Genomic DNA, 279858 nt, shown 5'->3' on the forward strand with positions numbered 1-279858 from the left:
ACACCCGAATGGTGTTGAATTCCCCATGACAGCCCAATACTTTGCATCTTTAAGTATGACCAATGGTAAACAAATAACCATAGAACTTTGCTCTTACCACTTTGAATTCATGGACAGCACAGATGAAATAAGGCATTTCAGCTCTTGGACTTTCCATATAGACATCATCTGGAGGAAAAAGCGGAGAAAAAAACTTATAAATAAACTTTTGATCTTTGTGTTTAGTAGAAACACATAATCAAATAAATATAAGCATGAGAAGAGATCAATTATGCTAAAATAACAAAACAGGGTATTAGTTGTGCACTAAAAGAACATTATGCATTGTACATTCTGTATATCCATATCCATTTTGAAATCTCCAATTATTTTTTTAAGAGAAAATTTGTTTTAAAAATCTTAACTGAAAACTTAAACATACATGTACATAAAATACAAATACAGGTATGTTTTGTTAATACATCATGTGTCATATATGTTTTGTTTTTTCAATAATTGAATTACCAATCAACAGAAGAGCATGCAGGAAAATCCACATGAAATTTGTTTGTCTCATGTAACAGTGTAAGTAGACTCTAGACCCTTGTGGTCAAGATTGTGCTGTCAAGATCTACATGATTTCACGATCCAACATCTTTCAAAAGAGTCTCTCAAACTTGAAATCCAATAACCGAGAATATAAAGTTATAAACCGCATTTTTTATTGCTGCAATTACATGTATATAAGATTTTCATGAATAAAAAGTACATGTACATGTGCATCATAGATAACCTTGAGAATTGTTTTCTTCTTCAATAATTGAATTACCAATAAATAGATTTTCATAAATATAAGGTTCATGTACATACAAAGATATTAAACCTTGAGATTTGGCTCCACGACCGTGAAGTATATTTGCATATTTGAAAAACTTGGAAATTACAATAAATTCATACCTCCAACTTCATACTCAGTGCCGTCCTTTGCCCTGTAAAGCACCACCTCACCGTCACTATTACGCTCCGTTCGCGATTCCAGATTGCTTTTGCGAGACTTGGTGCGTCTGGTTTCATGCTCCCCATCCTCCTGCTTGTCGTTGTCCATGGACGAGCGCTTGCGTCGATGGGTAGGGGTTGAGGGGTTGGAGTGGGTTTCCCCCTCTCCTTCCTTTTTCTCACCCATGATGGAAGGAGAGGTCATGTGTCAAAGTAGAACACCGTGGACAAAGGTCAACAGAGCTGTGGGTTATTAAAAGAAAATGACATTTTGAGAATATTATGTCAGGGGCTCTGTCATGACAGGGCTCCTATACAAGGTAGCCCCATCAGGCGCCCCCCCCCCCCTAGCTTGGCCTTGTGCGAGCCGTAACTCGTAAGGCCAAGGCCGTACCGTCTCAAGTGTCTGTGTACATATGGGGTATTAAAAGCTGGTCCGGAAGGTTGACAAATGTTAGTTTTATTAAAGAATTCCCCATACCAGCAGTAGGGGCGCTGGTCCGAGAATGAGGAACGTCTGCATAAACAAGGTTATCCTCGTAAACGCAGACAAATTGCATCCAAAAAATTAAGGATCATCTGCATTTTCACCGACATTTTTTATCCTCGGCGCTCTGCTGGTTCAGCGTGAGAAAATAACCCCACTTCATTGTCTACTTTTATGGTTTGTACGTCTTTCCGAGAATTTATCGCTCATAACATGAAAGTCTCTGTTCAAAGTCAATGTAAACTAAAATGCATCAAGAAAATCATCACGAAATTTGTTTTTCGCATATAGCCAACACGCCGCTCAAAAATATGAAACTTCTGTAAAAATGCGGACGATCCTTATTTTTGAGGACGCATCCGTCCGTGTTTACAAAGACGGTCCTCATAATGCAGACGATCCTTATTCTCGGACCTCGACCAGCACCCCTACAGACCAGACGTTTATTTCTGTCAAGCTTCTAATCAATGCAATCTATGCCTACGAGAGTATTTCAAATGCCTATTTATATGATTATAGTTTATACATGTACATGGTGTAGTAGACCTAGTAGTAGTACTACGTACATGTCTCATCCACACACAGATGTCCATTGAACAGTCTCACATTCACAATGCACATACTAAATTACTACACTACAGTCTACGAGCCAAGCACCTTCATACACTACATACGAGCTACGGCCAAGCCCTACGCTACAGTGTACGCGATGATCGAAATCTTTATTATTCTTCACCCCATTTTTAACCATCTAAAGTCATAGAAATCAAGCACACAGAATAATACGATTTATCTTACATATTCAAACAATATATAAATATATGAATCAACCACACTTACATTCTGATAATCACAGCAATACCAATTTAATAGCTACATATTCCGTGTTTTGTATTCAACATTCTCTGTACAAATTTTGTCATTGTCTCAAAAGTATGGTGTCGTTAAGTAGAAAAGAAAGGAAAAGACCAAAACACGGGGCCCAGGATTAATATTCGCCCAATTTTAGCAGAGGAGATTTTAGGCCAAGGATGTTCCTTAGTTAAATATTTATACCCGGGGATTGGGGGGGGGGGGGTTCTCACATATTAAGTCATACGGGAGTGTGTCGCTATAACGGGTCTCAAAAAAAATCCCTAAACATGGGTCACATTTTCAACAAAAAATATCCCTAATTATAGCTCCGTTTTTTATTAATTTCCAAAATTTGTGAAAAAATGGGGTTTACTTCGAGAAAAATCCCCAAATGACCCCTATAAATGGGTAGGGGGTTCGAGACTTGAGTGGCACACCCCCGTCCACTGAACCACATCTGAGTGCCCCCCCCCCCCCCACGAGGATTTTACACCTATTTCAGAACTTGAAAACTGTCCAAATCCAATTTACAGTTTTTGTACTCTATCATTTTCCTAGACAGAAAAATCCGTCTGCTTGGATGAAAATTAATTATATCGTCTTTTGACGCTCTCCTTCAAGGAGAGGAATTCGTTGAAACCAGACAACGTACAGTCTCAGTGCCAGTGAAACATAATATGCCTGAACCGGGCCCGAACTTTTTCGGTTTAAAAAATGGTGGAATAGATGATTTCAGTAGAACAAGCACCGTAAAATAATGAAAGGAAGGGGAAAAATATACATAGCACATTATGAGGCAGCTATATAATTGACAAACTTTATATCTTCGGAATGTCAAGCCTTCCCCCCCCCCCCCGAAAAAAAAGAAGGGCCCAAAATGGATGATTTCACCTTCACGGAAAAACCCACTCGGTTGACATGTGGCCTAGCTGGCATTAATTAACCATCTGGTTAATATATACGTATGGCGTAATGATCGAACAAAAACGTTTGGGGGCAGAAAAAACCCGCATCATCACCACTCTTATGTTTCGTGCAGACAGGGGCGTCTCTAAAGGGGGGGGGTGAGGGTGCGACACCCTCCCCCACCTGTTAGGATATTGTCGGTAAAATTGCGCTGCCGTCTGGGAGAAAAAAAAAGGGGGAGGGAGAAAAAGAGAGGAAAATGGAAAGAAAAGAAGAAAAAAGGTGAAAATATGAAAAAGAAAAAGAAAGGAAAGAAAGGAAAGAGAAGAGAAGAGAAGAAATAAAAGAAGAAAAGGAAAAAAATAAGAAAAAGAGTAAAAGGAAACAAAAGGAACGGGGAGTGAAAGAGAGGCGAGAGAGGGGGAGGTAAGAGCCTGAGAGAGGAGGGGTGCATGGGAGTCAGAGGCGTACGTAGGGGGGGGGGGGTTGGGGGTTCAAACCCCCCTTTGGTATTTTTATGTGTGTAAACCCCCCTAAAAAAAACTAAACCCCCCCCCCCTGTTTTTTTTTTTTTTTTAAATCATCCACTCAACTAATTCCTGATCATGCATTAACCTCATACCTATACCATCACCCATGCCTAAGCTTTTTTAGGAAGGGGAATCCCGTAAAGTAATTTTGACATTGTAAGAAGTAAACATGAGCAATATTTCATTGTAGGTTACTTTAAAGTCAACCTCTTTTTTCATCGCCCATTCACATCAGTTCCCTGAAGGAAATGCTGGAATATATATATGTCCCTCTTTCTCTTGTCTGTCATTCGTTTCCCTTCCCCCTTCCTTTTTTCTTCTGCCCGTTTCTTCCCCTTTTCCTTTTTCCCAGGTAGCAAGCCCATATGGGGCCCACATGGGAATGATCTGGGTCACTAACTTGTGCCATCTGGGCTAAATGGAACCCATGTATCCCATATGGGGCCAATATTTAGTAATCCATATGGGATCTCTCTGTGCCAGCCCTTATGGGTCCCAGATGGGAATGAGCTGGGCGTACACATAATGGGTAGAATATGAATATGCCCATATGGGTAACACATGGGGTAAATCTGGGTTAACCCCCGTGGGATATATTATCTGGGTTAACCAATATACCAGATGGGATTAAGCTGGGCATACCCATATGGGTCCTATTATGCTTCTTGGGTGCAGATGCCTTCGGGCCCCAGATGGTTTTCCATATGGGGCCCATGTTTCAGAGAATATGGGACCCATGTGCGGGTCCCGCATGGGCTTGCTACCTGGGTTATTATCCTCTCTGTCTCTCACTGTCTCTCTCTCCCACTCTCTACTTCTTTTTTTGCACTTTTGCGCTTCGCGCTTAACATTTAGCTCGTTGCTTTTTAACACTGCGGCTTTGCATTTGGCGCACTGCATGTCAATGGTGCTGTTGATTGAATAAATTGAATGAATTCAGCAATTCCTGATGAATTCAATTTATTCTTGTTTCATATACGGTTGTCTCATTTACTTCGTTTTCTATATGTTCATATATGTATGTATTACGAACATGAGATAGCGAAATGTGTATATTGATGGTCATCTTGCGAGTAATAACCATTAACTACTCTCATCGGGCTCTCATCATTAATTTTTCTCTTCATTTTTTTTGTTGATGGTGAATTATTGGGGGGATGATTTTACAGGCCACCCCCACCCCCCCGGATCGACACCCATGGTAGCAGGTATCAACTCAACAGAGAGTATAAGTGTAGAACTAGAATTAAATTATGTTGATATGTGCTAAAATACATGAATTTAGCAAGATCTAGACTGGCGTCATGTCGAAATGTTTCCGTAATAACTTTATCTTTTCAATCTAAGATCATTATGAAATATAAAGAAGTGAGAAATGGCTGTAGTAACGCAATCATGGACAATTAAATTAATGATGCAACCCAATAGATTTAATCGCATTTCGTTACTGAGGAGGCGGGGTCTTAATATCCCTTCCTTTAGTTATGGTCTTGAAATGTATTGAGTCTTTTTTCTATTGCATTTCACTGATATAGCCACTTAATATTAATCAAACCCATTTCAAGTTTATGGATTCGGTTTCTTCGAGTGTATAGTGTCAGTCTCAATTAAGTATTTGAATATCCTTTAACAAAACAAAAAAATGAAACAGAAACAAAGATGAGTTAATTATCTCGATTGATATTTAATTGTTACATGTTATAAGAACCCTCCAATTAATGCTGAAACCAAAAACTTAAGATTTTCCCAAGGTTGAATATTGTACAGCCGTGATTAAAACAATGAAAACTATTAGATCATAATTTTATTCTGTGACTTGAAAATGAAACATAACCAAAGTAGGATGATATTTCTCATATTCAGCCTTTTTTTAAACATAGTTCAGCAATGAACAAGTTATTCTGATATTTTTTTTTCATTTCTGTACAGATAACTATTGAGACAATTAAGACAAGAAATTATTTGACATACACGTATATATCTGTGGCTGGGAGATGGAATTCGCTATAAATCACTAACGATTATTTGCCAGGGTATGACTTCCACTACACATTATACAGAGACGAAAGACATTGTATGTGTATTTCTCCTTTATCTCTAAAAATGAACAGGCATGGAATATATTTATTGGTATTGCTAGTAGGTGAAATACAGAAATATGGATAAACAGAATAGATACATTGATACGTTAATTTGAATATTACAAAACATACCCTTTAATTACAATATATCTGACATTGCCATATGAATCTAAGTTCTATATATTCTATATATTCGAAAAAGACCTTCAAAGCAAGAACGATTTCTACACTGACCATACTCTTAGAAAAAGACGTTTAAAATAGAACATTGTCCTTTCTTTAGAACCCCAAGAAGAGTCTCCAGTGGAAGCTTGTAAAAAGGTTTTTGAAGGAATTAACCACCGACTGTCATTGATATCGATGCGCCGCACAGGATAAATAAGAAAGTGTATGCTCATGTTCGCTACCATCCTGACAAAATGAATAAGAAGCGAAGAAATAATGAATAAATGTCAAGTTTGCCCCGAACCAAGGCATCAAGATAAAACAGTATTTGCCCTAATTTATTTGCACATTGTTATCTCTTCTATTTTCACGAAATACTTAATAAAGTTAATAACTTTTCCCAAATGTTGGGCTCTTAGAAGAAACCCTTTTTTCAACATTAAAACTTTTGTATTGCTTAAAACTATGATCTAACTGGTAGAGCCATAGTCTATGCTTAAAGAAAACTTAGTGACACCTGCAAAACCTTTAACTGTTCAGAGTTCTTAGTAACATCGCTCTCTTTAGAACCACTGCGCAATATCAAGATTCCCTTAAGAACCGTTTTCTTTCTAACAGTGCAATCCGTAATATCCATTATCCATTATTATGTACTGCACTATTATGACACTATAGTTAATATATTTCATATCGCTTACATTGATATTACACTAAAGCCCTTCTGTAAGAAAACACGAATGCTATGCTTACACCGTGGGCTATTGTTAATACTACCCGTACTGATTATGGATACCGTTTTCTTATTGCTTCATTCATAATTATATTGACGAATTATTTGAATCACTATCCGTCCCCTGAGTAAAGACACAATTTAAATTCACCACGATGACTTAGCAATGTTGATCTTCTCTTTAATTGTATAAAGGTCTTGCGTCTGCAACACTTACCCAACAAATTATTGAACTTTCGTCTTGTGAATGTTTTCGTAGATCAACACTTTCAATATTAAGGACAATAATCTTTGAGTGATCTTACTTCGCACTGCAGAGGAAAAAGTAGATGAAAAACATGCATCCATTTTGCCCTGCACTGTCTTTAATTATCTTGGCTACTATACGAATTCACATACAAGGCGTCTTCTCTTGGAGATTCGTCATTAAGATTGCGAATGCTAAAACTGTTACCGTAGATAGGACCATCAACGAAGACATTTGAGCCTACATCATTTTCTGCCACACGATTTGTCTGATTCATCCTCCTTCTCCAGTCGTCATTCGTAGGAGCTCTGTCTCCTTGGTCATGATGCTTGGTAACACGTCTCGATGCTGCAGAACGATGGATCTTCTTGGTCTTTCGGCTCATGTCAGGTTTAGCGTAAAGAGCCTCCACGTCTACCATTGGTTTGGCCGATACATCTTCCTGCGAATCAGTGGTTTTTACGGATGGTGGAGTCGCTTCACTGATGCTGTAAGAACTCTTACAATCCTTGCTGCCATTGAATCGGAGGGCCCTTTTCATGGATGTCGGTGATGACAGCAGATCTGTGTTTTCAGTATTCGAGGTAGCGCCATCAATATCATCCAGAGAACAATAAGTGCTTTCAAGAGATGGCCCACTTACAACGACTGCAATATGATCGTGTTTCTTGCTGTTTCCTTCGTTATCATGATGAGTGCATTCCGAGTTTTTGTGGATGCGGCCAGACCTATCAAGAAGTTCTGAAGAAGGAAAATTTACACCACAAGGAGTGACGTGACGTGAATTAGAGTTAAGCTCTCTCTCTACCAAAGCCTGAGAGGCAGAAAGGCTTGATGGATTGCGCCGACCAGAATGCAGGACATCTAACTGCGAATCATCAAGTGTCGTGTCTACTAGTGGCTGATTTGATACAGTATTGTGTGGTAGAGAAGCTTCACCGGGTCGAGATGTTTGGGTAAAAAGAGTCGTAATTTCCAGGGATTCCGTGTTTTCGTTACCTACTGCAGTCGTTGAACTCCTTCGAACACCCAAGGTTCTATATTTTTCTCGACACATGCCATACAGTGTTGTAAAAATAATACCAAAGATGAATCCAAGTGCCGATGCTACTCCTGCCTTGGAGCTCCAAAAATGTGTTATACCGTCGACAATATTTTTCCTCGAACATGTTCCTTTTGTTGTTAACAATTTTGTAAATGGAGCACTAGGACTATTAGAAGTAGAAGTAGAAATAGAAATCATTGTACTAGCTGTTACGATGACGGTCACAGTGAGGTTATTGCATTCCAGACTTTCTGGTGAATGTGCTTGCCGTTGCTGATTGTTGGTAAATTCCGCAAGAAACGAAACGTTGCTAAACCGGTTGTCCCAATAATTAAATTTGTCCATGCTGTGTAGGATCACGTTTGAGTGATCATCCTCTTCTCCATAAAAGAAAACGATGTGATGAATGTCAGACAAAGTATAATTTGTTGAAAATTCGAGAGGTATCAATTTTTCTTCAACGCTGTACCACCACGTGGGGGGAATATGCTCACTTTGGATGCAACGCTCGAGCATGAACTGCTCAGTTTGTTCGTTCCGAATCGGTTGTTGCATCACTGATGGAAAATCACACGTCTTATTTACATTTTTCTGTTTATGAAAAACTAAACATTTGAGGGGAAAGTCATTTCCAGCAACTAGGTTTTCCATTGCCACGTAAACGCTGAAGGTGTTTGTTATTTTCCAGTAGACATAACGCCAATTTTCTATTTCAGTCTCACTGCCCTTGGATACCACACTTTCTCTCGTTACAATCTCTGCGTAGTCTCCTTTATCAACCTGGATCCAGCGACAAAACATCTCAACCTTATCCATCGCACGGTAAAGAAGAGCATTGCAAGTGGGGTCGGTATTGTCAATTCTTAAGCTTAGTCGGAGAACCAAACAAACTGATCCAATCCCGTCGTAAATGTTAATGGTGTGAGTGCCTGAATCATTTTCTCGTGCAAATTGTATAGATAGTTCAAATGTGTTGTCTTCGAATCCTTCAACCAATGTATAACGTTTATTGCTGACATTGCGTACGAAATCATGACTGTAATTGTGGTACTTGCCAATTAAAGTATTCCAATTTTTCGTCCACCGAAGATATTGCGTCTCTTGCAATGATTGTCCGACACGAAATGTAACGGAAACATTTCGGTGTTCAATTCCTCTGAAAGTCTGATACTGATACCCACAACTTTGTATCGTAGAAAAAGACTGCTGACCGAAAGCATTCAGAATGAGAAGAAGTAGAAATGGTATCATGATGAGGATCAAATCCTTTTTCGAGAACATTCTAAATGTTCAGTTTGTGAACCAATTTGCGTGCAAAGAGTATGAACTCAGATTTACAGTTGCGCCGACTCACTCCAATCCCGAAAGTTTAGAGCAGAGATACTCGTTATGATATATGAAAAAGTATCCAATGTACCAATTTATCTTTTGAAAGAGACTTTAATTTTATGGGAATAATTATGTTGAAACATTATCTGTTTGAGACGTGAAGAGCAGTACACAAAGCACTTGAGTAAGTTTTGAAATAAAACCCAACGTATTACTTTCTTTGTCTATTGCGTATATAGAATAGCCATGGTTTCAGTTGTAACGCTCTTGAAGAAATCAAGACAGTGTCAGATTTTGATTTTGATTTTTAAAAACAAATTTAATCTGCATCTATAGGCTAACCAGCCATTCAGAGGTGAGAAGTTTCCTTTTAATTGTGTAAATATAATTGAAAAATCATCTGTTTGAGACGTGAAGACTAACAAACAAACTATTTTAAAAAGTTTTGAAATGACTCATCGTATTGATTTCTTTTTAAAAAGCGCATTAAGTTTACTTCCAGTTGCAATACTGTTTAAGTGTCGGGTTTATATAGATCTTCCGTGGTTATCAGGTCAACAATTTGAATAAAGTTTTGTGCCTTTTCTGTAACTTTTTATCGCGTTTTTTCGCTTTACCATATAGTAATCAATACATTAATTGAGTTCCAGATTGAATACCCCCTGATATCTCACTTTAGTTTGGTTTGGTTTCAAAATCCGTAAGAAAATCCCCAAATATGCATACACAGGAACATAAAGATTGTAATAATCATTTAATACGAATACGGTTGGATTGTGCTTTCTGGAGCCTTGTTTTTCCTAGATCTCCGCCCGAGCCCGACAATGAACTGACCCAACCCGACCGATTCCTGACCATTAGGTGTCGTTTTGTAATTCCTTTTTTCCATCTGTTGTCGGTTTAGTATCGGTGAAGTCGGTGTGACTGAGATATTAAACACACCCCTTATTACGTCTGTCAATCGTTCAATACATGTTAAAAACAAGTATTACAACTTACATTTACATCCTTTCAAATGATGCTGAAATGTGAACAACGATCTATTCAATTTCAATTTCAATTTCATTTATTTCCACAGGTTCATAGAAAGACAATATATAATAATAATGGGTTCTTGTATATTGCGCTCATGTCTGTCAGATTTGACACTCCTGGCGCTCCCGATTATAACCCTGGCTTTAGCATGGCTGCCATTACGGCGCTCTAGCATTTCATTTCATTCCTGCCAGGTACCCATTTACATCACCTGCGTTGAGTGTGGCAAATGTAGATCATTGTCTTACCAAAGGACATTAGTGCCCCGGTGGGACTCGAACCGCGGACCTTGTGATTGACAGTCCAGTGACATATCCACTCGACCACGACACCTGTATAAATAAAAAATCAAATATAAAAGCATTAAAACCAAAGATGAATCTGCAGAGGGGGTAATCAAAAACTACAGAGGTTCATCGAGGATCACCCCCTGCTTAAAATTACAATTTCAAAATACAATACATTTTTTTAAAATAAACAATAAACACATACCCATATAGGTATATATCACAAGCAAATCTAAGAGTTGGGTGCGTAGAAGCGAGGTGGTGGTACCAATAAATACAATATAAGGGAATGAATGATATCAAAAGAAAACGAAAAATAGTGAAAAACACCATAGACCTACAAACTAAGTCTTAAAGGGATAGTTGAGTTCTGTTTTCAGACCGCAAATGACTTCAAAGTGCATGGTTATTGCTCTTATTCTTATCTATGACATTTCTAGTGCCCTTTTAGAACCTAAATTTGCTATGAAGGTAATTTTAGACCCCAAAATGTGTGAAATTTAGCCAATACAAATTTAGTCAAACAAACATGGTGACCGTTAATTAATTATTTAATTAAAAATAACAATACATGGGCCAGCAGGTTGTGCGTAATATAAGCAACAAGAAAATGCCAACAAAAAAAGCCAACATCGGCATTGGCTGAAATACGACGTAAAAGGCGTTATTTCGTTTTTTCAACGGTTTTTTCAAATTTTTCAAAATATCTAATATTTGTGGTGGTACACAAGTATTAGAAATCGTTATATTTCAGCCGTCTCTGAACCGATTTTGATCAAACAAAGATGATTTTGTTATGTAAATATTATGTTCTTTCAAATTTGACACTCAGTTTTTCATTATTTTTTTGTTTTAAATGATATTTTATTTCCTTCCTCATAATTTCACATAACAAGAAATTCACATAACAAGAAATTATCAAAATAAGCAATGTAAAACAAAATCTTTGATACAAGACATTTCATGAGTTACATCAATCAATGAACATAGAGGGAAAAAAGAAGAAAAAAGTCTTGCATGTAACAGTGTATAATCCAAATAACAGTAGAGGAAGGTTTATAACAGTAAAGGAAGGTTTATCATTATCTCACAAAAAAAAATATTTTGTGTAGCGCCCTCTGCAACAGAACTCAACTATCCCTTTAAGAGTTGGATGCGATGATCATTTGCCAAATGCATATACATTCCTGATTTACCATATAGGTTTTAACTTTTAAATATTCTTATGAAAATAAAAACAAACACACAAATGAACAAACACACACACGAACAAACAATCATTGGCATTCCCTAGCCTGTCCATAAATGTTTTTTCTCTATTGACCGAAACATATATGCTGCTGCGAAAAATTGCTCTCCTCCTGCTCGAATACTGATCCATCTGTGATCATGGACTGATGAATACGTTAAATAATCAAATTAAGTATATTTTACTTTGTGTTAATTCACGTAATTGATTATTTATTTAATAAGAGAATAAATAAAGACTGAAATATTTAATTGTATCTTTTAGAAAGACGTTTATAAACTTTATCAACTTTGACCAGTCCCTCCATCAATCGTCATGCGTACTTTATATGAAAACAGAAGGCCCCATCTATGAAATTAATTCGCTTTAAAAACAGTAATATCATTACACAGTCATGAATGTTGATAAAAACTGAAATTCAATATGTACCTCCCCGCTTCTCCACTCTCTCTCACTCTTTCTCTCAACTTGTTATAATTGAACACCAGATGAGCCCTTTTTATTTTACTATTTGTCTATTGCATATTCATCCTCAATGTTCGGTTTCATGTTGCCATTTTCTTTATGTCACTTTCCCTCCTTTTCTGTTTGTCCTTATCTTTCTCTGTATATTAGCCCTTCAGAGGTAAGAGCCTGAGAGAGGAGGGGTGGGAGTAACAGGCGCGTTGCCAAGGGGTGGTGGGGCGGTCGCCACCCACGAATCGTCTTCTTTCTAAAATAATTTAAGGAAACGTCAAAGCTTCCGCGCTTCGCGCGGGAGGGGGGAACTTCATTCATACAAGGATTAAGAGTCGAAAACGGTACAACGAATCGTCTTCTTTCTCTTATAATTTAATGAAACATCTAAGCTTCCGCGCTTCGCGCGCTCTTTAAGCGATTCGCTTGCTTTCTACAGCCCCCTAGCTACTCGCCTGCATTATATTAAAGCTATAATGCTGACTAAGTTGACGAAATAATTAGTATATTAATGTCGTCGAGGAAAATGACCGTGTGCGCATAATAGTTCATAGGAATTTTTGTTTAGCTATATACTGCACCGGGTTTATAGGGTTATATTTGTAGACATTGGGACCTTAAACTTTGTCTGTAATTGGTGGCCTCTACACCCCCCCCCCCCCCCGCTGAAAAAGGTCCCCTGTGGAATGTTTTCAAAGTGACGGGGGGGGGGGGCTAAATTATTTACGATCAGGTGGACTCTTAAATTGGGTCCAGGGGGAAAGCCCCGGCGAGGGTTTAAGGCATTAAAATACGGTCAGATGAGCATTTAAGGCCCCACTATAAACTACTTGTAGCTACTTGCTCCCTCTACATAGAAAACAGTGCCTATAGGCGGTGCCCGATGGTCCCCCATGATCCTCTTTTTCTTATGTTAATTGAGAGCTGAGTTGATGAGATAGCCACCTGTCAGTGACCACGCTGTGTGGTTTAATCACCCCTGGCCAAATTAGTACAGACGGGCTTTAAGAAATCTGTTGATCGGGGGAGATGAGGGATGATAAAAAAACAGGCTTGTCATAGCACGTATGGTCATTATTTCTCTTTTTAACACGAATGACATTTAATTATGCCAATGCAGTTCTCTTGAATTTGAAGACTCCTTCGTTGTCTAAACCTTTATCATGTTTATATTCTTGAACAAAAGGCAATTGGTTACCTTAGCATTCTATGAAGTTCATGCAAAAAGGGGTAGGATTTATGCATGGTAGGTTGGAAGATCGATGCCTCGTTTTAGCAGGTTAGTAGAATGAATAGTTTAAAGGGACAAACGTTTTAGTGTAAAAGCCAGGGACACATTTTTTAAATCAAAATGACTTATCTATACAGAGAGCCTGATTGTATTCTAAAAGGGGCACAGTTTGACGTGCTCACTGCCTTCCGTTTCTCTCTCCCTGTCTTCAACCAGCGGGGACTTTCATCCGAATTATGTCCTCCTATGCTGTAAAAGAAATTAATCATAGGTCTATTGGTCTAATTTCCATGATTTTTATTTTGTACCTTTTGGTGATAAAAACAAAAGAAAAAACGTTTAAACAATGTAGGCTGTAGAGTGCTCACTCAACCCATCGACCCTTTCATGTTACCCCCCCCCCCCCCCCCCCCCCCCCCCAAAAAAAAAAAAGGAAAAAAGGAAAGAAATCCGATCGATATCCGGTCGGAGATATGCGAAACCGAATTACGCGATGGCGCATGCGCAGAGTGCATATTTGCGAAGGTGATGATCAAGTAGTTTACGTTCGCAACGAAAATATTGCATTTTCCCATCTCAATCTGATCGCAACATACGGGAATATACATTTCACTATTGTAGTCCACCTATTTGTATCAAAAGAACAAGTTGTCGATCGTCTTTTGAATAGTTGAAGATATCACCTAGCTGGTAAATACATGAGATATGTGTGAGTGAGTCCGGAATGTGTGCAGAGCCAGAGAATAATAACAGTGGCAGTTACTGGGGCACGGTACGGGGGAGTGGACTGGCGCTTGTCCGTAGGACAGGTAGTGACGTGATGTGCCGTAGCTAGGCCCTGCCATCGGCCTTGTCGGGGCCGGGGCCCTGCATGTCACGCTTCAACAGCCAGTTCTGCAGTGAATTTTGTTCATGTGCACAAACATGGGTCCATGGTCCATTATCCTTTATTATTCAACTTCTCAATGATTTGGCAGTCGCTCGCATTGTCAATGAGGGTTCTGTGAAATAAAATGCGCAGACAGGCCAGTCAAGCTCAAGTCAAGGCAGCATTGCCATTGGCGTTGAGATGTTGATCTTGCAGCAGTGTTGCACTCGATCATGGCATTTTCATGAAGCTAGCCACGGCTACCCCCGGCTACTCCCGGCTACCCCCATGGCATATAGGCTCTATGTCTGAAATTAGATCTAATTGAAAACTCATGCAATCGTCAAGAGTGAAAAATTATAATTCGTTTCTGTTTGTGCAACACTTTAATCTGCAATAAATTTATTGTTGTCAAAAAAAATGTTCAATGTTTTTCATTTATTGGAAGAAACTATTTAATTCAGGTAAAAAAATGCAGCATTCCATTGAACCGTGCCATGTCTCATTGAATAGCTCTGTATCTTTCACCTCAAAACACATCGTGAGCTTTAAATATTTGTTTATTTTCTCCTGTAATATTTGCTAGCATCTGAAAGCAAACTTTTGTGTTTATATCTGTGCAGAAGCTCAACTTCGCATCTACTCTGAAGAATTGTGATAACACATTTTGCTTAGAGTACCCATATGACCTTTGACCTACTCACCTAGATGATGCTGCTGTAAATTGTTGAAAGAGATTGTTCGTTGGATGTGCAATGCTGCGTCAAGATGGGGTCTAAACGAAATGGAAGTACCACAACAGTCGTAGCCTTTGAAGGAGAGTTGAATGGTATCGTTAAAGAAGTGAGTTTAAATTTGGTTCAAGGTAACAGTCATGCTTATATTTCATTTTGGTATAATGGGTAGTGAGTCGGAATATTACCTTTAATATTAACTATAATGTATTTAATAAATGGGGGGGGGGGGTGCGAATGGTTTGTTTTATCAATTATTCTATTTGAAGTTAGTTCCAGAAGGTCATGAATATTTTATTATGAAAAGGGGGCGATGAAACATCATTTGAATTTTGAATCTAATGAATACCAGTACCCTATTTTATCTTGTACATCTGTAGCAAAAGTTGTTAGCCAGCAAGCCTGTAAATTGTGATTTTTATAACTAGGAAGCTCTCTTGGAAAGAGATAAGATTAAGTGATAATTTAAGTTGTTTTAAAAGTAAGTCAATCAGTGTTGAAAGGAATATTGACCATGCAGTTTGGGCATTATTAATATTCTCATGGAAACATTCGACTTATTTAATCGAAGGTGATTTTTCCTTTTTTCAATATGTACATGTATGTTCCAGTGCAATTTTTTTACAGTTTCCAGCACAGGTCTGTATTTTCATAGAGCCAACTACTACCGTATACGTCTTCATCAAATTTTTTCTTTTTTAAAATCATACTATTTTTTATATTTTGTGTGTGTGTGTTTCATATGATACTATTGTCTTATCAATTTTGTTTCTCTTTCTCTCTCTTTCATTGTCCCCAGTACCTGGATTTTTGTGGCTTGGAACAATCACAGAAAATCTTTGATGTAGAGACCAAGGCTAAAGGTCGCCCTATAGAACAGCAAATGAGAAAGCCATGGAACAGACGAAAGGCAGATCTTCAGGTATTTTACAATCCAAATCAGGAATTGATGTTCACCAAAATAGATTGATTATATAAGTCAACTAATCATTACCGGTAAGTGTCTCTTCATGACTTTGACATTTATAATATTAGTCTCAGATAAAAGGTAAAACATGCGAGCTGCCAGTTCGGATTATAATGTAGGCACACATTTTTTGTCCATTGCCGTTCATTATAATCCAAGATTGCGGCTCGCATGTTTTGCCTCTTCTCTTAGACTAATATTATAAATTTCAAAGTCATGAAAATAAAAGGCACTTAATATCAACAATCATGGTCTACAACAAGTCCAAATGACAAAATAATCCCAGCGTTGCATGTTTTTTTAGTATTTGATAGCCCAAAACTTGATATGTATTGTGTTAAAGAAATTTACAGATGCTTGCTTAAACGTAAAACAAGAAACAATAATGATGGGCTTCAGTTAAGTGATTCCAGCCAGTCGCTCTGTTATTTCTTTACTATTATACATGGAATATTGTTTTTTCAGTCCAGAGCATTACCATTGCATCATTTGTGATTGCCAGTCAATAACTTTAGTCTGTTCATCAGAAATAATGTTATAACCATGTCATACTATGTAGCCACTTATATCATCATATGTATGTACAGTAGACTATTACTCGTCTTGCCTCTACAGTGCGTCCCCGAAAAAACAAAACCGAGAATTATCAATGTTTAATCATAACTTTTTTAACTTAATCACATTTATAATTAATAAATGACGCATATTTGGAAAGCTTAATCCTCCTCTTTCATTTGACGCAACTCATTATGATGCATATTTCAGGCATGAGTGATTAAAATCAATTTGAAGAGAGGAAACAGAAATTTCGTTTGGCGGGCGGTAGCTGAATTTCAAAGAGAAAATCACATTTCTTGAAAGTAGAGTTTCTGCCCTTTCATATGACACCTCAAACAGGAAAAATGAGCAAGGAATGACAAAGTTCTGTTTAAAGTAGCCCTTACATTTTCATAATTTTAGCAAACAAATTCGTTTTCACTGGCTGCCTGCCGTAGTCTACGGCTGATTGTCAACGAAACAGAGTTAAGTCTTTTGTTAATTTCGTTTGTTGATACGGCAGCAGCCAGTGAAAACGAATTCGTTTAATCAAATTGTGGAAATGCAAGCACTACTTTAAACAACCAAAACTTTGTTATTCCTAGCTCATTTTTCCTGAATGAGGTGTCATATGAAAGGGCAGAAACTCAACTTTCTGGAAATGTGATTTTCTCTTTGAAATTTCAAATACCGCCCGCCAAACGACTTTTTGGATTCCTCTCTTCAAATTGATTTTAATCACTCATGCGTGAAATATGCATTATTATGAGTTGCTTCAAATGAGAGAGGAGGATCTAAGCTTTCCAAATATGTGTCATTTATCAATTATAATTGTGATTAAGTTATGATAAAACTTCAATAATTCTCGGTTTTGTTTTATCTGGGATGCACTGTACATGTGTTTTTCCAATAAACGCAATCAATTTTGTTGTACATCATGTTTGATCTTTTTTCTCTTTATTATTTCATTTATCATTCAGTCGGACCTACTTGCTCTTTTCAAGACTGGAGCCAGATATGAATTCTTCACCATATGGAATGAGAATGTTCCAGAGCCGGTCAGGAGCAATGATGCAGTCTGCAAGAAGTTAGAGTTCTACCTTAATATCTACTTTGCAATCTTTCCAATTAAATACCACATGATGACAGGCAAGAAGGTGGGTTTCTCTATTTGTAATACAGTCAAACCTGTCTATAGCGACCGCCTAAGGGAAACGCAAAAAGTGGTCTTTGTAGACAGGTGGTCTTTATAGACAGGTTCCTTTAGTACATGTTTCAATGAGAAACCATTTTCAAGGGAAACAAAAAATGTGGTCCTTGTAGACAGGTGGTCTTTGTAGACAGGTGGTCACTAAAGCAGGTTTGCCTGTATAAACAAATTTAATGCACAAATCTTTGTTAAGTGCCATGTTACAAATTATTTCATGCACCTATTACAAATATTTGTAGTTCAATAGTCAGAATGCGAATTGCATACATGTATTGTCCTGCCCAACAACACAAGAAATTATGGATAAAATGCAAGGTGATCTTCCTCTGTGAAAGTAATTATGCTGACAAGGTCTCACTGCAAAATTTTCAATGTGACTTTAGAAAACAAAAAAATTACGCGCATAGCAAACAGACTAGCAGCTACAAAATTACTATGTAGCATTATGTTGTTGTTTTTATATGAAAAAATATCTGTTACTGTATATTTCATGCAATGCACATTCTTCATTAAGTTGTAAGGGTTTAATGTAAATATATTTTGAATAATAATGAAAAAAGTAGTAGAAGCAGTAGTAGAAGTACTACTACTATCCCATTGTTAAAGCCTGTCTGCACTACTTGTATCTACTTGCGCCCTCTATACAGCAAACAATGCCTAAGCGATGGCCGTTGGTCCCCCATAATCCCCTTTTTCTTATGTTAATTGAGAGCTGATTTGATGAGATAACCACCTGTCAGTGACCACGTATCCGCCAAAACATATCTCTTATGTCCTTAGGCTAAGGATAATGATATATTTAGCATGTAACATACATAACGTTTCTATTAAAGCACTTAACAAATTGTGAAAGAAACCAACTTATTAAGAAAAACTTGATCAGTAAATACCAGTTTGATCTTTTGAAAATATATGTTAGTATAGTGTTTTATCTAATGCATATGTTTACTCTTTGTTGAATAGGGACGGACCAAACTAGAAGAAGCAATGGAAGAATTCAAGAAATATTTAGAGACGGGAGGAGCATCTTTGAGTCAGACGACAGAGTTCCTTCCATTCTATGCTCTCCCATTCGTCCCTGATCCTACTAAGCATCCTTCATATAAAGAGCTCTTTCAGGACAGCTGGGTGCCTGATCTGCAGGTAGGAAAATAGTGTTGGTTACAAGAAAGTTTAGAGGAGAAACGGGGAGGTGTTTCACAAAGACTAAGATTGGCTTTAAGTTGGACTTAGCTATGGCAGGCCGTTCATGCCATTGTTTGCTCTTACCCAGAAGCGGATCTAGAGGGGGGTTGGGGGGGTTGCAACCCACCCCAAAAAAAAATCCGGGGACCATTTTTTTAAATCTATCTTTTTTTTTAAACTTGTAATTTTATTTTATTCTATTTCTATGTCAGGGCGCGACAAACCCGCTTGCCCGACGTCCCGGGGCAACCAAATTGAGCCGTCGGGCAAGTAAATCAAATTATCACTTGCCCGATTCGGGCAAGTGATACTTTTACAGTAATTTCCTAGTGTCCAAGAACTCTACCATTCACCCGTCAACTTCTTACCCGTCGTCAAAATCCAGAAGCAAAAAAGCGATCGTTCCGATTTCGAAAAAACTTCACAGACAGCTAGCCAGCTCAGCTAGCTCAGCGCGCATGCAACAGTGACACTTCAAGCCATGAATGCCGCTCCGCCTCCATCTCCACGCACGGCCGGCCGTAAGCTAGCTAGAGACAGCTAGCGCGATCCTACCAGCTGCGAGCTTATTCGCGCTCTCTCTCTCTAGCTCTGCAGGCCGCACCGACAGGCCTTTGCTATTCTCTGATTGCCGATTGGTTGAATCACGCCAAATATGACGTCATTATTCTAGGGAAATGAACACGTGCGAATCGGAATGGAATAAACAACAGGGATTTTCTAGTAAGTACAAAAAGTCAAATGTTTGATATTTATTCATAATGACTGTTAATGATTGTGAACATATTATTTAAAACTCGCTGCTCATATAAATCAGATGAATGTTTTTGTCTCGTTTTCAATTTATTACTGCGGTCTCAAGATCCGACCGAGCGAGTCATTTTGATAATAGTATCGAGACCCCCAGAATATAAGCCGTTGTTGTTTTGTTTTCATGGTTTTAGCGACGTTGTTTAGTCTAGTTTTCGCATACTTATCCGAGATTTATCGTAAAATATCTTCAATATTATTATTTAGTAAGAATTTACAAATTTTGGCATGATATTTATAGCAGTGAATGATGAAATAAAAATGTCCGTACTTTATTTAAAATAGTTGATTACCCATTATTTACATGACGTTTCTACCTTGCCGAGATTCATGTGAATCTGATTATTTATGGAGAATCAATAAAATGCGTTTTTTAAACCTTCAACCATCCTTTGTTGACCATTTTCTTTGACATATTAGGTTATTATTCAGTACAGTTACACTGTACATGTATGTGCATTAATTTGCTATCTAAAACACTAACTTATCATTACGAGATAATAAATGCTTTAACCTCGAGTCCTTTTTCGCTTTAAAGTTTTGGGCAAGTGGAAATATTGTTTGGGCAAGTAAATTGAAAACCCACTTGCCCGACAGGGCAAGTGGTGAAAAAAATTCTTGTAGCACCCTGTATTTATTTCATTTATTATTATTATTATTATTATTATTATTATTATTTCTTTTTGGGGGAAGGGGGGGTTGGGCGAACAAATGTCACAGAGTCCCTTGCCCCCCCCCCCATCAGCTTTTTTGAGGACACGGGCCACCGCCGAAGTGACAAGCTAGGCCAGCGTTGCCGATTCTCATCCCCAAAATCCCCAAATTAAAAATATAAAAAAAATTGGGGGATTGTTGAAGTCTTTGGGGATGAAAAATAAATATTTGGGAATGAAAATAATATTGAGTTTTATGAAAAACGAATTTGGGGATTTTCTGTCAAAATTTGGCAACTTTGGGGATATTTTAAGTGTCGTTTGGGTGGGGATTTTGTGAAGATTTAACCTGGCAACGCACGCTGAGCTGGGCTGCTCATTTCCTGGATTACTTGTTCAAGTTGCTCACTTTTTTATCAGTCTGGTCTGAGTGTAGTGACAAGCAATATGGAAGCAAACAGAGCAAAGAAGTTGCGGCAATCCAGTCTCGCATCTTTTTTTACTGGAAGGTATGTTTGAATCATGCAAAAAAGTTGGCATACAGGGTAAATTACCATACATGGGGTGTAATACGGACGTGTTGTAATACTACAATTTGAGTAAATAAAACACATCCAGCGCCCACGCTTGAATGCCAGGAAAACATCACTTACGGGGTTCAAATAAACACCCCCCCAAAAATCGGTTCGCCGCTTCGCGGCTCGTGGACGATGCTCCGCATCGTCATTATTGATCAACCCCCCCCTTAGCAAAAAGCTAGATCCGCCCCTGTTACCATATACTGGCATTTGTCTCTCAAGGGAAATATAAATTGTGGTCACAAATCTACAGAACTTACAATTTTTTATAGTTTGATAGGGGAAAACATTATTTGAATAGAAGATATGAAAGGAATGATAAGTAGCTAAGATAAGAATTGTTATTGAATATAGGAAAGTTGATGATATGAAAAACATGAAAAGATAACATAAAATGAATGCCTGTAGATGCTAGTCCAGACTAGTCAATATCATTTGTAGATCCTAACCGTCTCCATTTATAAACGCTTTGCAGGTACGGCTAGAGAAGTTCATGGCTATCACCCTTCCAGCTCACCCTCAACCCAGGCTGTTTGAGCTGTACCAGGATATGAACAGCAAGAACTCAGAACAGCTCCAGAAGCTCCAGAGTGCCATTGTTGATGGAGAGAAACGCAATATGACCTACGTCAAGAGATACAACAAAATTCAGGTGTGCATTTTGAAGTGTACAAAGTTCTATTTTTTAAGTGTAAAAGTGAATCCTGTAGACATTTAAGATAAAGGCTGCACATTCGGAAAGATGAAGTTGACTGTAGCCGTTCACTATTTGTTTCGTTAGTCATCAAAAGTGGGCGAAAATTCAAGTATGAAGTGAGGCATATTCATCTTGTTTACTTCTAGGTAATCCATAACAGTTCAGGAATTCTTTTTCTTCAAGCACTTCATAGACAATAGGCCAATAATGTAACCAAATTTATGCATATGCCTTTGTGAAATTCCTCAATATAAATAATATCATTCACCTGTTACAAATAATTGTATCTCAATAGTGAAAATTCAAATTGCATTCATTAGTTGTTGCTAGGTAGGACAAACATTATGGCTTGCCCTATCTAACAACACATAAGATAAGCAATTTAAAATCTTACTATTGAAATACATATTCTTCACAGGGGAATGAAATAATTTGTATTAACTAAAGGGATTTCTCAAAGACGTATTCAATCAAATTAAATTAGGTTACATTACGAAAAATGGCCTATTGAAACGCCTGATGTTGAATTTATATTCCCACATAGTTTTTCCAGTACCTTTCAACATTATGTTAAATGTATTATATGTACTACATTGCAAATGTCACTCTATTTCTCTATTATAGTATCAAAAAGTGTAAATGAACAATGAAGTTTATTTTGTGAGTTCAAATTTGACTATGTCTTATATCTTTTATTATAATATTCTATTTCATTCTATAGGCGGATTACCACAATCTAATTGGTATCACAGCAGAATTAGTAGACACACTGGAAAGCTGCATCAAAGGAAAAACGGTAATTTATTATTTTAGAAGCTCTTGTGTTTCTTTTACTTTATTTCATACATAATATGATGGATGCACAATCCACAGTGCAATGTAGCGTCAATTTCATGTGATGCATTATTGGAATAAGTCGACAAAAATAATAGCTGTGGCATTTAAGCAGACTGGCATTATTATAAATATTACATTATATCGTCCTTGTTTTCACGAAGTGACGGTAGTGAGGAAAAACGTAACGCAAAGTGAATGCAATTTTTTTTCACTACCGTCACTTCGTGAAAACAGCGACGATATTATGGATAAATCATAATCTTCATGAAATTGCATCATATATATAAACCGAGAACCATGTGGTCCACGGTCCGGGATCATGTCATCTCTACAAACAAGACCAAATTTCAAGTAAAATGACACCTTTGATGTCAATTTACATGTATGTGCAGAATAAACAATACTTGGTGTCATATGGGACATTATACTTGATTTTCCTATTTTCCTGTTATAAATGTTGTTATTATTATTACAGGTTACACCGGAATATGTTCAGAGGGTATGCCAGAGACTCTTCTCAAATCAGTTGAGTGAATCAGTTGATGTCACAAGACCTCCAACGGTAAGCTTTCTCTTTTGTTCACTTAACCCATTGCTTACGGGATTTTCTGTACTAAGCTTGTGGGAAAGAATGGAAAGAAAAGAAAAGAAACTCGCCTTCAACAGTTTAACAGATCTTTACAGACATTGTTACTTCATGTGCAATCTATGGACTGTAATTTTGGATTAGATCAGATTTTACAAAAGGCATTTCTTGTATTGATGAAAGGCATAGACCGTTTTAACAGTTTTCTGATCATGAATTCAAGAAAGTAACTTCATTGTGATAAGTTTTACATAAAAGAAAACTTTTTATAAATTTTACATGAATCTTTTTTCTTTAAAAAACAAAATTAAATGTATCCTCATATATTTCTTAAATGCATTTTGTAAAATTGTGAGCCATTCAGCTATTGGCTGTCATTGACAGATTGTAATAATCCATGAATAAATGAATAAAGAATATCAAAATAGTGAATGAAAATATCACTTTTTATTTTCTGTAAAGAATGAAAAATAATCTTTTTGCACTGTGGTGGAAACAGCTCTAAAATGATAGATTTCATAGTTCCAATATATTGTCACCACCCGTATTGTCTTGCCTTCTATCAAATTTTGGAACAAGATTTGAACATCATTTCAAACGTTCAAAATATACTTTAAGGAAATTTAACATTGATAAGTTGCTGAGTGACCACAGATTTTGATAATTGTGAGTCATAATGGAACATGTAAGATAGTAACTAGAAGCAGTTGCATTTTTTTAGAAGTAGTGATGATTTGTTTAAATTCAATTTGTATTGTTATTTCATTTCTGCAGGCTGCTTCAGTATTGAAAGTTTCAATGCAACCACAACATAGGTAAGATGATTCAAAAATCTTGCATTAAGTTATTTTGTGTCTTTTCTTTTTTCCAGTGGAACTTGTAAAATGTACCTTCACTCACTGTATTCAATGATGACTAAACAAAACACTGTCCAAATGTTGTTTGAAAATTCAGGTTTGCATGGTGAGAAGATAACTTAGAGATTAAATTTGAGGTACAACCATGTGGACAGTTGTACCGCCAACAAAAAATGTAGTCTGCTTAAAGGTAATACAAAGTTTTGGTATGGGGTCATGAATCTGATTCAAATGAACATATTGGAAGCATATACGATCCTACAATATTCAGTGATCGTTGTCGCGGTCGAAATCGACTCTAAAGTTATGAAATTGTAAATAATAAACACTTTATGTTGAATAGCTCCCTCTCAAGGTCAATATATCAGTTAAGCTATAAAACAATGTTTATTGACTAAAATTGACTGATTAGCTATTCTCGTTCGGAAATTATATACCACACTAGATTTTCATGGTCGCAGCTACCATTGAACGGCCGTAGGAGCTATTTGAAATTCATCAAAATTTACTGGGAGCACCGGTAAATCTTTATATTCAATTTGTCTCGAAAGCAGAAGTGTTTTAGGGGCTAAAATTTATGGTGTTTTTAAAACATCCACAGGGGCATCCAAATATATTAAAATTGTAAAGAATCACTATCCACCCATTTTTCAAAATTTCCCAAAACTTTGTAATACCTTTATTAAAGGCTTGATTAAAATAAATGTTATGCAGGAAGTAAAGGATCTCAACTGGAAATGGGACTAGAAAGAGTCTGATCTCTATAATTATCTCCAACCTTTTGTAGCTGATTGTGGGTTGTTACCTTCAGATTTGTTTTCTTGTATTTCTTTTGCTTATTCATCTATTGCACAGATTCTTCCATATCGTTGGGCAGATACACAAACTAAATATCTTTAGCTTCTTTACATCCATTTTATATGATTATGTGAGAATGTATATTCTGCCATTACCTGATATCAAGATCACTTTTAAACTTGTTCTTGATGGATATGATGGGTGTGATAGTAAAAATTAGATTAATAATTATTGCGCTTTCAGTTACCAAATGATAATCATTGATTTAGTAATGCATTAATCTTACATTTCGAAGATGCAGATAGATTTTTTTCTTCTGTTTATCAAAACTTTCTGCAAAAGAAATGTCCTTGTGGCAGAACGAAAAGTAGATGTACATACAGGGTTAGTGATTATCTCTAGGACTTAATCAGTAATAAGAACTTCAGAAAAATACTGCATCTCAGTGGGTTTTGGTTTCCTGGGGGGGGGGGGGCGTTTCACATAACTTGTCATCAGTGACAAATGACAGTTTTTGTTATAAGCTACTGAAATCCTTACTTCTGAATGGTTATCAGCAGATTTGTCACTGATTTTTGTCATTTGTCATTGAAAAAAGGCTTTGTGAAACGGGTCCCTGATTGTATTATTTTGCTTGGTTGGTTCTTATCTACGAGTTATGGTGATTAGGTGGTTAATATGCATTTAGTCTGCTGTGTATGTTTGATTATTTTTGTTGTTTTACTCGTTGATCCCTGTAGTACCATCCCCGAAGAAATAAGGTGAGAAAATTAGGACCGACTTCTTTATCTAACCATTTTTCTTTCTTTCTTTTCTCCTCCTTTAACAGCTAAAATAACAAATTTCTAAATTAAATATGAATTACTATGACTCTTTCTATCTCATCATCCTTTATGTCGCTCATGGTGTGAAAAACATGTTTGTTGACATCTGTTAATCTTGCGTAGTGTTGCCACTGTTTGAACTTTTAACATTTTTATGCCTCCGTTACGAAGTAGCCGGAGGCATTATGTTTTCGGGTTGTCCGTCCGTCCGTACGTACGTCCCGTTCTCGTGATCGCGTTATCTGAAGAACCGATTGATGGATTCCTGCCAAACTTTGGTCATGTATGTATCTTGCAGATCCAATGAACTGATTAGATTTTGGGGTCACGAGGTCAAAGGTCAAAGGTCACAGGGCTCATTATGTACACAAAAACAGCTCGTGATCGCATTATCTGAAGAACCGATTGATGGATTCCTGCCAAATTTTGGTCATGTATGTATCTTGCAGAGCCGATGAACTGATTAGATTTTGGGGTCACGAGGTCAAAGGTCAAAGGTCACAGGGCTCATTATGTATGCAAAAACAGCTCGTGATCGTGTTATCTCAAGAACCGATTGATGGATTCCTGCCAAATTTAGGTCATGTATGTTACTTGCAGAGCCGATGAACTGATTAAATTTTGGCGTCACGAGATCAAAGGTCAAAGGTCACAGGGCTCATTATGTATGCAAAAACAGCTCGTGATCGCGTTATCTCAAGAACCGATTGATGGATTCCTGCCAAACTTAGGTCATGTATGTTACTTGCAGAGCCGATGAACTGATTAAATTTTGGCGTCACGAGGTCAAAGGTCAAAGGTCACAGCGCACATTATGTCTGCAAAAATAGCTTGTTATCGTATTATCATTCGATCAGATTGATGGATTCTTGCCAAACTTAGATCATTTATGTATCCTGCAGAGCCAATGAACTGAGTAGATTCTTGGTTCATAAGGTCAAAGGTCAAAGGTCATGGGCTCATTATGTATACAAAAATAGCTTGTGAACGCATTCTCATTAGAACTGACACATGGATTACTATTTAACTCGGGACATCTTGCAGAGCCAATGAACTGAGTAGATTTTAGGGTCATGAGGTCAAAGATCAAAGGGTCATATATGTATATGAGAAATTGCTTGTAATCACGATATTCTGAGAACCTGTTAATGGATTACAATTGAACTTGAATTTGAAAAATTTCTTCTGTTTTGGTTTGTAAAATTGCTCTGTGACGGAGGCATCATTTTCGACTGCGTGCAGTTGTAGTTCCATCTAGTTTCTTGTAATTTCATTCCAGTTGTCTTACTTTCTTTAACTTTTACACAAAATTTGAAATTGACTCACATGTAATATACCATTGATATGTTTACCACCTGATATACACTTATTACAAAAAGGATTATGAAAGGTCGCATAGTGTCACAATAGAATGCAAATGGCTTATCAAAGTTAATTCCTCCTTGGAGGATCTTTCTAACTGGGGCAGTGTATGCATCAGAGTCTGAATGATGATAACTGGGCCCTGTTTCATAAAAATTGGTATCAATAACAAGTGTTGAATTTCAATGACAACTTTGCTCTCAGCCAATCAGATTCTATTCCTTAAAGTCAGCCCACCAGTTTAGCTTCAATCTTTCTTTGTACATGTACTCTATCAAATATTTCTTGTAGGATGCTGCTGCAATTCCTGTCTGTTTTCATTTGTAGTTCTTTATCATTCTCTTTTCGTCCTAATGCAATCAGGTGTAATGAGTTGTACAATACTTAGATAGTTTGAATAACAAGATTTCTTATCATGTGCACAGGGCGCGACAAACCCGCTTGCCCGACGTCCCGGGGCAACCAAATTGAGCCGTCGGGCAAGTAAATCAAATTATCACTTGCCCGATTCGGGCAAGTGATACTTTTACAGTAATTTCCTAGTGTCCAAGAACTCTACCATTCACCCGTCAACTTCTTACCCGTCGTCAAAATCCAGAAGCAAAAAAGCGATCGTTCCGATTTCGAAAAAACTTCACAGACAGCTAGCCAGCTCAGCTAGCTCAGCGCGCATGCAACAGTGACACTTCAAGCCATGAATGCCGCTCCGCCTCCACGCACGGCCGGCCGTGAGCTAGCTAGAGACAGCTAGCGCGATCGTACCAGCTGCGAGCTTATTCGCGCTCTCTCTCTCTAGCTCTGCAGGCCGCACCGACAGGCCTTTGCTATTCTCTGATTGCCGATTGGTTGAATCACGCCAAATATGACGTCATTATTCTAGGGAAATGAACACGTGCGAATCGGAATGGAATAAACAACAGGGATTTTCTAGTAAGTACAAAAAGTCAAATGTTTGATATTTATTCATAATGACTGTTAATGATTGTGAACATATTATTTAAAACTCGCTGCTCATATAAATCAGATGAATGTTTTTGTCTCGTTTTCAATTTATTACTGCGGTCTCAAGATCCGACCGAGCGAGTCATTTTGATAATAGTATCGAGACCCCCAGAATATAAGCCGTTGTTGTTTTGTTTTCATGGTTTTAGCGACGTTGTTTAGTCTAGTTTTCGCATACTTATCCGAGATTTATCGTAAAATATCTTCAATATTATTATTTAGTAAGAATTTACAAATTTTGGCATGATATTTATAGCAGTGAATGATGAAATAAAAATGTCCGTACTTTATTTAAAATAGTTGATTACCCATTATTTACATGACGTTTCTTGATGGAAGAGTTGACCCAAATTATTAACAGCTGAAAATTAGCCTACGTTTCCAAATGACAGCGGCTTGCACAGACACACATGTGATGTTGCACCATGGTACATGTGGCTACCATTAATGACATGTTTGTATCATATTTTTTACAACAGGGTCATTATGCTTTTTTACATGACTGAATATTAAAAACTTAAACCTGCTTGAACCATTCTACCTTGCCGAGATTCATGTGAATCTGATTATTTATGGAGAATCAATAAAATGCGTTTTTTAAACCTTCAACCATCCTTTGTTGACCATTTTCTTTGACATATTAGGTTATTATTCAGTACAGTTACACTGTACATGTATGTGCATTAATTTGCTATCTAAAACACTAACTTATCATTACGAGATAATAAATGCTTTAACCTCGAGTCCTTTTTCGCTTTAAAGTTTTGGGCAAGTGGAAATATTGTTTGGGCAAGTAAATTGAAAACCCACTTGCCCGACAGGGCAAGTGGTGAAAAAAATTCTTGTAGCACCCTGGTGCAAAAGCTCATCGTAAATCAAACTACATATTGTTTGCTGAGAAACTAAATGAGCTTCACTTTTTTTGGTGATGGATGTTAAAAAATGATTTTTAAAAATCATGTAGAGCAAAAAGAGAACTTTTCTTAGTTTACTCCCCATTCTTCTTTCAAGAAATAAATGACTTCTTAATTTCTGGTTGAAGAATAAAATGTAAACAAATCTTCTTTGTTGCTCACTTCAGATAGAAAGGATTTTAATAATATGTACCAGTATTACCAATTCATAGAACAAGACAAGATGCATGAGATCTTGTAGAATTATCTATACCTACAAAGTGAATGATATGGTTCAGCAGACGATATGTGATGTGTGCATCATCAATCATCGACATGTACATAAAAAGTTGAAGTCATCTTTTTTTTAACATACTGATTTTCTCAATATTTACTACAAGATTCTACCACTTTCAGTTGTTAGTGTTTTCTAACTTAATTTTCATTCATCTGCAGATTCTAGCTTCAATTATGAATAATATTTTTTTTTCCTCAAATGCAATTTCAGTGCAAGTCTTTAATGTGACATTTTCTGCTTGTTCTCTTTCTTTCTTTGTTACAAAATGTTGTCACATTGTTCATTGCAAATGATATAAAAGAAAGAGAGAAAGAAAGAGAGAGAGAGAGAGAGAGAGAGCAAAATCCTCAATATACATGTTATATGTACACTATGTACAATTTTACAAATCATGTCTAGAACACAGTATTTTGATTACGGCATTCATTTTATATCTAGACTCATTCGTCACATTTTGCTATTTCTTTGCTCAAGAAGAATAAAAGTTTGGAATTGGCCATGTACAGTACACGGAAACCAGGAAAATACAAATGAAATGTAACTTTGAAACAATACACATTTTCAGACTACATCTCCATACCAACCAAACTATTGTTTAACTTAGACTGAACTCAGACTGTGGTCGAACTAAACTGGACTTCCAGAAACAGAAATGGAGTTAAACCCAACTTGGACTAGACTTATGATCGAGTTCATGTTTATTTAAACTGTTATTTAACTTAGACTGGAGTTTAAAGCCACACTGTCCTTCTTGTAGCTACTTGCTCCCTTTATATAGAAAACAATGCCTAATCAGTGACCATTGGTCCCCCATGATCCTCTTTTTCTTATGTTAATTAAGAGCTGAGTTGATGAGATAACCATCTGTCCAGTGATCTTGTAGGATGGTCTAATCCCTCCTATAAACTAGTACAGATAAGCTTTAAGTGAAACCCCACTTCAGAATATTTGCCTATGAGGCGATACACCTCCGGGTTGCGGCTGATGATTTGAACTAATGTATGAATGAATATATTGACTCCTGCAGGGATGCTTTGCCTATACTGCCCTCACTTGACTACAAGGTGGTGAAGAAAGACATGGTATCAGCAGATGACAGAAGAGTGGCCTTACTACTCCAATCCCTCAGATGGGTGAGATTTGTTCCGAAATATAAAGTCTAACGAGGGAGTGTTTCACAAAGACAAAGATCGACTTTAAGTTGGACTTAACTATGGCAGGCCATTCATGCCACTGGTTGCTCTCACCATTATGATCTAAAGATAATATTTTTTTCTTCAATAATTATCAAAAAATGTAAATTCTGTAGATTTGAGACCTTGATTTGTACGTCCCTTGAGAGACCAATGCCATTAAATGGTGAGAGGAAACCGTGGCTTGAACGGCCTGCCATAGTAAAGTCCAACTTAAAGTTGATCTGTTGGTTAACCCCATAGAATCTTACTTTTGTACATTTAAACTTACATTTTGCAATAAAATGTTTGATCACATAGTAAAGGTTAAATAATAAGATCTATTCTGTAGTTTTCTGTACTATTTTGCAATGTTTGGTGGAACATGATGCCTACATGTGTTGTTTATGCTACAGTGTATCGTTAGTAATTTCTGTGTGACAGTTGGGGCTGTACTTGACTGTGTGCATTCCCATTATGCTGAATTTTGTTGTTTGTTTTTACCATGACATCACATATAGCGTTTGACTCGCAGTGAGCCTGGTGAGCAGAGGGGTGAAGTGATCTCAGCGTTCATCAAGAATGATATCTTAGGCTGTGCACATCGGAGCTCCCACAGGGTAAGAACACAGTATGTTATAACATGTTATAAAATGGGTTCAAGAATGTAGCCAATAAGAAGCGTCAATATTAATCACGTGACCGTGCATTAGTTTTTACTATATGCACAGTACCATCTGCATGGAGTGCATTTTGGTGATAACAACTGTGGGTGAAGGTTGCGGGGAGACATCTTATGGCCTTGCTAAGTAAGATTGTCGACCCATTTTATAGAACATATAATACACAGGTTTTCATTCCTGACGTTATGTCGATGCAGCGCTATTCGGGTATTCACGATGGCACAAAATACACTTGGCTACACCTCGTTAATTTCATTGCATCATATTGAATACCCTCATGCGCTGCATCGACCATAACGCACTAACACCTATGTAGTACTTTTATACCAGTAGATTGATATCACAATCTTCATCTAACTGCTATGTCAGATACAAGATACAATGTGAGTGATGTGAGAGGTGTCGTAGTCGAGTAGTTCAAGTACTTGGCTTGAAATGCAAAAGTCTTGGGTTCAATCCAAACACGGCACTAATGTCCTTTGGCAAGGCATTAATCTACATTTGCCACTCCATACCCAGGAGAGAAATGGGGACATGGTAGGGTAATGACAGCCCTTGTGTTGGTAATTGGCTTATGCCCTCAGGGTGACCATATGGTAGGAATGCTCCCCAGGGACAAATATAGTGCACTTTGTGAATGATTCCGATGAACAAGATAATAATAATAGCCTAATAGCCTAATAGTCCACTCCAAATTTTATTAAACCGAAACAGAAGTTCTTTTTGCCCAATTGATCGTGAGCCCGGCAGCCACTGAGCAGCGCCAGATCGACGTTGCTCTATCCCTTATTGTTGAACGCTAAACAAGGTAGCAACAACTCCCATCTTTTAACGTCTTTTGGTATGACGCGGCCGGGGTTTGAACCCACGACCTCCCGGTTGTGAAGCGGATGCTCTACTGACTGAGCAACACGCCAACATCTGTAAAGTGCTTAGAGACGGTGTTTTGTATTAAGCACCATATAAATCCAGATTATCATTATTAAACCAAACTACAAACATTACACAGATATATTTTACCCCCGCCTCCTTTGTTTTTTGTTGGGGGGGGATGCTTGACATTGCTGATATGACTGATATTGAATGCTGTTTTCTTATTTGTATCTTTACCAGGAGAAAGTTATAGAGATTCTTACTGCTGCTTCTGATGAGGTAGTACAGCAATACATGGCTAGGCTCTTCAATGCATTTGCCTCACTCTCAGTCGGTAAGTGGGCTTAAATATGGTATGGTTATATTTTCATATAATTGGTCATTGTGTGTCCCATATGTTATCAAGTATCATGGAGGTGATGATAATAATAAAAAATAATAGCAACATTTCTTAAGTGTGCATATCCATCCAAAGGAAAATTCTCAAGTCACATACAAATATGAAAATGCAGATGACAATGGATAGCAATAAATAAAGTAATCATGGAAGTTAAGTGAAAGAGTCACTTACTTGTGTGCCATTAGATACAAAAATATGAAGCGCAATATTCTTAAAGATAAAGTTGAGTTCTGGTCATTTCTTTCACAATGCAATCGCATTGTGAAAGAAATGTGGAATCGATCAGAAAAGGTTGATCATCTAGCATATAAGTATTGGTGTGTACTGCAAGGTTAGAATCATTCAAATGATAAGAAATTTGGCCCAGTCTTGGTAAACAAGCGCTGTACACAGAAAAATGTATATGGGACTACACAAACATGTGCCATAAAAATCTGTCCCGATTTGTATGATGTTACATGCCATATTTAGCATACTAGGGCTTTTGAAGAGCCATACTTTTCAGGGAACATTTTTTAACTGATGTTCTTCCACACTTGCATAATACAATGATAACACTCAAAAATTATTTTTCACCTCTTCCCAAAACTTAACCTTCTCTTTAAATAAAATCTGTGGTAAGCCATCAGGACTCCTGTGGCGTAATGTATGTGAACAAACCCTAACTGTTCTTTTTCTCCTTCACAGGCAGGACATATCTTGGGCAGTATCCTCACATTGTTGATACTCTTCAGATAGCATTACAGTCAGAAGATAAAGACTCCATCACACGGGAGAACGCACTCGGCACCCTCCAAAAACTCAGTCTAAAGTAAGACTCTTCCTATTCTTATGCTTCATGATACAAGTTAAAAGTTATCTGAAAGTATAAAGCTTACCCTCCAGAAACTCAGTCTATTGTAAGACCTCCTCCCGTTCTTACGCTTCATGATACCAGTTAAAAGTTATCTTAAAGTATAAAGCTTACCCTCCAGACTCGGTCTAATGTAAGACCTCCTCCCGTTCTTACGCTTCATGATACCAGTTAAAAGTTATCTTAAAGTATAAAGCTTACCCTCCAGAAACTCAGTCTATTGTAAGACCTCCTCCCGTTCTTACGCTTCATGATACCAGTTAAAAGTTATCTTAAAGTATAAAGCTTACCCTCCAGAAACTCAGTCTATTGTAAGACCTCCTCCCGTTCTTACGCTTCATGATACCAGTTAAAAGTTATCTTAAAGTATAAAGCTTACCCTCCAGAAACTCAGTCTAAAGTAAGACTCTACCTATTCTTAAGCTTCATGATACAAGTTAAAAGTTATCTTAATGTATAAAGCTTACCCTCCAGAAACTCAGTCTAAAGTAAGACTCTTCCTATTATTATGTTTCATGATACCACTTAAAAGTTATCTTAAAGTATAAAGCTTTTTATTGTGGATGATTTCACTTGCAATGCATAGACCATAGCTCAATACTAAAAATGATAATATTAATGATGATGATGATGATGATGATGATGATGAAAATGATGATAATGATAATGATGTTGATAATGATAATGATGAAAATGATGATAATGATGATGATAATGATAATAATGGTGATGATGATGATGTTGATAATGATAATGAAAATGATGATGATAATAATGATAATGGTGATAATGGTGACGATAATAATGATAATGGTGATGATGATGATAATGATGATGATGATGATCATCATCATGATTAAGATAATGATGATGATAATGATGTTGCAAAATGTAGATTAATATCTTGCTAAATAATAACTAATTGTATGATTGGCATAGCCATTCATAAATAGTTTGGTTCATGTCTTTATTTTTGGTTTATCTTTTATGGCAATTTTGCTTAATATCAATTCATTCAGTGTATTCAGTGTATTTATTTGTCCGATGTGAGTTCAACATGGATACTTGTTTCACTCGCATGTAAATTAAAGCCTCAGACATAGTTTACAAAAAACAGAAATAACATATTAAAAAATGGATACATTTTAGTGATGACAAAATCATAGTCTTACATAATATTGATTTTCATTTGTTATGGCTCGTTTCGGTTTCTATATCGTTATTATAAATTATCATGAAAAATGTTCAAGAGTAGTTAGCTTGATTAGTGATAAATTGCATTGATATTTTTTTCCTTCAGATTTGACAAAAACAGAAAGGAAAAAATTTATCCTTTTCTTACATTGTTCATCTTGAAATTGTGTATACCGGTAATGGCATTCATTAAGTCAATCAGTGCAATATTACCTGTACATGTGTTATCAATTCTATCTGTTCTCTATTTATTTGTACCTGAATTCCAAATTTGTAGGCGGCATCTGCAGACGTCGATGGTAGAGGGCGGTATCATCCAATGGTTGGTTACGGTCTTGGAAGATTCTGACTCGCTCTCCGACTACACCCTCGAATACTCCATAGCCTTACTCATGAATCTGTGTCTCAGGACATCGGGAAAGAGAAAGTGTATTGAGGACAAGACACAGATCCTTCATGTCATCAGTGATCTACTCGGGCATGAAGATAACGAGGTAGGGTTTAGGGGTCAAGAAGGGGGATGGGAGACTTGGGGGGAGAGGAGGGGGAGAGGAAGGGGGGTATCAGTCTTGCCCTCATGATTCAGTGACAACAAACTCCAACCCTCTACCCCCTTTCAAATTCTATGTAAATTATTTGAGTTCAAATCTAAACAGTTGTAAATGTAAATCGCCTTTATGATTAAAAAATCTAATAAATGGAAACTGCTCTCTAATAGACCTTCAAAAATCTTTTTAAAAATCTTCAGAATCTTTCAAAATTATGCTTCAGTTATGATGCAGTCACTTGTGAAGTGATATTTGAGTGAATACAACATATATATCTATATCACTTCAAGGCATAACTGTTGTAGTTCTTATTTTCTTTGAATTGGACTTTAGAGCACTCCTCTAATTGTATAGTTAATGAATGATAGCATTCATCTACATGTATGTTCTATTAGAAAGATAAATGTTCACTGTCAACCCTCTTTAGAATAGTGGAAAAAAAAACAGAGAAGGAAGGGGACATTAAAACAAATCGCTCTTTTTGGAGATTTGTAGTGCATAAATGTAAAGTCACATTCTTGTTGCCATTGCTGTCAAATTGTTTATGTTTTCAGATACGACCGTATGTGAACGGCACTCTCTACAGCATCCTGTCAGTACCAGACATCAGAGAGGAAGCCAAGTCTATGGTAAGAAATAGAATAAGACATAATTTTGTGATTAATTTCTATTTGCTTTTTTGATATGTAATGCATTATGCAAGTAGACCTACATATATTATGTTGTACAGCCTATCCATGTACAGTCAACCTGGTTTAGCGACCACCTGTCTACAAAGACCACATTTTTGTTTTCCCTTGAAAATGGATTCTCATTGAAACATGTACTAAAGGAACCTGTACATAAAGACCACTTTTGTGGTGATCTTTAAAGACAGGTTTCACTGTTCATGTATCAGAGAGGAAATATTAGGTTCATATCATGGTTGGAAATAAGGCATTTTATTCTATAGTTGTCTCTAAAGTTCCAACCCAGGTGTAGAATACTAAGAGCCTGTTGGGAACCAGTCCCTTGAATGCTTTAGGTCATGCTAAAGGTTTGTTCAGATTTGGCATGGTAAACCACAGCAAGAAAGCCGCAGCATTTTTATGAAGTGTAAAATAATAATAATAATAATATAGAGTATTTGTAATGCGCCAACACCACTTGACTAATGTGTTTGAGGCGCCATGGAGAAGAAAAACTACAAGTACACGAATAAACATAAAAAGTGAACAACAATGTGAAAGTAAATCTACTGGAAAGCCCCTTTGAACAAATGAATGGCAACTGCGTGCAACAAAGGACTTGTCTGTTTTCACTGAACCATAAAAAACGCCATGGTTTTAATGTGTCATATTTGAACGAGCTTAAGGCTGTTTGATATGGAATTGACGGGGAACACAACAAACTATCATGTTATTGCATGTACATACATGTATTTTAACATTGTGTATTTGCAGACCTGTCTGTTGATATCAGTAATGAATAATAAAGAAATTAACTGTGTTAAGATGTGTAATGTGTTTGAGAGTTAATGTACACAGAAGCTACTTTGCACTTCAGGTGGGGAATCATATGCCTTTCCAACAGAAACACTAGCATAATACCATTTCATTAGTCAATGCATACTTCACTTTATTTTGGAATGATAACGTATGCCCTATATATGTAATGTATGCTCTTTATCTATTAATGTATGCCCTATATATAATGTACAGTATGATCATACATTATGCATATTTTACAATATTTTGGATTGATCATATAATATATATTGTATAATCAAACATTGTACCGGTATGCCCCTATAAAGATATTTATTTTGTTTATGTACAGGGTATGGAGGAGATCTTGAAATGTTTTATCAAAGAAGATACACCAGAAATGAACAGACAAATTCATTTTATCATCAAACAACTCAACTCAGGTCTGTTATCTTTCAGGATTCTATTCAAAATCATCATACATCGTCCTCTTTTGCTTCATACTGTAATCTTTGTTTTTTGCCACACATGTGTTTTCAGAAAAGGTCCTTTTGGCAGCAAGATGACCAGAAATGATCATTGAGTATCAAGATAATACTAAATTTGTACATTAATAACAAAGGTTTATTCCATTCTAACATTATTATGTTTGTTGTTGTAGTTTTTTTAATTTTAGTTTTACTTCATTTGTCAAATTCAAGATTATATAGAGAAATAGGGAAATAGGGAGACAGTTAAAGAAAGTATCAACATTAGTGCACAAATGAGCGTTGAAAATTTGAATGATCCATAGGTCCTTTGATCATCCTTGTACATTTATATGTTCTTTCTACAGATGTGATAGGAGACGAGGTGGATTCAGATGACGAGGATGATGAGGACGAGGTTTGATTTTATTTAATGATTTGCGTAGTTCTTTGTGTAAGCCTGTATGGGCAGGGAGCATCCTGGTCTATAGAAATGATTTTTATGCCTCCGTTACGAAGTAGCCGGAGGCATTATGTTTTCGGGTTGTCCGTCCGTCCGTACGTACGTCCGTACGTACGTACGTCCGTCCGTCCGTACGTCCCGTTCTCGTGATCGCGTTATCTGAAGAACAAATTGATGGATTCCTGCCAAACTTTGGTCATGTATGTATCTTGCAGAGCCGATGAACTGATTAGATTTTGGGGTCACGAGGTTAAAGGTCAAAGGTCACAGGGCTCATTATGTATGCAAAAACAGCTCGTGATCGCGTTATCTGAAGAACCGATTGATGGATTCCTGCCAAACTTAGGTCATGTATGTATCTTGCAGAGACGATGAACTGATTAGATTTTGGGGTCACGAGGTCAAAGGTCAAAGGTCAAAGGGCTCATTATGTATGCTGAAACAGCTCGTGATCGCGTTATCTCAAGAACCGATTGATGGATTCCTGCCAAACTTAGGTCATGTATGTTATTTGCAGAGCCGATGAACTGATTAAATTTTGGGGTTATGAGGTCTAGGTCAAAGGTCATGCGGCTCATTATGCATGCAAAAATAGCTTGTGATCGCATTATCATTAGAACAGATTGTTGGATTCCTCCCAAACTTAGATCATGTATGTATCTTGCAGAGCCAATGAACTGAGTAGATTCTTGGGTCATGAGGTCAAAGGTCAAAGGTCATGGGCTCATTATGTATGCAAAAATAGCTTGTGAACGCATTCTCATTAGAACTGACAGATGGATTACTATTTAACTCGGAACATCTTGCAGAGCCAATGAACTGAGTAGATGTTAGGGTCATGTGGTCAAAGATCAAAGGGTCATATATGTATATGAGAAATTGCTTGTAATCACGATATTCTGAGAACCTGTTAATGGATTACAATTGAACTTGAATTTGAACAATTTCTTCTGTTTTGGTTTGTAAAATTGCTCTATGACGGAGGCATCATTTCGACTGCGCGCAGTCGAAGTTCCATCTAGTTAAAAGGGCAACATCTTAAAGTGATTGTCTTGTAAACAGGAATATTTTAGAGCCATTACATAATTTTACCTGAAGACAATTTATTTTGACTTCTGTATAAGGACAGAGCTGTGTTTTATATAAAGAGCAATGTGGTAACAGGCTTTCAGACCGCATTACATCTTAGAATGAAAAAAAAAAAATGTATTCATGTTCTTCAGTTTTTGAATTGGGTATTTTTCCATTGTCCATCTGTATGTAATTGAGATTTTTATGGAGATATTTCAATCAACTGATTATTGATATTGATATTATTTATCATTTAGGAGCACTAATAAAAAAAAGTATGATAGCGCTTATAAAATTACAGAATGTGAAGAGAAACATGGAATATGTAGACTCATAAAATTAGGCAAATTAAGTTACTGAGGGAAGAAGTATGTTGAAAGAGGCAAGACCGGTTAATTCTCTGATGGAATGTCGGATATTGTTCCATAATTTTGAAATCAGCCATTGTAAACAGTTTTTTGTTGGATGAGAGTCTGGATTTGGGAATAACTGGTTTCTATTTGTCAGTGGACGAGCAAAGGTTAAGAGCGGATGTTAATATTTGGAGGGTGTCATTAAGATATTGATATTGATACTTGAGGATCAACATGTTTAAATGTAAGATTGCTGATCCAGCACTATCAAAAGTTTGTGCATGTCTGGAAAAGCAATCGTTCATGTATTGCATCATAAATGCATAGCTGCCAACTATTTCTATTTTGGAGGAATGATTCCTACTTTTAGGTCTTCAAATTTAAGTTTGAACCCCTAGATTCCTCTCTTTTTCTCAACAGTTCTGTGCAAAATATTTTAAAAAAATAGACGGTATTCCTAATTTTTCCATGAGAGATTCCTAATTACTGCTGGGAAAGGTTGGTAGGTAGGTAAACAAGAACCAGAAGTTCAATTTAAGCTAAGAAAGATAACCAACAGTCTTTTCCAAGACTACCAACAGTACTTTTCAGAACTACACACAATCAAGAAATAGAGATTACCGGGAGTCCTTTCCACTGGTCTTCCGAATCCTCCCCCCTCTCTCTCACATGGAGCAACTGCAAGCTTACTGTATAAGAAAATCAAGTTGTGAAGAGTCCATAATGATAAGAATTGTTCTATTTTTGTAGGAGGACCAAGACCAAGATGCTATGGAAGCGGACCTTGATAAGGCTGAGGTCATCACAGTACAGGACGGAGAACTAGTAGGAGAAAAACTTCTCATGGCATATTATATGTGGGTAAGTTATCAGGAGTATAGGATCTAGATTAAAAGCTGAAGCAGTTAAAGATGTTCATGCGTGGGTATATAGTCTTTCATGGAGTAGGCAACTTGGCGATCACTACATAACACTGAGCCAACGGTTATTACGCTCCTGGCATACGTCTGCGTGCTGCCCTCTATATACCCACGCTTGAGCAACTTTAAATCACATCAAGAACAGCAGGAGAAAAAAATGGTATTCTGTATGTGGGTGAGTAGAGTTGTTATTTTTAAGTGGCCCAAACATTTGTCTTGAGATGTGAAGGTCATTTGTATGAGAGCTAGTATGGTACCAAGGTCCTCTGACAAGATAGTGGATCTGCATTTGCCACTCTTTACCCACGTGTAGTAATTCAGTACCTGGTAGGATTTATCTGTTGTTAAGGAGATAAAAGTCGTCGGAGCTAAAGCGGAATGATTGGAATGTGGTAAGTGCTCTACCAGAATAAAATAACTATTAGGTGAGTCCGGAATAGCTGCTTTCTGGTCAACATCTCCAATTAAGTTTTGCTTTCTTCAAATTAAAGTAAAACATAATTTAACAAAGAAATAAATGATAATTGTAGATAAAAGCATATACATTCAATGGTGTAGAAACAGTTAATATTGAAGATATTTGAGACTTTTAAAGAACAATCAACAAATCAAAGGTGAATCCCTTTGAAGATTTTAATTGGGTTATAATAAAATATCGCAAAAAATATTGCAAAGTTATTTACTTTACTTGTATCAAAGAGAACTGTTGCTGAGCTAGCGCCATGAGCGTCCCTGGACGGTGTGTGCGCTCTATAAGTTTACACTATTATTATTATTATTAAAAGCTTCAGGTCACAGTATTAAATGTTTAAGAGTATGCATGGATATAAAAACTCTTTATATGAATTACGATCTTACAACAAATAAAAAAGGAATCTCGTCAGTAGGTGAAGATAGAAAAACAGATTGATAAGACAGGAGTTGGTATGTGCAGGGGTTGAAGTATCTTCATGAACATGTACATTTCTTCTGATGCAGGATGGAAGAACAGCTTCAAGAAGTGGAAGTCCGCAATCCACAAGGCCTACCAGTAAACAAAGGTAAGAACTTCATCCAATGTTTTTATTTTAACCCGTTTTACCTACATGGCCCTGTTTCACAAAACTGGATATCAATAACAAGTTACAATATAGCTGTTGTAAGCTACTGAAATTGTGGCATTTTATTTGCTGAGAGCAAATTTGTCATAGAAGTTTTAGCATTTATTATTGATAACAAGTTTTATGAAACAGGGCCAAGGCTTAGTGTTTATATTTTATGTTTATGTCCAAAAGTGCACTTACCGGTATATCATTCACACACTGAGAGAAACAGCAAATGGTTTATATTTATTTGAAGAATGCAAGAACTTTTCACAAGTTACTTGCTGTTTCAATACAGAATAAAACTGAAAATCCTGTAAAATCCCTCAATATTCTCATATTTTTGCTGCAATAGGACATTTAAAAAAATATTGGCAGTTTGGGATGTCCAGGGGTCATATTTGGCTAAATGCATAATTTATGAGAATTTCAATTCATGACCATTATTTCAAAATGAAACCTAGAGGCCCGAATTCACAAAGCAAGGTTTGAGCTCAGACCAAGGTTTGAGGTCAAACCTCCTTTTGTTTCGTCAAACCTCCTTTTGTTCTTTACAAACCAGGTTTGTAAAAAACGCGTAAAACGCGTCATATGACGTACGAAAACCAAGGTTTGTCGACAAACCTCCTTTGTGAATTCGGGCCAGAGAGTTTCTCACATGCATTTTCACAGCAATACTATTTCATTATTTTAATGACTTTAAAACCTGTAAAACGCGTCATATGACGTACGAAAACCAAGGTTTGTCGACAAACCTCCTTTGTGAATTCGGGCCAGAGAGTTTTTCTCACATGCATTTTCACAGCAATACTATTTCATTATTTTAATGACTTTAAAACCTGTCTGCACTAGTTTGGCCAGGGAGATTAGACTTCCCTGCAAGGTCACTGACAGGTGGTTGATCTCATCAAATGAGCTCTCAATTAACATAAGAAAAAGGGGATCATGGGGGACCAACAGGCACCGATTAGGGATTGTTTGCTATATAGACTAAGAGGGCGCAAGTAGCTATAAGTAGTACAGATGGGCTTTGTGTGTTCATTACCCTTGCAATGTTAGTGCCTGACGATGGAGAGCTGTTGATTTGATTCATTTCTTTTCTTATAGTGTTATGGAACCCTCACATCCCAGTGGTACAAATGGTCAGGTAAAAGGAATTTCTTTAGTCTTATTTTCTTTCTTTTTTCTTCCTCTCTCTTTCTCTCTCTCTCTCTCTCTTCCTCTTTATTTGTTCATTCTCTTCCATTGCTCATTTATTTTCAGTGTGTACAGATAAGGTTTCGACCTATTTCATTTAAACTGTCAGAGGCAAGCGGTATTCTTTACAGCTAATTAAATCAGTTTATGATTTTTAAATTGGCAACAGTAAAACTTTCTATTTGCCTATAGATATTACTTTTACATTCTTTCAACAATTTTTTTTATTTTTTTTTTTATCGTTTCATGAAATTTACTTACCCGTAATGTATACATGCATGTTGTTGGTGATGTTTAATTTTACCATACGGCATTTTAGGGAATATACAGTTGATTTTCATATAAAAGTTGTCGGATATTAATTGCAAGGTTGTAGTTGAAAGGGCCAATTTTGTAATGTAATCACATTTAATGGATAAATCTTTGTTAAGTGCTTTGTTACAAATTATTTCATTCACCTGTTACAAATAATTGCAATTCAATAGTCGGACTGCGAATTGCATACCGGTATATTACGTGTTGTTTGGCAGGGCAAGTCGTAATAGTTGTCCTACCTACATGTAGCAACAAATAATGTGTGCAATTTGCATTCTGTCTATTGAAATAACATAATTTGTAATGAAGCACTTAACAAAGATTTATCCATTAAAGGCATTGTTTAACAATGTTAAATCTGAGATGCATGGCCCACGTGTTACCAGTGTCTGTGATATGGTGTAATATTGAAGCCATAAACAAATTGCGCTTCAAAATGATCATAAAGTGCCTCAAAAAAGTAAAAATCTTTGAGTGACCAGTTTTTACCATACCGGTACTCATTTTCCCTAATAGACTGTAGTGTTATAAAAACTGTTAGGAAGACAACAAATAAGTTTAGATTTTCCAATCATGATATTAATCAGACAGGCGATCGGCTTGTAAAAGTCATTGGATTCCTGACTGACCTAAAGGTTTATAATTATGATTGCAGCATGAGCTAAATCCAAGATTTTGTTTCAGAATCTGAGGCAATGTTACTGAGTCACTTTATCAAAGATTTTTTCATTAAATTTTAATTACATTACAAAAATGGCGTATTGTCTTGTGATGTTTGTAGATCTCCAGACCTCAGACGAGCAGTGGAAGCCGAGCAGGATCCGCCCAAGCTCAACGAGGCGCTTCAGCACATGAGCCAGCAGCATCAGGTAAATCACATTCATTCCTTATCATATCCTCTATTACAGGGGTGTTCACACATACAGTGAATAAGGTAGTTAAGCATAGTGGAAGCTTCCAGAGATTAATGTAGCCTAATGTGTTGTAAGAACTGTTATAACTTCATAGATATATCAAAGTATTAGAAAATGAGATAACCCATTCTTTCTGTATCCTTTTAAAGTATACCAATCACCAATTTTCAGAATATGAGCTCCAAAAATAATACTTCTATAAAGAGATATTGCAAGTTGAAATACTCTCTCAGTTGAAATAATAGCAACTTGTGCAGAGACTGCTTGATACATCCATACCCCTTCACATAGGAAAAGGCTTGCACTGAACCTAAGTCTGACTCTATGTGTGGGCTTTCATGTTATTCTTCATATTCTTTTTTTTCATAGCTTATAGGATGCCAGATATTATTTAAAGGTTGATATTATACATTCTTGGTGCACATACATTTTCTTATGAGGTGATATACTCTTCAATGATAATTGGTACACTTAAAAATTTTCTTCTTAAGTGATCAATACACTTCTCTGTTCTATGTTTCTATGTAATGATCCATCTTATCTATCGTTTTTTTTGTGTGATTTATCAGGAGATCCATCTGAAGAGAACGAGTCTGAACCAGCTCAGCCTCACCCAAACGCACCAGTCACACCAGTCAAAAATAAATTTACTGGCAGGTGGGTCATGAGCTCTTTTAACATTCATTTATTTCAAGAGTTTACCTCTCATGAAACATCCAAATACAAATATGTCAGCTGTTATAGCATTGTCATCCAAAAATGACAATTTTATCAAATCTCCATTGTAGCTTAACAATTCACAAATGAATTTTAAAGGTACCTACTACCGTATCATCTAACAATGAACTGATCTCTACACTCTTATAATTGTTAACACCAAAACTTATATGTTTTCTCATTTTTAATGTCATACTAGTTATCTTGAAAAAAGTAATTCCATGCTGTAACTATATTGGTAAAATACAAACATGATACATGTTCTGAATTTAGAACTTAACCATAGTGATTTTTACCAAAATGATTTTATCCTATAAATATATTGGTATAGCACAAAACTTTGGTCTATTTTCTTAATTTTAGAACTTCTTACTTGTTATTATGACCTTAGTAATTCTATCTTAAAGATATATATTTGTTAAACACTTGATTACTATTATTATTAGTATTGTTATTATTATCATTATTAATAATAATGTCATACATGTAGTTATTATATATTTTTTTTTTACTAGTATTAGTATTATATCAGAATGTCTCTCTAGATATTTTGACCAAAGTAATTCTATTTTGTAAATGATATTTCTCCTCCTCAGAGTTGGAGAGTATGACAATGCCTTTGGGAGCAAGCCCAAGATCCCAAGAACTCCGGAGCCAGGAAACAGACCAGCTAGCAGGGGGATGACCCCGCCCCCTCCTATCAAATCATCCGATTCACCCCCTCTTAGCAGACCAGGCACAGGAACAAGCAGACAGAGTAAGTCAAACACCTCCAAAATTGTCCTGAAATCCGTTAAAAGATCGACATTGTAAGTTCTCTCTGTCTTCATTTAATACAAGATGCTCAATCATTCATAACAATCTGTCAGCTCTGTGTTATTGAAAGTTACTCTCTTCTTCTTATCGCGTCACTTCATTATGTATGTAAAAAATGTATTCATCTTTGTGCTTTCTTTTGCCAAGTTGTCACTTTAGATTAATGTGTTTACTGTTCTGCCCATTATTATATTGATTTATCATGAAAGTTATACATGTATTCAAAATGTATTTTTATTTCTGTCTTTCTGCATATTGCATGTTTCCTTAACTCAGTAACATTATGCATGCCTTTTTAGTCATCCCTTTTTAGTCATCCCTTTATTTTCTGGTCAAGGTAGTATTGTTACAGTCATATTCACATCATTTCCTGTCCCAACTCTTTTTTTTAACCCAATGTTTGAAATTTAGAGCTATTTTGATTGTCTAGTCTATACATGATATTTTTCCACCTTCTTGGTCAATCAGGGAAACGTAATGCTCAGACACTTCCCCCCGTGGAAAATGTGGAGTTGACAGATCAAGCTATTCCAGCGTTGAGTCACCCTCCCTCAAGAGAAGGTAGCTGTAAGAGAGTGACTCACTAACCACATATATCTTGCCATGTATGTTGTTGTTACTAACAGGGAGGATGACCTAAAGAACTACTGGATGACTAAATGTTTCAACATGCTATGCTGTAATGTAATATTTCATTGGTGTTAGGGCATGTACTCAAAATATGCATACATGTATCAACAGCTGCTTGCTTGAAAATACAAACATATTTGTAGATATGGGAAGTTTGATTTTTATATATTCATTTTTCTTGCAGTGAGTTATATATGTTGACTATGTTGTTAAAGCGATCATTTCATGCATTTTTGTCTGCATTTACAAACATTAACAAAAATTATATTCTGCTTGCAAGATGATTATACTGCTATAATTTTGTTTTTGTTATATTTTACATACTTTACATAGCTAAAAGAAAACTTGTACTGATGGAGTTAATTGATTTCAATCACTTTCTTGACCTTTTCTGATGAGACATCTCTCTCTTCTATTGCTCTTTCTTTTCATTTTTGCTTGCTCTCTCTCTTTCTCTCTTTCTCTCTCTCTCTCTCTCTCTCTCCCTCTCTCTCTCTCTCTCTCTCTCTCTCTCCCCTCCCTCTCTGTCTCTCTCACTCTCCATCTCTATCTTTCTCATTATTTCATTGTTATTAATATGATATAAACTTGATTTCTAGATGCGTTGGCTACGCCTGAGAGTTCCATCAGTATTTACATCAGTGATCACGGAAGCACGCCTTCAAACTACTCCAGATCCAGACTAGGCTCCGTTAAAAGTAATCATTCTCTATCTATCCAGTCTAGGTCTATATAATAATAATGATAATAATAAAATGCACTTATGTTGCGCCATCTATCTAGTAGACTATTCTGAGGTGCATTGTGAAATACACCAGTTTACGATTGTGGTCGCCATCTTAATTGACGAGTAAACAAATCCAATGACCTCTAGAGGTCAGTGGTTTATGCGTAAATTAAGATTGCGCCCATCCAAATTATGATGACATCACTGCCTGCGGGCTGCGTTGTGCGCTCACATCATAATTTGCATGGGCGCAATCTTAATTTACGCATAAACCATTGACCTCTAGAGGTCATTGGATTTGTTTACTCATCAATTAAAATGGCGCCCATGTCTGCGCATGCGCACTGATGTAAACCATAAACTGGTGTATTAAGAAAGTTGGAAGAAGAATCCCACCGCTGCCACCATGACAGTAAAGATAACACTCCAACAACAAAATGTGTTTATATAACAGAAATGTCATTAGGTTAGAATCAAGAATCAAGAGTTTTTAAGGACTGTATTTGAGCTGGTAATTGATTTTATAAACATGGTGCAACAGTTGAGAAAGCTCTATATAATTCATCCCCGTATACCCCATTTCTAGTAGTCTACATATGAAAGCCATAAGGGCATTAGCTGTACCGGTATGTAAAATTCTTTTAGTTAATGCCCTTTTGGCTCTAGAATTAGAAGAATTAGAGTTAGTAGTGGAAGAAGAAGAAGGGGGAACAAGAAGAACAAGAAAAACAAAAATTGAAAGAAAAAGAACAAGAAGAACAAGAAGAAAAATTGAGAGAAGAACAAGAAGGAGAAGAACAAGAAGGAGAAGAACAAGAAGGAGAAGAACAAGAAGGAGAAGAACAAGAAGACGAAGAAGTAGGAGAAGAAGAACAAGAAGGAAAAAAAAATCAGAATAATGTAACATCTAAAGCATTTCTTTATTTCAGTTTATAACATGAAACCTGAGTGGTTAGCGTTGAGGACTGGAGAAAATTAAAACTTGAGTTCTATTCTTTGTAGGTGTAAGATCAGTTGTGAGCCCAGGGGAATTTGATAGGAGTCCACCAGCATCTGCAGCAAGTAAGGTTTAAGACTGCAGTGCTGCATACTAACAAACATTGACCATGATGCTAACATATGTTGACATGCACTGCACAACACTTTAGTAGGTCACAGGATTTAACAAACTGATTTGGTATAAAAATAAAAAAAATAATCATGTTTTTATTAAATTAAAAGTCTGTTGACTGAAAGGGAGGCAAATCTTTATGTATATATTTATAAATATGAAATAAAGAATAGCTGAGAGTATATCTTCTTCAACAAGTATATATACTTATTGAGATTCATTCATGATAATGCTTTAACATTAACTTGGATGTACAGAAGTAGTTACTGCACATGGAACACTTGCACATTATTGTAATACATTCATGTAATAGAGATAAGTTATGTACATGTTATATATACTGTAATTATATAGTTACTTCGTGAAGGGTTTGAAGTCTTTGCTATCAAAATACTACATTCCTGCTTTGGCAAGATGTTGATTAATGATGTCTGTGAGTCTAGAAGAGTTGTGTAGGAATTTTTGATCTATGAAAATTAACAGTACACTGTAAGCTGTACCTTTATTACAGGTCTATTCGAAAGTATGTACAACGTTTTGTTCAAGATCATCGCAGTTTTAAACAAGAGGTATTCATGTACACACTGGCTCTATTAAGCTCATGTTTTACTACAAACATTGACTCAATATGATACAAGTTAAAGAATGGTTGCAAAAGTTTGAGATATGATCCATGAAAGTAATTGCATTTTTATATTTCAGTAACATCGCACATTCCTGAGAAACAAAAACGAGTCATAGGAAATAATGTGCTGAATTATAGCTTTTATTTAGCAGCTTTGATATAGGAATTTCGTATTTATTGTAAATTTTCTCCTGCATAAATTTATTCTCTCTTTGATTTCAAAATGATATCTTTTATCCAACCATGCAACTGAAGGTGTGAGAGGGGACCAAGTATCACCCATTCATAGGAAGCCTCAGAGTAAGACTAGTCTGCTACCAGAGTTCCGATGCACTTCACATCACTCCTTTTTGAACTTTTTTTCCCCTTTTTTTTTTCTTTAATTTTTTGTTGTTGAGCTTTTACACCCTGTATAACATTTTTTGTTACCGGTTTGCTGTTACCTTCTGCTTAAATTTGCACTGTATTCTATATTACATGAGGTACGCAGATGTTGCTATTTCATGCCACTACAATGCAGATACAGTAGTCGGTATTGAAGTGCCTTGATGCTTGGCCTTGGTCTAGGTCTAGTATGCCTTAGCCTTGGATTTGATCTTGTTTGCCTTAGCCCTGGTCTTGGTCTTGTATGCCTTGGCCTTGGTCTTGGTCTTGTTTGCCTTAGCCTTGGTCTTGTATGCCTTAGCCTTGGTCTTGGTCTTGTGTGCCTTAACCTTGGCCTTGATGGTCAAATTACATGTAGTATGTGCTGACATATTTTACTACTCATAAAAATGAAATTACTCAATTATTTCAACTGTTGGTGCTACTTCAGTTACTGCTTCTAATTATTACTTTTATAAGTTTGTCTTCTTTAATTCACACATATATAATCATCCTTCCTCCTGTTCTGTGTCATCTGTCATGTGTCATCATGATATTAATGCTTCCAATTTGCAGTGAATTAACATGCACAGTTTTGCTTTAGAAAACTGATATTTAATAATAATAACTTTATCACATACAGGAATATTCAACTCGTGAAGGTGAACATCAAAAAGGCCTACAACAATGGAATTGCTATTTCTTTTTTTTAAAGATGATATTTTTTATGTGATTGTGTGAACTTTCTTCATCTCTCTCTCATAAATTTTCTTTATAAGTCGTTTAATTGTTGGATGTTCGAGACATATCAATCTAGTGAAAAGTATGTCATATGCATTATGCCTGAGTGAATGAATCTGGTAATGACATTCGTAGTCAAGTGTAATTATGAAGTGCAAGATAACTGCTATAACTCCAGCATACTTTACACTTTTGAAATCCTACCTTTCTTCACAAAAAATTCCCTAAAACAAAACTCCCTCAACAAAATTTGTCAATCTTGGTATCATTTTTTTATGTGAAAATTTCTCCTTCTGCTGGTACCAGTCAATTTTAAACCATATTATTGAAAGTATGCTAGGTTTTTTTCTTCTGTTCTTTTTTGGGAGGGGGGCCCAATGTATAAGGGGTGATCAGAAGGATCACAGGGGGGTGTTTCACAAAGATCCTAAGTTGGACTTAACAATTATGGAAAGCTGTTAGCATCTTTAAAAATATTTTGTAAAAGTTATTTTAAAAGGCATAAAATGTTGATTCAAATCATTCATTTTTGGTATTATCAAGGAGATTTTATGTTCTTGATGTGGAATGTAAGAAGTCTAAAATACTGCTTTTGAATATATTTTATTTTATGGCTACAAAAATGGCTCTCCATAATGTTTGAGTCCAAAAAACTTAGAGTTAATTTAGACTTAGGATCTTTGGGAAACACACCCAAGATCTCAATAGTCTAGTGGTATTGTCCTTGATTATTCTAATCCCACCGCTGCCACTGACAGTAAAGCTAATGCTCCAACCACAATAGTTATGGTTACCGCTTACCTGTCCATATATGGAGAACAAGGTGTGGCACCGAACAGGGCAGAGGTCAACACTTTTTAGCTGATCATAACAATGAATAATGTTAATGTAGAGAGAAGCATTACACATTGACATTGGATTTAATTTTAGTATTTGCGATCATGTTTCTACGAAAGTTTGTTATTTGGAAAATGTTTTTTTGTTTTAATCTTCAGGTGCTGCCTCAAGAAGACAAGGCAGTGCTGGATCGTCTGGTAGAAATAAATGATGACAGGTGACTTGATGTGGAGTGCCCTACGGTGTACACCAGGCTTGATTGACACGTCTTGAAGCGTCCTCACTACAGTTCAACCTGTTTAGAAAGACCACCCAAATATAGATAGAAAATGAGATGTTATATACTAGTTGTTGCTAAGGTACAGTGTAACCTGTATACAAAGACCACTCAAGGGTGACAAGAAAAGTGGTCTTTATAGGCAGGTCGTCTTCATGAACAGGTTCCTTTAGTTCAGGTTTGTTAAAGAAACAATTTTCAAGGGAAACATAAAAATGTGGTCTTTATAAAAAGGTGGTGGCTACAGCAGGTTTCACTCTAATTGAGAAAGATTATTTGCCATGTAGAGGTGTTGTAGTCCAGTGGAGACGTCATGGACTGTGGATTACAAGGTCTGCGGTTCGAGTCCTGCCGTGGCACTAATGTCCTTTCAAGACATTAATCTACATTAGTCACACTTGTCCCAGGCGATGTAAATGGGTACCTGGCAGGAATTAATTCCTTTGAATGCTCGAACGACATAATGGCAGCCATGTTAAAGCCGCAGTAATAATTGCAGAGCACCAGGAATGTCAAGTATGACAGGTATGAGTGCTATACAAACCCCACTATTATTATTGTTATTATTGGACAAATGGAGACATAGTTTGATCCATGGTGAGATTGATGAAGACAGAGGAAGCAGTCTTTATTGACAGGTGGTCAATAAAGGCTTGTTTGACCGAGACAGATTAATCAGGGTAACTAAGAAAGAAAAAGAAATGATCTTTATTTATATGTTGGTGTTGGCTTAAGCATATTTCACAGGGGGAAACTGTAAAATTTATACAAAATATTGTATTTTTAGACAGAAGGTAGAGTTTGCTTTTCATCTTATTTGTTCAGCTGATTCTTATTCTTCAATCAAAAGGAGGCTTGTGAAGAGTTAGATTTCATGAAATGCCTGAATGGACATGTATATTATGTGTGTGAATTAAGAGGAAAATTAAATGTAAATTATATTAGTTTATACATGTAGTTTATTTAGATTAAGAGAAGGTTTAACAGGACACAGGCCTTTTGTCCTGTACACTGGAACATCTTTGTCTTAAAATAAGGGTTTTTGTTTCATATCATATAGATGCATCTAGAAAAACATGAACAAATTCACATACAATAAATATTTGACGTTCCACAAAACTTTATTTTACCAGAAATGTATTGTTTACATACATGTATGTTTACAATTTACATGTATTCTGTTGTAACATATCATACATAATATTATTTATATACAATTCATGAATATACGATTCATTAAGTTTGGAACAAATTATTTTGCAGTATGTTTGTTAAAATTTTCTGCTTTATACAGCTTCATTACCAAAAAAAAGTAGCAACCATATAAAGATCTATTGAGATATAACAGTTTATAGAAAAAAATCTGGCAGCGCACTCCATAAAGTATTCATATAAATACACAGTATATTTAAAAGACTCGGAATGAGGGATTCTGTGTGTGCCGTGATCAAGAACTGGATCATAAGGGGGATATGAAAATTATGAATTGCTCTACAACTATCTATAATTTTGATGAAATTTTCACATTTGATAATAAAACTTCTACAATGTTTTTATTTACGGTAATGTTAAATGATGGAAATCATTTTCAGACTGCTATCAGCCACCGATTTATATTTAGTATCAGTAATAAGATCTGCAGTTTTTACCCCCCAAAATAGTAAAAATTAAAGGATTTTTCAAATAATTTTGCTGACTCATAACTGTGTAAAATTCAGTTCTGTCATCTGAAATTCCAGGAGATTTGTATGATATTAATTTTGAAATTGCTGGCCGTTGCAAGTGGTTGTTATGGCCCATGATGTGTAGATATTAATACATGTATAAATGGCAGATAGAAGTATCATACAAGTAGATATTATTATGATGATGATGATAATGATTATCAGTACTTGAATCCATGATTGGTTGTATTAATTCTGATGCAAAATGGAGTTGAATTTTTGTTTATAGGTGCTAAGATCAAAGAATTATACATTAATGCAGAATGAAATTGAGTATGACTTTGTCACAAATACTACATGGCAGGGGGAGGGAGGGGGCATGAAATACAAATAAGGTAAATATTTGTATGATATTGTCACTATTGTGGATGTACTTCTAGTCCCACTTGAAAGATAACCACAAAGTGATGATGGGCCAGGGACTTGCTTCATGTAATTGGTCTAATGCTCACTTGATACCAAGTGTTTTCAAGACCGAAGGTTCCCAAGACTTCGGTCCCCTGAACCTTTGTGCTACTAGTACTGGCCTGAACTGGGTTGAATGTGAAATGGGTGACATTATTTGGGAGCTCCAAATGGTCTCCATCTCTGAAATTGAAAAGAATCATCAATCATGGAAATTTTAAATTGGCAACTGTGTCATGTGTCATAAACTGTCATGTATGTATTTCTCTCAATGTTTGATTAATGAAATGTCACAAAGTTCCACTCTCCCTCATACCTGCTCCCATGTTTAATGTTTGTTCATTGTCATATCAATCACATGAATTAATCTCTTCATAAATCATAAGCATAGTCTGTATAATTAGAGAAAGAACTGTGGTAAAACGAGTCAGGTTTATATTAGACTCAATGCTCAAAAGATTATTCTAGTAATGTAATGAAATTGAAGGCACGACTCTATGTTAAGTGCCTCATTAAAAATTAGTTCAGTCACCTGTTGCAAATAATGATTTTCAATAGACAGAATGCAAATTGCATACATTACATGTCGTTAGGTAGGACAGGCCATAATGTTGTCCCACCTAGCAACATTTCATGTATGGATTTTGCATTTTGACTATTAAAATACATGAACAATTATTCATATCAGCCGGATGAAATGATTTGACATGACACTTAACAAAGATTTATGCATTAAATTTGATAACTTTACGAAAATGGTCTATTATCTGCTCTCCCATGTAATTCAATCAGCTTTATGGAATTATATGCAGAATGATACATCACATGGATTTCATTCAATAGACATGTACATGTGTTTGTGTGTTGGACATATAAAGTGATGTAGTAATGAAAGTTTATCATGTTTAGCATGAACTTTTAAAGGGTACTAATGAATATTCACATTGTACTTCATAACTAGACACCTTGTACTTCATGCATATTCATCTTGTTCTTCATGCATATTCATCTTTACTTCATGGATATTCACCATGCACAACTTGTGATTTTTCTATTTTATTCATACCTTGAATATGCCGTTAATGAGCCTTCTGTAGATCAAATTTTCTTTACATTTTTAGTAAGATTTAGACAATAATTATTTAATGTAGAAAGTGACAATCTAGTATTCCTTGCACATAGTTTATGCTTATTTTTTTAGATCTAAGTTTGGATATTGAAGTTGAAGTGATTGATGAATTGTAGTGTTATAAGATGCTGCTCTGTGATGTTGTTTTGTTAAGCATCATTATGTGCAAAGTACTATTTAAAAAATAGTTGTAATTATTTAAATTCATTCACATGACACATTCTAGCGTTGATGTACTACATGTTACATTGTATTTGCAGCCTGTTTCCAATACATCTTTAAAAATTATCTATGTGTAAATCATTCCTTGTCATTCTCTTTCCAAAGCTTTGTATCGTATTCAGATGTTACATAATTATATACTTATTGTTTAATGCAGACTTGATGCATTGCTTTCTTTCAAAGACATCTACAAACTCACTGATTCAGCAATTAATGATCACTTGTAAATGTGTTTGATGAATTTACACATAATATAATAATAATAATAATAACTTTTATTTACCCAGGGTAGCCACTTCAGTTATGAAACTGTTCTTCCAGCGGGCCCTGCATAACATAATATGTTATTACTACCCTTCTCCAATCTAATATGCTGAGCGCCTAGCTAGAAGGCAGAAGGTCCCATTGTTATAAGTCTTTGGTATGACTCGGCCGGGGTTCGAACCCACGACCTCCCGTTCATGAGGCGGGCGCTCTAACGACTGAGCCACCATGCCCGGTTAATTGGAACAATGGAACAGTAGAAAATATCATCTACTAGTATTTGGAGACAGAAGGGTGTTAACTCATAAAGTTGTACATAGAGTTAGTTCCCTCCTAGCTCCAAAAAGGCAATACCGGTATCTCTTTTGAGGTATTAAGGTGAGTGAGCTAAACGGTGTCAATCGTACAAACTTTGTGAAAGAGCAATGCAATATATTTCGAATTTGACTTATGACAACATTTTCTGATTGTCAGAAACTGGACAGGACATATGTTACGGCATACACATGTATAAGAAAACGTGTGATGTGAACAGACTTGAACACTGTACAGATGTATTTATCTTCATTTAAATTCTTAAATTTGCAGTTTAATTTATTTGTCAGCTTTCAATAGTTTGATTTGTGTGCTTTGGGAACTCTCATGTAGTATTATTTCAGATGTATAGCTTGTATTTGTATCTCGTGTAGTATTCAGATTTATAGCTTGTATGTGTACCTCATTGTCAAGTTAGTGTGCACATCTGAATTTTCTCCCGTCCTTTTTTTCACTATAGAGTATTACTATAGCCACCTTCTTGCTTCTATTGTAACATTATGTTTAGTATTCAGTTTATGTATCATCTGCTGAGAAGTAGAAGGACTTTAAACTCATTTGGAGGATCTGTAGAGCACATGGAACAAGAATGTTGTTTAAAGAATTGTAAATTCATTACTTTTGTTTTGTAACATTTTCTAAACTGATTTGTACCAATATACTTTGTTTACATTTTAAAGGGGTTAGGCTGGACTAGCACATGTGCTATTATCTGGCCCCTTTTACAAACCAATAGTTTATCTTCTTGTTTATTTTCACACATTGTATGAGATGTATTTCTGTTAGTAAATAAATAAAATCAAAACCCCATAAAACATCCTGTATCAAAATAACTTAAAACAAAACCAATGACTCCTTTCTTACACATTTCATTCAATGTTTCAAATATATAATTGTGAATATGCAGAAGAGCAGAACAATATCAACAAGTTGATATGTTACATCTTTATCTCCATGTGCTCTAAATTGAGTAATACTTCCTTCTGTTTTTCAGCAGACGGTTTAATCGTGACGTGTTTAATGTTTGTTTAGTATTCTCAGGCAGTACATAGTTGATGTTGGGGAGATGAGTGGAAGGCAATGTTAATAATGTATTGAGCGTTGAGTAATGATGATTTGTGACAAATAAAAGAATTGTTCATACCTTACTTAGTGTCATGACACGATTGTATGATGAGTTTTCTAAATGTTTATGTAAAGAGTTGATAGAGACACTATTTCGATGGATCATGATTGGAAGAGAGGGGAAGAAGAGAGAGAGGGAGAGGGAGATGGGGAAGAAGAACAACACAAAATAAAAGGAGAAAAAAAAGAGAGAGAGAGAGAGAGACAAAAAATCAATGTGATCAGAGACTTGGAGAGAGGGGGAAATTGGCGGCCTTTAAAAAAATTAAAGAGCGACGTAAGAAGAAAAAGAGGGGAGAGAAGGAGAAAAATTAAAAGAAGGAGAAGCAAATTAAAGAAATAATAGACTTCGAGATATAAAGAAGGAGAGGGGGGAAACTTTGCAATTTATTTTGCCAAGCAATAAAAAACATACAGGGTAAAACAAAAGCAGTATACAAAGTTTCACACAATTACAATTACTAACGTAGATAAACACAGAAATACACCAAATCAATTTACAAACATGAATAATACAAAGGAAATTGCTAATGCTGGTAGCAGCCAGAAAGGAGGTGGTCCTTATATGCGGCTGACCAATTAATCAAATATAAAAAATTAAGCTATAATAACAAGTAAAACAAATAACAATTATATGTAAAATATAATTAATTTAACAACCGTTACAATTTGTAGCTAATATCAATATCAAATGATATGATAATGATAGACGAATAATTGTAGGGAACAAAGGAGGTAACTATTCCTCATTCGAATCTAAAAGATGTTTATACATTATTAAAATACTTTGCCAAATTATCTCCATCGCTATCTCTAACTTTCTCTCGCCTTCCTCTTGCTATCTTCCTGTCCGTTCCCTTTCTTCTTCTCTTTTTTGTCCTCCGTATCACTCTCTTCACTTATCTACAATATTATCCTCACTCTTATTCAATATCTGTACAGGTAACTTTAAAAAAGAAGATCCCTTCAATTGCCATCCTCAAGAGCAACAACCTTCTTATTTCAAGTTCATTCTGTTTGCGTAGTCGTGAGTTGAATGCAAATAAATATGACCAGGTTGCTATGATACTCCCATTCTGTTTATACTGCAATCTTTCTGAAAGAAAAGCTAGGGTTAAGTCCGAACAATATTCCAAAGCGTCTTAATCTTAAAACTTTCCAGAGCAGAGGGACGGTGCCCAAACAAGAGATTGGTATTCGAACTTTAGACAAGAAGAAGGAATATTCACATTTAGCATGAATAGTCGATGATTTGTGTTTAATTGGAATATAAGACATCAAGGAAAACCAACGCAAAATGCTTTAATTAGCAATTAGGAATCCCGTGGCTTCACGTTCTATCCAAGCTTTGGTTCATGTCATTGACTGTCATCTTTATTAGGAGGAATAATGTTTGCACCGCCGAAGAAAGGGACGGGAAAGCAGCTCTCTAAAAAGAGACAAAGTATTCAAGGTAAGAATGTTTCTTTTTGTTCTTGTTTGTGTCTGGAAATTTTACCAATACCAATGGCAGATCCAGGTCGGGGCTAAATCGGCCGTGCCCCCCTTTTGGGCGGCTTAAAAAAAGGGAAATGAGAGAGCGACGTAAGAAAGAAAAAGAAGATAAAAGAGAAGAAGAGAAGAAAAAGAGAGAGATATATATATAAAAATATATATATATAAAAAAAATGAAGAAAAAAAAATCGCTATCATGATATATATAGAGACTATGTACATTTCAAGATAATGTTAACATTTGTATCGTTGACCTCGCCCCCTCCCCCTTGGAAAATTCTAGATCCGCCGCTGATTATGGACAACATTCGAATTTTATTGTGAATAGCTATCCTTTTCGGACATAACGAGAAGGGGAGAGGATCATGAATCTTTCATAACCATACAAGTGAAAAAGAAGAAGAAGAAGAATGAGGAGGAGGAAAAGAAGTGTGGATGAAATCATGAAATCATTACATTTCGAAGATGGGTAGGATGGACAGGAGTTAGAGATACTAATGAGAAAAAAAGGGGGATTCAAAATTGCATTCGTCTTAAATAACCATACAAGTGAAGAAAAGAAAGAAGAAGTAGGAGAAGAAGAAGAAGAAGGAGAAGAAGAAGAAGAAGAAGAATGAGAAGGAGAAAAGGAGAATTAGAAGAAAGAAGGAGAAGGAGGAAGAGGAGGAAGAAGAGGAAGAGGAGGAAGAAGAAGGAGAAGAAGTGGGGGAAATCATTACATTGTGAAGATGGGGAGTAGGCACAGGTCTAAGAGATATCTAATGAGATAAAGAGGGATTCAAAATTCGTCGTAGACGCATAACTACCCACATTCATACCGAGTAAACTTAGTAGATCCAACAGTGAGAAGAGCGTATAGTTTGGTTGTCTAGGAGACGTGTCCCAGAAGGCAAGAATGTGGTTTCTATCGTGGTGTATTATTTTTCATCAATATTGCAAATGGAACAATGGTCAACAATGTGACAGCAACGTCAAATAATAGACAAATATTGACAAAGCACAAAGATAGTACGTCTCATGTTTCGCCATGAAAACTAGTGAAGTTACCAAATTCAAATTATACTTCACATCCAAGATAATCAGATTGTATTATCTTGATGGTAACAACTTGATTTAATTAGAAAGATTTCAAATTGTGTTTCTCTTGTGGAAGTTCCCTTATGTTAGTTGATAAACTAAGATATTCACAATCCTTAACTATTTTTCTTTCTTTTTTTCGATTTTGAAATGTACTAGGTACGGAGAGGAAAGTAGACGTAAAGGCCCTAGTCAAGGATCTTAGTGATTCATATCGGCAGCTCGATGATTACGTAGCAAAGGAAAATGAAGATAAAAGACAATGGAATCAGCACTCTCCGGATAAAATCACATCCAAGACTAGAGGCGAACCGACTAATGATACAAATGGAAAACAAACAAATCAAAAGATTTCTGCTACCTCCAGTTTTACGTCAAAAGATGTGGACAGCTCGACTGCCACAATTAGCCCGCGTAAAGTCAAAAATATTTACGCAGAAGACACGACGGAAAGAAGAACCGATAAGTCATCGATTCCTGAAGATGTTCACAGTCTCTTGGATGCTTACCCGAAGAAATTTCAGGAACTTCGACAAATCATGGAAGAAACGAAGGAGAGACATGCGAAATCAATCAATCGATTGAGACAGAAGTTAAAGAAGGACGCCCTCAGGCAAGAAGAAGAAGCAAGGGAAGCTGCCAAACGAGACGCACAGGCTGAAGCAGATAAACTGAGACATCTGTTGAAAGTACAACGCACCAAGTCACAACGGGTCATGGAAAATATGAAGATTGAAAAACAAAAGTAAGTTGTTCGGATCATATTTTATGCAGTGATTCATTTTTCCTGGGGAGGAGCCTTTTGAGGGGAGGGGGGGGGGGGGGTAATAATCGACAACACATGCCTACACCACAAGCATATCAGGTGGGAGCAGGTACCCCCAATTAGAGCAATATCGACACCCCACTTAACGTCTTTTATTAACACACGGTCTTTGTGATGTATGTTATGATATATTGAAGGCCTACCTAAGATATGATATTAATCAATCAAATGATAGACTTTCATGCAGGAATTCTGCAGGGAAACAAGGATTAAGATATTAATTAAATAGTTATGTATACTGCAGACCTAAACCATGAAACAAATTTCGTCAACATTCACAATTAGGCCTACCTACCAAAAACAATTCTCCACTCCAGCGTACGGGGCGTACGAGGCTGAGCATAATGATAAAGCAGCAGCCCCCTCCTTTTTCACGAACTTCTCTCATTGCGTGTAATGTATCAACGTCATCTTATACTTAATTATTCATTCAAAACCTTCCAAAGATGTTATAGAGAATTTATAGAAAGCAATCTATTTGTATTTACAAGACGATACATCTTTCCAAAATTTATCAAGACTGTTTCACATACATTTAATCAACATTACGATTTCTAAACAGTCCCCTTTCTCTGTTTTTCTCCTCTTCCATTTGGTTTATCTGCATATTAGACTGGTCAACAGCCAAGCCAAAAGCAACAGGGCATTGCGACAGACGGAAAATAAATTTGCTGACATCCAGAAAGGGTTGTTTACTATCAAGAAACAGCTGGCAAAGAGTCAACGAGAAAAGGCCATGAGTGACCAGGACAGAGTCGAACAGCGATCAAAGGCCATTAAACAGAAGAAACGCGCGGACGAACTCCAGCGAGATATCAAATCGCTCGAATCAGGTATCGAAACGGTTAGACTTCTAAACATGCAAAACGAAAATGTAACACAGCATGACTACGATGTAATCAACTGGAAATTCCGTTCCATAGTGAAACTCGTCAGGGAAGTCGAGTCTATCGCTACTCCGCCAGATCTGGGAAAGACGCCTTCTTTGCAGACTATCATGGAAGCGACAAATTCACGGGGATCGAGAGTTCGACTACCAGCTATCGGCTATCCGCGTCGTCTGGCTATCAAAGGAGAACAACGCGCATTTAAAGGACGAGGCCAAAATAGGCAGATAGTCTACCCACAAAAGAAAGTAGTCCATCAAATACCAAGAAGAAATGACCAGAATGAAACTAAGGTTAAGTCCAACAAGGTACAAATGTTGGCTCTAACGATGCCAGAGAAGAAGCCAAATGACAAACGCGATAGTTCGTCGACGTCGGATTCAACAAGCACCGGAAAGTCGCGGCAGTCACGGCAAAATAATGAAAGAGAGAAGTCTGATGATTATGCATCCGACTTCTCATCCGAAAACTCATCCGATTCGTCTACCAGGGAAACACAAAATTCAAGAAATCAAAGTGAAATGTTGGCTTTACCAATGCCAGACACGAGTCCAACTGATAGCAGGGAATCTTCTCCATCGACTAGAGGATCGACGTCGGATTCTGGTAGCACCAAGGCACGCTCCGCGTTGTCGCATCAATCAACAGCGAACCAAGGAAGTGTCCGGTCAGCGAACAGTGATGACAAAAATGAAAAACCTGAAAGTGTCACACCCGATGATGCTAAACAAAAGTCGAAAAGTGAGGTCAAAGGTCAGGAAGACCAAGAGGCAGATGACAAGGAGGAAGACGTCGGTGTGTTCTTAACCTAACTTTCGCAGACAACTATAAGAAGGACACAGTTTACTTTAGACGCTCAGGGAAATTCTTTCAAAGCCCCCTTACACTACTTATATGTAATTGCGCCCTCTATATACCAAACAATGCCTAATCGGTGCCTTTTGGTCCCCCATGATCCTCTTTTAAAATGTTAATTGATAGCTAATTTGATGAGATAACCACCTGTCAGTGACCTTCCAGGGAGGTGTAACCCCCTGGCAAAACTAGTGCAGACGGGCTTGAAAGCCTCTTAGGACAATTATTGCTATTCTGTATTCCCTTCTTGAATGATTATAAGGAGCCCTATATTGACATCCCCACAGACTAATACAGAATTTATCAAAAGAGGTGTTCTTCAACGCCCACGTGCCAAGAGACAGAGAGAGAAAGAGAGAGAGAAAGAGAAAGAGAGAGAGAGAGAAAGAGAAAGAGAGAGAGAGGGAGAGAAAGAAAGAGAGAGAGAGAGATAGAGAGAGAGACCAGTGAAAAAAATACACGGGGGCTCAGGGCGAATTTGCCCCCGAAATGCCCAAAAGAGCCCCCAAAAATCAGAAAAGAGCCCCCGTAAATTTGCATAGAGTTCAATGCAAAACTAATTTTAGAGTGTTATTTTTATGCAGGCAAGCTTGAAAAGTAGCCCCCGAAAAATAAATATTAATTTTTTCCCTGGAGAGAGAGAGAGAGAGGAGGGGGTAGCGACGGAGAGAGAGAGAGAGAGAAAGGGGAACACAAACTCAAGTATATATACATCATATCAAAGAAAAATGTCGTTTAAAAAGTTTGTGGAAATGCATTTCAAGGTAATTTTATTTAATTTTAAATTGAGGGATAATGCATGTCCGCAGTAATATTGCAGACATCAACTCCAAATCATTCGTTTTTTCATCTGTGAGCGACCTCTATGTGAATGTGAATGCACGTTCATGAATTTGAATTAAAAAAGTGTAAAATTGGCCGCCTAAACCTAGATTTAAAATGTAACCCTAAAGGTTAACTTTGATGAAATTTGATCTTGATTATATTTTTTTGTTGAAATATCACAACTTATTGTCTTTGCTTACAGTATGGACTGCATGGTGTATAAGTATGGTTACTCAGAATAAACTCAGAATAAAGTGAGGGTATTGCTGTATTGAAATGGTAAATGGCACGTGGGTGCAATTACTTTGAGTTACCATGTGACACACGAGTTAATGCGCTTCTTGCTCTCAACAGTCTGTATACCATATAGTACAGTATGTCTTGTCATTCGTGGTTCTATCTTGGTGATGATGAGTACACTAATTATGAAAGAAGAATGGTAATGCTGTAAATAGTTACATTTCATTATTGTTTTTGTTTTTTTAACGAACTCATGTATAGTACACTTTTGTAGCTATGTAGCTATTGTACATAGACCAAATTGAAAACACAACTCTATCAAGTTTCCTGATTATGTGTATGTAGTACCGAACAAAAAATAAAATAAAGTGGCGAAGATAAAATTGTCGCTTTTGTTTCATTGTGCTAGGTTATTTATTTATTGATTGAAAACTGAAGTGAAAGTACAGAACGAGTGGATGACTTATGATCAGAACTGGGTGTTTGCGTGTGTAAGCTGACGACCTTGTGGCAACTGATATTTCATTAATAATTCATTGGTGTTCAATACAATAATATAATCTATGCACAATCATACACATAATGATCTTGCGCATTCGTGGAGTTTGCGCCAATTTATTAGTACATTGAGCGATGTTTTATTATCATTTTAATGTGGTTTGCTTTAGTGAGGGAGGATAGGGAATATAGAAAGCGGGCGGGAGAGGGTAAAGGCAGGATTAGTTTTTCTTCCTAAACTTGCTGTGGGTAGAGGAGAGAAAGGGAGAGAGAGAGAGAGAGAGAGAGAGGGGGGGGGTAAGGGGGAGGTCGCGCATGAGAAATGCTCTATTATTACGTAAGGAGGCACGCGTTTAAAGTGCGCGTGCGCATCAACGAACCTACTGAATATTCATCAGGCCTGATGACGTTTCAAGTGATTGCGCATGATATGAGAGTAAACCCTGCCCGCTGATTGGTTGAAAGTTATTCTTCCCAAGACATTTACGTCATCACCAGCTCATTTGCATACAGTCGATGTGCGGCATGGAAACAAGTTTAGTGTTATCAACATACTCTGTTCATATGCCGAACTAGACAAAGGTGCGCAGAAATTCTTCTGAATTTTCTCAACTTTTAGAGTATTTAAAGACACTTCTGACGAAAAATCACAATTAATCAGGTAAGAACATCTATATTGATCTATTTAGCCAGTTTAAGAGAGAGAGAGAGAGAGAGAGAGAGAGAAAAGTAACAAGATTCAATGAAACACGTAACTTCGTAGGTCCAAATGTATACTATGTAAAGCCAAGAAACGGATAACAAAAGTTTATGAAGAAGATGATGATGATGATGATGATGATGATGATGATGATGATGATGATGATGATTTGGATGATGTGGATGATGATGAAGGAGAAGAAGGAGAATAAAGACTAGAAATGTTAATACAACTCAGGAAAAAAAGAAAAACGAAATTACTGCTATAAAGAAAGTATTAATGTGAAAAGAAGAAGGTGAGAAGTTGAATTTAGTAGGTTTGATATGTATAACATGGGTAGAAAGGTAGAACAAAAACAGCCACAGAAGGAAAATGAAGAAACAATTATAACAAAAAGTGTTGAGGGACTGTCAAGACAAAACAAAAGATAATGATAGAGGTAAAAGACATCAACGAGAACTGGGGAAACAACCATTTTGAGAAAAGTGTATAAAAAGGTGGCATTGTCTTACATTGAAACTTAACACGAAGATCACTTTTATTCTATCATAAATAAACAAAGATAAAACAACTAATTGACTTAATAGATACATTAGTCAATCAATAATATATAAAATAAATGAAGGATTAAAAAGATTAAAAAAAAGATACATAAATACATAGATCAGTAGATAGATAGATGAATAAATAAATGGATATATAGATAGATAGGCCTATACAAAAAATTACTGTTTTAAAAAAAAGAGAGACAAAAATAAGGAAGTAACGGAAGAATAAATAAATAAATTTATTGATTAATTAGTTAATGCATGAATAAATACATGAAGAATGATTGCATAAATCAATCAAATGACTGAATAAGCAAATAAATAAAGAAAGAAATATGTGAAAATAAATAAATAAATAAATAAATGAGTAAATAAAATAGATATATGAATAAATAATGAAATAGATAATTAAGCAATAAATAAAAAGATAAAACTTGTTTTCAATTTGATAGAATGTGTGGATTTCTTCGCTTCGTCCGTGGGAGGTTTAGAAACTCTTCTAACCGTCCCATTCTCAGTCGAAACAACATCAACGAATCCAAAAATGGAACAAAGGTAAGTTTAATTTATCAGGTTTATACATTTCAATTATTAAGACAAATGTTTTTCTTACTTTGTATACTATCTTGGCAATTATTATTTTTTAAATGTCATGAAAGTTTAGAAGATTGCCATTTGTATAATTACCATCAAAACAAAATTATTTGTTAATCTTAAAGGCTTCTAAACATAGTTCATTATGAGAAATATTGTATTGACCCCTATTGCTTTACAGAAAGTACTTGATCACATCATTCTCACATCGGTTGAGAACGACCCCCTGAAATCTCGGCCCGTTCCAGAGAAGGTAGAGGATGTGGATCAAGCATATAGTATCGAACATCGAATCAAGGTATCTTGCGATTTTTAAAACAAAAATTTTGGTGAAAATATAATTTTGTTTATGTGAATATTTTTCATCTGTAAATGTGTAACTTTTGTATGTAAATGTAAAAGTTCATTGGCAAATTTATCAAGACCTATGTTAAAATTATTTTGTTATTTTGTATACAATGTTATAAATAATGTACAAGTTTTCTTTATGAGAGAAACGAATTAAAACCTATGAAAACAAAAAAAAATCTCAAATTTCAGTTTGCACGATGGAATTAAAAAATAATTATACAATTATGTAACTGGTTATAACTGGTTGTAACGAGAGTTATGGGGGGAGGTGGGGGAGACGGAAGTGGGAAGCTTGAATGATTAAATGCGTAAGAGATGGAAGAGAGGGGGCGAGAGGGGGAGAGATAAGAAGAATGTGAAGCGTTTGCAAAGTCTTTAAAACGTTTAAAAAGTTACAGAGTTCAATAAACAAAGATCTTTAAGATTAACGTCCTTAAATGTTCTATTTTCTTATTGCGGTATGGTACAGGCACTTGTTCTGGAGATGGGTGAGCACCGTGCCGTAACTAATGCTGACGACATAATGACACGCCTGGAAGGGGCGTGGCATCTTCAGCAAGAATCCCATCATGATCTGGCCAATCAATACGACACACTTGTCAACAAACTCAGGGTATATCTCGATCTTCGTTCTTCTCTTCTCAGTTCATCTATTCTTCTCTTCTTTTTATTTTCATCATTTCTTTCCTCTTAATCTTATCGTTCTTCTTTCAAGTTCTTTTTCTACGTCCTCTTTTCTTCTGATTCTCTAATGTCTACTGATCTCTTCTTTTTCAAAATATCATTTATGACGAATACAAGGAGCACGGCTCACCCCGTCCCCTTTTTAAAACTCGACGCCCCTTTTGTTTGTCAATTCTTCAACTTTGCCTCTTACAAATTGTAGCTATTTTCATGACTTTCGTATCAATTGTCTTTCATCACTATCTTATATTCATTCTCGGGTTTTTATTACTTCTATCAATTTTCTCAATCCTAATTTTCTTTTTTTTTAACCATCCTAACACATTTCCAGACCTTCGCTCGCGACATCGGGCTCGATACCGACATCGCCTCATCTGATGATGTCCTGATGATCATAACGAACCTTGATCAACGATGGTGCCAGATACAGAATCAACTGAGGGAGGTGACTGGAGCTCTGGACTCAAAGAACACACGAGTCAAGGTGAGATTAGCTGTACGATTTCATAACAGAATCGAAATTATATTACTGGGTCTGTTTGTCATTATCATCGTACTTGCTAGTTGTTAATATCCCTGCTAACACTAGGGATCTTTAAGTCTGTTCCTGTCCCATATATATCATTTTTATCAGCAACTACAGCAACTAGGGTTTCAACTCGTACCCAAGGAACAACTTGCGTATTAAATTTTCAACAATTTCCAAATACCCAGCTCTAACCTACTTCGAATCCAATTCCTAAATTAAGGCCAGTTTGTTGTTTCCTTACAACGATGATTGAAAAAACGGCACGTTCAATGTACAGCTCACTGCAAATCATTCGAATCCCAGAGTGGATATATTACCTAATACATAACTTTATTTTGTGATATTGTCAAAAAGGAGCTGGCAGCCTTCCTCGGTATGAAAACGCCTGTCACCGAGTCAAGTGTATTCGATGACGTCATGGTCAGATGGACAGACAAGCATTCAAAGTTCAATGACCTTCAGAAGGCGTTGCAGGAGAAGCAGGAGGAAAGTCGAGAGGCATCCCAAACTTTGCAGGTGATGACATAAATACAAAATTACTAATAACAATTTTAATGTACTTAGTGTCATTAATTATTTTAGATGAAATTGAATATTTTCATTGTTGTAAATATCGTGAAAAGACCTAACTATGACATCAAATACATTACGATTATACTGCTTGTCTGTGGCAACATGTGATTTTGATTTTGATTTTCTTTGTTTCCGAAGTGCATTCACGAGATTATTTAGGACTGGCCCTTTGTCTTTGCTCTATAACTTCCACAATCTCTATGACCAAATATGCTTAATTCAGAAATGTGACATTCTTTTAAACCATGCCGTGAAAACAAAAACTATTCTGATATTTTTCAAGTTTTAACTTTTTTATTTTTATTTTTTAACAAACCAGAACATTGCAAAGCTGATGGGCGTGGTCCTTCCAGAGAAGAAGGACGCCCTCTCGGACAGCATCGGAGGGATCTGGACCAGGAGCCAGAAGAAGATTACTGACCTCCAGCAGGAGCTCTTCCAACAGAAGGAGCAGATCCAGCGATTTGGAGAACAGCTCCAGGTACAATGACACAATATTTTCTTTTAAAATTAAAAAAAAGAAGAAAGAAACACACACACCATTAAATCAACCTCGTTGATATGATCCCTTTATTATTTGTTTCGAATGTTTGTCGTCTTTAAATGGTTTTCACAGGTATGCCAGAGTCACATACTGTAACACTTGTAATTAAAAGTTACAATCTTGATGGTTTGGAAAATCTCTAGATATGGCCAAAGATTAAATTGTGTCTTTGACATGTTCCAGCGAAGGATGTGCCTGTAATAACTCAGGGGCGGTTTAACCCCCCCCCCCCTTGGGCGACCAAGTGGAAAAAGGGGGGGGGAGGAGGAGGGAAAAAAGGGGGAAAAAAGTATAACAGTAAAACGGGCGATTTTTGGAAAACCCTGGATCCACCACTGGGGCAACCCCCCCCCCCCCCCCTTGGCAAAAAGCTAAATCCGCCCTTGTAACTTGTAGTCTAGAAGCAAATTCAAGGGTATTAATAAATCTCTCTTTATCCGGACTATATAAATACACTTTAATAAATATATTGAATAAATATATAAGGTAATAAAACAAAATAGATAAATACATACGTGGCCTGAGGTGAATTAAATTTCCAAATTAAAAATGGATTATATTTCTCTTGCAAACAGAACTGGGCCAGGATTTTTGGTGCGGTATCAACCTCTGTAGATGGGACGAATATTTTGGATACCATCTCAGAAAAATGGGAGGAGATGAAATCTCTCACCTCTCAACTCAGATCCTCGCTATTTATTGAGAAAGATCAGAACAGCAAAGCTCATGAAACCTTAAAGGTACAATATCTTCTAAACAAATCAATAATATTAATTGTTGATAACATTTAATTATGAAATTTAACAATCTGCAAATCATGTTTATAAAACAGTTTTTTAAAGATAAAGTCTCCCTTTAATGTGCAATTATACACCGCATCAGGTGAAAAACTTTATTTATTCATGTTTTCATTAATTCGTTTACTCATTTATGTTGGGCTTTTTGGGGGGTGTTTTAAATAGGGCGTGGCAGATTTCATGGGTGTCGAAACGTCTGGTTGTGAGTCTAAGATTGTTGGCGGTATGATGGACAGATGGACGGAGAACAGAAGAGAGGTCATTGAACTTCAAAGAGCCTTGAAAGATGAGAGGGAGAAGACCAAGCAGGCTCAAGAAGCTCTCATGGTAATTTTAATGTCAAAAATCTAAATACACAACAAAAAATATGGCAACAAATAACAAAAGAAAAAAAGAGAGAAACAAGAGCGACCTAGATAAATATAACCTATAATTTACAGTTATTTACTACTAATAAATGATAATGAATGGCATCCAGTATACTACAATCATGACAACAGTAACTATTAATCCAATATGAAATAAGTGAAGTCAGAATCTCTCCTCCCTTACTTGCTCTCTTCAGCCCCCCCCCCCTCTCTCTTTCTGTTTATCCATCCCACTGTCTGCCTCTCTCTGTGTCTGTTTGTCTGTATGTCTGTATGTCTCTATTTTCACTCTCTCCCTCTCCCCGTCTCTCTCTTTCCTTCTTTCTCACTGTCTCCCTGTCTCTGCACCCTTCTGATTTTACACTTTCTCAGTCTCGTTGTTTTTCCGCGCCACCTTTCTTTTTACAGGATCATCTCTCCCGTCCCGATCCAGTGCTTGCCTCAGCAGTCACTCAGACCGATGACCACCAGGCCCAATCGGAAGGCCAACTTTGTCACAAGTCAGTCCAAACAGATCGGTAGGCGAATTATTTTGATCATCGAATATACAAAGTCGTAGATTTATAATTTAAAAATGATTTTATTTTCACTGGTCTCTTAGTTATAACAAAAATGATGACCCCATCATGCCCAAAAGATAAAAATGCTTAAAAACAAAACTTAGCAGGCTGTCCGTGTTTGCATGTGGTAACTCTGTCTTTTTAGATCAATCTTTTAATTCAGTAGAGTATTCTTGATTGTAATGAAGGTCGTGATTATTGTTATATTTTCTAAATTTCCTTTTCAAACAGAGGCCCCTTGATCTTTGGTGAGGCCGAGCAGGAGCTACAGCAGATCAAAGAACACCTTTCTTTGAGCATCTCCTACCGAAGCCATAGCTTCACTTTATCTGCATCTCGCGATCTCATCCATCTTGGTCCTCGCTGCAGAAGCCTGAAGACACTCAGGGCAGGGGATGCCTTCAGACCACCAAGTAGGACATCTCTGCTCCGAGGTGTTTCTGCAATCGCCAATACGATCAGCTGTTTGGAACCACCATGTAACAGCAACATGATGGTCTCCAATATGTCCGACCTCATCCCTTGGGCGGAGTCGAGGTGCAGCATCGAACTTGGAAGAGGTGTCGCAGGAACTGTCTACCTCTTCCGTCACGCAGTCTCGAAGATCCCCGTCGCTGCCAAGCTCGTGGAATACCCAGGAGAGTGCTTCAGGAACGAGGTCAGGATTCATCAAGCAATCAGTGGCCTTCCATGGTTTCCTACCTTCTATGGAAGCTTTGACATCGACGGTGACCAGTCAGTTTTGGCCATGGAGTTCGTTGGGAGTGAGTCTGAGGATCGTAGCTACACCATCACTGACTGTCTCGAGAAGTCCATGTTAAAGACAGGACCGGATCTCACCAGAGATGAGTGGTTTTATGTCCTCAATGGTGTTGCAGAAGGACTGAAAGCGCTCCATTCCAAGGGATTCCTATGTAATGATCTCAAAGAAGACAACGTGCTGGTTGTCGAGGAGTCTGGACTCTGGCGAGCCAAGATCATCGATCTGGGATGGGCTTCTGCAATCGCCACTCCTTTTGTAATGCCTCTGGATGAAGAGCAAATTGATTTTTACCGTAGCGGCCGAGGGTGTTGCCATATTGCCCCTGAATGCGTGTTGGACGCCAGGCCCTGCTCAACATCCAGCGATGTCTACTCCTTAGGTAGATTGCTAGCGATGGTAGGTCGCGCCATGAGGTATGATGATTTCGAGTGTTTTGGTACGCAAATCTACCTGGCTGACGAAGACCAGAGGCCAACCGTGCAAGAAATCATCGACCAGCTTTACGAAATGCAGCTGGTACAAGGAGGGGAGGATGACCCCGAGTCATCTTCTTGTTAGTTTATTCATCGGAAGGGGAACGGGGGAAGGGCAAAACCATATATAGCAGATACTGTAGCATATTGAACTTGAATGTAGAACTGGAAGTACGGCAAAAGGGGTAGGGTTAATGAGAGGGGAAGGACTAGTGCATATGACCTAGGGAACTGAATTCAGTACTGGTATATAGTGGATCTGGACACAGGAAAAGAAGGATGATGGAGTAGAGATAGCATTCAATACGAAGAACGATTAAGATGGAAAGTTTGATAAGATCAATGAAGACTGAGAAGCAGAGAAGCTGTTGGAGGGGAAGGAGGGGCAGGAGCAGGAGGTGAGAGAGGAACAGGCCAAATGACAACCACAGGCCAAGAAATTTTGGGGAAAATAACTGGAGAAAGACACAAGTTGTTTTATTCCTAGAGACAGCAGAGGAGAAGAGGGAATGTAGGAGGAAGAGGAGCAGTCCTAAGAACAGCTGCAGGCCGAGGATTGGCAGATTTAAAGTAGAAGTAGAAAGTTCGGGGCAAAACGATGAATCTGTACATAGTATTTTTAACTTATATATACTACTGCTGATTTGCCATGAACTATCTGCTTAAGAAAGTAATTATTTTGTTATGTGTTGCACCATTGTATATAGTGTTATATGACTAAGCTATCTGGGTAATCAGAGTAATTCGATTTTGTAGAGCGCATTTCAGTTCAGTTTTATTTTTCATTTCCAACCAAAGGAAATTCCAATGCGTTTTACATTGCATATTAAATAATCAGGATATTGGTAACATTTCAACCCTAAAATGTCGAATTTAAGCTACAAATTGAATCGACAAGTGTATGAATATTAGATGAAATTAAGGTGGAACAAGTGTCATCACACGAGAACAAAAATGCTACAAAATCTTAGACGCAATGCCATATTAGCAAAAGTTGGATTATATCGAACCCACTCTTATAACTTATACAAAAAAGTCCAGAAGGCATCCAAAAGGACCTCGGATAACAATTAAAAACATAAAGAATTTATTAGGCTATAAATATTGTACAAAATTATAACTGAATACAAAAATATACATATGTAAACAATGCTTGCTTCTGTTTGTTTTTATTCTCACGTTTCAAATAAGGAATCGAGACATGGTGACATAGCAAGAGAGAGAGAAAGAGAGAGAGAGAGAGAGAAAGAGAGAGAGAGAGAGAGAGAGAGAGAGAGAGAGAGTGAGAGGGGGTGGAGTCCGCAAAAAATGAATGTGACATATAAATATTTTCTTCTTTGTCCTTTTAGAGCTGACATGAAAAAGATTATCCTACAGCCCACCCCCTTTCGTATAACCAGTGTAAATCGGACAGTTACCACCGAGAGATATTATCAATATTACTTTTCCTTCCCCCCACATATAGTACCTTGAGAATGGGTTGGGAAGAGGGAGAGACAATGGGTGGGGTTGTGAGTGTAATGTAAATGGGATGTATGATAGTGTTGTGCGTTTCTAATATAATGTGTGTCTTCTTTTGGGATGGAAAAGACGGGGTGTCTTTAGATTTGTGTGTGTGTTTTTGATTTGTTTTGTTTCGTTGTTTTTTCCCCTTTTAATTCTTTATCTTCATGGGTAGTACTATGCTTTATTTAAAAAGTATTATTATTTTATGTACAAAGCATTGTTTGATTTAAAAGAAATTGTTAAAAAAAACATCCGATTGATTACATTGCCTCCGAATCAGGACACCTACCCCCTGGACATCCACCCCCGGATAATCATCCCCAGTCAACTACCCCCTATGACGACTACCCCCAGGATGACTACTCCCGGACAACTACCCCAGACAACTACCCCCTAGGACAACTTCTCCCGAGGACAACTACCCCCGGACAACTATCCTAGAGGGTAGTTGTATGGGGGTAATTGTCCTAGAGGGTAGCTGTCTGGGGAATAGTTGGGGGTAGTTGTCCTAGGAGGTAGTTTACTGGGGGTGGTTATTAGGGGGTGGATGTCCAGGGGTAGGTGTCCTAGAACCCATTGCCTCCATCAAAAGATCCCTTCAATCACACTTCTTCCCTCTTTAATATATTGTAATGTACCAATTTGAAAATTCTGCGTCTTTTATGTTATCTTCAAAATTATATGGTTTTATGTTTTATTGGCATGACCGGAGGATCTGCAGTTTGATCCCTCATTCTGCAAATTGCGTAACAATGCATAAGGATCACGTGATTTTTCAATAAAATGATGGAGCCCCAGTTTTAGAACACAATTGTTTGGCTTGTTTATTCGATTAAGCGGAGTGTAAAAGTAAATATTTTATTAGAGTGTGCAAAATATCATTCATAAACTTACGAGACATAAATACAATATTGAGACAGAAGGCTATCATTAATCATTTTATTACACTTTGTACAATATATATTCATTTTTAATGATTCTTCTTCTTTTTCATCGTATATTTTATACACTGAATAGGAAAAATACATACCACAAAACTTCGTTGATTACAAACGTAATCTATATTGTAGATGCAAAAAGAAAATCTCGACAACATACATTTTTAAATAGTATCATTATAGAAAATGTATTATTTTGCAGTTGTACTCCAAACCTAACCATATTACAATCTCAGGAGGAATTTCGCTCACAAACGAGCGTCATTGTGTAAAATATGGTTACTGCAAGTGACAAAAGTAAAGAGGAAATTGAGCAACCTAAATCTGTTTTTATATCAGACAGATTCAGAGGTTGAACTTGACTGTATTCGACCAACTTTCAGCAGTATTTTGGTCAAATCACGTCATCATTTGTTTTTGTTGTTCATGTCAATACACATATGTTATGTGGTAATGAATAAATTCTTCGAAAAATGTTAGCTCTGAAATAAACTATGCAAAAAGGAAAAGAAATAAAAACACATGAAGTGGATAAGACATTAGAGAAACCTGTACACAAGATACCGAAGCCTTAGGGAAGGTAAAAGATTACTTGATATTACTCAACTATAAAAGAAAAGAAAATACATATTCGCAACTGTTTTAGACTGTGATACCTTTTGGTATCAATAGAGGACAACAAAAGCCAACGCTGTAACGTTTGATCAATATTTAAAATATTTCGAAGAAATTACTTCTTTGAAACCAATGTCTAAATCATTCGTAGTAGGTCCATGTTTAAATCCAGCGTCACGCCTAAAAGGCTAATGTGTGAACAACATGCAATTCCACTGTTGTGTTAAAAACTTATTTGTTTTTAAAATCTACACTGATTTGGTAGTGGCTATTAGATGACTCACTATTATAACAACCAGGTTAAACGACGGTTAGATATTGACGTCGTATCAATTTACCCAAAGGCTACATCTAGTGCAAAAAACGACACTGCAGAAAAAATGCATTTATCAGAGGCGTTAGAAAAGTTCGAAATCCAAACATCTTTTGGAGGAGATCCAACGTCGAAAGACTTCGTATCAATGTACACCTGGTAGGTCGGTCTTGATATTTCGTCATGCCTTTCAATCATGTTTCCACCGTTAAATGACATCACTGCCCCATTACAGTTCCTGGAAAGTTCCTATTATAATTTCTGAAAACAGTCTTAAAGACAATATATATAACCATGTAGAAATAAGACTAAATAAACCGTATCAAGGTATAGCCATCATATTCTGTGTGTGTGGTGCATATCCACTTATACGTTGCAACATAGCAGGACTTCGCGGATTGGTTGGTCTTCCGCCAGGGTAGTAAGGCCTAGCTCCAGGTCGAACGCCGGGGTTAACCGGACCAGCATTTGGGTTAATCGGACCAGGACCTGGGTTCAGTGGGCCAGTGCCTGGATTCATTGGACCAACACCTGGGTTGATTGGAGCAGCTCCTGGATTGCCAGGGTTGACTGGGCTCAGAGGACCAGTTCCAGGCATGAAGGGATTATTTGGCGTATTTGGGCCAACTCCTGGATTATTTGGTCCTGGGCCGAATCCTGGCTGCATAGGTGGGATCGTAGGAGTTGGAAATGGTTCTCCATTCGCAGTCAGCGCTGGTGCTTGACATATAAAAGCAAAGGAAGCAGACAATGGCTCGTCTTGCCATGTATCTGACCAATGATGAGTACCACCCCATGCTACAGCGCCAATAGCTTCGTTAGTGGTTGCGGGTTTACCTGCTTCCCAATCTGTGTATTGTGACGTCGAACCAGTAGACCATCGCCAGCCCAACGCATTCTCTGCCTTGTAGAACCCGGTCCAAAACTTCTGACGTCTTCCCTGACCAAACACGGTCGTCAGGTAGCTGAGCATGATTCGGTTTTTACTTGGTGAGTCCAGAGCGTAGAGGGAGCCACCATACCTGTTGCAAAAGAATGTGGCTTCATTGAAGGTCATCCGGATGCGATGTGAGATTCTGAGGGGAAACAGAAAGAAAAGATGTTATTAACATGAATTCAGAGTACTTTTGTAAATTGACTATTAATTCCCAGAACATGTCTTATCTTGACAAAATATAAACCCAAAGAGCTTATCACATGAAGATATAACCAATACAAATATTAACAGTGGTGTTCGAGTGAAATACATAAAATACAATGTTTATCACCCAAACAAAACAAGAGAAGTATTATGTAAAACTACTTGTATAGCATATTTTGGAATTTGTTGCCCAAACTTCAATCACAACCTACACTCAGGAAACAAAAAACTTTTACAAGACTCACATTTCTCTCTCACACGCCTAACGATTGCCTTTCTGACTTACATTTACAATTCAACCACTTTATTTCTTCTTAAACTGCCTCACACAAAAACAGAAGTAACTCTTGTAATGTAATAAGTTCTATGCATAAAGATGACCTTTGGATCATTTTTGGAAAATGAATTAAATCAAGTTTCAAACCTACTGCGCCAAATAAGAATTTACTTACGTACTACCACATTAATGTTGTAGCAGGCTATAAATCATAAAATGTCTGAATGCGTGAAAATTTTGGCATGGTTGCTTGCTTAATCATCACAGTTTAAAAATAAACTAACTCAAGAAATTCGAACAATCTATCTTTACATAATAATGTGCAGTCCACTATTGGTGCTTGCCAAAATGAGCTTCCCGCCAAACAGAGATTCATATCGCTTCATCCATTCAAATAGTCGCTTGCCAGAGACGAAGCCATACTGATTTTTATTTATAGCGACTTGTATGCCGACTATTAATTTGGATGATTGCCTCTCATTTGAAAGCTAGCCAAAGCCCCGTTTCACTCGTAACAATTGAAATGACATAATCCATTAATTCACCATTTCAATGAAATCATTGCTTTGTAATTTAGTTTGAACACTTCAAGTTCTTTCTTCACAAAGCTTATCATGGAGGAAGAATGTCGACAAACTTTGTTACAACTTTCCTTTCCTTTCCGCCCACCACGCCACTGGAGCTCATTTCTCTAAGCCTCGTAATCATTCTTTTTGTATAACATTAATAACATTTCCTGGAAGTTGTGTCACTCTCCCAAGCAAGGTCCTGGTTTCCTTGATATCTTGAAGCCACATACGCAGACAGACCATGGATCAAATGTTTGATATCATCAAAATATTACAGATGGCCAGGTTACGTCATATTAAAGTGACTCGGGTACATTATTGAAGATTGATTTAAAAAAAACTATGTTATTTTTGTATTAAATGTTATTTATTATATTCCTTTTACTGAACTACCCCTCTAAAATGCAAAAAAAAAAATCCCGAACAAATTATCAATCCACAAATATATTTATTGTTTTATTTAAAGGAGTTACTGTGCAGCACCCTCTAAATGTAAATTCTCCTGCAACCAATTTTGAATTTTCCCAACCGTTTTTTTCACGAAAATAAGACATAAGACAGGCTTTTTAAAATCTATAAACACTTAAATACCTGGAATGGGATACGAATCAAATTCGTTGCTTTGTAACAATTTACATTCATCCAAAATGTAATTAAATTGTAATAATATAGTTGGGAGAATTAAGTATTCAATCAGACCAGTTTTTCCCAATTGTTATCATTTGATAATGATCTGTTTTCACTCAAACTTTCAGATTATCTTTAATTGTACATCTAGCAGTGAGGTCACTTTTTCTCTCATCTGAACAATGTTACCAAGTTCCTTTGAAAAAGAAACAGACCTTGCTATATATATGCATTTAGCTGCCAAGAGGAGTCTCAAAGAATAAATTTTTAAAGCAGTTTTTCTTGTTTTTTTCCTTTTTTGAAACAAGGTCATTTTCTACTCGCTGACTCAAAAAGTAATTTGATATATCATATTGTGCCCTCTCGTGCATATCTCCTGTCTAATGCGCAAATCTCCTTCCACATCTTCTTCCTAACCCCACATGCAGCTCATCCTATTGTTATTATTTTCTGTACCCCCAATCTCTCACTTCTTTTTTGGCATTGTCTAAGTTTTGTATTGTGACCGTGTTATAGGACTCTTGTCCCGCTTTCGTCTCTGTTGGCATCTCCTTTTTTCTATTTCCAGTTCCTTTTTTGTAGTTACGAATTCGTTAATTTGATTACTCATTATTGCTAATTATTATTCGAGGGGTCCACAATAGTACAAACATTGCTTTTTAGTGGACTTCTCTGTTTCCAATATGTGTCCCTTAATTTGTGTAAATGATTATAATTGATATGTAATGGTTTTGTTTCAAACATAAATAAAATTGGTAATAGAAATTGAAACAATCACAATAAATATTTCCCATTAGGCCGTGCTTGCCAATTGCTACTAAAATGTTACCAGTGACGTAATTTTTTAAGTATATAAAGAGAACATAGCAAAACTAGGAATAGGGAAATGTGATAGTGCACGACATAATGACAGTCCTGCAAAGTACATGATAGAGAGAGAAAGTGTGTGTGGGGTGCGTGTGTGTGTGCGTGTGGCGTGAGTGTACGCGCGCGCGAGTGTGACGTGAGTGTGTTCTTCAGAAAGTGAGAGAGAGGCAGGCAGGGAGAGAGAGAGAGGGAGAGTGAGAGAGAAAGAGAGGGAGAGAGGGAGAAAGAAAGAGAGAGAGTAAAAGGTGAAATATTGAAGTTGCACTTGACATGTATTGAAATAAATATTTTATGAAACAACACATTTTATATAAGTGGCAGAAACGAAAGGTTCAAACTACTTTGAAATCATGCTGGCATTATATAATTTGTTATAAGTATATTTCCTGTGTTCGACACTACATGAGGGGTGTGTGTGGGGGGGGAGGGTGTGTGTGGGGGAAGTGTGTGTGGGAGGGGGTGTGTGGGAGGGGGTGCAGGGCGCCCTTTCCCTTCCACTAATAATATACCCCGATATGAATGTTACAGTAGTAGTTCTAGTAAAAGTAAAACCTGGATATTGATCAGAAGTGATCAGGTGGAAGGACTGAGATATAATATAAAGGGCTAAACACGAGGAATAAATTAATGTCACATTCATCATATCACAAGGCGACACCCGTAGAATTGCAAAAGATATTTCCTACACCAAAATCTAAGGGTGATTAAACAGTTCTCCCGTCTCTTTCCCTTCGTTTTGTTTCTGATTCATACATCTAACCCGTTACACCCATGTAGTAGGATCACAGCCTTTAATTATTTAAGGCCGCTATGTGAAACATTCAACAGCCTAGTGCATTCCGGAATAAAGTAACATTCATCATATATGAACTCTATGTTACCCATACATGTATAATCGCAAATGTTTACGACTCTTACTGAAAGAAATTTCGTCAGTGGACTCGTAGAAGTTTGGTCCTCTGTATGAAATTCAACTTAGGGGTAGGACCTTGGGAAGAAGATTGCAAGACTTATCTCAGAACCGCCTTAGTTAAATTGCTGTGTTTCCTTTGCATTTCATTCACCATTTTAGACGAATGTCCCTCGTATAGTTCCTTGTAGCAAGCTAGCAATTTCTTGCCAAAATAGAAGACCATCTCATGAGATTTAACTTGAACATTGCTGAATAAGATAATTACATGGCCATTTTTTTTTTATATATTTCTAAAGAAATATCATAGTGAACTATTAGTATGGTTTAATTTATAAAGAATCAAAGGCAAAATAATCAAGCTGTTAATAGAATATGCCTGAATAGATCTGCCTTTCCTGTAAAGCATTCGATAAAAATAATGCAAAAATATATACATTAACATTATGTTTTCTAATATTGTGAATTCATTTCTCCCTCCCTTTATTTCAAAAGATCCTCACCCAAATCAAACATTCATTGATTAATGAATTCATTTATTTACTCATTTAATATTGTATGTATTAATTCATCATTTTATTTATATAATCAGGCTTATCATAAATGGTAAGTACATTCATTTTGATTTACGACTGTACAGGTACAAGCAAAAGTAAAATCCAACTCCTTTAAAACTTAGCCAATGTAAACATGTCATAAAGTAATATGACTCATCATAGAGCAGCAGGTATCATGATGGCTTTCTCCACACTCTGTTTCAATTAGTCCTCGCAACAGGTGTGCGCGAGAGAGTTCAAGTATTCGTTTTTGTTTTCGCATAATTATGACCTCCTTCCTAAATATCCCCTCTACCCTGGGCAAAGGGGCCTCGGACCATGAAAGAGGAATGATACCTCTTTTCTGCCTCATTTTCTCTCCCTCCCTCTATGTAGTCTCTCTCTCCTTTCGTCCCTTTTATTGTATCTCTCTTTTTCGTCTACATTCTTACTCTCTCTCTCTCTCTCTCTCTCTCTCTTTCTTTCAATTACATTTAAAATACACACACACACACACACGCGCGCGCGCACATACACGCACACTTAGTTTCTTTAATGGTATCTCTCATTTTCGACTCATCTTTCTCTCTCTTTCTTTCTTTCACATTCAAATACACACACACACACACATACACGCACACTTAGTTTCTCTAATGGTACATGTATCTCTCATTTTCGACTCATCTATCTCTCTCTTTCTTTCATTCACATTCTAACACACACACACATACACGCACACTTAGTTTCTTTCATGGTATTTTTCATTTTCGACTCATTTCTCTTTCTTGCTCACTTTTGCCGTCTCATCCTTCACTGTCAAGAAAGAAAGAAATGAAAGAATGATGGAGCGTCGTTTAAAGGTACTTCGTGGGCTATATCTTTAAATCATTCCGAAGCAATGCGAAATGAAGAAGAAAAAAATATTGGACAGTTTTTCCTTCTAATGTTTTCATTCCAGACCTATACTCCAAATAAAATGAATGAAATGCAATAATTCTTTAATAGTGGTCTAATCAAAATCACTAAAAACATGGGCGTTTTCAAATGCGACCCCATTAGTAATAGTAAATACCAATTAAACAAGGGAAAACTACCCCTGCATCTATCACTCTCTTTTTCTATATACATCTACCTGACCTCTCCTTTCTTTCTCTCGCTCTCTTTCTCTTTCTCTTCTTTCTCGACATTTCCAGCTGCACCTTTCTACCCAATCCAATGTACTCCTTTCCCCTCTCACACACGCTCACCCACATACACACACGCACAAACCCATATACTGTCACTCTGTCCGTTCCCTCATATCAGGGGGTTTGATTAGCGGAAATTCGAGGGGAAATGCTTGCAGGTACACTAACTATGCTTGACATGTATGAGAGATATAGGACAACGATCCAACGAAAGCCCAGTTGTAAATCTGATTGGAAACCCCGTTTAGCCAGGGTTACATTATCCTGCATGAATACATATCCTTATATATTTTATATATATATATATATATATATATATATATATATATATATATACACATATAGATATATTTATATGCAAACACATACTTTTTTTTTTTACTGTATATCACAGAGTCAAATATGGCTAGAAAGCGACCAAAGTGACCTTCAAACGAAGTCACAATACATAGTTGACCATCGTGTTAAAGGTACTATGTCCCATTTGCAGGCCCAAAAAATGAAAAAGTTAAATTCCAACTGCATTTGAAAGATAATACTAATTTAGAACTTCCCTAAAGAGGTGGGGCTTGAAAATGTCTTCAATTTGGAAAATAACGACTATTAGTTGTCAAATCGATTTTAGGGCTATAGAGCCCAAAAGCAATAGTCTTGATTTTCAGACAATTGTACCAAATAGTCATACGTTTTATGCTGCGCAAAGATTCAATCAGTTTAATCTTGGCCATCACAAGAAGTGGGTTATTGATGTAGACAAATGCTCATGTACCCTTTACAACTCTTTTTATGTATGTTATTACCAAAGATGAAAAAAAGCCAGTCAGTCACTCAATAGTGTCTGACAGTGAAGTCTAGCAAGTAAACGGGTTTCCTTGCATAATTTGAATATGAGGACACTGCTAACGTTTAAATTTCACAGATAGGACATTATATGACATATTCATAATTCCTAAACAGTTCTACAGAATTTGAGGTTGGCTGCAAAAGGGACATAGTACCTTTAAAGTAATTATCATATTCAATGTGACTTATTGTAAACTAAATTAGGTTAGGACGTCTCCATTAGGCATTTTAAGATGGTTGCTATGTTCCTTTTCATATAGTGTATTGTAGAGATATTTTTCATAAACATATACTTCTTTCACAACCAGTACCCAACTTTATCTTCAAACCCCAAAGATAACATCTGAAAAGTGTTTATCAAGTTTACTCGTACAGTGTTTTAATTTGACTTGAGCTTGTGCCAAATTCCGGTCCAAGCTAATAACGGATCGTTTATGTCTTTAAGAATTAAGAAGAACCTCACTGTAAGAATCTTCGTCTCAGGAAATATTAAAGCAATTACTCTTGGCTAAAGGCATGTACAGGGGCCACTCGGGTAAGATTGCTCGTATGTGTCTGATATTAAGAACGTTTTCTTCATTCCTTATTTACGTATAATTATGTCAACATTTCTTTGCACTCTATTTGTTGGATGTTTTATGAATGTACTTTTTGAATGACTTTTTAAAACCATTGTATTTTGTGCAGTGCCCTTGTGTTATCACGTATGTAAATTGCACTCAATTCAGCCGCTATGATGCCATGTACAATGTTTTTTTTTTATTATACCACAATAAATAAATAAATAAATAATACCAATTTAAATATGCATCCACGGTAATCACAGTGCCCTTTATAAATACGTTTAATGTTCATTAAAATCATCCTCAGGAAATACATATGTAAAAATAAAGATTACAAAGTAGCCCTCCACAACATCATGAACATGTTTAATAAGTCAACACCTGATATTAAGCTGTTCCATTTAATTGAATGAAAGTTGTCATGATTATATTATCAAGTCACTATTATGGTATTAAGTCAATGCACTAACATAAATATATAACCTAAAAAAGTTTAATTTCATTTAATTTTTCATTTTATTTATTTTTCGGCTCTGATTTTATAATAAAATCAGTATACATCAAAACATACATGAAGAAATGTGAACTTTTCAACAGAATTGACCAGGGCTCCAAGATTAGCGAAGCTTGATGCCTTGTGAGCCCTAACAATTAGGTACATGTGCAAGCATAAATTAGGGAGTGGTGATGCAAAAGTACAGCAAAGAGAAGAGAAGAATAATAGGCAAAGACTGAATACTGTGTGCGAAATTCGGCAAGACATGAGAGGTAAATTTCAAATTGATTTTGATAAGTGAGGATGTGTAGGATAATCTTGGATATTACAGATTCTAAGCCACTACTTGGAATTGTTTCAACTATATGACGATTCTCTGTAAATATGTGCTAATCTGAAGAACCTAATAAAATTCAAGGGCATATTCGATAATATTACAGAGACCAATGGAATGGGGCACAACTAAAGGAATGTTTAAAATCAACCAAACGATGCAATTCTAGCATATGATTACGTAACTGGCGCTCCTCATTTGTATATGTTTCTGTTGTATGCCTTTTCACTTAAATAAGAAACGATTTGAGTTTTCCAATCAGATATTATTTTAATAGTAATTTGATAGCAATAACATTTATATCTATGACCACTCATTTAACACTGGATTTGAACACATCAAGAACATAATGTATCTATGAACCCTCGGCTAGCACGATCATAAAAAGACATTTTCAAGCAATCAACTTTATCAGGGTTTATGGCCATTTCAATACCATATTATATTAGCTATAGAGATCACGTTCGGATTACGCAGTGGACCATTATTATGTTGGCGCATTTCAGAAGGTAGTAACGCATAAGGCTATAAGGAAATTGCCATAGGTTAATTCTAGAAAGACTTTGCAATCGTGTTGGCTACAATCACATACGAGAACTACACAGAGGAAGATTTAAAAAACAACATTATTTATAATTCTACACGTTTCCACTCCAGTGGATCAATTCGCATAAAAAAACGACAATTATTGCCCTCGCTTTCGCTAAAGTGCTCAAAGGCAATGAATCATTTTCTACCACGTGCCCTTTGTATACACTGAAGTTGAGAGTGACAGATGTATAAAGGACATTTAATGCTGTGTCTGATACTCGAACCGCGAACCTGTCGACGCCAAACATGGCTTGCACTGCCCTTTTAAACCACGTGTAAACCCCGTCCCGTTACTACCGTGCTCATCTATCATTAAGCAAAGCCTTCCTTACCTAAATATACCATAAAGAATTTCCTGTGAATTAGTTCTGGGACATTGTCTAAAAAGAAACTGATTTATCTAGAGACTGGGACGGGGAAGTGTGGTATTACGAAATGAATTTCTCCATAAATAGAAAAATGTTATACCTAATAACCTAAATGACAGATGTATTTGGATTCGCAAGGTTATGTCACATTCGCAACACCCCTCCTCATTTTGTTGTCCTTTATTTCTCTCTCACTTTTGATCCTCGAATTAATGTTGTCGAAAATTACCTTGAAATGCGGATAAATAAGATTTAACCAATGGGTGATGTCACTTTGGGCCCAATGCAAACTGTGTTCAATTAAAAGGGTGGGAGGGGAGAGAATATTCAATATATTTCTCTGTCCCGACATGGCTTACCTAACAGAGCTCTGAATTAAATGGACAACGTTGTCCAAAGCAAGGACAAAAGTTTAATAACTGACTCCCCTGGTATGGTATATTGGAATCCATACCTATTTGTTTATACATGTATATTGTACATGTACTCCACTAATAAATATCTTCCCGAATATCCTCATAATATATTGAGAGGAATAATACCTATCATTTAAAATTATTCTATTAAATAGAAATACCCCTTCACTAAGAAAAGTACTCATCCAGTTAAACATCTCTCCAGATAGATGGATCTTATCTTGAGCTTGATGACCAAAATAATTTGTCTAATTCCACCCATAAATTCAATAATGTTCTATTCATACATATATCAAAATTTGTAGATATACTCACATTCTTATTTGATATTTTATTGGATGATTGTATCTATTTACTTCCTCTCGTGTGCTTTAACATCACTATTAGCAAAGAATGTTGCTGTAGATGTTTCTCCCGAAGGCAGTTTTCATTAAATTAAAACATAAAACATTTTTAATTTCTTAAATATCCATCATGATGTATCGGGTGACCAACATGAGATCATGAAGGGATGTAGGGGAATGTACGGTAACGCCAATCTGACTCCTGCTTAACCCGCCCGATTAGCCCTTCCATGCTTTGGATTTGATGTATCAAGGGCGCCGCCAAGGGGATGCCCTTGTGGACAAATTTGTAATATTTGATTTTTAGACCCTTGCCACATAGTATGGAATTTCGAGAATCCAGGCGCGTAGCCAAGGGGGCGGTGGGGGCGGTCGCCCCCTCCCCCCCAAAAAAAAAAACGCCGGCCCCCCAAAAAAAGAGAGAGAAAGAGAAGAAAAAAGTAAGAGGACGTAGGAAGAAAAAGGGAAAAGGAGTCGAGAACGGTACAACGAATCGTCTTCTTTCTCTAATAATTTAATGAAACGTGAAAGCTTCCGCGCTTCGCGCGGAAAGGGGGAAACTGAGTTCGAATTAAGGATTAGGAGTCGGGAAAGGTACAACGAATCTTCTTCTTTGTCTCCTCCTGCGTGAAGCGCAGGAGGAGGGAGGGGGGGCTGAATTCAGACAAGGATCAAGAGTCGAGAAAGGTACAACGAATTCCCCCCCCCCCTCCCTGCACCCACCCCCTAGGGAGCGCGCTGCGCGCGGTCTTTAAGTGATTCGCACGCTTTGCGTGCTCATTACCGCCCCCCCCTTAAAATAAAATCCTGGCTACGCGCTTGCGAGAATCTACTTGTCTTTGCTTCATGGCAAATTACAGTTGTGTTTTTCTGACATGTTAAAACATTTTCGCTGACATCCCAATTCTAAAATGTTCTAGCGATCAACGCCCCCTGTCAACAGACACAAAGCGTATGGTACGCCTCTTGTGCATGCATGGTCGAGCCTCCCAGACGGTTTTGGGGGCATTAAACAGATCAATATGATCCGATTAATCTCGCTTAGGCTTTCTAATGTACACCCTTGGAAAGAGGCACTAGTTATGGTCCAGGGGATTGAAGGGATGCGTTGGTTGACGCTCGAAACTTCATGAGCCATTGAAAACTTGAGGTTTAAGGTTACACCGAGATAAACATGTATGACTCAAGACTACGCATACTCCAAGGTCCTTAACCTTTTAGTGCCCTTGATGTGATATAATATGAAACAAGAAAGTGAAGAGGTCTTACACAAAACCTGCTCTCTTTTATAAATGCGTACCAGCTGCTAACATTTGCCGTTGTATATTATTATGTAAAGCCTTTAAGAAAAGCTTAACATTCAAGTTCTCTTTTGACGCATCATTTTGTTTGCATTGTGTTGCCTTTGTTTCCTGTCTTTGTCCTGTCATTATTTTGTCAGTTTTACGACCTTGCAGAGATCACGGATAAAAAACTATGGAGAGAGACAAAGAGGCACCTCAATAAGCCATAATGTGAAGAACATACAGCAAACTTTACTTGATTTTGTTTAATTTCTTCTATATTTGACATTTTAATGATATTTTCCAGATCAAAGGGGATTTAAAGTCATTTTCATTTCATAATTATTATTTTAAAGAGAGAGAGAGACAGAGAGAGAGAGAGAGAGAGAGAGAGAATGCCAAATTGTGAGGAATTTCTCTACTTTTCTACCGACCATCGGCCGTTCACTGCTCGTTGACGCAAGACTGCGCAAGCGATTAACGCGGTCTCGAGAGCGAAAATATAAACGCGAAATGAACAGTATTCTTGGAACTACTGGCGTAGGCACGAATTTCCTTCATAAGATTGATTAGTGCATTAGTGATAACGCATTCAAAAGTACTGTTTTGATTGTTAAATTACTGTGTTCAACGTGCATAACAGTTGCTCTTATAACCTTTTCTACAAAGTCATAGAAAAGGAAAGAAATTAGAAATCCTGGTTATCATTGCAGGAAAGACACGTACAAATTAAGCTTATGTTTTCTTTATGAAAAAATGAATGTATCAAGTTCTCTATCAGAATATCGAGGTAAGTACAACATGAGGGCTATGAATACATATGCATGTCCTGTCATAAAAAAAGAAGAGAAAAAAGAAGAACAAAACCAAAATGGCGTCAATCAATGAGATAATAAACTTAATATCAACGATGAGTGTTGATCAGATGTTTCATGAATATTGGGTATATAGGGCAGGAAATGTGGAGCGGAATTGTTCGAATTATCTGCATCCGTTTGAAGAATCTGACAACTTAAGATCATTCTGCATGCCACTTAAAATTTAAGTGACTTTAATTTGCGCATGTGTTAAGTACAGCTTCAAAAAGGTGCGTTAAGAGTCATCAATTACCTTGGAATGCAGACCCGCATGCTATATCGAGGGAATTTCAATTTTACTAGTCATATTATATCGTTACAAGCTCTAGCTCAATGTACCTTAAATAGCATTGTAATATCATTAAGTATGAAACACACCCAATAATGCGCTTATCAGTAGGTTTCTTGTACGTTTATGTCACAGGAATATTGCTCAACTCATCCGAGAGAAAAAACAGTGTCCTTATACAAGAGGGCGACGAATGTAAAAGATCCGGCACATTTTAACAAATTTTAACAAAAAGTTTATCGACACAGAGTTCTATGCACCGACATAACAGTAAAAGCATCGACAAAAGTAAGAGGGATATCAATTGTTAGGGAGAGTAATTGCCCCAATTCTATGGATAAAGATAAGGTACGAACATTATCCGTCATGCTCATGGCTCTACCGTATAGTATTATTACTTGTCTTTCTTTAGATTGTTTTAAATTTTCATTTTTTCCCTTTCTCTTTCAGCTTTCCAGTCTGGCATTTGCACGTTTCTCGGCTTATCCCACTAATTCTCCACCAAGTCGAGTAATTATAGAACCGTTTCCACGAACACAACTTCTCATCAGTCAATGCGATCTGTTTTAGGCTGCGAACCCCGACAGGGAGGAGTGTCTATGAGATGAGAGACGGGTAACAATCTTAGAAGAAGTCATCTTCAAGCTAATCGTTACCTTCTTATGAAAGGGAAGGGTTGATCTTCTTCTAGGCGGGTACCTTGTAGTCTCGTACCCTTCCCGATTCCTGGTAAAGTCCTTCAATCTTCATGCAAAGATAAACTTGATTTCTTTACTACTCAAACCGTAGCGCCGGATCACCAGGCGGATTGGGCGGCAATATAATATATTATCTCTAAAAATCACTCGTGCCACTGTCCTGACAGACACTTTCCTTCCTCCTTTCAGATATCTTTGATGGTTGGCTTGTCATCATATAATATCATGATAAAAATAGATATAAAATATACCATGGTCAGCAATATTTATTTTAAAATAGATGTGAATAAACTGTAGAGATAATTTGTTTAATGTCGATTAATAAAAAAAAAACCTTGGAATTAGTAAACAAATATTGTTTAACAACCCCCCCCCCCCCCCCCCCCCTGTTTACAAGCGTTGAAGGTATTACGATTCCAACCATCTTTAATTCAACCCCTACGAATTTTATGTGCTTACATCGTGTGTAGTCAACTTTTTCTTTTTTAAAGACATTTAACTGGTTTATCAACACTTTTTATCAGTTTTGTTATCCTTAATTTTTTTTAACTGTATACTTACTTTTTGTTTAATATTTTGCTTTAACGTTTGAGTGGAAAGAAATTTGACTGAATCGAATTCAATAACAAATGAAGAGTACTTAAGGCCTACACTAGTTTATTATATGCCTCTCTTTCTTTTCCTTTTTTCCCGTCTCATTCCGTTTTTCCTCTTCCTACTTATTTCCATTTTGAAAGTCTTAATTACATATTGTAGTTAAGGGGAGAACGGGAAAATGATAACTTAAAGTCGAATGAGGAAAGATTTGATCTGGTAGGCATATAAAGCACCCATACAGAATCACTTCTATTACATAGATTTTATAAATATATACATGTATACAGAAGGATATCTTTTATCACTATAATTTTGGCATCTTTAAAGCATTCTTATGTATCGAAGTTCTAGAAGATTGTATGCTTTGTTTTGCTTGTTTGTTCTTTTTGTTGTGGTTTGCAGTACGGTCGTAGTTATGAGACATTTTTCACTGTCTGTTTTTAGCAAGCACATTCATATTCAGCTCAGACAACCTTGAAGCCGATAAAACTAGTGAGAAAATACATTAACAAATCTGCGATTGTCATGTTCAGTCTTGTAATAATTTTGCTTTAAAAGGATAGATTAAGACTATGAAACCTATCCATGTATACTAAAGTTTACTAACACAATCACAAAGACTTTCGAAAAACAATCTGAAGGGCGATTTCAATACTCTTTGTATTGCCTAGATAGAAATCACATATGTAAATATATAATCATCGATGTCATGTTCGCAAATTCGATAGGGTAAAAGCAAGTGAAATAGCCTTATAGGATGATTTCTTAAGATCTGTGCGATTGTGTTTCTGTCTTTCACGATTATATCATGATAATAAAAGATTGAAAGAAAGACAGCAATGAGTTACTGATGTCTATGAACTTTTTTATAATTTCATGTACGAGTCTTGTGCAAGAGGATTCATTTCAAATGTCGTTGTAAATGAAGCCACTATTCCGAGCTAACATGAACCAGAAAGCCAATTGAACAGTCGCATTTGTCAACACTTGTGAAGAATCTGTATCCTTTTCAGTTAACACCAAAACATAGAACATTTTCGGAGGTGAAATCTTGTTTTCATCGTGTGTTACAAACGATGCACGTGTTCATTTTTAGCGACTCATCAGCGAATGAGTGACACCCCGTTGTGTAAATTTCCTTTAATTGATCCGCTACTCCACTCCTGCCGTGCAGGTTAATATCAAGTTTCCTACAGGTGTCCTTTATGCAAGATAGAGCATCAGTCGTCTAACCTGTAATTGCTAACGACAGCTCCTACTGCTAACAGCTAGGCTTTGATACTCCTCATTCCCGCATGATTTTGCACATTTTTAAGAAAACCTGTAACTCATTAATGACAATGATTTCGCATGTTTAATACTTTGATATACTTTTATATATTATCATTATCTATTTCCATCTTTCAAAATCATGTCTTCAGATTTTGTACTTAGGCCTATATTTTTATGCCGAACAAATAGAATAACTAGTAATGAAAACTATAGCTTTGACATCTAGTATATTTGCAATGTCTAAATACACTGTAGATCAAGTGTAGATCATGCAAACCTATTCTTAAAATTCAATGAGAAGCAAATCAGAATTATCAAGAGATAGGTAGGGGAGAAATATCAACATTTAAAATCTTACCCAATACATGCTCTGCCGAATTGGAACCAGCCGGAAATCATCACCCTATCTGCTGGTGGGCATATAGCGAGCGCTGCCGGTAGGGCAAGCAAGCAGACGCCCGCTGCAAACAAACATCCAGATAATTGCATCTTCCACCTTCTGTATCCGACCAAATCTAAAATGAAAATGCAGCAAGAAGTTTTCTGATATCAATTTTACCGCTTACCGAATGATTGCGAGAGCATCGGACGATAGATTTAGTCGATAGAAAGTGGCGGCACACGCGAATCTGTAACTCGGTCCACGAACACTAATTGATCAGACGAGCACAATTTGTTGAGATTAATCTACGAGAAGCGCGCGGGAAACTATTCATCTCTATCGTGATTGGTTAAGAGTTAGAACATACTAGTCTTGTTACAGCAGACTTTCTGTTTGTTATCAAGTTACAATTGCACATGGCTTTAGCAGTTAAAAAAAGAGCTATCGGCCAACAATATAATTCATGATGATTAAAAACAGAGAGATTAAATTATATTACATTGTTGTGTTATTTTTGTTATTTTCAGTTATTTATTATTTATGATATGATATGTTTATGTATAGTTATATTTTATACAAATGTGAGTCGTACGACGATTTGTATGCCTTCCTTTTATTTGTGCATGACAATAAAGAGATTCAATTCAATTCAATTCAAGAAAGGCTTTGCCGTTTCAGCCAATATAGTTGTTTTCAAACTCAAACACCGTTCCCCGAAAAGTATTACACTCTGAAAAGTTTACGTCTTTAGAGTCAGACTTAGCTTTAATTTGTACAATGAAACAGGGGCAAGAATCAGATGGAAACTCGGTGTAACGAGGACATCGGGACCATGAAACTGCCCTTCCAAGTTATGAAAATAATAATAATTAAAGGTTTGGGTATTGCGCATAACCCATAGGCATAATTGCATGTCCCTATAATGCGCTTTACCGAACAGAATACAGAAGGAGTTGAAATGGTATACTGGGTTCATAATTATTGGATCTCACAAAGTGCCAAATAGACACGTTCTTAAATTACTTCAGCACTTGTCATATGTTTCTATACTTCTGAGTAGGAGGCGCGATAGCTAGGAGGAGGCGCGATAGCTCAGTCGGAAGAGGTCTTGTAATCCGGTGACCCGGGTTCGAAACCAAGGCGATGCGCTAGTGCCCTTTGGTAAGTCTTTAATCATTATTACCAGGTCCTTCGGAGAGGACCTAAAGTCGTCGGCCGTCTGGTTGCTTATTTACAAGCATTTATGCTTTTTTAGCAGTCAGGTAAAATAACCATCACTATTTAAGGTATTGCGGCAAGTTATTACACAATACAGTGGCTGCATATGAAAATTACCTTTTCCCATAAGATTTTTCTTACAATTGGTGGGACATCAAATTAAAGACTTTTTACTGGAACGCATCATTTTTTTCTGGTTTATACTCTTTTAAGAACGTAATGCGATATGATGGAGCATACTGATGGAAACATTGATAAAAGTACTTTAAACTTAATACTAGACTGGACAGGTATCTCGTTATATCAGGCTCTATATTACGAACTTTAACTGTAAAATGTGACTTCCAGGTAAGCTCTAACAGAGAGACTACTCATATGCTCCTCATCGACCTTGCACTATGTGTGTGTTTGTGGGCGATGAGTCCATTCCGCGCCCAGGAAGGGAAAAGTCTGAAGGTTGAATCCTATAGACAAAACTTTAAACAGGTGAATATACAGGGGACCTGTTCCCAAGGCAAAAACATTTAACTTCAAATAAAATGAAGGAATCCATTAATCCACGGGTTAATCCCAGGGATTGTGGGGTATGAAGGTCTTTGAGGAGGAAGGGTTAGTCTTAATACTTTGACTGTACCGCACCCTTAAAAACATCCACGTATTATCTAGTAAATCCAAATGATTAGACGATCGAAAAACAAAGAATATGGGATACCTATATCGACATGGAATTCTCTTGTAAACCTAAGAAAGTCGAAATAGCTCTCCCACTAAACTCATCAGGTGGTTCAACATGATCCTCACATGGTCACCTTGGTCATCTTGACCGTAAGCAAATAATCATCAATACATTTTACAAAATTATTTGTTTATAACAAAATAAAAGACACGATGAATATACATGGACAAAATGGAAGTATATTCATGATGTAGAATTAAATAATGCACTTCTCACATCTTTCGTTTATCCTATTCAATTTTCTTCATTTTGTATCAATCCATCTGGAACATGTTCATATTTGATGACAATAGTTTGTAGCTTCTATAATATCATCCAGGTCATATAGTCAGACAATGGTTAATATGGTGACAGAGCTTCGGACACCTGAAAAAAAGGACCGGATGTGCTTCAAAGCGTCATCGTCGCTGAGTGATGTCTTCGATAACTTTCTTCAGGAGTGACCCCATTCACTTCTAGAGTTGAAATTATGGTAATTTCATATTCGATCATTATTTCATTTCCAGAGTGCGTGTGTCAAGCGTAGAGGCTAGACTAGATTCAATGTCGTTATCTAATTAGGCCTGAAAGACTTATACAGAAGAGGGGAAATGTGTTAAAGGGAAAAGCGATGATCATAAGTCACATTCTATAAACTATGTATGATTATTGTTATCATTAATAGTAGCTACAGTCTGTAGGTAGTAGAAGTAGTAATAGTGGTAATTTTATTATTATTATTAGTAGTAGTAGTAGTAGTAGTAGTAGTAGTAGTAGTAGTGGTAGTAATAGTAATAGTAGTCGTAGAAGTAGTAGTAGAAGTAGTAGTAGTATCATTTTTTTTTCATTTTCCCTTTTTTTTCCCCTCCAATATGCTGCATTAGAATACCGTATTCCCATTGCCATTGCGTAGTTCACTTTTCAGTTGGATGAACATAATCAGTCGTGTCAGTAGTATAGATTCACGTGCAATTGGACTTGCAGAACATACAGTGACTGCTAACCGTCTATGAGTAATACAATAGGGTTGACCATAATCATATATTGTTTAGAATATAATACCGGGCATTTGGCCAAGGTACTCAATGGAATAAAACTAGTCCAATTGTAGTATCTCATTTACAACTGATACATTGTTTTCCATTAAATTAGTGATTAACTTTCGCTAAATTTACCTAATTGATGTAGCATACTTCCTCCGCCCTTTAATCCAAGTTCCCCCTCTCTTTCTAGCTCTTTTCTTTTCTCTCTCTCTTTCTATCTCTTTCTCCCTCTCCCCCTCTCCCCCCCTCTCTCTTTCTCCCTCTCCCCCACTCTCTCTCTCTCTTTCCCCTTCCCTTTTTCCTACCCGTCTATTGATTTGATACAAAAAATCATACTCTTACGTTATTGAACATTTAGATTACATTCAGACACGCTTCAATAAAAGCAGAAGATTTCGAATACACTAAATGCTGCCTTTAAATCTTAAGAGTTTACCAATTTTTTCATATTTAGTGACTTGCGTAGCTTGTCATTCAACTGATGAGGTCTAGAGAAAGCAGTCGGTAGATAATTATGAGATTAGAAGGGAGTCTTCAAGGTCACATAGTTTATACTACCTCAGACATTGAGCTAAATAATTACGACGATGATTTTCTATGATTCATTCCGAGCGGTTTTGATCTTAGTAAATACCTCTCGACCTGCATACACATTCATGTTGCATCGCCAGATTATTATGGATTATACCTCATAGAATGAATGGCTTTATTCAAGTTTGTATATTAAATCTAGGTATGCGCCTTGGCCCCAAATTCGAGGAATGTAGTTTGAGCTCAAGAAATCTTGAAAAAAGAAGGAAGAATCTTTGTTTAATATTAGTCCTATTGTGAAATTTAAAGATCAAATGCATTGTTCTTATTTCAGCTTGAATCTTCCTTGGCCGTGCAATTATTGTTTCCGATAGAAGTCAGGAGATAAATGAGAGGGAAAGAAAGAGAAAGAGAAGGCGAGGGAGAGAGAGAGAGAGAGAGAGAGAGAGAGAGAGGGGGGGAGAGAAGCAGACTATACACAGTCAAATACTGAAGGAAGAAAACACAAGAAACGGTTACATAGAAAAAGGAGTATGGGTATTTGAGAGGGAAGGAAAGCCAATTGTTAATCAGAGATGCTCATTCTCCCTCTTAGAAACTTTAGAGGAAGATGATGCACTTCCCTTTCTTCCTCTGGGTATGCCTTTCATAACTAGAGAAGAAGACACAATGATTGTGTGCCTTGCCAAGTTATCATCACCACGCTCATAAAGAGCAGGTGTTTAAAATGCGACATGCTTATACAATGGCGTATCTATCATAGGGTATAACGCCCCCATCCATTTGAAGGACAGCAATACAGAAACAGTGAAACAGTGAAATGGATCTACGGCATGCAGGGCTGCCCAGATACAGACCCGCCCCCCTCCCCCCTTTCACTCATCAATTTCTGGATACGTCCCTGCTACGAGCACGTTCCATTTGACTACTTGCACTACAGTTTCGTGCGGTTGATTGTGAGATAAGCTCAAAGCATGGAGTTCCCTTGCTCCCACCTCCCTGCTCAAAGTCAAGGTAGGCTTCGAAAGGTTCTTGACTCAACCCTGAAAAAGGCCAGACATCCTCTGACGTTGCCATGATAACCACAGATTTTGTAAAATGGAATGCAGCTTTCATGAGTCATTAGAAATGGATTGCTTGTACACAATATAATCACTCAGTTGATGCAAAATATAATTGTGAAATCTGACATATAATTTTTATGAACAACGTGTCGAAAAAAATATGTAATAAATCGAAATAAACAAATAGACAAGGAATACATTTGTATAGCAGATGCATTGCAGATATTCTAGACCCTGTTTCATAATAATAATAATAATAATAATAATAGTGGGTTCATGACACTTATCATCAATACATTCTGATACCTGTTATAAACTACTGATATAGTTGCATTTGATTGGTTGTTGGCAAATGTTGTTATAAAGGAAACGTGACAGTTGATATCAATTGTAAATTTTATGAAACGGGGCCCAGATTTTAGATTATTGATACTTTTTACTCTTAATCTTTTACATTTTTTCTAACGATGGTACATGTAAGGTCAAAGGTGGTATGAGATATAAATTTACCCATCTATAATTGAATCAAAGCTTACAACCAACGAGAAGATATCATCATCATCAATCTAGACCTCAAATTAAAATACTGTACAGATTGCCTTCGAAAATAGGCTGATGACATTTGGAACTTTTGCAATATATTTATATTTTCTTTAAATGTGGTGTTTGTAATCAACATTCATAACAACGTTTTAAACAAATTGTTAGACATAAGCAGTTTACAGCATTTTAATCGTACGACATAATTCAGTTGAGTGTCAGTTTCAGTTTATTTTCATACTTCACATGTTGTATAATACATCGTCACATTTGGCATGTAACATTTTTATTTAATACAAACGAAGAGAATAATACATAAGATTAAGTTAAATAAAGGGATAAATATGATGGAGTCTAAAGAGAAAGCAATTCTTGTAGGTCATAAGCTCCGGAAGTTATAACATTGATATAGTCTTGTGTAAAATAGATCGTAATAGGGTTTAATTTGAACTTATTCTAAGGAATAGGTAAACATCGGTCATATAAATATGTGACCGATGTTAACCCATTCCTTAAAATACTTGTGTTACATTGTCACTACCTGTACGCAATGGCAATTGTCATTGGAGCGTACTAAAATATAGAACTATGCCCAGTCAATGTTTTTGTTATTATTATACTTCCTAGAATCCTTGTAGTCAGAAAAGAATTTTATGCATGAAGTTTTGACCAGTTAGAGGCCTAGAATCTTACATTAATTCACAATGATTTTTTTTGTTCTCTAACTCCCATTAAAAATACCCAAGATCTTGATCAATGACATGATGGCATAACATTTTCAGTTGATGCTGAATTTTTAAAGAATAACAATCACCAATTCACGTTTTTCCTTTGATGTAGGGGTTCCATGTGGCTATACTTTATTCAAATCATGAGCTTTAATTATTACTTCTACAGAGAGATATTGCGGTTTAAATAAACTCCCAGTTAATATTAAAACGCCTTGCTGAGGAGACTGTTTAACGTACTCGTATGCAATCAAATAGAATAGGCGTGCGAGCTTTTTACGCAGGTTTGTATGTTATCCTTTATTTTCTTCATACTAAATTACTGTTTATTCATACAATTGCATGGAAAGTTATTTTAGAGGTTTTTTTAATACATTGTAGCTGTGCAAAAAATAGTTTCAGGTGATTGGTACACAGTAGCTTTAGGTCGTTCAAAACCTCTCAATCCGAAAGTTGAAGGTTCGAATCCCAGCCTGGGACTAACATCCTTCGACAAGACATTCATTCACTTTTGGCACTCTCCACCCAGGTGTTAAATGGATACCCGGCAGGATGCGATAATCATTGCAGATTGTTCAGCATTGTATGACTGTCTTTGAAATTGTGCCTGGCTGGAATGCTCCACAGGGAGTGGAGAATGTGCATACTAGTACATTGTGTGCGGACAAGCTTGAATCAAATGACCAGTGTATTACCATATCATTAAAGGGATTAAAGACATCGTTGATGTTTTATTTTTGTACGCTCATTTAGCAGCTATATACATTTAAACTGGAATCTAGTGCATGTATATTCTGAGGATGTACTTCTTTCTAATGTTTTGTCTTGAAATATAATAAGTAAATTACTTAGCCAAGTGTAAGTGGAAAATTGTGAAATGATAACTCGCCTCATTTTTACATTACTTCAACTGGAATGTGTATTATGACATGAGTTCTATTCTGCTGGTGGCATTATTCACAGTGAGATTCAAATTTGTCTACATTAATAATTTACAGCGGAATGGCATTGTTTATAGCCCTGTTCGCTCTTGTGCTCTTCTCAAACTGAGCCCAAAATAGTTCCTGTCTATCTTCATCCTCTGTCCACAGCATGTAAGGTCTGTTCCTACTCAGGAACAACCTGACAAGGTACGGTAGGTTATCATCCTCGATGTCCTCCACGAAGATCAAGATGACTTTGTCTAATCCTGTGTCATTAATGTGCTCCAGAGCCATACGGAGCTTGGTCATTGTCCAGGCATTATTGACAGACTGGTTGCTTAGCAGCAAGACTGTCTTGAAGCTGTTGTCGATGGCATCGTAGAGTGCGTTGATGTAGTACATGCCTAGGTGAAGGTCCTCGTCTCCGTAGATGATGTTCTGCAGATGTGGCAACCTCTCCTCCAGTGCAGGTTTCATGACCTGGTTGACCCACTCCTCTTCTGTTTCATGGAACATGAGGTTGAGATGATGACGATAGTTGCCAGCGTTGAAGTCCTCTTCCATTTCTATGTAACCAACGATAGCAAGTTTGAGCAGGAAGATTTTATGATTCAGCCACCATCGTTTGTTGTACACTAGCATGGCCATTACACCGACGAGTACACCTAAGAAAGAGAGAACCACAATGAGAACGACGTTCACACCGCAATGATCCTCAGGATGGAACGATAAAATCGGTTTATTTACGAATTCCTTCAATGAAGTACCAGAGCACAACGTCTGGTCTGCATGTTTCAAGTCGATGTTGGCTGAGTGAAGCCACTGCCTGAACCATATTAAAGAGCATGTACATGCGAAGGGGTTTCTGGACACATCCAAGTGAAGAGATATATTGGATGGGAACACCGTTTCTGGTTTAATGATGCTGATTTGATTTCCAGGAAGAAGGAGGGTTTTTAGTTTAGGATTCTGGGCAAAAGTTGTTACCTCCAGACCACGAAGGCCGTTGTTTTGGAGGTTAAGGAAACTCAAGTGAGAGAGACCGTGGAATGTGTCTCCTGCAATCTCCGCCAGTTTATTACCACTGAGACGCAATACGGCAAGGGAGGACAGAGGATAGAACACACCAGACCTCAGCACATGGATGTTTGAGTTGGTCATATCAAGATAGTACAGTTTCGAAAGGTTGTAGAACACTCTGCTATCCAGGCTGTGTAAATAGTTGTCTTTGAGACGAAGTCTCTTCAACGCATGAAGACCGGTAAAGAGTGACTGATTGTTGACCACATCATATAAGTGACTGCCTGTCAGCTGTGCTTTCTCCATGCGTAGTTCATAAAGATGTGTCATGTTAACAAATTGATCAATTGAATATCCGGAAATCTTGATACGGGTATTTGAAATACACAAAAAGAGTACTGTATGAAGCTGCTGAAAGGTATTTTGTAGGACTAAAATCTTCTGATTGGAAAGGTATAGCCTTTGCAAACTCCGAAGATCCTTAAATGCGATGGGATCGTAATAGGAGACTGGATTGAATGATAAACGTAATTCCGTTAGATTTGAGAGGCCATTCATTCTGCGTGGAAAAATAGACTTTATATCATTAAATGATAAATCAAGCATACGGAGAGTCGTTAGTGTCCAAAGTCGTTTATTATTGTTCAAATTTGTTATCTTATTACGGGACAGGAAAATTGATGTTATCGATGGCATTCCATTAAAGGATTGAGGCGAAATAGTTTGTATCGAATTTCCTGATACATTCAATTTGGTCAAACTTGATAAGCAGGCAAATGTATGAGGCGTTAAGAATGCTATTTTATTGTATGAAATGTCCAGTTCTGTAAGTGATTGGAGCTTGCAGAAGGACTGATTACCAAAAGTTTTAATTTTGTTGTGAGTCAAAAAGAGGGCTTGAAGTTTTGTGAAGCCCCAATATGAATCAGCAGGTACATTTTCTATCGAATTACATCTCATGTCAAGAATAGATATGAATGGATAGTTGTCAAAGTCATACGATGCATTGCCAAGCGGAATAAGACGATGGATTCTACAGCCGAAGACTGACAGTTCTTTGATGGAAGCCATACCTAGAAAAGGTTGAATATCAAATGAAGTCAAAAGATTATAGTCTAGTCGTAGACTCTGTACTGAGTTCAGATGATAAAATACACGATTGGGTAAATTCTTGATCTTATTTGAAATCAGGGAGAAATATGTGATGGTAGTATTTTGCAAAGCAAGAAAATCTCTCTTGTGAATTTTTTCCACCTGATTTAGAAGAAGGTCGATTCTTGTTAAATTATGCCATCTTGAACACCCGTCAAAGTTAAGACTTCGTATTTTGTTTCGCTTTAGATCCATTGTGTGTAGTCTTGGTAAGACTGCGAGTGTTTCACAGGGAATATCATTCAGTTTATTTCCAGTCAAAAACAACTGTGTAAGGAGAATGTTTTTGACAAAAAGAAGTGGTGACACAGTCTGTAGATTGCAGTTATCCAATACGAGAGTTTCCAGTTTCGGCAAAGACCACATAGTTTCGGTTTCAATAAACGAAAGTGAGTTATGAGACGCAATTAGAAGAACAAGATTTGGTACATCTTTGAAAGACGTATTGTGGAGGGTCGTAATGTTGTTTCCATACAGATTAAGGACTGTTGCTTCCGTGGGTAAGCCTTCAGGAACATTCTGAAGCCCACTGTTTTTACAGTTGACAGTAAGTCCATGACTTGAATTGATGAAGCGGCATATTGCATGATTCCATTGAGATTCTGCGAGTGGCACAGTTTTCATCGAGGGAAGCAAGCCAAGGAGAACTAATCCCAATGCAACCAGCACTGAAATTAAGCGAGGAGTATGAATTGCCATGTTCGCAGCCATGATCTTTCATTCACAAAGCTTGATTAATCAATACGATGCAATCACTACTCTCAAGAAAAAAAGATGTTCTCACCACAATGTCATCGATACTCAACAGCGTATAAAGTAACAGTTTAAACGTAAACCTTCAAAGTGAGCCCCTGACATGCTTTATACTGTATGTCAGTATTTTGTTAACGCTATTCACTACACTGTAAACCGTCATCCACCACCGACCAAAATGAATCTTGGAAAATCATGTTAAGATACCATCAGCATGTGTCATGTGACGACTTAATGACAATCATCTTCGATTTTTTTTTTTATATATTGCAAATGATGACATTCACTGGGCAAAATAATGGCAGTGGAGTTCACAACCACCGAAAATAATGACAATACATGCACTGATGATGCATACACCGATAACATTCAATGGTACTTATGTAAATCAGTAGATGAAACCACTATTAGGCATCTGAAACAGCATCAAAAGCATCATTAATCATCATCAGTAAACCCTTGTAGATCCATTACTGAACTTCACCATGCTTTCGAAACCAGGAAACAAGAGCTTGTACATATTTGTTGTTAACGAACAACAAGAAAGAATAGTAAATCAGGTACATGTATTTAAAAAAATTCAAGAACTTCGACCTTAAAGCCAGAATAGATGACAGTCACTAGGCAAAATACATGACAGCGGAGTTTACAACCATTGACAATGATGACGATAAATGCACTGATGGTAAATACACCGACAACATTCAATGGTACTTATGTAAATCAGTAGATGGAACCACTATTAGGCATCATAAATAGCATCAAAAGCATCATTAATCATCATCAGTTAACCCTTGTGGATCATGAACTTCCCCATGCTTTCGAAACCAGGAAACAAGAGGTTGTAAAGATATGAGGTACATATTTGTTGTTATTGAACCACAAGAAAGAGTAATAAATAAGTTACAAGTATTTTAAAAATCCAAGAACTTACGACCTTAAAGGATATGTATGCCATAAAAATATACAATATTAGTATTTAACATCTAAAATGTTATTGTTTATTCCCCCCCCCCCCATAGTCCACCATTACAACTATAATGCCGATCGTTGGAATGTATCTAGCTATCATAATCGTACGGAGAGTACGGAGTCCAGTGCTGGCCCTCGTTCCTAACACTTTGCCATGTTTCCACAAAAACAGACTGGTCCTACACCAGCGCATTTAGTGATCATATATACAGCACCATGTTCTGTGCAGATCTCCCAAGCATTATGCATCAAGTTTGAGACAGAGCACTACAGATGTCTTCAGAGCATCTTACTTAGTTGATGGCCAGGGTCACTGCATGGGGGCGTTCTACTGGCAGTTCAATGACATCTGGCAGGCTCTAACATGGTCATCCATAGGTCAGTCATTCATCAAAATGTTTGAAGCTTCAAACATAATTGTGAAGAGTTTAGCATGCACAGGAAGATTGTTAATCCAAATCTAGATATATAATTATAAAAGTTGTCTTAGTAATGCCGTAAATAAGAGCAGAGTCAGTTAAATGTCAAATCTCTTGATAAGACCTTTTACCAGAAAAAGTGATATCAGACAAAACCACTGGTCAATGACCGTATCAAAAGTTTTTTTTCTTCATTTGTAGATGATATGATATGGACACAATTCACGGTAATGTCAGTCAATACCTCTTTCATCATTATCATCATCATTAAAGTCAATATTTTCCCTCTTACGAGGGTTTACTGACTTTTGCGCTCTGGTGACACTTCCTCCCTCCGATTCTTCTTGTCTCAAGCATCTGCGTCATTAAGACCAACCTTACTACCTTCTTTATTTATCATATCTTTCCATGAAAGCTTAGGCCTTTTTTTCATCTTTTTCTCTTATGCCATCCAGTTCCAGATCCCACGCTCTTGTCACAGATTCATCATCGTCCGATCTCAACATAATTATGATCAATGATGTGAGATGCGCTTGAAATTTTCTGATTACTTTTTTCAGCATCACATTCTACACTTTTGTACAATGCCACCCAAGGAAAGCATCTAAAAACAAAACCATAAATGCAGGACACTAATCATCAAAAATGTATTGATTTTGATCTTAACAAGTACATATCTGATCTTTGACCCCACATAATATGGAGGCCGATGGAAGTTGTTTGATATTTTTTCTCCTATCCTTGCCTCTGAAATGAAGAGAAAGAAGATATTTTATAAATGTAATGCTTCCTGGGAGAAATTTCTATTATTTAAACATATGTGTTACCAAGTAAATAAGATCGATTGATCGATCTGTATTGAAGAAAAAAAACAAGCCAGAAAAAATCTTGGAACCAGCGGGATTTGAACCTGCATCTACTGCTTGCCGGGCAGCGGCTCTACCACCAGGCCATCACTGGTCCATGGCGCAGTCACGATGAACTAGAAACAAATACCCAAGCTCCCCTGATTCATTCTGACTTATTAATATTCATTAGTCCGCCATAGGACAATAAACTTTTATAAATGTAATGCTTCCTGGGAGAAATTTCAAATATGTTTAAATAAAAGAAGATCTTAGTGCCTAATTTATTGTTTTAATGAATGATTAACAACTGACTTTGGAAGAATTTGCAATAGCATTTGATGTGAACATTCAACTTCAAATTGTGTATAAGTTCGATGATTTGAGTAGTCATATATTAATGAAACTAAATTTTCAATGGATTACATTGTGGGCTAAAGTTGTTAAGTGATATAATGGGACCTCATGTTTATATATTTTTGTCAAGTCAATATATTTACATGTTACAAAAATTATTTTTGTCATTATTTTGAGGGATCCATATTCTACAAGCTCTGCTTTTCAGTGGATCCCTCCATTTCCACAGGTTTATCATTAAAAAAAACTTTAAAAAAACATTATACTGAATAGTCATGTATACTTTCTATTTCATAACTTTAAACCATGTTAAATGTATTATATTATTGAATGTTGAATTGTTTATCTGATTTCTTGTCAAAATTACTGTTCTGTTGGAAATGAAAATTGAAACTGAAACTGAATTATGACAATAGACCTATCCACATGTAAAATGGTTGAAACCTGAAACCAATTTTGTCTTTCAGTCAGAAACCTGTGCAGGAATCCTCATTAATTGAAACCCGTGAAATTGACACTGTATGTTTGTCGCACCTGTGCTTCTAAAATCGGCCGATAATGTATTGGCCTATGACAGGAGCAATTAATTAATTTGATTCGCACGGATTAAGCTAATTGACACCATAATTATTACTCACTTCAGGACAAGGTAAATTAAATCAAGTTCGCTATTCACAGTCCCTGGTTTGACATAGAAAAGTTCCATTGTTGAAAGATTGATTATATTATATACCGTGGATAACATTATTCTAAATGTATTTTGCACCGAAATGACGTCAATTATACGTATACAAATTAAATGTTACGGTTTGATTATCATAATAATAATAATAATAATAATAATAATAATAATAATAATAATAATAATAATAATAATAATAATAATAATAATAATAATAGTAATAATAATAATAATGATAATAATAACAATAATGTTAATAATAACAGTAATGGTAATAATAATAATAATAATGATGAAAATAACTATAATAATACTAGTTTCTTATATACCGCCTTAACATAAACGACCAAAGAGCTGATTGTATCCTGATTGTGATAACATATTGACATTACTCAATATTTTCACATCTAACGAATATCCATATATCTATCTGTGTTATAAAAGTTTTAAAGACACTTTGTCCCTTTTGCAGCCTACACCAAATGCTGTAGAACTTTGCAGGAATTATGAATATGTCATGTATGTCCTATCTGTGAAATTTAAACGTTAGCAGTGTCCTAATATTCAAAGTATTCAAGGAAACCCGTTTACTTGTAGACTTCACTGTCAGACACCATTGAGTGACTGACTGGCTTCTTTTCTTCTTTGTTAATAACATAGGGTAGGTGTAGGGAATTGGAGACCCTTAAGCACATTTGCATAATTTACATAAACATGAACAATGTTACACATACAGAAAGTTTTGTATTCTCTTCAGTAACTTCTTCTCTTTATTTGGTGACAAAATTGTGGTCATGATGTAACTGATTAATAAGTTAACAATGATTAATGACGTCATCACCAAAGGTTTCTCATTACCTACATGTGCAGGTAATAATGGACAGTTACAAATCAAAACATTTTAAGTACAGTTTGAATGAAAAAGGGATTGTTATAGTTAGTTCAAACACTTTTTGAGAGAGATACATGCAGCCAATAAACTTACTGTAATTTTGAAACGATTTTAAAACAATGTGGCCTACTTGGGATACTCCCAAAACCTGTTTTGTATACAAACAAAGGTTTACAGTCTATATAAACCAGCTCGCTGATCTCACACTTTTAATCATATTTTCCAGAAACCTCGAGTGTCTTCTCATTCTATAATACATCCCAAGTTGGCTACCCAATATTCAAATGTGCATCTTTTTTATCTTCATATATCAAATTGAAATCCAACTACAGTGTATCACATACATCTGTGAATCTTGATGTACACACCCTCTTTCTTTTTTCTTTTCCCTCTCTCTCTCTCTCTCTCTCTCTTTCCCCTTTTACCAATATTTGTTCCACCATATTCGTATTATTATGTATCCATTGAGGGTAGTCATGCTATCAAGCTTTGCTTACTTTGACAACCCTCCTGTTTGATGTTTTAGATTAGTTACTTTATTCGACATTATACTCTTTTGAAATCGTTTGTTTGTTATATATTTGTAATAGGGCAAAAGAAAAAGAAAATCAGACAGAAATAAATAAATCAAATGTGGCCCAAAATATTTCTGTACATGGACAATTAACCAACCAGCATCGGGTCATTGACTGGCATACTCGACATTCACAACAAATAACCCCCATATTGGACCTGGTGTCCGCCATTGCCTGCACACATTTCTGATCAGACACCATTCGTAATGTGCATTGCAACACACATTCGCAACACACAATGGCCATAAGTTTTCTGTGATGGTTGGCACACTTCATAAACTTCCTTTTAAAACTACTTGTTAAGAGCCACCTCTAAATATCTGCATTCACCACAACATTCAGTGAAAATTGTGTTTTTATATCAGAGCAAAATTTTACGATCAAAATTGCTTATCTTGGTCAATTTTGACAATTTTCTTGGAGAAAGAACGCATTTTAGTCTTCGAAATTAATTGGATATATGCAGTATTGTTGTTAAAGACCACATATGGCGCTATAGCAATATTGGAGCCAACACGGACAGACAGTAATGTGTTCAAGCTTGGTGGCCTCCAATTCCCTACACCTAGCATTTGAGCATTTGTCTACATCAATAACCCACTTCTTATAATGGCCAAAATTAAAATGATTGATTCTTTGCGCAGCATAACACGTACGACCATTCGGAACAATGGTCTGAAAATCAGACTATTACTTACCGGCTCTATAGCTCTTAAGTCGATTCGACAACTGATAGTCGTTATTTTCCCACTTGAAAGGCCAGTTTTGGAAACGCCCCCCTCTCAAAAAATGAAAGAATATGTTTTGCCGAGAAACCTGATAGATATAACGAACGTGTCGCGCACGTGTGGGGGTAGTCTTATATACATCTTTCTGTGTGTAGGCCTACAGTGCTTGTAACTTTATCAAGACTGGGTCGAATTTCTTATTATTTTGATGATTCTAGAACCTTGCAGTACACACTAATATATGCTAGATGATCAACCTTTTCTGATCGATTCTACAAAGTTTCTTTCACAATGCAATCGCATGACCATAGCTGGTCTTTATCTTTAAGACACTTTCAAGCCCCCCCCCCCCCCCCCCCCACCCCCCCCTTTTTTTAGGGAAGTTCTAAATTAGTATTATCTTTAAAATGCCGTTGGAATTTAACCTTTTAATTTTTTGGCCTGTAAATCGAACATAATACCTTCAATGGATTAATACATTTTGAAATAAGCCTATTCCAATATGATGCGTTCCTAAAGACGAAAACATAGGCAAGAGTACTATAATTGGCGATAGTGTAATTTGGTAAACCCCTCATATTTACTCCCTCTTTCCCCCTTCTCTCAGCACCCGTTCTATTTATCTCCTGTTTCGCCTCATCTTGCCCCCCCCCCCTCTTTCTCTCTCTCTCTCTCTCTCTCTCTCTCTCTCTCTCTCTCTATCCCTTACTCATTCCCACATTTACATCCCATCTTACAGTACATAATAATTAAAGCCTAAAACAGAAATTTAATTTATTTGTTTTTAATTAATCTATTGGACGTATCCTAAGGTCATATGAGGCATTTCAAAACTGACACAACAGAGTTTCTTTAGATGGATGTCTGAAATTTTACACAACATGACGAAAACACACATGATTGCATTAGTCGGACTGTGTTATATCCCAGATGGAAGGAAAATGTTAATGCTCTATATTATAAAGAGATGAGTCTACAGTCCGACATTAATAGAAAATATAGTAGATGAGAGAGAAAGTGAGAATAGGGGGCTACCATAAGGGAAACCACTGCGCTAAGGAGGGAAAGAGTGTTCCCCAAGAAATTGTTGATTAAAAAAAAAATCATTCCTGTAATATGTGGTAAACATGCAACTGTTACCTTAACGATCTCTCAACAGGGAGCGGGCGGTAAAGACAAATTCGACTAGTAAATAAAGAGCATTTATTGTATTAATCATGTTGTGTAGAAAGATGGCACTGTACAGTAACCTAGGGTCAAATTGCAATACATGTTTATAACCTTATAGGCCTATGTAAAAAAACAAAAGTTTACTCGAAAAGTAGCAAACATAGGGGCAAACGTTAAAAGGGGTACATTCCATCCCCGTTGTATCAACATCAATGGTAATTGACATTTTGTTCCAGCCTTCAAAGGGGGTAGCGTGCGTCCGTCTTATTTTGGATATGGGATTTGGGGTAGGTGGAAATAACTTTTTCTTAAATGTGAATATTCTCTACATATTTGTCGTTTTCTATCTAAATTTATTTCGAATAATTAGGTTAATTAATAATATGTATTTCATACAAATGAGTGATATCTAAACAAAAGTAACTTATTGTTTTCTGATAATGACAAAATGCTCAGCAAAATAATTGCCTCTGATTCAGGAAGCTATCAATTGTCAAATTACAAAGACCGTATTAGCGGCGTGGATTAGTACGGCTGTTTCAACTATGCCGTAATTATGACTTCATCGGCAATTGACTCGGTACCTCAGTTATCACTTAGCAATTAACAAAAATAGAAAACTTTCACAGATTTTTCAAATTTCCAAGTAATTTTAATTACAAGCACATTTTGAGTAATCTTGATGATACATAGAGGCGTTTGGTGGTGGAAGGGGGTGTGTTTTCGGAATTAATGAATCACGCGATCACTATTATTTTTTTTAAAGATTTTAGTTTTTACATATCATAACATTATGCTCGAGTAGAATATTTGTGTTAATTGAGTTATCGTCAATGGATTTGGGGTGTTTTAGTGATTCGCTTAACTATTCAAGTCCTTTATTTATTTCCAATAAAAAGAACACAACAATATATGCATCGGTTCATATTGTATGAATTTTTTTGTCTACTTTTTCTAGAGGACGTCACTTCAAGACGACCCATTTTCTTTATATTCCATGTCATTAGCGTACATCAAAAGTTATAAGATTGTAAAGTTATGTTATGTTGATGTATATAGAATAACAATATACCATATTCCGTAAATATTCAATATATGCATTAAAAAACATGGGCATCAGGTGAGATATAAAGCTAAACCATGATAATAATTTTTTTTTTTAAATTAAAGAAAAAAGAAACACCTCTTTTAGCTTGTCGGCGTCAGGGGTCCAAAAGAAGCAACGTAAATACACAGATATTTTAACAAAATAAATGAGTTATAATCATGGCGCAATGACATCACAAAATTAACTGATTAAATTGTTTTAAAGGGAAAAGGGGTCAATTTTTGGAATAGGGGAGCTGAATAAAATGCCATATCTTCGTTAGGGTGTTGTGGTCTAGTGAATAAGTCAAGGGACTGTTAATTAGAAGGAACGTGTTTCGAATCCCTGCTACAGCCCTAGATTCCATTCACAAGACATTAATCTACATTTACCACACTTGACCCAGTTGAGTTAAATGGGTCCCTGGCAGGAATTATTCCTTAAAATGCTAGACCGCCACAAAAGCAGACATACTACACATGCTACTATAATTATGGAGCGCCAGGAATGCCTAAATGTAACGGACATGAGCACTATAATTATATAAGAGACAGCTAATACCATTACCACGTATAAAGCCAGAGTAATATAATGAAAATCCGTTGGATTGTTAAGTCCATCCTGTATAATAATATTACACTTATTATTTCATTATCTATTGACGGCAGATCTACCTCCCGATGAGTAATATACCTGTCACACAATCCCGGCAGACAGAAGACCGTATATCCCCTTTGAGCTCTCCATCGAATTATATAATGAAGTACTTCCATATTGCCTGGATAGGAAAATGTTATTTTGCTTGTTTGTTGTTGTTTTTGTGTTGTTCAATAATGTTCAATTTTACTGGTTCCGATATCTGGACTACATCCGTCGATAAATACAGATTCGTCAATTTGTTAGGGCATCTGTAGTGGAAAGAAGGCTTATTATACTTTTTTTTTTCGGGGTGGGGGGCTCCGAGATGAACAAAATACGATAAGGCGGGTCGTGTTTTTATTTCATGCGTTATCCAACCCCCCACCACCCCCTCCCCCTCTCTCTCTCTCTCTCTCTCTCTCTAACTTCCTAAACAGTTTTCTCACTTCTATTTTCAAATGTTTTCGCCTTTCAATTGGAAGAAAATGGGCAGGTATTATATATTTCCCAACCCGTGTCTATGCTATTGCATTTCATGCTCATGCAGGGTCTAAGCTGTGGAATGCTCTCCTCCGAGAGATTCATAATAGCATATCAGTTGCGGATGCTTTTATGTGATCACTTTTTTGTTTATGTTTCACAAGTGCTTCTTGAGCATTTGCTTCCAATTTGATTCGGTGCCTTACAAATCCCAAATGTTGTTGTTATTATTAAAGTCCACCCTGTACAACAATACTCTATGAAAATAACTTCATTATCTCTCTGCGCCATATCTACCTCCCATGAGTAATACACCTGTCACAGATCCACGGTAGACAGAGGATCTCATTCCACTTAAGCTTCCCATCAAGGCAATAATCAAATGCTTCTGTATTTTCCGGACAGGGCACCCCACCCCCCAACAAAAAAATTAATTTAATTTTACATGTTCCGATATGTGCACTAAACCTGTCAATGAATACAATTGTAAGGCATAATAATCTCTAGCGACGTAAACAATGACGGATAGCTCGTCCAGTTATTGTTGTTCTTCTTCTTTTTATTCTTATTTTTTGGGGGGCGGCGGGGGAATGGAAGCAAAATGAACGAAATACGATAAAGCGGTGTCGTTTCATTTATTTCATACACTGGGTCTGTATCGCTCTTTCTTTCTCACTCTTTCTTAGTCTCTCCTGTTGTCAAATGGCTGTGCCTTTTACATAAAAGTGTATAAGTATCACACATTTCTTAATCATGCAGTGCCTACCCCATTTTGCATAATTATAAATGCCATTAACAATAGAAACTTTACTCTGTAATCTATTTAATACGGCAAGCACCCATACCGTGAATTACTTTTGTTGTTATTTTGACGCTATTTAAGATCCAGGGCTTCCAACATTCAATTGTTGTTATACTTTGGTGTACGAGGGCTAGCTCCGGAGTAATTCAACAAATTTTTTCGGAATTATGAACCCTATAAAATATGTACTGTATAAACATTCAATTGTTGTTGTACTCTGGTGTATGAGGGCTAGCTTCGGAGTAATGCATAACATTTTTCGGAATTATGAACCCTATGGGACATAAAAGACCAATTTAAAAAAACCTCCAGGTAAGCAAGTGACCCCGAGTTATGAACACGTTCTAATGGTGCCCTGGATAACTCAAGTCGTACGTAACTATAGAAACCACTTGTAGCGGAAGTGACAGGAAGTCATTTGGGTCTTACATCATCAAACATTGCTCACATTACAGATCCAATGTCTTCTCCTCCTAAACAAACCAGTCCCTGCTGAACTGAAGAGTAAAGGAAATTTAATTATAGAGATGGTGAAAGGAAAGCTTCAGAGTTCGAAAACTTTAGGCAAATTGTAGCGGTGATTAATATATAACCTTTTTTGCAAGGGAATGTGTTGTCACAAAATTAAAAGATAAGGAAAAAATAATGATTGAATACTGTGTTTAAAAAAATCGATTGAAAAGAATAACACATATAGGAGCGAAATGTACAGATAAGAATATGCTAGTTGTATACGTGTTTTCATAATTATCTTTATTATGAAGTTTATGGCAACATCAATTGTGTATTGTGCTGATGACAAAAATATAAATACTTTGCATTGAAAAGGATGACCGTGTTAACAATATCGATTGGTAATATCTAAGAAATAAACAGAGAGACAGAGGAAGAGACATAGGGAGAGAGAGAGAGAGAGAGAGAGAGAGAGAAGAAAGAAAGAAAGAGAGAGAGAGAGAGAGACAGAGAGAGAGACAGAGAGACAGAGGCACATAGACAGAGGTGAAGAGAAAAATGTACGCATACATACTTGTGTAGACATATTTCCTTCTTATCAATGCATTTTAACCGAATATATCGGCATATAATTTCTCAGTATTTTTTAGCAAAGTCTCTGCAGTGAAAATATCTAGGTTCATAAAATATTCTCATGTAATACAATTCTGCTCTAAAATGTATAAATAATATTGCACAATTCATGAAAATGTATTCATGCATGGACAAAATATTATCGGCATTATACTCAAAACTAGAAATATGAATGATATAGATGAAATTCTCCGAGATGATCTAATTGATTTCATACATTCAAAGCTAATATACAAATAGCCATATATTGCTCTATTTCTCGGAGACTTATAATTCTCAGAGTCTATTGCTGTAAAAGTTTGAAAGCTTAATGGGCTAATATATATATTACAGAAAATATGTACAGTATCTGGCGTCGGTCCTTGTCTAGAATAGTTTAGAATAATTTTCAAAAATAGTTGTGATATCAAGCAATGTACAGTTGTCTGCTAGTAGTTATTTTATCAAGAAGAACTTTTATCTTTCTTTTTTCCAATCGTGAGACGTCTCCAATTTTTAGCATGATTTACATTGTTTGACCAGCGTTTCACAAAACTGTAATACATTGTAAGTACAAGCTCACCGACAGCCCATTGGAACGCGTGTATTTAATTTAACACGCGCTTCAATGGGATGACGGTGAAGTTGAACTTGGTCTTGTGAAACGCTACCCAGGCCTCTATTTACTTAGTGTGCAGGCACAGGCTCTCATTCGACATTCAAACAGAGTTGAAATAAGTCTCTGGTCCTGTCACTGAAACAAGTCATGAGCAGTTACAGTACAGGGCCTATCGACTGCGGTCTTTGCATAGTCTCTTGGTTTGGAGCCCCTGTTTTGCATGGCGACTGGCATGGGTCTGTGCCTGCACACTACTGTCTACTGTCCACTGTCTGATGGTGTAAAGTTTAATCCATGATGCAGCGGTGATGGCGCCATTTTAAAATGTTTTCTCTTCATATCATTATGACATCCTAACAACACAAGCGGGCCGATCATTGGCGAGTATAACGCCTTGTAGACTCCCTTGTCCATATCCATGACATCGCTGTTTTGTGTCTGATGATACGAAGAGAAACATCTTCTGAACATTGATGGCTCAGTCCTTCTTGAATGCTCTGCACCAAACCGATAGATATTTTTTCCTTACAGTAATCATATAGTAGGTTGATCGTTTTGAGACATGGTCTCTTCCACACCTAGTCTCAATTTAGTCTTCTATAACCAGCTACAATCGCTAGGAAGGTAGATAGAAGAACAACGTGCAAGGAGCCCAACAGACGAACATCTGAAATGAGAAAGATGGATACAATGATAACAGGGAATAAGACGAATATGGTTAGATAATCAAAGTTCACAGGAATTAGTGCATATGTTTATTGAGAATTGAAAAAGGGTGCTTTCTGCCCATCCAGGACATACCTCAGGCAAATGCCTCAACATGAGCTACAATTCAAAGGGAACGAAATATTATCCCGATCATGGCCAACGGCTAAATATGAAGGGCCCTGCCCTATATCGGGTACCCATAATACTAGTAGGTATATGGCATTTTAGTGTCGAGCTGGGATTCGAACCCTCAACCCCCTGGATTGCGAGTCAGGTAAATGAACCAATATACCACTGCACCTCCATGACACCTTTCCCCTTAACTCACCTCTACTGCGGCCATCCTTGAGTAACATCCAGATAGGTTCATCCCTGATTTGATAGATGGTGATAGTTCCGCTGACCCGTCCTGTTACCATCAGTTTGGGCCTCTTGTCAGCCGATTTTTCGGGAGGAATAAATCTGTGTATGTGATAAGCAAAGATATAGGAGTTTAAAATATTCAACACATCACAGGCGCTCAGAAGTAAGATATGTAACGCTTGAAAAGTTTAAAGCCTATCTGCACTAGTTTGGCCAGGAGGGATTAGACCTCCCTGCATGGTCACTGACAGGTTTTTATATCGTCAAATCAGGTCAGGGGACCATGGGAGAACAAGTAGCTATAACAGGCGCGGATCCAGGATTTCTTAGGGGGGGCCCAAATTTAATATTATGCGAGCCAAATATTGGTACATAATGGTGACACCGGCAGTGGCAAAAACTTTTCGGGGGGGGGGGGTACACAAAAAAGAAATCCCCATCATCCCACTCTTACATGCAGGCCCCGCTGAACACTTCTCGGCGGGGGTCAAGGAGTGGAGCCCCCAGAAGCTCAGGGGTTATAGGCCTTTAATTACTGTCAGATGAGCCCCGGGAAGCTCAGGGGTTTTGGGTAAAACATTACGGTCAGATGAGCACATTTTGATACCTTATTTTGTGACACTGGCAAGTCACGAATTGGCGTGGGGTCAAGGAGGCGGAGTCCCCGGAGGCTCAGGGGTCATGGGCGAAAAATTACGGTCAGATGAGCATATTTCGATACCTTATTATTTTGTGCCACTGGCAAGACACGAATTGGTGTTGGGTCATGGGGGCGAATCCCCCAGATGCTCAGGGGTTTTATACATTAAATTATCGTCAGATGAGCATATTTTTATACCTTATTTGTGACACTGGCAGGTCACGAATTGGCGTGGGGTCAAGGAGGCGGAGTCCCCGGAGGCTCAGGGGTGTCAGGCAATATATTACGGTCAGATGAGCATCTAGGGGCCCGCCTTAGGGCCCAGGGTGTGGTCGAGGGGGCGGAGCCCCGAAAACTCAGGGGTTTTAGGCATTTAATTAGGGTCAGATGAACATATTTTGATACCTTATTTGTGGCACTGGTAGATCACTAATTGGTGTATGGGGTTGAGCCCCCAGGAGCTCAGGGGTTTTAGGCATTAAATTAACGTCAGATGAGCATCCAGGTGCCTGACTTTGGGCCCTAAGTGAAATCCAGGGAGCAGATCCCCTGGAAGCTCAGGGATTCTAAGGCATTTAATCAAGGTCAGATGAGCAATTTTTTTCGTGGAGGGGGGGGGCGGAAATTGGAAAACTACGTCGTCAGATATTTCGTTCAGTGAAAGGGGGGGGGGGAGGAACACTCTTTTTGTTGTTGCTTTCTTTAGCACAAAAAAAATCTTTCCCCTTTTTTCCTTCTTTTCATTTGCCAGGAGGGTCTGGGCCCCCAGGCCACCCCCTGGATCCGCCACTGAGCTATAAGTAGTGCAGTAGGGCTTTAAGGTATTCGCTTTTTGGTCAGCTGATTACGCGATGCTCCCCACATTTGCTGTGGCGACAATCGCTCCGGGCTATTATTTTATCAAAACATGGACAGAGAGGTAGAATTATGGTTTAAAGGGTAGTGACTGGGCTAGGGTTCAAATTCGTTTTTTTGTTAAGTGTTGGGTTAGTGTTAGGGATTGGTAAAGGGTTGGGTCCAGGGTTGAAATTAGGAATTTGTTTATCGTAGGAAATTACTGCAGAGCAATTGCCGTAAGAGGAAGTGCCATACGACCAATAACGCAGCCGGGACACATCAGCAGTCATAAAGAGCAAACACAAAGCAAAATATTTGTAAAAGAGCTTTTCCTTGTAGTTATACAATAATTTAAACAAATATAAAATTTGTTAATCTGCTTTTAAGAGACCAGTTGACCCAATAACCCATTTAATACCGCTTGTAAATACTTCAATTACTTTATTTATTTTTTATTATTATTGTTAATTTACGCACATCCTGATTGTCATGATTTTAACATCATTTCAGTTTTCAGGCTTTTCAGTATTATTTACCAAACGAAAATATGGATGCAAAGGCTGTTTGCGTGAATTCTATATGGATAAATCAAATCATACTATGTTACTTTTGATATAAAACACTAAGCTACAGGTAACATTGAATGAAATAAAATGGAGCCTTTAGTAAAGATTTAACCGTTTGTTTGTTCTTACAATCCTGTTGGCGTATCATTCTGTTAGGAAGAAAGCATTAATTTAGAATTGCATATTCTACAATTAATTTTTACTATCAATATGTTTAAAGACTTACACTGAGGAACCGTTTTGAAAATTCATTTTCCTGCCATAGGAAGTAGTTTAAGTGTTTATTAAAAATTATCGAATAATTCCTACTTACGTTATAGACTCTGGATCAGAATCTCCGAATTCCTTTGTCCTGTAAAGCTCCGAGAAAGATTTATCAATATGGCCATCTCTGTGAATTGACTCGAATATCGGTAGATTTCCATCTGGTGGGACGCTGAAGAGGGCGATAGCACTGATCCTGTCAATACCAACGAAGATGAGTTTTGTGCCCTGGACGTCGCCAATTTCAATGGATTCACATTCAGGACCCTGGAGATTATGATGGAAAGAGAAAAAGAAGACAATGATGAAAATATAAAGAAGTAAAAATCGGCGGTGAATGAGGAAAAAGGGGAACAAAGGTTTTGTTTTCAAGTGAAGTCAAGTAATAAAGTGACCGGGGTGACGATTTCTTTTTATAACGGAATTTCCCCCAAATCTTTAGAGTTATAGAAATAAGACATCGAAATGTAACCACACATCAGTGAAAACAGAATATAGGTCTCAAATATAAGACCTTAAAATGCTTTTTTTACGGTTTCGGTCCCCTCCTCGTTTTCACTTGTATGAAAATTTGATAATATTATATCAGTTAATTATCCCCGAACTACAATCCCCAGAAACCTGCCACCACTGAGACATCTACTCCCTGGGTTAGTTATCGGGCTTGCTCGTACTACCCTAGATTCAAAATTGTAATTAAGTCCAGTGATCAGATAATAATCATCACAATAATATTTCTATAGGCGCTATGGTCGATACACTGTAAAGTGCTTCAATCTATAAGAAATAGCTATCATTATCATCATCATTATTACTTTTATATCACTATTATTAGCAGTACGATTATTATCATTATCACTTTCATTATTCATATCATTATTAACATCATTATTAGTTATTATCAATATTACTACCATTACTGTTATGAGTATAATGATGATTATTATTAGTAGTAGTAGTAGTATTACAATTATTATTATTATTATTATCATCTACTTTTATTTGTATGATTAATATTATTTTTATCATTGTTGTCATTTCCGTTCTAGTCATATTATGTCCAGGAAAAATTGTCCAGGGACCCGTTTCACAAAGACTAAGATCGACTTTAAGTTGGACTTAACTACGACAGGCCATTCATGCCACTGGTTGCTGTCATTGGTCTCTCAATTATGATCTTTAGATAATATTTTTCCTTCAATAATGAACAACCAGAAAATGTAAACTCTGTGGATTTGTGACTTCGATTTGTACGTCCCTTGAGGGACCAATGCCAGTAAATGGGGAGAGCAACAGTGACATGATCGGCATGCCAACGTTAGATCCAGTGTAAAGTCAATCTTAGTCTTTGTGAAACACCTCCCAGGTGTGGTAGTACAGGGGGTTGTCCGAGAATCGGGAAATACGCACCATTTTGTCTGACTGTGAGTCGAATGTGCTAGCCATGGTAAGACTAGGATCTCCTACCCTGTTGTTACCATTGTGCATTTTAGGAAGGTACTTAGCTGTAGCCTTCTCGATAATGTCACCACTGTCCCAAGCCAGGGTCAGGTTGCCGGTCTGTCTGTCTACGCGGTAGGCCGAGATACCACGTCCTCCGTAGAAATACACGTCATCGTGCTTCAGGGGTTGTTCAGTACTGCGTCCATCAATACGACTGAACTCAAGATTGCCTGGGTTAAATCGGGAAAAAGGAGTAGATCAAAGTAAATATCAATAACATTTGTTAAGTATTGATGACTTACGTATTTGAACCGTCGATTAGAATTAGTCAATTTATTCTGTACACTATCAAAATATTCAAATAATCAAACATTCAAATAAAGCAGCGTCATGAGTGACAATGCGACAGACAAGAGCAGACTCCACTATCGTTGATATTAAAATCACCATCACCTTATATCTCTTCATTTGCTTTGACAACTTGGCAAGGACAGTGCTTTGAAACTGAAATTGTCGGCAATTTAACATTTATACAATGGGACTAAAATAGTACAATGGCCTTGGCCTAGGCGAACAGGAATTTCTCCCTTCCTGATAGAAATTAATCCAATCTGGGAAAGACAAACACCGCTGTACATGTCTTGTTGGCTTACTTCGTTCCATCGGATCTCCGCGTCGTGTGGGGTTCAACGAACAATCGTGAATAATCATGTCCTATATCCCGAATCGTAGATTAAAAGGGTTCTACGACAAAAGTACCGCCCACGGACAAGAGGGTAATCGTCTTGATACGGGGTGAAACGTTTATACCCCTCTTGTCAGTTTACCGAATACGTTCTTGTAAATCTGCAGCAAATCTACGAAAACTCGCGTCTTTATCCGAGATAAATAATCCCAAGAGCTTGACAAAATGCCACTGATTGACAATTAGTTATTGTTTGATTGTATGGATATGTTTTCACAAATGTAGAAGTAAAAAGGTTAGCCCTATCTCAAGGACCATATTTGGAAAGAATTGTGATTATCTGCTTTCAGTTTACCCATACCTTCCGTTAATATGGGGGCATGATGTCATAAAATATCCTGTAACCCGACAACGTGAAGTACCCGACCTTTCGTGATTATGGTGCTATGTTTTCACAAAAGTTCATGTAACCCGAAACCAAAAAACCTGACGCAATGACCCTGTAAACGAAGTAAGCCTGTTTTTTTGTTTGAGGCAACAGATGAGTACACAGTTTTTTACGTATCCGGACACCTACCTCCTGGACATCCACCCCCCCCCCGGATAACTACCCCAGTCAACTACCCCCTAGGACAACTAACCTCCGGACAACTACCCCGGACAACTACCCACAGACAACTACCCCCTAGGATAGTTGTGCGGGGTAGTTGTTCTAGGGGGTAAGTGTCTGGGGTAGTTGTCCGGGGGTAGTTGCCCCGATGGGTAGTCGTCTATAAGTGGTTGCTCTAGGGGGTAGATGACTGGGGGTGGTTATCCGGGGGTGGATGTCCAGGGTGTAGGTGTCCTAGAACCAGATTTCTAACCACCAAATCACATAGTTCACAATCATTTGGCCCATAATCTTTATCAACATGATAAAGTAAAAGGCAAGGAGAAATGATGTGAAAAATGAGAAGACTTACCTAACCTGAACGCGTCTAACATTTCAGCATTGCTAACCCTTTCAAGTAGCTTTGCAGTTAACCAGTAATCTAGGAATATAGAAAAATAGACCGTTAGTTTGACGACTATCGTCCTTACACAACACATATCATGATTAAACCTCCAGCCGGACAACCTTATGCGCTTTACAAAGTAGTCCTAATAGGTCCGACATTTATCAACAGACGTGTTCCACCTTCATGATATAAAAATAGTGCAAAATATAAATTTTACTTTTTTACCTTCGAATTTAACCGATCATTCTGACTTTTGATACGATATTATTTTGTTACATTAAGTACTGAACAGCGGTACTCAATAATTCATACATAATTGCTAATAAGCTATTAAGGCGAGCAGTAAGGTTGGGCCACACTAATCTTTTTAACTAAGACCGGTGGATTATGCATTTAATCATATCTAATGGTTTGTATGTTGAAGGCTATTTTAAATTCTCAGACGATATAACAGTATTGACATTTCTCTGTTAGTATCCACCTATTAGGAGACACATGAATATGAACCTAGTTTTTCCTGCTCTTGATTTGTAAAGAAAATTGAACGTAATTTATAAAAGCCGGGGTTCATTTCTTTAATGATGTTCTTCCAAACTATTTAACTATCAACTATAGATACCTTCTGGGAACTCGTCTCCCTTTTCGAACTCGACGAACTCTCCACCACCCGGTGGACAGGCGTTGAGATTACATGTGTATTCAAGCTGCTTGCCCTCGTTTGCTGTCACGATATAAGTCTCTCCATTGGATGCCGTGTACGACTCAATCGCATCGGGCTGACGGAAGCTTTCGATGTCATACTTCTGGAAACCTCGAGCTGGAGGCAAAGAACAGAAGAACGAATCCATATTGTTTTTTCAATCAAAATATGTCTAACAAGCCAGGATGAAAAGGTTTTAATGTTATTTTGGCTCTGATTAATTGTTATAAAAGCTTTATCACCATCATCGTCACCATCATCATCCTCACATTATGCAGATTATTAATTTTCGGGTTATATAATTATATGAACTATTGAAAATCTTAAATTTTGAAGAATTTGTTAAAAACCGAAACCTGCCACACTAACATGTTCAGGCTACATGACTGGCACTATAAAAAGGGAATTGCTATAACAAACTCGTAAGCAAAGGGCAGGGGTGACGGACAAAATTGACAAGCGGTTCTAATGCGGGAAAACGGCACTTGCCAAGTAACATTAAAAAGAGTCGTATGATTTCCCAAAGAAGAAGTGAATAAATAAATCCTCAAACTTTGGAAACTGCAGACCGGGGCCCCCTCTTATAAAGGTATTGAGATATCCAAATCTATCGCAAGTCCTCCAATCAATCGCACCATTGTAGTCGCCTATCTCGTATGTACTTTCATGCGATTGATATCAATCGTAAATAAGTTGTGCTTAATATAAAGTCTTTATAAGACGGGGCCAGGGTTAAGGTAATTCCTCATAATGACATCTATGCCGACGGACTTTGTTTGAGGGGGATGCATCTAATGCCTTGTCTTTGGTTCTCACCATTGCCAGGACTAGGATCCAGATCATATCTTTTCCATTGCTTGGCGCCAAGAGGATGGATGCCTGTGATTTCATTGGCAAACAGATCAACACTCGCAATGGCGTTATTTTCCTGTAAGAACAAAAAAAGAATCAATTTATATTCACAGATGCCATACTTTCAAAAGAAATTATTCATTAAGTTCCGTTCTACTCTATTTTTCAAATTCTCTTTTCAAACTGCGTTCCGTTCTACTCTATTTTTCAAATTCTCTTTTCAAACTATCTCTGAGTCGATTACCCGCCCAACTGCTCACATAAACATTATTTTAATGAACATTAGAGAACCCCTATACAACATGCTCCTATTTTCGTTAACCCCAGGATATTTAAATTTGGGAGTAGTTGTCCTGATGGTAGTTGTCCTATAAAGGTTTCACTAGGAAGAAATTAGGATAGGGGTCTATATATTGTCCACCGGTTGAGAGCTCACACAGTAGTTGTCCCAGAATATTGTCCTACAAACTTTTGTAACGGGCTTTCCTTGTTTATCCGCTGCTGTGTAACGATAGTTTTAAAATATATTCTACATGTTATGAACAATTTAAAATACCCACTTCGCTTTATGCACTGTAGTTCAAATTATGATTTCTATGTGTACAGTGTATACAAAGTATCCCTCAGGGGCGCATATACAATGCAGGATGTTTTTTTCACCTTGATTCCACAGAAACTGACGGTGTGGTGACATTACTAATACCAACTATGCAGTTTAGAATTTTTTTTTTTTTTTTTTTTTTTTTGTTTGTAGAGAATCTTAAAAAATTAAAACTACTTAAGACCATGTTCGTGTGCGCCAGTGATGGATGTTTTGGGTAAATTCAAGGTCTTTCTTTACTGTAATGGTTTGTATAAATTTCTTGTCCTTTCATTATTGTTATTTGTTCTTATACATATTGGTTTTGTGTTTGTTTGTTTGTCTAATTATTACCAATGACTTGTAAATATGTAATTTTTATATGATTGAAAATTGAATAAACACACAAATACATTTAAAAAAAACTTAAGATACCCATTGCCGGGAAGGGGGGTGCTTCACCCTAACATCATAAGCCTATGGCCAAAGGTTTTTAAAAAAAAATGTATTTAATGACTTACCTGAAGACTAACATATGCAGTGGTTTCCATGGAGTCAAATGTCACGTACTCAGGTTCAAGACCTTGTGAGAATGTATTCAGTTGCTTGTCACCCATCTGACCAGTGTATGGCTGTCGAACTAGCTGAGACTTGAACCAATCAGCCCTGAAACGACAAAAAATTTCAAATATATATATAAATATACGAGTAAGAACTAGTAATTAATACTACCAACCATCTATAATTCACTTTATGCAGTAATACGTCCGACATCTAATGCATGAACCTAATGTTAATATTGGTCATAGGACGACTACTTCTCAGACTAACATGTACCTAACGAATGAGAAAAACATAAATGTACAAATTACTGTGTAGGGAATTGGGAAAAGTTATGATGACCCCCCCCCCCCTCCCCCTCCCCCCAAGATTGTGACGATTTTCATGGTAATGATCCAAGACGGATAGATCCTAGTTTTTTCTTCAAAGGTTATTCTCTAACAGGTAAAAACATCAATTGACTTACATTGAAAATAACATATAAGAAACGTCACGTACCATGCTCACCTTTATGCTGAGGCAAGTTTTTAGCTCTTTCAATGTGTTGGGATGCAAACCCTACGACAATATTCTGAAAAATCCTCACAAACCCTGCATAATATGTTTACGTTGCCTGAAATGAATGCTCTTTTTCTTGCTAAATTTGAATCGTGTTAATGCAAATGATCTGAATGACTCTATACCTGGGGCAGTGTTAAAGGTACAATGTACCATCTTCATGCCAAAACAATGTCTGTTTGTGGGAAAATACCAACCGTTACTTGTCGAATCGAATTTAGCGATCGCGATCGTTTAATTTATTAGTCTGATTTTCAAACCCTTGTACCAAGTGGTCGTTTGTTTTATGCTACGCAAAGATAAAATCAGTTTAATTTGGCTTTCAACACGAAGGGGTTATTGATGTAGACAAATGCTCACATACCCATTACAGCTCATTTTATGTATGTTATTACTAAAGAAAAAAATAAGTCAGTCATTCACTCAATAGTGTCTGACAGTGAAGTCTAAACAGTAATCGGGTTTACCTGCATAATTTGAATACCAGGACCCTAGCTACTAACGTTTAAATTTCACCGATAAGAAATACGTGACATATTCATAATTCCTGCAAAGTTCTACAGAATTGGATGTTGGTTGCAAAAGGGATACACTAACTTTAACTGACACAAAACTCGAAATAAAAGATAAAGAGTTATAAATCTTATGCTAACAAATATAACAGAACAATATTCCGAAGATCGAAATGTTTGTAAAATTCAATTATGTAAAACTCTTATTCACAAACATCTTTTGCACCAGATTTGCATCTGGGGAAAATCTCAATTTAAAAATGTATTTTTCATAATTTAAAAAAGGTTCTTGATAACCGCATGGATAATGAAATAACTGAGTAAGTGTCTAAAAGAGTTGTTTTTATTGAAGCCTCCTAGAATAATTGATGTACCCACCTTGCGTTAAATTTGGTGAAATCCAATGTTGTAACGGTTGGGTTAAAGTTTCCACCACCAGAACAGGTACCTCTGCTTGTTGTCACTCCTCCTTGAGGGCTCTGTCCATTTGGGTTCTGCCCTTGCGGATTCTGATCTCGTGTATTCCCTCGCCCAGGGACCTGGGGAAACTGGCCTGGCCTCTGTCCAGGTCTCTGTCCAGGTCTTTGTCCTGGTCTTTGCCATTGTGTCTGTCCCTGACCTTGTCCTGGATTGAATCCTGGTCCACTGTTGGGAGGGTTCATACCGCGACCTCCGCCGCCTGGACCTCTGGCTGGGGTCTGGGGAAAGGTTGGTCTTTGAGGTGGTTGCCATCTTGGTGTCTGTGGTTGCCACTGCGGTGTCTGTGGTTGCCACTGCGGTGTTTGTGGCTGCCAGTTTGGTGTTTGTGGTGGTGGAGGATATTGTCGTTTCTATGTGAGGCAAAAATAATCTGCTTATTCATTTATATGCTTATATTGACATATTCCATGATTTAGACTATATTTGCAATAATGGGGTCTATTATGTACACATGGAGAGTAAAATTCTTTTCGAGAGGATTTGCCTTAGATCGCAAGGTGATTAAAAAAAGAAACTTCCAAATTTACGCGAACGTCTCCGCCCTTGTCCACAATTAAAACAAACTTAGAACAGATTGCGAACTTGCAAATTTTCTTTTGAACCAAATACAATCCGTCTGACCCACTTATCAAAGGAAATTAAAAAGCCACAATAAATAATTTGGAAGCAGTATCCGAAATGTGATAACCGTTTTTAGATTCATCATGATTATTGAGTGATTGAATCAAGGAGATATTTACAGCTCTGATTCTGAAAAGGAAAAGAGGATAATGTTTAGTCTTTATAAAAACACGAAGACATTTTTAAAGGGATATAACATTTACCTGTCGGATAAGGTGGCCAAGCACATGTTGGATCTGCCACGGGCCCTGTCCAGGATTATTAGGGGGGTTGTTTGGTGGAGCTCTTCCTCTAGCATTAGGTGTATTGGTCTGCCCTCTGTTCCACCCGGTTCCCCCTGCGTTTGGTCCTTGATTGGGCCCTCCATGATTAGGAATCTGTGGATTTCCTCTGGCACCTCCTCCTTGAGGTCCCTGGTTGTTCCATCCAGTTCCTCCTCTATTTGGGCCTTGGTTTGGGCCTTGGTTTGGTCCCTGGTTGTTTCCTTGGTTGTTCCACCCAGTTCCTCCTCTATTTGGACCTTGAGTGGGTACTCTACCTCCTTGGTTTGGGCCTTGGTTGTTCCATCCAGTTCCTCCTCTATTTGGTCCTTGGTTTGGCCCTTGGTTTGGGCCTTGGTTTGGTCCCTGATTGTTTCCTTGGTTGTTCCACCCAGTTCCTCCTCTATTTGGACCTTGAGTGGGTACCCTACCGCCTTGATTTGGACCCTGATTGGGTACTCTACCGCCTTGATTAGGACCCTGATTGGGTACTCTACCTCCTTGGTTTGGGCCTTGGTTGTTCCATCCAGTTCCTCCTCTATTTGGTCCTTGGTTTGGGCCTTGGTTTGGGCCTTGGTTTGGTCCCTGGTTGTTTCCTTGGTTGTTCCACCCAGTTCCTCCTCTATTTGGACCTTGAGTGGGTACTCTACCTCCTTGATTTGGACCCTGATTGGGTACTCTACCTCCTTGATTTGGACCTTGGTTGTTCCAGCCATTACCTCCACCTCCGTTCGGCCCTTGGTTTGGTACCCTACCTCCTTGGTTTGGGCCTTGGTTGTTCCATCCAGTTCCTCCTCTATTTGGTCCTTGGTTAGGGCCTTGGTTGGGGCCTTGGTTTGGGCCTTGATTGTTCCATCCCTGTCCTCCTGTGTTTGGTCCTTGATTGGGACCCCGTCCTCCTTGATTTGGTCCCTGGTTGTTCCAGCCATTACCTCCACCTCCGTTTGGCCCTTGGTTTGGTACCCTACCTCCTTGGTTTGGGCCTTGGTTGTTCCATCCAGTTCCTCCTCTATTCGGTCCTTGGTTTGGTCCTTGGTTTGGGCCCTGGTTTGGGCCCTGGTTTGGGCCTTGGTTTGGGCCTTGGTTGTTCCATCCCTGTCCACCTGTGTTTGGTCCTTGATTGGGACCATTTCCCCCTTGGTTTGGACCCTGGTTATTCCAGCCTCTTCCTCCCCCATTCGGGCCACCCCCATTGGGTCCCTGATTGGGTCCCTGATTCTGTCCATTATTATTCCATCCATTGCCTCCTCTGTTATTCCAATCAGGTTGACCGTTGTTTGGTCCTCCATTGGGTGGTCCACCTTGACCATTGTTTCCCCATTGTCCTCTCCCGCCTGCGTTACCCCAATTATTCTGGTTTGTTCCTTGGTTCCCCCAGTTGTTTCCGCCATTTCCTCCTCCTCCTTGTCCTTGGCCTTGTCTTTGATGCATTCTGCCATACAACCTAATGATGCTGACTGTACCTTCGGGATTAACCCATTGTGAAGCACTTCCTGTACCGGCTACATCAGCAACTCCTTCGTTAGCAACAACGATGGTGGAACAATCCTTCGTGAATCTGATGCTCTTTGGCCTGGATCCAACTGTAAAATTTATGAAAATGACAAATCACGTTAGAAAAATCACGTTAGTAAAATCTACACCATCCCCATTTCCTGGTATAAAGGTTAAAATACTATCTGAGGCATTTTTAAATCTTATTGTGTAAAAACAAGAGTGGTCTCTGTTTTCATTTCGGGAGGGTAGGCCATATGGTATTCTAATATGGGCATTACTATTTGGTAATTGTTGCTAATAGGATCAAAGGATGAATAGTATAAAAAGAATACACAGCAGTGAGGGCATTAGTAAGAATTACCCACAGAGGGTACCTTCTGATCAGTCTAACACGCCTGAGGCGATAGCCGAGGGTAATTGGACTGTTTCAAAGGTACCGAGTTTGGGAAATTTTACTAACGCCCGAACAAAATGTTGTGTTATATTTGTTTTATAAAGAGATGTTTTATAACATGATTTTACTAATAACTGGTCATTAGCATTTACTAATGACCGGTCATTGGTAAAATTACATGTTAGGCAAAATAAATGCCTGGTCACGTGTAAGCTCTCAACCAATCATTTGATTAGGATCTGCTTCATCGTCTTATAAAAGCATCTAATTGACTATATGTCAAGATGTCAAGAGGACTGAAAGTTATATAAAACAAACAATTATTTTAGACAGCTTTCGTTTAAATCTATCCAATACAAACCACCTGTTTCGCTATTTCATAACAGTTTGAGAGATGGGAAATTCTTGGTTTCAACCTGGGGGTGTTTTTGATATCTTTATTCTTTTATTTTAAGGTCTCTTTTTGTAAAAAAAAAAATTAATAATAAAAAAATTCATAAGAGTTACGTGATTTCCAAATGATTTACTTAAATAGAAAAACACGATGTTTTATATACAGAGTCGAAGTATTCATTGAGGCCTTGATGGATATCGAATGAAAACCTATGATACAGTACAAAAGCACATTAAAGTATGCATGCCAGTGGGGGATCCTCAAAGAAGGGAAAGAAGATGAAGAAGATGAAGACGAAGACGAAACAGGAAGAAGAAGGAGAAGAAGAAGACGAAGAAGAAGAAGAAGAAGAAGAAGAAGAAGGAGAAGAAGAAGAAGAAGAGGAGAAAAGAACAAAAATAATACTGTGACAAAGAAAAAAGAAGAAAAGGGTCAGGAAAAGACAACTGAGAAATGAGAAAAGAGGAGAAAGGAAGAAAGGAAGAAAAGTGATGAAATCATCCCTTACCTATAAATTCACAATTTCTGTTCCACTTCCGATCGACCCGTGAGAACTTATCATAGAGAACTACCGATCCACTGTCTGTAATCTCCTGACCTTCCACAGCCCATGCTACATAGCGCCCGCACTCGGCGATATCCGTGACAGGGCGTGGTGAATCGAACTTGTCCAGGATCTTGGGAAAGAACATATCCGCAAAGTCGACAACGTGGATCCATTGTTTACCTGAAAGAAAAAGAAAATAAATGAAGTGAAGACCAAAAAGTTAACACCTGTCAAGAAAACGTAAACAAGGTACTATTCATAATTAATCCCTGCATATCGCTAAGGGTTAACTAAATCATAGGATGTTTGTCTTATTATCAGAGGAAAGAATGCGAGGGACTATTAGTCGTCGTCGTTTATTCTTCAGTCTGTCGCCACCTTCCTCTCTCTATAAAGGAGCCTAATTAGGTACAAACTATTTCGGAAGCAATTTTTGCTTCTAATTTTTCGAGATATTTCCATAAGATGCTAAAAGATGAGATCTGGTTAAAAAGTAAGCATATATATTTTAAAAGATTAAAAAAGCATTAAAAGGACAGTGAACCAATTGCTAAGAAATAGTCCGCACGGGTGCCAGGTTTTGCCAAAACAAACACAAATTTCTTTGAGACTTTGCCATATAAATCCTGGCTAGGGCATTGCCGTGTTTTATATAGCAATTTATTTGAGTAAAGTATAATTTCCTTCTTGGCAAAAAGTCCAAAGTTCTAAAAATAACCTCATAATCCTTGATACCAATATTGATGTCATTAAAAGAAAATTTGTATCGAAAGGTGTTTCTGAATGAGATATACAAGGTTCTGTCTATAAAAAGAAAACAGGTCTGTTCTTTGAAAAGTTTATTTGTTATTCCGTCTTTCTTCCACAACACCGCTTCCAACTACAATTTCTCTGGATACGTTTAACAAAGTCAAAGTTTATGAAAGAAGCTAAACAATAAAATTTTGTCTTTGTTCACTATACCTGAGTTGACAACATGTTTTTATATTCATATATCAAATAAAAATGAATTCCTGATAAACCCAATTCATAAATCATCAATTTGTTTTAATACTTGACCATTATTCAACAGGGACGTTTTATTTGGGTTATAATCTTCCTGCCCATATTTATAGATAATACTTGAGCCGCGTGAATTATCCCAGCCCCGTTTTTATAATCTGGAGCACTAATGTGGTGCCCTAGATTTGAATGTTGGACTATTTAAGGTTAATCCTCAAGCATTTGCTACTGCACCGAGTGCCTCACTGACCATGGCATGGCAGTTATTCATTACATACCAAAGGTTAAGGTCAAAGCATGTAACCAATATCCATTTAATTGTCCTTTTCCGGTTATACTAATCATTTTGCGAGGTGGAGTGGTATATCACATATCCATTCGGTAGCGTTATCAGGTTGAATAATGTCTCCATATATCTTATGTGACCTTCGAAATATTAAGGGTCCCAGAAAAAGAGTCGCTAATTTGTTGTTTTTGTTAACTTTTCATAGACGTTTAACTTTGAGATCTGTGCCAAGCACATTTAATACAGTTATTTTGAAAGTTTTGAGAAGAATATTGAATAGTTTCATATTTGTAAACTTAATAAATGTATTTGACCGTCGAGATAATGAACGATATCGTGTATTATTTACATATGAACTTGAAGTGGTCCAAGTAGATAATTTAATCTTTAATTTTCCTTCTAAAAAGTATATAGGCCTAGTGCCAAACACATGTAGTGCCAAACACATGTACGTAGAATGATATTTGAGGCACAAAATTTATATTTCGATTCCAAAGTAGGTGGAATAAATAAATATAAAATTATTCGCTTGTTGGCCAACTATGTACTGCTGTGTTTATCAAACGTTAACTTGTTCTATTTTCTTTTCAGACTCTCCCAATTCAGTAGTGCTCTTTTTCCGACACCATGCCACTCTGGAATGAATATATAGCATTATAATGACAAGAAACTGTCCCTGTGATTTAGACATGGTCTATAGAGGAGCTTAAAGATATATGGAAAGTAAAAAGAAAGAAATAAAGATTATAATTTCATTCTAATTATTTCAGAACTTTGGCTTTTTATTTAATTGGCATTTACCGTTGGTGTTCATCAATTTATGATACCTGGTTTGTTTAACCCGGAATTTTAAATAAATCTCAAATATATTGACTAGTAACACGACTTAGTTAAACGATATATTCACCGACTGTCTCTGCATGACATCTCACACTTTCTTCTCGATTAAACTATATACCCAAGTTAAGATCGACAAAGGACCTTTAAAAGTATCCTTGCAATGGCTTCCCCTTCATAATAAGTTCCCCATCTCGTTAATATCTCATGTATTAAGGTTGACATGATTGATGTGTCACTTCCTATTTTAGTTAGACCTCGGAAAATCTAAAGGATAAGGAGAAAAATATTCGTAAATGTTCCTACGTCGCATTCTTCTAAAGTCTTGTAGGTCCTACATCCATTGGCCCTACACAAAACTTTCAACCCTCTTTAAACAACTGACCAAAATTCAGATAAAACAAGAGTCCCAAACGAATGAGAAGCAGGAATAAAACTTTAAAGTTGATGTTGTCGATTTCCAATTTGGGTAGTTTTTTTCTACATACGACTAGAAATTTCAATAAGATCAACAGTACGTCTATTACCATTTGGTATATTATGATCATCTTAAATTCTTTATTCATTTTTATAATCTTAAATTCATAATTTGATTAAAAGCTGTATACAAGGTTGTCATCGTCCGTTGTTTACCTACATGTTTTGGAATTATCGAATATCTAACGGTGTGAAATATTCAATTTATGATCCATGAATGTTTAAACACGAAACCTTCAAGATCCTGTCTGTTTGAAATTGGGGAGGTTCCCGAACTATAATTGTCTCTGACACATTGGTTCATTAGCAGAGTTACATTCGGATGGATGATCACTATGCTGTGATTTAGGAGGATACACGTTTAATTGACGCTTCCCACCTTCTCGATAAGGCGTCTACAACCTACCATTACGAAGATAACATTTAATGTGTATTAATTTCGATGTCAAAATTGGTAAATGATACTTAATTATTGAAATATTTTAATATTTAAATAGTTACATAATGCAGAGGAAAATTGACGAATCATTAAAATACATACATTTTATATGATTGAATATTTTACGTCAATAATCACGTACAGCATCAAAAATTGTTGAATTACATGTAAAACCTTTTTTTAACTTTATGCGTGGTGTATCTTTAATAAATCGAAAGGTAAAGTGATGAAATAAGCCTATTTTGGGTTTTTAAATATAGTTTTGTTGACCTTGAAAAAATATATATAAAACATCGGAAGGGCTAATTTTCCAGGAGAACTGATTGAGGAATGAAACTGAGCTGAATGATGTAGTAATATGAATTTTTAGCTGTCTCGAGTTTGATGCCACCAGCAAAACATTTTTTGGGTAAAAATCAAGCGCTTTGAGAAAAACAAATAACAATGTTTTGTAGAACGAGGTAGCAGTTTAACGACCATTCAGTAAAAAAAAAAAACAGTTAACTCTCCCGTAATCCCTTTTCCGCCCCTCTTCCCTGAATAACACTTCCGTTTAATCTAATTGACTAAACTAATACAGTCATGTACGTTTGTAAATATAATTTGTTTGAAGTGAATGAATTGTTATCGATTTTTTATAGCTTTGAGTCATAATGAGATATTTTATGAGGCCTCCGCAAGTGTTGGCAGTGCAGGCACAGACAGTTTATAATTGGGTTATTCTCTGCAAGGCACACATACACACACACAAACATATATAAATATATATATATATATATATATAGGTTTTCCCGCCCAATTTGATCAGAGTTGCATTCGACTTCATGAATAGGCGTTCAAGTTCGAACGGTTTTCATTAACTCTCTGCTCTCATGGTTCGAGTTCATTCTTTGAGCATTTAATTTAATTTTTATATCATTCCTTTTAAATTTTATTTCATTCAATTTAGAGAGAAATCCATTCAATTTAGTGCCGCTAAGTTGTCATTCAATTTCGCGCAAGCTGGATAGACGTTCAATTTCGTGCTTAATACCAATTTCAATTTCATTTATAGGCACACACCTTCGCACTTTGAACGTTCAAATTAAATCAACACAAACAAGTTCTGTAGTTCTATTTAATTTTTACCGCAATCTTTTCACGTCATTTTTTTTTTTTTCACTGTTTTTAATTATATAACTTAATTTTCATTCTTAAAGTTTCATAATGTTTATTTTTATCATATTCTATATATTTCTTTTCTTTCTAATCTTCTCTCCAAGTTTCACTGTATTTCCTAGCAGTATGGACATAACACTTACAGAATGGTTTATAAATCATAATTTGCTTGCATGACGGTTTGTCAGAAGAATGAGATATTTCACTATAAGGGAAAGGTCCCATTTCAAGGTACATAAAGTTTGCATAATTTATTCAAAGAGATGCAGATTGCAAAGAATATAAACAGTAACAGAAAAAGACTGCCCAAATGCTGTAAATGCTTGCCTATTCGTCAATTTGAATACCCTAACGTTCATCAGGGCGGTGCAGGAGCGAAATTGAATGCATTTACTTGCATTTTTAATTTGAACGCGCTTTTTACACGTTTATGTAAGAAAATCATGAAATCGCATGCTTATACAATTAAATTGAATGAACTAATTAGCTTTTTGAATGTTGATCTCGGTGATCATTCAAATTCGCTCGAAATTGAATGATCGCATCGTTAAATCGGATGCAACTCTGATGAAATTGGGCGGGAAAACCTATATATATATGACACTGAATGTAAGATTAAAAAACAACATTTCCTACACTTTTTCAGCCAGAGTTGAACAAGTCTTAGTTCAACATAAACAATTATTCGGTTATTATATGAATCTGCATTCACAATTTAATTTGATATAAATGATTTTGCTGATACAAAAAATAAAATCAATCACATTCCATGTATAATGGAGTACAAATAGAGATAGAGATTGACATGCCATGGTTTTGACTATGATGTAACAATACGTAATATGATACATATAAAACTAATGGGGTATCATTTCTCAAAATACTAAATATAGCGATGGTTATGCCATGACAAGAGAGATATAATCGATCATCCTTGAATTTCCAAACATCTAATGAGGGGTTTAAATAGAAACATCATTCACTCGTCCCACACAGTGGTAATTCATTTAACCAAAGAAGGAAAAAAACATTGAAACTTATATATATACATCACCTGTATCGATGAAAGATATGTAAATCCTGGCAGTGTTCATAATCATAGGTCGGTCTAATATACTCTTATCTAATTAGGAAAACCACAAATTATCTTCCCAGTTAATCATAAGGCCTTCAAATGCAGAATGTTGGCAACATATTTACTTTTAGAGATTACCTGTGTTAGAGTTCCACGTTTTTTATGTTGTAATTTAAGCACCGATCCCATGCACAGTTTCCCAAAGCTCGCACTTAAGTTATTGGTTTGTCTACAAATCAATCTTCTTAATAATAATAGGCGGGGGATAATTTTGTCTAAAAAGACCTATTAATGCTTATGATATTAATAATTATGATAGTAGTAGTACTAGTAGCAGAGGTCGTTGTAGGATTAGTAGTGATATTAATGATAATAATGATAATGATGACTAGAATAACAAAAACAAAAAGTAATAATAATAACGATAATATTCATAATAATGGTAATATTCATTTTGATTTTGAACTTAAGGTTAATATCAATGATCATAATGATAACAACAAAGGTGTAGTAGTTGAGTAGTTGAATGGAGATTCGAGGGTCGTAGGTTCGATCCCCAGGATTGCACGTAATGTCTAGAAATGTATTTTATCTACATTATTTCTCCTCACCCAGGTGTAACATATGTACCCGACGGAATACAAGTGTTAATGTGGTTGCATTGAAATGTGTGCGCTTGTAAACTGGCGACTGGTCAGAATACACCGCAGGGAGCGTAACGTTTGCAATATCCTGTGCGGAATATACCAATTGGATCCAATGATCGGGTTAATTGTTATTACTATGTACGTGTATTTAGACAGTATTTTAGAGCCAATTCGGGGATATTTCCCCCCATTTCCACACTACTCTCTCATTAACGACACAATCTTCCTCTACTTGCATTAAGGAGATACCATAAGACGAAGTTGCACATGTGACGAACCGGATTGGATTATTTCCTCTATAAACGTGCCAATCTTAAAAAGAGACATATTAAAGTAATTAAGATTGACCGACCGCACCGACCGAGGAGGTTCCCGTTATAGCTGAGATATCACTCATCTCAGCCTCAGGGGGGAATGACATCACTTCCCTGCTGAATGTGAAACATGCCACTACACACACAAACAGAATCAATGAGTGGGCGGGTGTGAAATAGAATTGGACTGACACCTCCCCTTCCGCCAACAAAATTAATCCACTTAGAACAATTATGAATTATGAAATGGAAGAGCCTCTAGACAGAATTTTAAAATTCTTTTAGGTGATCCTCAGGCATTGGCTGGTGCTAAATATCATTATGTTTATGTTATATCATTTGTCAACCTTGTGATGTTTTGTATGTTATCATCTTGACTGGAAATAAAATAAATAAATGAACAAATGGGAAACGACTACACTCTGCAATGTAAATTGAATGTTTATATCCATGCAGAAGTGCGCTATGGTATTCATTTGATAAATAATAAGTAGGAAAAATAATGATTTACCATGGGTAGCCACCAGAGAATCAATACTACACTTCCTGCGGGCCATGTTATTATCATCCCTAAGCAAACGTGAATGAATTTCCTTGCAAAGGACATGAGTGTGGTTTGTTCAAGCTGATTCTCCTTCCCCATTCTTTCCCCTCCCCCTTTCAAACGTTAAGATTGAAGAGTATGGAAAAGGGGAGAAATTAAAACAAACTGGCTATGAGCGATAATGAGTCATTCTTTCCTTTTCGCCTATCAATAAAAAAGATATCGCGTTAATGCACGTAGAACAGTTTGCATACAGTTGTCAAGTGTCAAACTCTGTTTTGTGACGCAACTCCATAGGCCGATACAGCGGCCGAAATGGCCGGCACCAAGATGGAAATAGGGAAAACATTTTTTTTAAAGGAAAGAAAAGAGGGTGAGGCAACAAATTAAGCCAGACTCTGTTCTTTTCCTAAACCCGACTCATAACCGAAACCTCTCTTCCTGAAAAAGATACCCCCCCCCCCCCATACCCCACCCCCTGACAATCCTTGATACATGCTTTCAACTCCGGTATTAGAGGTTTAGCCTGTGCCCTTTAAGTTTGACCTCGTCTAGAAGAGAGGGACAACGGATATTAGCTTCATGTGCTATATCTGTTCTTCCTTTACGATTAAAATATATTAATCGCTCATTCTATCTAAGGTTTTTTTTAAAATCTTACCAGCCGTTTAAAATGCGACTAGATGTTGGAAACAAACAGGTCATGCAGGTTCCAAAAAGGAAAAACGGTCCTATTTTCTAACACTCCTATGTTCTTAAACATAGAATGATACCTAAAAGATATATTAGTTTTCAACTATTATAACATTTGTTGTGTGTTTGTTTGATTTTATTTCCTCATTTGTCAACATAATAGAAAGTAATAAACAAACTAGGTAAATATACAAAAAATAAGTCAAAAGACATATATAATCAATCATTTTCATACAGAATGACACGAATTCACTTCTCCCCTCCATGCCCATATCTCCATTGTGACAGGGGTATTAGTCAATCTAAAGCTAAATCATAGTCGGGGCAAACTAAACATAAATTAAACAAGGTCATCGCATCGCAAATATCCACCCAAATATATTCTTCCTAAGGGCTGAAACCTTATTTTTCTTCGTATAGAAAATTAGCAACAATCTTGAATAGTATTCTTTACTTTTCGTTTTGAGGTCATTCCAACTATCTAATACACTTTGATTATCAAGATGGCTGTTTTATGTTCTTTTCTTTTAAGCCTTTAAGCTGTCTGTGTAAGTAAAGTCATAAGAGGTTTGAAAAAATGAACTTAAATCTTCTTTAGTCATAGTAGTCAACAATATGACTGTGACTTTCAAATCAACGGATGACTTTATCTTCCCATTGGTATTAATCCATACCAGGGTAATCACTCCGAAAAACCTTATGAAAGCACTTTTATTTATGTTTATTTGGCTCAGGTTAAACTATGCAAGATAGCCATGACAATACAGACTTGTTTTACGTTCGATACTGTATTCAGCACTTTATTCCCGAGATACATGTTCATGTAGTAACACTATCTTTTTTCATGTCCCTCTCATATTTGAGTAGATTAATAATATCTCTTTTGGGGGTAATCCTATATCGAATATTCCTAACTACATCGCTATTTACATCTTAGAATTGTTACTTGTTTAATATTTGTTTTGATAGTTGTGTAGATTTGTGTTTATTCCAAATGGTGTATTAATAAGCTTGGATTTTGACACCGACATTCTTAACAAGTAGACATATTAAGATCAATTACTATGGCACTCAAACAATATGACTTCCTCCAACCCCACCTCTCCATGTAGACAGGGGTAGTGGACGGCAAAATATGAGTTGATATATACCAAAAACCTTCCCTTTCACCATTTTCACTTTCTCATTACATCAAATCTTGGTAATAATTATGCCTTCGTTGTTACTGCTGTACTACTCATGCACACCAGGAGCAATTAAACGGAATATCTGATGAATTATGTGACCAAATGGACACTTGATCACAGCAAGTATTCAATCAAAAAAATATACCACCTATAGTCTATTACAAAAGGGTAATCATTAGATGCATGGTCAAATACACTGCACATTCAAGGGGCCAGTATTTGTGTATAATAATTTATGTGTGTATACACCGACAGGATAATATAGTAGGAATATATAGATACATGTATGTGTCCAAGAAAATCAAATACAACTTTGTTATCTTGTAATGAGGTTTCTTCGTTGAATTACTCGTAATGAATACACGCGTTTCTTAGATAAGTTCAACATTTCGTTCTTAGAAATTCTCAAACTTCCATTTCTCTTTGTTCCCACTTGAATTTGACTTCCCGACAGAAAGTACCTTAAAGAATATCAGGTTTACTAATTAAAGAAATGTACAAGTATACGCTTTACTGCTCGTTTAAAGGATGAAAGCTTATAGAGGTCATTTAGTAAATTCCCCCAGTCTTTACCGCAAAGTATTAACATTTCTCTCAATTAACTCAGATCTGTCGGATTCAAAGATTTATTAGGTCAAGTGGAGTTAAATATGAGATGACGTCTGTCACAAATTGGAAAGGAAAACTCTATAAAAACTCTCAGGATTAGGAACTTGAAACTCGTAGAGAATGTCTTGAAGTTATTTGATTGGGGAATTCATTTTTCAGAAGAAATCGCCACTTTTAGAAATGACTTTTGAAGATACAAACATGTTCAATCACTTGGTCATGACAAATTATCTAGATATAGATTTATATTATATTTCAACTAATCACTTTTGTTATCACGTTATCGATCTTTGCAAGAACATTGTTCCAAGCAACTTTTTAGTATTTGATAGTCAGGGGCCACAATACCGGGGTATTTCGGGTTAAAGTAGTGGAAAAAGTTATCGTAGTATTAGTAGTAGTAAAAGTAGTAATTATACTAGTAGAAGTAGTAGTAGTAGTAGTAGTAGTAGAAGTAGTAGAAGTAGTAATAGTAGTATTTGTTGTCCTCGTTGTTGTTGTTGCTGTTCTTCTTCTTCTTGTTATTCTTGTTCTTTTTTTTGTTCTTCTTCTTGTTCTTCATCGTCATCTTCTTCATGCTGTTGTAATAATGTAATAGTCCTACCATTCCTAGTTGTTCCTGCTGTTTGCTTGAAGGAAAAGCATTGGGAGAGGGATTTGAAACTTTTCTCAAGTTAAGTGCTGTGCTTATCCTTCCATTTCTAAGACTTTCTATATAAATAGAAGCGGAAGATGTAAAACTCTAAAAAGAAATTAGAGCCATCTTGAGGGCACTCTTTAGCTGACTAAGTGGAAGTCTGATGCATTAGATCTCTCAGCCTAGTCTCAACCCAGGTTTTCGTTTCCATTCCCCGTGGACCAAGCCTGAGTTTCCGGGATAACGTTTCCCACCCTGTGCACGCAAAATCATGCTCTCACATGACGGTATGGAGCACTCCGTCTGAAAAGCGATTAATACTTTAATGAGATCATCTGTCGCCAAGCCTAGACCGCCCACTCAAATTATATTCCTAAATGAGTAACAACTATTATTACTTCTAATGGGAGGAAAGGTTATAACCATCCTGTTTTTTCCATGCTGTTTGATATTGACTGACACGCATTGCAGACGGTCATCGCAACCCTGTTTAATCGATGTATGCACTGGGCACTAGACAAAATTTACACCATGTATGACACAGTATTGAAAGCAACTGTTACATCACAGTTGTAGTTCTTTTCTTTTTTCTGGTTTAGGAATATTTCTTGATATTATAAAATGATACGGCACTTGTTGTAAATGATATAGGCACCTTCAGATTTTAAAACTTTTGATATAAAAATGAGAAGCAGATATAATCATTATGAATTTAAAACAATGGGAGTTATAGTTATTGCTGAAAATATGTATTTCAATCGTTTCTTCTTATATTTACCTGCACTCATTAGTACCATCAATTAAATTGGGTACCGGTAGTCAAACACTATTACCCCCTCCCCCCCCCCCCAACCTCTATCACTCAAACTTCTTCAATGAAAAATACACAATACTTTTAATAAACCTCCTACCACCACCACCACTACTGTTTCTTCTTCAACTACTACTACTGCTACTGTTGATGCTGCTGCTACTACTTCTACTACTACTACTAATACTACTACTACTACTACTATTAATACTACTTCTACCACTACTACTACTACCGCAGCTGCTACTGCTACTACTATTGCTACTATTTTTACGGATTCCTAATCAATACAATCCCTTTTGAATATATTCTAACAAATCAATGGGATACTTCACTTATTACTACGACTAATATTATATCTATTAGTTAATACTTTTTCATCAACTAACTACCTTACGCCTCGCTGTAAGCCCCCTTTTGCTAAAGCTTTAGATTGTTTTACTTAATCTTCTCCATTAACTATGAAATGCCAAAGAGCATAGCTAGTACGTGCGGTATTAAACAATGAGTTACAATTCCTTCAATAGAAAGCGGAAGAGAAAATAAGACATGAGGCCTCTCGGAGGAATGAGCTATTTTAGGAAGCGCTGCATGATGATGGTTGTTAGGCAGTACACATTGTCACGTATGTCATGATCACAATCCCGAGTTTCCATGTTGGGGGAAGCGCAAGAGAATGTACTGACGACATATTTTCGGTAGTACGCTCACAGTAAGAAAGAATGTTGAATGTTACTGAAATATCTTCAAATGCATTTTAAAAGTTGTGAGTGAGTAGGCTCAGTCATCATCGTTTGTTTTGTTGTTGTTTATCGCCTTTTTTTTTGCCTACTTGATATTTCTTTATGCAACTATTAGCCTTCTCTCTGTATTGTCCATTATTCCCTTAGCTAACACCGTATATATAAATATCTCTCTCTCTCTCTCTCTCTGTCTCTCTCCCTCCCTCTCCCTCCCTCCCTTCCCCTTCTTTCCCTCAATCCCATTTCCATATTTCCCTCTTCTGTCCGTCTTTCCTCTCTTTCTCTCATACGTAATAATTGCGTTATAATTTTCTCTATATTTGTCCCCTCCGAGTGCCTCAGCTGCTCTCTCCTGTACTAAATTACTGAGAGTAGGACTGATGCCTGACTTGCCTAGTAAACTTTTAACAAACACGTGTGCATACATATCAAGGTTAGATGAGTCAAAACCTCTTTCCCTTGACACGGCTTTGAAAGATTTCCAAAGGCCTACCAAAAAAACGAATCACACATAACAAACGTGTAAGTGATATAGACACGTACTATTTATGGAATATACATATTGTATGTGCTCTAGGATAAGGGACCTACAATGTAGTAGGATCATGGTCGAATTTTGAATGGAACGACTGAAGACCAGCACAAACCAGGCCTAGAAGACTAGAGATCCACGTGTTATCTCCCTTAAATTACGAGTACCTTATCTCGTGGACTCTCTTTAAGGTGTATCCCGAGGCGGAACTCTACAGTAGTTTATAGACCGTCGGTCTTGTGAGACCCTCAGAAAAGAACAGGGTCCAGGAGGTTAAAATTCTTGGTCACGTGTGCCGTCGGCCTGGCGGATCTTCCGTGCACCCGTCCGACGGAAACTTGTAATATTAAAATAAAATAGGTTCATACAATGGACTAGATAAGCGTTTGGAATACACGAATCTTAAATAAGACCTCACACTTAACCTCAATTCCTTTTAAAACAGGGTCCTTTTATGAAAATATAACCAGTGTCCATATAAAAAACTACCCCACTTGTTGCTACTGCGAATATGTTACATGAAACTATAATTGAAACGGATTAATTTGTGTCGATGAGAGCGAGGAACCGAATCCTTGCCCTAATGGAGTGACCAGTTAACGGGCAAGTTTTTTTTAATTGTTATTATTTTTTGTTTAGGGTGTACCTTGAATTTTTTGGGCAGTATTATTATATTGTATTCATTCGATACATGTACATCATACACAGTATTTCAAATTGTATTACATAGCATATAGATTACACAATATATACAACTCAATTGAGCAGTCCATGGCAGTCGAGGGCGGTCAATCACACATAAATGCGAACTGAGCGGACCCCTCCGGTCCTCATCCATTCAATTTTCATGTTTATTATCACTGTTTACCTTAAGATGTTCCATTTCTCATTCAATGTTTTTCGTTCAGTAGCAGTCTTTCTTTCTTCTTGTTCGCTTTTAAATAATTTTCTTTTGTTTCCTCAATGCTCGAAGGCCTTTTTTCTGCTTACTTAAAAATAAAAGATATTTGATTAATAACACAACGTGATTAATTATTTGCCTTAATTGGATTAATTGCAAGTTAATTGAATAAGATATCAAGGAGTACATGTGACAGGATATCGCTACCATTTAAGATGTTGCTTCGAGAGGTCAAAGACACAATGCTTTGTCAAAAATAGTGTAATAATTACGTGTTTTCTTTTATGTATATAGTACTATGACACATGCATGGCTGATCTTAAAATCTTCCCACGTCTCCGGAAAACCGACCAGTCTCAACTAATTTGCAATGGTCAAGTTTTATTAATCTTAATATGTCAAACACACACCCCGCTCATGCAATTAGTGTTGCCCGTTTTATTCATACGAACGAGTAAAATAATTCCCATAATTCGTTCAAAGGAAATTGGAATTACCCTTGAAAAATTAAGGTTAAAGGCATCGTTTAACAATGTTAAATCTGAGATGCATGGCCCTACGTATTATCATTGTCTGTGATATGGTGTAATAAAGAGGCCCTACAGAAATTGCGCTTTAAAATGATCACGAAGTGCTTAAAAAAGTAAGAATCTTTGAGTGACCGGTTTTACCATACTAATTTTTTCCATTAGACTGTAGTGTTATGAAAACCGTTAGGAAAACGAATTCTGACATTTCTAATTCCAATCATAGATATCTTGATAATCAGACAAGCGATTGGCTTGTGAGAGTCATGGGATTCACGTATGACCTAAAGGATTATAATTATGATTGCAGCATGAGCTAAATCTAGGATTTTTTTTTAGAATCTGAGACGAAGTTACCAAATCCCTTTTAGAATACAACAACCAATGTTGGTATATCACTAAATTAAGTTGCTTATTTTGTATACTTTCCTTAAACAGTTATAGTCACACTTAAGTAACGTCATTGTAACAAATAAAAGCATGACTGGTCTATTGATACATTCTAACAATGATTGTCCATAAATCTATTTTAAGATATTATTTTGAAATTTTGAATTTCAAATTCAGTTGGGCAGTGTGTTAAAGACCAATACACATTTTGTTTTTGTTATGTGAACACATTTTCTTTTCTAAAGCATGGAAATATGTGTTGTTGAAGTTAACACTGAACTTTTTCAATCTGTCCAGGAACAGGAAGTAGCATGAAAGGTCGAATAATGTGAACAATAGGATTATCATCAATCGGAAACGTTTCTACAGAGCATGTCATCTTTGATTAAAAATGCCGTCAAACTTATTGATTAGTTAATCCCCACTATTCCTTCATTACAGACATGATGCCATGTCATAAGTATATCACGAAGGGGTGTGTCAGGCCGTGACGTTAATGGTATTAAGCTTCACGGGACTTCTTCTAACCATATAGAACCGACTCAAGCACATGATGAGTACCTTCCCACTATAGCAAGGCCTCTGTTGTTGACGGCTCACGTAAACATGCATCCATCGAAGTCTAGCGTCTATTTTTATGGCGTTGTGGTGTGGTCAAGGATTGAAACTTCCGTGCTCCCGATTTAGAAGGAACATCCTGCAGGAGAAGAGGGGACGTCCGTAACACCTGTCTAGTGTCTAGTACCCATAGATTATCACACGGTTGTTTTTATCATTAATTAAGATTTTCAGTATCTATTTCCGTTGCTAAATGTTATTACTTAGATCCTCCCGTAATCAAAATGACAAAATGAAATTACAGTTTGAGCAGTATTATCTACCTTTTTTAATTTCAGAGCTTAACGTGTTCTAAGTGCCTATAGATACAACGAAGTTTACTGTACGTATGGCTGTATAAAACAAAGCCTTGCAATACTGTTTACAAAGTTATACTGTTTTTCTTTGATTCTGTGACTTCATTGAATTTCGATAAAATATTAATTTTTTGAGACAGCACATGTTTAATTGAACATGTATTAAAGTTATCAGCCATCAAACAGCTATATCTATTACTCGATCTGTAATGAATGTTCAATTAGTTATCCGCCATCAAACAGCTATATCTATGTGACGTATCTAAATGTTGATAAAAAATAACTATTTTGGGATACTGCAAATGTTTCACCGAACATGTATTACAGTTATCAGCCATCAAACAGCTATATCTATCACTCGATCTGTAATGAATGTTCAATTAAATCACAAAGATGATATTATTATTGATTCATCATAACAGATGACCTTTGCAGTATATTACTGTGTCATTTAGATTGTGATGTATGTTAGCACATCAAAAATAAAAAGTTCTGTTTTAGATTTCTTCTGTGGGTAAGTGATGTTTTTTAAATGTTTGATTCTACATTATTAAAAGAATTGGAGTTTTGAGAAAAGAAGAGGAGAAATTTAATGCATACAAATAAGAGAAATAAGACTTCACGATTAATACATGAACTCTTATCGATTACATGAACGACAATCTTGGATGATGGTGTCTCTAAAACAAAAAACAGTATGGAAACCCCAAGAAGGAGATCAATATGGCGCCTTTGTCTGTCGCTATGAAGCCAGTCATGTGGTAATTATATTATCACCACATCATCCACATTATCATGTATTTACAAGCCCTTAGTGTCTCAAACAGTTGCCTGTCAGCTGATAGTTTACGGCGTCTATTGTAAATCAATACTTAACATAGACGACTCGAAAAGGAAGCGATGGGGAAGGTGTAAACCTAAAATTGCTAATTAGTCTGCGCGCCATTTCCAGGTATGGGGGTCTCGTGGGTGTTGGTATCAGACCATGATATGACTACCAATTCGAGGACAATGACGTAGCCATCATCTTGGACAACCTCGAAATTCCCTCCCATCAGAGAAATAGCCCATTTTATATTGTCATTTATTTATTTATGTATGTATTTATTCATATTACACAAATTATTCAAGTCTATGGCAAATGTTAGCATTGATTTGAGGAAAATACATAATGAACAGATTGAGATCTAGAATAAAAAGGTGATTTTCCTATCAAAGTATACAAGGATATTCCGAATAAAATGATTAAGGACGAGTAGGGCGAGCTTTCGTTATGGACAAAAGAATAATATTTTCCCAAGAAAATAAAACTCAAAATTACTTTTATCGAATGCAGAATGTATACTGAAAGAAAATATAATGAATTTTCCTTAGAAAATAAATTGATTAAATACAATAATTGATTGGTCAACTTCGACATCAAACAATATCCAATAATATTGCTATTGAGAACTTAAAGAACTCAAACATTATTTGTATATGTTCTATTTTTTTCCATGATACATCTTAAAGACACACAAAATAAAACGATGAGGATTATGGATTAAATTCGATTTACGGGAATTTTATTTGTGTCAGTGAGTCATTGCAAACAAACAATCACGTTTTGATTTAATTGTCGCATAATATTAGACAACAAACACGATATGATTGTTCATGGACAAAATAATTGTAACCCTATTAGGGAATGTCAAAATATTCTGTTTCTATTGTCTTTGTCACTCACAAAGCCACATAATTTGGCGTCGAGGTTAAACCTATCATTCCCTATATTGAAAAGCATTTTGTTAATACCACTGAGACATCACAAGCAATCATTCATCAATTTGGCTGTCTCTCGAAGATGATTCATCCCGTTGAAAATCTTGCTTTACAAACACTAAACATACATGCTTTCATTTTCGCCTCAATTTGGATAATTCAGCAATATTAATTTGTATTTGAAGGGATATACCCTAAGACAATAGGATGTCTTTGCCAGAGTATAATGATACGTAATTCATTGTGGACAAAGGCGCTGTATTGAGTCTTCTTAAAATAGCCCAGCCTTGTTATTCTATCGTCTGTCCGATACAGGCAACCTGAAGGCCTCTACTCGAGGTCAAATTATTTTCATATTTCCTGGGAGTTTATTTCATGAAGATCTAAAAAAAGGAATTCGTCGCAATCTGACTATAGATAATGGCATCCGAAATGTATTGCGTTAATTAACGTGGCCTTTAAATGTCGTTTTAATTTAATTTTTGTGGTTAGAATACATGTTTGAGTTGACATCAATAAAAATTATTATGAAAGAAAACTCTTCTGGCCAATGAGCTAATATCGTATTGGGTAAACATCAATTCATCTCAAATTCAAAACTAATATGTTATCAAATATGTTAGCAGAAAATGAACTTCCACGAAAGCTTACAACTATCTTACAGGCTTTTTTTTTTCTTCAAAGTTATGTAAGCTGGAGACTATATGCAACAATACTTTAATAATAAATTGAATTATGAACACAATACTGGTCACCGATGTCGACCGATAAGTCAACAGATTGTACATGAATCACGTATACACCCCCCCCCCCTCCCCAACTCCACACATACCCAGACAAAGATGACTGTTGATTTTAAGCTTTATTGGATTTATGCCCTTTATCATTTCATCATTTATTCTGTTTTACCCTCTTGTGGGGGAGTGCAAGGTTATAATCAGACTCCTTTCAAGACCCACCAAATAGTGATTATTGTATGGAAATGTGTATATATTAAATTTTATTGTGAAAATCACAACAAGAAATCTTGAATGATAATAGTTATGAGTGTTGTAATTTTAATGGATCCTATCGTGTACCTACTTGACACTCGGACCACGAAAAGGGATGTAAAATGCTTTGTCAAGAATTCCAACCCTCAACTTTTCAACTTAAAGTGAAGTATAAAAGCCACTCACTACCGTGCTCCCTGGACTTAAATAATAACTTAACATAATAAATGACGTATATTACGACCAGTGTACAATTCATGAATTTCCAAGAGGTGGTGAACAAAAAGATGAAGAACTGAAAGAAAAAGAATGTACCAAAATCTTTTTAACCTTATTTGAATCATATGAATCGGTGGTGGATGTGTAGAGTTAATGCATGTGTTTTTGAGAATAGAAACATCATCTCTCCTATCTTTCGGTTCAAATCCTCACGATATATCATTTCCTATATTCTGTTTTTTAAAGGAATATGATTCATCTTTCCTCGAATGTCTTAAGATGTCTCAAAGTGGAATTGAACATGATCCGTTGTCCCAGGAAATAAAGAACTAAAGAACTGCTCAGACGAGTGACGAGCGAGTGGATTTGGTGTCGCTATTTTATATTCTGTCGCTATATTTCAGGAGGCGAGTTGGCTCAGTAAGTAATGCACATGCATGTCGAACCACAGATTCGTGGGTTCGAATCCTACCAAGGTGGATGACCGAATCACGCAATGTGTGTTAACGTGTCTATCCCCCTTTCATAAGACATAAGGTAATGGAAACACTCCGTCCCTCGGATAGGACGTAATGAATCCATGTTTATCGAGGTGAATCACCATCTTTGCCAATCCCTAGTTAGTTTTATCGGGAGGGGAGACACGACGGACACAGTGAGTGATTTAGTTAGCTTTTCTCCTCCCAGTCACAGGTGACGCCAACTTCTTTAAAGGGGTAGTCCACCCTGATATATCAAGTTGGTTCTACTAGAAGCAGAAAATGAGAGAAACATACCTGTACAATTTTTTAGCCAAATCCGATTAGAAATAAGAAATATATGAATTTTGAAGATGGAGTCAATCAAAATCTCACTAACATTTCTGTGACGTATCTTGCGAGCCTCCCTGTCATTTGCTCTGCACTTTAAAAAGAAAATCTGAAATTTATAATTCCCCAAAGAAAATTCTCAATTGCACATGCACCCTACATATGATTATTGCATATATGTTTATATACAACCTCTGTATAAAACAAATCTATTCCGTCTTCAATAAATAAGAAAATGAAGTTTATCAAATTTACTGTACAGAGCAAATTTGGAAGGGTCTCACAAGATACGTCACACTGTTGCCAATGTGTGTTTCACGGATGACAACTTCAAAAAAGTTTAAAACTTTTGTTTTTCCTAATTTTAATCGGGTATTGCTCAAACTTCACTCATCTATTTCTCTCGGTACATTTTCTGCTTTTATTAATATCAGCTAATCATCGTGGTGGACTACACTTTAACTTCATGCAATATAAACACTTTCTCCGTGTAAAACTTTACACATCATAGAGAATATCATCACGTCCGTGCACTTTATAATGGCTCGGACTGGCAGAGTGCACCAAAACAATTACATTAATAAGTATGAACGCAGTCTGAAGGATGTAACACGATTTAGAGCAAAGCAGTCCTCGTGTTAATAGATTTATACGGCCATGTTGTGGAAGGGCGTGTCCTTCGTGGAGAAGGCTTTTACCCGTGGTGTAATCAACAAGTTTAGTCGCGTACATTAAGCAGATAGCATTTGCGTCCACACAGTAAATCGTGCTTTCGATGATTACTCATTTAATCTAAGAAAGGATGGTGTCAAAAGTGCATATATTTAATGCATGTATATTCAGAAACTTAATAATGAAGCTAAATATATACATAAAATAATTTATAATATTTTTTCATAAAGAAAGAACTTAATCTGACTAATTCTGAATTATTCATTCATATTTTCCTGGAAAAGTGTTTGTCTCTCACTAAATAGGCAACCAGGAACGATCGTTTAACAGAAAAGGAATCGTTACAAGTAGAGCCTATTCGTTTATAGAACATACAACACCGATGACCACTGCCTTGTAAAAAAAATGGTTTATCATCAACAACGACCAATCTTGGAGAAAGACAAAGATTTTGTTTACTCGTCGAGTCAATTTGAAAGACAATGATTGAAGGACAATAATTTGATAAGATGAAGTCGTGAAGACTTGGTATTTTTTTTTCTCTTTAACCTCAATCAGAGGAACTTTATTATTCAAATTGACATTCCTTTTTGTTTCTTTTCCTTCAAATAAACAAATTCAACTCATATACAATCATAAACAAATAAAATATTGCAACGTCCCATTAGTTTGTTCATGAGTACATCTGTTTTCGTTGTCTACAGCATCTCAATTAATTTCTGTACCATATTGTTATTTTCTCTTTTAATACTTTTACAGTTCAAATAAAATGTCAACTCATATTTAAGACTACGATATAGAGTTCTCGCATGTGTTCTATTAAATGATTGTAAATTCTTTATGTGGTTTCTATATATTACATACTCAGCAAGTGAAGACTTGGTATAACAACAAAAAATACCACTGAATATAAATCAGATAACACGTTTCCAAAATAATCTACTATTACCCATCAAAAAATGTTTATCTTCTGATTCTTTCAAAACTCATCTCAAAACATTCCTTTTCAAGTCTTGATCGTTTTTCCCGTTTACACGCGCCTTGAGCACTCCACAGAGTGGATTTGGCGCGATATAAGTTACATTATTATTATTTATTATTATTACATGTAGATTACTGCATCTTATTTATATGCATATTCATTTCTGGCCATTTTTACCCTTCTCTTACGCAATGTATTTATATACATGATATCAGTGACCCCACTATCTTCTGTTTTAGACAAATCTTCTCACTATACTGCCTGAGGCCTACGCAGAGAGACCAATTATATTTTTAACTTGATGGGCCCCTTGCTCCAATCCAGCCCAGCGAAATAATGCCTGTTGACATGAATCATCAACGCCTCGGATTTGATTTGAGGTCTTAGGTACTCTTTGTATCCTTGTTCCGTTTCAGATAACTTCGTTTAAGCCACCTGGACCAGAAAGTGTTAAAGCAATACAACTACTAAAGTTTTCCTTTTTTTAATTGGCAATACTTGGATTTGGTACTATTGCTACAGTCTGCATCATTGGTCTACATTATCAGATTTTTTTAAATGCGAATTAACTGTAGCAAAACCGAGATTTCGAATTTTCCAACATTTTGTCAACTTATGGACTTTCAGGCGTATTGACCCTTCAAGAACCCATGGTTTCAAATTTCTTAGCAACGCACCAAAAATGAACACCGTGTGAGCAAATTTTTTTTGCTATTTTGTGTCGGTAGATTATAGGCCTATTCATGTATATGCTATATGTCTATGGTTCTAAAATTCAGATCTCAAGTGGGCAATGCCCTGAATGAGTTATTACTAATAACTTATTTCTTATTACTTAATTTTTCAAAGCAGTTTGTATTCAATAAACATCAATCAAATAAAGACAGTAACTGTTTTGTTCTTACCAGCACTGTATGCCAGTTTAGTATCCATATCGTAAGCTGTTTTGACGGCTGCATCTTTATTGATCCCCCAGGATTTCTTCCCGGCAACATAATGAGGAAGATAGATAGACGACACTGGCTTGATGGTGAACACGTTTGTCTTCTCTTTCTTCTGCCCGTACACAACACAGGCAGAAAGTACCAAAATCGCGCGAAAACAAAACATGACGAAGACTTCTTCTGTTGTCTCCAGGTAAAATTTTGTCCCCTGGCTTGTAATATCAGCTGAAATTCAAACCTCGTTGAGCATACGTAGTGACTGCATTCCTCAACAGTTATGGAGGAGAAGAGAGCTTGAACCTGTGAGCTCTGCAGTCAAAATAAAGACTGAATGAGACCGAGGGTAAGAGAAGGTTGCTGTAGACCCAGGACAGGAGAGGCTCTCAGCGAGTCACTAAACGTGTCTTCCGAGGGTTTGTCGGTTGAAGACTGGCAGGCGGATGAATCGGTTTGCAGGCAGGAAATGAGTCTAAATTTGCCGCGGCTTACCAAAGCCAAGTTACTAACATTGGAAAGACGGTGCTACTATTGATATGACTTGATTTCAGTTGGGCTTCATGGCCGAACGGTATACCTACCGCCTTCTTAATCCCGCATGCGCCATTATGAATATCGGTAATCATATTTCAGAAGTTTCTGAGATTGTCAGGTACTTACGTAGGTTGTAGATGTGCTGGAAATGATACTTTCACAAATCGTTTCAATTCGAAGTGTTTGGTCTTCTATTACTTTTAAATACGGAGTTCGATGATTTGGAATTAATTTTGTCAATTCAAACACTAGAACATTTGATTCGTTAATCCATTGTTCGTTTGTTTTGATTCCAAAGAATGATTCATCCATCCAAAAATTCAAAAACAAAACCTCCAGAATAACAAGATGTAAGCAAGTTAGTATCTTGAACAGACAGTACTTACGAATGATTAAACAGAACTTGGAAACAACAATAAACAAAATAATAATGCAATGTTTTGTAGTCTATTTGCAGGAAATTATGACATGCATGATGATCTTTAGGTAATTAACCCTCCCTATCCGACAATAATTAAAGGGAATGTTCGAAAAACTTATCGCGAATAATCTAATAGTCAAATATGACTGAACGCCATAAATATAACCAACAACAACAACACTTATCTCGAAGAAAGCTGTAAAAAGTAGTGGCATTCCCATGACGTAAATTGGCTGATTATTTCTTCAGCTTCGAAATGCTTTGATTTCCACAACATACATATTAAACACAGTCCTGTTACAAATAATTTCACCTAGCAGTTTCGTAAATATCACAATGGAAATAGTTTAATCAAGGAAATTGTAAGGACTTAGAGAATACACTTTTTCATCACCGAGAAGTAACATCTCCTAACGCTTGTGAGCTTGTTTGTTCTTAGTTTGTCGTTTTTTGTTTTAATAATTATTTAACATTCTTGTACTAAAAAAAGAGAAAAGTTATTGCAAATTGGTTAAAACCTAACATGTTTGCCTCTCCTTGCACATGTTCATGTAAATTAATAGTTCATTAAGATATTCATCTTTTCATTGTCCATATAGAGTGTGACAATCTCTGGGTGATAAACTCTGGGTGACAGTCTCTATGATAGTCTTTGGGTGTTAGTCCAAGCCCTGGGTGATAGTCTAGGGCGTATTAATCACATTAATTAACACCTAAAGGTGCAACCTTCGATGTCTAGTGATATTTTAGCAGTTGAAGAGGTTACACAATATTTTTTCTATCGTTTTGCATAAAACAATAGCGGTCAAGACCAACCCTCAAAATTGCACTTTATAGAGCCAGAAGGGTGTTAAATCTGTGTTCAAATTTATGAGATAAAAACGACCTTTTGGCTCCAATCAGACGATATGATTGCCTACCTAATGAATATTACAAGGATGGCGTTCCATGTTTAATATAATAAACATTACCAGATTAAGATGTTCTCTGTAATAGCATTGTTTCTTATCTATCCGTTTGTAGGTTCAGTTCTCGTTGGTAAAAAAAAAATAGTGAAATAAATTGAGAACCCCTCAAGAAAAATATGGTATTCATGGAGAAAATAGATTTATCTGTCTGGACGGAAGTCTTCACCCCATGTTGTCCTCTATGTATATTTCTTGAAATGGTTTTTAAGGCTTTTATCTCTCAAAACAAGCTTTAAACATTTTATTACAGATTTTTTTTCTTAAACCACTGGATGAGGAATTAAAAAAAAATATCTTGACCATTTATGATATGCCCTTAAAATATTGGGTATCATCTTTATACTGTGACGTTTTCTTACATCACGTACACCATTCTTCATCTCGTAGATATTGATAAATATTGAGAAGGTGAAAATCAACTGTTGATCGGTTGTTCGAGATGGTGGTAGAAACATTTTTAAGATCAACAACAATACAACAATACTATTACTAAGTATTTGAAATAATAATCTATTCAAGCTAAATTCGCTGTTTCGAGAGGCAATCTACATTTCGTTCGCTTAATGTAAACTGCTGGAAGAGGAATCATAGAGAAATATTCGATGCATTCGAATAATATGAAGTTTTAGTTCAAGGTGGAAGGATATTATGTGCAGTTCATATTCAGGTGAAACACCTATCATCACTTAGCTAATCCAACTCATTTGAACATGGAAGTCGGATTGCGTCAGGTGAAAAAAAGTGAAATTCAAGTCGTAAAAATATATCGGCAACATTAATGTTATTATCACCTTTCTACAGACGCTTTGATTGATACATAACGCTATGACTCTTTTAGCAGCTATATGCTTTGCACGTGACTGAATAGTCATGTTACTGGCATTTTGAAAGAGGGAACGAAAAACAATCCTGCGAAATCATTTTGGCACAGCGTAGATAAATGTGAACATTAATCAAAGCATAAAGCCGTAGCAATGCTTTATTGCCTTCAAAACTTTATGGTATCTTGGTAACCATGGAAACCAGAATGACCTCAATCTGATATGTACGTGGGCATGTCACGGGAAATAAGGTGATTACTGTGATAGAACATGAAGTCATACTCCCAAGACAGATTCACTAATCCCACACGGACCCCTGGGCTCATAATAGAACATTTTCATAATTAATGAAATTATAAATATTCAGATCAAATGCAAAATTCAGGTAATTATCGAATTACTTTATTATGAGATTGACGTTAGGTAGGGATATGAGGCCAAACTGTGCTGTTCACAGTAATAAAACATTCCATCTACCATGATAATGATTAAATTAGAATTAGACCCCAGTGAGTGGCACCACAGTACATTAGCTTAATATCCTTTTCCTTTTTTAATTATGCTTTAATTGGTACAACTCCCTTAGTAATTAACGATTAATTATTCACAACATTGATGTAGGTACATACGCGCCTATGGCGTTTGCCAATGATCGCTAAAAAATTCCTAAAATAGGAGGAAGAGGGCAGATGGGAGAAGTCACTGAGGATTTATGAAACGTAAACCAGTCTTCCAATTTCATGGTTCTTGAAGATTATATGGCAAAACTTATCATTATTATTATTATTGTGATTATCATCATCTTCATCATCATCATCATCATTTTAATTATTATCCTTATTGTTACATGCGTATTATCGTTATTATCATTATTATTATCATTATTATTATTATTATTATTATCGTTGTTATTTGTATTGTTATCTTTATTATCATCATTGTTATTATTATTATACAGAGCATCCTACATAACATAAAAAATGTAAAAGTAGTAGAAGTAGTACTAGTAGATTAATGATAGGTGTAGTATTAGTACTAGTAGTAGTTTAGAAGTAGTAAGTATTATATCCTGCATCAAAAATTTGTTGGCTTTTGATTGGTTGAGAGCTCGTCACATGACCAGAAATATTTTAACTATTTTTAGAAAGTACTTTATGAGAGTACTATTTGGGAGTACTATTTGGGAGTTGAAAAAAAATCTGAATTTTTGTTTTTGAATTTATTTTTTTTCTTCCAATCTAAATTTAATGAAAACAAAATATTTTAAATCTTTTTTAGATAAAAATTAACATTTTTGGGGTTCTAAATTTTTTTTTTTCCCCAATTTTGTTTTGTATAAAATAAATTTTTGATGCAGGATATACAACAAATATACCATGCCTCTGTTCGAGGTACTGGTTAAAACTATGGGCCTCGGTGACTCCAAACGTACCCTTTGCTTCGGGCTGCGCCCCTCAGCAAATAGTACTATTGGAGTCACCTCTTGCGCATAGTCTTAACCAGAACCTCTCAAGTAGTAGTAGTAGTATTGTATTTTAGCCAGATAAGGGTAACTCTATTTGTATACTTTTATTCTCCGTTTAAAAAAATGTATCTGTTGATCTTAACAATGTTTAGCTGGTTAATTTTTTAGTTTTGTTACTGCCATTAGTATTAATATTTAGTATCTAGCATGTTTAGTATGTTTGTTTCGTATCCCTTGAAGAATATGCATGTATGTTAAATTGAATGGTATATTGCCAAACCTCTGCGTGTTTTTCTATGCAGTATTACTGTGAATATGTTATGATTGTAATTGCATTTTTAAAGTCAACTGCTAATGTGTTTAATCTCACGTTGATCATACCATGTAAATGTGCTGAGCAATGCAGAAACAAATGATAAATGATAAAACATAAATAGATAAATAGTAATAGTAATAGTAGTAATATTATTTTTATCACCATCATCATTATCAACATCATCACCATCATCACTGTTCATTTTAATTCAATTTCGTATGCCTCATTATTATTGCCTGTCATTATAGTAATCTTATTTTGAATAAAGGTTGTTTTTCGTATGCGAACGAGCGGGAGAATGATAATCAATCTTCTTTATGTGAATTGGATTTTGTTTCAGTTTTTGAGAGCATTTTTGCTATTCGTATTCTTTGTTCCTTTCGTGAAAAGTCTACTTTTGTTTCTAGTTCACCATACAACACAGAGCTACGTGCAGAGGTGTCGTGGTCGAGTGGATACGTCGACGGACTGTCGATCTTATGGTTCGCGTTTCGAGTCCCGCCGCGGCACTAATGTCCTTTGGCAAGACATTGATCTACATTTGCCACACTCAACCCAGGTGATGTAAATGGGTACCTGGCAGGAATTAATTCCTTGAAATGCTAGTGCGCCGCAGTGGCTGCCTTGCTAAAGCCAGGGTAATAATCGGGGCAGCGCCAGGAGCGTCACAACGTGACGGACATGTGCGCTATATAAGAAGCCACCATTATTATTATTATTATTATCCCCCATTCACTAAACACACACACACACATACACACACCCACACAATACACTCACAAACTCGTACACAAAGATGATATGAACACAGTTATATAAATTTCACCTAAAGATTTTACTTTTGAGGCCGCCATCCTGATGGAGTGTCGCTGATGATGGCACTCTTGCAATTTCTAGAGAGATAGTTAAGATAATACTTTAAATTCAAAATAAATATCTTATAGAAATAACATGTACGTTATTATATGTACAGTTAACAACTACATTATTCATACCCCATGTAAATTTGATGCTCTTTTTGTGTTTTGGAACTCTAGTCGAATGAAAGGCGGACTGGTTGTATTAAGGCTTTTGTTGAATATTTTTAGACCCAAGCTTTTATATGTCACATTCTCAAGATACACAAATCGGGACAAGTAATTTTTTCACGTAACCTACTTAAACAATTACAAAACTTGGTAAGGGTAATTTATTTGTTAACTGTATTTTTGTAGATCACATTTTGACATGAAGTTATGGTAGTCGGCATAATTGTATTATGCCTTACTTTTACATCTTCTTTCTTATTAAGTTATTGTCTTTGAAAAAGTTGAGAAATAAAATCGAATGAAATCATACAAAATAAAAAATATATAATGAATCGGTGGTGAACGCACTAAATAATGAAAGCTTACTTTTCTTTGGTTTGTTTATAAATGGATTCCTATTACAAAATAAAATTAACGCAGATGTTCTGAATAACGTAAAGGTTACATTAAAATATTAAACATGCACGTTTTTTTTAAGAATCACGATACTTCTCAAAATTTAAAGCTTCTTTAAATGGTCTCCAGAATTCGTGAATAAATATTTGATTCTGGCAAACTTCGAACATTTCTTTTTGTATGACAAAAAAACCTTTTTGAATACCGAATAAACAATACTTTTCAGTATACTTTTCAACATGCTATCTCAATGCCTTCCTTCATGGCTTGGCCTAAAAACATTTAAACATGTACATTTCACTGATCTCTACGACTTTTTTCATGGAGATCAAATGTACATTACATCTCCAACTTTGGAGAGAGAATTCAAACCCCTTATTATAAAAAAAAATAGGCAGCTGGCTACAAAATATTGAATGGTTAAATTCAAATTAACCTTTACTCTGAATTTCATTTCAAACGAAGTTCATTTACTTCTTTAAAATCAAGTTGTTATTTTTTAAAGAAGAAAATGCTATCCCCAGTCCTTTCCTCACGGTTCGGCCTAAAAACGTGTACATCTCTGTGAGAACAGTGGTGAGTCTCCAACTGCGCTGATTGAATTCGCGCCCTCTATGTTTTGTCAAACGCAAACTCGCTAAGAAAATATTAAGGGTAAAGTCCTAAACACCATTGTCAGGAGGTGGTGTAGAAACATCTTCCGCATACTCCCAATTCAGCTTTTCATGGTTCGCAGCTTCACGAAGTGTTTCAGGCGATCTTTAATCCATCTAATCCCTAGCGACCGCTTTTATCCAACATCGATTACCCCCTCGTGCCCCTTTCATTGCTTTATAACGGTCAATAAAGAGGGGAGAAGTTAGCTGTGAAAAGCCCGTTGTTGTCTGTCTGGGCGGGGAGCGTCATTTTGTGTTGGTTTTGCATTAATCGATATTATTGGGAAATATATAGGATTACTTCTTGAGTATACCAGTATATAGTGACCAGCATAACGGAGTGCTAAACAACCATCTGTACCTTACCTGATATTGATAATACACATGTAAGACTGTGTCAATCCTAGCGAAAGTAATTGCGAGATTGCAGGACTGGGCTTGACACAGGGATTCTTATTCAGACTCGTGGAGAATCGCAAATCACAATTTGAGAACCATAAACGTAATCATGGTTGCGGTGAAATGGAATGACAACGTGGAATTATATTGAATATCTCGAATAAATTTTGGAGGACAAAATATAATCAGGTGAGTAGACAGGATATTGATGTGGCATTATGATTCAGTTACTCTCTATCGCACACATTCTCATTTCCGTTTTCATGAAGGTTTTAAGTCATGAAGATTGCATGTCTTGAAAATTTTACTCAATCGAGGTAATATATTAGATAGATAAATTCTCAAATCTCACTTTTCCACCATTTCATTCCTTTTATGTTGAAACGTTTTATGTTAAAATGTTAAAATGAAATTGTTTATAGAGGGAATAATGATTTCGATTCAACAAAACTAGTTAGTGCAGTGGGTTTGATCTACAGAAAGCACATGCAATACTTACATAAATATCTGAATAAAATAGCCAGACACATATTTTGTATATAATACCACTTCTATAAAGATATATGAATATACGCTTAGGAAAGAAAGAAGGCAATATCACGTCAAAAAATGTATAGCATAGAACTTAACCTTTCAAAAATCTTAATCTGACATCAAATGCAACGAAGTTTACAGCCGTTCATTGGGTAATAAATAAATAAAATTGTACAGTAAGGCAATATTGTGGTCTAATTTCATTGGTACAACTTCATGTACCAAACGAAATACGGTTGTTTCATTATATTCTAAATTATTTGTTTCACATGATGTTAAGAAGAAATATTAAAAATCAGTTAAGAATACATAGTCAATTGCCCAGTGTGTTCAGATGTTAATATTATCTACTCTAGGGCATCAGTCGCGATGGAGATACGTCCAATTGCCGACTTTATCTTGGGGCAAAGTTATGAAAACCACAGCTCGTCACTCGATTGTTGAATTTAATTTGTTACTAATGAAATTATTCCTTTTATCAACGTAATGTTTGCGCCATATATTGAAGGGTACAATCATTGGTTTAGTAATGGTGCATGTAAGACTGACACATTTGCAACTACTTTCTTGACTACCATTCGAGACAGTACACCGCCTTAAGCCTAAGTACATCGGATATCTATATGCGAAAGGCGATCCATTCTCTATAGGACTCCAAACTTCCTAGAGAATTTTCTTCTGGAGAGCGTAATATCTACCGTACCTCATGTTTTCGGGGTAATGACAACTGTGCTATATTCTTGCTGTTGAGTTTGGCCCCACCCTAATTTGGAGTGAGCCGAATAACTAAGCAAGAGAATGGGGGCACCAGCTATGGCGTGCCTAACCTCTGACCCCCGATGGACATGATTTGAATGGTAGAAACCTCGTCTTTTGGGTAGTATTCTAAATGGATAATTTAATGAGTGTCTGGTGAATTACCAACGCGGTAGGATAAAATCCGGGGATAGTTGTTCAGACATGCATTTTTCTTGGCAATTTTTTCCAGTAGCAATGATAATGATTGTTGTCTTTGTATTCACAGGTGATGGCGGGTGCTAAAGGCTTCAGCAGTGACTTCACAAGCGGTCATGACCGATGGCTTGCTCTGCAGCAGGTTAGCCAGAAGATCTTGAGTCGAGCTGGTACCCTCAATAGCATGGAAGATCGCGAACTTGAGCGGGTAACCAGACAATTGAAATTCAAGGAGCATCTGAAGCAGACACAGTACGAGTCAACAGAGAAGCAACTGAAGTCGAACTTGAAAGACCACTTCCTATACAATGCAGCTTTACAACAAAGCGTCCGCGCCAAGAACAAGGCTCGAAAGCGCCCTCAATTCTTACCAAGTATTCCCGCGACGGCGGAGATGCGGCCGTTCGGTCGTTACAGCGGGCGAACCCATTCCAGAATGGTGTCGGCGATGGATCGACTCGATCACAAGTTCTCGCATCAAGAGGAGGAAAAGACGGCCAAGTTGGTCATCGACTGTCGGACAGAGAGCGAAGTTAATATCAACAGAACTCTGACAACCGAACAGATACTGGATGCCAAAGGCATGCCGCTCTCTGAGAGGCTTACTTTTGAGAGTGTGTCAAGATTTCGAGAGTTGATCGGAAACGCTAAAGCACACGCAGTCATCGACAGACTGCGGAAACGAATAGCAGACAGGAAAGAGAGAGAAAAAGGAATGAAAGTTCTCAAAAGATCGAAGGGGCTTTTTCAAACGGAGTGATCACCTTTCAAGCTATTTGTTTGTGAAAGTATGACTGAAGTAATATGTTTTATAAATATGTTTTGTTTATCTGATGTCATGATGAATTCGATAACGTCCATGAACGAATTTTAGTCAGCAAATTATGAAATAGAAAAAGTAAGAATTTTGACTTTTCTTGATCTCAGAATGCTTGAGCGTCTTACCATGGTAGCTTTATTAAAGCCGGGCTGATAATATTATTGCAGGGTTCTCAGAAAGATAAGTATTTATACTGATGATGCTACCCTGGGTAAACAAGACATATAATCATTATTATTTTATATTATGATCATTATGCTTATTATTATCATTATCAGTATCCTTAATATTGTTATTATATATTTTAACATAATTTGTATATATACATGTTCATTGACATTTTTGTTTATATTAATATTTTGTGACCTTTCACATACTTTCAAATTCTAGACGATGTACATGTATATTGCAGATTTGTTTTTCTCTCTGTAAAATCAAATTAAATGTTGAGACCAGTTCACGCTTCCCTATCAATTGCTTACAAAGAAATACCTTGTAAAAAGAGTGTAATGTTCTTCACATTACACTAAATTCTCTTAACAATATTGAATTGGCATCATTCATAAACTAGTAGAGGAAAAGGTTGAGTTCTAGTAGAGATGAAAATAATTTGTGATCTTTTTCATTCTGCTCATGTCAGTGTAAAAGACATGTCATAGGAGAGGTGTCCCTAAAAATGATTACTCGTCAGACGCCCTCATATTCGAAATATGAAAAGGAATAGCTGTATTTGTTTACACCATGTCACACCTTTGTTTTCTCCCACATACACATTTCTGTGTGCAGTACATGTGACTGTCAGCTAGACTGGGTCAGTTTCTTATCCCTTTGATGAATTCAAAACCTCATAGAATACGCAGATTCGTATGGGCCACATAACCAACCTGTTTCGTATTGCTTCCAGACTGTTTCTCTTACATTGAAATCGCATGACCAAAACTCAACTCATCTTTAAATGGAAAGACCGTTCTGATTTAAAGTTGGGTGTGATAGAAGTAGAATAATAAATGTAATGAAAGAGGAGTTGATAGTTTAAGCAAAATTTGATTGAAGAAAGACAAATTTATGGATTTTTGAGGTTGAAAACAATCAAACACAATGATATACAGTAACTCGTTGACGTATCTATCGAGGTCCTTTCTCATTTGCTCTGTACTAAAAAAAATCACCCCAGATGCAATCAATGCACTCGTGTTTATAAGCCACCCCTTCATTAGACAAATCTATTCCCTTATCAACAACGGAAATAGTAAAACATTTTTTTCTGTACAAAATAAAAGGAAGATGTCCTCATGAGATTCGTTATATAAACCATTTCCAGTTTGAGTTTCACTGCAACTTCAAAAATTCACAACTGAATGATATGTCAAGACACATAATGTCTTGGTATTTTGAGTGTCCCCCCCCCCCCCCCCCAAAAAAAAAAAAAAATCCTTCAAAATGGTTGAAAATGTAGCGAAAGATTAAGTTGAGCCATTTGAAATACAATGATTGGGCATTGTCAACAAACTGGTGTAATAAAAGCAAAGCAAGAACTTTAATGAGAACTTTACAAAAAGACATTGATATGACAAGTTGACCATCCAGTATGAAAGTGTTGTAATTCAACACTCGCTGGAGGTAATTTTACCACATACATTATACTTTCGTTTCGTCAGATATGAAGAATAAAAAGTAATAATTTGTTTGATACGCTTATGGAGTAAATAATCTAAAGAATGTCTTTAAGAAAAGTACATGTAGATTAAGAGTTTGGTTATTTTATTTTTATTAACATATGTGATTATTAATACTATCCTTTAATTATGTCATGTGATACATTTTAAACTATACTTAACGTTTATCATAATCTGCAATAAATTCAAGATAAACACAACGATTATTTATCAGAGCATCCATTAAACACAATCGCAAGGCTTTCGAGAAATCAACTCAAAAGATATTTCAATACCGTCATATATATTCCAAAGAAATCATATTTGGTTTACCTAAAACCTCATTCTAATGGTCAATTGGTGATTTACAAGGCTATTGAAATTAGACCCTACTTGAAATTAATTGAAATCAAGTTGATTTTCCGAAGGTCTTTGCAATCACGTTATCGGAGTATACTTTGTTAACAATTATAAAGCTCAGTGTCCGAAGTAAGAAATAAAGAGGAGATCATAGGGAAGAGAAGGGGGATGGGGATAATAAAAAGAACAGGAACAAGTTTCTCGAAACCGTCATGAGTCTAAGTTCATGGACATCCCATGGAAGCGTGTTAACTCTGAAACACACGTTTCAATGAGATGTCCAAGAAGTTAGACTCATGACGGTTTCAAGAAACGGCGTCCTGGATACTAATCGGGGGAGAGAAAGAGAAAATGGGAGAAGATTTGAAAGGACATGAGTGAGAATGCAAAATGTAGAAGAGGGGAGAAAAGACAGACGTAGTCAGCGAGCATGATGAACAAAATGGAGAAGAGATCGTGAAAAAAGTAAATGTCTGTAGTGAGAAGTGCAAAATATTACAAGCAGATCAAAAAATAGTAGCATACGTAGGATCCAAGTTTTGCTGATGACCACTTAGTTACTGAATATACCTAATTAAAATGCTTATAAATTCATATGTAAATCAACCGTTCGGTTACCAGCATGTTTCAAACATGATAGTATAAAACCAAAAAGCGATGCGCTCTACTGAATTCAATAATATATACACTACATTCCTTCACAAAGGGCTATTTACAGCAATACATGAAATGTTTCTCTTGTTTAGGTATTTTAAGGTATTAACATATTTCTAGATATTACATGTACAATACAATATACATGGGTAAGTTGAAAATCAAAATAGGACACTTTAATTGATTAAACAATGGCTTGAACCTCTCAATGTTTCAAGTTTAGGGATTGTAAAGTTTATTTTCCTTATTGAAATTCCTGGGATCAGATCAAATGTGGTCATGCAACAGAAATGGACACAGTTTATGAGGAAATTTTTGCCCTGTCTGTTCATGCATCTGGTATATTTTTTAGGGTTCTGAATCGAAAGTTATTGGGGTGAACCACAAATGTGGAATGACTGTTTCACAAGTGTTAAAGAATCAATAATCACGTGATCAGTATATTCTGAGCATACAGTTGTGAGGTTTAGTGACGTAATGTGACGTACAGAAGAGTCAGGATTGAGAACAACAATGACAATGTCGTAGAGGGCGCTATGCATCCGACGCCTCCATCAAGAGAAGTTCCTTTATCAAAAAATGAGGATGAAAGAAGAGAAAAATGAGCGTTATTTACATTTCCTTTAAATTCTGGGTATTCTTTTTATCAACATTTATGATTTTTTTTCTTCTTCAGAACCAAAGTTAATAATCATATCGATTTCGAATAAATGGACGCACCGCCGGATTAAATGTTATTGTATTCACAAATGCGCCTAACCTTGGTTCATTGGTAAAAACTTTCTGGCCATTTGAATGTCTCAATTTAATTTCTGGAATGTTTGAGAAAAAGATTTCTTTGGTATGATAAAATGGAGTGTTTCTCTTTTCAATTTCTTAAGCTATGTATATAGTAAATGCACTAGGAAAGAAAATGCAAAAAATACTAACAAATTTCTACTCTAGATGAATGAATCTCTATTTTTTATTTTCAGTTCTTATCTTTTTTATCTCAAAAACACGTTGGAATCCACCACCCGCCCCCCCCCCCTCCACCCCCGCCACAAGGTGCTCCAATATAAAACTTGATGTCAAGTCAAACACTACCTTGGGTATACATATTTGTCTACAGCGTCAAAAGATAGATAAAAACAATGTTATTGATAATAATAATAATAATTGTGTTTACCCAGGGAATCATCATTATCATCAATGTTGTTCATCTTGTCAGAGATACATGCTATTATTACCCCAGTTATTGCCAGGTCCCCTTTTTCTTCTTTTAATTGCGAGATGATTTGATATATATTACGACACCACCATCGATGAACTTACTCTGTTGTCTGAGGAGCTGAGCCCTTGGAACTTCAGAAATTCTATAAAGGTTGACGGTGCCACTCACTCTACTGGTAACCAACACCATAGGGGGGCGACTACGGCTCCTATCAGCGGGGACAAACCTATTTGAGAGAGAATAACAATCGTAATTAAAGGTATACTGAGATGCATCGCCGTACGTGTTATCAGTGTCTGTGATATGATGTAATATTGAAGCCCTAAAAAATTGCGCTTCAAAATGATCATGAAATGCCTCAAAAAAGTGAAAATCTATGAGTGACCGGTTTGACCATACTTATTTTCCCAATAGATTATTGTTATAAAAAAAACATGAGGAAAACGAAAAATGAAATTTCGATTTTTAATCATAAATATCTTGATAATGGGACAGGCGATCGGTTTGTAAAATTCATGGGATTCTTGACTGACCTAAAGGTTTATAATTATGATTGCAGCGTGTGCTCCATCCAGGATTTTTTTTCAGAATCTGAGGCAATGTTACCGAATCATTTTAAACAGAGTATTCCCTTTGAGTTTATCTAATAATAATAATAATAATAATAATAATAACTATTTCTTATATGGCGCTTTTTCAGGAGGGCCCTATCAAAGCGCCTTACAGATATATATACTATTACCCCGGTCATCGGATTCAAGGCTTACCCGCACACAATGTACGCACATTCTCCACTCCCTGGGGGCATTCCAGAAATGAATACCAAATACAAGGGTACAAAATACAATTAACCTGTTTACTTTTATTGTAATTTGTAGATGTTTCTTTTAACAATACTTGATGACTGACGAAAGTATAACATTTCAATCAAAATTTCCAACCTCCTTCGTAATTTTTGTTCTCATTAATACTTCTCAAAGTTGTTACTTTATTTTTTTTTCTCTCTAGAATACACTAAACTCATATTCCAAGCTAAGTGTATGGAAAACAACATTTTAAGAATTTTCCTCTAATGTAGGTCCGCATCTCTAACTCTAACCGCTGTCAGAAAGGAAGGAATTCATTGACTGTTTTTTTTTTTACTCAAAGGAACTGCCGATAGGCCCTGGTGAATAAAATCATGAATTTTCCTACAAAAAGGGCACAAGTCACATTCTAATTACAACCCCATCCTCTAGTAGTAAACTCCCTTTGAAGTTTGAATATATTAATATAACAGAGAAAATTGATGAAGAATATCTTACTGAATTGAATCCGGGTCTAGATTGCCGATGCCGTGGTCACCGACCGGCTTTAGAACGTCAGCGCGGTAGATCTGGTTGTAGCTCTTCATCACATTGCCGCGAATATCCCCGTCCCTGTAGACAGATTCGAAGTTCGGCTGAGTATAGTTACCTAAGAGAGGCACGGTGAAAATACCCAGGGCGTTCGCACCTTTGATGCCGACGATGATCACCTTGTGGGTCATGTTGTATTGACCAATTGCAAGCGACTGGCATTCGGGTCCCTGCAAAGAAAAACCATAGGATTGTTAAACGTGAATGTATCTGCAGCGGTAGCTCCTTATAAACGCTCGGTTCAGATATGACGCGGTAAACCGTCGCAAAAAAAAATAACCGCTGCAATTTTCTTTAACGTGTAAATACACGTGGGTGACGTTGTATTGGCCAATTGCAAGCGACTGGCATTCGGGTCCCATGCAAAGAAAAACCATAGGATTGTTAAACGTGAATGTATCTGCAGCGGTAGCTCCTTATAAATGCTCGGTTCAGATATGACGCGGTAAACCGCCACAAAAATTAACCGCTGCAATTTTGTTAACGTGTAAATAAACGGTAATCGTACGCGACAAAGGTCTTATGCGTATTCACTGAGCTCTTCGCTTTCAAGAAATATGAAGCATATTACACTTGCGACGCTTTTGCTTTAAATGAATTACATTAGAACTTTATTGCGTTTGAACAAAGCGATTACATATATATCCCAATGTTGTTTCTGGCCACATTTTCCCTTTTTTTCCCCCTTGGTTTTGTTTCTCGAGCCTTATCGGTAAAAAAAAAAATTATGAATGTTTAAAACTTGACGAATACCAGGGCAAAGACTTCAGAAAAATAAACCCAAGTGCACTGTCAATACCCTATATTCAAAAGAAGACCTGTTAGAATTACGCCATACGTCATTGTGATGTTCACACATTGAAAGGCCAACGCTTTTGATATAGACCAGTTTGTAATTAACACATGGTACAAAATGAACCGAATATCCACACCTCTTCTAAACATAGAGAAGTCCCACAGTGTGCATTTTAGAATAATTGCTGTCAAAGTCATGGATGTACTTCGTGAATACATTTTGATATCCCTGTGTTCCATGGAATGTAACGTCAGTGAAGAAATAAATAATGAGCGCATACATACATGTAGATATTATTCTTTCGGACAATTAAATGACGTTTCCCTTTCTTCTTCCTGCCATCACCTTTCACTTCAAAAGATAAATACCACGCGAGACACCGGCCTATTATAAGGGTACGTTACCTATTTGAATTTAAAATTTGAAGTTGTCTTGCTGTACCTGTTTGACTTGTACTTCACATTATCAAATAGAATTTTAATTATCCTTCATCTTTATTATTTTGTATAACGTAGGAATTTTCGTTAGCAGAATATTGAGAATGTTTGAATCTTGATCAATCAAATAAGCCACATTATAAGCCGATACAATCTGCGCATGGGCAGATAAATTTAATTTGTACAAAACTGCAACAACAAAAAACATCGATAAGACTGCTGGATACGTGTTCGTGAAAGTTTTGTCATCATTATCCATCTATTCGACTTCGGTACATTATACGATACACAGGTGGAATTATTCTTTTCAAGACGGCAAACAAAAGGTATACATGAAACACCTCCATCGCTTTGGAAGTATTGATTCTAAAATACACAAAGTGGGACGTCTCCATGTTCAAAAGATCCGTGGATATTTGCGGGTAATTAATTTTGTACTAGTGCTATCTACAAAGTGGCTTGTTGAATTTGAATTTGATTAGTGAAGAATTACCATGAAGGGAGACCAACTATCCCATCGTCTGTTAATGAGGTTACTAGGGATAACTAATTGCTCCATGACCTCTTGGTTTCCGAAGGGTGGATGGTTGAAAGCGTTGGGGTGTAAGTCTTGCACCCCCTTGGAGATTGAATCGCCACTGTCCCACACCAAGTCCAACCCATAGGGGTTTACTTTGAACATCGAGATACCACGCCCACCGAAGAAGACTGGTCTGTCAATCATCTCTGATCCTTGTTCCTGGAGACCATCGACTAAACTGATACGCAGCTGACCTGAAAAACAGTCAAACTCAGTCTTGAAAGGGCACATTCGATGGATTTAAAAAAAATGTTTTATTGATGAAAGTCATCTGAATTGAAAAATCATATCGCTATAAGATAATTATGTATCTCAGTAATTTAAATATACAACTATTGTATTCGACCTGACGACTTCGTGCGATAGATGCAAACAATCTCAACTGGACTTCGGATAGATCCTATAATAAACTCATTCGCATGAATCATTCGTATATACCAACATGTACGTGTAATTATACAAACGCTCTCTACCATAGAAAAGGCAAGAACGTAAAAAACTTCCTTTTAACCTTCTATACTTTAAAGTCTATAAGGAAAAATAGAAAATATCTTACCGAGTCGGGCTGGATCAGTCATCGCTCTTCTTACTTCGGGAGCTACACGTTCAGAAATTAAATAATCTAAAAGAAAGGGAAATTGTTTCAATGTTTAATATGACTATCAGGTTATTTCGCACACGTCAAAGAATTATTAATGAGTTCACGATCGTGTCAGGGCAATTTTGAATGTGCCTAACTAACGCTAATAATAGACGAATCTAAATTTTCGGCGTTACTTGAACTGTATTAAATCCATTTGCTCCATGCACTCAGGAACGACATATTACGTTTGTTTATTACAACTTTTCTTAACCAATATTTATGTAAGGGTTAGGGTTAGTTTCATAAAGGTTAGGCTTAGGCCAGGGGTATTTCATTGCCAGGTGGGCCAAAAATATGTTTAAAATTATACTGCGGGTCTCCGAGTCTTACACATTTGTACCAATGGCCCTACTAGGGACCAATCACTGGTTTCAGATATCATTCTAACTTAAAATAGTTGCAAAAATAACTATTTTCATTGATGAAGTTATTAACATAGACATTGAAATAATACGTAGAAGTTAAGTGGTTGTATAATGATAATAGTTAATTATGAAGGACAAATTTTGGACGAGGGAAGCGAGCGAGCAAACTTGAAGGACTGATTTCGTTTTATGTATCGATTTATGCCGATAAAAAGGAACCAAGCATCTATTTTGGGATTTACTTGATATTAGTTGCATCAAATCGCCTCACATAATTGTGTGCCATGTGTTGCTATGAACCAAGGCCCTATGGTCAGGGTTAGATATTCTACGGTTATTCCAAGCAGAAATACCTAATTTTCAATGAATATTAAAAGTAATATAACAAGTACAACCCATACCTCCGGCTAGTTCTGCCGCCTCTTCCATCTCCGTGTATTCAGTTTCCACCTCGCAACTTTGGCATACGTAATTTAATGGGGCGCCCTCATTGGCTGTGATTAGGAACACCTCACCGTTAATATCCATCATTTCAACGGCATCTGCTTGAAGTAAGCTTTCGATCGGATAACGATTAAACTTGATTCCTCGCCTTGGTTCATTTTGTCCTTTACAGAAATAAAACAAAAATGAAAAATTCAATTAAGCAATTATCAAACAGTTGCATTCGATTGATTATACCGAATGATAAAGGATATACGATTGTACGATCAATAGTACGCTTATACATGTTGAAATGTAAACGGTTTTGAAAATAAACGTGACACTTTTTAATAACGATTTAACATTTAAGTTCGAACATTTTAATCGTGAAGGGCTACAAACTCAAATGGGGTAAAAAGTATTTACTATCTATTTCATCAACGAAATCAAAATAGTTTATCAATCCAGTCAATAAAATCTGTATGTTAACAACAAAAAATCAGAACGCTACAAGAACACTGGGCACCGATCTGACTTTCTCATCACCTTTCACCACCCGTGTCATTAATATTAACGATAATTGATATTTGGTTTTACAAAAGCTGTTGTGAAATCGAAGCCTTATACATTAATAGTTGTTCACCCTAAGCTGTACAAATTGCACACGAGAAGCACGGGTCCAAAACAATATGAAACATTTTGGAAATATAATATCAGGAATTCCGTTGTCCCCTCTCCTCCTTGTATATTCCTCTTAAAGGTAATACAAAGTTTTGGTATGGGGTCATGAATTTGGTTCAAATGAACATAATAGACGCATATGCGGTCCTACATTATTCAGTGATTGTTGTCGCGGATAAAATCGAGTCTTAAGTTATGAAATTGTAAATAACAAACTCTCTATGTTGTATAGCTCCCTCTCAAGGTCAAGATATAAATTAAGCTATAAAACAATGTTTCTTGACTAAAATCTACCAATTAGTTGTTCTCGTTCGGAAATTATATACCACAACTACATACTCTGAGATTTTCATGGTCGCAGCTACCATTGAACGGCCATAGGAGCTATTTGAAATTTATCAAAATTTACCGGGAGCACCGGTAAATCTTTATATTCAATTTTTCTCGAAAGCAGAAGTGTTTAAGGGGCTAACATTTCTGGTGTTTTTAAAACATCCACAGGGGCATCCAAATATATCAAAATTGTAAAGAATCACTATCCTATGGTGGCCCTGAAGGGACATCGCGAATAGACTAAATCGTGAAAAATATGCGATAAAATTCATGATATCGTCAATTTTATCGCATATTTTTCACGAAGAAATTCACGAAATTGACGATATCGTGAACTTTATCGTGAACTTTTCACGATGATATTGACGATATCGTGAATTTTATCGTGAAAAGTTCACGATATAAAGTTCACGATATCGTCAATTTTATCGTGTACTCTATCGTGTACTCTATCGTGAACTCTCCTGACGGGCGCTTCGTAAACAAAACCAGCCATAGCTGGGGGAGACAGAGAGAAGGAAAAAAGGGAAAGGGAAAGAGAAGATAAAAGGAAAGAAAGAATAATAAGAAGAAAAGAGGGAAACGGGGGGGCGAAGGGCTCTTGCCTCCTCCTCACTCCCCCCCCCCCCCTCCCCGCCAAAAAATAAATAAGGAGAGAGAGAAGGGAAAGGGAAAGGGAAAGAAAATATAAAAGGAGAGAAAGAAGAGGAAGAAGGAAAGAGGGAAACGGGGGAAGGGCGAAAGGCTCTTACCTCCCCCCCCCCCCCCCCCCCCGCCAAAAAAATAAATAAGAGAGAGAGAGAGAGAGAGAGAGAAGGGAAAGGGAAAGAAAGAAGAGGAATAAAAGGGAAACAGGGGAAGGGCGAAGGGCTCTTGCCTCCTCCCCCCCCCCCCCCGCCAAAAATAAATAAGAGAGAGAGAGAGAAGGAAAGGGAAAGAGAAGAAAGAAAGAGAAAAACGAAAAAGAGGGAGAATAGGAAAGAAAGGAAAAGAAAGAAAAGAAAGGAGACAAGAGCCCTTCGCCCTTGTTTCCCTCTTTTCTTATTCTTTTTCCTCTTTTTTCTTTCCTTTTATATTTTCTTTCCCTCTCCCTTCTCTTTCCCTTTATGGCGGGAGGGGGAGGGGGAGGTAAGAGCCTTTCGCCCTTCCCCCGTTTCCCTCTTTCCGTCTTCTTCTTCTTTCTTTCCTTTTATATTTTCTTTCCCTTTCCCTTTCCCTTCTCTCTATCTCTCTCTCTCTCTCCTATTTATTTGTTGGCGCGGGAGGGGGGGGGAGGAGGCAAGAGCCCCTCTTTTCTTCTTATTCTTCTTCCTTTCCTTTTTTATTCTCTTTCCCTTTCCCTTCTCTCTCTCTCTCTCTCTTATTTATTTTTTGGGCGGGGGGATGCAAGAGCCCTTCGCCCCCGTTTCCCTCTTTTCTTCTTCTTCTTCCTCTTCTTTCTTTCCTTTTATCTTCTCTTTCCCTTTCCCTTTCCCTTCTCTCTCTATCTCTTATTTATTTTTTTGGCGGGGGTGGGGAGGGAGGAGGCAAGAGCCCTTCGCCCTTCCCCCGTTTCCCTCTTTCCTTCTTATTCCTCTTCTTTCTTTCCTTTTATATTTTCTTTCCCTTTCCCTTCTCTCTCTTATTTATTTTTGGCGGGGGGGGGGAGGAGGCAAGAGCCCTTCGCCCTTCCCCTGTTTCCCTCTTATTCCTCTTCTTTCTTTCCCTTTCCCTTCTCTCTCTCTCTCTCTCTCTCTCTCTTATTTATTTTTTTGGCGGGGGGGGGGAGGTAAGAGCCTTTCGCCCTTCCCCCGTTTCCCTCTTTCCTTCTTCCTCTTCTTTCTTTCCTTTTATATTTTCTTTCCCTTTCCCTTTCCCTTCTCTCTCTCCTTATTTATTTTTTGGCGGGGAGGGGGGGGAGTGAGGAGGAGGCAAGAGCCCTTCGCCCCCCCCCCCCGTTTCCCTCTTTTCTTCTTATTATTCTTTCTTTCCTTTTATCTTCTCTTTCCCTTTCCCTTTTTTCCTTCTCTCTGTCTCCCCCAGCTAGGGCTGGTTTTGTTTACGAAGCGCCCGTCAGGAGAGTACACGATAGAGTACACGATAGAGTACACGATAAAATTGACGATATCGTGAACTTTATATCGTGAACTTTTCACGATAAAATTCACGATATCGTCAATTTCATCGTGAAAAGTTCACGATAAAGTTCACGATATCGTCAATTTCGTGAATTTCTTCGTGAAAAATATGCGATAAAATTGACGATATCGTGAATTTTATCGCATATTTTTCACGATTTAGTCTATTCGCGATGTCCCTTCAGGGCCACCATACTATCCACCCAATTTTCAAAATTTCCCAAAACTTTGTATTACCTTTAACACCTGAGTGGGGAGTAGGGGATGAATACGAAGGCATGAAATTGAACCTATGAACATTTCAGATAGGATAGGATTGAGAACAAGAAGGGAAATGATACTTGATGGCTCAGTAGTAGAGCAGTGGTCTCGTGACCTAGAGGTCACGGGTTCGAAACCTAGTCGCGCTATAGTGCTCTTTTGTAAAGCATTAATTCTCATTAACAATTCACTCGGAGAGGACTTAAAGCCGTCTATCCCCTGGTTGCTTACTAACAAGCATACATATGCTTTCTTAGCAGTCAGGTAAAACAAACCAAACCAAAACCAAACTCGTTAACGCCCCTCTGTCTCTCAACAGAGATTTGAATCTTGTACTCACTTGTCTTAGCGTCCATAGTGCTGGCATCGATGCCATAATTGGTCCAGTTCTTGAGTCCTAGAGGATGAATGATGGCAGTCATGTTTTCGTACCATACCTCGGCAATAGCATTATTTTCCTGTATTCCAGCAATAAGAGAAATGAGAATAATACCAAAAAAGAAAAGTTATGAAACTTCCATCTCATACATATTGATAAGTGATAAATCGATAGGGCACAAAGGCTCATGCTCTTTCCCATTGAATTGGGAAAAATACGGAAAATGGGGAAAGAGAGAGAATTAACAGGAGAGGGTGGAAAGGGAAAGTGTAAAGAAGATGGTTGCTCCTCCAACACCCCCCCCCCCCTAATCACTGGGTGTCTTGAGTCGCATGTCCTCTACCTAGTATGATTAGTTTCTTCCTAATGCTAGTGCCCCCTAAATGGCTGGAACAATATGACGCCATTGACGATAGATGCTCTTCCTTCTTTAAATTAAGATGAAAAGATGTCAACAAGTCTAGAAAGCACGAAGTTCTTTGGCAAGACATTATTCTAAATTTGCCACTCTCCACTCAGGTGATGTCAATGGTAACCCGCCGGGAGGAGGACATTCCTTGAATGCTTGAGCGCCTTATCAGGGTAGCTCGGCTATTGACATTTTAGTCGTTTTGTGTTTTGGAAAATGGGAGAGTCGCATGGCACTAATTCACAATGACAATACCGATTCATTAAATTTGACATTCACATTATATATGTATATCATGATTACAACTTTCAACAATTCATGACTTTTTTTATTACTTATGCCATTTCATTGAAACTTCCACCTGCTTCTCGATCTTATGTTTTCTGCTTTACTTTCAGAGCACTTTGCCTCTTAAAGCCCCTCCACAATAGTTTGGCCAGGAGGGATTAGACCTCCTTGCATGGTCACTGACAGGTGGTTATCGCATCAAATCAGCTCTCAATTAACATACGAAAAAGGGAACCATGTGGACCAATAGTCACGGATTAGGCATTGTTTGCTATATAGAGGACGAAAGTAGCTATAAGTAGTGCAGTGGGGCTTTAAGGTTTGATTTCCTTTAACTAAATCGCCTGATTACCTGAAGGGTGACCCAAGCTGTTGGTTGCCATGGATCAAGCGTGACATATTCAGGTTCAACGTTCATAGAGAATGTATGTTGCTCTCCATCCATCTGACCTTTGTATGGGTTGCGGATAAACTGCTGTTCCATCAGAGGTGCTCTGTAAGTAAAGAAGAAATATGATTCAGTAAAGAATGACTTAATTGAAACAATATCCATGGTAATTCACCGCTGCTTTCCCCCGACATTCATGCATTCCCACCCCGAGGCGAGATGCCGAGGGTAGTATCAAACCTGCCGCATGGTTGGTGCAGCTAAAGCCCTGAATCAGCTACCGAATGAAAGACATTGAATTTGAGAGCTACTGAATTACGTGTTATTTCTGCGTCCTCTTTTCTTTTTCGTTTATTTAGATGTTATTATATGTGTCTTTATTGCCAGTGGTAGCACAATGGTTTTTAAGGGGTGCAGTTGTATAAAGTCTCTGTCAAGCAAAACAAATAGCTTTCGAAGTGTCACATGAAAAGTGTTATGATGAAATGATTATTATACCATATGGACAGTAGATAAATTGGACATTGGACAAACTGTGAAGAAGACCGACTGGAATTAGACTAAATGAACAAAAGAACAAATTGGATGTAGACTTATGGAAGATAAGACCAAATGGAAATTGGATCAAATGGTTAATAGCCTAGATGGGCATTAGACAAAATAATGTAGACGAAATGGTTGTTAGATCGTGTTGATAGCAGACGGGTTGGGTGTAGACCATATGAAAATAGACCAATTAGGTAGTAGACTGACCGGTTGTAGACCAAATGTAAAAAAACAAAAACACTTACAGTGCAGGATCGTTGAAGAGTCGGAAGTCAATGTGCCTGACGTCCGATCCGTACGGCATAGGTTGACACATGGACAAGGCAGGGTTGACGAATGTGTTGTTAATGCGTACCACACTGACGGTGCCTTCTGGGTTCACAAAGACCTCCTGCTCAACGTTCTCTGCTGCTGGTCCCTCGTTGGCGATGATGATGGTGTCGCACTTGTAGTCGAATTTCAGACTCTTAGGGTTGCTTCCAACTATTAAAGGAAACAGAAACACACAAATGCGTTGGGATTGTTGTGATGATTAGGATTTTAAATCCATTATGAAGAGACTCAAACATATGTTTTTGTTTTGTTACTGCTACGGTTGTAATTGACACGTCTGACCCCTATATTAATGTATCCTCATCTCTCACTACACTGCTGACCTAACTCGACTTTCGAAGAAATACCGGTAAACGATTAATTTGTTACTAATTATTTCTTAAAGTCCAACATGTAAAATTTCCCCATTTTCATCCATACTGGTCTTTCATATCACAAACAAATATAGAGCTTTTGGTCAGATTGACATCGAATTCGGCTTCGATTCCGAAATCTTATGCGAGGCCGCTTGGCGAAGATTTTCTAATTGTTAAAGGGGTGGCCTAAAAATTTCAGTAGAGGGTTCTCTATAAAGCTCTACAATTTTGCTCGGTGTCGCGGCACGAGTATTTCTTGACAATGCCGTAGGGGCGAAAGGGCATCCCCAATGCCCCCTCTTTTTTAAACTGTCAAACTGTCATCATGATAGTTTTTAGATTCTCCTTCTGATAACTGATAATGTGGACATTTCTTTGAACATGTCGCTAATATACCACATTGTGGTTATAGGGTAGAATTTGATTATCCTCAGTCTCTTTAACTGGTTAAAAAATAGTTTGTTGTCAGATTTTGTTTTATACCCCTTATAGCATTCACTCGTACTCATTTACGCTACAGCAGGAACACCCAGCTCCTTGTAAAACTGTCAACCTCTAATGACATAGTGTAGGAAGCAAGAAACACATACATTTCCCTGGTTTTCTAAACCTTTAGTATAATTACCCCATTTTCAAAAAATCGTTCGCAAAATGGGCACTTCTCAATGCATCATGAATCAAACGAGAAGGAAACGGAGCCCTGTTCACTATCAATTTCAACAATTGTTATCCCAGACTCTCCATATCCCCAAGTATGCGTCAATGTGATGATATTATCACCATCGCATCTGTGCACCGAAACGGGGAAGAAATCTCCCTGGAAAACCCTCAAAGCTCTTAGTCACCTTCCTACACTATGTCAACATTGTTTAGGAGTCTTTGACAACTGATTGAAGTAGCCTCAAATGCATCATCGTTTGGCCTTAATACATGACTTCTTAAAGATACATTCAGTTATTTGAAACTCAACATCATTATAAAGTTGGAATGTTGATAAAACATACATTTTATCCTTAAAAGAAAAAAATGAATGCCTGTTGGAAAAACTAGAAGCAAAGGCATTCGTAAGTGTTTAAAACTACAAATGTCAAACTTTGTACTGTTCACAGTGTCGGTACACATGACCACTGAGGCACCGGAACCCGCAAGTCACAGCCAGATATAACATAACTCTGTTCTAAAGATGACATATTAAGTGTAAATATTGTATTACGATAATATTTCAGTTCTCTTTATAAATGTAAATATTACAATTACACATGGTGATTTGATTGTCATGTACACAAAAGTGCCGACTGCCTAGGGAGTATTCCTACCGTTTCGCAACGTTCACATGCATGCATGTTGGTCAATGTCAAAGGTTTTCCGCTATCCTCAAAGGTATCCACTGTCTTCTAGGGTTCGGAGTGGCAAGGGGCAAGTGTGATCGTTTAAGAGCGGGTAGCATGGAACCGTTTTTGAAAATTTACCCGATCTGAACTTGATATGAACTGACTGTGGAAGGGGTACAGACGAGATGGACATATTGAGGACTGTTTGTGAACGAACTAGGATCGTATTATAGACACTTTTTTTTTACACATTCTACCCCGACCACAACCCATTTTACGATTTTCTAGGACGGTTCTAGAACGTAGTAAGAACTAGTTTGGCGTGATGGAGGCCTTAGCTCTTTGACAGATGACACACTTATTATGAAGCCGTTGGAGTCTTTCCCTATTTTCCTTTCTGATACCACCCATCCATCCAAGAATTACGTACCTGTTAAGTTACACAGGCTGCCGAAGACCGGGTACTTCTGGTAGATGTGTACCATGCCTGGATCAGTGCGACTTCGCCTAGGTCGACTCGTGAAGGCTACCAGGTTGCCACATTCTGCGATGTCTATGATAGGGTCTAGAACGCGTAACGACCTCACGATCCTGGGTCTTACGACGTCGGTGAAGTTGATAACATGCAAGAGGTTATGCCCTGTAATTGAATGAAAAAATATGAATCATATAACAATTGTCTCACTTTATTTTTGTGTTAAATGTTAAACTAATTTTCAATGGAATCGACGGGTACAAACAAAAATTAACATTCATATAAGAAAACCGCATAGAATTTACCATACATATGGAAAATAGGATATAAGTAAACGGTGCATGAATCTATATGTATGCACCGTTTACTTATATGGAAGGCTGTGTGTGCGTGTGTGTGTGAGCGTTTGTAGGTTGTTTGTGCGTGTGTGATCGAAGAAATCGAATCGGAATCGGGAGATACCATTTTATTTGTTAGCCTGAAGGCATTTGCCTGGACATTATTCTAGTCAGAGTTAAGTACTACTACTACTACTACTACTACTACTACTACTACTACTACTATTACTACCAGGCGCGGATCCACGGGGGGGGGCCCACGGGCCCGGCCCCCCCCCCCCCGAAAAAAAGGAAAGGAAAGGAAAGGAAAGGAAAAGGGAAGAAAGAAGGGCTAAAACACGAGTTAGGAGTGGACCCAGGGCCCTCACCTATCCGTATATAGGCCAAGCTCCCGCGGTTCAGCTGGACATGCGCCGAGCTTTGGGTTGTTTTCAGGTCAAACTAGCCCTAATTCGTGTTTTAGGCCTATATATTATGATAGAAACAAAATGCCGATGATCTCTCTACACTAGCGTACAAGTTACAACGTTCAAAAATATTTCAGGACTCGGTTAACTTCAGGTCCATCTGCCAAATCATCATGCTGTTACACAGTGTACAGGGTCCGCGGTATGGCGGGGCTCGAGCCCCCCCCCCCCCCCACCCCCCCCCCTCTTATTTGGAAAAGTATTTTAAAGAGAAATAGAAAGAAACCAACCAAGGGCAAGGCCCCGCAAAAAAAAATTTCCCTGCAAAATGCGAGACCACATATTTTATCTACATAAAAGCGCGACTTAGCAAACGTAATTAAGGAAAAAAGCACGAAAAAATAGCAAATGCGAAAAGTAAAAACACGGAGGCAGTTCGCGGATTCATAAAATTAGTTCCGTAAAAGTGGTCGTAAAAGCCTGATTTATTCAGAAAATTACCCATTTTTATCGCCAGAATCTGGGTAAAAACACTGCATTCAGTTGAACATGTGCACAGAAGACGACCTGTCAGTCTAAATTTTTCTTTTTCAATCTGCCCATAATATTTATTATATGTAAATGATACCGAATAAAATTAGTCTCATGCACATCGTTTATTAGTGTCACAGATGGGTTGTTACTGTTACACTAAATGGACAGATTGGATAGATGCGTAAATCATTAAAAATTAAAATCAGTATACGATGCGAAAAGGATTCTTCTCCAGCTTCCGGAAACCAACCTGGGATTTGTGTTGTGTCCTGCAGGACGTAATTACTCACCTCTTTTGCATAATGTGTGCGTGAGATTTGGTTCTTTCTTATACGTGCCCCTTTTCATCTCCGATGAGTGCATGCCCTTATTAAAATTTGAGAGGTGCCCCCTTTAACTCTGTAATAAGTGCCGCTTTTCATCTCTGATTAGTGCCATTTTTCTTCTGAAAATTGCACTTTTTCCGTTGTCATAAGTGCCTATTTTCATCTCTGGTGAGTGCCCCTTATTAGGTGCGAGGAGTGCCCCATTTTCACCTCTGGTAATTCCCCTTTTTACTTTGACATGTGCTCTTTTTCATTTCAAATAAGTGTCATTTTCCCCTTTGGATATGTGCCCCCTTTTCGTTTCCCCATAAAAAGTGCTCCTAATTTAAAGGGATTAAGAGGAACTTTTCTTTAATTTCACCCAAGTGTGGCTCGCTACGCTCGCTCGTATTTAAAATTGATATAATTATGGTTCATATTAAAGATCTTTTCAGTCTTTCATGATTAGATTGTGCTTAAAACCCCATCGGGATTTTTTTTTCTTCTTTATAAGATGTAATTTTTTTCACTGCGACCTCACAAATCCAAATTTTTTGCTCGCTCGCTTCGCTCGCTCGCAAAAATTATTCTTACCGGTTCTAGGACAATTACCCCCTGGGCAATCACCCCCCGGAAAATTACCCCCCGGAAAACTACCCCCAAAGGGCAATTACCCCCTGGAATATTACCCCCCGGAGAATCACCCCCCGAGGACAACTACCCCCCAAGGACAATTACCCCCCCCCCCCCGAGGACAATTACCCCCTAGGACAATTACCCCCGAGGACAATTACCCCCCGAGGACAATTACCCCCGAGGACAATTACCCCCTAGGACAATTACCCCCCGAGGACGCATAATAACAGTCAATGGGCGATCAGCGGGCCATGTCACACATGGCTGAAAAGACAATATTCTAATTAATAATTTAACATATTTCCCACATGCCTATAACAATGAAACTTCACAGAATTGTAGTTAAAGGTATGCTTGAAAGATATGTGAAATAAAAATTTAAAAATATTGTTCAGTCTTTTTAAAATAAATTTACGAAAATTGCTATTTCTACCAACTGACTGCTGTTGTGTGTGTGTGTGTGTGTGTGTGTGCATAGGGCAGACTGTGTGCACAGGCAGTGTGATCACCCTATTAGTATCCTAATTTTATGCTTACAGTTTTCCAAATTGTATCAACTGGTATCAACTGGTACCAGTTGAGACCAGGTGAAAACAGTAGATAGCAGTTTGAAATCCTTACTGGTTTCAACTGGTATCAACTGGAATTTCGACCTGGGAAGTAGGCCTGCAGCAAAATGGGATATTTTGTAGCACAGCAGATGTACAACATGTTCCGACATCCAGGTGCGTGTTGAAAGTATGCTTAATATCCTCTTTCAAGAAATATACAAGAAATTTGTATTTAAGACTACTATAACAGTAAAGAATCTATCCCCCAAACCGAAAGAAATATAATACCTTTCACAACGGATGCTAGAGATATTAATCTTGGCGTTATTCTGTAAATTATCATATCAGGAAATAGAAGCTGTACGTGCATTTCGCAATTCTTATGTTTATATAACACAATTACTTTCACTGAAGTTTAATGACTATTCGAAACAAGAAATCAGAGGATATATTCACCAATGCACTTCCCGACAGGCCGGGTGCGTGTTGAAAGCATACTTGAGTTCCTCTTTCATGAAATATAACAAATTATCAGAAATTAGTATTTAAAGATAAAGTAGAGTTCTGGTCATGCGATTGCATTGTGAAAGAAACGGTGTGGAATCAATAAAAACAGGTCGATCATCTAGCATATAAGTATTGTTGTGTACTCCAAGGTTCTGGATTCAGCAAAATGATACGAAATTTGGCCCAGTCTTGGTAAAGTTGCAATCACTGTACACAACAAGATGTATACGGGACTACATGAACATGTGGCATTAAAATCCGTCCCGATTTTTATGATTTGACATGCCATTATTAAAATATTAAGGCATTTGAAGAGCCATGCTTTTCATGGAACACTTTTTATCTGATTTTCTTCCACACTTGCATAGTCAACAATGATAAATTGCTCACAAATTGTTTTGCACCTCTTCCAAGAACTCAACGGTTCTAGGACAATTACCCCCCTGGGCAATCACCCCCCGGAAAATTACCCCCCCGAGGACAACTACCCCCCAAGGACAATTACCCCTCGGAAAATTACCACCCGGAGAATTACCCCCGAGGACAATTACTCCCCGAGGACAACTACCCCTCTAGGATAATTACCCCCCGAGGACAATTACCTCCGAGGACAATAACCCCCCGAGGACAACTACCCCCCGATGATAATTACCCCCCGAGGACAATCCCCCCGATGACAATTCCCCCCGAGGACAATTCCCCACGTGGACAATCAGGATTCAATAGCAAAATACGATCCGACACATTGAGAGATGGCTACGATCCCCTGCATGAACCCATATTCTTTCAAATACTATAGCACGTTGTCTTCCTCATTACTACACATTTCCCTTTCACTATAATTTATGCAACGCCAATGCGGTTGCTAATTTCCACGAAGGATGTAAGTTTTAGGTAATTGTCCAGCGCTTTTCAAAATGCATAGAAATACATTTCTCTGGAGCAGCGTTATTTTAACTTTTTGTTAGTCACGATACCCTCTTAAGAAATGAAAAGTTTCTCCCAAATCCCAAAGTCTTTGCAGACTATTAATTTTGCATGGCTCTGGCTCTCGTCAAGTGCTATGCACACACGTATGGGCACATTTAAGAATAAAAAGGAGAAGACATTTTCAAACTGGTAACAAATTAGTATATAATCCCCACACTAGAAACTATTTAAAGTACTGTATGCGGGCACCTTGCCGCCGAATGTACATAAATAAAAAGTGATATATTTGGTCATGACCTTGATACACGAATATGAGGGTATTCGGGCCTCTCGTTGCCCTTATTTGCCTTGCTGTCAAAATATTGTCAGCGAGCGAGAAAGGAAGACACTTTAGTATCTTCAATTTTAATTTTCTCATGTAATCACATATTTTAACCGTTTCTGGTATTAGATTTTTTTACAAAATCAACGTTTTCCAAATCATTCTCTTGCGGCACCCCGGTTGGAAAACGCTGTGCTGGAGTTAAACAATCAAATGAGATGAATTACCAGAGAGCGGATATTTATTTTCTTTTGACATGGCACCGTAAATATAACTTGAAGGCAATTTCTATTTCAAAATAATTTAACATACACGACTACTTCAGCATGACAACAGAAATAAATAGATAACGTGAAGAGAACCTTAATTATGGATCATGACATGGATGAGGGCCCATTATACATACAAAGACAAATACACGATCAGCTGATTAAAAAAAAAAAAAAAAACCAAACAAACAAACAAACAAAACAACAAAAAAAAAATCGCCGAAGGGGGGGGGGGGGGGGGGGGGGGGGGGGGGGGTTTTGTTCTAAAATACACACATACACAAAAAACTAAAGGGGTTTAACCCCCAACCCCCCCCCCCCCCCCCCCCCCCCCCCCCCCCCCCGCGTACGCGCCTGCCTAGAGGTACCGGTGCCATGAATACCAGTGTCCTAAAGACTTTTTGTCACAACGGGGTACTATGCGGACTGCACACATAGTCCCACTTCTTGTGTTTACAGTCTTTTCCTCCTATCATAAATTTATGCTGGAAAAAGTCACAGATTTTAAATGATATCCTGGCAAAAATTATACACCAAATCGCACAAATTGAGTTTACAAATTCGATTTTTTTTTTTCTTCAGCTTTTCAGGGGGACACATCCCCCCTCAGAATCCCCCTGTCCGCGCAAGCGCGGAACGCGGCGCTGACGGGCCGCTCAATATTTTCTCACAAATTGGGCCCCCCCCCCCTCGACGCCGGCTGGATCCGCCCCTGATTACTACTACTACTACTACTACTATTACTACTACTACTACTACTCCTACTACTGCTACTACTATGATGCTGCTACTACTACTACTACTACTACTACTACAAAACTACTACTACTACTACTACTACTACTACTACTACTATTACTACTACTACTACTAATGATAATAATAATAATAATAATAATAATAGTAATAATAATAATATAGGATTTATAAGGCGCCAAATCCACTAGGGCAATACATGACAATGTATAAACACATTTATACAAAAATACAATATGACACAAAAAGATACAAAAAATCGGATCAACTAAAAGCAAACAGGAAAAGATCAGTTTTAAGGCTGCTTTTGGAAGATTCTACTGTAGGAATATCTCTGATCCTTCGAGGTAAACAATTCCAGATTGATGGCTAAGGATGAGCGAAGGCTCCCCCCCCCCCCCCCCACTTTGTATTAGTTTTGAGAACATAAGTATCTGGCAGGTGTGTAGTAATCAATCAAAGAAATATTGTACTGTGAGGCAAAGCCATGAACAATAATGAAACATAAGCAAAAGAAGTTTGAAAGCAATACATTCTTTTATGGGCAACCAATGGAGTTCCTTGAGAACCCGTGTGATGTGACTTTGTTTGTTAGAGAGGGTAACACTTCGAGCAGCGCCATTCTGCAATTCTTTGTAATTTGACAAGCTGATTATGAGATTTCGACGGTTGTTATATTGGAGATTGATATGAAAGGGCTGAAAGACACAATGATTATCAGAAAATGCTAGTTTGCTACTATAAATACAAAAGCCGATGTGGCGGCGAATATCCATGTATTTCACGCTTGAATTTGACATCCACGGTGTTATGTAAGCGTTGAGAGCAGACTCTTTTTTAGATACACTGTCGTCCAATTTGATCCAAACTTGACCAAAAATTGTAATAACACTCATTTTGGAATAAAAATATACCGTCGGTATAAATTTGTGGATAAATAATGTGTTAAAATGTCATTTTTGTTTCTTTCCTTTCTCAACGCATGTACACAATGGTGTCTGAAAGTAATCATGAAACGTTTCTATTCGTACCCGTTTGTGGTTCATAACTTTATGTCTGGTCAGTACACTTTGATTTTGGCTCAGAACCCCAAATAAGCTCGAGAGTACTTTTCAGAGTTGTCGGTTTGCGCTCATCATGACGTCATGAGATAATCACGCGTATTAGAAGGGAGGAGACGCTTAATGGTGTGGTTCGGAGATTTTCAATTAAGACAAAATCATTGACTTAACGCATCCCGTCAGATTCGATTAGGTTGATGTCCTGCAATGACTCTGTTAAACCAGAGAGTCAACCCATGTCCATGGTCAACCTATACGCAGGTGAGTGTAACATAATACGAAATCCAGGGTGACACATTGCTCTGGTCTTAATGGCGATCATGACTCAACTCACTGTATTCTCTATGGCAACCTCATCCTATTCCTTTGAATTATTCTCTAAGTTGTATTTATTGGATGAGTTTGTTGGGGCGAGACATTTCGACGCGATGGCTCAGAGGTTATAGAGCGTTGTTCTTACCAAAACAGAAGGTCTTGGGATCGAGACCCTGCAAGGCAGTGTGTTAGTGTTAGAACTAATAACCGATGTTTAAGTAAAATTCCACTCTAGAAAAGATCACATGTGACGTCACTCCCTCTTTAGCAAGTTCTTGTATTTAAAATCCGGATGAAACTAGTAAACATTCGTTCATGTCAATTCGTTCATGTCAAGTTGGGCTGGCCTCAAACTTCTAGGGCGTCGAAGGCTGCCATCGTATTCTAAAACTACCCATTTCGAACATTTTTATCAGCCTTGTCGCTTAATTCTTAAAAGGACTTCATTCTTTTAAGCCTATAATCCAGCTAACAATGGAAGTTATAAACTGATTCAGCCGAGGACGCAGGTTCGAAACTGAGTCACGTCTTTCGGATGGTGACGTTAAAAAGTCGGTCCTCAGACGTAAATAATCATATATGATTGATACACGTCTGTAAAAACCCAATTACGCACACACACACACACACACACACACATACTTTCGTCTTTTATGAGCATATGGAAATTTAACTACGGGCATGATTGACGTCACTTTTGAGCCTAAACTAAACATCGGTCAATGATATTTTCATGACCAACCTAGTGTATAATAAAGCTGATGTATGGAGTACATCAGGAATGTGAATTAATATTCAAATATTATATAAACATGTATTATTGTTCTGCTATTGTATATATTACTATAATTGTTATTATATTTGCTATTGAATTTGTGACCCTGCCTATTGTCAGTCGAGGAGGAAATATAGTTTCACTTCTTAAATTTCCAGGTACCTTGTCTGTCGGACAGGCAGAGTACCTGGAAATTTTCCGAATAATTTATATATCTAATTTTCTTTTACTGAAATATAGATGACTTATTTTATTTGACTATGCTTCACAATATGGCACACTACGGGCTTCATGTACTTTATATATAAAGGTCGGTATTAAGGAAGAGGGTAACCAAACGATGTACCGGAGTGTTGGCTCAGTCAGTAGAGCGTCCGCCTCACAACCGGGAGGTCGTGGGTTCGAACCCCGGCCGCGTCATACCAAAAGACGTTAAAAGATGGGAGTTGTTGCTACCTTGTTTGGCGTTCAACAATAAGGGATAGAGCAACGTCGATCTGGCGCTGCTCAGTGGCTGCCGGACTCACGATCAATTGGGCAAAAAGAATTTCCGTTTCGGTTTAATAAAATTTGGATTGGACTATTAGGCTATTATAACTATTATTATTATGGTCATTAATAAGTTAGATACCTTCCTGCGAACTAATCTGCCAAACTTACATATAAGCCCCAGTCCCATATAAAGCCGGACCAGCACGGACGAGCACGGACCACTCCGGACCATCCCGGACCATGGTCTGGAGTGATCCGGGATGGTCCGGGATGTTTTGTTCAAAAAAGTGTGATGCTTTAAAAGCTACAGTCCCATATACGTCCCGGACCGTCCCGGACCATCCCGGACCCCATCCGGGGTGATCCGGGATTCGGTCCGTGTTGACACCGTGTTGGCACCGGGGTGGTCCTGGATGGTCCTGGATGGTCCTGGATGGTCCTGGATGGTCCTGGGCGGTCAATAACTCACTCCCGGACTGCCACGGATCAACACGGACCGCCCCGGCGCCACTACGGATGACCCCGGACCCAGCACGGTGGCTACACGGATCACCCCGGATCAAACTATTGTCCCGGACCGTCCCGGACCACCCCGGCAGTTTTTGACCGTCAAAAACATCCGGGGTCGACTCCCGGACCGCCCAGGACCATCCAGGACCATCCAGGACCACCCCGGTGCCAACACGGTGTCAACACGGACCGAATCCCGGATCACCCCGGATGGGGTCCGGGATGGTCCGGGACGGTCCGGGACGTATTGCGAAACTGATACTCGATGTAACTCAATGGAATTCATGTAATTGGATTACAGGAACCTAATGCCAAGAGAAATAATATTACAAACTAACTCCGTTTTCTTAATTGACATTTTTCGTTTACCCCCTTATATAATTAGAATTCAATCTAAATAACCGGCAGAGTTGTAATAAGGGCAATGGCCTATGCAGAAGCCCCCCCCCCCCCACCCCCTCCCTGATCGCAGGCCCGGTGAAGTCAATTAACACTTTACATTGTTTAATTGGCCCTTGTCGTAACAGGCATAGGTAGGAAGAGAATGACTTAAATTAGATATCTTTTTTAATACCTATCTACAATTACAACGCCACCCCCTCCTTCGGTCTATGAACTTAGTTTCTAGATATTCAATATGAATTTGGCATGCATCTTTTATCGAATTTAGAAGACAAAAATAACTATTGCTATAATTTTAGACAGGTTTGGAAAATTGATTTTGAAACGAACATTCAGAATATTTTTTTTAAGAAGTTGAAATGTTTCATGATTCATCACGTGCACATTTTCACTTCTGTTCTCGAATCGACTGACGTCATTGAGGTGACAAATAAACTTTAGAAAGAGGCGAAAATCTATTTTAAATGAAAGTTTTATCTGATTCCTTGAATTCAGGCCAAAAAGTGCAAATACTCTCCTCACATAAGGAAATTGGAGCATAAGTTTTATATTTTGGCCAGACAACGTGTGGCTTTTATGGGAGTTTTTTTCGGAAAGGGGAAAACAAGTGATAGCAATCATGACATGATTATTTAGTCTCTTAAAGTTAAGCTTGGTTAGACTGGATGTCGTCCTTGAACAAAAGCCAAGTTACAAACTGCGGGTATTGTTAAAAATAGCGACATATGTCATTAAAATCATGTAATTGTGGTTAGAAGTGAACTTCACGTGGTATTCTTTCTCAAAACTAATAGTAAATGTAAAACAGGAATTAAAAAAAAAAAGGTTTAAATTGTTAGGCATGAAAGTGCTAAGCAATGATAATTTAGTTTAAAGTACCTAACATTATCATGTCAGAGTTGATACTAAAGCTTTAAAGGTAATACAAAGTTTTGGGAAATTTTGAAAATTGGCTGGATAGTCATTCTTTACAATTTTGATATATTTGGATGCCCATGTGAATGAAGTGAAAGCACCAGAAAATTAAGCCCCTAAAACACTTCTGCTTTCGAGAAAAATTGAATAAAACAATTTACCGGTGCTCCCGGTAAATTTTGATAAATTTCAAATAGCGCCTACGGCCATACAATGGTAGCTGCGACCATGAAAATCTCAGAATATATAGTTGTGATATATGATTTCCAAACGGGAATAGGTAATCGGTCGGTTTTAGTCAAGAAACATTGTTTTATAGCTTAATTAATATCTTGGCCTTGAGAGGGAGCTGTACAACATAAAGAGTTTATTATTTAAAATTGCATAACTTTAGACTCGATTTCAACCGCGACAACGATCACTGAATATAGTAGGATCACAATGCTTCTAATATGTTCATTTGAACCAAATTCATGACCTCATACCGAAACTTTGTAATACCTTTAACATTTTTCATTATTTTATCGGGCCTTTACCATTACACATAATCAAGAAACTAGAGGCGGGAAAGGAGAAAGAAATTACTTCTTCAATTAGTAATATTACTACAAAGCTATAAAGTAAAGATCCCTCGAACCAACTTGAGCAATCTTGTGCAGGGTCTCAATTTGCAAATTGTCAATGTCACTACAACCGCCATGAACGCCATGACAAGGCAAGGTTGTAGGGATGTCCTATAGGGGAGAAGCAGATTATGAATGACCATATATGATGGGATTCTGGCAAAGAGAATGTGGAAGTGGTTTGAGGCAACTGTTATATTAAAGAAAGGTTACCGCTATGGTTAGTCTGTTAGACATATTTTAAGCCCTGACTTTCAATATGTCATTCCACTCCATCAGACCCTACTCCCCCTCCGACATATGACGAACTTGGACAGACTGGCAAAAATCAGATTCATATCACCCTTCTACAAATGTCATCTCTCTATATCTGTGGCAGCTTCTATGTCTGTCCCTCTGTCATTCTCTCTCTCTCCCCCTCTCTCCCTATCTCCCTCTCTCTTTCTCTCTCTCTCTGTCCCTCTCTCTTCCCTATTTTTCTTTCATCAAATTATTGTCCTCCCACAATGACGAATTTTCTATCTCTCGGTCAGTTTGCTAATGTACCCTTCTCTCTCTCTCTCTCTCTCTCTCTCTCTCTTTCTCTCCTTTTGCTCCTTCATCAGAGAAAAAGGACGAATTATCTGTATATTTTTCAACTGCTCTGTCTATCCCTCTGTATACCCTCTATATATCTCTCTATCTTTCTCTCCCTCTCCCTCTATCTCTCTTCCTTCACATTCTTGTCCCCTTCCCACAATGATGAACTTCCGGTTCGTTTGTCAGTTTGTCAGTCTGTCCCTCTGTCATTCTCTCTCTCTCTCTCTTTCTCTTTCTCCCTCTCTCTCTCTCTCTCTCCTACATCAGATTCTTCTCTCCCCCTCCTCCCTCCTCCATTAACTAAAACAAATATGATACCAAAACTTATATTTTGCATTACAAACCTATTCTGCTTTACACCCTTTCTCGTGTGGACGACTTGAAACATAGCAGCATATGATATTAATTGCCGCTTACTCACCCAATCACAACTTGCAGACAGGGGTATTCTTAAAGAGTTAGCCGTATAATTGGAAACGCTTATCCATATCTTGAGTCCATACAGGCACTGAAATTGATATGTGTGTCCAGTTTATTGCATATGAACAACTCAATACCGTAGTAATTTTGATGATTACCTATCGTTTCTTGGGACGATAATCTCTTTATAATCTTGGGTTGCATTGAATCAGTATTTCGAAAAAGTTCATTTTAAGTGTCTTTTTTTCTAAAGTTACATTTCATTAGTAGAATTTAAACTCGATCGCACAGACTTTAGAAATATACTTAAGGCTAATGCCAATACCTTATTTTACATCCCATCGAACGTTCGTACGTTTCAAGCAGTGATGGGCGAAGCTACTGAAATTGCCTCGGGTTTATAAATTTTCAAGCCTTTGCAATCATTTTATTGTGAGTTAATGATATTATCATGATTATGTTTTGTTAGCATGCAATACACAGAAAGCAATCTAAGGGCCAACGAATGATGAAAACCTGTCTATAAAGACCTGTTATCATATAACTATGACTACAGTATCGTAATAACATACGATTACTAGGCGGGCGATTAATGAGAAACGGAACGTCAATATCTCTTTAAGTGACAGTTTCCCAGTGTACAAAGTTCGTTGGATGACTGTGATTTAGAAATGGTCGGCATCGAGTCGTTGTCATGGTTACTCAGGATGTTCTAATTCAGCTGTATGCAGTCATCATGTTCTTACTTATTCTTTGTTGCTGTTATGAGTTAATGTTCATGATTTTGTTATTATTATTTTTTTTGTATCTTTTGTTCCTAAATATGTTTAACAAGGCCTCATGGAAGACCACCATTATTGGTGATAATGCGACCCTGTCTAAATATCATAAATAAATAAATGCATAAATAGCTAGCTTTGTAACGTTTGAAAAACAATTATGACTTGAGATAATAAATTTGATTGTTCTTACCATCTGTATCTTAAGTTTTTAATGAATAAAATATGTTTATATGCACTACAGACTGCTCTTATTTAAGGGAATCTATAATTACAAGACTAGCTTTTTACTAGATTCCTTTATATTTCACTGCAAATATATTTGTTCGAATTTATAAGATTATATACCAAGCAATGGTATTTATATCTTCGTATGTTATTCTGACTCTATTTCTTACTTCTTACCATCCCTTAATATCATTGCATGTATTTGTATACCTATTAAAATAATTCCTCTTCGTTCTTATTGTTTTTTGTTCATGATTTATATAATGAATGTGAATGTGAAATATGAATTAAACTAAACTGAAAATACCCTGAGCAGACACTAAGACAACAAGCACGGAGAGCATTTTCTCTGCAATAAGGGAAAATTAATACAACGTAAATCCTACGCTGCTTTTAAGGGAGTAGAAAGCAATGATAAAAAACTAACAACATCAAACAAATCAAAGGATGATTAGGCTGTTAGTGTGATACATTATGATAAAATACAGTGTGAAATACATACATGCTAATAAAAAATGCAGAGTTTTTAAAGAATACTGTAGAATATAGTGTTTATGAAAGAATAATTTGAACTATAATTGAGCGAAACAGGAAACGGGAGACAGCGCCCGCATGAACGAAGATGATTTGATGGCACCCTTTAAGAATCATACTGGGTTTTAAACAATGAGAAATAAAAAATATTAATAACATCATAACAACATGAATCAATGCTGTTATTCCCGAAGGCCCTGCAATTATTATTACCCAGCGATAGCCAGATATCCATTTACACATGGGTGGAGAGTTGACAAACGTGGATTAATGTCTTGCCAATGGAAGTTTATGCTCGGGCTGCGATTCGAACCGTGAACCCTTTGATTGAGAGTCAAGTGCATAAACCACTTTACCACGACACCTCCGGATCAAACAAAGATGTATAGTGACAAAATGAAAGGATATTAGCTATAGAAAAATGTTGGTCTTGCAAATATATAAGTATTTAGTACAACACGTGTATGATATGTTTAGGGTGAATGCACCTTCGATTATAATTGATTGATCATATTCGAATGCGCTTAGTTGTTGTTATTACGTAACGAGATCGCAGGTGCTTGCTTCTTATAGATCTAAACGCTGAATAGTTTAAATGTGGGGCAACGATTCATTAAAAAGAGAGTGTGCAGTGTTTACCATCCCGTGTTTATCTCGCAATGTTTATATCAGGAACTTTTAGATTCGCACAAAGACAACGGGGATTGCTACGGTCGACGTCCTTTTAATGCACTGTCTTGAATGGACGTCACACATATCAGTCCACGCAAATCTAAACGTCCCTATTGTCACAATATGGGACACCGAGGGAGAACAGATAAACTTTGTCGGTAGATCTGAAGCGGGTGATCCCTCGATCTTTGTTTTGATTTTAATTGTGTAGAAGAGTCCATGTAAAATATTGTTTTGTTTTGTTTCTTTATGTGTTTTTACAAGACAGTAAAAGAGGATACATTTCTTTAAAGTGTATCAAGATGAGACAGTAAAACTAGAGAACGAATAATAATAATGAGTACATCAATGATCAATTCAAATGGTTTTCAATCTCGTGTTCTTGTAGTTGTGCGTGGTATCATGGAAATATTACGTAGCGAGGCCTAATAATGTGGGCAAAAAGAGAGTCCTAGTTGTGGATACTAACTTTGCCGATATGTTTTCCTGTTTTGTAGAGTTCGATAAATTTTCTTTTTATCTATACCCGAATGGGCTCCAACATAATGCTAATTTGACAAGTGCTTCGAGATTTATTTTCGTAAAAGATGTGGGGTTAGGGTCAAGATTGCAAGTAAGTTTAAAGGTCAGGTTTATGGTTAAAATTAGGAATAGGTACGCTGTTTGGTCCAGGTTAGGTTAGGAATTCGGTTTGTGTAGGATATTGGCCGGAGACAAGATGGCATAAGTGTTGCCGGAGCATGTGTCATTCAAGCATTTGATATCATCGGTTGTATTCATCTGGTAAATGTCGTACGACAAATGCTCCGACGATAACGATTCTTTCGACTCGATTTATAAAAGCAAATAATTTATTGTTTCTTACCTCCCGTGTAGGCGACCATGTTATCTACGTCGAGTGCAGTCTTCTCGGCCGCACCTCTGTTTAGACCATATTGGGGTTCCGTCCTACCTCCTCCTCTTGGTACGATGTTCCAAGGAAGCGTCATGCTCGAAACGGCCGTCATTGAAAGCGACGACAAAGAAACCTGAATACAGGCGGCCACAAAAAGGCCTATTAAAAGTAATTTTACCGCCATATTGGATGCGCTTTGTTGCTTCCTACTGATGCTAAATGGTACCTTAAAAGTAGAAAATGTGATGAAGCCTCGAAGGCGTTGTTGTGGCGTTGATGGATGCCTTAGCCTGAGTGAAAAGTTCGTATGAATGATGCGCGCAGACCACCCCTGCTACCAAGGAATCTATTGGCTCGCACTCGCAGCTAGCTATACCTCGCTGCCTGCCTGCCCCCTCAAAGCTTCTTAGTTTAAAGACCAAGCGGAAGGTCGTCCCATGAGTCGCCCATTGCTACAATTGCTGACTGAAAAGCTGTAAATTGGGCCCATCCGTGTATTTATATTATCAGACTTGAAACATCTATGTGCAAAGACATTGAAAGACACCGGACATTGGCACTTGCATGAATTGCCATTATAGCCCTCTTAACTAGGACAAATTATATAGCCAATTAAGACCTTGAAAAAAGACCGGAAATATTATTTTCTACCTTGATGTTAGAATGACTGATGTCTTCATGACGTCATAACACTCAAAGCTTCATTGGAAAACCTTTGTGTTATGAAACATCTATTCCATACCACACCTTCTCTAACAAACGCCCCTTCTCCGGCTCAGAGGTCACAATATTATTTATTTCATTTCATTTCGTTTATCCCATTTCCAACAAAATTAAATAAAATACATGGGATCGCATTGTGCATAGTAAAACAATAACACTGAACAATATAATTGTAATTGGTCCACAGCGTACAACAGGCATATAAAACAGGTTGGTCCTGGAGGGGACTGCTGAACAGCTGGGCGTGTAGATTGCAGCCCCCCTATTACTTAAAGTTGCAAAAATAGTATATCAATAATAAGGGAACGCACGAAATTAAACCAGAGAGACATAACATAAAAGTAGTGAAACGGACAGGGAAAGAAGGGAGACAAGGAACGAGAGAGGGTAGGACTCTTACTATAACACACACAACAAAACACGGACCGACCGTCTTTTTTCAACTCTGTTCGTTGCTACGGCAAACAGCCAGTGAAAACGGACTCGTTTAATCAAATTATGGAAATGCAAGCATTGCTTTAAACGAACAGAACTTTGTTATTCTTGGCTCATTTTCCCTGATTGAGATGTCATATAAAAGGGGCAGAAATTGAACTTTCTAGAAATTTGATTTTCTCTTTGAAATTCAGATACCGCCCGCCAAATGACTTTTTGGTTTCCTCTCTTCAAATCAAATGAAAGAAGAGGATCTAAGCTTTACAATATGTGTCATTTATTAATTATAATTGTGATTAAGTTATGATAAAACATCGATAATTCTCGGTTTCGTTTTTTTCTGGGACGCACTGTATATGCTAAGATTCAAGTATTAAATATAAATAAGGTGATTTTCTGATCAGTTGCTTATTCATCCTGGTGCAAAGCAAACTTTTACCGGTTTGAAAGCAGGCCCAGTTGGGAGAAATTAATTTTACTCTAGAATATTAGTAAACGGCAGTGGGTGCCTCAGGTTGCCTGAACATTACTTTAATTACATTAATTTCTCTCTCTATCCTTCTCTTTCTTCCCTTCTCCCTCCGCACCATTCCCTATCTCCCTATATTCAATCGTTCAAATCCGATATTTCTTCTAGATTGCTACTTGGTACAGTATTTTCAAATGTTCCGAATGATATCATTTCTGATGTTATTCCTTTGTATTGAATTCAGTCAATCCTTGAATCAAGGGAAATTATAAGTGTAGATAAAGAGGGAACTTTCATCAAGAGAGGATACGCAACAGGACGCATTGCTTGGTTACGACTGGGGGCCGGAGAGCGGATGAGGAAGGAGATGAAACGGTCACGCGTACAAGAAGAGGTTGAATAAAAAAGGTCAGGATTTCAACATACACATCAGGTTGAGGAGAGATGAAAACAAGGCAAAATACCCCCCCCCCCCCTCTCTCTCTCTTTCTTTCTTTCTTCCCTTCTCTCTCCGCATCATTCCCTATCTCCCAATATTCAATAAATCAGTTTCGAAATTTCTTCTAGACTGATACTTGGTATGTTCAACTAGTTTCGAATGATATCATTTCTGATTTGATTTCTTGTATTGAATTCAGTCAATCCTTACATTTTGGAAAATTACAAAGTGTAGATAAAGAGTGAACTTTCATCAAGTGAGGATACGCGACAGGACGCATTGCTTGGTTACGACGGATGACGGATGAGGAAGGAGATGAAACGGTCACGAGTACAAGAAGAGGGTGAATAAAAAAGGTCAAGATTTCAATGCACACATAAGGTTGAGTTATGATAAATTTCACTAAGGAGAGATGCAAATGAAGACAAAATATCTTGCGAGATAGGTATGTTCCTACAGGCTTCGTGTCTTACTAAGCAGTTTGTTTGCTGTGTCTAAAACTTTCAGAACATGAACATCACCCCCCCCCCCCCCCCTCCCTCACGTTGGAGCAGTGTGATACATTGGTTAATGCTCTTGACTCTCATACGAGAGGTTCTGGGTTCGATTATTCTCGGTCGGTGGTTACATCCTTGGACAAGGTGTTTTGCCCACATTTGTCCATCTCTGCCCAGTTGTAAACGGGCACCTGGCAGTATTTTGGTAATATTGATTACAGAACTGAAAGGAATATGTATGTATCTTTATACGCAAATGACAATGACGTTGCGATGACAAAACAACAAAAGTAGGTCAGTTGAAGAGGGTGGTCATTATATTATACTTAAAACAACTGACAAATTCTTCCGGTTTTAATCCAGACCAGCTGAAAATTTACGTGATTCTCGAATATTGATCATATATGGTCACGTTTTCATGGCGAGCGGTAATATGGTAATAAAGAGTTTCCTTTATCATAGAATCATGAAACCGCTCTTTAATTTAGACGAGCAGCGAAGAGTTTATAATACTCAGTATGTGAAGTGCATTGTATGTTAAAGAAGATAGTAATCCTCTAATAGGTTGATAATATAGTAATAATAAATATAATAATAATAATAATAATAATAATAATAATAATAATAACAACAACAACCGCAATAATAACAATAACAATAAAATAGTAGTGATAATGATTATAACATCACCATCACTACCAACAACAGCAATATTAAGAATTCTTATAAAAAAAATATATATATTTATTATAACAATGATTTGTAAAAACGATAATGACAATGATGATAATAATAACAACAAAAATAATTGAAAAAGTAATTATTATAATCGAAAAACTAATTATGATAATGATAATAATAATAATTATAATAACAATAAGAATGATGATGATGATGATGATGATGACACACTTTTAAGAATTCTGTTTCCTTCTTTGCAGTGCAAAATTAATAGAGTGTTTATCTGGTAATCAAACGTTCCGATAGGAAAATTGTAGCGTTTTAAGTGACAAGAAGACAAGAGATATTGAGCAATGTTTGGTCCGACATTTGCTCTGGCGACAATTACTCTGGGCTTTATTTCGTCAAAGACTTTGGGTCGGTATCAGAGGTTCAATTTGGTTTTTAGGTTAATTTGGTTGAGTTTATCGTTTAATTTGTGCCCAGGGCACACTATAGTAACAGGAATAATTAGGGTGTTTTAGAAGTGTTTATCGTAGGTTACCGTTCATTACTCAAAAGTCATGGTAAAGACACACGACGCATAAACTACCTTTCGTTGAAAGCTAACTCATTTTATTAAAAAATCTATTTAAAATTGAAAATAGTTTAATAGATTGAAGAAATATATTATTAACAAAAAATCGGTTAAAATAAATTCATCAAGTGGGGCTTAATTTCAGCGAAAAGTGAACAGAATGACCTGGCTCTCACGTGAAGCAGTTAAAGTCATAATTCAATAAGTAATCTGTCATATTATATTTTTGATATGTGGAAACGCTGACAAATTCAGGAAATGGAATTCCCTGTCTGATAGCCCGACGTGGGTGATATTTAAGTACCAGTCACTGTCGCTGGTACGAAAGATACTCTTCAACTTCTTTTGGGGTTTAGGACAAGATGTCACCCTACTTAGGGTGCGTTTATTACTAATTTGCGAAGCCATCACCGTTTCGTAACAGAATTATGAAACATAGTTTTGAAACGCATTTTTCACGATACGCTGTTTATAAGCTCTGTTCGTGAATTTTGTAACTGTGTATTTAGCTGTGTTCCTATTATTTAAAAAATATTTATGAAAAGGCTACGGACACAATCATGCTTCTTTTTTTTTTCTCTCTCTCTCTCTCTTACGTCAAGTAACGCCTGGCTGGAATGCTCCCCAGGGCGTGGAGTTTGTGCACACAATGTGTGCGGGCAAGTATTGAATCCAATGACCGGGGTAATAGTATATCTGTAAAGCACTTAGAGACATTTGTATCGAGCGCTATATAAAAGCGGAATATTATTATAATTATTACCCTCAGGCAAGTGAGATATTTTTACAGTGATTAGGTTTCCTAATGCCCTCGACGTTTTTCTCCCCCTTTTGGAATATTATTTACTGTATTTAATTTTGTATTATATGAAGATATATATGAATTTAAATTACAAAAACGAGAAAATGTAATCACAGAGACTATTTATTTGCTTTTCTTGATTAGGAACCTCGTAAATTGTGATTTTTCTGTGGTGAAACAGAGGTAGAGCTGATGAGATGGTCACCTAGTTTGCTAAGAGGGGTAGTACAGTAGTAGGTTGAATCTAATCCTGACTGTCAGGTGTTGAGACCCTAGCTAATCTCAGAAAGGAAGACCGAACCCAGCCCTACTCTTCCCCAGACACTGTCCGCTGACGTCACTCCAGGCTCGGCTTACTTTACCCTATCCCGTAGAGAAAGGAAGAGATAATTACTCCGTGGATATGACTAAGCTTTCTACAGTCAGCAGTCTATTTTCAGTCCAGGTTTATATCAATATCAGCTCAGTTTTGTAAAAACTTTTCCAGAATTTTATTGAACAAATAAGTGGTATTAATACACGTATCGCGATGTCTAGCGTGGGATCTCGAATAATGTTATGTGTGCGAATTAACTGTTAAAGCCTCCCACTTAAATTTCGCTCTATGTTACTAACCCCGCAGAGTGCATTGTATCTTCAGAATACGATATATTTACTTTTTTCCCCAAAAAGATTGTTTTAAGTCGTTTAAATAATAATGCAGACAAGTGTAGTATATTTTTATTAATAACAGATTAAGAAAAATTAGATTTTGCAAAAGCTGTGTATTACTCATTTAAACCTAATTATGTATGTATATATTTATGTATCTATGTATATGAGGGTGTTTTTATGTATGTTTATACGTATGTAAGGATGTATGTTTGTACGTATTTAAGGGTGTATGTAGGCATATATGTGTATAATAAACTACAAGTGCTTCGTCAATTTGGAATAAATCATACCATACTTTAAAAACTGTGGGCCTAGGATTGTGCATAACTGACGCATGTGTATATTTTATCCCGACTGTTATGAATCATCGTCACATTTGAATGTTATCTTCAGTACTTGTCTGATAATAAATAAAGAGCCCAGGGTCTCATGAAAAAGCATGTACAAAACGAATAAACAACACGTGTCTGTGTAATCAACAATATCAGTTCTAATATCATCTTACACGAGACTATAATTAACATATCATTATTAATTTCTATGCCTATATAATTATAATAATAATAATATTCCGCTTTTATATAGCGCTTATACATCTACGATTTCTCTAAGCGCTTTACTCCACTCCCTGGGGAACATTCGAGCCAGGCGTTACTTGACGCTCAAAAACTGTTTGACCAACAATGACAGTCGCATCCTACCTGGTACCCATTTAGCACCTAATCATTACCATTCATCAAGAGAAAATTTCTTTATTGAAAGTGGTTTTGACTATCAGGTAAGAGACAAGTTCCTGTTTGTGATAGTTCTAAAATATTTGCACTACATTTCTATATGTAAACAAGGTCAAACACTCATGTTGAACCGTTTAACCATGGACCTACTAATTAGTAGGTCCATGGTTTAACGATGGTTTAATTATTTGGCCTGGTTCGTGACCTATTTTTTCTAGTTAGTCTCATTATCAGGCTTAATCTATGTTTTAAATTGCATTTCAGATATACTCGAGGTTGAACTGAACTCGTGAGTATTGTTTACGTCATCAGTCACATGGGGACGGGGTTGTATCCCTTACAAGGACAGTCAGTGATAACCATCAAACCTGTACGGTTTCTTATGTGAGAAGCACTTTGGTGTTCTCTTACTTCTAAACTTTGAATGGCAATCAGATGGAATTACATTATTTCAGTAAGACCTACATTTTAAATCAGCCAGATGAGTTCATTTGTATAGTGATGTATATTTTTCAAATCTTATTTCGAGCCATGTATATTTCTTTACATAATACCGATTCCAGCATAATCCCATCATTATGTTTAACAAGTCATATTTCTTGCAATTCTTTTGAAACCCCATCAATATCTTAACAGTCATGATTTTGTTTTGGGTTTTTTCTTCAAATTGTGAGTTTTTAATAACTAAATTCTATGTATTTGGATTTGCCTAACAGTCATTGGAATAAACAAATTGACTAGAATATCGGTATTTAAGTCGCTAATGTTATTGTATTCCAGTGCGTAATCCGTATATGTCTCTCAATTAGGAAAGGGATTCGACAAAACTCCTGTTTATAACGTGTTGACAAAAGGGTTGATTGAGGATGATAAATATTAAAACAAGAATGTAACTGCTTTCACAAGTCGGTCAAGTATTTTTACATTCAAACTTATGTACAGACAGTATCTCTTCACCTAGTTAAAACATTTGACCTAGCCGTATTTACCAACATAATCGTGCATGAGCAAGTGTAAGTTAATCTATTCGAAATATTAAGCACGAATAAAATGAATTTTCAGAACTGTTTCTCTCCCCTCCCGTTCCTCCTTTTAAGAACTCATACGCAATATATGAAGCCAATCTATTAGACATTAAGTTCATGTTGTTATTATGCAATTTATTATTTTTGTTGATCCAAAATTTACAAAATATTGCACTTTATAATAAATTTCAAACAATACGACTAGTAAATATTGGCTTTCTTAAATGTAAGGTACATCATTTTGTTGATACGACTGTATCAAAATAAACTAACATATCAACATATCCGACACTTTTCCATATCGTTCAACATTTCAGTTTACCAATCGTATTTTCTGAATATATGAAGGTAAAGAAAATCCGGAATAGCAAATTTATATTTAACACCTAACATTGTAACCACTATTTATACAATTTTCATGATGTATATGAGAACAAAAATACTATTGCACCTTTCCACATAAGACATAAATAAGAATGTGATTTAAAAAACACTTGGTTACAATAGTTGTGTGTTATATCAATATATTACAATGACCTTACATAGTAACATCAAAAATCTTCACCGAAATAAAGAAAATACTAAATTTCCTAAAGAAGATCGCTTGAAAATAAAGAATTCTAAAGGGTGTCTGCGTATATGATTGAAGAAAAATATATACTGCCAAAGGGATCGGCTATATAAGAATTACATTTTCATCTTAAAAGAGAATCATATGATGCAATTCAGGTTTTTGTTTATTTAAGCTCTATGTTTCTTTTTTTTTTTTTGTTGCAGATTAAATAAAAATGGATGACTCAAATATATTTTTTAAACGTTATTTCAACCTTCCTTGCTAACCAATATTAAATTTGATATCAAGAAATCAAATTGATCAGGTTAGATTACATCCATATACAAACAAATCGAAAAGGGGGAATCTTGCGTAATCTCGTTATTCATTAGACTGAAGTCTACCACCAAATGAAACAAGAACGTTTTCAAAAGAGCTGCATTAGAAATTATATTATGAATAAAATTACATTTTCATGAAGATTGCGAACATCCCAGACAAAAATGCGAAGAAGATGCTGAACGCTGATGACGTCACAGATATGGCACTACTTCCTTCTATGTTGGTTCCTACGGAAGAGCATAATTATAGAATAAAGATTTATTTCTACATGTCAAATCTGAATTTATATGCACACGATTAATTTCAAGGAGGTCAAAATGACCTTGACTTTCTTTCATTTTGATACAGGATGTAGGTGCATTTCATTTGTCTGAATACAAAGAAAGATTTTGTGAATGTTTAAAACACTTTTCATAACCCATGTATTCATTCTGTTTGATTACTTGCTTCTTCAGTTGCTTTTTGTTGGATGCATCTGATCCATCAACTTCACGAGACCATGACAAAATCAATGATCACAATTACCATAATATCCACAATTAGATGTAGTAAGCACCCAAAAATGAGAGATTTACATCAAAATAATACTCAGAGAGAGTCGAGGAATCATTTTTAAAAGTGTATACAAGTATAATTTATAATGTACATGACGAATGATATATTTTCAGTTTACTGAATAATCGGAACAAATTGTGATTTGGACCAGAAGCAGGTGGGCAAAGGTGTTTTGGAGAAGACGCAGGTGGGGCAAAAGTGTTTTAGAGAAGAATGCGGTAGGTCCTGGGGTGCCAGGACATAAGGGTGTCAACATATAAATATATCGAGCTGTCCGAACATACGGGGCGGTGTTATACTTACCAAGTGTCTTGAGTAACATCCAGTAAGGAACATCGATCACCTCATACATAGAGACTGTACCACTCACTCGACCGGTCACAAGGAGGAGAGGCTTGTTAGTTTGACTCTTTTCTGGAGGGATGAATCTAAAGTAAATTTTTGAAGAAAAAACAAAGACATTTTTTGATGACATCTAAGACGCGTTCTATAAAATAACAAAAGGCACAAAGCACCCTTCAAAATACTTTAGACTATTAATATGAGCAGAAAGAGTTCATAAAAAATCAGTAGTAATTGCGTATAGTATTAAGCAAGCGTCCCCCATCCCATCCTTGCCGCATAATTTGTGGAATCGTATTGATGGGATGCACCGACAACGACAGAGAATGACCTTATATAGAGTAATGGATATAATTTCTAAATGAGATGATGATTCATCATAGGCAGAAGTCGCTTTATCCTTATATATCTTACGACACATACTAAGGCCAATAGTGATTTTCTATTAAACGTTTTAGAATATGTTAACCACTTAAGTTTTTACAAAGGCAGACAAATGTTTCTCCGAGCAGAGTTCTCCATTAGTGCAAGGATTCGCCTATCCACAATGTCGAATTCTATTGTGATCCTTATTTAGTACACGATACGTACTAAGGCCAAGAGTGATTTTTTATTAAACGTTTTTATATGATGTTAACCATTTCAGTTTTTACAAAGAAAGAGAAATGTTTCTCCGAGCACAGTTCTCCATTAGTGCAAGGATTCGCCTATCCGCAATGTCGAATTCTATAGTGATACATTAAGTGGTATCCAGACGGGAAAAGTGCAAAGTTTATCGGAAATCAGTTGTTTAAACTAGCTATGAAGTCATTCGACAACACAATAGTCAAAGAAGCAAAACACAGAGAGTTTTTGTAATGAGAACCCAGACCTAGCCTAGAGACCGTTTTGTCATTATTTTGATCACCATAGCGACCGTCTATTAACCATGACGGGTTAGCATGAGATCATAGGCGACGCCCTAATTGTATTATCCTCTCCGTGACCTTTCTGAGTGAGAGCCTCTTTTTACGGGACTAAAACTGTAGCTCAGGTCAAGAACATGGTCATAGTAGTTGCCAAAACTGTCTCTAAATGCGGAACGTTCATCCCTCGTTGCTTTTATGAGTAGTTGATTCATTTGAAGGATAGCAAAAATAATATGCGGTGTAATACCGTAATCTGTAGGTCTTTTTTTGGTCTGTTATCGATGTACATGTCCATAGTTACGAGCGCACACTTGTCTTGTGAGCATAACAAATCAAAATTCCTGTTGTTGATGATGAAAATTATTATTATCATTTTTGAACTACGATACTGTATCAAAATTGTATTCGCAGTCATATCCTTTAAGAAAGTAATTCAGAATTCTTAACATACAGAGACTGTACCACCTTTCTACTTTAATATTGATACATATTTATATAATACATTCTGAACACCATCGACACATAACAATCGTTCAAAAAACTGTTTGACATAGGTGGCGCTAAACAGCTACATCCTTATCCCCTCCCCTATTAAAAAAGGATAACTTCTGTTATATTAGTAACCTTATTCGTTCCAAATTTTGTTACAGTTTTTACATCTGCCCTCATACAAATACTTTTGCAAACTTTGTCAGAAAACTAGGATAAGTGTAAATGCTCAATCTAATTAGCTCGAATCCTAAACGAATCAACAACAAATGAAGTACTCTGTAAGGTATACACTTTGACAAACGGGCAGGGGATTGTGAGAACAAGAGAAATATTCTGATACCTCTCTGATTATTTTTTCAAATATTTTCAACCTGCAGTATACATTCTCTTATTAGCAGTCTAAAGATTAAATCTCTTTTTTTGTGTAAATGTTTTAAGTTACAAAATTGAATACCCATGAACAAACAATTTGAACTCACGAAAGAGATTCTGGGGAAAGGTCGCCGGTTTTTCGGTTTTTGTAGAGGGCGTTATAGCTGGCATCAATATGTCCGTCCTTGAAGAGGGATTCGTAAACAGGTGTGCTGTTGCCAGGGGCAACGGAGAAGATGGCGAGAGCACTTACTCCATCAATACCAACGAAGATAAGTTTTCTGCCCTGGACATCACCAACAGCTAGAGACTCACACTCAGGCCCCTACGAGATACAAAACAAAACAAAATTACTCAATATATGTTGACTGTCATGTATATTCTTATTTCTACGCAACTTTTTGGACAAAATGGGTGGAATAAGAAATCGCCGGTGATCGCAGAGATCATATCGTTTGTGTGTTTTTCTCGGCCGAGAATCATCATAAAAAACAATAAAACAATATAACAAAGTCGAAGACTTATATAACAATAATAGAATGATAAGACGATTGGATAGTCCATTTCAGAGCCATTAACCTAATGGCTCTGTTCTTCCACGGAGTCCAACCATTGAAGTCCGTTACATTGCTTGAAGGTTATGCTCGTTTTGACTTACTACACTACTATCGTGAAATTGTGTAATTAATATTTCTCTTTTTATATACACATATTGTGTTATATTTTAAATATTTTTGGACCAGTTAGCCTAATTTCGTTTGGCCTCTCTGTGATGTCTTGTGTGTTTCTGTGACTGCCAAAATGTTGATATGTGCAAAAAATACTTGATTGTAATTTGAAATTTCGTATTTTCACTACAAATTGTGTCCTGCTATATTGGAAACGTAATGTTTATGGTCTATTATTTTGGTCATAACAGGGTTCCTTGCTTAAATGTTTTATGCCCGTTTTATACAATGTGTCATTCTACCAATTGTAATGTTAGCATACTTCATATTAATGTTATGTTATAAAAGATCATGGAATACTATAGGATATTAATCTGAAATTTGGAATTAAAATTTGTTACGCAGCCAAACAACAGACTTATAGGCATCATACCCCAGTCACAGCGATGAGACCGATACCAGACCATCGAAAGAGGGATCAGTTATGGCAGTGTGACTAAGGTATGAGACTATCGTGCGATCGTCGTACGTACCCTTCCACTCGATCGCGAGTCCTTAGTCATGAACGGTTTAACTCGCTGGGGAGGACGAGAGAATGCGGCTCCGTTGAAGATCTTGGGGAAGAACTTTGCGATCTCCTTCTCGATGACATCACCGCTGTCCCAAGCCAAGGTCATGTTCATAGTTATAGGGTCAACCTTATAGGCTGAGATACCACGCCCACCGAACATGAATACTTCGTTGAAAAATTCTGGCTCAGCAGGATTGATACCGTCGACCATACTGAAGAGAGAAGAGCCTGTTAGGAGTGTGAAATAGATAATTCATTTACGGATCCAGAGTAATGAGCGATTTACATTAATATTCAAACTAAATATAAAGGGTAATATAAAGATATGTGAAGCAAAGCTTAATTCAAAGTGCAACATCAGGTCTTAAAGTTATCGAATGGAAATAGAAGAAAAAGACTTACTCATCAAAGTTTGGGCCAATAGATATTTAGAATTCCCCATTTGATAGGGCGAGATTTTTGTTTGTTTAGAAATGATTATGAACTACCGGCACAATTTATTTACATATATTTCTTACTTTTTTTTAAATGTATGGTACAAAACCGCCCTCATAAATGGCTCGCAGACATTCTTAAGTTATCTCAACTTTTGTGATGAGATTGTTTGACACTTTATCCTCAGCAATGTGTTTGCATTGAATATATGGTAGCGCATGAACGCTTGGATTATTGTGTATTGAGTAGTTAATGAGGCCAGGGTGTGTTGTTAAGATAGATTTTACCTGTATGGCATATAAAAAAAATGCGGCCAATACACATGTTTTGAATTTCAGACTTCAATACAAACTCACCTAACTGTGTCTCTTCAGCCATTGCTTGTCCCAGGGGACTGTCTATCACGGGTTGGGGAAGTAGCTCTAGGAGGAAAAAATAAGAAGAAAACAAATACGATTTAATGCATGGTGTCTATGTTTTATTAGACCCTCTAAGGTCGTTTTTAGTATATTCAGTTAACATATCTCGTCGATTATACGAACAAACGATTATTAACGTCATATTGATATTTCATGCTTTTCTTTGCATTTTCCATACTTTATTGATTAGTATTGATGTCCTCTTCGATGTTATATACTGATTAGTTATTTACACCCAATGCACACTTAAATGCGGCTTATCTACTTACTCTTTTTCAACTGACACTTGTTCGTTCCAAAGATTCTGTTAGACTTTCAATATTTTATTACCCTGTGGGGCCTACAAACAAGCTTCTAGTACGATTTTACCTTAGACTCCTTCATATCCTTATTTTTTAATTTTAATTAGTCCTGTTTTATAAGTAAATAAGAGCAAATAAAAGTGATGTAACACATCATAAGTAGTAATGTTTCTTTAAAATACCTTTAGACTATTCTTATCATTATTATTCCTTGAACTGAAACTGAACAGGATATTCATACGATAATAATTATTTAGCAGTAATCTTTGAATAAGAAGTTAACTTCGAAGTAAACTTTGAAGAGTCCTCACCTTCTACGATGAATTCTTCACCAATCTCGACTTCTTCGAACTCTCCTGGTCCGCCAGGGCAAACTTCGAGGGAACACGTAGCCATCATAGGTTTAGCGCCCTCATTTGCCGTTACCACGTAAAGATCACCCATAGCGTCGTAGTATGTTTCGATTGCATCTGGCATGGGAAAGCTGTTTAGCTGGTCGTATGTCTGGAACATAATGCCTGCAGCCGAGAGAAACGAGCAGAAAAAAATGTTTCATTAAAAAAAGAACCCTAAATAAAATAGTTATACAATTTAAAAGGTTACTAAAAAGGTAACAGACTTAGGCCTACGAGTCTGTCCTGGGAATTTTAAAATCACCGATGTTCGGGCAAACTTCTTCTCACATTGGGGTTGTGGGGTGACCTATTTGTAATTTTCTATATCTTATGTTCAGTTTATTTCATTAAAAAAGAAGTCAATTATTAAATTAAATTGTTATGATGACAAAAATTCTTTCGTCACTAGTTTCGCTCGCTCAATCAAAACAATTGGAAAGTTTGGAATTGTAGCATCTGAACGGCGACCTGACATCTGCTCCTTCGACATTTGCTATTTGCTTTATTTTCTTCAAAGCGTAGGGTTAGGGTTAAGATTGCCATAATATTTTAGGTTGAGTTTAGGTTCAGGTTTAGGGTTAGGGTTAGGGCATGGTTAAGTACAGTGGTGGGTCTGACCGGGGTTGAAGTTATGACTTCCGTTGGTGTAAGCAACTGTTGCAGAAGCATGTGTCGTACCATCCTAGATCTCCCTGGGCTTCATACAAAGACTGTACTGGGCAGTGCTGCCCAAGATACATATTAATGGACCTTTATATCTTGCCAAGTAAAACAGTATGCGTCAGGTTTTTATATCTTTCTCACAGTCAAGAACCACACCCCATCCAGATACCCCTATAATGGTACCCTCCGATTTGGAGTGGTAGAAATCCTTTCTTCACCTCTATCCGCACTGCTTGCATCGATCTTGAGTCCCTTCCAATTCTTCACACCCATCGGGAGAATATCAATCACGGTGTTGTTATTCAAATCGACGACTGCGATGGCATTATTTTCCTAAAAATAACAAGGATTGTAGAGAATTAATGACAGGAAATGCTGTTGATAAAATAATTTAATTTTCAAGTACGGCTGAATGCCCCCGCCCCCTCCTGAATCCGTCCCTGCGTATCAACATTCGAAATAATGTCGCAAATTTCCGTTTCAAGGATCCTTTCTTCCCTGCCTTCTTTTTCTTTTTCTTTTCTTTTTCTTCTTCTTCTTCTTCTTCTTTTTCTTTTGACTTTCTTTTTTCTTTTTCCTTTATTTTTTTCTTTTGATTTCCTTTTTGGTCGTCGTCTAAAATATTTGTCATGACCCTTCATTTTCAATATCATTCGAGTTCCTTCAAAGTATTCTAGCCACGAGCCCCTGAAGGTCTGTTTATTCATACCTGTAAGCTGATATAAGCGATCTGTTCCTGGCCATCCAATGTGATGTGTCGAGGTTCAAGTCCTCGTGAGAATGTGTGTGGACCAGGGTCACCCAACTGACCTGTGTAAGGCTGACGAACGTGGAGTGCTTTCAATCGCTGGACCCTGTTATCAAAAAGAGTATAAATATGTTAAAGACAGGGTATTTTACAGACATCGTCACCACTGATGTTATGTATGTCAGCGCTTAGATGCATTGAATTAAGCGCTTTGTAAATGTAATATATTATTATTATCATTATTATGTGTTACCAAATGCGCCATCTTTCTGCGATGGCTTATATGGTGCGATTTCCGGTTCCTGTAACCAGTACCCCAATCATCATCATGCGCGCGTGATCATTTGATGATGCATTGTGTGACCTGGCTGTCGACACATCGGCATATAGCAGTAAAGTAGTGTCAGTTAGAATATCCTGCCTTTAAATATATAGTAACTTTAGTTTGAAGAAAGGGGAAGGTATCTACCAAATCAGCATCACTTTACATTCAGTAAAATAAAAACCATCAACTTATTTCCACGGAAACATGGATCATGTTATAAGCTATCTTTGTTTAAGAGGCTCAAACATTAGAACGATCTGTGCAGAACTATGTAGCTCAAGAAAAGTGTGCTATATCAAATACTTTTGGAATTGCTTATTATTGTGTTAAATTTGCTTTATGTTTGTCATATTTTATCTTCCGTTTTTCTTGCGGCCTCGTACAAAATAAGAAGATGGTGATGATGATGATGGTGATGATGATGATGATGATGATGATGATTATGGTGATAGTGATGATAGTGATGATGATGATGATGATGATGATGAAGATGAGGATGGTGATGGTGATGATGAGGCCTGCTTCAACTGACTTACTCGGCTGGTGCGTTGAATTTGTGGAAGTTGATCTGACTGACAACGTAGCTCATAGTAGATGTTCCATTGCAGATTGTACCGGGTAAAGGTGTAGTCGGAATCATGGGATACTGAGGGTTGTTTCCACCACCTTGGCCGCCTTGTCCTCCTCCCTGGCCCCATCCTGGAAAAGAAAAAAACATGCTGAGTGATTATTTCATCCTTTTATCTCATTTCCATACATTGTTTTCTTTTCAAATGTTTAGTAACATAACCAAGCGAGCAATATATTAATAAATAATGTTTAGACGGTGACATTATTTGATTTAATAAAGACTGTAACAAAGATGGAAATTTGCCATTTTGAAATTATATTTATAATCATACGAAAAAATATCGAGGCGAAAGTTGTAGTATTATCAGATATCAAAGAGATTTAATCCCTTATATAGCTACCAAATAAAACTGAAAATGTATTTCAACCCGATAATGTAAACAGAACAATCAGTAAAGGTATTGAAAATATATGTATCATTAAAACTACTTTATTATCTTTTTATTAATATGTATGAAATGAGTAGACTTTCAACAACAAAAATTATCAAACGTTTGATGAACTGCCATACCCAGAGATAGCGCAATGAAGAATGAAAAGCGTGATTACAAATATGATTAAAGAGGAGAGATAAATAGAGAGTGACCGTGTTATAAATATAGTCTTAAATGAAAAACAGAAGGGACTTCAGTCAGGATACTTATAGTTCCATATTCATCCCCTGAGTAAGGATTGGCAACTGCCGATAAATGTCGTATAAAGGATAATTAATGTTGTTGCTGTGCTTTGAACCAGAAACCATATTAAAAAACATATAATAATCACACGTACCGCCTTGTCCGCCTTGTCCGCCTTGACCGCCCTGACCGGGGTAATAACCTGGTCCACCCTGTCCGCCTTGTCCGGGGTAGCCACCTTGACCGCCTTGGCCGCCCTGTCCGCCCTGTCCGCCCTGACCGCCTTGTCCTGGGTATTGGCCTTGACCGCCTTGGCCGCCCTGACCGCCCTGACCGCCTTGTCCTGGGTATTGGCCTTGACCACCTTGACCACCTGCTCCTGCATTAGGGCTCCACGTTGTACCACGAGGGAAACCAGCCATCGGTGTGGTCATCATTGGACCACCAGCACCAAACGTGGTGTTCACGATCTGCTGACTGGGACCATTAGAAACTGAACCTATGATGAGAATGAAGACAAAAATATATATTTAATAACTGATTAGTCATTATTTTGGTGACCCTAGATGTATATTATTAATGTCAAAATCGGAAAGTTTAGTGATACAAATGTTTTAAAATGCTTTGAAAATTAAATTACTTTTTCTTAGTCGTCTGCAGTTGTTTATTGTTTACATAAAAAGCTTGACATGTTTTGTTTTGACCTACAGGTCAACTACAGTTTGCATTGTCGTTGATGTAACTGTTTGTTGTCGTTGCTTGTAAACTGGACGTCATATGTCTCAACGACTGAGTCGCATGGTGTTAGCTTGCCGTGGCCTGGAGCTTACTAGGTGGAAGTAATTGTAGCTTGTCGCAAGCATCGTCGTCGGGTGATCCTGTCGCGTCCGGTCTTTCAGCATACATGTTTTTCTCTGACCATTACAGCCGTCGGCAGTCGTTTGAGAGATCACCTCAGTTGACATTGTGGAACAGGCCCGCCAAAAAAAGCTGGACGCGTCATTTGACGTAAGATTGCGTCAGTGACTGGTGCATCTTTGACGCGCCAAAAAAGACGCGCAATGGAAGTATGACATCGTAAACATATAATAGTGAAATGAACAACGTTGTGATGAAGTACTGGCGTATGAGGTATCTGCATTATTGGGAGTGATAAAAATGATGCCTCGCGGTGCAACAGACGCAAGCCCCGTTACGTTATATCTTGCGCCAAATGAACCCTAGTGCGATAATTGCATGCGCCAATAATTCAAAGCAGTTTTATTGTTCATTTTGTATCACTTTTTGTTAGACGTCATGATGTCCAACGGCCCGTCAAAAAACCATGAAAGTCTCTGACGCAGTACTAAGTCAGCAAATGAGGCCAATTGTGCAAATAGGACTTACCTGCTAGCCTAACTGTAGTGATGGTGCCTTCAGGGTTGACGTATTTCTTAGTATAGTTGTTCTCTCCCATCACGCCTTCGTTGGCGACGATGATGAGGCTGCAACCTTGGGCGAAGCGGACGGCGATAGGCTGAGAACCAACTGGATATTTAAAAAGAATGAAAACAATGTGTTATCGTCATTAAATGATTTATATTTATACACAAACAAAAAGATATAATAGATAAGTAAAAAAGAACAAATGTCTCTCTTCCTCACTCTCTCTCTCTCTCTCTCTCTCTCTTTGTCTTTCTTTCGTTCTCATTTTGTCTCACTCTATCTTTTTCTACCCCACCCCCCCCCCCTCTCTCTCTCTCTCTCTCTCTCAGGCCTGTTTTCATCAGCTCGAGATTGTCAAATAACCCACTATTTTAACTATCCCGATCGCAAATTATCCAGCTAATTTGCGTCTTCATCAGCCCGCAGTTGCAATTAGCGGGATATTTGGTCGAGATATTCATCCCAAGATATCTTGGGCTAGTTTGCAAAATATCCCGCTATTTGTCCGGTGCGTCCTCACCAGCCCGAAGATTCGCACTATGCGCGAACGCTGAGCAGAATATCTCGAGCTAATTTCTCGAGGTCTGATGAGGACGCGATTTGTAACTTCGGGCTTATTTCCCAAATCAGAAATAGCGGGCTATTTGGCAATCTCGAGCTGATAAAGACATATCTTTCTCTCTTTCTCTCTTTCTCTCTTTCTCTCTTTTTCTCTTTCTCTCTCTTCTTGACGGTCTATCTATACACATTCTGTCATTATACAACGGGGATTGTTCCCATGGGTTAAGAGATATACCTTCGGTCGGATGTCAGTTATTATACGTTAACCCACAAGATCATTCCCCAATGACATCATCACCCATGTGACTCCACTCAAAACCATGTGACTCTTCTTTCTATGTCTCAACGGTGCCATGAAAATTACTTGAGAAAGATCCAAGAATAGTTGAATCGTGCATAAGAAAAACCAAAATGACATGCAAATTCAGCAAGGTTCAAGTTAAAGATTATCGTTTCGTGTGTTACGAGAGAAAGTGGCATCTTTGCAATTCTTTCTTTTTGAAAGAAACAATCGGAAATTAAATCTACTCTACTCTTTTCTATTCTGTTCCATTCTATTCTATTCTATTTTGTTATATTCTATTCTATTATATCCTTTTTTGTTCTATTCTTCTCCATTCTATTACATTTTGTTATATTCTATTATATTCTATTCAAATATATTCTGTACAGAACATCACATCAGTTTACAATAAAGAGAAGATAATTAATTATATTCTATTCTATTTTGTTCTTTTCTATTCTATTCTATTCGGATCGTGGATGACAGGCTACGGGGTTCGAATCCATTGCGTTGCTAAAGCATTGATAGTACTCCAAGTCACCTATATCCAATAGACAAGTGAGATAATGAACACACGAATGAAATATCAATAAATGTATCATAATTCTGTTTTCTACCTTCGACAGAGCATAGTTCTTTCATCATCATGGTGGCTGGGTTGTATTTCTCATAGATCTTCAGTGATCCTACATCAGTGAAGTGAGGCTTCCCTGGCTGAGTGAACGCAACCAAATCGCCACATTCTGCGATGTCTGCAACTGGGCCCTCTGTAGCGATCTGTTTCACTACCTTGGGTTGAACGACGTCGGAAAAGTCGACAATCTGAACAAATTGTCCGCCTGAAAAGAAAAGAAAAATACATATTTGTGATTGTTAGATTGTATGTCATTGCTTTATATGGTCATAAATGGTCTCATTTTGCTCTCATTGCATATTCTTTTGATCAAAGGTTCTACAAAGATAAAAATGAATAATAATAAAAGTAATAATAATTGTTATGATAATAATTGCAACTGCATGGGGTCTATTTCTAAATTGTTCTCAATCTAATCCTCACGATTGTAGTTTTGTTATAAGAATCTAAATTTCAAACTAAATTACATCACAATAAATAATAATTAAGATATTAAAGATGCAAACTATCCTGAACACAGAGATACAATGATTTCTTAGACCTAATTTGCCACTATTATTTTCTTAGAGTTTGAAATAGATTAGAATGCAGATGTCACTTTCTTTCATTGTTCACTTACATAACATATCGAAAATGTTAACTTTAGCCTGTATAACCATGTAGGTTTATAAATATAGGTAAGATACCTTTATCAGAAAAGTGGGATCGGACTTTAATATAACGTTAGTGGTATAAAGTTATGTACATGTGTTCGTTGGACTACTAAATGTGTCACCATCCCTTGGCTTTCTAAGACGTGTTTCCTGCTAAATGCTGGTCACGTGGTCTTATTCTTGGATGCGTCATGAAGATGTTTTCATAAAAATAGATGAGTGGATAAGACGTGATGGGAAGTAAGTAATTATTAATGCCTGTTAATCCACAAACAAAGACAAGAGCTTAATGACTTGCCGTTGAACCCATGGACATGGCGGCCATTTTAGTTGACGTTTTCTAAAACCTCGCGACGATGATTAATGGTACACGCCCTATTCTTCACAAAAAATGCACGTAGTTACACATCAGTTCGTGAAAATTATGGAATGCAATCATAATTAATCATTTCTAAACCTTTACTTTCTATTTAATACCTTATATGAATTATCTAATTATAGGCTTGATATAGGTATTACCACTGGACAAATTGGAATTACATTGCAAGGTGCATAGAAGAAGAACACGATGTTCTAATTATGAAATTTATTGTCTTCGTTGGCTTAAAATAAAAAATCTCTTTGGATTTTGTAGGAATGCGACATCATCACGTTCCTTGCTTCCCGTCATGAAGTTTTCGTTAAGTTTTAAATGTAAGTGTTATGAAGATAATATTTGATTACGAACATTTTAATCCGTTACTGAAAACATGAAGCAATTCTTAAGGCTTTAGGCTACTTATGAGTATCCAGTAGATTGCTTATCTAGGGTTCTATATTGGAATTCATTCGATATATTCTTAACATCGCTATATTTTTGCAATAAAATACGCTGACGTGCGGAAGGAATAGAATTACATACTTAATCTCTACGACTGCAGCAGATCTCTTAATGAATGATGATAAGAAGACTGGATTACAGATTGCGTTGCAAATTGTATGTAGAATAAAGATGATTTCATCATATCCTATTCATATCAACTTCGTTTATATTTAGAACAAAATTTCACGAAAACTATTGCAGTGTTTGAAGTATCACTAAGATATAATTAATTAAGCTAATTATCTCTGTCTGGCTGCACCCTTTCGAAGAGTCAAGTGAATTTGTATTTTGAAAATAAAGAGGCAGCGGATCTACGCCCCCCCCCCCCTCACCCCGCTGAATTTTGAATATACCAACTTTATTGCACAGTCACTTTATATTAGGCATCAAAGTGCCCGGATATCTATGGCACTTTTTATCGTATCATGTGTATTTTGATAACGAAATAGCATATATATATATAACATAATAACAATTGTCTTTGTGTACTCGCTCGCACCCAAAATCTATAAACTGAAAATTTGATATTCGGGCAAGAGAGGAAGGGGGTCGAAAATGTGCATGTACGCATATGGCTGCTAGAATAGGACACCCCCGATTCGCCCCCTACCATGCAAATAGAATTAATAACTTTATTACAATAATATGTTTATCCTGGGTCTGTTTTCCAATCATTATATCAAAATGATATCCATCGATTTATCTTCGCTGACGCATATCCGTTACTTATTATTTATCCGGCCATCCAAATTCCAAAGTGATCACCTCCTATTGTATATAACCCGATGCATGGGGCTAGAGATATTTTTACATCGGGGCAACATTTTTGGTAAAAACCCTCTGCTATTGACTCATAAAAAATGCGTATTGGAAGGTAAAATAATGTAAAAGTAAAAACAGTGAAAATATATAAAAAGTAAAAGCATGAGTGATAAAAATAACTGAGAACGTTAAAACAAAAATTATTGGTTGAAGCTTGGGTGTGATAAGTGGCCATGCATTTTGTCATATCCGAAATAGGATATTTTGGGGCTTAGGTGCAAAATAAAATTACTATTTAGTTAAAAGTGATATTGTTGATTTTTTATTATACATATTATTCTCATGCTGATTTTTTTAAATCCAGTATTGCTAGAAGTCCTAGGTGCATTACAACAGATTCTTACTATTATTTGTAATCCATTACAACAACGAAAAACGCTACTGGAACTGTTTTATTTTCAAATTAAATCAGTTGTCAGAACTATGGGTATAGTCTTTACCGTTTTATCTTTTGTTCACCTACTTGACAACGCCGACAAACAAGAACGAATGAATCATTCTCATCAGGTCTATCTTAAGAAAGACAGGAAATGACTTACATCATTCTACAACATTCTAGAACTTGTTGGCAGACCCCCTCTCCCTCCCCTCACTCCCCGTGAACTGAAATAAATCAACCTGCTTTGTCATGCCTTTTAGGTGACTAGGCTATTTCACAACAGAGTTATTAAAATATTTCTGTTCACAATCTGAGCTAAATCGATTTCATCGGCTGAAATTGAAAGATACATATTTATTCTGTCCGAAAATGTGTAAAACTTGTTTTAATAGCTTAAGTGATATTTAGCATAATTATAGAGAAGGATAATTTCAAAATAATAAGCTAACTGAGGTTCTTTTTATATAAAGGCTGATTGTGGACTGATCAGCTTCAATACATTCAAACGGAGAAAATTATCAAAGCTAGCTTATACCGATTCAAATTCTTAAAATAGAGAAGATATTGGATTATTAGGTGAGAGCTTCAAAAAATGGAAGTTAATGATCAAAGATACCTAAAAATGAACAAAATATATCCGATGATAATTCATCTCAACTTTCTTTAAATGTCCATGTGATTATGGGATTACAAACACAAAGGTTCGTGGTCAAATTGATCTCACCTATAAGTTCAACCCCGCCTTTCCCCTTATTGTCTGCATTACTAAATTCGAGTATAAACATCAAGGAGAAAGGGAAATGAGAACCATTTCCTAAATAGTCTAGGAATGAGTGACCGGGCGGTCTGAAAAAGGTCTCAAAAATGTTTCCTTTTCTTTCTATTTTGACACAAATTTTTTTTTTCGCACATTAATCAGTTCTTAGTCTATTAACAAAGTATCTCTCCGGTCCCAGGAAGGCTGTTTGGTTTGTTAGTTAGTTTTTTTTTTTTTGTGTGTGTGTGTGTGTGTGTACATTTTGTTTGTATTTTGTTAGGCCGGTAGATATTCTTCTTCTTTTTGGGGCAGATTTGTCAACTACCTCTCAAGAATTCTTAGGTAGAATCCTCATTACTCCAAGATAATGTAATCTGTATTTCCAAAATATCGCAGTGAGGCGAATTCACTTTAAACTTTAGCTATAAGTAAAGGTCATAACCACACAAAAAAAGATTAGATATTGAAGTAATTTCTGGTGAATAAAATTGCGAGCGACATAAGGTGTGATGGCTTAGTGGTATAGCAGTGATCTCGAAACCGGGAGGTCCCGGGTGCGTAACAAATTCGACGTGCTAGTGCAATTTGGTAAGGCATTAATCCTCATACAAGTCTCTCGGAGGAGATTTAAAGCCATCGGTCCACCGTTTTTTTTTAATTTACAAGCATACGCATACTTTCTCACCAGTCAGGGTAAAACAAACGTCAAACCAAACGGCTTGAAACAAAATACATTATTCGTTTAAAATACACACCGCATCAAGAAAAAAAGGTTTTTATTCTTACCTCCCACGTATGCCAATTGTTTGTCCATGTCATAAGCTGATTTGAAAGCGACGCCATTGTTCAGGGCATACATGCCGCCGGTCTGTCCTCTTCCACCACCTCCTCGACCTCCAGCTCCACCACCCCCTCCACCGCCTCCTCCGGCACCACCTGCCCCACCTGCCCCACCTGCCCCACCTCCGACTGGCAACTTGTCAAAAGGTAGATAAAGTCTGGAGACGAGTTTCAGTGAAATCGTTGCCTCTGTTGAGCCAAGGGCCAAACAGAGGACCAAAAGTGGTACTCCGAACTGCATTTTGTCAAACTAGAGACCGTAAAAATAAATTCTCCCAAATATTGTGGGAATCAAAAAAGTACTCCCAAAGAGCTGTGGAACTCCGCTCTTCTTGCTTTGTCCAAAGGTACTCTTTCCACCAGAATGAGCGTTGCTCTGCAGCTACCGGCAGAGTTTTCGTCGCGTGCGCTTCAAGCGAAAACTTTTCAACTTCTGGTAAAAGAAAAAAGAGCGGATCCTCTTTAATAGGTCTAGCCTTGTCTCGCACAGATCGAGTCGGTGCCTCGTTCACAACAGCCGAATGTAGAGGTGAGAATAAATGGTCTCCCGGGTAATGGATAGAAGAAATATGGTATAAACAGGAACTAGCAAAGCAGAGCTTGAAGGGGGTAAAGAATAGTCGCGAAATACAGACCAAAGTTATGGAACCATCTAAGACAAGATATATGGAGGGGCATCGCTAAAATGTCATGACACCTCCATTTTAGTCCTCGAAAGATAATTGATCTTTATTAAAGAAATTGTAGATATTAGAAAACCTTTACACTTATCACACAATATTAAAATTTAGAGGTCTCTTATAACCTGAAGTTTTGTTTTTTTTTTTTTTTTTTTTTTGGGGGGGGGTAGATTTGTTTGATGTTTTTGAACGGCTTAACTGTTTCTGGTTGTCGGAACATTTTTACAGACTAGCTATAATCCCTTTTTTAATCATTATCTACATTAGTTGTCACAAATTTCTTTTTGTTTAAAGTAAGGCTTGCATTTCCATAAGTTTATTAAAAGAATTCGTTTTTACTGGCTGCCTGCCGTAGCAAGAAGCAGAATTGACAAAAAAATTAAATCTGTTTCGTTTACAATCAGCCATGCATGAAGTTTTTCTTCTTGGCTGATCATCAACGACACGGAGTTAAAGGACCGCTCTAACCCAACTAACATAGCCTTTTAAAACATGAATACACCTCTACTTATTAATATTCCAGCCTCTGATTTTTCAGAACATCTCTAAATTGACTAAAAAATGATAATAACCATCCACTTTTCACATATCTCACGCTTGCTGGGCTACGCCCCTCGAAAAAAAGGTAATACGGTCACGTGGCTTGATGACACATTTGACGTCATTGCGGGAATGTCCGATCTGTAAGGACCTTACATTCTGATTGTAATTCATAATTAGGAATGACGAAATTGCCAGAAACGTACTGGGATTATCAAGTGCATATTATTTTTCGCATAAACTTAATGTCTTTTTTATCCTCAATTAATATCATAGTTTGCCTTTTTAAAGATATTTTAATGCCTAAATCACCCTCCTTTTCACCGGAGAGGCTCCTGCAGTGACGTCATATACTATTGCGCAATACAGCTCCGAAAATGTGTTTTTTCTTGGCGTTCTGAGTCGTCATTTTTAAAGCTAGATTCCAGAATTACTGATGATGTCTTTTTTTCTCCATTTTTAGCCCATTTTGGTTAGAGTGGCCCTTTAAGTCTTTTGTCAATTTTGTTTTTTGCTACGGCAACAAGCAGCCAGTGAAAAAAGAATTCGTTTAATAAAATTATGGAAATGCAAGCCTTACTCTAAACAAACAGAACTTTGTTATTCCTTGTATATTTTTCCTTATTGAGGGGTCATAATTATGAAAGGGCAGAAACTGGACTTTGTAGAAATGTGATTTTCTCTTTGAAATTCAGATACCGTCCGCCAAATAACTTTTTGCTTCCCTCTCTTCAAATTTATTTTAATCGCTCATGCATGAAATATGCATCATATGAGTTGCATCAAATAAAAGAAGAGGATTTAAGCTTTACAAATATGTGTCATTTATTAATTATAATTATGATTAAGTTATGATAAAACATCGATAATTCTCGGTTTCGTTTTTTCTGGGACACACTGTATATTTAAAATAATCCAAAATTGTGAAAGCGGATTTAATGATTTTAATTTGATTTGATTTGATTTAATTTGTATTCTTTATCGTAGGACAGTTTATGATTGATGTAAGCATATGAAGTTACCCCTCTTCCCCCCCCCCCCCCCCTCATCGCGCCTAAATAATGATGACAAAATATGTTGCAATGTCTAGTTCTAGTGACCAGATAGTTCTTGGTGTGTGGGCGGGCATGTACTATTGGGTGTGACGAGTGTTCATTTCCGGAATACAGATTTACAATAATGATGGGGGGAAACATGTTGCTCATCTAAAACTTCATTATTTGTATGCATCCTACCGATTGAAATGAATGCATCTCTCTCTTTCTCTATCTGTCTATCTATCTCTCCATCTTCCCCTCTCTCTCTCTCTCTCTCTCTCTCTCTTTCTCTTTTTTTTCTCTCTCTCTCTTTTCTCTCTCTCTCTCTCTCTTTCTCTCTCTCTCTCTCTCTCTCTCTCTCTCTCCCCTCCCTCTTCCCCTCTTTCTCTCCTCTTTCTTAACATATCCTAAAGTCTTTGTCTTCTCTCATCGGAAATTTGAAAATCAACCTGTATGAGGCTGAATACCGGTCATCCTAGTAGATCGGCAGCCCAAGAGACCGACAGCTCAAAGAGTCAAAACAAAGATATATTATCATATATATATATATATTTTCATGAAGTTCATAGTGATAATATGGTTTAAACTTGATATATTATCAGAACGTTATAAATAAATTGTCATGGCTCTTTAGAGTGATCTATAAAAATTTGAGCAGATATAAACTTTAGATCTATGTAAGTATAGATATAAACCATATTGTCACAATTACAAAGACTGAAGTTTTAAAAAATACAATGATTCCAACTTAATGGGCAACCGTGTGCTTTCTACTTTCCTGATTACAGAAAAAAAAACTAATGAATAATTTAACCGATGAGAGCATTTGCACCCCCTTTTTCCATAACCACCCATCTTTTTTAATAATTTCATAGACAAAATTTAAGTTCAAAATACAATAAAATGCAAGATAGTAATAATAACTTCACTAAGGCATAGAAAGCCAAGGGGGTGGTCTGATGCACTTTCTTGTTATAGAAAATAGTCTGTAAAATGCAAGACTACGTAAGAAGAGAAGCGACGATTGGAGACAGAGAGCAATAGGACTCAGGATATGCAGAATAATCCTAAGCAGGATGGTAATTAAAAGCTTTTTAATGACAGAATACTCGGCCCCTCCTGTGTGTCACCTTTACTGCGCATGCCCGTGTCTCATGACGATGTGTCTTGTATAGCCTTCCGTTAAGATTTAGGTTGGTGTAAAAATCAAAGGGTTTATGTACTACACAAATTAACTGAAATGCTTTTGTAAATAATATTGACAAGTTTCGAGTCAAATATGTACTTTTTAGAACGCTAAAATTCGACTCTCTTTCTTTTCTTTGTTATCTATGAAAAATAGCAAATGGTAGTATTAAAAATAATTAACATCTCCTGTTAAGTAGAATATACTGTTTTCGTGTTTAGTTTTTTCTTTATTTCTGTTCTTGCTATATTGCTGTCTACAATATGTTATCACCACATCACCCCCTTTCCCAGACACCGAAGGTTTTTATTTAGGAATACCCTTAAACGCACATATCAAAACAAATTATGAGAACAAAGAATCTGAAAGAGTTGTATTTTAACATATGACATAACTAACAAATTCTGTATTATCCATTAATAACAAGGTCATGATGGTTGGGATTTGATAACATCATAAATTCAATTTCTTCTGCGGTGAAATAATACGCTATCATCTATGTCATGACTGTACAAATCTAACAAATCCTTCTTTTAAACGTCAAATGAATTCAATCCATGTAGTAATTCTTTTCTGGAAATAATTCATATGATTTCAGACAAGATTGTATTAGACTGTTGAAAGGTGTGCTTTTGGGACTGGAATTGGATTTAGCCTGTAAAGTGAACTTATTTGGCCTGGCAAGGAAGACGGGGTCAAACGCAATGTCAACAGTGAAACTGAGTTTTCCTGAGTTTCTTTTGGTATGACTAAAAAAGGCAAGAATAAAATATCGTGTGGGATTGAAAGACACACTAAAGCTTCTTTTTCGATTTTCTCGTATTGCACGTAGGTCGCGGGAGAGAATAATGAAATCATATGCAATCTTTTTAATGCTGCTCTCATATTTCACAAGAAAAGGCAAACTTTGTCCAGTATTCAGGCCTACAATCAAGAAAAGTAAATTTACAATTTATTTTATGAAAGATAATCATTTAACGCGGTACTCTGACAAATGTGTTATTGGATTTTTAACTCAAGGCTTTCTTGAATTTGTATTTTTGATAAGTATAATGTTTTTTTTATTTTATTTTTATTTGTTTAAATAAATGTAATATGTTATAAGTATAATGTTGTTGTTGATGTTGCTGCTGCTGCTTTTGTTGTTGACGTTTTTTGTTATTGTTCCTGTTGTTATTGGCGTTGTAGCAGCTGGGACAGATCATGATGTTATTGTACATTAATTGACGACAATTCATTAGTGACGTAAGCTAAAATGACGTATAGGGAACGAGGGAATACGTAATAGATTGGACGAGGGACAAAGGCTTGGCTTGCAAAGGATATCATCTATATATGACTTCACACCTTTGATCGGGGAAGTATCATTATAAAAAGTTAGCACGGGAAGCATTGACCCTTCTTAAACTTGAGAGGACGTGCGCTAATCATTAAACTTTTAAGAGAAATGCATGGTGAGCCATTACAAATTCAAGCTAGGCTATGTTTCATGTTGTGGTGTTTGAATGTTTACTGTCCATGTACGTTCGGCCTCCTCTTCTGGAGGACCCCCCCCCCCCCCCCCCCCTCCTACTATTTATCAATATCTGGGCCCCGTCTTATAAAGAGTTGATATTAATCGCAACTTATTTGCGATTTATATTAATTGCGACTATAAGAGATAGGAGATTGAAAACTTGCGATTGATTGGAGGACTTGCGACTGATTTGGATCAATCGCAACTCTTTTTAAGACGGAGCCCTGGATACGCCAGCTAACTTTTCGGATGTCTGAATAATCAACATTAGTTTGAATTACTTTTACGGCTATGCATCGTTAAGGGATCGCCATGTATAGATCAGAGCAAAATCTATGTATTTTAATGCCACGGATATTACTGAAGGCTTGCAACTTCGGGAGCTGCTAATATGTCAGATTCATCGCCACGTAATTCTTTATAGTATACAGATCCATGACAAGGCAATATGGACATAATCAGTGATCAAGGCAGCTTTGAACCCTATATGTGTCATTTTACCAGTCAATAAGTCAGTCAAAAAATGTATAAAGTATGAAAAATTCACATCATCGACTCTATCATTGCCTCATTAAAGGAGATTTAGCACTTACGATTAGAAGAACTTACAGATTCATGAAAGAGTAAATCAATCCCCATGTCATTACATACCCCCCCCCCCCAATGATAATACATCGGGTTGAATCTGAAGTTTGGAGAGTGCCAAATAATCCATATGATATCTTACTGTTTATTCCAGACACGAATCAACGCAGTTAGATTGATAGAGGAAAGACTTCAATTTCGCAAAGCAAAACTAAAATGGACTTTGGCAAAGGATTGGATGGAAAGTTGTATATATATTATTTACATCTGTTTTTTCCTTTTATTTTCAAAGACGCATAAGCATAAAAATAGACTGGGCATTCGAACAATTACAAAAATACACTTTTCCATAAGCCTATAATTACTGTTGTTACACTGCATATTGCAAGTTCTTCCATCTGTGTCTCTGACTTACTTCAAGTAGGGCAGTATATAGAGCGATACGTGATCTTTAAAAATAAAATGTTCTTAATTAAGAGCAGGCCTCAGCCCTGTTTTATCACAGAAGCAAGGCTGAGAGAGACAGGGTACTTTAAGAATTGGTCAACAACTGCACCCATCATAGCTATTATCTGGGAAATTGGTAATTAGAAGTTAGTACATATCACCCTCACGTGAGCAAGCTGTGGAGGACTTGAAGAGTTGAGCTTGGTTACAGGAAAAAATACAGAAACGGAGAGGAAGTCAGGAGTAGAGAGAGTCAGAGAGATATACAAAGAATAGAGAAAGAGTGCGTGTGAGATAAAGAGAGGAAGAGAGAGAGAGAGAGAGAGAGAGAGAGAGAGAAGGGGGAAGAGAAAGAGAGAGAGAGAGAGAGAGAGAGAGAGCGGGTGAGAGAGATATTTGGGGAAAGGAGGGAGGGAAGAAGGGAAGGGATACTAAAGGAGAAAGAGAGAGAGGGGGCCTGACAATCTTAAGACAGATGTAAAAAACACGAGACATAAATAGTGAAAAATATGTAATTGGAAAGAAATTGGAGATATATCTTTGAAGCATAATACAGGGAAATTATTAAGAGTGACAGAGGAGAATAGTAGGGGTGTCTTTTTTTTACACGTGTATAGAATGAAAAGAGCAAATAAAGGAAATGGTTGTAGGAAAGATACTGGGGGAATGTTAAAGTGAGAAGACGAAAAAGAGAAATGGAGGGACGAAGAAATTGGAAAGAAAATACAGAGAAAGAAAAGGAAAGAGGAAAGTAAAAAAAAAAAAAAAAAAAAAGAGAACGAAAGTGAGGGAGAGGGAGAAAATATAGGAGAAAACAACGTAAACGGAGAGCGTATAGATAGATACATCAACAGTTCAAACTTCTGATGCTTATCAAATGCATTACAGTTGGTTTATTTTGATTGCAAACTGCATGTTACCACTTTGACCAAATTGTGGGCTTGATTGGATTGTTTAGGGCGGGTCCGACTCGTAAGGTAGGCCAACCAGAGACATCTGTGCCAGCTAAGGACTATACTTGTAGGTAGGGCCTAGTGCAGTGCCATCACTGAAGCATGCATGGGGTTATCTTTAGAGCATGTTTGTGTGGAAAATATAAGCCGATAGGAGTAATTCCCAACGGCAATTTGCAACCTATCCTCATGTTATTCTGAAATTGAGAATGTTACATATGTGCGGTGATAACGAGGCGGTATTTAGAAGGAATTACGCTCGAGTCGCATGCTACTTAGCACTATGATTCATACCCGGCTCAGTGTTAGGGAGCTTATGCGTCACCAAGAAGGGGTCACACAGGGGCTCGGATGGATGACGGGAGGGGGCGGGGAGTGAGGGGGAGGGGTACACCGCAATTTCTGTCAGCAAATTGATGGTTGTTGGCATTCTTTATCGTCATCGGTGAAAATATTCAGGGTGATTCAGGGAGTCTTGAGGGCGAGATCTTCTAGCCCCTTGTTCTATCATATAAGATAGACAATCGATGCTGTGATAAATGTCAATTAATATTTATTAAGATAATTATGTCCGACACGAGGTGCTCTCTATCTCTCTTCTTCCTCCACCTTCTCTCTCTCTCTCTCTTTCTCCCCCTTTTCTCTTTCTTTCTCCCCTTCTCTCTCTCTCTCTCTCTCTCTCTGTCTACCCTCTTCTCTCTCTGTGTCACCTTTTTCTCTTCTTGTTGTCCACTGCTCCATATACCATAAACAAGGTTCCCACAGGAATTTTAGGACCAAATTCCATGACTTTCCATGACCAAATAAGTATCAGCACTCCTCAATCCTCCCTCTCTCTCTCTCACATGGTGCAACCGCAAGCCTACTATATATCTACATCACCATGCAAGCGGATACTTACAAGCGAGCATTTAAGTATCAGCTTGTCGGCATCCAAGTAGCATACAAATGCCACGCCCATTGTCAGTTCAGATTGGAAGGCTGCCATAGCCACACATGGCCCACAGTCCCACACCTGCAACTAACTTTGATGACTTTCCATGACTTTGAAGATTTTTTTCTTCATTTTCCATGACTTTCCAGAGGAACATATTTTTTCCATGACTTCCCTGGTTTTCCCATGACCGCTGGAACAATGCATACATGTTAAATGCACATAAATAACAGACAACTACGCAAATTAAAGCAATTGATACACAGATTCTGTAATTTTTACCATTTTATTACTGCACACCTAATAAACACCAAACAGTTATTAAATAACTTCATCATCCTCTAAGAGTATGGTTCAAATATTTCTTCAAATATTTCTTCATATATCTCTTCATTTGCGTACAAAGGGAAAATAGAATTGCCTTTACGATTGAAATGGTATATATCTTTTGTGATGGATATTAGTGCGGTGATAATAGATAAAATGTCTCTATTCAAATATATCTTAACTGTGCACAAGGGTAAAATACATTTACGACAATACAATGTAGGTGGAGATCTGGCTGATTAACTTAAAGTTATCAATACGATGGAAGCTTCACTGTTCACAACAGATTTTAATCTTTTTTCAAAAAGAGTACTATTATACGTAAACTATTAGTTATACATAGACTATAATTGATTGCAAAACTATCATTGGTATTTCAAATATAACTCCCAGTTACTGTTCAATACTATAAAATATAATTTACCATAATATTTATTTTTTTCCCCATTATTTTGACCATCTGATAACAAGTTCCTTTTCATACGAGTTGAAGCCTGAAGTGTGCATATGAAATGAAGATACAAGGAACAAGCAAATGAATTAGTTAGGAGCACTGTATTTGAGACACTTCTAATCATACAGCCTTAGATTTTTTTCCAGAGCGATTCACCCACTAAAAGAAAAAATTAGCACTACACCATTGATCCCATAGAGCAATGAAGCAACACTTGTAAGCAAAAGTGTAACAATTATGAATAAAATAAGAGCTTTGAAATTTGTTCATTTTGTGAGCCATGAGGGATTGTGAGTGCCAGTCCACTTCTTTCAAATATTCCATATTTGGAGGCAGTGTTTGGAAAAGAAAAGAAAAATCAGTTCACAGCACACAGCAAGTACTAACCAGTCAATTCGTTTTGGTTTCTAGGTTACTGATCATCGTACTAAATATAAAGCCTCTAGATTCAATTCCACTTTGCACTGATATGCAATATATAGCATCCCTGTTAATGGATAGTACAATAATCATGGTAGACTGTTCTCATTTGGAAACGGAGAAGACTAAATTGTAGATCACTCATTTTTCAAATTGTAAGTGATACAATGAAAACTCACAGAATAATGATGGTGATGGTACACAATGACACAAATGTTATATCAAGGTAATGTATGGAGTGTTTTCTTGACCGTTTATTGCTCAAAGAGGGCACCATCCAAAATCATTGTTCAACATGTCACATCGCCTCACAGGAGCTAAGCTCAGTGAACGGCTGGCATAAAGTAGGTGTTAGAGGGAGACATTTTGAACATCTAGGGTACATAGGATATGACAGAGTTGGCTAACATACATATTGGTTATAGATTCCAGTACTTCCAGTTTAAGAGAATATCAATAACATGCAGTGAACAACAACTATCAGCCACGTCTTCCAAGAGCATATTCTCAAACAGAGGAAAATAATCAGACCATCACAAATACCTGCATACCTTTCTTGGGAGGTTATTAAACTATGGCTATTCATACTTGTGTTACAAAAGGTATTAAAAAGCGTGATATTCTAGTTCCATCGGCCAATGAGTTAGACATCTTTACTTGATGAGATTGATAGCATGGCGGAACTTCTTGCCAGCGAAGATTGCTTTGTTTCCTAGCTCTTCCTCGATCCTGTAGGCATACAAGAATACAAGAATGCAATTAAATAGAGTGGAAACTACAGTCAGATCGGTCTTGGTGGCCACCTCTCTATAAAAGGCCACCTGTCTACAGTGGTCACATTTTCTCTTACCCTTGGGTGGCCTTTATAGACAGGTTATACTGTATATTTCATGAGATCATGATTGACACCAGCAACAAAACCTCTTTTCATGAGAGATAGACAATAAGGTGCTAAGATTGGACTCTTCAATTTAAATTTAGTAAAAGAAATGGGCATCCTAAAATTTGGGCATGATGAGTTACGAATTGAGAAGGCATATTAACATGACCTTACTGATGTAAAATCTGTAAATCTAAAATGTAAAATTCTCTCATTACTATTAATATGAGACACCCAATTCCCATGGGCAATGAGCCTATCTACATTTACCACTATCCACCTAGGTGTAAAATTGTAAATGGGTACCTGATATTCTTGAGTGCTAGTAACTTTTGCCACCTATCAATGACAGGGGTAATAATGTCATCAAGCCCTGAGGATCATGCTCAGCATGATGGATACAAGTGCTATGTGAGAAGCCATCATCATATCAAGTAGTTACCTGAGGATCTGGTTGTATTTAGCAAGCCTCTCTGATCGGCATGGAGCTCCAGTCTTGATCTGTCCAGTGCACAGACCAACCACCAAGTCAGCAATGAATGTGTCTTCGGTCTCACCGCTACGATGGCTTACCATCACACCCCATCCACTGCTCTGGGCAAGCTTACACCTAAACATAACAAGTGAGATTTCGATAAAGATCATTTTTTTGAAGGTGATTTATAACCTGTATTTTCATGAATGATAATTTGTTCTTCTTCTTTTTTTTTTTAATATAGTGTTAGGCTCCTGATTAGTGTGTACAGATAAGAAAAAGTAAAGAATATCTGTATGTAAATAGACATTTCTGAATAAACACCTCAACAACTTCATTCGAAAATCCTCATATCCCCAAACCCTCTTGCATAAGAATATATACTGTTATTTTGTCTCTTTTTTATCTTTGTATTAATCTTCTGTCACCAGTCAGCAAAAAGAACTACAATTATAATGTTATATTTTCATCTATACATGCAAATCAGGAAAATACAATATGTTAGCAAATGTGTTTAACTTTCTCCATTCAACATACAGGGTTGTCAGGAAGGAGTCAGAGGCAACATTTTTGCTTTTAATCCTCCCAATGTAAATCGAACAAGCTCTCATATGACTCACTGACTCAGTGTGAGGGTGTGAAGGTGTCTGTGTGTGGAGGGGGGGGGGGGGTACCCCTTTGGACCCCCTCCCCTGGCTGCACATACTACACTTTGTCTGAACCTTTGTAAGACAGGTAAATCTTGACTTACGCCTCAATGGACTCTGTGACAGATCCAATCTGGTTGACCTTGAGAAGCAGGCAGTTACAGGCCTTCACATCGACGGCCCGTTTGATACGCTTGGGGTTGGTAACAGTCAAATCATCACCGACGATCTGGATATCAGTAGAACCGCAGAACTTGGTCCAGGCTGCCCAGTCATCTTGGTCAAAGCAATCCTCAATCGACACAACTACAGTTGGCAGCAGACAAGATTGAAACAATCAAAAAGGTTATTATTGACAACATCAATTTTTATCTGAAACGTTCTGTGTCATCACTTTTATCTGCTTTTATCGCTAGTGCCGCCTTTCTCTCTCTCTACTTTTTTGTAACCTTAGATGACACAGGTTTTTAATGTTTTTAATATTTGAAATATATTTAGATTTTGACGTAATATTTGTAATATATTTAGATTTTGATGTAATATTTGATTTTCATTTTGTTTCATTATGCATGATTTATGGTCGTACGTTTTAGTCATTCATATTTTGATCGTTCATTGTGTTGTACATTGACTTTGTAAATTGAATAATTTTAGCTTCCCAGCTGCATGTCAATCAAATAAATCCACCGAACAAGACTACAACTGTTTCTATCATAGCTGTTGTCACAGGAAATTCATTGCCGTGCAACGATCAAAAGATGAAGAAGAACCAGCTAAACGTCAATCAGACGCTGCAGCGTTCTCCTCAAGTCGGACCAACAAGGTTTTCTGAAAGGAACCAGCATATTCTGTGGCAAGGGCCAAAAAAAGAAGCATCGACGAGAAGAACCAAGGTTGAAGATTGCAACAGTTGGTAGTTGTGAGACAATATCTAAGCTGGTTTTATATTTAAACAACAAACGCATCAAAACTCTCATTCAGAGCGGTGTTGATCTCATCGCAATGGAGGCAGAATATCATAGGTCTTGCCGGATTTCGTTCCTCAAAGAGACTGAGGATCATTGTCCCTCTGAAGATGGTTCACATGTTTATCTCACAAGAAGGTCTTTGCATCTACAATTTCTCACATCCAAGATGAAGTGATTGAGAAGAAACATACTGTGATGGTGAGTAGTTTACTCGAAATGTAAAAAAAGGAATTCACAGTTATCGCTGAGACAAATATTCCCTCCTACACAGGCCAAAATATGAAGGGGAAAATTAAAGATCATTTCAAAGACAACATCAAGATGGCTCTGGCAGACCAAGGGAGAGGAAATTTCATGTACTGTTCAGTCTTCACTGAAGAAGAAGCAAGAGCCCGTCTCAAGGAAGATTCCATAAGATACGAAGAGGATAGGAAATTGAGGTGGGCTGCCCTTCATCTCAGATCTGAAATCTTGAAGGTTCCAAAGAGGAATACACCTAACCCTGTCCAGTCCCAAACTTGAACGAGTGGGCTGCAAAGATTTTTTAGAACTCTCATTGTGGTATGGGATCGAGTTGCAGAGCACGAAAAGAATCAGTTGAGCACAAGGTAAATGCCATGTCATCTGATGTGATATACAATGTGACACAAGGTTCCACAAGACCTTGGAAAAACACAGTGCTTGGTCTAGGATTGGCATCACTGACTCCTACATGTAGGATCCAAGATGGCCCTGCAGGTTTGAACGGATCAGGACACTGTATAAGTTGTAGTGAAACCAAAGGAATTGAGAGTGAATTTGCCTATTCCGTTGCAGATGACCAAAGGAATTGAGAATGAATTCGCCTATTCCGTTGCAGATGACCAAAGGAATTGAGAATGAATTTGCCTATTCCGTTGCAGATGACCAAAGGAATTGAGAGTGAATTTGCCTATTCCGTTGCAGATGACCAACATCTTGAAGCCGTTCAGCGGCGTTTCACCCGTTTCTGTTTTTCACACAAAGATGCAAACAATCTAACATATGAAGAGCGCACGTTGATCTTGAACATGTCACCGTTGTGTAACAGATTAATTTACTTGTCAGCCTCTTTTATAATAAAATGTTCGTTTTGTCTGTATGATATCCCTCAACATATAATACCCGTACAAAGAAAAAGAAATCTAGACATATTGTTATTTGTACTTGAATTTGCCTGATGCAATGCTTTGAAGTTCATTATTTTTCACAGCTTTGCCCGTCTTTGGGAACACATCCCCCAGTCTGACAAGGACCTTTGCTTAGAAACGAATGTAAAGCTAATTCTCAAGGCTCTTCGTGAGTTATTTTGCGCCACGTCACCAATTGATGATGCCTTTAAACAAGATTGACACCCCGAGTGTTTTTTTTTTTTTTTTTCTTACGACCTGAACAACACATGATTATATTATATTTATGATCTCATGATCTATCTTTTTTCGTATTTAATTATATATATCTTATGTCGTTTATGTATATTGTGTAAAGTTAAGTATTATACCATCAACTAATGTGGAGAGCCTCCTACAGAAACTCAAGTTTCTTTTGGTAATGGTGAGGCATTAGTTGATGGCTTTTTTCCTGTTATTGTATTTATTATTGTAATTCGTTTTCTTGTGTTCTTTGTTATTGTTATACTCCTTTATGTTCCTGGAAACAAAATCAAATAAATGATGCTCCAGATGGCATTGCCCTTCTATAGGGATGGTTATCGTCAACCGATACCGATATGCACGTGATCATGATCGTGATCTGGAGTTGTAGAAATGGACAGTTGTCTGTGATATTCTTATCGTTGTTTCGGAGGCCGTTGTAGCCTGATTAAAGGTGTTTTAATCTCCAATTCCTGTCTGATCTCTGGTCATACCTGTTTGTACATAGTGAATCCCTACACTTCAACCAAACTTGGCTACAGCTAGCGTCTGGGACGACGATGCACATGTGGAGACACTCAATGGAAAGTAAATATTCCATGCAACTGTTGGTCACACATACCAGAACGTGGTAGAAGATGACCAGCATGTCGTTATCAATGAACCAGAATTCCGAGAGGGAAAGAACCAACGTATATTTGTTGGGAAGGATGGAGAGATACCAAACTTCAGGGTGTCTCTCAAGAAGGCCAAATTTGTCAGCACTGATGCGGCACCAGGAAGCATCAGAGCAGTTCACTCGACATCCAAGTCATGCCATGTCTCTGATGGAACTCAAAGTTCAGTGCCAGAGTTCATAGCAGGCACTGATGGATCACTATCAGCATATAAGGACCACCTCCTTTCTGGCTGCTACCAGCCTTAGCAAATATCCTTTGTATTATTCATGTTTGTAAATTGATTTTGTGTATTTCTGTGTTTATCTATGTTATACCCCATTCACAGTGGTTTTGAAATTTGTAGCGGCGTTGTAGCGGAGCGGCGACACCGCCATAACACCGCTACAAATGCATTCACAGTAGAAAAGTTATCCCGCTGCAGCAGCGGGATAAATATCATGTACCCATTCACGCTGCAGCGGGTGATTTTTATTACCTCCGTAACAAACACGTGTATGCATGGCTCATGACCCGCGAGTGACCCCGATATGACCGGAAATACTTCAGCGCGGGGTTTTCGATTGCTTGAAATTGCGCGCGCTAGCTGTACTTTACACACTCTTCCTCATGTAGCTAGCTCAATTTAGCTATGGATCTATCTATACTTTTACGTATTGCTGTCGCTTTCATTCTACTGGAATTGCAGAGAACGAATCGCAATATTTTAGTTCACTATGCTCGAGTGCAGCATTCGTTTCGTGATGAAATGGAAAGAAGGGAAAGGAGGAGAAGAAGAAGGCATCTTCGCAGACGACTGCTGTTTGAGATGGAACAACAAGCAGTTGTGAACACGTACTAGCAAAACTAGCATTTTTATTGCTTCCAGTCAGAATATTTTAATTTTTTGAAGTGTGAAATATTTTTATTTGGATAATTATAATATCTACATAATAATAAAATCAATTTGAATCCACTGGTTACTTTATTTCTATTTCACTGTATGTTCCCCATTGCTGGAGAAAAGAGGTCAGTGATAGGTAAGTAAACAAATCACACGTGTTTGTCGCGGTGTTATAGCGGAGAGCCTTCACACTGAGTAAACACCGCGACAGCAGCGGGACTGTCCCGCTGCTGTAGCTAGGCGAACCTAGCGATAGTTTGTCGCGGCGTTATCGCGAGGCGGTGTTATCCCGCGATAGTTTATAACGGGTCCGAGCCTTCACACTGAAGACAACACCGCGACAGCAGCGGGACAGTCCCGCTGCTGTCGCGGTGTTTGAGGCCACTGTGAATGGGGTATTAGTAATTGTAATTGTGTGAAACTTTGTATACTGCTCTTGTTTTACTCTGTATGTTTTTTATTGCTTGGCAAACCAAATTGAATTGAATTGAATTGAACTATCTACTGAGTCTCAGGACATCAGGGCATTGGAATCGGGATTGGGATCTACCCAAGCATCCAATGAAGATTTAAGCATGGCATCTCATTTGAAAGCAGCCTCTTCTGGAAAAATCGAGATCAGTATCTGAAATTGTATTATTCTAGCGATTCCCGGTATAACCAGCTGGCATAAGCCTAATTTACTGTTACTTTAGACAGCCAATCAGCGCTCGTTATATTCGCGCCTTGTTCCTTTTAGTTTCCGTTTATATTGATCGATTTTGGCTTTCTGTTTTATTCTTGCGTTTTACTCTGATGAGTGCAAGTCGAAAAGCTTTAGTTATGGCTCTTTTCAACGCTATTCTCCAAACGAGTATCAGTATCAGTTGGCAGCAGACAAGATAGAAACAATCAAAAAGGTTATTATGGAGCACTGAACAGATACACACGAGCAGTGAGAAATTTTGCTCTGGAAAGATCCAAAAGAGCTCTGTAAATACCGAGGGGAGTAAAAGCTCTGAATAAAATCAAGACGCCAGGTGTATGGACACTTTGACCAGCTATTGACCGACCTGCATAAGGAGGATGCAAAGGGCTACAAAAACTACTTGAGAATTCCACCTGACCTGTTTGAAGAGATGGTTTAAAACCTGACCCCTCATCTCAAGAAACATACCACATACATGAGAAAACCACTAAAAGTTGGACTCAAATTGGCTGCTACTCTCTGATATTTAGCCATTGGAAATTCATATGCTAGCTTACAATACAGCTTTCGAGTTGACAAGAGCACATTCTCGAAGTTTGTACCGGAAGGATGCGCTGCAATAACTGAAGTCTACAAGGGTGAGAAGCTCAGTTGTCCAAAGACAGGAGATCAATGGAAGGTTGTGGCTCAAAAGTTCAGCAGCAGATGGAACTACCACAATTGCATGGGAGCTGTTGATGGCAAGCACGTTGCCATTAAAAAGCCACCAAAATCAGGATCTTTGTTTTATAACTACAAAGGATTCCACAGCATTGTACTAATGACAGCTGCTAGATCCTGCTAGCTGATATCGGGACACCGGTTTTCGATCGGTGCAAGGCCATTGGGACCCGGTTTATAAAAGTCCCGACATGACTCAGGCTAAACTGTGGCAGTTAAAAAGGCTGTAGCATGGGAAATACTGGTTGACGCGATCTACGTCTTCTTTTGGACAACTGCACGGAAATGAATGGACTTGATTAACAGCTGCACTGAGGCAGAGGTCAGTGATTAACTGGGTCAGCGCGTGCTAGCGTTCGCGAAAGGGCGCGAAACAGACCAAAGTTCTGCTCACGCTTCGGTTTCATGTATGTTGCACACACATGAATACTGCGGTCGCGTCGTCCGTAATGATATAATACCCGAATGGCTCCGAGGGCCACTGGAAAGACACTTAGTCTCGTCAAGCTACAGCCCCTTTAAAAGCTGCGTTTTTTAAAGCATACCACACAGCATATTTTAGTATAAGACCATATGACAAACCGATTAGTGATTACATTAAGGACCTTTCTTGTGTGCAACTACTTTTTCATCCCTAAATGCCATTGATTTAGTGCACACACACCAAAAAACTGCCTCAGTTTACTACAACAATGTGTAAATTTTTAAAAGGTGTGATTATAATTAGGACTACATACCTGGATAATCTTTGATGAAACCCATGTAGATATCACCAAGTTGGTCAGAGGTGATCTGTAAATGGGTGAACAAAACTAATAATAATACAGAAGAAATCTATGTGACCCTCTTCATAAGCTACTCTTGTTTTGTATGTACCCTTTCTTAATTTTGTCTTTGCTAATAAAGAAATGAAGAGGAAGAAAATGAAGAAGGAGGAGGAGAAGGAGGAGGAGGAGGAGGAGAAGAAGAAAAACTAGATGGAACTTCGACTGCGCGCAGTCGAAATGATGCCTCCGTCATAGAGCAATTTACAAACCAAAACAGAAGAAATTTTTCAAATTCAAGTTCAATTGTAATCCATTAACAGGTTCTCAGAATATCGTGATTACAAGCAATTTCTCATATACATATATGACCCTTTGATCTTTGACCTCATGACCCTAACATCTACTCAGTTCATTGGCTCCGCAAGATGTCCCGAGTTAAATAGTAATCCATCTGTCAGTTCTAATGAGAATGCGTTCACAAGCTATTTTTGCATACATAATGAGCCCATGACCTTTGACCTTTGACCTCATGACCCAAGAATCTACTCAGTTCATTGGCTCTGCAAGATACATACATGATCTAAGTTTGGCAGGAATCCATCAATCTGTTCTAATGATAATGCGATCACAAGCTATTTTTGCATACATAATGAGCCGCATGACCTTTGACCTTGACCTCATGACCCCAAAATCTAATCAGTTCATCGGCTCTGCAAGTAACATACATGACCTAAGTTTGGCAGGAATCCATCAATCGGTTCTTGAGATAACGCGATCACAAGCTGTTTTTGCATACATAATGAGCCCTGTGACCTTTGACCTTTGACCTCGTGACCCCAAAATCTAATCAGTTCATCGGCTCTGCAAGATACATACATGACCAAAGTTTGGCAGGAATCCATCAATCGGTTCTTCAGATAACGCGATCACGAGCTGTTTTTGCATACATAATGAGCCCTGTGACCTTTGACCTTTGACCTCGTGACCCCCAAATCTAATCAGTTCATCGGCTCTGCAAGATACATACATGACCAAAGTTTGGCAGGAATCCATCAATCGGTTCTTCAGATAACGCGATCACGAGAACGGGACGTACGGACGGACGGACGTACGGACGTACGGACGTACGGACGTACGGACGGACGGACGGACAACCCGAAAACATAATGCCTCCGGCTACTTCGTAACGGAGGCATAAAAATTACATAAATATGTAACCCTAACCTTTTGATGAAACAACACCTCTGGCAATTATCGCAAGAACGAATATCAGATCACCACTTGTGATATATTGTGAAAAAAAACACCCCATTGATGCACTAAATTAATAAATGACTATAAACCAAGTTCTTACATGGTCGTTGGGGTTGGTCTTGGGGTTCTTGAAATCCAGGTCATATTTGCCATCTCTGTGGAACTCTGAAGCAGCTACATCCATCCCAATCTCAATCTTACCAGAGTAACCGGCCTTCTCAATGGCTTCCATGATCAGGTTCAATGCTGGATATCATACAAGTAGAGAAAAGAAATGTTGTCATTTGGTCCAATTCCCATTACCGGTAGTCCCATTCCCAATGCATAAACAGATCTATTTGGTCCAATTCAATTGGTTCTGTCCCCAATGCACATGTAGAAAAGGAAAGGGAAGTGTCATTTTTAATGTTTAATCACTGAAAATGAATGATACTATCCACACTAAATTGAGAAAAAATATGAAACAACTGAATAACAAGCTACAAAGGCTGGGGTCTGTCTAGACTACTATAAAATCCATTTTCCATTGTGAACATACAAAATCATGAAAATAAAAGCAATGTCATACATGTTTTGGTGATTGTCTTTATATTGTTCATGTCAAAACAACCAATGTTCATACATAGCATAATACATTCAAAGCATGATCAATGTTCAGGAATGTCCTCCAGATAATTCCCTCTGAAATTATGTCAATGACAGTAATAAAAGTAAGGAGAATTCTTTTTTTTTTTAAATTACCTTCTTGGTTGTCCAAGATGTTAGGAGCAAATCCACCTTCATCTCCTACATTGGTAGCTGCAAAAAAAGAAGACAATAGATAATTATGCATTTCTTGATTATGTAATGAGCAATCAAATAGGAAAATCACCAATAATTCTTTAGTAAACAGACAAAGATTGTGGGTTTGAATTCAACCCAGGTGGATGACCTGCCTTGTGTGTTAGCGTTCCCCTCCCGTTTTGTAGGTTTGATACCGTGGAAAATATTGTGTCCCTCAGATAGGATGTAAAATGGAGGCTTTAAAAGAAAACTACTCTAAAAGAAAGCTTAAAATCAGAGAACCAGGCTGCTAAACTGATAAAGACAGGGTGAGGTCTAAGGTCGCGATAAAGTAGTTGGGTGAAATCAAATCAAATCAATTAAATCTGCTATTTGACAAAGAGTGCATTGGATTATGTCAATTGACTTTCAATGAATATATTATCTTACCATCTTGCCCATACTTCTTCTTGATGACAGACTTGAGGTTCTGGTAGATCTCAGCTCCCATGCGCATCGCTTCCTTGAATGAGCTAGCTCCTACAAAGAGGAAACAGACAAATCACTTTTGTTCATTCTATACTCAAGCACATAATCTTACATGATGATATACATGTTTATAGCTTATGTACAGTTTCAGTAGCAAACAGGAAATAGAAAGGAAACATGTTATATGTAGTCTCATGTTGTTTTCATTGTATCAAAGTATTCTATCCATGATTTCCTGTATTGTAAATTGTAGTGTAAATATCTGCAAGGAATGCTAGATAACAGCTATATACACTCCCATATGCTAGAACTCTTCTACCTGATCATAGTGATCAATCTCAGCGCTGCACTTGGAGACAGGGTCTGTGTAGGCTGGTAGCGTATACAAAAACTGACATAGTGCTTATAGGTTTAACACGTTAAGTCCAGTCCAGGTTACAGTGGTTACAATTTACTTCCCATGATGGAATCCAAAACTATATTCTACCTCTAAGTTATTAACTTTTTTACTGGAGGAAAAAGCTTCACAGCCTTGCATTGTATCTTCCTCTACGTCATCTAAAATCAAAGAAATTTGATGACAGGGATGCCAGTTAGAATTGATCAGAGAGCCTGAAAATCATCTAGAATGAGCTATTTTGTACACAAAAAAGCCTAAACTGGGGTTTGAAAATAAATTGCAGGGGCCTGAATTCAGGCTATTGCCTGAAAATTGGCATCCCTGTGATGAAAATATTCAAGGGCTTAACAAAAATGAACATGAGCTTTAGATCTCTTAGAATTTATCATCTCTGAACACTGATATTTATATAATTTTCAGTGTGATTGACTGACTAGGATTTGTGTAGACACCTGGGACCAGTTTTACAAAGCCTTTTTTTCAATGACAAATGACAAAAATCAGTGACAAATCTGTTGATAACCAATCAGAAGCAAGGATTTCAGTAGCTTATAACAAAAGTTGTCATTTGTCACTGATGACAAGTTTTGTGAAACGCCCCCCTGGGGGCCGTTTTCTTTGAAACCGTCGTAAGTCTAACTTCTTGGACATCCCATTGAAATATGTGTTATAGAATTAACATGCGTTTCTACGGGATCTACAAGAAATTAGACTTATGGACTGTTTTGAGAAACTGGTCCCTGCCTGTTAACTCACCGGTAGGAAGCAACATGAATTCCTGCATAGCAAGCTTGTTACCAGCATGGCTACCTCCATTGATCACATTAAAAGCCTGTATGATAGACGAACAGAAGATGGATGATGCAATATGATCCTGCTTTCTAATATCATATAACAATGCATGCATTGGTATCTCATACATGCACATTTTGTCTCCTGTGCAGTGTCTTACAAAGACTTGCGATTAAAGGGGAAGTCCACCCTGATATTGAGTTTGAGTACAAGCAGAAAATTATGAGGAACTGGTCAGTGAAAGTTTGAGACAATTCTGACTTTTTGAAGTTCATTCAGTCAAACACTAATGGGCAACACTGTGATGTATCTTGCGAGCTCCCTTCCCATGTACTATGTATTACAAAAAATCTGAAATTTCTATCTTTTCCTCCAAAAGATTTTCAATCCTACATGCATGCATCTTAGATTTAATTATTGCAAATATGTTTCTATACAACCCCTGTATGGGAAAAAAAATCTATTCTCTCATCAATTACAAAGAAAATGAAAGATTATGAAATCTCATGTACAGAGCAAATTGGTTCTTTCGCTACTCAGATACTTTTATGTATCACTAATTATCAAAAACAAAAGTAACTAAAACATTCCTATGTTACATAAAAAATTGTGGGGCGCACACACAGTGTGGACGTTTACACTTATGCATATTGTTAGAATTATGAAATTAATTCTTACTGGGCATGGCAAGACAACATTTGAGTTGCCAGCTAGATCAGCAATGTGTCTATAGAGTGGGACATTCTTATGGGCTGCTCCAGCCTTGCACACGGCTAGGGAGACACCCAAGATGGCATTGGCTCCAAGCTCAGCTGAAAATGACAAACAGAATATTTCAGATTAATATAAAGCAAGTTCGTAATTAGGATTTGCGCATGGGCAGATAAAGGTCATACGTTCCCAAATAGTAAAACCAGCGAGATTAATGCTGGTATCATGCTCATGAAAATTATGTAATCAGTACTCTCTTATGCACCCACAGTACATTTATCTGATACACAGGTGGAAGTATTCTTCTCAAGAGGCAAACAAAAGGTATTCATGAAGCACCTCCATGACTTTGGCAGAGATTATTCTAAAATGCACGTTTCCATCGTGTAAAAGATCTGTGGATATTTGGGGGTCATGCGTTCCTAAGCTATTTACGAATTGGCTCATTAGAGCTTTTTTTTTAGTAGTACCAATACTCAAAAACAGCAAAAGTCATGACCCACCAATTAAAAATGACTTGAAGCCTTTTGGACTGCTTCCAGTCATGGTTCAGCTGAGAAATTTATGATTATTTTTCTTTGTGGGGTGGTTCTTTTCAAGTTGGCGGAGGGTGTGCATAATAAGTGAGACCTACCTGTCACTAAAGATTTTCATTCTGCGGGTGATTGATATCATCTGCTATCAAGTAAATTCTCGAACGGTGCCCCAAATTTCCCAATTCAAACCTTAAATGATATAATCTTAAACTTGTATAATGGACATATTCAAATGTTATGCATACGAAAGGGTGTTCATGACAACCCGTAAGCTAACCCAAGGCTTGCCCAACATAGCAACAAATATTGCAGTTTGTTCATGAATAACAGGGTTAATGGAATACATCATCACTAGCATCCATAAATATGAATATGTAAGTAAAGCAGTCTATTGGTAAGCTTCAAGTCATTGCATAACACTATAAAAACTTCTTTCAAGTTTAATAAGACAATGGCACAATATATTCATCATGTATCATATATATATTGAATCACTTACTTTTATTATCAGTTCCATCAAGATCTAGCATCAATCTGTCAATGTCACCCTGTTTTGTCACATCCACATTCTGAAAAAGGAGCAAAAAAGAAATCATCAAGCATAATGTATAAACACGATATAGGTTACACAGAAAATAGATTCACTCATTTTCAAAATTTGTTATCCTAATTTCCATTCATTTGCAAGGCTTTCTGTCTAATCTTACTTTGCAAACTTGTTAATCCCAATGTTCAATTTTAATTTGTATCCATATACGATAACATGACATAATCTACATGATATGGTATAGAATGATATAAAAATTAAAAAAAATAAAGAGGTATGTAGATTAGGCTTCAGTCGGTACGGTCGATCACACCGGGACCCGACCGTTGCTGTCGGGTCCCGGTTCCGTTTTTTGAGAACCGACGCTCCGAAAAAAATAACGAAATATGTAAGAAATTGCAGTTTTGCACATCACTAAAATCAATCCACCTTAAAACTTAAGTATTTAATTGTTACCAATCATATTCTAGCTCATCCTGAATCAATCCGAACTGCTGATATAAATATGGGTTGCAAGGCAGTTTGCCCCATGGGGTTGTTGTTGCCAGCTGCTAGCTAGCTACTGTACTGGCCGGGTCTCTCGGCAGGATTAATAAATCAGGTTGAAAGAAACATTAATGTTTGAATAATAAAACGGCTTTCTAAAAAGTACTTCTTTTCAACATACCGATCAAATAATTTTTAAAAGACAAAATAGATATTTTTTCTTTGATTTTGAACACCGCATGGTTTTTTTAAAAGCTGAAAATTACTTGGTAATCACAAGAAGTTTCGATACGGATAGCTGTTGCAAGGCAAGTTCCGACTAGTCTCGGAAAAATGCGCAGTGCTCCACGTTAGCTGTAATGCGTGCCAGAACGAACCCAAACAAAGACGTGATCGTAACGAGAAAAAAATCATTAAAAACTACGAGAGCACAATTGGAAAGACAACTACTCAAAATTATCGTAAGCAGATACATATAACTTGGAGGAAGAAAACAATAGTTATCCAAGAAAAGCCATATAAATAGTGATATTAAAGGAGTTACTATAGGTACAATCATTATCGGAAGGGCCTGCTGCAATATCCGAATTACACATGTTTAAATTGAACACGAGGCTATACGTAGTGTCCCTTTATACGAGGCAAATACCGCCCTCTATGGTAAAAAGCAGTATAACAAAGGATTCAAGTATTTGCAGCAGGCCCCTTGCGATAAAAATGTACCTAGTTACTCCTCGATTATCACAATTTCTGTGGCATTTCTTGGGCGATTATTGAATTCTTTGTCCAGGTTTTCTATCTGATTATGGTAATTTTGAGCAGTAGTTGTCTTTCCAATTGTGCTCTCGTAGTTTTTAATGATTTTTTTCTCAGTTACGATCACGTCTTTGTTTGGGTTCATTCTGGCACGCATTACAGCTAATTACGAGGAGCACTGCGCATTTTTCCGAGACTAGTCTGAACTTGCTTTGCAACAGCTATCCGTATCGAAACTCTTGATTACCAAGTAATTTTCAGCTTTTAAAAAAAAGCATGCGATGTTTAAAATAAGAGATAAATATTTATTTTGTCTTTAAAATATTATATGATCGGTATATTGTACAGAAGAAATTTTTAGAAAGCCGTTTTATTATTCTAACATTCATATTTTTTGACCAGATTTATTCAACCTGCATAAATCAAAATGGCGGCTCAAATGTTGTCTTTCTATTTCTGCCCCAGTTTTTTTACTTTTAGAGGTAAGAAAATGGCACTAAACATCACCAATCATGGATGAAAATAATGTCACATGGAAGAATATACCGATCTGAGCCGAGGTATGCATGTGTTGATTTATTTGATTGATAAAAAAGGTCACTTTTAAGGGACATACTGATTTTATGCGCTTTTTATAGAGGCAAGGGACAAATCCTGCGAGCTGATTTCGGGACACCGGGTCCCGATCGGTACAAGGCCGTCGGGACCCGGTTTATGAAAATCCCGACATGACTCAGGCCTAATGTAGATGTGACTTACCTTTGCAATAAGTGCGGGACCAAGGATGTCATTGATGTTACTTACTGCCTTCTCAACACCTACAAAACAAAAATGTAATTCATTGCAATATCATTAGTATATCAAGCAAATCATGATGAATGTGATTTAGAATAAACACAGGCAGCTTAAAGTATGATCAATATTTGATGTTGCAATGTGCAATGAAATTGTGTTGGTTTTTTTTTTTAAAGACCAGACCCATTTTAAAGAAAAACAAGAAATAAAATACAGAGATTGTCAATGATCCTTTTACAATTTGCCATTTAAATTGTTAGCATATATAATGAGCAGATAGGTAATAGCAGACAGGTAACAAAAAACACAAGTGGTTTGAAATATCAAAAAGGGTTCTGAAAAACTATAAAAACAAGCTTTGGTAAATTAGACAATACAAAACATGAAAGTTACTGCAAGGAAACTTCAATTTTGTAATACCAAATTTTAAAAAAAGGGGGCACAGCTCTTGTAAACAAAAATGCATTTCTCCACTTCTGTATGTCACTAGTGTAACTCAAGGTAACTAGGTAACTCAAGACTAGATATGAAGTGAAGATTGCTTGGAGATAAGGGTATTACAGGCCCACTAAAGACCAAGTTTACATCCTGCTGTTTTCAAGGAGTGAAGCAGGATATCCTTCATGAGGTGTGACTCTTCTATTCATGCAGCTTTTAGACTCTAGTTTAAGTTCAGTGTTTTCCTCTGAACATGAACCTGGATAAAATCTCACCTTTGCCCAGGAACCTTTTGGGGTCCTTGTCCCTGAGCTCCAGGGCCTCATAGATCCCAGTTGAAGCACCACTCGGTACAGCAGCACGGAAGGTACCTGGGATGAACAGTCATCAATACACACTTCAAATTCAATTGATTCTAGCACATTTATCGTGTCTGGAATAACTATAATACATGCTAAAAGTTTTTCTTCTAGAGATAGAGAATGTCAATTAAATCATTTAAAACATACTGTGTTCCAAGTTTTACTACGAAACTGTCAACTGATCTCAAAACTTGACATGTCAGTATTATTCTTCTTTTAAACCAAGTAGCAGAGTAGGGGTGGTGTATTACCCTCAACTCTTTCGATAGAATTTTATAAATGGAAATAAGTGTAATAACTTACCCAATTCGGTTGTGAGGTCAACCTCAACCGTAGGGTTTCCACGGCTGTCAAAGATCTCTCGGGCATGAACCTTTGTGACTGGCATGATTAACTTAGCACTGTTCAGGATTTTAAAAATAAGGACATGATCAATGCTTTATTTCTTTTAAAAGAGATAACTTTTACAATCTTCCTTTTGTCATCGCTGCCTATTTGTAATAGTTCCAGGATATCCCAAACTTGGGTACACTAATTACAACAAAAAAAGGATGAGGAACTTTAACTTTGGAGTTGTATTAGCTTCCTGATATCATCAGTACATAGTTACCCATGAGTAGGTCAGGTTTCCCTGATTAGTGATTACATTTTTTTTTTCCCTATCTATTTTCTGATTTGGGAGGGGGGGGTGGGAGAATGGGAGACCTATACAAGTTATATGGAAAAGAAATCTTCCACTCTTTCTTTGAGACGTGGTAGAATTTGACATACCTTCTCCCAGTAAGAATTAAGCTTGCAGCTGATGCCAATCAGCAGTTCAGCACAATGAAGAAATTTCTAGTTCTACAATGGTATCCCTGTCAACACTAACAGTAGATTTTCATCTCTTGCTAAGTGTTTACCACATTGGAAGTGGTTTTAGTGAAATGGTAATAAGAAGAAGTTTTTATCCCTCAGGTCAATATATCATAAATCTTTTAAGACTTTAAGATAAATGTTTATGACGGCTAGTGCTGTTTGATGCATACATTCAATCAAATCCAAAGGCAAAAGTACCTTTTCAAAATCAAACAATGGGAAGATTGAAAAACTGTATGCACATCCCTAGCAAGTCAAATCATGAATTAATTTATTCAAATTTTTTTCTATTAGACTGGCAAGTTGTACTGAAATGTTCGTTGATATATTATATGCATACCTGCCAACCTGAGACAAGAGAAATTAGGAGTAAATTTTTCTGGATGGACTACGAGGTCGCGAACCACCGAAGGATTGGGGTAGTAGCCCGTAGATTGGGGGGGGGGAACTAACGATCACGTTCGGGCTGCGCTGTGTATATCTTCTATGAGCGCGAGCGCGGATGTCGGCGTGATCTGGTTATCAGTGCTGTGTTATGCTTTAGTCTTATACATATATACATACATATTGGTATTTATTGAGCGCCTTTACATGAACATGCTCAAGGCGCTTTACATTTCGAAATACAAACATAATAGTTATATACTCTCCAAGTGCATTACACTCTAAAAAAAAAAAAAAAAAAAAAAAAAAAAAATTAAAATAAATTTTTAAAAAATCGGAGTTTTGAGGCATGCATTCGGAATTCGGAGTTGGTATGAAAAATGCGGAGGAACTCCGCCTAAATCGGGGTGGTTGGCAGGTATGTATATGTGTGTACTGTGTACCTATGCTTAGTGTTTGTCAGTTAATGTGTGAATTAGTGCGTCACCTGTATTTTCATGAACGATCCTTATTACTGATCTTGGCTATGCAAAAAAAAAAGGATTCCGCGATGATGCTCCATGATGCATTCCGCGATGATGCTCCATGATGCATGTATCAATCACTTACGCAGCACAGAGACTTTCACATTTAATGAAAAATCCTCGAGAAGACGGACAACTCGTAGAATTAGACGGAAAACTGGGGGTATTTGATCACGCACAATTCTTTTTTGCATTGCCAGCTCGCGTTATCAGTAACTCTACACCCATAGAGGGCCGAAGAAAAAAGATTGACAATCCTTTTTCTTTTTTTTAATGATGCAATTTGTCCGCGTTTGCGAGGATATCCTCGTTTATGCAGACGATCCTTATTCTCGGACCAGTGCCCCTACTGATCAAGATGAAGAAGTTGTTTTTAATCATTTTTAGTTTAGTTTTAGTTTAGTTTCATTTTCAGTAATTTTAGTCTTATTTACTTAGATTGTTCTGGAAGTTTTTACTAATAATTAATCGTGGCCAGAATCTGTAGAATAACACTTCTTGTATCATAACAAAATTGTCACAAAATCGCACATCATTCCCCATGCATGCATGCTCACAAATGTAATACCGCTGCTCTGAGCTGAGCTGACTGAGCACGCTCAAAGCTCATGCACCTCGCCCCACGTCCCCCCGATAATCACGACACCGCGCACGGAGTGCGGACCTTATAGTATACGACCCTGGATAATCAGCCGGTCAGCTCAACGAGTCGGCTGCTCGAGCGATTTTGCACGTACACACATCGCGAATGACATTTTTGCAAAATCATTACTGCGCAGTCGATAACAGCATCGTAAATTTAGAAATTTGTTAATGTATAAAAACATGAATAATAGCTCAACATCACGCTTGTCTTAAAAAAATACTTACAATTGCAAATTCCCGTGTAAAATAGAATTTTAAGTGCTCTCGGTCACGTCACCTCTGTCGATGTCTGTCTCAGCTGGTAGCATATATTGGCACCAAGATTAACGGCGATATGAATATTCATTATTCCCTACGTCACAGACGTGCGGCGTGCGTACTCTGTCTATGGATCTGTCTTATATACAGGTACATGTACTGTACTAGTACAAGAGTACGTTCGCAAGCATTACTACATACATTGCTCCGGAATGAAGAGAATCATTATAAAGGACGAATTACTCCGTGAAGCCAAGTACAAGCAGGGAATTGAAATAGCAAACGTTCCTCGGAGCGGCTATACAATCTCTAATCTAGCTAGTTTTGTAATGACAGTTTATAGGAAAATGGACATTTAGTAGGCCTACTGTTTAGTTGTTCAATAAAACCACTCAGTTTGATTTGATTCGAGATATATCTCATTAATAAAACAGTATAAAGGCTGTATGAGTCTCGGACGAACCATCGCCACTAATCTTGGTGCCAACACCGTTAATCTATGCTCCAAATTTAGTAATACATTTTGTGTGCCCTATAATGACCCGGGGTTGGATTATTTAGGAGAACAGAAGATTGATATTGTTAAGTTGTTTCATAACATCTCTCAGTTTGATTTGATTCGAGATATATTTCATTAATAAAACAGTATAAAGGCTCTATGAGTCTCCAAGAACGATCGCCACTAATCTTGGTGCCAACACCGTTAAACTATGCTCCAAATTTAGTACTACCTTTTTTGTGCCCTATATGCTAAAGACCCATGCAGGGTTGGATTCTTTAGGAGAATGGAAGATTGATATTGTTGTTTCATAACATCATTCAGTTTGATTTGATTCGAGATATATCTCATTAATAAAACAGTATAAAGGCTCTATGAGTCTCACACGAACGATCGCCACTAATCTTGGTGCCAACACCGTTAATCTATGCTCCAAATTTAGTAATACATTTTGTGTGCCCTATAATTAACCGGGGTTGGATTATTTAGGAGAACAGAAGATTGATATTATTAAGTTGTTTCATAACATCACTCAGTTTGATTTGATTCGAGATATATCTCATTAATAAAACAGTATAAAGGCTGTATGAGTCTCGGACGAACCATCGCCACTAATCTTGGTGCCAACACCGTTAATCTATGCTCCAAATTTAGTAATACATTTTGTGTGCCCTATAATGACCCGGGGTTGGATTATTTAGGAGAACAGAAGATTGATATTGTTAAGTTGTTTCATAACATCTCTCAGTTTGATTTGATTCGAGATATATTTCATTAATAAAACAGTATAAAGGCTCTATGAGTCTCCAAGAACGATCGCCACTAATCTTGGTGCCAACACCGTTAAACTATGCTCCAAATTTAGTAATACATGTTGTGTGCCCTATAAAGACCCGGGGTTGGATTATTTAGGAGAATGGAAGATTGATATTGTTAAGATGTTTCATAACATCACTCAGTTTGATTTGATTCGAGATATATCTCATTAATAAAACAGTATAAAAGCTGTATGAGTCTCGGACGAACCATCGCCACTAATCTTGGTGCCAACACCGTTAATCTATGCTCCAAATTTAGTAATACATTTTGTGTGCCCTATAATGACCCGGGGTTGGATTATTTAGGAGAACGGATGATTGATATTGTAAAGTTGTTCCATAACATCACTCAGTTTGATTTGATTCGAGATCTTTCTCATTAATAAAACGGTATAAACGCTGTACAAGTCTCAAACGAACCATCGCCACTAAACTTTGTGCCAACACCATTAAACTATGCTCCAAATTTGGTTATACATTTTGTGTGTCTATAAAGACCGAGGCTTCCCAGGATCATTTAAGAGAATGGAAGATTGATATTGAGAAGTTGTTCGATAACATCACTCAGTTTGATTTGACTGCGCATTATGTCTCTTAATAATGGTGTGAAAGTCTCTAAAGAGAAGAAAATAAAGAGAGAAAGAGAGAGAGAGAGAGAGAGAGAGAGAGAGAGAGAGAGAAGAAAAAGATGTGAAAGGGAAAGAGGAGAGAAAGGAAAAGGAAGAAAAGGAAAAAGAAAAGAAAAAGGGGGAGGGGAAGAAAGAGATCAGGGGGAGGGGGGCCGAAATGGGCCTTGCCTCCCATGATGTTGCTTCCACTTCCCCCTCCCAGCAAAACAAAAAGAGAGAAGAAGGAAAGGGAAAGCAAAAAGGAAAAGAGGAGATAACGGAAAGGAAAAAAAAAGAGGAAGAAGATAAGAAAAGAAGGGGAATATCAGTTACTATTTTTTCCGCCAACAAGTTGTGGATCCGGGGGGGGCAAAAGGCCCTTGCCTCTTCCCCCCCCCCCCCCCCTCCCCCACCGCCAAAAAAGAAGGGGAAAAAGGGGAAGGGAAAGAGGAGAGCTAAAAGGGAACAAAAAAGAGGAAGCGGGGGGGGGGGGGGGGTAAGAGGACACTTTTTGTTGGGTCTCGAAATTTGAAAATTTGACATTTTGTTCCGTAGGGGGGGGGTGTTGAGGTCACCTTTTTTAGGACAGCCATTGGCATAATTAAAAAGGGGGGGGGTTGCTCCAAGATACACACATAACAAAAAACCGAACAGGGGGAGGTTCAACCCCAAATCCCCCCCCCCCCCCTCCGTACGCGCCTGCTCTTCTGATTACAGTTTTCGACTCTTAATCCTCGTTTGTTTTCAGTCCCCCCCCCCCCTCCCGCGCGAAGCGCGGAAGCTTGTACATTTCATTAAATCATTAGAGAAAGAAGACGATTCGTTGTACCGGTTTCGACTCTTAATCCGCGCGCGCGAAGCGCGGAAGCTTTTACGTTTCATTAAATCTTTAGAGAAAGAAGACGATTTGTTGTACCGTTCCCGACTTTTAATCCACACCTCCTGCGCCAAGCGCGGAAGCTTTGACATTTAAATCAATTATTAGAGAAACAAGACGATTTTGATACCTTGTCCGCCCCAGGAAACTCATGGGTTGAAGGCAAATTACGGTCAGATAAGTATTCAGGGGCCTGCCTCAGGGCCCCTGGTGGGGTCGAGGGTGCGGAAACCCCTGAATCTCAGGGGTTTCAGGCATTTGATTACGGTCAGATGAACAGAATTTTTATACCTTATTTGTGAAACTGGCAGGACACTGATTTGCGTGAGGTCCAGCGAGCGGAGCCCCAAGAAGCTCAGGGGTTTTAGGCATTACATTGCCGTCAGATTAGCATCCAGTAGGGTCTAGGGGGCAGAGCCCCCGGAAGCTCGGGGGTTTAGGCATTTGATTACGGTCAGATGAACATATTTTTATACTTTATTTGTGACACTGGCAGGACACTGATTGGTGTGAGGTCCAGCGGGCGGAGCCCCCAGAAGATCAAGGGTTTTAGGCACTAAATTTTGGTCAGATGAGTAGGCAAGGGGCCTGCCCAAGTGCCCTTGGTTGGGTCCCGGGGACAGAGCCCCCGGAAGCTCAGGGGTTTTAGGCACAAAATTGTGGTCAGATGAGTATCAAGGGGCCTGCCCAAGGGCCCTTGGTTGGGTCCCGGGGACAGAGCCCCCGGAAGCTCAGGGGTTTTAGGCGTCTAATTACGGTCAGATGAGCAATTTTTTGATACCTTATTTTGTTGTGACACTGGTAGTTAACTATTTTTTCTTTCTTGCTCTCTCTCTTTCTATTTCTCTTTTCCCATTCGCAGGCCAAAAAAATGAAAAAGTTAAATTCCAACTGCATTTGAAAGATAATACTACTTTAGAACTTCCCTAAAAAAGGTGGGGCTTGAAAATGTCTTAAAGTGGGAAAATAACGGCTATTAGTTGTCAAATCGACTTTAGGGCTATAAAGCCCAAAAGTAATAGTCTTGATTTTCAGACAATTGTACCGAATGTTCATACGTTTTATGCTGCGCAAAGATTCAATCAGTTTAATCTTGGCCATCACAAGAAGTGGGTTATTGATGTAGACAAATGTTCATGTACCCTTTACAACTCTTTTCATGTATGTTATTACCAAAGAAGAAGAAAAGCCAGTCAGTCACTCAATAGTGTCTGACAGTGAAGTTTAGCAAGTACACGGGTTTCCTTGCATATTTTGAATATGAGGACACTGCTAAGGTCTAAATTTCACAGATAGGACATACATGACATATTCATAATTCCTGCAAAGTTCTACAGCATTTGAGGTTGGCTGCAAAAGGGACATAGTACCTTTAAAATGCTTTTCCAAAAATAAAATTTGGGGGGGGGGGCTGGAGGCTCCCGATCCCCGCCGTTCAGCGGGCCCTGACATGTAGGCATCTCAAAAAGCATATTTCTTGCCTGGCTGTTAATTTACAAACGCATACAAAAGTATAATTTACTAAAGAATGAGGACAAATCTCGGAAAATTATGTCATTTCAGCATTATTTGTAAACCACCGTTATGGAATTAGAAATAAACCACGTTTAAATTTTATTTCCCCCGAGCCCCCTCCTCGATCAATACGCCAGTTCCCCCCCCCCCCCCCCCCCCGATCTACTCTTTGTTGGCGGAAAAATCGCAACTGATCTCCCTTACCTTTCTTATTTCTCTTTTTTTCTTTCCCTTTCTCTCTTCTTTCCCTTTCTCTCTTCTTTCCCTTTCCATTCCCTTCCTTCTCTTTCTGTAAGATTTGATGGGGGGGGGGGGGCGAGGGGGAGGTAAGGTCATTTCGGCCCCTTCTCCACATGTTGTTGGCGGGATTAACTGCAAATGATCTATTTCCCCTTCTTTTCCTTCTTTCTCTCTTTTTTTTTAGCGGGGCAGGGGAGGCAAGGGCATTTTGCCCCATCCCCGCCCCGATCCACAACTTGTTGGCGGAAAAATTGCAACTGATACCCCCTTCTTTCTATTTCCTTCCTTCTCTCTTATTTTTTTGATGGGGGGGGGGGGGAGAGAGGGGGAGGCGAGGCTCTTTCGCCCCCGCCCCCCGATCACTTCTTCCCCCTTTTCTTTTCTTCTTCCTCTTCTTTCTTTCCCTTTCTCTCCTCTTTCCCTTCTTTTCCTTTTCTCTTTCTCTTTCTTTTTTTGTCCTCCTTTTTTTTCCCCTTTTTTTTTCCTTCTTTTTTTCCCTTCTTTTTTTTCCTCCTTTTTTTTCCTTCTTTTTTGTTTCCCTTCTTTTTTTTTCCTTCTTTTTTCCCCAGGGGAGGGCGCCCGGGCCCCCTGGATCCGCCACTGCGGCCAGGCACTAGTGTAGGAAAACTTCAAATGTTAATCAGTTATATGATAAAATAACTTGTCTGTGGCCTCACGAAAAAGTATATATTTAGTCAGGCCTAAATTGAGTTGCAAAACAATTATTGTGTTAAAAGGAAAAAACATATTTGATGACATTCGCAATACCACAATTGCCGATACAATTGGATTACTCGTTTTTGTTCTTTTTCAAAACTTACTTGCTGAGCCCCATGAAACTCAGGGATTTGAGTCATTTTATAACGGTCAGATAAGCATTCAGCGGCACACCTTAAGCCCCCGGAGGCTCAGGGGTTTAAGGCATTAAATTACGGTCAAATGAGCATATTTTTATACCTTATTTGTGACACTGGCAGGGTCACTAATTGCGTGGGGTCCAGGGGGCGGAGCCCCCGGAAGCTCAGGGTTTTAGGCGTTTAATTACGGTCAGGCAAGCGCGTAGCTAGGATTTTATTTTAGGGGGGTCGGAGCACGCGATGCGTGCGAATCACTTACAGAGCGCGTTCCCGGGGGGGGGGGGATGCAGGGAGGGGCGAGTTTCCCCTCCCTCATACGCGAAGCGCGGAAGCTTTGACGTTTCATTAAATCATTAAAGAAAGAAGACGATTTGTGTACCGTTCTGGACTCTTAATCCTTGTCTGAATTTCAAAATTGTTCTTTGTCTGCTCCTTTTTCTTCCTATGACCTCTTCCCTTTTCTCCTCTCTTTTTTCTTTGCGGGGGGGGGGGGGACTTATTGTGACACTGGCAGATCACCAATTGTCGTGGAGTTCAGGGGGCGAGGCCCCCGGAAGCTCAAGGGTTTTAGGCATTAAATTAAATGAGTATCAAGGGGCCCGCCTTAAGGCCCTTGGTTGGGTCTAGGGGCAGAGCCCTCGGAAGCTCAGGGGTTTTAGGTGTTTAATTACCGTCAGATAAGCATTCAGGGGCCCGCCTTAGGGCCCTTGGTTTGGTTCAGGGGCAGAGCCCCCGGAGGCTCAGGGGTTTTAGGCGTTTTATTACGGTCAGGTTAGCAATGTTAGATACCTTATTATTTTGTGACATTTGCAGGACACTATTTGGCTTGGGGTAAATTCCAGGGGTTTTAGGGGTTTTAGGCATTAAATTACCGTCAGATGAGCATTTAAGGGCCGACCTTTGGGCCCTAGGTGGAATCCAGAGGGTAGAGACCCCGAAAGTTCGGGGGTTTAGGCATTTAATCACGGTCAGATGAGCATATTTTGATACCTCATTTTTTTCTGTGACACTGGCAGTTCACTATTCTTTATTTCTTGCTCTCTTTAATATACTTTTTCAAAAAAGAGGGGGAGGGCGAGGGAGCTCGAGGCTCCCGATCCCGACCGTTCCGCGGGCCCCGACATGTAGGCATCTCAATAAGCATATTTTTCTTGCCTGACTGTAAATTTCGGAATATGTCATTTTCCAACAAACGCATAAAAAAGTATAATTTAATAAAAAGTGAGGAACAATCTCGGAAAATGATGTCATTTTAGCAACATTTGTAAGTCACCGTTATGGAATTAGAAATAACCCCCCCCCCCCCCCCTCCCCCCCGAACCACAACTTATTGGCAGGAAAACTGATATCCTCCTTCTTTTCTTTTCTTCTTCCTCTTTTATTTCCCTTCCCTTTATCTCCTCTTTTCCTTTCTTCCCTTCCCTTTCCTTCCTTCGCTCATATTTTTTTTTGATTGGGGGGGGGGGGCGCACAGTGGGCCAGGGAGGAACCAAAGTGCGCCAAAACTCATGTTTGGGGATTTATTTTTTATAAATCCAGAGGAAATGTTTGGATTTCCAGGGATTTTTGCTTAAATTTTATTACCAACATTTTCTCTGATGTCTAAGCTTTAAGTTGATACCAGATTTGGCTGCCCGATTCTGCCCGTTATTAAGTTAGAGCCGTTTTCCTTGCAACATTGCCCCGAAAAATGTGTTTATGTTGGTCCGCAGTGTCAGAACAAGTGTCACGCGCCCCCTCGCGCCGTGATTTATGACCACGAATCCTTCATGATTCAGCCGGGGACCCCCAAAACCCACATTTTTCGGGGCAATGTGGCAAGGGAAATCGGCTCTAACATAACAACGGGCAAGATCGGGCAGCCAAATTTGGTATCAACTTAAAGCTTAGACATCAGAGAAAATGGTGGTATTAAAATTTAAGCGGTACACCGCGGAGATCTAAACATTTCTTCTGGATTTAAAAAAAACATGAATAATTAGTCCATTTTTCAGTGAATTACCCTATAAATATATCATGAAGATTGTGTTTCTATTAATTTTAACCCATTCATTCAACGAAATGAACTATCAGGAATATGTGAGAGCAATTTCATATCAATAACTTAAAAACTTCATGTTGAATTGAACGATTTATAAAATAAGTCACTTTTGCACTAAAACTGTGAATATGTAGGATTTTGCTATTTAAAGTAGTAAATTTATACCCTTATTGTGCATACCGGAATTAAACATTTCACTGAGGTATTCCTCTATGTATTACCTTTCAACTGGGCAAGAAAAAAATAGAAAAAAATAAATCACCCAAAAATAGTTTTGGCGCACTTTGGTCCCTCCCTGGCCCACATGTGGGGCGGGGAGGCAACAGCCTGGAAGGCAAGGCCATTTCGGTCCCCCCAATCTCCTTCTTCCCCCTTTTCTTGTCTTCTTCCTCTTCTTTCTTTCCCTTTCTCTCCTCTTTTCCTGTCCTTCTTTTCCTTTTCTCTCTCTCTCTCTCTCTCTCTCTCTTTATTTTTGCGGGGGGGGGGGCGCTGCCCCCTGGAACCGCGCCTGTGTTATAGAGCAACTTAACAATATAGGAATCTTCCGTTCTCCTAAATAATTCAACCCCGGGTCTTTGCAGACACACAAAACGTATTACTAAATTTGGAGCATGGTTTAACGGTGTTGGCACCAAGATTAGTGGCGATGGTCGTTCGAGACTCATAGAGCATTTATACTGTTTTATTAATGAAATATATCTCGAATCAAATCAAACTGAGAGATGTTATGAAACAACTTAACAATATCAATCTTCTGTTCTCCTAAATAATCCAACCCCGGGTCATTATAGGGCACACAAAATGTATTACTAAATTTGGAGCATATAGATTAACGGTGTTGGCACCAAGATTAGTGGCGATGGTTCGTCCGAGACTCATACAGCCTTTATACTGTTTTATTAATGAGATATATCTCGAATCAAATCAAACTGAGTGATGTTATGAAACAACTTAACAATATCACTCTTCTATTCTCCTAAATAATCCAACCCCGGTTCATTATAGGGCACACAAAATGTATTACTAAATTTGGAGCATAGATTAACGGTGTTGGCACCAAGATGAGTGGCGATCGTTCTTGGAGACTCATAGAGCCTTTTTACTGTTTTATTAATGAGATATATCTCGAATCAAATCAAACTGAGTGATGTTATGAAACAACTTAACAATATCAATCTTCTGTTCTCCTAAATAATCCAACCCGGGTAATTATAGGGCACACAAAAATATGTATTACTACATTTGGAGCATGGTTTAACGGTGTTGGCACCAAGATTAGTGGCGATGGTTCGTCCGAGACTCATACAGCCTTTATACTGTTTTATTAATGAGATATATCTCGAATCAAATCAAACTGAGCGATGTTATGAAACAACTTAACAATATCAATCTTCTGTTCTCCTAAATAATCCGACCCCGGTTCATTATAGGGCACACAAAATGTATTACTAAATTTGGAGCATAGATTAACGGTGTTGGCACCAAGATTAGTGGCGATCGTTCTTGGAGACTCATAGAGCCTTTATACTGTTTTATTAATGAAATATATCTCGAATCAAATCAAACTGAGAGATGTTATGAAACAACTTAACAATATCAATCTTCTGTTCTCCTAAATAATCCAACCCCGGGTCATTATAGGGCACACAAAATGTATTACTAAATTTGGAGCATATAGATTAACGGTGTTGGCACCAAGATTAGTGGCGATATGGTTCGTTCGAGACTCATACAGCCTTTATACTGTTTTATTAATGAGATATATCTCGAATCAAATCACACTGAGTGATGTTATTTAACAACTAAACAATAGGCCTACTAAATGTCCATTATCCTAAATAAACTGTCATTACAAAACTAGCTAGATTAGGGAGTGTATAGCCGCTCCGAGGAACGTTTGCCATTTTCAATTCCCTGCTTGTACTTGGCTTCACGGAGTAATTCGTCCTTTATAATGATTCTCTTCATTCCGGAGCAATGTACATGACCTAATGCTTACGAACGTACTCATGTACTGAATACATGTGTATATGACAGAGTACGCACTCCGCACGTCTGTGACGTAGGGAATAATGAATATTCATATCGCCGTTAATCTTGGTGCCAATATATGCTACCGTCTCAGCTCCGGTGGTGCTTAAATGGCATATGTAAATTTATTCAAAAGGTCAAAGGTGATGACTGTATTTTCCTGCATAAACGAGTTGTCTGCACTAATTAATCTATTTTATAAAACCTCGTTTGGTTCATGTAAATCAAATTTTAAAATATATTTTAGTAATTAATATATATACCGTAGAAATTCATTACATGAAATCTTCAAAAGGTTATATAAATACTTTGGAGAAAATGATTTCACAGCCTGAGCCTAATCAACGTGGAACCGGCAGAATGAGATAGTACTATAACGAATCGTCTAAAATCAAACTTGGTCCATTCAATATTCGCATATTGTTTGCATTACAAAAAAAAATTCGGGACTACATTATGGATAGCTCGTTCTCGATGGCTTTTATATACGACAAAATAATATAGAATTCCTTCTAAACTATTACACCAACTATATCACTATGATTTACACCAAGGTGTTTGGTTTGGTTTGGTTTTAGTTTCCATATAAAAAACATATATACATACATAATTTTTATGAACATAACAAATAATGATAGAAACTTAAATTAACAAATAATTCAGATGGATCGCTATAATATGGCTCTATTCTAGAGCTAGGTCAAGAAGAAAGAAAGGAAAGAGAGATGAAAAGAAGTTTGCGCATGCGTGAGCATAACACAAAATAAAATATTGAATGAAAATTTATGCAGGGCCAGGGGGTTTAAATATCCAGTATATTGGACCAATCGGATTCCATGAACGGAAGTAGAAAAAAATGCTCCATATGTTTTAACATTAAGAAAATTCGCTTCTATTGGACGGGCATTCTATTACAGTATTACTCAATTACTTCATAATTTCAATAAGCAATGATTTTGTTTACCTATGTTCACTATAACTTCACTACGTTATATATATAGAAAATCAACATATTCATCATTTTGTCCTCTTCTTCCTCCTCCTTCTCCTTTTCTCCTCCTCTTCTTTTTCTCTCGCCTCCTTCTTAATATTTTTCTTCTTCTAGTTTCTCGAGTCTTCTCCTTCTTTTTTTTTCTTCTTTTATCTTCTTATTCTCACTTATTATCATTTCTATCATTATCAGATAAATGTTGTTATTATTATTATTATCATCATTACTATTATCTTCTTTCTTATCTGTCTGAAAATATACAATACAAATTTAACTAACTAATTTTGTACATGTATGTCGGGAAACTCGGAAATAAGCCCTCGAGTTTTGATCTGATATTCTTTCATATTCTTGTATGTTGGAGGCTTTGCGAATAAAAATCAATCAATCCATCAAGAAAGAAAGAAAGAAGAACTTATATGTTTGTTGTCTAGCTGCACCAATCGTTCTGTTTGAGTGTTCTTCTTCCTAATTTTTTTTTTTTTTTTTGTCTCCCCTCCCCCTTTTATCATGCTTAAGTGCATATCTTTTGTGCCGGGCATTTTTTCTTCTTTCTTTCTTCTCCGAATTTTGTTTTCGAAGTTCATTCAAAGTCCTCACCACTCCCAGACAATATATGCGCTCGATCGAGCGCGAGGGGTCGAAAACGCAAGCAGTGCATACCAACTTTTTTGGGACGATTGTGCAGGTTCTTCGTAATAAACCGTGAACTTGATTTTTATTCCTCAAACTTGGTTTCCCGACGCCGTGGTTGCGGGTATGTAACACAAATTATGTAGTAAGCTGTGAGATACAAATGTTTTTATTGTGAAGAAATTAAGTGTTTTGTGATTGATGAATGAATCAGATGGCATCTTAGCTATATTACCACGAAGGCCAGACCGAGGGAGAAGCGCGCCGAGTCATCACCGGGGAGCTATGCCTATGACCGACGCGTCCACATCTCTCGCCCAGTCGCTCCCGTGCCGTTGCAAGCGCTGCGGTGCTGTTTGTCGGGCCGAGCACTCCTTCGCTTTCGCTAGTACGAACAGTAGGGTCGCTGGTCTGAGAATAAGGATCGTCTTCATAAGCGCAGACCGATGCGCCCTCAAAAAATAAGAATCGTCCGAATTTTCGCAGACGTTACATAGACTAGAGTCTAGGCCTACTTTTGATCGGTGCATTGCTGCGAAAAATGGATTCTGCAATGATTTTATTGATGCATTTTCTATTCACTATTGACTTCGTACAGAGACTTTCACATTATAATAAGTGCGATAAATCCATGAGAAGAACCTACGGACAACCCATAAAAGTAGACAGTGAAGTAGACCTAGGTTTTTTTTGGGGGGGTAATCCATTTTTTGCACCGCCAGCGGGCGGTTCGGTAATCAGAAACCCACAGAGTGCTGGTGATAAAAAATGTCAGCGAATATGCAGATGATCCTTTTAATAATTATGAGGACGCATTTTGTCCGCGTTTATGAGGACAATTCTCATTCACAGACCAGCGCCCCTATTTAATGATGAAGGATCGAGTGACCCGCGGACATTTTAGAACATATTACAAAATGTGATATTCAATCTATGATTTCTCATATTAGATCTAGATCTAGATCTAAGTCTAGCCTACACAAATTTATTTATTTCAATTATTACCAAATGGACAGCAAACCCTTTTTACTATAAATTAGTTCAACTAGAAAATTAATCGTCGAAGCATTTCAGAGATAGTCTATTGCGATCTAAAAATTTGATGTCCGATAAAAAAAAAAAAAAAGGTCTTTAAAACAACGAGACCTTACTTCATACATGGGTGTATACAGTTGATTTATACAAAAATGTGATCCATCAAAAATTAGGTAACGTCATAATTTGCAAGGCAAGATTTAATCGGTCGGTACCACTTATTTTCAATTTTGAGGGTATCTGCTTTCAAAATGAAGATTTCCAGACCTTTAATTAGGCTGTATCGGTAAGTTAATAATTTTTCAAAACGTACTCAAATGACTGCAAAATTTGCCAATCTTTTGTCAATATTTTCACAATTTCACACCCAATTCAAAAGAAAATGTTGTCTCTGGGTAATTTCATGTTCCTCTTTCCATTGATGATAGCAGATTTTTGAAATCTTACCAATTGTTTGAGATAGCACACTATGGTCACACCACCATACCATTACCAGTCTATTTCAGCTCCGGTTACCAGTAGTACCAGTATCACCACCTGAAAATTGAAAATTGGAATGGGCCAAAAGGCAAAAAGCCAACCAAAATAAAAAGCCGATATTGTCATTCATGTTGATCCACATCCACACAGACACACTGTTCCCACTTTTCTCATTTTCTCCAAGTCACATCACAAAATTTCTCAGTCAATGATATGTACATGTATTACTTGATGGGCAAATTCATACCAAAAAATATATTCACATAATGGCGCTATATTAGTTCAGAATCATATCCAGGCTTTGACCCATAACTCCAGTTTGGAGATACCCTACTAAAAGATACCAAAAATCAACTTAATCTTCATGGGGAGTACGAAAGGAACTTATGGAAGTATTTCCCTAATGACTGTTTGCTACAATCAGGCAAAAAAAAAATCCCCTCTTTTTACTCATCTAGACCATATGGTTTGATTCATAAATTATGTAATGAAAGGAAATTGATGTAATTTTCCTTTGATTTCAAAATAATATTGAAAATCCATGCGAAACTTTGAAATAGAAGGATTTATTTCAGGTAATTTGTCTGGTTTTGTGAACTACTGCGTGCGATGAGAAAGGTAATCACACTCCGATGTATGTAGAAATAGTCTCAGTAGAAATTGTAGAACAATTGACGATATATAAAGTGAGTGAGGCTTTCGGTCTAAGCGTGACCATGATTTGCACAGCACTTCCCTAAACAACTAATGGGTTATCTCGCTTCTCCCTAGGCTAAAAGATTCTGATTGACTTTCAGACATACTAACTATTGAGTGCAATTCTCTTTCTTTGTTTCAGCTACATTGCAGCCATGAATGACATCGGCAAAGCAAGCGAGACCATCTCTCAACCAAGCTTTTTTAGCAGAGTTTTTACAAGTATATCACAGGTAATTTCATCATCAAACTATGAACTCTCATGTTTACAAATTCTCATTGTTCCTGTAATTTGTTTCTAGCAATTCACAATACAAATCAGTCAGTATATCTCATGCCATGACTCTGGTCATGTGGAACAAAACAGGTACTTCATCATACCAATTTCAATATTAGGCTTTTGGGAGTAATTTCTATTTGTAAAGAAATTTCGGCTTGCACCCAGTTATTTAAGATCATGTGCTTGATCTTGTTATTAAAAATGAGGCAGAACAAATCTTGGAACCAGCAGGATTTGAACTCACCAACTTCTGCTTCCTGGGCATCAACTCTAATACCAGTCCATCACTGGTCCATGGCACAGTCACGATGAACTGGAAACAAATACCCCAGCTCTCCTAATTCTGACATCTTGATATTTATCAGTACGCCATTAGGACAATAGGCTAGTTTGTGTGTGACAAGGGAAAAGTATTATTAAAAAAGCAGGGGGGGGGGAATAACTGCTCTAAACATCAGTTTGGATAAACACTTGTAACATTTCACAAATCTTTGGATGTTTGTACTTATATATTGGGATGTTCTAGTCTTGTTTGTCTCTGGTTTGTGCATACATAGCTAAAATGCAAACACAATCAAGTTTTGTTTGTGAAGCAAATTCTCTTGAATGTCATAGTAGGACATTAATTACCCTAATATTAGGTTGATTTTAATAGGAGATTTAAAAAAACAGCTCAATGAAGGTTTGAGCAAAATGTAAAGTGATCAATGTTTGAAGTTGTAATTGATCGAACATAAATTTGCAAGTGTTTGACCCATCTTTCAAGCTCCCCGTCTATTTGCTCAGTACCAACAAATTCTAAAATTTATTTTATGTTCTCTCTTTCTCTTTCTGTCTCTCTCTGTCTCTCTGTCTCTCTGTGTCTCTCTGTCTCTCTCTTTCTGTCTCTTTCTGTCTGTCTCTGTCTGTCTGTCTCTCTCTCTCCCTCTCGTTTTGCCTCTCTCTCTCTCTCTCTCTGTCTCTCTCTCTAACACAGAGGTATCAAGGTTTATTGGATAAGTCTGTTCCCTATGCGGTGCCCAGATGGGTCGGTTTCGTCGTCCTGTATATCATCTACCTGCTGAGAATATTCTTCATTCAGGTGAGACAGATTTATTGATGACCCCACCCCTTTTTAAAATCTTTTTTAATATTATTAAAATTATTTATGTCTTCAGGGATCTCCCATGTGTGTCTGTCTGTTTAAATTGTAGACACTGAAAACAAATATGAAAGAACAAAAATATAACAGGTAATACAAATATCAAATGATAAATAATGTCTATATATTGCTATGTCAAGATTTAATTTCTAAAATAATAAGTTGTACTTGAACCTCTGTAAATTAATATGCAATATTGTTACTGGAATAGAATGCCTTCACAGAGTAAAGGAAGGGGTAATCCACCAGCTTCAGTTTTCGGCCGATTGGTTGGATGCATGGTAAAATCCCTTTAAAATACATGGCATAATAGCATATCACATATCCCACACATACCATACCATGCCAGAGTCACTGAAGAACCACATTTGCAATGAAAAATATATCCTAAAATATCACATTTTAGCGATGTAATCGGCGGTCCCGCTACCCGAATCTGAAAAATCAAGTATCTTACGCGTGTCTGTAAGAAATATGGGTACCATAAAATGAGCTTTATTTCAAGTATTTTTCAGATTAAGAGCCCGATTTTGTGCTGGTTGCAAGCTCAAAAGTGTCTTACCGCATGTATTAAATCAATGCAGCCGGACACCGCAACGCACACACGATATCTCTGTCTAATTCAGATTCCAATATCCGATAACCACAGTACTAGTTTTCGGCCTGGCGAGCTCCGGGGAGCTCTGGCATGGGATACCTGCTCCGCCCGCTAGTACTATGGATCAGCGCGGAGACGCACAGCGCGCGTGCGCGCTTCCTATTGACTTTGTACATGCGGCCGAAAACTGGTTCGCTATGCCGATAACTGACTCCGAAACAGTGAAAATTGAAATGAATATTGTCATGGCAATTCGTGATTTTTTTCTGGGATTCTTTTTTTGTTTAAATAATAATAATATTTGCTTCATGATTTGAACAAGAAATGATAATAAAAAGGAAGTAAAGGGTCCAAAAAATAGGATTTTGTCGAAAACCCCCTCCTTTTACTCTACCCTTGCGCTCTCTCTATACAAAATATGAATATTAATGAAAGTGTTTGAAGTATGCAAAAATCATCGCAACTTTGTTATTTCTCCATTCATATCTTTTTGCTCAGGGTTGGTTCATCATAACGTATGCTCTAGCTATATACCATCTGAATCTCTTCATTGCCTTCCTCTCACCTAAGATAGACCCAGCTGTTACAGATGACCCAGGTATGTGCCTCCCTCTGTCTCGTTCATCAACTACGAAACTTGTTTGTTTGTTTTATTTTATTTCTGCATTTTTCAACGTAATAAAAAGTGATGTACAAACCAGGTACAAATATGGTTGTACGTTTTGTGCTGCGTAAAGAATCAATCATTTTAATTTTGGCCATTACAAGTAGTGGGTTGTTGATGTAGACAAATGCTCATTTACCTGTTACAGCTCATTTTATGTATTTTCCAAAGAAAAAAAGATGTCAGTCAGTCACTCAATAGTGTCTGACAGTGAAGTCCAGAAAGTATACAGGTTTCCTTGCATAATTTGAATAATAGGACACCGCTAATGTTTAAATTTCACAGATAGGGCATACGTGACATATTCATAATTCCTGCAAAGTTCTACAGAATTTGATGTTGGCTGCAATTGGGACATAGTATCTTTAAAATTAGCAACACATTTCTATTTGTCTAACTAAACGTCTTGTGATCAAAATGGAAATGTTTGAATAGGTATCAACTCAGAAAAACTCTCAACATATTCAATAAAAAACAAAGACCTTATACTGAATGCACTTCTAAACAGAAAAATCATTTCTTATTTGCTGTTTTTTTGTTGACATTTGTGTACTCATTATTGCTCATGTCATGTTATATTTTATCTTAAGCTGTTATTCCTGAAGCTTGGTACTGGAACAACATGGTTCTCATAATCATTGACTCAAAGAGTAAAATAACATATTTAAATATTTTTCCTTTGACAGACGATGATGGCCCTGCATTACCAACTAAATCAGGTCAAGAATTCAGACCTTTTATTAGGAGATTACCAGAATTCAAATTTTGGTAAGTACATTCTTTCTTTTTTTTCATGAGCAATTCTCATGAATTTGTTGTGCGTATTACAATGTAAAGGGAATTGGGTTCAATTAAGTGTTACAACTATAGTTCACTGTGTAGGAATATACATTGAATTGATCATGTAAAATAACATTTTTTGTTAAAATTCAATATTTTGAGAAAAAAATCACCAAATCATCAATGTTAATTGATCTCAATTCCATTGAAATCAGTATCAAAATATAGATAATTTCATGCTCTTTCATAAGATACCAAACGAACAGTGGTTCAAGGTTTCTTAAAAATGTTATTTACAAAATACCCTCTTGTTTTTGTATAAAGGGCCGCTTTTTGGGACATTCCCTCTGATTTTTTAGGGGGTGACTGCTACAAATAAAAAATAAATTATGAAATATTGTGTATTATGATAAAATCTTTTGAATTAACAAGGTGTGCTTAGTTTGTGAACAAGTGGCAACCAAACCCCTCTTTCTGACTTTGGCCCTCTGCTTTAATACAGTTCACAGAAACTAGATGTGCAAAGCATCCATTTTACTATGGATGCCTCTCATTGTACTCCCTTTTTATTCCCATACCATCAAACGTTATTCACATTGTCTTTTTGTTTTTTTCTCTTTTCTTTCTCCTTCAGGCACTCTGCAATGAAAGCTATACTTGTAGCTTTGACATTAACCTTCTTTGAACTGTTCAATGTTCCTGTGTTCTGGCCAATCCTAGTTATGTATTTCTTCCTCCTTTTCTTCTTAACAATGAGGAGACAAATTGAGGTGAGTGGCTCATTATTTTTGTTTTTTCTTTCCTGTCTACTATTAACCAAGTCCTTCTTCAAGATTGACAAAAGAACAACAATTGACTGTAGAAAACTTGGCTGTTAGTGTTAGATGTAGAGCATGCTCAAATTAAAATATTTGTTTGACGAAATCTGAAACTGACTTGGAATAGTTGAAAGGTCAACAATACTGACAATAGATATAAAGCAAACTGTCGATGTAAGCCGATTTCATCCTATATGGCCCACATTTTGTTGATTTGTTGAGGGTTAGTTTGCTGATGCATCCCTACCGACAGTTGAAAAGAAACACATGTTACTCTGAGCATGAGGGTGGACTAAAATAGAAACATCAAGGATATACTCACATGGATAGGATCATGCACTTGGATTGGATACACTGTATTTTTACCACACCTGTTTAGGCCATTTATTTCAAAAGAAAAAAAAGAAAAAGAAAACCTCTGCAGAAATAGCTTCCCATCTCCTGCTATGAACACAATTGATCTATAAATTAGGGGAATGTAATATTTTGTCACCATGCATTTTACAAAAATTAAACATTCAATGTGAATGGGTTTAAAAAAAAGCCTTTTCTGGTTATACTTGTTTTAAATCATATTGTAGATTGATTACATGCTTAATCCGAATGAAGGATTCGTCAACATATCAATTTCCTGATTACATGAGCATTTTATGTTTTTGTTATTACAGCACATGATCAAGTACCGGTATTTGCCATGGACCCGCGGGAAGACGAAGTACAAAGGAAAGGAAGATACGGGCGATGTGATTGGTTCACAATGACATGATGACCCTAGCAGCGCAACCAATCAGGACACAGCCAAGCCAACATAGGTCAAGATAGGTCTTGTTACGTCTCATCAAGTTCTGCTATATGTGTTTCCATCTTTGTATGGTTGTGCAGCACAGGTCTCAAAAATGTTATCAAAGATAGATGTATATCATTTTTTAACGATAACTGTTCAATATTTTGTATCTACATACTTTATGGATAGGCGATCTCCAGCTTTAATTATGCTGGTTTGCCTTATCTATCACTTCATTTAATAGTTTGTAAAGAGTAATTTAAAGTGAGAGAAAGTCATTTAGTAAATATGTGTAGGACTACTTTCCATTTCTAGCAAATGAATGAACATTAAAGTAGCGTGATTACACAGGGACTGTCCGTAGGGATTCAGCAATCTAGAGGATAAATTCAATTATGATTCAATTGTTTCAATCAGTCTATAAAGTATTAAAATCTATTGGAAAGAGCTGAACATCTGAAATCTGAATAAAATTCATTACATGTATCTTGAGGTAGGATACAAATATGTCCATGGCTCAAACTTTGTCGATGGTTCATGATTAGAACATTTTGATTTGTCACAATGTGTAACACCATTCAAATTTATCTGCATTATTTATTTATGATATGCACAACACAAAATACAGTATACAAAATAATAAAATGAAAATCTAGTCATCACTGTTACCCAATAGCATTAGTTTCCTCGTAGCTTCCACTAATTAACCACCAGAATTGTTCACATGCTTCATAACTTTCTTATTGTTGGTCCGATTTATTTCAAACTTTTGCCATTTTGTTTATAATTTCCTGCTTTCATACGAATTAACTTACTACAAGGGTTAGATTTCCCTTTAATTGTCTCATGAATTATGTTCTCGCAAAATCATGTTTATTTACATGTCTATATGTATATAGAAATCATCTTTATGGTTAAAAATTGTTTGGTTGTTTCTCTGCACTTTATAGTTATAACATCTTCAATATAATAAGAGTAAAAAATATTAAAGATTGCTGATTAGTTTTGTACCCTATAGGTTCCATTGTTTTGAGTCTATAGCATAATTTTGTATTGCTACACGGTGCATTTGCTGCAACACTATGATCGATTTTCATTTCTTTATGTAGAATTCTCATATCTAGCAAGAGCTGTCTTTAAGAAAATAGTTGTTGCAAAAAACAATTGTTATTTCAAGTGAATATTTTAATTGAAAACATTTACAGCTTTTGCTCACAAAGGTGGTGGTCTGTTAGAAGTTATTTAATGATATTTGTGTGTAATATGTGTGACTCTTATGTTGTAAAATGGCAAGTAATGCGTTACAGTTTTTAATATGGAGTCAAGGTGCGAATAAGAACACCCTCCTTTTCCTCTTGAAATGTATAATGTTGTGCTCCTCCGACTCCTTACTTAAATACCAGAAAACAGTGGAAATACTTGCAATAGGGGTGTCACTATCATTCCCCTTTAAGTGTTAGTCTGTTTGTTTGTATTTTCTTATTATTCTATTAGTTGTTAATTTAGTTGTAAATTTTAGTTGTAGTATGTTTCACATATATCACATTAAGTCTTAAGACACTTGAATGAACAGCCATCTTGTAAAGTACAGTACACTATTTGAGAAATGTGGATATCTTTAGTATATTTTGGAAAATGTGGGTCATTGCACTTTTCTTTTTTATTCAAATTGTTTACTTTTACAAGTTCTATATGAAATAGTTATTTACAGTATGATTTTGACAACAAAAGTAGGATTTATTCTTATCCGTTGCATGGCATATATGCAACATGTAAAGAATGATTAAATGCCAAAATGTCATTCATCTAAGATCGTTTTAGGTATACATTCTCTGTATTAATGAGTTCATGTTCATGTTAATGTATGAAGCATTTTTTACCATGAAGTGAATGATAAAGAATATGTATTAAAATTTGTGAGTTATAGTAAAAAATTCTTCCTGCATTCATTTGTATGCATCATTTTCATCTGCCGACTTAACAAAGAGCATGCTCAACACAAAATACACTCAGCAAAAAAGAAAGTGGACACTATTTATGATTAAGATTTGCAAATCGATGTTAAAGTGGGACTGCACTACTTGTAGCTACTTGCGCCTTTATATAGCAAACAATTCCTAAGCAGTACTCATTGGACCTCCATGATCCTCTTTTTCTTATGTTAATTGAGAGCTGACCCCGGTGGGGTCACTCCCCTGCAAAGAGTGACACGTATGACCGTTACCACCAATGCATATAACCCCCTTTTGCGGTCAATTTTAAGGACATTTTGTGAAATTTAACCCCCTTTTTTACGTCAAAACAAGGACAAAATCGTACTTTGGAATGCCCCTATTTATAAGATTGTAAGGACACTTTCGCAAATTTACCCCTATTTTACCATATTTCAAGGACAAGACTCGGCTCCGAGAATTTTTCTTCCCGGTTTCTCTTTTCCCTTCCCGGTTTTCTCTTTTCCCTTTTCCTGACCCCTATTTATCAATTTCGGGGACACCTGTGCACCCCTATTTTCTTTATTTCGAGGAATATTTTTTCCGCAGACATTGCTTGAAATTGACCCCTTTTTCCGCGATTTTGGTAACGGTCATGCGGTCCGGAAGTCACATTGAGTGACCCCACCGGGGAGCTGACTTGATATTTAATATTTATTGAGTGTATTTGGTTGTCTATACCAATGGGTGGAATAAAGGGTAACATTAGATATTTTTACATGACAGTGAAAGCAATGCATGCTTCAAGCTATAGGTAAAATAATTATTAGAAAGGGCGAAATCATACATGTACCAAAATGTTATACTGGTAACCATATTTACAGGAATAATTTCATGAGATTATCATGGTCGTTTCCATAATTCCATGATTTTTCAGCATGTACATTCAACTATCTTTATATTAAATACTCAAACACAACAATTGTTTTGTAATGTACATGCACATGTATCTACACCGCTCATCAATGATATCTTAGTGCAGCGGCTTAGCAAGAAAATTGTGCACTTTTTGATAAAAGCATGAAACTTCTAGCATAGTTTGCTTTCACCATAAGATTTATTTTCAGATGTGGAGGGAAGTCAGATTTGACCTCTGATGACCCTGAGAGGTCAAATCCAAAATGGCCGCCAGGCCGCATGGTCTAATGTACATGCTTAACTTTTGAACCAAATAGTCCAGAGAAACGTTTAAGGTGTCATTTCCAACTAACTTGGGAATGCCAATTCATTTGGTAATACTTCTGAGATCGCCTGAACTCAGGGTTTTGCATTTAGGTCAAGGTCAAGGTCAAAATTGACTAAAAATAGCATGTTTTGAAAGGTTACAAATAGTTAAATCTCATTTATTTGTCATTTGTTCTCAAATTTCTTTAGGAATGGTTCCCCTGCATAGTCCTCCACCTTAATCCTTTTCAGGTAGTCTATTTCAGTTTGATTTGACCTCTGATGACCCTGAGAGGTCAAATCCAAAATGGCCGCCAGGCCGGCCGCATGGTCTAATGTACAAACATGCTTAACTTTTGAACCAAATAGTCCAGAGAAACGTTTAAGGTGTCATTTCCAACTAACTTGGGGATGCCAATTCATTTGGTAATACTTCTGAGATCGCCTGAACTCAGGGTTTTGCATTTAGGTCAAGGTCAAGGTCAAAATTGACTAAAAATAGCATGTTTTGAAAGGTTACAAATAGTTAAATCTCATTTATTTGTCATTTGTTCTCAAATTTCTTGAGGAATGGTTCCCCTGCATAGTCCTCCACCTTAATCCTTTTCAGGTAGTCTATTTCAGTTTGATTTGACCTCTGATGACCCTGAGAGGTCAAATCCAAAATGGCTGCCAGTCCGCAAGGGCTAATGTATAAACGCAGTAACTTTTGAACCAAATAATCCAGAAAAACATTTAAGGTGTCATTTCCAACTAAATTGGGGATGCCAGTTCATCTGGTAGTACATTTGAGATCTCCAGAACTCAGGGTGTGGCATTTATGTCAAGGTCGAGGTCAAAATTGACTAAAAATAGCAAGTTTTGAATGGTTACAGAAGGTTAAATCCCCATTATTTGTCATTTGTTCTCCCTAGCTATGTTCTCAAATTTATTAAGGAATGGTTCCCCTGCAGAGTTCTCCACCTCAATCCTTTTCAGTTAGTTTATCTAACAGTTTGATGTGACCTCTGATGACCCTAAGAGGTCAAATCCAAAATAGCCGCCAGTCCGCATGGTCTAATGTACAAACGTGGTAACTTTTGAACCAAAAAGTGTAGAAAAACGTTTGAGGTGTCATTTCCAACTAACTTGGGGATGCCAATTCATTACGTAATACATTGAGATCGCCAGAACTCAGGGATTTGCAATGAGGTCAAGTTAATGGTCATATTAGGCCAAAAAAGTGCTGTTTTCTTTTTTAAAATAAACATTGCCTCTATTTTGACACTTAAGGTTTCATTATTTTAAAAATTAATAAAAAGACCCGTGTACCACCACTTTGACTATCCAGGGCCAAATTTCATAGAGCTGCTTATCGGCTGGTTCTGTGCTTACGTATTAGTTTCTACTTCAAAGCACTGCTAAACGTAAGCACACGAAAATGCATTAACCTTACGCTGCTTACTGGACGAAAAATGAATTTTGTAACAATGCAATCCATTGTGAACGTACAAGGTGGACGCCTTGTTTTCTTGCTAACCAAAGTTGTCTGCTACAGTTATAGCACGAAAATTTGCTTACCGGTTAGCAGCTTTATGAAATTGGGCCCAGAAGACAAAAAAAGCTATTCCAAATACGACCTAAAACCTGTTCATAACCACAGCTATAGATATTTACATGAATTTAGCACTGTCCACAACTTATGCATATCCTAATGATGGTAACGATCAAAATCTAACAGTCAAGAACAAGATCACATTCCAGTGCATCTTTTCTTGCAGCGACAGTGGATTATTCATGCCACAACTTTTATGCTTCCGGGAGAGTGGTCCAAAGAGGCTGCCACCCGGTTGTTTCGTTTGTCCAGCCCAAGTCAGATGGCTCTGCATCTCTGGATTCTTGGCCAATATCTGGTTTCAACAGTTGGCCTGGTAGCAAGTGCGCTAATTGAGGTGCTGCTTGAGTGCTGCCTGGGATGGAGGAAAGTTCTCCAGGTTTCTAGACTTCTGTGCGAAGAGCTGTTTCCTGGCATCATTCACTATCATGCTCTCACTGGTTCGGTCGTATTAGCACCACAAATCGCTCTGGCAGTAACATTGATCCTTCACTGACCTCGCCCTTACAAAAAAAAACCATGGTAGTACCATGGTAGTACCATGGTAGAACCATGGTAGTGCCATGGTATGGTACTGTACCATGGTACACGGTATATTGGCCACGGTACATAACCATGGTACTACCATGGTAGTACCATGACAATTATTACGGTAGTACCACGGTAGTACCACGGTATAGTTCCGCCGAGTATACTACCACGGTGCTGTACCATGGTACTGGACCACATTATACCGTGGTATACCATGGTACTGTACCACGGTAGTATACCACGGTACTGTACCATGGTACTGGACCACAATTATACCGTGGTATACCATGGTACTGTACCACGGTAGTATACCACGGTACTGTACCACGGTACTGTACCACAATAATACCGTGGTATACCATGGTATTATTGTGGTCCAGTACCGTGGTACAGTACCGTGGTATACTACCGTGGTACAGTACCGTGGTATACTACCGTGGTACAGTACCATGGTATACCACGGTATTATTGTGGTCCAGTACCATGGTATCATTTACAAATCTACTACATAATTAAAGCACTTTCAACACAGTATTCCTCATAATATTTGCCAGCCCTTGTTATTTAATTTTGAAATAGCATGCTAGTGGTCTGCAAAGTAGACGCAAAAATGACAGGAGCTGGCATCTCCACTTTCAACTCAATTATCCATTCAGCCGCTTATCTCGCAAACACGATCTGTTAACAAAAGACATCACAATCATGTTGATCATTATTGTTGAATGATCATATGACGTATCAAACATCAAACAATGGAAACAATATGTTTACTTAAAAAAAAACGTTTATTCAAACGAGCTAAAGTCTAGCTCGCGTAAAATATATAAAACAATTTACAGTCGAAAACTGAAGTCTATTTCTATAGCGAAGACTGCCGCTTGTTACATCATTATACATGACACTAAACATTTTCAGCACACAACAATATTATAAAGTGGTTAGTCTATTTCTATAGCGAAAGACTGCCGCTCATATTCAAATTACATAGTACATTATACAAACTGTCCTTCCAGCGGAGGTGCGAGATTCGTTGACGATGTCGTACTCGAATTCAGTCGAAAGACGAAATTTGAAGAAACAATTGGTGACTAGGCCTTCTTGGCAGATCGTAGATGATATGTCGGTGATCATAGTACAGTTCAAAAATGAATGATGAACGAAAGTCGAGAGTCGGCGATGTCAATCGTTTGCGGAGTCCGTGTTCGGCGATTGTGAAACGCGGTATAGAGTTTGACGTCGAGGGTGATTGAAGACAGAACGATAGGTTAGGTCATCATTAGTCAGAGTCAGGATCAGACCTGCAAACGACGAAACACAAATCGAAGAAGGTAAAAAGGAGGTTCTTACCTTTAATCAAAGTTCGATGCGACAGTGTTCAAAGATAGAACAAACATCGATAATGCCAATATCCAATTCATTATTAGAGTTCGCAACAATCTTCAAAGTTCAAACGCAAAAACGGAGGTCGACGTCAAAGACATGGTGATGGTGGCGTTGATGTATTGGTGAAGATGATGATAAAGAACGAGGTCAATATGGAAACTACTCATTTGTCATGTTGCGTCTATATCTGTAATTTAAAAAAGACAATTTTGAATTAGAGTCTATAACAAAAACAAATATCAATATCAACAACTGTCAACATGAAATCACACAGTCACAGACGCAGATATGACATCGATTAAGCGTAATTCGTTAATATGCTGGGTTTTTATGCAGTATTCTATTTATGTTCTAAAAGGAATAAAACATTAAATCCTGCGAACAATGATACTATAATCACAGCAGAGTTAATGTGTATGTAAATGGACAAATTTTGCTTTGAATGATATCTGCCCCATAACCCATCAAGATCCTACATCAAGTTACGTACATTGCACATATGGGATCATACATGTTCAGTCTTATCCTGTCGGAATGTGTTTTAAGTCCCAGTTAACACTGTCATAAATAACTATCTAGACATCGAGTAGATCTAAGTACATTGTAAATAAGGTAGATGATTCTTAAACTTACCCATACTGTTGTAGATTAGCAGGAAAACTCAGTATTCAGCATTATTTTGCAGAGAAAACACCAAGATTCAGTCTAGCTCCTGTCTAGGCAAAGCTACATTGTGAATTTATAATGCACACAGTAGCTATATAGCCTGTGCGTGCACTATTCCCAATGCAAGCTTTGTACAGCGATCCTTTGACACGTACACAGTACACATAGCTATAGCCATTCAAAAAATGCGGGGTTATGTTGCACAACGGTTCCAAAGGATATTGGTTGTGTGTACGTGTGTGTATGTGTGTATATGTGTGTATATGTATATGGGGCCTGTGGGTATATAGTCTTGACTAGTGCAGACCTTCGTTATGATATTTCAAGCTGTTGCACAATTTCTAATTTACACACCATTGATAAATGGCCAAATGAAAGTTAAGAGTTTTCCCCTAATAATAATTGCACACGTTTTAACTACATTAATGAATTTGTTTACAATAATCAACTTAAGCCAGATTGCTAGATGTATTTTTTTATTGTCAGTTTTTCATTTCAACTAACATCTTCAAAAACTTAAGGACTATGAAATTATATAATTGTACTGGATACACGCGATATCATTTTTTTAAATATATTTTTTTCTTTCTACATTTCTTGTATTTTTGTTTGAATATTTTTTTTATTCATAACAATTGTGTTTTTAATGATACTTGAGTTTTTTTTTTTTTTTTTCCCCCCATTCTTTTCAATCGTTTTTGAACAACAATTATTATAATTGTTTTTTTTTCTTCATGATTTTGAAATATTTTAATTATTATTTTGTTATTAATTCTTATGTTTTTTTTATTTGGTTTCATGCGTACGCTAATTATTTGTTGTTGTTTTTCGTTTTCAAAATTTAAAGTCCATTCTTTGAAACAGATTTTGTGGGTCGGTGGAATTGTGTGCACGCGGTGTCGCGGTCTATAACACACATGTATAAGTTATAAGGAAACTGAAAAAGAGCAAAAACAAATGACAAACAAATTAAAACTAGTGCCAAACACAGAATCATGTTAACCATGGTAGTACATGGTTATTATGGTAGTACCATGGTAGTACCATGGAAGTACGGTAGTACCATGGTAGTTCCATGGTAGAATCATGCTTACCATGGTAGTAACATGGTTATTATGGTAATACCATGGTTATACCATGGAAGTACGGTAGTACCATGGTAGTACCATGGTAGTATGGCAGTACCATGGTAGTACCATGGTAGTACCATGGTAGAATTATGCTTACCGTGGTAGTACCATGGTTATGATGGTAATACCATGGTTATACCATGGAAGTACGGTAGTACCATGGTAGTACCATGGTAGTATGGCAGTACCATGGTAGTACCATGGTAGTACCATGGTAGAATTATGCTTACCATGGTAGTACCATGGTTATGATGGTAATACCATGGTAATACCATAACAACCATGGTAGTACCATGGTATACCATGGGTTTTTTTTGTAAGGGCGATCCTAGGCATGCACAGGAGTTCATTGAAGGAATCATTCACCTCTGGGAAAGACTTCTAAGTTTTTCCTGTGAATGTAGAAACAGTGTGACACCCGGTGAACGCATGAAAGATTGGAAGAGTCATACATTGTGTCAGACTCATGGTGGCAACTATCATGATTTTATGAAAAGCCTTGTACCGAAAGCTTGATCTGACACCAAAAGCGATCCCCAGCTAGCATCAGGAGCTGTCTTGCTGAATGAAGCCACGGCCAGTTCAACCGCATCAGTACCAACAATACGTATGGATACCCTTTTACACCCATGGGACAAGGCCTACCAAGTGTGACTCAGCAGGAGAGCAGAGTACTCCACTTCCATCTGTTGCATATTATACAGTTCCTTGCCCTGTGGTAGAGGAAGGTAAACGGCTTCGCATGACATGAAATCAAACAATTCGGTTTTGTTCTCATTGAATCGAAGGAAGTCCTTCCAGCTTTCTGGCAGCAAAATGGAAGGAGCCACCCTTTTCCTGGTGCCCTTTCCCTTTTCCTGCCCTATTGAGGCTTTCAGGCTAGCAGGTAAGTATACACCATAGCCAAGGTCGATGTGGATGCTTTTCTCGAGTTGAGCAAAGATGTATGGGGCAAACACTTTTCTCCATACTCTTGAAATGTTCTTGATGTTCCAGGGTTGAGCATTTAATTGAACCACAGCTTCACCATCAATAATTATTGCTTGGGCCACAGGTGCACTATTGTTTTCGAGCAGATTTGATTCCAGGCAGCGAAGTAGATCTGCTTTAACTCCAAACCGCATTTACCTCCAGTTAACAAAGCTGGCGGGACTGCCTGGTTTTCATGAGAGAAGAAATTGTCCATATCTCCATCCCTTGTCTGACACGAGATGTAAATCCTCAAAAAGAGACCACAGTCACTCTTAAGTGCTGCAAGCTGTGCCTTCTGTTTTAACATATATATAACCTTCGCCGGCTGCCGACTGAAAAATGGCAACTTGTTCGTATGAAGTGTTTGTGTGACAGCTAGGTGTCGTACACTGCTCTAGCCTTTCTGTCACAAACTTTGTGTACTGCTCACCTAGGGTCTCAATCCTTCTCCCCGTTTCAGCCAATTGGATGTCCATGATATGTCGCTTGTGCCAATGACTAGTATGTCTTGACTTTGTTCTAGAGATGGATTCCCCATCTCTTTCAGTACTGTCAGAAGTTCCCATCCCTCAAGAATGCTGCCTGCACTCCAGGTTGCTGGTCAAGGTGATGTTTGTATAGTGTTAGCAGAAACGTTAGTTTGCTTTATGGCATGTTCCTCAAACTCTGTAGCGATTATTTAAATTACTTAAACCAAATAAAACACAAAGTAACTTAAAGAACATCTTACCAGTATTATTGAGCAGTAACGGAAAGGAGCAGTTTCCCTGACTTGAATTGAGGTTCGTACCGTATACTGCCTAGCTGCCCACTGACCATGCTATATGCATATGGTCAGTTACAAGACAACTACTGGTTTGGTGCTATAATTAGTGAAATAAACTAACTGACAGGGATTACGATGGAGACTATGCAGGGGAACCACTCCTAAAGAAATGTGAGAACATAGGGGGACAAATAAATGGGAAAACTTTTTGTAAACATTCAAAACTTGCTATTTTTTTAGTCAATTTTGACCTTGACCTTGACTTCATGCAAAGCCCAGAGTTCTGGCGTACCCTAAAGTATTACTAAATGAATTGGCATCCCCAACTTAGTTGGAAATGACACCTTAAACGTTTTTCTGGACTATTTAGTTCAAGAGTTAAGCGTGTTTGGACAATTATTAGACTATGCGGCGGACTGGCAGCCATTTTTTATTTGACCTCTCAGGGTCATCAGAGGTCAAATCTGATTTCGATCTACATCTGAAAATGAATCTCATGGTCTGCAGGGGAACCACTCTTAAAGAAATTTGAGAACATAGGAGCGAACAAATGACAAATAAATGGGATTTGTTTCGTTGTAAACATTGAAAACTTGCTATTTTTAGTCAATTTTGACCTTAACCTTGACCTAAATGCCAAACCCCGAAATTTGGCGATCTCAAAAGTATAACCAAATGCATTGGCATCCTCAATTTAGTTGGAAACGACACCTTAAATGTTTTTCTGGACTATTTTGTTCAAAAGTTAATTAGCGTGTTTGTACATTAGACCATGCGGACTGGCGGCCATTTTGAATTTGACCTCTCAGGGTCATCAGAGGTCAAATCTGACTTCCCTCCACATCTGAAAATGAATCTTATGGTCTAAACTAACTATGCTAGAAGTTTCATGCTTTTATCAAAAAGTGCACAATTCTCGTTATATGGGGAGCTAATCCGCTGTACTATCTAGTCTTATCTCCTAACAAATTTATATCCTAGAGTGGTTTACATCAAAGCATTTCTCATCCTATACCTCTCTATAAAACATCAACGTCGCCCGCCCCGTATTGACGCAGTCTTTTTCGACTTTTCAAAAGCCTTCGACCGCATGCCTCACGATGTTCTATTGCACAAATTGTCTTCATTACTGGTGACGTATGGTACTGGATTCGGTCTTTCCTGTCTGGACGTCAACAGCGTGTTCAGTATAAAGGATATTTCTCTTCACGGAGTTCACCAACATCCGGTATCCCACAGGGCAGCGTATTAGGTCCTTGTCTATTTAACTTGTTCATCAATGACCTGCCCCGCTACATTGACTCCTCATGTGCATTATTCGCGGATGACACTGTCATCTCTCGCCCCATGTATGCTCCCGTCGATCACCAATACCTCCAAAATGACATCGATAGCATTCATCAGTGGTGCCAAGACAACAAGATGTGTCTCAACGCTTCAAAATCTAAAGTCATGAGGATATCATGCGCTAAGAATCCAGGTATTCCCGAATACAGCATCAATAGCGTTCTTCTTGATGTAGTAACTGAGACCAAATATTTAGGTGTCATGATAAATAACCGCTTATCTTGGGATAGTCACGTCAACTACATTGTCTCACGAGCCAACCGGCTCCTTGGGCTGCTTTCTAGTGTTTCATCTGGTCTCTCTTCCCACGCTACACTTTGTCTGTACAAAGCTCTTATTCTACCCATAATCGAGTATGGTCTACCGGTTTGGACCCCGTATACGAAAAATTTAATCGGTAAGATTGAAGGTATTCAACGTAGAGCAACCCGAATTATCCTTAAACAAAGAAGAATGGAAATGTCATACGAGGAAAGGTTGCGACGCCTCCGCTGGTCATCTCTTGAGTCTCGTCGGAAGTATACTTTGATCACATTCATTATCAAATGTTTGTTTATGTATGTATCCTGCGATAGTGTAAACAGCGCCATAAATGTAAACCCAAGGTATAGTACCGACCTGAAGTTCAAACATTTGTTCGCTCGAACTGAAAGACTGCGTTCGTCAGCCATTAACTCATTTCCCAGATTGTGGGACACACTTCCTCAACATATTCGTAACGATGTACTATTGACTCAAATTGGCACTTGGTGCTCCCACTTGAAGGTGTTGAACTCTGGCTTGTAAATCTGTATATATGATTCCGTATTTATTCATGTTGTATTATACATTATATTTCTTAATAATATTAATAATGATTGTAACTATTATGTTATAATCGTAGCAATAATAATGATTGCAATAACAATAATATAAATGATGTTGATAATAATGACGAATATGCTTATACATATTTGTAACAGTGTGATCTTTTAATGCTGTTTATGCTTTCTTATTGCTAGTTGTTTAATTGCTGCTGTTTATAGTCATTTATAGAATATAAATAATTCTTCAATTCTATAAATAAGACTTCACATAATAACCACCTGAGATGTATACCGTATAATTTTTGTTCCATTTCTCATTATATAATATGAAACAACTAGACATATAATACTTGTTTGGAACAAGTATAGGTGGGCTGGTCAACTAACATTTGAGACAAAATAGGGCAAAAATAAGCGACATACTGCTTACAAATTCTTAAAAGACAATATCATGTAGATTCATAACGTGAACTAAATTCACCTTCTATAGGCATAACACGCAAATTATGAAGTTTTTGACATGAGGCCTTTAATCAAAATTTTCACTATGATGACGTCATCAAAATGAAAAATGGTTATTACTGCGCTTGTAGAGAATTGTCTTAGCTACAACATATCGAAATTTTGAAGAAAATTGATCAATATTTACAGAGATACAATCAATTTTACATAAATATGCTGACGTCATAATATGCAAATTCGTATTTTGAGTTCCAAGGCCATTGTGATGATGTCACGATACACTTAATGGCCAAATGAGACATGGAATCATATTTCCGACTCATACTCTATCTTAATATGAAAAAAAATTGAGGATCCTGGTGCATTCCAAAGAGCTATAACGGATTTTGTATAGGCATGTTTTTGCCCATATATGCTATGTATTAAAAGACCTCGCGCGCACTGACATTTATCTTGAATTTACGCTCATCTTGTTAATAATGGTCATAAAGAGATAAACATGGAATCAAATTCCTTGAAAAAATATGAGAAATATCATGAAAGAAAAAAAAATGGCGATTCTATGTTTTTTAATGGTGTTACGCGCGAAAACGCGCGCGCATGCTCGTACGCGCGATTTTTTATAAAATGCTTAAAATGACCTAAAACGTATGCAAAATAAATTTGAGACGATTTTAAGCATTTAAAAATTTTGCGCGCGCATTGACGCGCGGACGTACGCGCACGCGCGCGTTTTTTGACCTGAAATTGACTGGACTGATATTGACCTTGATCATGATAAATATGAATGAGAAATGACATACCGTTATGAAAATATGATCATGAGTAAATTTTCAGAAAATTTCAAAAAATGGCGCCTAGATGACGTCATCAGTCAAGGTCAAGGTTGAAAACCTTACCGTGTTTTCTCCATATGCCTATACATATGTGTGCCAAATTTCAAGTTATTTGATTGAGCCATTTTCAACTTATCTTGTTAACAAAAAAGTGGTTAGAAATAAAATAAATAAATAATAATAAAGGCAATTTTAACAAAATTATAAGGTGGTCTGTATAGATACAGCCCACCTGATAATGATATGTACTTGAAATAATACACAGTCCATTTTAACCATTCCAAACCATTCCAAAATTGTATTACTGAATTTTAATATTTTCATAAACATGATATAGGGCTTACCTTCATCTGTACATATTATGATCGTGCAATAGCTTCGAGACTGGTTGTTGTTGAAATTGTATTCTCAATGAAAATTAAGTTTTTGTTGATGTTTTAATATAAATATTGATGTCAATGATATAAATTATAATAATCATAATAATAATGATAGTAACGGTAGTAGTAATAATGTTAATAACGATAATGATAATGATATTATATTTTTTTTTACAACGTGATGATGGTGTTAATGATTAACAGTAACAATATGTTACTATACCTGTCATGAATTCACAATTTAAAAAAAAATTGTCATGCAATGTTTTTTTTTTTTTTCTTTCTTTCTTTCTTTTTTTTTTTTTTTTTTCTCTTTCTTTTCTTTTTTTCTTTTTCTTTTTCCTTCGTTTTTCTCCCTTTTTCCTCCATTTTTCTTCTCATCTATCTTTTCTTTTTAAAGCTTTATTTTAACCAATATCAGGTGCATCTAGTCGGGTGTGGGGAGGAAGGTCTGCGGATCACAGTTATTTGGTTAACTTTTTCCATACCCGGGCAGCTCGACCGGATGCACCTGCTATTGCAATATTTATATATGCTTTCTATTGATTTTTTAATCTCAATTCATGTTTGTTATATTGTTGTATTATGTGACTTGATTTGCCAAATAAAATAATAATAAAAAAATAATAACGCTCATTTACAATGTGTCAGGTACACACAATCTACAAGTGAGGCAACTTCACAAAGTTCTCTTCAATAATGTCATTTTTATTGCAAAAATATTAAAGGAAGTGATCACTGTTCATGTTCACTCATCTTCTCAAAGTACTTCATTGATATGTATTTTGATGTAAATGCTGTTTAACAATGATAAAGCAACTATATGTATGTTGGTAAGCATTCACATGACAAATAGTTTTAGAACTTGATCATATCTATCCAATAAGGTATGAGCTTTGGACAGAGAAAGAACTACATGTACATGTACACAGTGTGTTAAAGGTACTATGTCCCTTTTGCAGATGCCGTTGGAATTTAACCTTCTTTTTTTTTTGACATGCAAATGGGACATAGTACCTTTAAGTCTTAAAGGAAACCTCGCCTTTAAGATAATGTTTAGGTACACTGTATGCTGAAATATGAAAGAATTATTTTTGAAAATGTACAAGCGATATATAAATGAGGACATATTGGCAAGATCAGGTAATGCCTTTTAGCATGATATGGGAGCATCCATTTTCTTGATAATGTGATGTACCGGTAGAAGGTAAACTTGTACATATATCATGCACCAAGCTGAAGCTGGAAAGACTTTTTAATTCATAACATTACCTTTCACTTTATAAAGGGAAATCAAAGCTGAGAAGTTAAAAACTATATTTTGTGAACAAGATAAAACAGGGGAATAATTGTAAGTCATTTATTTTAAAATACTTAAATATAGTTGTTGACATTTACATAAAAACTTCACCCTAGAAGAGCACCAACTTATTTATGTGTAAGGCCCTGGAAAATAGGCCTCCCTCAAAATTTTGTATACATATATCCTGTTATTATTGTCATATATTTTACACACCAGTTTCTTAAAAAGTTTACACAGCTTGCTGCAAAGATGCAGAAACCCAACCCCTGTTTCCGAGAAGTGGTGACTCATTATTGTGCCCTCTCTCCTAAACGAAACCAAATCGAAGGCATTGGTCATGTCAGTGGTTTCTGCCTGATAGCATCAGTTCTATACCTGATGCTTCACAGTAAACACTTATTCTGACCAGCCTCTTCATTTCTTTTCAGAATTTATATTATTTACCCCCTGACCGGGGTAACATTTCTGGCGACCCTGCCAGGACAGCAATTTACTTTTGCTGTTCGACGAGAACTTGGATGACACTGCACCAGTAGAGAGGAGTGCTGGCAGATGAACCGACGTCGATAACTGGTTGACTCGTGGTAGAGGACGGCAATCGGTGTGTGTTAGAGGGTTGAACCGGGACCAGGCAGGAGCAGAAAAGGAAAAGCTTATAGCTGTGGTCAACAGTCAACAAGGAAACACAACCAATTGTAGTCATGGGAACTATCGAGGACCTCCAGTTTGAGATCGAGAGAATCCTGTTCGGTTTGTCATGGGACCAGCTACTTGATGCTTGTGAGTGCTTTGACTTACCAAAGGAGCAAAGTGAGGGTAAGCAGAGAAGGTCACTTACTAGGATTTTGCAGGATAAACTTACAGAAAAGGTAGCAGAAGAGGGTGCCCAAAGTAATCTACAAGCACTTAAACAGAGTTTAGAAGTGCTTGGTGGGACCATGGATGCTATCCAGGTAGACAAAACAGAGCTACCACATCAGCTGAGAAACAGCAAGACATCAAGGACCACAACACAGTAAAACCCCCCAAACTGAAATCTATATCGGAATGTACCCCCATAATTCCAGCGGCATATAGAAAAGAACTAAGGATCAGCGGACAGGTTGGGGATGCACATCAAAAGGACCGCTTGAGTTATTCTAGCCTAAACCATCAAATAGAGGCAGCTCTCGGGAGAGGATATGGGGAGGCGGAGGTGGTAGAAGCAGTCTTGAGGGCAATCAACCCGGGACTTCGTCTGCGTTCCTACCTGGAAAACCACTCCAATTTGACCTTGACGTCCCTGAAAACTGTCCTGAAATCACACTATCAAGAGAAGGAGGCAACAGACCTTTACCAAGAGCTTTCGCAGCTGGTACAAGGTAAAGGTGAAACCCCCCCAAGGATTTGTCATGCGGGCCCTGGATCTAAGACAGAGAATCGTTGTTGCATCCGGACAAGCTTCTCATGGTCTCAAATACGATCCAGCCCTGGTGCAGGACATGTTCCTGCACACTGTAATAACTGGACTTACTAACGACAACGTGCGACATGACCTTAAGCCGTCCCTACAGTCGGAAATTCCAGACGAAATCCTCCTGGAGAGGTAAAATGTAGCCGCATCGTTAGAGGAGAAGCGTCTCCTGAAGCCTCATGCTAAACCGACTATACGAGTAGCTGCAGTCTCAGAAACACCTGACAGACAGACTCCAACAACCCCGCCGAGGGAAAAACCAAGGAAGGAGGGTGACGCCGCGGGACTGGCTGCAGAGATTGCGGAGCTGAAGGCACACGTAGCAGAGCTACATGGGAGAGCCACGCAACCGCCCACCAGGCCGCCCATGATGCAACGGAGGCCCAGAGGGTGCGATCGATGCCGCAAGCAAGGAGAGGGTGACCGCTGTCGGCATTGCTACCGTTGTGGAGCGGACAACCACTTCGCTAGAGGATGTAACCTTCGAAGAGACCAGCCGGGAAACGACTCCGGAGCTCACCAAGGGGATCGGGTGTAGCTCGTCATGGCCGCAAGGGGTCCCCCAGTACAGGTAAGTGTCCAAATCGTAGTGTTAATGGGATATCGGGCAACAGTGGTGCATGTCTCCCTCCTCGACAATTACACAATTTGGTAAAGTTGGTTGGGGAAAGATGCACTATTAAGTGCTTGTTAAATGGGCACAAAATTGAGGCGTTGTGGGATACTGGGGCGCAGGTGTCGGTGTTGTCAGAGGAATTCAGGAAAAACATTCTTCCAGATGTACCCTTGAGGGATGTCAAGGAGCTTGTGCCCAAAAACTTAACATTGAAGACAGCAAATGAGTCGGAAATTCCCTACATCGGCTGGATTGATGTCCAGTTTGATCTGGAGACCCACGGAGGACCATCCTATAGGTGTCAAGTGCCATTTTTGGTCACCGAGGAGGACATCTATGAACCAATTATCGGTACTCACGTTATCGGGGAAATTGTCAGGAACTCCAAAAGTCTCCAAGGAATATGCCAAGCCCTCGCGACTTCCCTTCAAGAACACAAACAAGACATCCCGAAGCTGGTGAACCTCCTTAAGGCAGACATCCCCAGTGATGTTTGCCATGTAAGAGTTGGTCAACAACAAGAGCGAATACCAGCCAATAAGAGTTGGATGTTAGATGTCCGCGTACGACCAGGACCAGTAAGAGAGGAAACCACTGTCCTCTTCGAACCAGACAAGCATATGGGATGGCCAGAGGGCATCGAACTGGAAGCTTGCTTGGTTCAGCTAAGTCCTGGGAGCTCATGCTGCATCCAGCTACCCATTCACAACCATTCAGGGAAGGACACCACCCTACCTCGCTACACCTCCCTTGGGAGGTTAGAGCAGATAGGGACAATTCTCCCTGAAAACATCAACGAAGAAGATGACACAACAGAAGTGCCAAAGGTGACAGTATCTGCAGTCTCAACTGAAGAACAAAAGAAGAACAACAATACCTTCGACTTCAGCCAGCTGACTTCAGAGCAAAGGGTTGCAGCAGAGGACCTCATGAAACAGGAAGCAGGAGCTTTTTCTACTGGAGAACATGACATGGGGTGCATTCGTTACCTCCAAATGAAGATAAGATTGACCGGCGACATACCTGTACAGCGAACTTACCAATCCATTCCCGCCCGTTATACCAGGAGGTGCGAACCTACTTGCAGGATCTGATTGAAAGAGGGTGGATTGTGAAATCAGAGTCTGCTTACGCATCCCCTGTAGTCTGTGTCCGGAAGAAAGATGGTGGCCTTCGCCTCTGTGTCGACTATAGGGGACTCAACAGCAAAACAATACCAGACCGGCAACCCATCCCACGCATGCAAGACGTCTTAGATGGTCTAGCAGGAAACTTGTGGTTCAGCACTCTTGACCAAGGGAAAGCATACCACCAAGGGTTTATGACCGAAGAGAGCAGACCACTGACAGCCTTCGTCACACCTTGGGGACTGCATGAGTGGGTTAGAATTCCCTTTGGTCTCAGAAATGCCCCTGCTGCCTATCAGAGGTGCATGGAGAATATCTTAGACGGGCTGAACCATGTGATATGTGAGGTGTACCTTGATGACATTATCGTCTATAGCAAGACTTTTGAAGAACATGTTGCCAATCTGAGAACAGTGTTTCAACGGCTGCAACAACATGGAGTGAAACTGAAGCTAGCCAAGTGTCACACTTTCCAAAAGAAGGTGAGATATCTGGGACGTATAGTCACAGCTGATGGATACAGACCGGACCAAGAAGAAACGGCTGCACTTCAGTCACTGAAAGAAAAGACACCAAAGACAATTGGAGAAGTACAGAAGCTGCTTGGGCTGACAGGCTATTACAGACGGTACCTCAAGAATTACGCAAAGAGAGCCAGACCGCTTTACCAGCTTCTACAAGCACAGGACACAGGAGAAGTCAAGAAGAAGACCAGGATAGCCAAGCCGAAGAAGTCTGGAGGTCAAGCTCCATCAAATGTCCCGGTTACTTGGTTACCTTCCCACCAGGCAATCATAAATGAATTCATTGATGAGCTAAGTTACCCACCGGTAATGGCATATCCTAACTTCACTCTTCCGTTCGTGCTGCACACTGATGCCTCCAAAGATGGGCTCCGAGCGGTGTTGTATCAAGAAAAAGATGGGAAGTTACGGGTCATCGCCTATGGTTCCCGAACCCTGACACCAGCCGAGAGGAATTACCATCTACATTCGGGTAAGTTGGAATTCTTGGCCCTTAAATGGAGCATCACCGACCAATTCCGAAGTTACCTCCAATACGCGAAGTCATTTGAGGTATTCACGGATAACAACCCCCTCACATACGTGTTGAGTACCGCAAAATTGAATGCTACTGGTCATAGGTGGATTGGGGAACTAGCAGATTTCAATATCTCCATCCGCTATAGACCGGGAAGAGCAAATGGGGATGCTGATGCTCTATCACGTATGCCATTGGAGAACAGCAATCTAGCTGCAGAGTACAGTGAGGAGATCTCCCCCGATGTCATGACTGCCACCCTCCAGGGAATCCGCTACCAGTCGAATGATGATTTTGCTGTTGTACATTCCTTGGTGGTGGATCCAGCTGTGGAGGACGACATGACCGACACCACATTGGGATGTACCCAGTTATTCTCCTTACAGGATGTCAAAATAGCCCAACAGGAGGACACAGACATTGCCCCTATTTTGCAATACCAAGCCAAGAGAAGATGGCCAAAGAAGCATGAGCGGCAGCATGAGACCCAAGGTACCAAGTCCATCATGCACGAGTGGAAAAGGCTAGAGGTTGGAGATGATGGAATCCTCCGTTGTGTAACCAAAACTAAAACACAGCTAGTCCTTCCAAGGAAGTGGTGGATCTTCGTTTGCGAGGAGCTCCACAACAAGATGGGACATCTGGGATCAGAGCGGACGGTAGAGTTGGCAAGGGATAGGTTTTACTGGCCCCACATGGAGAGCACAATCAACACTTACGTCACCACCCAATGTCAGTGTATCAAACAGAAGAAACCATCAAAACCCAACAGGGCCCCTCTCATCCCTATCGCAACAGCAGAGCCTTTCGAACTGGTGAGCATCGACTTTCTTCATCTAGTACGTAGTCGTGGAGGATACGAGTACATTCTGGTCGTAATGGACCATTTCACCCGATTTGCACAAGCATATCCCACGACCAACAAATCCGGTCGAACTGCAGCAGACAAGGTCTTCAACGACTTTGTTTTGAAATTTGGTTTCCCGAGACGCCTTCATCATGATCAGGGACGCGAGTTTGAGAATCAGCTGTTCACAAGATTACAACAGCTATCCGGTGTCACCCATTCACGCACATCCCCCTATCACCCACAAGGAAACGGCCAGGTTGAGCGTTTCAACAGGACTCTCCTGTCGATGCTGCGAACTCTAACCGAGGAACAAAAGCACGATTGGAAGCAACATCTCAACAAGGTAGTCCATGCCTATAACAACACCAAGCATGACACCACAGGATATTCTCCACACTATCTCCTGTTTGGGCACTCCGCAAGGCTTCCAATCGACCTAGCTTTTTGTATCTCCCTCAACCAGAAGCAACAGCCGAGGAATATGCCAGAGTACGTGGCCAAATGGAAGGATAGATTGAAGGAAGCGTATGACTTAGCAGGACGAGCAGCCCGCCAATCTGCTGAAAAGGGAAAACGACGGAAGGCAGCGAGCACAGTTTTGATGCCCGGAGACAGGGTTCTGGTCAAAGACTGTTCCCCTAGGGCTGGTCCAGGAAAACTACGGTCATACTATGAAGACCGGATCTACGTTGTAAAAACGAGAAAGGGGGAACTTCCTGTATACGTGGTTCATCCAGAGAATGGTACGGGCAGAGAGCGGACGCTACATCGCAATCTGCTATTTCCATGTGATTCGCTGGTCCCAGATAAGTCTATACCCACTATAGCACAAAAGACTAGCAGAAAGGCGCGAATGCAACCACAGACGGATCAGCAACAGCCACCCTCTCATCTGCAGAATCGGCCAGTGGATAGCTCAGATGAGGAGGAGGAAATGTATTTGACGAAATTCCATCGCCGTCAGGCGGCACGGCAAGATCTTCAAGAAAGAGAGGAAGATACTCAAGTGCACCTAGACGATACTGTAAACCCAGGAATCACGCAAAGACAAGACATGGGAAGCACAGCTCCAACTAGTCCAGCATTCCAGGCCCAAACCCAACCGGTAGAGGAGGAGACAAGGCTGATGGACTCGTCAGTACCACTAACTGACCCGACCAACCAGTCTGACTCTTCTGAAGATATCGAACCTAGAAATGTGCGCCCTCAGCGGAAAAGACAACCCCCAAACCAATTCACATATTATGGCCCTGGCACACCGGATCCACAGTGCATGCAATACGATGTCAGTGGAATTTCCACGCATCAGGATAACTCTGGTTTGCCGTTCGCAGGTGCCCAAGTGTTCCAACCGCCTCCATTCAAAACAAATATCCCTACAATGTCCATGCCCATGCCCATGCCTATGCCCATGTATACGAATGGACACTTTCCTAGGCCAAAGTGGCAACAGTAGTTAGCGTCCTGGATATAGATTATTTAATTAAGATTGAATTAACGGGTTTTGGGAAAGTCAGAGTGAAATTAGATTGCAGTGTTAATAATGCCAGGAACAGGAGTGAATATTCACCCCTCAAAATGGTTATGTTATGCTACGTTATGTTATTTTATCGTAAGGAAAGGGAAGGGTTAATGAGATAATGGATGCCACTGTTGGAAATGTGGACATTCCTTGTATATAGCCAAGGGCTAATAAAGGAATGCATTATTGGTTATTACCCTCAAGAGTATTTTGGTTATGGTGAATTGTATTAAATATTGTGCATGGATCTTACGGATCGGAAGTTATACTCTGGTAGGAACGCGCGCCTGCTGGTAATGTAGTTTCTCAAATGCGCCATTGAGACGCATACATAGGCTCATGCCTAGCACAAAAATTGATGCAATTCATTACATATCATCGTCTATGAGTAGCTTGAGCAAAGTTTTATGCTTTTCTTGGCTAGAAATGGATCAGTTATATCAGTTTGGCTTTGACTTTTTTTTGTGATTTTTTTTTCATGCGATTAATCGATTCATTGTATATACATTATTATGTTTAAGGTTGTTTTGGAGTATATTAGAGGAGCGACTATCGGTAGATCAAAGATTGTTGCTTGTTACGTCTCATTTTATTGTTGTATTGTTAGGTAGGATCGCGATGATCAGTTTAGTTCAATAAATGTTTAATATAGAATTGATACCTTGTGGAAATGTCGAAGATGACATTTGTTTTTGGAGGGATGGGTGTAAGGCCCTGGAAAATAGGCCTCCCTCAAAATTTTGTATACATATATCCTGTTAGTATTGTCATATATTTTACACATCAGTTTCTTAAAAAGTTTACACAGCTTCCTGCAAAGATGCAGAAACCCAACCCGTTTCCGAGAAGTGGTGACTCATTATTGTGCCCTCTCTCCAAAACGAAACCAAATCAAAGGCGTTGGTCATGTCAGTGGTTTCTGCCTGATAGCATCAGTTCTATACCTGATGCTTCACAGTAAACACTTATTCTGACCAGCCTCTTCATTTCTTTTCAGGTAAGAAATTACAACTTTTGATCTCTTTCAATTCTGTCTGGCTAAGTTAATTATTATTGTTTAATTCATATATGACATTGTTGTGCTGCAACTCGTGTTTAATAATGAAGTGAATGTTATTAGTGATTTAGAACCAATTAAGTGTATTTTATCAAACCAGACTGATCATGAGAGATGCAGGCTTAACATATGTATCTACGTGCCATGTATCTATTGTATGGTGTTAGTTATATTTATGAAGCATTTAGATTATATAATTGTCGTATTATTATGTAGTAGAAGTAGTAAATCTTTATATATTCATACTAAGTCAGGATAAACCAACTAGTGTGAACACACCTCATAATGTGTGTATGCTTAATGTGAGATGTATAGTGACGAGTTCATACCCCACTATACAAGAGTAGTAGTAAAGTTAATCCTGATACCAATTCAATAGTCTGTGCATCAGGAGAAGTTTCTCTAGTCTTTATCAGAGATAACTGTGACATGCTATGACTAATGACTTGTGGTCAGCAGTAGTCCACCAACTGGACAAATGAGGGAATATCATAGAAAAGAGAGAATTTGGGTTCATAGTTCAAGATTCAGGTCTTTGATAAATGATTTGTTATGCATTTGTAGTTTCTCTCTCTTTCTCTTTCGCTTTCTCTCTCTTTTACTCCCTCTCATTTCTGGTTTCTCTCTTTAACTGTTAATATCATATTTGAAGCTTGAGTGTGATTTTGTTAGAATATATTCCTTGTATCTTTTATTATACTTTTGTTACTGCATATAGAGAAGAGTTTTGTTAGAATAGAGAAAGTAATTTGGTATTATTTTAGAAAAGGATTTTAGGGTTACTGCGACTATAGACAGGTTGGGATATTGGAGAAAGTTGGGTTATTGTGTAAAAAGACACAAAACGACTTTTAACTGGTTCACCTTGTTGGTCTATAATTACAGTTAGCCGTGTTCAGATTAGAAGATAAGCAGTCAGATGCCTATGTCAATGTTCTTTATGAATTTAGAGTTAGCTGTGTTCATATTCATATTTAATCCGTATTACTTGTATTTAGTTTCATTAGTGGAATATGTTATTCCATGTTTATCGTTTATGTTATTAAAGAGTTCTATACCTGATGCTTCACAGTAAACACTTATTCTGACCAGCCTCTTCATTTCTTTTCAGAATTTATATTATTTACCCCCGGACCGGGGTAACATATGCAATTTGCATTCTGAAAATTGTATTACAAAAGATAGTAGCAGATGAATGAAGTACTTCATCACTACACACAACTGGGAAAGAAGCATCCATAAATTTTAATGTATTTAGTTGATAACAAAAATCGCATAGTACATCACGTTATCCAGAAAATGGCAAAAATGTACATTATGCTAAGAATATCTTGCTTCATT

The 279858-nt window shown here is 37.4% G+C and overlaps 11 protein-coding genes and 1 long non-coding RNA gene across 17 annotated transcripts in view; 4 read left to right on the forward strand and 8 right to left on the reverse strand.

Annotated features, from left to right (window-relative positions):
• The window catches only part of LOC115918694 (arginine-glutamic acid dipeptide repeats protein-like), a 22709-nt gene extending 20309 nt beyond the window's left edge, over positions 1-2400 (reverse strand). Inside the window, exons 1-3 of the mRNA XM_030987118.1 lie at positions 2303-2400; positions 937-1218; positions 98-168 (exon numbers count right to left, since the gene is read on the reverse strand). Of these exons, the coding sequence (XP_030842978.1) occupies positions 98-168; positions 937-1180 (315 nt within the window). The 5' untranslated portion in view covers positions 1181-1218; positions 2303-2400. The remainder of the gene's footprint in view (positions 1-97; positions 169-936; positions 1219-2302) is intronic.
• An 11699-nt stretch (positions 2401-14099) lies between these two features.
• Positions 14100-50276, forward strand: LOC762614 (lisH domain-containing protein ARMC9). Of its 2 annotated transcripts, XM_030987119.1 has the most exons (26): positions 14100-14298; positions 15100-15319; positions 16010-16132; positions 17695-17871; positions 18888-19067; positions 21626-21802; positions 22569-22643; positions 23160-23246; positions 24045-24085; positions 25666-25686; positions 30332-30437; positions 30998-31096; positions 32273-32366; positions 33120-33243; positions 34757-34973; positions 35582-35656; positions 36846-36936; positions 37329-37378; positions 39598-39708; positions 40746-40807; positions 41957-41996; positions 43143-43230; positions 43845-43932; positions 44589-44749; positions 45277-45369; positions 50001-50276. In XM_030987119.1, the coding sequence occupies exons 2-26, from the start codon at positions 15245-15247 to the stop codon at positions 50051-50053; spliced, it is 2508 nt and encodes an 835-aa protein (XP_030842979.1). In that variant the 5' UTR covers positions 14100-14298; positions 15100-15244; the 3' UTR covers positions 50054-50276. The 2 variants fall into 2 exon arrangements, with proteins under 2 accessions (XP_030842979.1, XP_030842980.1); XM_030987120.1 differs by lacking the exon at positions 45277-45369.
• A 6986-nt stretch (positions 50277-57262) lies between these two features.
• Positions 57263-60473, forward strand: LOC115924722 (pre-mRNA-splicing factor CWC25-like). The gene is made up of 3 exons (XM_030987493.1): positions 57263-57266; positions 58034-58619; positions 59313-60473. Exons 1-3 carry the CDS (start codon positions 57263-57265, stop codon positions 60397-60399), a joined length of 1677 nt encoding a protein of 558 aa, XP_030843353.1. The 3' UTR covers positions 60400-60473.
• Positions 60474-73183: 12710 nt separating this feature from the next.
• Positions 73184-88559, reverse strand: LOC115924723 (DNA-directed RNA polymerase II subunit 1-like). Its single transcript, XM_030987494.1, has 2 exons — positions 88285-88559; positions 73184-73937 (listed from the first exon to the last, which is right to left on the reverse strand). The coding sequence occupies exons 1-2, from the start codon at positions 88413-88415 to the stop codon at positions 73184-73186; spliced, it is 885 nt and encodes a 294-aa protein (XP_030843354.1). The 5' UTR covers positions 88416-88559.
• A 6555-nt stretch (positions 88560-95114) lies between these two features.
• Positions 95115-98482, reverse strand: LOC579452 (insulin-like growth factor-binding protein complex acid labile subunit). The gene is made up of 2 exons (XM_011677677.2): positions 98453-98482; positions 95115-97344 (listed from the first exon to the last, which is right to left on the reverse strand). Exons 1-2 carry the CDS (start codon positions 98480-98482, stop codon positions 95140-95142), a joined length of 2235 nt encoding a protein of 744 aa, XP_011675979.2. The 3' UTR covers positions 95115-95139.
• Positions 98483-108375: 9893 nt separating this feature from the next.
• Positions 108376-145299, reverse strand: LOC594269 (mesenchyme-specific cell surface glycoprotein). 4 transcript variants are annotated; one of them, XM_030987124.1, is made up of 13 exons: positions 144851-145299; positions 123749-123967; positions 121939-122538; positions 120899-121551; positions 119973-120424; positions 118485-118629; positions 117348-117459; positions 116451-116648; positions 115796-115864; positions 114116-114378; positions 112755-112972; positions 110364-110497; positions 108376-109994 (listed from the first exon to the last, which is right to left on the reverse strand). In XM_030987124.1, the coding sequence occupies exons 1-13, from the start codon at positions 145053-145055 to the stop codon at positions 109912-109914; spliced, it is 3351 nt and encodes a 1116-aa protein (XP_030842984.1). In that variant the 5' UTR covers positions 145056-145299; the 3' UTR covers positions 108376-109911. The 4 variants fall into 4 exon arrangements, with proteins under 4 accessions (XP_030842984.1, XP_030842982.1, XP_030842983.1 ...); XM_030987122.1 differs by having other exon boundaries at positions 120899-121797; positions 122023-122538; positions 144851-145298; XM_030987123.1 differs by having other exon boundaries at positions 120899-121143; positions 121516-122538; positions 144851-145298.
• Positions 145300-151675: 6376 nt separating this feature from the next.
• Positions 151676-154473, forward strand: LOC105443958. The gene is made up of 2 exons (XM_011677656.2): positions 151676-152079; positions 153449-154473. Exon 2 carries the CDS (start codon positions 153452-153454, stop codon positions 154136-154138), a length of 687 nt encoding a protein of 228 aa, XP_011675958.1. The 5' UTR covers positions 151676-152079; positions 153449-153451; the 3' UTR covers positions 154139-154473.
• Positions 154474-157249: 2776 nt separating this feature from the next.
• Positions 157250-185657, reverse strand: LOC373517 (primary mesenchyme specific protein MSP130-related-1). The gene is given in 11 exon segments (NM_214641.1): positions 157250-157434; positions 158182-158306; positions 159385-159647; positions 161204-161484; positions 161847-161912; positions 162700-162906; positions 166454-166571; positions 167542-167683; positions 168369-168606; positions 170574-170783; positions 185344-185657. Coding segments are annotated over 11 exon segments (1965 nt in total). The 5' UTR covers positions 185558-185657; the 3' UTR covers positions 157250-157333.
• A 7520-nt stretch (positions 185658-193177) lies between these two features.
• msp130 (mesenchyme-specific cell surface glycoprotein) lies at positions 193178-209483 on the reverse strand. Of its 2 annotated transcripts, none has more exon segments than NM_001123514.1 (13): positions 193178-193531; positions 194163-194287; positions 196081-196298; positions 197175-197440; positions 198004-198069; positions 198680-198886; positions 199645-199759; positions 200136-200280; positions 201036-201198; positions 201901-202245; positions 203133-203273; positions 204633-204854; positions 208909-209390. In NM_001123514.1, coding segments are annotated over 13 exon segments (2412 nt in total). In that variant the 5' UTR covers positions 209204-209390; the 3' UTR covers positions 193178-193427.
• An 8220-nt stretch (positions 209484-217703) lies between these two features.
• Positions 217704-237176, reverse strand: LOC579256 (enolase). The gene is made up of 14 exons (XM_030987125.1): positions 237102-237176; positions 234769-234866; positions 234379-234474; positions 233630-233688; positions 231581-231650; positions 230513-230646; positions 229799-229874; positions 228604-228693; positions 228133-228189; positions 227492-227637; positions 226108-226162; positions 220148-220349; positions 219364-219531; positions 217704-218770 (listed from the first exon to the last, which is right to left on the reverse strand). Exons 2-14 carry the CDS (start codon positions 234851-234853, stop codon positions 218695-218697), a joined length of 1314 nt encoding a protein of 437 aa, XP_030842985.1. The 5' UTR covers positions 234854-234866; positions 237102-237176; the 3' UTR covers positions 217704-218694.
• A 10992-nt stretch (positions 237177-248168) lies between these two features.
• Positions 248169-257454, forward strand: LOC115918695 (protein RER1-like). The gene is made up of 7 exons (XM_030987126.1): positions 248169-248368; positions 250598-250688; positions 251712-251816; positions 252973-253072; positions 253825-253906; positions 254553-254688; positions 255405-257454. Exons 2-7 carry the CDS (start codon positions 250611-250613, stop codon positions 255495-255497), a joined length of 594 nt encoding a protein of 197 aa, XP_030842986.1. The 5' UTR covers positions 248169-248368; positions 250598-250610; the 3' UTR covers positions 255498-257454.
• Positions 257455-261566: 4112 nt separating this feature from the next.
• Positions 261567-263424, reverse strand: LOC105437269. The gene is made up of 2 exons (XR_970556.2): positions 262817-263424; positions 261567-262370 (listed from the first exon to the last, which is right to left on the reverse strand). It is a non-coding gene; the product is annotated as an uncharacterized LOC105437269 (long non-coding RNA).
• Positions 263425-279858: the final 16434 nt, after the last annotated feature.

This window comes from Strongylocentrotus purpuratus, unplaced genomic scaffold, assembly GCF_000002235.5.
Source record: "Strongylocentrotus purpuratus isolate Spur 01 unplaced genomic scaffold, Spur_5.0 spur5_scaffold_16, whole genome shotgun sequence".
NCBI classification, from domain to species: domain Eukaryota; kingdom Metazoa; phylum Echinodermata; class Echinoidea; order Camarodonta; family Strongylocentrotidae; genus Strongylocentrotus; species Strongylocentrotus purpuratus.

Excerpts from the sequence above, each read along its gene's own strand:
- LOC762614 (XM_030987119.1), top strand. The coding sequence starts at position 15,245 with ATGGGGTCTAAACGAAATGGAAGTACCACAACAGTCGTAGCCTTTGAA. Across the intron at positions 16,133-17,694 it reads GACGAAAGGCAGATCTTCAG|TCGGACCTACTTGCTCTTTT; the intron begins GTATTTTACAAT and ends TTTATCATTCAG. Across the intron at positions 43,933-44,588 it reads AAAAATAAATTTACTGGCAG|AGTTGGAGAGTATGACAATG; the intron begins GTGGGTCATGAG and ends TCTCCTCCTCAG.
- LOC115924722 (XM_030987493.1), top strand. Across the intron at positions 58,620-59,312 it reads ATGAAGATTGAAAAACAAAA|ACTGGTCAACAGCCAAGCCA; the intron begins GTAAGTTGTTCG and ends TCTGCATATTAG.
- LOC115924723 (XM_030987494.1), bottom strand. The coding sequence starts at position 88,415 with ATGCAATTATCTGGATGTTTGTTTGCAGCGGGCGTCTGCTTGCTTGCC. Across the intron at positions 73,938-88,284 it reads TTCGGCAGAGCATGTATTGG|AATCTCACATCGCATCCGGA; the intron begins GTAAGATTTTAA and ends GTTTCCCCTCAG.
- LOC579452 (XM_011677677.2), bottom strand. The coding sequence starts at position 98,482 with ATGGTGAAGTTCAGTAATGGATCTACAAGG. Across the intron at positions 97,345-98,452 it reads TCAGTAATGGATCTACAAGG|GTGGAAAAAATTCACAAGAG; the intron begins GTTTACTGATGA and ends CTTCTAAATCAG.
- LOC594269 (XM_030987121.1), bottom strand. The coding sequence starts at position 145,055 with ATGTTTTGTTTTCGCGCGATTTTGGTACTTTCTGCCTGTGTTGTGTAC. Across the intron at positions 114,379-115,795 it reads GTTAGACGCGTTCAGGTTAG|GCAATCTTGAGTTCAGTCGT; the intron begins GTAAGTCTTCTC and ends GATTTAACCCAG. Across the intron at positions 112,973-114,115 it reads ACTCACAGTCAGACAAAATG|GGTCCTGAATGTGAATCCAT; the intron begins GTGCGTATTTCC and ends CATAATCTCCAG.
- LOC105443958 (XM_011677656.2), top strand. The coding sequence starts at position 153,452 with ATGGCGGGTGCTAAAGGCTTCAGCAGTGACTTCACAAGCGGTCATGAC.
- msp130 (XM_011677654.2), bottom strand. The coding sequence starts at position 209,203 with ATGCAGTTCGGAGTACCACTTTTGGTCCTCTGTTTGGCCCTTGGCTCA. Across the intron at positions 198,887-199,644 it reads TGCAAGCAGTGCGGATAGAG|GCATTATGTTCCAGACATAC; the intron begins GTGAAGAAAGGA and ends TCTCGGCTGCAG. Across the intron at positions 194,288-196,080 it reads CTTTCCCCAGAATCTCTTTC|ATTCATCCCTCCAGAAAAGA; the intron begins GTGAGTTCAAAT and ends AATTTACTTTAG.
- LOC579256 (XM_030987125.1), bottom strand. The coding sequence starts at position 234,853 with ATGCCAGTCACAAAGGTTCATGCCCGAGAGATCTTTGACAGCCGTGGA. Across the intron at positions 234,475-234,768 it reads TGACCTCACAACCGAATTGG|GTACCTTCCGTGCTGCTGTA; the intron begins GTAAGTTATTAC and ends TGTTCATCCCAG. Across the intron at positions 228,190-228,603 it reads GAAGAAGTATGGGCAAGATG|CTACCAATGTAGGAGATGAA; the intron begins GTAAGATAATAT and ends CTTTTTTTGCAG.
- LOC115918695 (XM_030987126.1), top strand. The coding sequence starts at position 250,611 with ATGAATGACATCGGCAAAGCAAGCGAGACCATCTCTCAACCAAGCTTT. Across the intron at positions 251,817-252,972 it reads TGAGAATATTCTTCATTCAG|GGTTGGTTCATCATAACGTA; the intron begins GTGAGACAGATT and ends CTTTTTGCTCAG. Across the intron at positions 254,689-255,404 it reads CAATGAGGAGACAAATTGAG|CACATGATCAAGTACCGGTA; the intron begins GTGAGTGGCTCA and ends TTGTTATTACAG.